A 221,329-nucleotide genomic window follows, 5' to 3' on the forward strand; every position below is an offset into this window, starting at 1 on the left:
ACTAGCCCAGACCCCCTCCCCCGATCTGCTTGGTCTCCCAAAAAACAAACTGGCGGCGCACACCAGGCCCAGTTCGGGGCGGAGGGGGACCCCAGAGGTTTGGAACCCGGTGTGGCCCCAATGTCCAGTCCAATCCTACTAATTCATATACAGTTTTAATAAATATTACTATAATTGGTCAACCTCTAGACATTTTTGGGGCCAGAAAAATAATTTGCTGTGGGGCCCAATAATATTTAGTAACGCCTAGTGATGTACGGGTCTGGAAACCCGCCCGTGTCCAACTTCCAGGTTCCTTTTATAGACCCGCGCCACCCTGTGATGATGTCACAAAAGGGGTGGGGTGAGCAGGCACAGCTATAAAACTGAAAGCCAGAAGCCAGCAGTGTAAGGTGGCAGGTGGGGAGAGCAGGAAGAAGAGCTCAACCCGGACCCTCCCGCCACCTGAAATGGGGGTACGAGGTTGGCCCGAACCGGAGCCACCCGCAAGTATTGGGCCTCCTACAAGTTTTTTGTCTGATACAGAAGTTACACAGTTTATGTAACTGTGCTACCCAGCAGACCCCCCTGTGGATCTAACTTGGACCAAGTCTGGGACAATATCCCCATCCCACCCATGACAGCTCTGTGTTAACCAGCGGCCTGAACCAACTAGTACCTTATGAGGAGGGGGGGGTTCATGTGCATGTATGGCACCCCTGTGTACAGTTTGTTCAGCTCAACAGAATGATCAGATTTGCACTGCTCATAGGGCTTAATTCCACAGGAGAGATGGTGTCGGATCAACAGATCACATCCTTAGCGGAGTTTCAGGCCCCTGTGCCGCCGTGAGACATAGTCATTGCAGCCCCACTACCACCACTTAAACTTTTCATGTCTGAGCAGGTGGGGGGATGCATCACTAGTGCAGAGAGTGGTACTGCAATTGAAATTCCGACTCTTAAGTTACCCGGATCAGCTTTTTGACGCCCCTTGTAACTTGCGGGCTGCTGCCACCTGGGACGAGTTTTAGTGATGTGTGAATTACATGGAAGCTGTACCATCTGATGCAACACAACTGGTATGGGAACCCCACATGCTGCAGCTTCATCCAATAACATAACATCTGATGGCGTCTGACGGACTTTCTTTTTCTCATTGAAATACATTGACTGTCGGATGTAAATGTATAAACCAACTACACCATCTGATCCGACTTTACTTTATGGCTATAGGGGGGGAGGGTCAAATTTTGTAGCATCCAACATTTGCATTGTGTTGTGTGACAAGATCAGGGAAAATTTGACTCACAAATTCATCTCAAAATCTTCCCTGTAGTTTTATCCTCGGCAAAGGAAATTAGGTCAATAAAGGAGCTCAATGCTGGTGTTAGAAACGCCCGGAGTTGTCGGCGTTCTCTTACCTCCCGGCGCGTCTCATCTAGGAAGTTTGTGCACAGGCTCACACTTCCGGGCCTTGTGTATATCATGGCGCCAATCGTCGTGACGTCACAAATAGGTGCTGGATTCGAATTTGGTGCCAAATCAGCTTTAAAGATCCAGTCCTCCATTTTGTGAGTGCCCAAACTAGGCTTCAGTTTACTGTTCCTGCTCAAGCGTATTATCTACTCTGATTATCTGGTTTTTGACTCCTGCCTGACTCTCGTTTAAGATTCCTGCTGCCAACCCTTGATTCTTCGACCTTTTTTTCACGAGGTCTTTTCTAAATCCTTGCCGGTACCTCGTTTACTGACTTATTTCTCAACCCCGCACTTCCTTGTTGGTTTTCCGCAGCAGAAAGCCCGGGGGCCCCAAAAGGGCGTCGGTGAACACCAGAGACCACAGGGTTAACCTGTGCAACCGAGTGTACCCATCACTGCGCAAGGTTCTGATAACCAGATCGTTACAGCTGGACTGATAATAATCCTTAATCAAAAAGAATCAATGAGAATTATCAGGCAAAATGGTGCACGATAGCTCAACCACACTCCAAGATGATTGTGCTGTATGGTTGAACTGAGCAAATCGGAGCACGTACAGTATTAGCTATGCAGAAGAATTCCACGAGAAATGGAACACGTTGCACCCCAGGAAGGTTTTGGACTAGATACAAAGGATTATAAGGAAGCAATGGCTCTGTAAAAGAGAAACACTGTTAGGAGAACAAGGGAATCCCCTGGGAACGCAATGAAACTGGGGTATAACTATTACTGGTGCAGCAGGTATAGGGGCCAAATCACTTCTAGGGGTCCACTAAGCCCATTAAAATAAATATTAGATGGATGCGTCACCTTTAAATTAACTTTGAATATGTTATAGAATGGCCAATTCTAAGCAACTTTTCGTTAGCCTTCATTTTTTCTTATTTTTTTTTTTTTTTATAGTTTTTTGCATCATTTGCCTTTTTTCTGACTCTTTCCAGCTTTTAAATGGGGATTACTGGCCCCATCTAAAACCAAATGCTTTGTAAGGCAACACATCTCATATTTGTCTGTTAAACAAAGTTTATGGTGTCTTTAATAATTATAAATATCATTTGGTGTCATTAGTGCCACCATATTTTATAGGGACTCTACTGTTTCATTCTTGCACAATCTGAGAATGACTTGGCCCAGTACCCATCCCAGTGGAGCTCACACCCTCGCTCCAGTCCAAATTGGTTTCATTTATAACAATTTTCTGCTTATGTTAGCTCTCTTTCCCCCCAGTCCCTAGTGCCCAAATGTGCATTCAGAATAAAGGTTATTGGCCATAATTTGCCCTACGATAACATTACAATGGATTAATTTAGTTTTATGTCTTGATTTGTACCAGATTAACCTTTAAGTTAACTTTTGGTATGTTATAGAATGGCCAGAACTTTTCATTTGGTCTTAATTATTTTTTAGTTTTTTTAAATCTTCGTGTTAGGTCTTTGTGTCCTGCTTACATAACTTAATGGCATCATTCTTAGTAGGGATGCACCGAATCCACTATTTTGGAACCCCGAATCCATCGCGAAAGATTTTACAGAATACCGAACAAAGTTTTTACGTGATTTCCCTTTCCGGCCCTATTTTGCATATGCAAATTCGGTTCGGCCTGGCAGAAGGATTCGGGCAAATCCGAATCCTGCTGAAAAAAGCAGAATCCTGGCCTACTCCCAAACTGAATCCTGGATTCGGTGCATCCCTAATTCTTAGCAAAGTAAACTAGGTCAATAATGGCTAATGTTACTAACAATGATGTGTTGATGTCAGTACTTAAAGGATAACTTAACCCTAAAACAAATATGCGTGGAAATGCAGTGTTTTTATATACTGGCTTACTCCCCCCAGTCTAAAGTTACAGAGTCCATATAGCAGTAATGATCCAGGCCTTAAAACTGTGCACAGGGAGTCACCATCTTGGATTTTGTTAGGCATGTCACATGCTCAGTGTAGTCTGGCAGCAGTTGAAAAGCTAAACGGAATGAGGATCTCCTGTGATAGAAGCCATAACTCCCAACTGTCCAATTTTCTGTGGGACGGTCCCAATTTTGACAACTCAGCCCGCAGTCCTGGGTTTCTTACTGAAATGTCCTGAGTTTCTTATGCATTCTCTGATCTCCTGCACTGATGCCAGAACAAGTTTCTGAAACGTAATCAAAATAAGAGGCTTTTTTGCAGAGAGCCCAGAACACAGATCAGCTGCACTACAATACATTTGTAACAATTTAAGATAAACAAAGGTACAATTGTAACTATTTAAGATAAGCAGGTCTCTTGGGAGAACTGAGACTCACAGTTTAAAGGGCAATTTTACCTTCATTTTGGCAAAACTGTTGTAACACATAAAACATTGCACTAAAACTCCCAGAAATGCGTTCAATCTTACATATTTCCAAATGTTGTAAAATGTTCTTTGTTGTTAGGGGGTGTGTCCACAAAACAGGTGTGGTGAAAAAATTGTGGCGCATTACGCACGGCTGATATTTTTGTCCCTCTTTACAATATTTAAATTTTGGGAAGACTGATAGAAGCTGATGCTATACGGCTGATTATTGAAATTGCACTGGTTACTGAGTTGCCATGTAACCAGGATCTGACTTACTGATCAGCCTTGTAACGAGGCTTTTATATTCTATATATCCAGTAAATTGTTATTGGCTTTGTTTATTCATGAGAATCTTTTGGAAGGAAATGCTGCCACCTTGCCAAGCAAATTCTGTGTTTTCCCTGTACAAGGCTCTCCTCAAGGCTCTGTCCTGGGCCCCTTACTATTCTCCCTCTATACTTCCTCCCTCGGCAAATCAACTCGTATGGTTTCCACTACCACCTCTATGCTGACGATACTCAAATCTATCTCTCATCTCCTGATCTCAACCCAGAAATCCTAACTCGCGTCTCCTCCTCCCGGTCCGCTATCTCTACCTGGATGTCGCAACGCTACCTTAAATTAAACCTCTCTAAAACTGAAATGGTTCTCTTTCCTCCAACTAACACCAATAACATACCGGAAGTATCCATCATAGTTAACAATTCCACTATCACCCCCTCTCCCCAGGCCCGGTGCCTTGGGGTTATGCTAGATTCTGCCTTGTCATTCACTCCTCATATCCAGTCACTTATTAAATCATGTAACTTCCACCTAAGGAACATATCCAAAATACGATCATTTATCACCGAAGATGCTGCCAAAATTCTTATTCACTCTCTCGTCATATCACGTGTAGACTGCTGTAACTCTCTTTTAATTGGCCTTCCCCTCCAGAGACTGTCACATCTACAGTCCATAATGAACACTGCTGCGAGGCTCATACACCTCAGCAACCGCTCCTCCTCTGCCTCGCCATTCTGTCAATCCCTGCACTGGCTTCCGTTACCTTTCAGAATAAAATTCAAATTAATGACACTGACATTCAAAGCACTTCATAACTCTGCCCCACCCTACATCTCTGAACTCATCTCTATATACTCGCCCAACCACTTACTACGCTCCTCTACTGACCTGCTACTCAACTCTTCTCTCATTACCTCCTCACGTGCTCACATTCAAGACTTTGCAAGGGCTGCACCCCTCCTCTTGAACTCTCTCCCATGGTCTGCCCGACTTTCTCCCAACCTTTCTACTTTCAAGAAATCTCTTAAAACGCACTTCTTTCGAGAAGCCTACCCTCACTCTGCTTAACTACCAAATGCAACACCACATACAGTACCACATTTCTCACCCACTTAATTCGATCTTGCCCACTCCCACACCTTGTGTATTACTCCCTTCCCTTCAGAATGTAAGCTCTTTCTGCCTTCCTCACATTTTGTACCTGTATTGATTGTGATGTATGTAACTCCATATGTTTTATGTATAGAATCCATGTGATTTAGCTGTATAATAACATTTACATTACAGTGCTACGAAATATGTTGGTGCTATATAAATACATGTTAATAATAATACAAGTAGTTGGCACATTATGGCAGAAAATACCAAATGAATCAGTAGGAAAATGTGTAGCTGGATTCTTGGTTTTATTCGTTAGCAGACAGTGAGATAGTCACGCTGTGGTAAATAGGAGCATTTCCATTGCTAAATCAAAGGACAAAGGCTAAATCATTTGAATACTGTGAACAAACCGTCTCTTCAAATGTTTTGCTGCCCAATAATAGGCCATTCTTTTTCTGCATTACCTAATGTTACAATAACAATAAACAGTCATCTGTCTCTGCTATTAGATCTGCTTCCTCACAACAAAGCTATTATAAAAGAACAAAAATGACTACTATGACTACATTTCTATCAATAATAACTGGAAAAACATTACACATTTCAGAAAATAAATTTTCTGCCGAGGGAGTGGTAATTTTGATGTTTGGGGAGGCTAATTAAAGACATGTATACACTAATTCCTTCAAGGTTCCCCAGGACCAAATCCTAATACAGAACCCACAGCAGGATAAATGCAGCGGTAGGTTCTTTTATAACATCTAAATCCTGTTTATGGTTAGGAAGTTCATTGGTGTTGGATCGGGGAAGCCCCGCAAACCTTCATTAAAATCCCATGTGAGTGGTCCCACAAGAGGTTGAATACCCCAATAACAGCCACATGGAAAACAGCAGGGGGACATGTATATTGGCTTGCTGATGCAGTACAGTTGATGCAATAACCAGAAAGGATCAAATCAAAAGCAAGAGACAAAAAACTAAAAAAGGTGGCCCACAATTGCTACTGCTGACTGGAGACTCATTTGGTGTTTGGAGGATTCAAAAAATATATTTTTAAGGTAGTAGTTGACCTTAAAAGAACCCATTAGAATAATGTAGGCAGGGCTGGACCAAGTAGTATTGCTGCTCAATGCATTACAGGTATGGGATCCATTATACCGAAATCCATTATCCAGAAAACTCGAAATAACGGAAGGGCCATTTTCCATACATTCTATTTTATCCAAATAATGCTAAATTAAAAAAAAAAATCCTTTTTCTCTGTAATAATAAGAATCATAATAACTTGTACTTGATCCCAACTAAGATATAATTAATCCTTATTGGAAGCAAAACCAGCCTATTGGGTTTATTTGGATTATTATTGTTTATTTATCAATGGTAGAATTTAGTGTTTTTTTTCATATTTTAAAGCTCCCTTAAATTCGATTGAATTCGAAATTTCACTTAGGAAAATTTATTACTAAAATCAAATTGTAAAAACTCAGATGAATTTAATTTTATTATATAGTTTTTCTTTCTAAATTACACTGCAAATAATTCACTCTACAATATAAAATTCCTGAACCAGCAAGTGTATTTTTTTTTAGTTGTAATATTGGTGTATAGGTGCATCTCAGGTCATTTTGCCTGGTCATGTGCTATCAGAAAGAACCAGCACTTTAGGATGGACCTGCTTTCTGACAGGCTGTTGTTTCTCCTACTCAATGTAGCTGAGTGTCTCAGTGGGACCTGGATTTAACTATAGAGTGTTGTTCTTATATCTACCAGGCAGCTGTTATCTTGTGTTAGGGAGCTGCTATCTGGTTACCTTCCCATTGTTCTGTTGTTAGGCTGCTGGGGGGGAAGGGAGGAGGGTGATATCACTCCAACTTGCAGTTCAGCAGTAAAGAGTGACTGAAATGTATCAGAGCACAAGCCACATGACTGGGGGCAGCTGGGAAACTGACAGTATGTCCTATTTCAAAATTAAATATAAAAAAATTGATATATCTTTTGAGAAACAAATTTCAGTACAGAATTCTGCCGGAACAGCACTATTAACTGATGCACTTTGAAAAAAACATGACAGTATCCCTTTAAGGAATGGAGATCCAAATTACAGAAAGGTCCATTAACTGGAAAACCCCAGGTCCTGAGCATTCTGGATAACAGGTTCCATACCTGTACTAATTGGCCAGTGCCCTGCTTGCTGCCTGAACCCCCACACCTTCTCCCTGCAGTTGATTCCTTGTTGACATGCAAGCCCTACACTGCCTTGAACCTGCCACACACTCCCCCACCCACCACTTGTTCTTTGCCATTCATTGTGTTATAAATATGCCCTCCCCCCATCTGTTGCACCCAAAGAATGTGCCTCTGTTGCCTTCCTCTAGTACTGGCCTTGGATACAGCCAATCTGCAACTGGTTTTCTCCTGCAGCTCTACAGATTGAAATGGCCAAATAAAAACCAATTTGCCGCGCAACGCCGTTCGCGCATGCGCATGCGGCATCGCAGTCGGGCCCGGGCCCCTCAGTCCAACCCTGATTTTATTCCAAGAGGACACACAAAGTAAGCTTCTTCAAGCAGCAAAAAAACCCCGGTCAATTAGGGATTATTGTTGGGATGTAATAAAAGTTGTTAACGGAAAAAATATTCGCAATGCGAAAAGTTATGCCTCTGTGCGAACAAATTTGCCTTTCTGGGAATTTAATATAGCTTTTGCGAACCCAGAAACTGGACAGATGGACAAATAATGCCCCAGGGGATATGCTATGGCGATGTTTCGGTGATTCCCTGTGACCTGTCTTTGGTTTCGGGGCATTTCGGTAATCAGTCACAAAATGTACAGACTGTGCAGAATCTGCATACTCTGCCTACAAAAAATTAAATTTCAATTGCCGTACCCTGGGTTTTCCTCATTTAAAACAATAAACTATATTTTTCTTATTCTCCCTCATGAAATGTTCCCATTGTAACAAAGCTACTATGCAGTGAAAAGCAACAGATGCATGGGAATCCCATGTCCTTCTTAGCCAACAATAACACCCTGTGAGATACAGAAATATCATAACGCAATTAAGACGCCCATAAATAAATGCGAAATATACATGTCAACAAGTTGACATGTGAAATTTTAAAGGCTAAATTCAAACTGTTTTATACATTTATTTAAAATGAAGTCTTTAATTTCCCTGTCTTAAATAAAAACATGGCTCGAGCAGCGAGAATGTGGGATGTTTATTTATGCCCTGAGAGTCGCAAGGGGGAATAAAATGCTTTGGAAGAGAATCAAAAGAACAGATGTCAACTGCGAGGCTTATATAGAAGCATCATGAGAAGGATTAAATGGAGATTAACGGTGCAAATTGAATATGCCGTAAAAGTTCTAATATAAGAGGTTTAGCAAAAGTGACTTGGTTATTGCATGTTCCCTGTTAAGTCTCCCTCTATTAAACCACCCTCTAACCATGCCACGTCTACCCATCTCTAGCAGGTGGCAGCATAGCCCCCTATCAAAATCTGGCAGGATTAACCTCTAGTGTAATGCTATCATCACCCCCTCCATGCAGGGAAATAACAGCCAGGATACAGCACTGAGGCCTGGGACCTAAGCAAAAGTGTTTTTTACCATGAAGAATGATAACAACCTCAGAGGGGGAGGAAACTTTTAGAGCCAAACCTACATTTTTTTTTAAACTAGAAAAACAATACCCAGAAACGTTCTTCTTTCTACTAGAACGTCGAAAACCCAAATATATGTTGTTATTATTATTATCCTTGTTTATAGTAACCAGTCTATTGTCATAAAAGTAGGCCCTCTGGGTCCTAGGAGGCCCAGAACAAAAGTGAAGGTACTTGGGTGTTAAATTATCCCAAAGAGGGAACTTTACTATAGTGAATAAAGTACCCCCTCTTGTAAATTATAAGGATATTATAAGTTACCGAGGTGTTCCATGAACATATAAAAGTACGAGGCCGATAGCCGAGTGTTTTTATACAGGTCATGGAACTCCGAGGAGACTTGTAATATCCTCATATTTTGCAACAGGGGTACTTTATTTATTATAATATATGTGACAGAAATGACATCACTACTCACCGTTTATAACTGATGACATCAGTACTCACCGTTTATAAGGATATCATTTACAAGATATTCCTGGCTTTTGGGTATTATATAATAATAAATAATATAATTAAAATAAGCATCTTATTCAATAAGCATCTTATTCAATATAATATTATAGAAATTAGAAATTGTGTACTGTTTCTGAAATAAGCTAGTTAAACTTTACTATCCTCATTTCAACATTTCAGTCTGTCTCTCTACATTCAGTTAGGGGCAGATTTAGCAAAGTGTGAGGTGAATTTTCTAATGAAAAAAAAATGAATTTCGAGCTATTTTTTGCGTACTTTGACTAGGGAATAGTACAAATTCGACTTGAATTTGAAAAAAATGCAAAAATTTGAATATCGAAATGTATCATGTACTGTCTCTTTAAAAATTTGACTTCAACCATCAAACCTGCTGAATTGCTGTTTTAGCGTATGGGGGACCACCTAGAACCTATTTGGAATCAATTGGTGGACTTTGAAAAATCGAAGTTTTCTTTGGCCAAAACTTTGAATCAAATGTGCTATTCCTTCGATTCGTATGATTCGAATACAGCCAAATGTGGACCTATATGATTGAAAATGACCCTATTCGACCAAAAAACAAAACTTCAACTTAATTTCTGTTGGTCTATTTGAATTCGAATTTCGAAGTTTTTTCAATTCGAAATTCAACCCTTGTTAAATATGCCCCTTAGTGTCAGAATCTGTTTTTATTAGACTAGAAATACAATACTCAGCAACTATCTTATGTCTACTAGAACCGTGAAAAGCTGAATATATTTCATTCAAAAAGTGATGGTATTTAACTTGGGATTTAAATTATCGCAAAGATTGAACTTCAATAGAATAATAAATAATATAATAGAAATAAACATATTATTCAATATAATCAGTTAAAAATTCTGTACTGTTTCTGAAATAAGCTAATCTTTACGATCCTCATTTCAACAATCTGTCTCTCTACATTCAGCTAGAGTTAGAGTCAGTTTTTTTAAACTAGAAATACAATACCCAGCAACTTTCTTTCTTCTACTAGAAGCGTGAAAACCCGGATACATATTATTGTTATTATTATTATTATTATCCTTTGTTTATAGTAACCTGTCTATTTTTATGAGAATAGGCCCTCTTTAATGGGTCCTTGGAGGCCCAGAACAAAAGTGAAGGTATTTAACTTGGGCGTTAAACTATTACAAAGATTGAACTTCAATATAATAATAAATAATATAATAGAAATAAGCATATTATTCAATATAATCAGTTAAAAATTCTGTACTGTTTCTGAAATAAGCTAAGCTTAACTATCCTCATTTCAACAATCTGTCTCTCTACATTCAGCTAGAGTCGGAGTCAATTATTTTAAAGACAGTTAGCTTTAATATATTGTCTACCTGTGTATCTGACTTGTCAATAAAAATCTGAAAAAAAGATTTTTTAGTTGATTATATTTAGAAAGGTCCTTATTTCCATCAGATGAAGCTCATTTTAAATTAGCGTTTTTGGGATAGACCCTCTTTCATAATACCAGGGTCATACTACACATGAAAATATGGTTAACGCACAATAAGCTCAGAGACCATCCTCACACGCATACCTGGTTATTTGCTGATGTTGCAGAGGGATTGGATTCTAAAGTCTTGCAGCGAAAATGAAATCATTAAAGTCAGCAGTATTTAGTTGCAGAATGAACCTCCAGTCTCTTAATGATTTCCATTTGCCTCAATTGACTCTTTATGCATTACATTTAGGAAACAAATAACATGCTGAGTAATAAAGATTATCTTTTAGAAGCACCACAACGAAGGAACATCTTGCTGCAATTATAGAAATATAGGATAAAGGACAGAAAAGGTAACTAAGAAATCTAGCAGGAGCAAGCGAAAAGAAACGTAGAACCAGACAGCAGTAGGGTTTGTTTACAGGAGGGAGATATTATGTCATATTAAAGTAAGATAAAACTGATGAGTTACTGAGTATACACGGGATGGCCTAGAGATGGCCTAGAAGGTTTATTAAACATGAACAGAGAGGCATGACTGCTTTAATGTGTTTTTTCTGTTGGACGTTAGCATGGATATAGGCTGGATAAGAATATATGGAATACAGTCAGTAAACCTAAAAAGGTGCCAGCTTGAGAGAGATTTATCATACTCTGGCGCTTTAAGAACTCGAATTCGACTATTCGCCATCTAAAACCAGCGAATTGCTGTTTAAGTCAACGGTAGAGGCCCTGGGATCAATTTGGAGTTGTTTGCAGCCTTCCCGACATTCGAGTTTTTTTCGGAGGAAAAACTTGAATCGAATTCGATTTGAGTTTTCGCGTCAATTCGTCCGAGATTTAAAAATTTGATTTTATAACTACATTTTGATAATCTGACTTGAGAAAATAAGATTACAGGACATGTAATTTACCAGACATATGATTTACTGTCGTGGAATATTGGTTTTGGTGAAAGATCGAGGGGCACCACCCATTCTGATCTATTTGACTTTTACTATGAATTGTCGATTCTTGTGGACCTTTCAGTAAGTTTCTTTGTAAACTTGTGTAACTGTCAGATCATTAGCACATTGCAAAGGAAAATACCCCTTTGGCTTTCTTTACTTGCAGTGAGCAGCACACAGCCTTTCCTCAGATTACTTCCATATGGTCTTCCATCAATTTTGTTTTATTTGGCCAAAATGTTTTCAAATATTATTTGCACTACAAATGAATCAAACCACGGGTCACTGGGTCTTGGTTTGTGATTTATTATTTAATAATACTTCTGCTGTACAGTAACGCAGAGAAACATATTTAATAGAAACAGCTCAGAATCTGGCCTGGGGTTTTGTTTGTTGGCCAACATAGTTTGCTTCAGTGATAAGGCATTTGGTGCTACTGAACATTTTTTGTGTGTAGGGACCCTGAGGCGTAAGGTCCCCTTTTCATTTGGAGCCTCATGGTGTATACAGGGTTTCCTGATTGGTGCAGCATGGCTGATCCCAAAAGCAGCCACAAGGCATCGCTGCTCTGCTATATAAAAGGAGATTGCCATGTGCTCGCAGCCATTACTGCTGGAGGATTCCTACTTTCACTTTCATGTAGGAAGGTGGACAGAACTCATGCAAAGATGTAAGGGGCTAAAAGGGAGTTTGATAGCCCTGTGGGCTGATGCAGGGTACTCCAAAACCCTGGAAAGCTCAACCATGCCGTTTTGGAGTTTGCTGGACATCTTTTGTGCTTGCGCTATGGATAGTGCTGGGAGCTGTGCTACGAGAAATAAATAGGGTTATCGTGCTCATGCTATAGACAGTGCTGGGAGCTATACCCTGAAGATAAAGCAAGATGCCTGTCCTTGGATAAAAGGATTCATCGCTGTGGATGCCTGTTCCAGTTTTAGGTGAGCCTGCCAGCTCTGTGTATGAGCCCTCGGGTGAGTTGTGCCTTAGGGAGGGTAGAAGAGACTTGTATATAAATACTGGTTCCGATAATGCCTTGGTGTGTCTTAAAGCTCTGCCTTAGTCATGATAAGGCGCGTCAATCAATGTGAAGGAAGTAGAGCGGGTAGAAGAGAATAAGGATCCAGCGTATCTCCTGTTTGTGAAACAGGCTGTTTGTGTGCCTGCCACATGGGAGACAATATCTTGTCCAGTGGGAAAGGTATTTGGGGCAGGTAGCGCTAGCTGGGGACAAATGTGCTCTTTGGGGAAAAGGGACTGAGACTCTTTGTCTGCCAGGCATGGAGGCATGGAGGGCCAGGAAATGGACTGCTGCAGGTTACAATTACATTGATCCTTCAGACCAATCGAAATTTATTAGGTCCCCCATAGCCTAAAACACCAATTCGACAGGTTTTAGATGGCGAATAGTCGAATTTGAATTCTTAAAGGGACAGTACATAATTAATTTCAAAATTCAGATTTTTTTTTAAATTCAAATTTTCATTTTGACCCTAGATAAATCTGCCCCATAAAGTTAATTTAAAGGTGAACCACCCCATAAATGAAAGACAAATATATTTGATCATTTAGGGGCATCCCTCTCCTAGCTTTCTATGATGGGACCAGCATGGGCAATTTCTCATAGTATATAAGATAAGGAACATTATGTACAGCCATAGCGATAATTTGTGTTTTTTTCTATATTTCGTAAAACCTCTAAAAAGTCAAAATGTATTACATGTAAAAAACCACAAAAACTTTTAATACAAACATCTGCCAAGTAAAGGTTGTTGAGGTCCTATAGAAGTAAATAGGAGATGCAATGATATTATTGGACCAATTTTAATCTAGTCAGACTTTTAAAGGTTTTCAGATGTTTTGTATCAAAAAACTTTTATCTTTAAAAGTACTCATATTTTTTAGCACATCGTTCAATGTTTTTTCATTCTCATTTAAATTTATATCTTTTAATACATGTACATTTCATGACATTCTTGGTTTTAGAGAAAGTGAGTTAAGTTGTGGTTTCAAAAACCTCTAAAACCACTAAAATGAGAATGTTGATAAATAAGCCTTCACAAGGCCTATTATTTAACAAAATAAGAATGTGTGTAATTTTAGAGTTTTTTGTATGTTGAATAAACTCACTTTAAAAAAAAAACCTAAATGTTTGCATATCTATCAAAAAATCCTAATAGAAAAAAATTTGATTGAATAAAATTGTGTAAAAACATAGAATACCTCGAATTTGTAAGTTTTAAGTACAAAATATAGTTGACAAACTAGAAGAACTTAAATTGAATAAATAGTTTTACATTTGCCTAGGATAGTTCTCATTGATAACCTCGCAAGCTTTGTCAAAGTTTTGCATTCAAGTTTTTCTAGTTTTTGTGCCTTAATAAATACATTTTTGAGATTATAATTGGGAGTCTGGTAAAAACCCAAATTCCAACGCTCAAAAATCAGGCCCTTAAAAGCCAATTAAAATAGTTTGTGCCTTAAATCTGCATCCTGGTGAATGCTTGGGTCAATATTACAACATAATTTGATTTATTTTTCTCAACTGTATAAAGACACACAGCAACATAGTTAGTAGCTACCTTATATATAAAATTGTGAGGAGCAGGGCCGGAACTAGGGGTAGGTAGAAGAGGCACCTGCCTAGGTCGTAATGATGTGGGGGTGCTGGGCAGGTGCCTGTTCAAGATTCTTCTACCTACCCCTAGTCCGGATTTGCTCCTCTCTGTAGGTCTCGCCTACCCGTGTCGCTCACTTCTCTGTCTCTCCCTCCCTCCTCTGTCAGTCCCTCCTCTGTCCATCCATCCCTCCCTCCCCTGTCCGTCCCTCCTCTGCCCCTGCCCCAAACTGCTCCTCCGCTTCCCCTCCATTGCACCTCTGCACACGTAAGGACACATGCGAGCAGGGTCGGACTGGGGGGCATGTGGCCCCATGGGACTTCTGTCTAGGGCCGCTGTCCAGGTCCCCCTCCGGACTTCATACTGCAACGCTGTGCATGCGCAAAAGGAGACACACCACGCACTTGCGTAAAAGGAGCTGCGCCACACTGCAAATTGTTCGGGAGAGGGGGTCTGTCCTGGTGCAGGGCCCATGTGGGCCAGGACCCACCAGGTTTTTTCCCGGTGTCCTGCCGGGCCAGTCTGACCCTGCATGCGGGGGGGGCAGGGTTACCCAACCAGGTTGCCTAGGGTGCCCAGTTGGCTTGGCCTGGCCCTGGTGAGAAGACATTATATGGAAGATATTAGAAACTTATCTGAAGGTCTGATACGCAGGATATTCTTGCTCTTAGCATACTGTATTGTCAACAAATGGTATGTTCAAAGCTACAATGCATGTCTTGCACGTGAAGGGCTTTTTCGGCTCCTTTTAGCCCATCTCACCATAACCAGGTTCAGGTCTCTCCTTCAAATAGCTGCAATATGCATTAACATTCTTCTAAAAATGTGTCATATATAGCGCTTTTTTTAACAAATATGTTGTTAGAATATTGATGCCATAAGTAATCATGAAAGGTATGATAATACTTGGACAGTTAATTGAAGTCAGCCATGATCTTCATAATGGAAACAGATGTGGGGAATATTATTTCAGTTGGCAATCTTTTTATTTTGTTTTTTTGTCTTAAATGACAGAAGAATCCACACAGGAGATATCCATAAATTCATAGATAACATAATAACATAGTAAGTTAGGTTGAAAAACACCTCCATGAAGTTCAACTTTTTAAGTCTATATATAACCTGCCTAACTGCCAGTTGATCCAGAGGAAGGTAAAAAAACCCATTTGAAGCCTCTCCAATTTGCCTCAGAGGGGGGAAAATTCCTTCCTGACTCCAAGATGAGCTATCTTCCATAACCCTGTATTCCCTCACTTTCTAAAAAGCTATCCAACCCCCTTTTAAAGCTATCTTATGTATCAGCCAGTACCACTGATTCAGGAAAAGAATTCCACATCTTCACAGATCTCACTGTAAGAAAGACCCTACCAATATTTAGGCGGAACCTCTTTTCTTCTAATCGGAATGGGTGACCTTGTGTCAGCTAGTGTCAAGACCGCCGGGAGCGCGAGGAGTCGCGTCCGCTCCCGGCGGCGAAGATTCCAAGATGGCGGCGCCCAGGCAACCCATGTGGGTTCCGACGCCGGCGCCGTGACGTCAGCGCGGCGCGACGGTCGCAGGCGCGCTGACGCTGGCGCAAGGGCGCCAAATTCAAACATAAAAGGACACCTGAGGCGCCAAGATGGCGCCCGAAAATAGGATTCTGTTCCCTGAGAGTTTCCTGGGTTCCCTTGCTGTTTTCCCTGCTTATATCTGCCTGATTCCTTGTTGTAACCCCTTGCCTGGACCTGGACTTCGCTGATACTCTGCCTGCCATTGACCCCCTGCCTGACTCTGGACTTTGTTTGTATTCCGCCTGTCTTTTGACCTGTGCTTGAACTTTGATTATTCTCTTGTCTTACCCCTGGATACCACGACCCTGATCCCTCCTGAGGGGCTTCCTCCTAGATCCGGACTACTCCCCAGAGGGGGCTCCCGGCTCCCTGACATTATTTTCGGGCCATGGATCCTTCTGAGGAAGCCACACCTCATGTCGGACGAGCGCTCCGCGGACTGGCATCCCGCATGGAGGACTACGAAAACCAGCAGGTTCGCATTGGGCAAGCACTCGATGTCCTGCTAGCTCAAGTGCCTTCTACGCCCTCCGCTGCTCCACTTACTGGAGATCCCCCCATGGCGGCAGCCTCTACGAACGCAAGCTACCCGACAGGTGAGCCTCGCATTCCACCTCCCCCTCGCTTCAGTGGGGACCCACAAGCCTGCAGGGGATTTGCCACACAATGCCAAATTCAATTTGAGTTCCAACCCACACAGTTTCCAAGTGAGCGTTCCAAGGTGGGTTATGTGATGTCTCGATTGGAAGGCAAGCCACTGGAGTGGGCAACGTCTCTTTGGGAGAAGAATTCCCCGGTGACTTATGATGTTAAAGACTTTCTCCAAGCTTTTCGCACAGTCTTTGATGCTCCAGGTCGGGTTACGAATGCCCCTGCCCGTCTCTTGCAGCTCCGGCAGGGAAGCCGCAGTGTCAATGAGTACGCTATAGACTTCCGAACACTGATGGCGGAGACTTCCTGGTGTGATGACGCTTACAAGGCCGTATACTACCAAGGCCTATCCATCCGCATCAAAGATGATCTCGTCTCCAGAGAGACTCCTGACACCCTGGAAGGACTGATTGCTCTATCTATTAAGGTGGACATTCGTCTCAGAGAACACCAGGTGGAGAGAGAGCGCAGCAGACGATTTTCTCCCATGTTGGCCCCTCGCTTTCAAAGGCCGATTCTACAAGCACCCACTGTCCCTGTGACTCATGTGTCCACGTCTCCCCTGGAGGAACCTATGCAAGTAGGAAAGGCTCGCCTCTCCGAGCAGGAAAGACTCCGAAGACGTATGGCAGGTCTCTGTTTGTACTGTGGTGGGCATTCCCATTTTGCCAACGCCTGTCCTGCCAAAGCCAAGAGTTTTGTACCCCGAGGTATGTCTCAGGTTTCTCATGTAGGGGGCATCACTCGAAGGCCTCAGGAGAAGTATCAAGAAAATTCACGTAGACTTCTCCTTCCTTTGCAGATTCACCTGGCAAGTAAGTCTGTCTTCGAAAGGGCCTTCCTTGACTCCGGAGCAGATGGCAATTTCATGGACGCCTTCTTTGCCGAACGCATGAAGATTCCCCTGCTTCCATTGTCTTCGCAGGTTCACCCCTGCGAATTACCGCCATAGATGACAAACCCCTGGAGTTTGAATTCGTCACAATGTTCACGGCGGAACTATCTGTACAAGTTGGGCCGCTGCATCAAGAAAAACTTTCTTTCTTCATCATTCCCTGCCCTTCTACTCCAGTAATATTGGGTCTTCCGTGGTTACGTCTGCACAACCCCACCATAGACTGGTCCACTGGGCAGATCTCTCGTTGGAGTTTATTTTGCCTGCAACATTGCCTTCCGCCAAGACCCCTTGAGAAGGTGAATGTCTCCACTGCGGAACTAAAGACTTTGCCCTCCACTTACAAGGGATTTTCCGATGTGTTTTGTAAAAAGTCTGCAGAGTTCCTTCCCCCACATCGCTCCTACGACTGTCCGGTTGAACTCCTGCCAGGAGCTATGCCCCCCAGAGGGCGCACCAACCCTCTCTCTCCTGCAGAGACTACCGCTATGAAGGAGTACATCCAAGAAAATCTCCAGCGGGGGTTTATCCGCCCTTCTACCTCTCCTGCAGGGGCTGGGTTCTTCTTCGTGGAGAAGAAGGACGGAGGCCTTCGGCCTTGTATAGACTATCGGGGTCTGAATAAGATCACCGTGAAAAACAGATACCCTCTGCCCCTGATTGCCGAGCTCTTTGACCAGCTGAAAGGGGCAAAGATTTTCTCCAAGTTGGATCTCCGGGGGGCCTACAACCTCATTCGCATCCGGGAGGGTGACGAATGGAAGACGGCATTCAACACTCGGGATGGGCACTATGAATATCTCGTTATGCCCTTCGGCCTATGCAATGCCCCTGCCGTCTTCCAGGAGTTTGTTAATGATGTGTTCCGAGATCTCCTAGGAAGGTTCGTAGTCGTATACTTGGACGACATCCTGATCTTTTCCAAGGACCTTGAAAGTCATCGCTCCCAGGTGAAGGAGGTACTCTCTCGTTTGAGGAAGAACTCTCTCTTCGCGGTATCCAAGATCCCCTTCCTAGGATACACTATCTCTCCAGAGGGATTTGAGATGGACCCTGTGAAAGTGTCGGCCATCCAGGAGTGGCCTCTCCCACTGAGTACCAAGGCAATCCAGAGATTCATCGGATTTGCCAATTATTATCGACAGTTCATCCGGGGGTTCTCTTCCCGTATTGCACCTATCCTGGCCCTCATCCGGAAAGGGGGTAAACCCAGCCTGTGGCCTCCATCTGCCATAGAAGCCTTTCAGTCCTTGAAAGAGGCCTTCACGTCCGCTCCTGTTCTCCGACATCCCAATCCTGCATTACCCTTCTGCATCGAAGTTGATGCTTCTGAAGTCGGAGCCGGAGCTATCCTGTCTCAGAGACACTCCACTGATGGAAAATTGCACCCCTGTGCATTTTTCTCCAAGAAGTTCTCATCCGCAGAGCAGAACTATGATGTCGGAAATCGAGAACTCTTAGCGGTCAAGCTTGCCCTTGAAGAATGGCGTCACCTCCTGGAGGGCTCTGAAATTCCTGTCCAGATTTTCACAGATCACAAGAATCTGGAGTTTATACAGTCCCTCAAGAGGCTAAATCCCAGACAAGCCAGGTGGGCCCTTTTCTTTTCCCGATTTAACTTTATTTTAACTCAGGTTCCAAGAATCTGAAGGCCGATGCCTTGTCTCGTAGCTTCACTCCGGTGGACCGTGACCCTGAGAGGCAGGAACCAATCATTCCACCAGTCAAGATCATTGCCTCTCTGTATCCCCAATTTGCCGACCAGATTCTGGCTGGGCAGTCTTCGGCTCCTCAAGATACTCCGATTGGCATGGCCTTCGTCCCTCCAGAACTTCGCCTGGCCATCCTGCAACAAACCCACTGCTCCAGGCAAGCTGGACATCCTGGTCCGGCCAAGACCCTTGAACTCTTGAGGCGCCTAGTCTGGTGGCCTGATATCCGCAAGGATGTAAAGGACTTTGTGGCTGCTTGTAATGTCTGTGCCACTTCTAAGCCTAGCCATTCCCGCCCCAGCGGGTTGTTACAGCCTTTGCCGGTTCCCTCTCGTCCGTGGACGCACCTCTCTATGGACTTTATTGTCGAACTTCCTCCCTCCGGTGGGAATACTGTGATCTGGGTTGTCATTGACCGCTTCAGCAAAATGGCCCATTTCATCCCTTTGAAGAAGTTACCCTCTGCGGTGGAATTATCCCAACTCTTTATTAAGTACATCTTCCGCCTGCATGGTTTCCCGGTGGAGATCGTCTCCGACAGAGGCACCCAGTTTACCGCCAAGTTCTGGCGTTCTCTATGTAAAGACTTGGGAATAACACTTAAATTTTCGTCTGCCTACCACCCGCAGACGAATGGGGCAGCTGAACGTGTGAACCAAGCCTTAGAACAGTTCCTGAGGAACCACGTGTCTCTTTGCCAGGACGATTGGTCTGACCTCCTCCCGTGGGCGGAGTTTGCTCATAATAATGCATGTCATTCCTCCACAGGAAGGTCTCCATTTATGGTGGTGTATGGACAGCACCCTCAAGCCTTTCCTCAGGACTTCGTGTTGTCGGACGTCCCGGCTGCAGATGATCTGGCAGCCCATATGCTTGCTATTTGGGCTGCAACCAAGTCTAATCTGGAGAAGTGTGCTCTAGTCCACAAGACTTTCGCGGATCGCCGTAGAAGGCCCTCTCCTCCCTACAAGGTGGGTGATAGTGTCTGGCTCTCTTCCAGGAATATTCGCTTGAAGGTGCCATCTCCCAAGTTGGGTCCGAAGTTCCTGGGTCCGTTCCCCATCTTGGAGATAATTAACCCTGTAGCCATCAGACTTCAACTCCCACCAGAGATGAGAATCCCCAACGTGTTCCACGTCTCCCTGGTGAAGCCCACCATCTCTAACCGTTTCTCTGATGTCCAATCTCCTCCTCCTGCCGTCTCTGTGGAGGGTCAACAAGAATTCGAGGTGGAGAGAATCCTTGATTCCAGAATCTCCAGAGGGTCCCTTCAGTACCTCATCCATTGGAAGGGCTTTGGCCCCGAAGAATGCTCTTGGGAGGGACACCGTGATGTGCATGCTCCTCGTTTGGTAAGAGACTTCCACTCCAAGTTTCCCCAGAAACCAAGTCCCGGTGGTCCTGAGGCCCCCCGTGAGGGGGGGGGTACTGTCAAGACCGCCGGGAGCGCGAGGAGTCGCGTCCGCTCCCGGCGGCAAAGATTCCAAGATGGCGGCGCCCAGGCAACCCACGTGGGTTCCGACGCCGGCGCCGTGACGTCAGCGCGGCGCGACGGTCGCAGGCGCGCTGGCGCAAGGGCGCCAAATTCAAACATAAAAGGACGCCTGAGGCGCCAAGATGGCGCCCGAAAATAGGATTCTGTTCCCTGAGAGTTTCCTGGGTTCCCTTGCTGTTTTCCCTGCTTATATCTGCCTGATTCCTTGTTGTGACCCCTTGCCTGGACCTGGACTTCGCTGATACTCTGCCTGCCATTGACCCCCTGCCTGACTCTGGACTTTGTTTGTATTCCGCCTGTCTTTTGACCTGTGCTTGGACTTTGATTATTCTCTTGTCTTACCCCTGGATACCACGACCCTGATCCCTCCTGAGGGGCTTCCTCCTAGATCCGGACTACTCCCCAGAGGGGGCTCCCGGCTCCCTGACAGCTAGAAAGACCTACTGGTAAATAAAGCATTAGAGAGATTATTATATGATCCCCTTATATATTTATACATAGTTATCATTTCACCCCTTAAGCGCCTCTTCTCCAGCGTGAACATCTCCAATTTGGCCAGTCTTTCCTCATAGTTAAGATTTTCAATACCTTTTACCAGCTAAGTTGCCCTTCTCTGTACCCTCTCTAATGCAATAATGTTCTGTTTGAGTGATGGAGACCAAAACTGAACGGCATATTCTAGATGGGGCCTTACCAGTGCTCTATAACATGGAAGAATGACCCCCTCCTCCCGTGACTCTATGCCCCTTTTAATACAGCTCCAGACCTTATTTGCCCTTGATGCTGCTGACTGGCATTGCTTGCTACAGCCAAGTTTATCATCTACAAGGACTCCAAGGTCCTTTTCTATAATGGATTTGCCTATGCAGTCCCATTAAGGGTATAAGTGGATATTTTTACATCCCAGGTGCAGGACTTTACATTTATCAGCATTAAATGTCAGCTGCCAAGATTGCCAGTTTGTCAAGATCGTGTTGCAAGTGCCACATCCTGGATGGAATTAATTGGGCTGGATAGTTTTGTGTCATCTGCAAACACTGATACATTACTTACAATACCCTCCCCTAAGTCATTAATGAACAAGTTAAATAAAAGTGAACCCAATACCGAGCCCTGAGGGACCCCACTAAGAACCTTACTCCAAGTAGAGAATGTCCCATTAACAACCACTCTCTTTACCCGATCCTGTAGCCAGTTTCCTATCCATGTGCAAACGACTTCATTAACAACAGACCTTAGTTGAGAAAGCAGCGATGAACATGATAATCAGCTTGTCGATCGTTTTCTTCCTCTGGGACCAATCATTACAGCATGGAGAATAAATAGTTAAATCTTAAATCTAACAGGCTCAGTAAATTGTACCAGGGAACAATAAATGACCCCATTGATTATGACAGCTGACATGTGTATCTGTGTGTAGGTCTTTGTAAATGGATTTCTACTTTGAGTGTCAGCACAAAGTGTGCGTCATCGGGGCTTTTTACATTAAATACATTATAGTAAGTGGTGACAGGTGGACAAGTGTGTTCTATCTTCCACTCTCTGCCAATGTTTTCTGCTAGACAGCAGCAGCAAACCGTTTGCCAAATTAAATAATAACATACAGTAGGTATAGGACCTGTTATCCAGAATGTTCTGGATCTGAGTTTTTCTGTATAAGGGATCTTTCTGTAATTTGGCTCTCCATACCTTAAGTCTACTAAAAAGTAACATTAAGGGGGTTATTAATCAAAATCTGAATAATTCTGATTTTTTAAATATAAAAAGTCAGACCAATTTAATTGGTTCAGGGAAAAAAACGATAAAATCGAGTGAAAAATTTGAATCAATTTTTTTTTATTTTTTTATTTTTTTCCCAAATCATTCGATGTTTAAAATTTTTGGTCACTTTTGGGGATAAACTGTGACTGGCAACTAAGAGGTAGGTAGAGATTCTCCAAACTGGCAGTTTAGGGCCACATTCCAACGATTTTGTACATGCCCACCTGCCTGCTCATGTGTAGTTAAATGTATGGGCACACGGGGGGGCAGTCAGGATGGATTAATGACATGTGGGGCCCCTACGTTACATCCACATAGGCCCTTTTCTAGGGGGCCCCCTTTTTGCCAAAAAAGGGCCCTTTTTTTAGGCTTATTCCAGCACACACCACATAAACTTCAAAACAGTATAGGGACCTTTGCCATTGACTTGTACACAACCTCGGCAGGTCTGAATTGGAGGATTATCTAAATCTAGCTTTTTACTGCATCAGGCTTTAATAGATCTGAAAAAATATATTTTGCCTCCAATAAGGATTTAGTGTAGTTGGAATCAAGGACAAGGTACTTTTTTTATTATTACAGAGAAAAAGGAAATCATTCTTAAAATTTTGAATAATTGGATTAAAATGTAGTCTAAGGGACATGGCCTACCCGTATTTTAGAGCTTCCTGGATAATGGGTTTCTGTATAACAGCTGCCATACCTGCATCACCCCTTTTATACTGTAAGGCACAAAGCAAGTCCTACACACAGGATATACAGGAATAGAGTACAAGCCTGTGACTTTGACAGCTTCATGATCACGATCCCTTCTTCCCCACGTGTAACCGACTGACTGTCCCTGCAGCGACACGCACTATGTACTGTACATTCATGCTGCAGCTTGTCAGGAATCAATAGTCTGATTAAACAACCATTGTGGCTTCCCATAAGCAGTACTAAAAGAAATCCATACTCTGAACTAAGGGCACTGACACCAGAGGGGAAAGAAGAGTAAATTAATATTTAGGTTTTCCAAATACAGTGTCTTAAATTATTATGTTTTCTTGTGGAATCAAGGACAAGGTACTGTTTTATTATTACAGAGAAAAAGGAAATCATTCTTAAAATTTTGAATAAACAGATTAAAATGTAGTCCAAGGGACATGGCCTTCCCGTATTTTAGAGCTTCCTGGATAATGGGTTTCTGTATAACAGATGCCATACCTGCATTACCCCTTGTATAAATGTGTAAGCTCTAGCTAAAAGAAAGGCAAACCTACCTGTTATATAGACCTGAGGCTTTCCGAATAACAGATCTTTCTGTAATTTGGATCTTCGTACCTTAAGTCTTGTAGAAAATCATGTAAACATGAAATAAACTCAATAGACTGGTTCTGTTTCCAATAAGGATTAATTATATTGTATATTGTTTTAGATCAAGCACAAGGCACTGTTTCGTTATTACAGAGGAAAAAGGGAACATTTTTTAAAAATTGGATTATTTGGATAAAATGGAGTCTATGGGAGATGGCCTGTAATTCGGAGCTTTCTAGATTAAGGGTTTTCGGATAACCAATCTCATACCTGTATTGGTAGTAAGACAAAACAGAGGCGCCAAAAAGGATAAAAATAGCTAAAAGCACTTAAAAACCCAATGGGTAATTCAGAGGAGGTAGAGATGAACTTACCTCCTCCAAGCAGACACCAACGAAAGTGGTAATTTTCAATAATAGTTTATTCACAAAACAGTATTGCAACGCGTTTCGCAGGCATTTCCTGCTTCATCAGGCAATATGGAACGGGAACAAAAACAACTAAAAAAACACAGAGACAGGCAAATTTGTAAAAAACAATTTTACAAATTTGCCTGTCTCTGTGTTTTTTTAGTTGTTTTGGGACATATTCAAACAATTTGCTGTTTGAATATGTCCCAATCCATCCCAAACCTAGCCCTGCCTCATCTGTGACTGGGACTGTCTAGGACAAATCAGACAATTACATGCTTTATATAGTGATAACATATAACACAGTGTAGGGATGTGAAAATCTTAGACACCCTTACACATTACAGACAGGCACATCCCTAGTAATATGGACACCTCAGTGGGTCCTTATGGGGACCTTGGGGCTCATTTATCAACACTGGGCAAATTTGCCCATGGGCAGTTACCTATAGCAACCAATCAGTGATTAGCTTTTTGAAGCCATTTGCAAGTAGGACAATGTATGCAGCAATCTGATTGGTTCTCATGGGTTACTGCCCATGGGCAAATTTGCCCAGTGTTGATAAATGACCCCCCTTGTGCTTATGTAACCCCTGCAGTTCACACAGTGTACACCAGATGGCACTGTGCCAGAGTATAAAAGGTTTAGGAACCATGTGCTCTGGCTCCATTGCTTTAGCCCAACCAAGCAGGCTGGAAGGGAATGGGTAGTGCTGACCCTAGGCGCCTTGGCCCTAGTAATTAGATAGCTATACTCGTTTTATAGATCGCTCTAGGAGTGATAGAGAGGTTAATTAGTTGAGCAGCTCAAGGCTCCGCCGAGGAGATTAGAGGGATTAAGATCCCAGGGTATTACTGACCCAGAGTAAGGAACCAAGTGTTGAGATAGGGATGTCAGGAGTTCCCCATGTCTGCCACTGGAAGATATCCTGAAAACCGGGCAATACCCATCACATGCTGTCGACTTACTCTCTGCTGTATATTCCCTAGCCTGTGGGGATTCAGCCTATACGTGCTGTGAGTATATGCTTCCTTTATGCTGCTGTGTATGTCTATACTCCATTGTGGATCAATGTGCTAAATGATCTCTGTGCTATTGTTCAATAAATACTGTTCTTGGTTCAACTGTTAAAGAACTACTGGCGCCCATCATTGTGCTATCGCATCAGGTTACAGTGACACTACACCCTTGCCTCCACCCTGCTGCGAGGGCTTACCCCTGAGAAAGAGAGCTCATCGGTGGTCTCAGCCCACCAAGGAAAGTAGCTAAAACTGCCCAAGCACAAGTCAGTTTACTATAGCGCTACAACAGTAAACTTTTAAAACTTGGGATAACACTAGTGGGAACCCATATTGATGCTAGGAGTCCATACAAACTGTTGTTGGAATCAAACCCACGATACCAATGATTCAGACCAACAATGTACGTGAGCTCACCTCCATGCTGGCAAAATAATAGGTAAAAAAAATCTGTCTGGTTGGTTACGGTTATTGTATCTCCAGTGGTAAACTGAAGGTACAATAACCCTGGCCCTGGTGTGTTTCAAAGGTAAAACTGAAGGGCGAATTTATGACCACTAGTGCAGTTGCAGGCAAAAACTTCCCAGCAATCAATTGCGCAAATCAAGCATAGTTGCACCTACTAACGCAGGGGAACCCCAGCACTACCGCCACTTCAAACAAGAAGGTAGCTCCAGGGTTCACACAGTGGCCTGTGTGGCAAAACAGCGGGTAATTGGGGGTGCGGGTAAGAGTTTTGGATGCAAGTATAGATGTGGGCTTATCTTATGTACGTTTTATTCCTTTAAACATTTTTTTTAAATTTTCCTGCCCCACCCACTTTTGATGATGTCACCTCCGGCCCATAGCAATAGCACTTCCTGTTTATTGGAGGTCTGTAGGTCACGGATTGGTTGCAGTTGCGGGTAGCAGGTAAAATTTTGGTTGCAGATTCCTAGGCATGGGTTGACACCAACCGGACTCTTTTCAGTTTCGAGGTATTATTTAATAGTTTTTATTTATAAAAGAAAAGCACCTGGTTTGTTACATATTATCCTACATAGCTGTTATACCAAATAGTTTTTTCTTTCTTGCTGTAAAAGCATGTTTCTATGTCTCTAGCTATACCCTAAAGATTTGATCAGCTTCCATAACAAAAAGTATTATTCAGAGAAAACCATAAAAGCACATTTTGTTTCATTTGTAATGTCTCCAGTCATACCGTCCTGCTGTTTCTAAGTTATTTCACATTAGTTCTGCGTTTATGCTGTCTAGAGATATGTCATCATTAACTTGTGGATTTCACAAGCACGTTGCCTCATAAGTCAATATTTCTCTAGTGTAATGCCTATGAAAGTCTTTTGTTTAATCAAATATCTGCTGACTTGCACATTCACCCAGTGAATCATCAAGAATAGAGCCAGAAACTCTTCTTAAAGGAAAAGGAAAGGTTAAAAGTAAGTAAGCCTTATCAGAAAGGTCTATATAAATACACCAGTAAACCCTCAAAGTAATGCTGCTCTGAGTCCTCTGTCAAAAGAAACATCACATTTCTTTCCTTCTATTGTGTACTCATGGGCTTCTGTATCAGACTTCCTGTTTCATCTTAAACCTCCAGGGCTAGGGCTTGAGCATGCTCAGTTTGCTCCTCTCCCCCCCTCTCCCTTCTCTGCTGTAATCTGAGCCCAGAGCTATAAGTGAGCAGAGAGAGACTCAGGCAGGAAATAATGTCACACCAAGCTAATACTGCAGCTGCTATCCTAAACAAACAGAGAGTTTCTAGAACTTTTTATTCAGGTATGGTAAAACATTCTACAGACAAAATGTAGCATCCTAGCTTGCACTATTGCAGCTAATCTATTGGCAATAAAATGCCTCAGTAGCTTTCCTTCTCCTTTAAGTTGAATATTAGTTGCAGTAAAAGGACTGAATGATAAAGCATGTAATGATACTAGTACCCATGTGTCTTGTTTCGTTTTAGAAATTTTGGGCCACGCTCATGGGGCTTGATGGTTTGGACCTATGGCCGTAAAAGAACATTTCATGCTAATGACATCTGGTTCTGTGGGTCACGCTGTTTGCAGGGAATGGATGATCATGCTATGATGAAGTTGCTCCTCCATGGGTAATTAAAGTAGAACTAAACCCTTAAAATTACTTTTGTTAGAAATGCCATATTTTATATACTGAACTTACACTAACCTGAAGGATAGCGTATTACAGAAAAACTGTCCTATTGGGTATATTTAATATTTAGATTTTTTTTAGTTGACTTAGGGGGTTATTTAACAAGCTCTGAATATCCGAACGTTTCCGGGGAAAAAAAAATGATGAATTTTTTGAGAGCTCTCCAGGTCCTGTATAAGTCAATGGGTAAGGTCACAGTGTCTGCGCTGATGTCCGTACTGATATCCGATAATTTTGGGTTTTGGTGCAAAAAACTTCAAAAACTCCAAAAAAATCTTAGTTTTTGCAGAAAACTCTGAACAATTCTGAGTTTTCGGGGAAAGCTCTGAAGTTTTCTGAATTTTGCCTGACCCTATTCTTTTGGGCTTTTTTCTTCATAAATAAGGTCCATTCAGGAATTCGAAGTTGCTTAGAGTTGGATATTAGAAATACTGAGATAAATTCGGACCTTGATAAATAACCCCCTAAATGTATGGGGATCCAAACTACAGATAGATCACTTATCTGGAAAAACCCAGTTCCTAAGCATTCTGTATAACAAGTCCCATACCTGTATATTGTGAGTCGGTCCCTAAGCTCAGGTAAGTGACAGCAGAGAGGAGCATGTGCAGTGACTCAAAAGAAAAGAAGGACTGGTACCCAAAACATAGGGGGTTATTTATCAAAATCTGTACTTACTACTCTCTGAAAACCACTCCGACCAAATGCGCACTGCATTTTCCCCCCTATTTATCAATACATTATTCCGAAAATTTCTTGTGTGGGTAAAAAAATCAACGATCGAAAAATGATTGTATGAATTTGTCGGATTTGTCGCTGAAAACTGCGGCTTTTTCAAATTCGAGGGTGGAAATCTGAAAATCTGCCATCTCAGACCTGCTGAGGTTGTATATAAGTCAATGGCAGAGGTCCCTATTAGTGATGTTCAGTTCGGGTAAAACCCACATCAAGCCGCCAATGATGTCATTAAAGGGGTGGAAGCCGGAAGTCAGAAGCCGGCAGAGTAAGGCCCACAACCCGAAAATGGGGGTAAAAGGTCGTCACCTGAACCTGCCTGACCCACGGGTCCTGCGGGTATCGGGCCGGCCCACACATCACTTGTCCCTATCCTATTTGTAAGTTTCTGTGGACTAATTATTACAGGTTTTTTTTACTATAAAATCCGAATTTTTAGTGAAAAAAAAAAACATCCACATTTTTAGTGGAAAAAAAAAATTGAATTTTTCCTGATTTTTTTCTACCTCGAGGCTGCTAAAATTCAGAAAATACTCCATCTCCAAGCTTTTGGGGTCCTGTACAGGTCAATGGAAAAGGTCCCATTTCAAATTTGAAGATATCATGGTCTGCGCTGAGTATTGGGCAAAAATCCAAAAAATTCAGGGGCATCGAGCAATTTCATGAATAATTTAGTTTTTCGAAAACTATCATTTTTTGAGTCTTTTACTCCCCAATTTTATCGAATTTTTTCAATGATAAATAAGGTCAAATCGTGGATTCTAGTTTGGTCAGACTTTTTTTTTACTTAAAAAATCTGAAAAAGTCGGATTCTTCCATAAAGTTAGGAAAACATTGAATAAACACAATAGGATGTAGCTTTTGAAATAAGGATTAAATTATATCTTAGTTTGGATCAAGTACAAGGTAGAAAAAATTGCAGGGAAAAAGGAAAACATTTTTACAAATTTGAATTATTTGGATAAGATTGACTCTATAGGAGACTAATTCTGCTTTTTCTGGATAACAGGTTTCCGGATAACGGATCCAATATCTGTAGTTTCAAGGTAATTTTTTGTCCCATTCCTATAGTGATCTTACTCCTAATAAGTAGTAGAATACATTAATGATTACAAATGTGTTTAGAAACAATAGCCGGAGAAATAAATGTGCTATTGAGCCAAAAAAGTGCATTCTCTGAGTAGCAAATCTAAACGATAAGCTCTAGAAACAATAAATATACATAATTAAGTCCCAAAAACAAGACCTATCCTGACACGTGCAGAATATTGAAACATTTTTGTTTGTTTTACACTGATCTGATTTTTTTGCCAGATTCTGTGAGTTTTGTTTATTTTCCTTTATATTAATCCGAAGCCCATGATTTGAAACAGAGGCCGGGTTTATTTACCTAATTTCAATAAAACTTGACTTCAGAGGGAGACTAAAGCACAATATGGACGGGATACTCTTCGCTGGAGCCACAATAAACGCATTGCCAAGTCAGCAAGTATGTCTTGATGAATAAAACTTACTGTAAAAATTTTTAAATTCAGATAAGAGACACAATTTGATCTTAGAAGGAAAATAGAGCTCATCACAGTTTCACAGGGCCTTGTTCGCTGGTATACGGTTTTAGGGGCACATTTATTAAAGGGTAAACCTTACCTCTTTTCCACAGTTACTTTTTTCTTTGTTCCTATGTTTGAAGTTCATGAAATAAAACATTTGAATTAACATTTGCAAATATGCAGTTTTTGTAACTCCTGCAGTAGTTGCTTAATTAATACTTTTTACTTAAAAAAATTAATTAAAAATGTCACACATTGCCTGCATGAAAAATCATGGAAATTGCAGTGGACTGAAATGTTCAGCGGAATTGTGTCAGATTTGCTAGTCTCCATGCATTCTCTGCTGCTAGATTTCTGTGTAAAACCTGAATTTTGGAAATAAAAAAACATATCTATTATGCTCGAAATTGCAGTTTGCTCACTGCCCGTGGGGTTGTCAATTACCCTACAGTGTCTTAAGAGAATTCAACCCAAAAGTTAAATAACCCTACCCCCCTACCCTACATAGACACCCTCCCCCCAGTCTAAGGGGCACATTTACTAATGGTCCGAATATCGAAGTCAAAGGATTTACCGCAAATACTTCGATTGATCGATCGAAGTAAAAATCGTTAGATCGATTCGAAGTATTTTAATCCATCGATCTAACCATTTTCCTTCGATCAGAAATTTGTTAGAAAGCCTATGGGGACCTTCCTTGATGCTTGGTAGGTTTTAGGTGGCGAAGTAGGTGGTCGAAGTTTTTTTTAAAGAGACAGTACTTTGACTATCGAATGGTCGAACGATTTTTAGTTTGAATCGTTCGATCCGAAGTCGTAGTCGAAGGTCGAAGTAGCCAATTCGATGGCCGAAGTAGCCAAAAAAAAATTTGAAGTATTTTTTCTTCTATTCCTTCACTCGAGCTAAGTAAATGTGCCCCTAAGTGTTACCCCTGGCAAATGCCCCTAAACTGCGAATGTGCCGATTCGCCGGTCTCATTCCGAAGATTAGTAAGAGAAGAAGATGGTGCCCAACAACTAGACTGGACAGAATCTGCACGAAGGGGTAAGTAAAGAGTTAGGGGCATTTGCCCGGGTAGAAGCTAGGATGGGGGGAGGAGGGAGGGGGGTCTATTTAGGGTAGGGGGTAGGGTTATTTTTTATTAAGAGTTTGTTTCTCCTTTAACAGTAAAATGTAACCAACAACTCTACTGGAAAAATTGTCAAACAACTGTATCCTGTGATTTTCATAGTTTGTCTTGCCTGTGGGTGGCGCTCAGTAGTGATGTGCAGGCTGGCCTAGTACCCATTGGTTAGGTGGGTTCGGCCCAACCTCTCTCCCCCATTTACGGGTCGCAGGCAAGATGAGCTCTTCTATCTGCTCCCCGTCCGCGACCTTACAATGTCGGCTCCCGACTTCCGGGCTACTGGTTTCATAAGCATGCGCTTGTCTGCCCAACACCTTTTATGACTGGGGCGGGTTGGTGCTGGTCTATAAAAGGAAAGCAGAAGTAGGGTGCGGGCGGGCGGGATTAGGGGCTCCCGGGTTAAGTCAGGTGAGAGTTGAGTTTTTTTTGAGTCACTAGTCGTGAGCACTGCTAGACTGGAAAACCAAAGGGACAGGGAGGTCCCAGACCACGGGGTTGGCTTTCTCTATAGCATTAAAATCCACCTCCCAAGCTATTTTTCTTCTGTAAATATTTACTCACCAGCGTCGGAGCAGGGACATGCACGCGCCATCGGACAGGAGGTGGAGGCTGAGGTATTCACGTGGGAGCTGCTGAGTACCAGGCCCCTCTGAATTTTTTTTTGCAGCAGGGCCCAGATTCCTCTTGTTATGCCACTGCGCAAAACATCTCTTTAAATAGTAATGATTCATGACTGTTTAAGATGAACGATTACCATGAGGCAGCTAAAGGCAGCCATACACCTTAAAGGGGTTGTTCGCCTTTAAATTAACTTTTAGTATGATGTATAAAATTATATTCTGAGACAATTTGTAAAAAGATTTAATTTTTGAGTTATTTAGCTTTTTCCTGCTCCTGGGAAAACTTAGTGCCTTTTGTTACAAAACCGCCTTTGACAGGAGACCTATTAGTATCGAGTTCTCCTTTAAATGTTATGACTATGCCATTACAAAAGACAAAAAAAAAAAATAGCATTTCATTCTTTTCAGGTTCATTTCTGAAATATATTTCAGCCCTTTGTTTCTGTACCTTTTATTGAAAGAGTGATTCTGAATGCATTGTGTAAGGGCCTTCAGGGCTTGGCAAATAAGCAAATGTTTATCTTCAATTAATTGAGGGGGTGCTTAGGAATCCAGGGTATTAATCACCTTTTTGTGTGTGTGTGGTAGGAATCTAGCATCGGCTGTATGCATTTTTCACTATGCGTACTGTGGTTAAATTTGTGTGTGTGTGTGGGGGGGTTACATGTCCTTTAAGCTGAGTTTAGGAGAGAAGTATTAGGAGAAACAGGAAGGTAGAGAAGAGTTTCTTTGGGAATCAGTAATGCCTTCTCTTAATTGGCTGCTAGACTGGAGGGTGTGTTGAGTAACTTGAGTTGAGAAGAACTGAACATGATCAGTAACAGAAGAGTAGGGGGCTGAGTGGGTTAGAGGAGGAGGAGAGGAATCCTAAGTGATTAAAGGAAAACCAAAGCTTTACTAAAGAAATAGGGCAAAAATATTGTACATTATGTTTTGGGTTTCCGTACCAGCTCATAGCAACCACAGCCCTTTAGCAGTAAATATCTGTGCTTTGAAAGAGGCCCCCAGTAGCTCCCCATCTTATTTCTGCTGATTCATTGCACATGCTCTGTGCTGCTGTCACTTACTGAGCTTAGGCACTGACTCACAATGTACTGACTGTATATATAATATAAATGTTACAATATAAAGCTGAGCATGTGTGTGTCCGACACTCCTAACAAAATCCAAAATAGGAGACTCCTGTGACAAGTTTGAAGTCCTGGATCATTGTTGCTATTGACAAGATGAAACTTTAGCCTGGTGCAATAAGTTCACTATATAAAATATGCCATTTCTAGCCATATTCATTTTAGGGTTTAGTTCTCCTTTAAGTGGATACTGCAGCCTTACTATTAATTTTATATTAATTTTTGAACAACCAAAGGGACAGGTATTTAAACATTTCAAAGAGGCTGTTCACTGATTTCATTTTTGTGGGCGATTTACACATCCTTTTAGTGGATCCAGAGTATCTCTTACTCTCCTCACCTGTTTAGGAGGTCTAAAATAACAAAATGTTTGTTCTGATTGCTGTATCACCCTATTCATGTGTGACCCAAACACACTAATGCGGTAATAGAATAAAGGCACAACATTTGCTACTGTTCTAGTAACCCATAGCAACCAAACAGGTAACATTTACTGGTCTGTCCTTTGATAGCAAACATTTGGGTTACTAGACCCAGACTAACTTACCCTTTAATTCTAGCAGTCAAGTCCACTTTACATTGCGCTTGGGAGAGAAGCTGAATAGAAAGACGTATGTTTCCAAAACCACAAACATGAAGTCCGCTGGCAACGTTTTCTTGGTCTGCAGCATATTAAGGGGGTAATGTAATAATAGCTGAATAGTTTGCTCCTGTTCTTGGGACTGGCAGCCTACACTGGACTGCTGTATGAAAGCAAACACCTGATTGGTTGCTATGTATGTATGTATATATATATATGATATGTGGTTGCTTTTAAATTACTTATGTTATTATACTACCAATTCCAGATCATTTTGATGGTGCTGTTGTGTTGAGTAGAACCTTGGCTCGGTCTACACTTTACCAGGGGAGGAGCAAATCTGCAGAAATAGTTTTTTCAATAGGAAAATTTATCTTTTAGGGGGTTATTTATTAAATTCTGAAAAGCCAAAACCTCGAAAAAATTCTAGTTTTTGTTTTTACTATAACAGTTTTAGTTTTAAAAAACCTCGAAATTTATTATACCCCGAGGATGGAAGAAGTCAGATTCCGAAAATCCGGAATCTCAGACCTGCCGAGGTTGTATATAAGTCAATGAGAGAAGACCCGAAGATATCCTGATCTGCGCTGGGTTTCATGCAATAATCCAAAGATTTTGTGGTTTTCGGGCGAAAATCTGAAAAAAATCTGAGCTTTTGGTCGGAAAATCAGAAAAAATTGTACAATTTGAATTTTCATACGAATCTCACATTTTTTTTCCAACTTTTTTTCCAGCGCTGGATTTTTTCAGGAAAATGTATTGACAAATAAGGGGAAATAACCTGTGCAGATGTGGTCGGAGTATATTTCAGAAAATAATGAGATAATTTCGCACAACTGTTCTACACTAGTGAATTTGCCCTGTGCCCTAGTCTCAACACAGGAGAAGGCATCAGGCAGTCAAATGCTTATAAGTCCAGGGAGCAGACCCCTGGGAGGAGATGGACTAGGGTCTGCATTCCTCTATAGTCATAAGAAGAACTATCTTGAAAATAAAAATTCTTAGCTTCAGCATACTGAAATAAGAAACTTTTAAATACAATCAATGAAATATTCTGTATGATTTCTGAAATAATTAAGTTTATCTTCACTATCCCTCTCTCAGCATCTGTTTCTCTTCATTCTCTCTTCATGCAGCAGTTGGGTGTCAGATATTCATTGACAGTTAGATCCAATATCTCTTATAGGGGGGCTTCTTTCCTAGCAGATGTATTAGCGCTCACTCAAATAACTGATTCCAGTACAAACAAAATCTAACAAAATAACTGCCTTTTGCACAAATTCTGCATGTAGAGAGACATGATGTCTGGTGATTAATAGAGTGAGCTCTAATACATCTTCTAGGCAAAAGGAGCCCCCTATAAGATATATTGGATCTAACTGTCAATGATTATCTGACACCCAACTGCTGCATGAAGACAGAACGAAGAGAAACAGATGCTGAGAGAGGAATAGTGAACAAGCTTATATTACATTTTCATTTTCGCAATAGCTCCCCTTTAATTATGTGACCCGATCAACCAGGGAGCGGGGGACACAAGGGGGTGTGCAGATGGAGGAAGAGCCATGTAGGTGTTAGCTGGGCCCCTCTAAAGGGCACGCTGAGCCTTCATTACACCACTGATTCCACGTTTTTTTTTACAGACGTTACTCCATATCATGATGCTGTTGTCTCTGATGGAATTTTAGCAATTTTTGTCCTGCCGACTGTGATTCATGTGTATAAGTGAGGCAGATAAGGTTTCTGATGCTTCCTCAGAGGGCCAAGTCCTAGTGTGGGATTTTCACCAACTTTACATCAGATTTGGACAAGTAATTTCCATCAGACAGTTACCGAAAACACTGTAAATAAACAGCTGGGATCATATGACAGACGTGTCCAGCGATGTAAATTAGGGCACATTTGTTCCAGTTAGTTTGTGCCCAAGCAATGTGCTCTGTCTGCGGATATTAAATGGCTTAAATGTATTACTTGTGTGGCTCATTTAAATCCCCTGACACATGACAATCCATCACGTCTGTACAGTAAGCAATAAATGGAAAACCACTATAGAATTTTTTTTTTCCTGTTTCCTTAAGTGACCTTATGCAAATTAAGGGGGGAGGGAAATCGTGTAACTTTTTGTCACAAAACAAGGAAGTAAAAAATGTTTTCCCCTTCCCATCCCTAATTTGCATATGCAAATTCGGATTCAGTATTCGGCCGAATCTTCGAGAAGAATTCAGGGGATATACCTATATAAACTGAATTTATTTGCCAGTTTTTCTCCCATGTTTGTATATAAGATCCTAATGGATGGAGTGGGCGAACAACGGGAGCAGACTGGACATGACGGAGTGGGCATAGAGCAGGAACAGGACTGGAGGGCAAGACAGAGCAAGATACAGACTAGACAGGGAAGGCAAGCCAGAACAAGACAAGGATCAAGGGAAACGGCTAGAGCAGGAACCCAGCTAGGGGCAATGCCACAGCACTTAGTAAGACCAATGCTCTGGCATTGGTGGTGAGGAGGGTTGGCCTTATATAAGGCAGTGTCAGCCCTGATTGGCTGACCCCAACCCACCAATTAGGATGCTGGGATGAGATGGCTAATCCTGAGACCGAGCCAAAGTATAAATAAGAGCTTGCTGGCTGCTCTCCTAGCCTGGTTGTTAGGGCAAGCAGCCAGTAACCAGGAGGTCTCAGGATCAAACCCCAGCAGAACCTGACACTCTGCCTGTCCACTGCTTATACTGATCTTTGCCTGTTGTAGACCATTCTTCCGGATCCTGGCTTTGTACTGCGTTACTTATTGGTGTGACCCCGACCTGTGTCCTGACTACGCTACAGGTTCCTGATTCTGTACTGCACTGTCCAACTGGTATTGTCCCACAACTACTTTTACTCTTCCCCGTCCTTCCTGTCACACGTTACGGTTCCCTTGTCTGTCGCCTTGGTTCTCTCACCTGATGACATCCGAGTAGCGAAGGGTTCCTCCCAAAGTGAGCCTTGGCGTTAGTTCTGGGTTTTGGGATATCATAGGTGACAGCTGAGAGGTCATGGAACTTTGAGGTGAATTCTAATGTTTTGATATTTAAAATAGGGGCTGCGTTATTCTTTAACATGACTGAAGAAAATGGACACAAGTGCCATCACTAGCTACCACTGATATTTTGTAGGTTATATGTAACTTTTATGTATCATAGGTTTTAAATGGCTATAACAGTCATTTTTAGACTTTTTAACTCGAAACACTCTTTTTTCAACATTTGGTGGGATATGATTATAGACAGGGTCAGACTGGGCCAATGGAACACCGGGAAAAAAACGGTAGGCCCCCGCCGGCCCAGATCCACACCCTGCGCTTGTTTTTTCTGCTGCAGCCTCCCTTTTTTGGGCTGGTCGCAGCATGCAGGCCACACATCGGGGGGGCATTGGAGGGGGGCCCTGCAACCCCAGTCCGACCCTGATTATAGATATGTAAAAGCAATTCTGTAGGAGACATTCAGCCCTAGGCAAAAGGCAAAAAAATACATTTTAACCCAAATCTTGCCCTGCCAAGCTGGGATTCCCTGAGCTTTTAAGACTTTTCTAGCCACAGAATAGACATATTCCCTGAATTTTACCCCTAAATAGCCTTTATTGCTATAACCGCTCCATAAATAACAGAAGACAAAATCACACTTAGTCGTTTGAGAAAATTGTAGTGTTCCACTATGTCTATTTTTTTTTTTTTTTTGGATCAGTAAATCTTTTTTTATCTCCCAGTTGTTTACGGGGAATGTTTTCATTTCACACAGTAAGCTTTGGCCAGAATATAAATGGGAATCAGAATGATTTGATTTCCAGTGTTGGAGTATCTAAATCTTTGTAGATAATATGTGAGAGGGGCTCCCACAACAGGCAGGGCTGCCAAAGGTCATTCATACCAATGGCAAGAAATGCTGATGTAAACGAGCAGAATAAAACTATTCCTGTTTTTTTTTTGTGCTATGCTATTTCGGAAATTATAACTCTCAGTTTTCATTTAATGGCTGGATGTCTTTTGTTGCAGAACACATTTGTATTGTGCTGCCCAAACAGGAATGGGACAATATTTGGGATGGAGCGTTATAGCACCATTCATTAAAAAAAAGTTTAAAAAGAAACCCTAGAATATTATTTTCTTGTTTTGGTTTCACTCAAAATAACAAAGGCAGCATTAAAGGAGAACTAAAGCCCAACAGTTCTCTGCTTTATAATTAGTGACGAGCCCTAAGCTCAGCTTCTCAACAGCTGCTCAGAGCCCACTGAGCATGTGAGTGTCACAGACACTTTGCAAGATGGTGACCCCCTGTGACAAGTTTGAAGTCCTGGATCATTGCTGCTTTTAAGATGCTAAAACATTAGGCTGGTGCAATAAGTTCACTATATTAAATATGCCATTTTTAACTATATTCATTTATAGGGTTTAGTTCTCCTTTAAAAATCATAAAGCTAAAGTCACACTTGGTTAATAAGATGTTTCTTATAGATGAAGGGGGGGGGGATCTTAACAGTGTTGTTCACCTTTAAATTAGATCCTCCTGTAGGCTACTAGTCCAATCACAGCCTTTGTTTGGCATCCCCAGGAACTTTTTTCATGTTTATGTCGCTTCCTAATTCTTTTTACATTTAAATATAGCTTACGGCTGTAGAGAATTATATTCGGAGACAATTTGCATTTGGGATTAATTTTTTTTATAATTTATGGTTTTTGAGTTATATAGCTTTTTATATGAATTCTAGCAGCTTAAACGTGGCCAGCCCAATCCTTGGGATCCAAATTGACATGTTTACTACTGTGAATTACTTTCTTTATTTTAGGCTGTTATTGCATGCCATTTTCCATCATCTCTAGTGGCCCTACAGCTGAAGCAGGAAGAATATTTAGCTTGTGCAGCTGATGATGATGTACCGGGGCCCGCCAGGACACTGTTGGGACTTTGGAAGCAATATCTAAAAGTAAAACCTATTAGACCAGGGACATAACTACAGAGGAAGCAGACCCTGCGGCTGCAGGGGTCCCAGGAAGTATAGGCGCCCCATGAGGCCATAATTCATACAATTTCAATACATATTGGTAAACAGGTCAATCTCTAGACATTTTGGGTGCCTGAAAAATAATTTGCTGTGGAGCTCAGTCATTTCTAGTTATGCCACTGCTGTAGACTGTAAGCTCTATTGAGCAAGACTTCATTTATTTCCTGTAACACCACCGGTTGTCATTGTATGTTTGATGTATAATTAGGAATTAGGTTTCTGCTACTAACTTGGCCTTTCTTAGCTGAGTAGACAGCCAATTGGCCCAAGCAGAAGCCCAAAGCAACTGAACAGGAAATATATATATTTTTTGAAAATAAAAGAATTTTTGCGGTGTACATGAACAAAACCAGGAGAAATCCAACAAAAAACCTGAACATTAGCAAATAGTTCTGTTACACCAAATACTTTCAAAAAACCTAAATATTTTACTTTATTTGGGCTGCTCTCCTGCTATTCTTAAAAGCATGAAACATCTCAACCATATAAAGGCTTGTATCATAGCTTACTTACTGGTAAATATAATGGATTTATTAAGTATTAATTACTTGTATTTTACATAAACACTGAAAGGAATTTGGTTTCTGCTTCCATTGAGGGATATGTATAATAATGACTGTTCAGTGGAAATGACCTTAAGGTTGAGGGTGTCAGTGGATCTGCAGCATAGGGACACCCATCTTTATGCTAGGTATGAGAGAGGGGAGAGTAGTCCATATTTAATGGAAGAACACAGTTAATTTCCCAGTAGATATAGTCATGTTTGCGTTGTCTATTCCTGTAATTATGTCCAGTACATTAGATACCTGACTTCAGCCTGCCCCTCAGCCTTGATCAACACATGCACAAAAATGGTTCATTGTCCCGATCATGAAGGCTCCAGGTACCCCCCTATCCCTCCGCCCCATGACTTCTATTAATAGGCACCTAAGGGCTGCACCCTAAAACTGTCACACAAAGCATTGGCTCTTGAGTGTCTATATGGTAAATATGGCCCTGGGGCAGAGGTGCAGAGGAGTAGGCAGAACTCTTGAGAGGGGAGTACAGTTTTTCTGGGAGAGGGTCAGGCTGTTTGCTATTTGTTGTGGCTTTCTCTCATAGGCATGCTGAGGGTTACTGATGAGTTTGTAGGCACTTCACAATGGTATCTGTCTGAAACATGTCCATGCTGTAGACCAGGGATGCCCGAAATATAGATTGGGATCTACCAGTAGACCTTTAGCTGGTGATCAGTAGATCTCAAGACACTGTAAACAAACAGCTTGTCTAAATTTACTACTGTTTCATGCTTTTCATTCAGATAATTATTATGTTAAGGTTACATAAGGAACAGTTGTTTAGGGAAATATAACAATATATACGTGTAGGGACCCTGAGATTTGGGTTAATTTACTCAGGCAGTTCCCCTTTAGTATTCGGACACCTAGGTGGTCCTTTTGTATGCCCATGCAGCTAGGTCTCTCTACCTGGGTCCACTGGTGCTATTCTATACAGAGTTTGTCCACTAGGTGGCACTGTTTGATAATATAAAGGGGCTCTGGTTCCTTGAAAGTTAAGTTAAGACAGTTGTAGTAGTCACTGTGATAGTCGCTCTAAGAGTGAAAGAAAGCTCAGGGTAGCTAGAGAGCAGCTGTGGCTCCAACGAGGAGAAATAATGGCGTTAGGACCCCGTGGTGTGTGAACCACTAGATCAGGTACACCAGTGGGTGAGTTGAGGACCAGATAGGGTACCAAGACCCAAGACCCCAGGCTGAATACAGTGGGTGAGGTGAGGACCAAATCGTGTGCCAAAAAACAAGACCCCAGGCTGGGAAATCCAGGACCTAGTGCCATCCCCACGAGAGGGGATATTACCTAGTGAGAGGGTAACTATATTTTGAAGTGTGAATAATTGCTGCTGGCTATTTTTATCGCATATTGTCTATCCTAGAACATATGTTATCCCACAGGAGGGAATATCGCAGTATTCTACTACTCTGTTCAGTTCAATAAATCAGTTGAAGTTTGCTGCAAAGAACTGTGTCTGACTGATTATCCTGCTGCATTGATCAACACCAGGTACCGGGAGTTGCAGGGAGTTGCACGGGTACACTGGGGTCCGAGGCACATTACAAGCAGTTTTAGCCTGGTCACACACAGCCTTAATACACAGCTAAAGTACACTCAAGGGTGTGCTACATACATTTTCCCATAAATCAATGCTTAAGTAATATTTTCCAAGGAACAGAATGATAGCAATGCTTTAGCTTATAATGATCTAATGGGACAACATCACTAAGGGGAAGATTTATCAAGGGTAACATTTCGAATAAAAAAACCTTTGAAATTCAAATAAAAAAAGACCAACCGAAATTTATTTTAAAAAGTCGAAGGTTTTTTTTTCCAGATGAATAGGCCATTTTCGTTAGAATTCAAATCATACAAATCGAAGTAACATCGTATTTGATCGAATTCAATTCAAAGTTTTTTATAAGTCCACCAATTGACTCCAAGTAGGTTTTAGGAGGTCCCCCATAGGCTAAAACAGCAATTCGGCAGGTTTTCGATGCCAAATGGTCGACGTCAAATTTTTAAAGAGACAGTACATGATAAATTTCGATATTCACATTTTTTTAAAATTCAAATCTAATTTGGACTATTCCCTAGTGAAAGTACACAAAAAATAGTAGCATTTTTTTTTTTAGAATAATAGAATTTTTTTAATTCGCATTTTCACGTTGACCCTTGATAAATCTGCCCCTAAAAGTAGATTCTGCATTATTAAAGTATGGGCACTTGTGCTGTAGATTATATAGAATAAATAAAACAAAATACAAAGACAAAAGAAATACAAAATAAACAGGGAAAGGTCAGGATTTTGCTAAGAAGAATGAAGAACCTTCCAAGAGCACAAAGTCTTCATTTTCTATTTCCAGTGTCGGACTGGCCCACAGGGATACCAGGAAAAGTCCCGGTGGGCCAAGTGTCAGTGGCCCCTCATGCTGCTAAACATTTGGCCTATTTCATGGCCATTCCCTATTTCTATGAGAACAAAGTGGCTAAATAGATGCAATAATAGATTATAGCATGTAAAGAAAAGGAGAATAGATGAGTGAGGAAAGGAAGAATAATAGTAGGGCCCCTGGTCTAAGATTAATTGGTGGGCCCCTAGTGTCCCAGTCCGACACTATCTATTTCCAAATATAACGTGGGATCTATTAATTTTTACAACACTTGTTTAAGCAACAGTAAAAATCTTGCATTCGTTTCAATTGTGCTTGAAGGCAGGAATGTGAATTTCTGAAGTTATCATTGAGGGGATATAGTGTGGCCCGGCTCTGCCAACACTCTATGGGAGTGTGGCAGGAAGTGGTCATTACACCTTTGGCCAATAACTAGTGGTTTACTAAAATAAATGTTACAGGGTCTATACCCAATAACAAAGGAGTACAGAAAGAAGGTAGGGATTTAACTCTATAGGGACATAGCAATCCTATAGGTCCCTACAAAGCCATGATAAGGACTTGAGCAGGGGAGGGGCCAGTACCCTTTTGGATGAGATGAGGATAATTCTGCCAGCAGTGTTTAATTTAGACTGTAGATGGGAGAGATGGGAGTTAGGGACTTGACCAAATTTACTGGCAGTGTACTAAGACTCATCCCCAATTTACCCAATTCCAGTTCAATCTGATCTTCTTTGTCCAGATTCCCAAGAATATGACCAGTGATCCACCCACTGATGTCGCTGTACCTGATGTAACTGCTCTGCCCCATACATCAATGTTCCACCCCTCCTAAGTCATTTGCCTGCCCCGGCCAGTATTCTACAACTTAAATGCTACATTAGCTTCGGGTATTTCCACTTGCTAAAAAGACATTGGGGCAAATTTACTAAAGGGCGAAGTGACTAACGCTGGAGAAAATTCTATTTACTAACGGGCGCAGGTGTAACTTTGTTCGCTCGTTTCGCAAATTCACTAAGATGTGCATTTTACTGAACGTTACCTGTTCCACCAGACTTGCCTTCGCCAGCTCAGACCAGACGAAGTGCAATGGAATGTTAGGGCTTCTTCAATTTTTAGTTGAAAATTTTCCCAAAAAACGCTGACGGGTTTTACTTTTTTTTAGAGTTATAGGCTGCAAAAGTCCTTGAAAAATTTTTTGGGTACCCGGCTTCCCCCCTACATTTCCTAACATATGGCACATAAACTATACACTGGGCTCATGTGTAGGGCAATATAACAACTTTATTTTATTTTATTAAAGGGATACTGTCATGGGAAAATGAATCAGTTAATAGTGCTGTTCCAGCAGAATTCTGCACTGAAATCCATTTCTCAAAAGAGCAAACAGATTTTTTTATATTTAATTTTGAAATCTGACATGGGGCTAGACATATTGTCAATTTCCCAGCTGCCCCCAGTCATGTGACTTGTGCTCTGATAAACTTCAGTCACTCTTTACTGCTGTACTGCAAGTTGGAGTGATATCACCCCCTCCCTTTCCCCCCCCAGCAGCCAAACAAAAGAACAATGGGAAGGTAACCAGATAACAGCTCCCTAACACAAGATAACAGCTGCCTGGTAGATCTAAGAACAACACTCAATAGTAAAAACCCATGTCCCACTGAGACTTCTTCAGTTACATTGAGAAGGAAAAACAGCAGCCTGCCAGAAAGCATTTCTCTCCTAAAGTACAGGCACAAGTCACATGACCAGGGGCAGCTGGGAAATTGACAAAATGTCTAGCCCCATGTCAGATTTCAAAATTGAATATAAAAAAATCTGTTTGCTCTTTTGAGAAATGGATTTCAGTGCAGAATTCTGCTGGAGTAGCATTATTAACTGATGCGTTTTGAAAAAAAAACATGTTTCCGATTTCCCTGGGCTTGTGTAATGTAATGTATTTGCTGCAACATATACATCCATTCAACTTTATAATTTCCCGCCGTATGCAACGCTAGCGCAACTTCGCCAGAGTTCGGCACCCTGGACGCAACTTCGGATTTTAGTGAATTAGCGTTGTCCTGGCGAATCTACGCCTGCCGAAGTGTTGTGATGTGAGCAAAGCTGTCGCTGGCGAATTTACGGAGGTTAGAGAATTTGCCCCATTGAACCCTTTTCTGGAATCTTATACATCTGCCAGTAACCCACATAAGGGAGAGAATTTTACACCTTCCTTTTACATTCTTTCCGTCTTATCTCAAGGGGGTGCCCTCATGTCCCCCGGAAAGGGCTACAGGTGAATAAGGCATTGGAAAGTTAATTGTATGTTTCCTTTATATACAGTAGGTACAAATAGTGATGGTTTATAGTCACGGCTTATGCTCATCACTGGATTCTATATTATTCATAGATTAATGTCAGGTACACAATTATTTTGGGTCTCTAGCTTCTCTCTAGCTGCCCTTTTTATAAACTTGATCCTCATTGTGTCTTCCAGTAGCTCTTAACTGTTAGGGCGATGACGCATGGGGAGATTTGTCACCTGCATTAAAAATGCGATACAGCAGACGTATGACGCAGAAGTATGCCGAAAATGGTACCCCCCCGTCGCTAAAATTAAATTTGCCGCAAGTAATATAATTCGCTTAATAACGGGTAATAAATCTCTCTATGAGTCATTGCCTGTAGCCTTCTGTTTAAATTCCCATGGGAATCAGTTATGACAAGAGAAGAAAAGACAATAAAAATGGGTCGGTTGTTTATCTACTAGAAGCACATTTATTAAAGGTCACATTTTGAATTCATGTGTTTTTTTTTTAAACTCTATTAAATTCAATATACTCAAAATTTGACTGGGCTGGGGGGTTAATTATAAAAAATAATTGAATATCTAAAACTCGTACGATTTTTACTCGAATTGAATCCGACTAAATTCGATTCAAGTTTTTTCTCCAAAAAAAAAAAACTTGAATGTGAGGAAGGCTACTAACATGTTGAAATTGGTCCCTATCGACTTCCATGTGAACTTGACAGGTTTTAATTGGCGAATAGTCAAATTCGAGTTCTTAAAGGACCAGAGTATGATAATTCTCGAAATTAGGGGCTGATTCACTAAATTCGAGTGAAGGATTCGAAGTAAAAAAACTTCAAATTTCAAAGGTTTTTTTGGGCTACTTCGACCATCGAATGGGCTACTCCGACCTTCGACTACGACTACGACTTAGAATCGAAGGATTCAAACTAAAAATCGTTCGACTATTTGACCATTTGATAGTCGAAGTACTGTCTCTTTAAAAAAAACTTCGACCCCCTAGTTCGGCAGATAAAAGCTACCAAAGTCAATGTTAGCCTATGGGGAAGGTCCCCATAGGCTTGCCTAAGTTTTTTTGATCGAAGGATATTCCTTCGATCGTTGGATTAAAATCCTTCGATTCGAAGGATTTAATCGTTCGATCGAAGGAATAATCCTTCGATCGTTCGATCGAATTTTCTGCGCTAAATCCTTCGACTTCGATATTCAAAGTCAAAGGATTTCAATTCCTAGTCGAATATCGAGGGTTAATTAACCCTCGATATTCGACCCATAGTGAATCAGCCCCTTAGTGTTATAGCAGTATGTGCTGGGGAGGTGGGCAAGTACTGGCACATATTTGGCAGAAGGCTATGTTTACGGTGACCTTTGCCCATGGACTATTAATGCCTTGCGGTTTTCTCTTTACCTTTCTAACTTGAGCTGAAAGGGACAACATAACAATTAAAATAAAAAGCAGAATGTTGTTGTGTCAGTACAATATGTAGAAGCGAGTGTTGCAACTGCAAAACTAAATGACTGCAGCTCTCCCAACTCATTTAATATGCAATTACTCTCAGAATTGGTCCTGCTTTGTACCTCTGATTATGGCACAAGTTATTTATATATGCGGTTACCTATTACGGAACGGCTTTTTATCTGGACGTCTAACGGTTCAATATGTTTTGCTTATTAATTGGACAGATGTCAGACCGGAATAGAATCCTCATTAGTTTTACCCGGCTTAGCATCTTGCCTTCTTGTTAGTGGCTGCATCCAAAAAAGGATGTAAAAAGTTTTTTTAGTTAATACAAAAGAGTTGCTCCTAAAAATGAACAAAAGTCATGAAATAAAATGTGACACATGTCCTATAAACAGGGGCACATGAAAAGCCTTTATATCTGTCACCACTCCACTACAATTATTGAATAAAAAAAAACAAAATGCGGTGAAAAGTGTGGTGTGTCACGGGGGAGGGCACTTTACATTCAGTAGGGGGCACATTTACTTAGTTCGAGTGAAGGAATAGAATAAAAAAAACTTCGAATTTCGAATGATTTTTTTTTGGCTACTTCGACCATCGAATTGGCTACTTCGACCTTCCACTTCGACTTCGAATTGAACGATTCAAACTAAAAATCGTTCGACTATTCGACCATTCGATAGTCGAAGTACCGTCTCTTTAAAAAAAACTTCGACCCCCTACTTCGGAAAGTAAAACCTACCGAGGTGCAATGTTACCCTATGGGGAAGGTCCCCATAGGCTTTCTAAGCTTTTTTTGGTCGTAGAAAGATTGTTCGATTCGAAGGATTTAATTGTTCAATCGAACGTTTTTTCGTTCGGTCGAACTAATTGCGGTAAATCCTTCGACTTCGATATTCGAAGTCGAAGGATTTACCTTCGGCAGTCGAATATGGAGGGTTAATTAAACCTCGATATTCGACCATATGTAAATCTGCCCCTAAGTGTCCAATAAATGGCTTCAGAGAGTTGTATGTCCTTGAAGACATATAGTAATAGAAGGGCTGCAACAGTAGTAAGGACTTGAACAAATTCTCAACGGCTGTAGGTGGAATGTGGTCAGCCAGCAACTGCAACAGTCAACAACCACAAAAAAACAACATTCTGCAAGTAATTGAACCTCACCAGTTATCACCAGCATCTTCTTTTTGCCGTTCTCGGTCTTCTCCGGCATCTCAGAACCATCACTATGTATATCTTTGCTGAGCAAATGCCAGATCAACAGAGGGACCTTGAATAAACAGAAAAGCCTTTAGGAAGGAATATAATTAAAGTCACAATTTGCACAAATTAGAATATAAATGTGCATTTCACAATGTAATATTCTTCCTTAGACTGTTATTGCTTTGCAAAGTTTAATTGCACAGTGCTTGAAGGTGTCGTAATTAGGGATGCACCAAATCCACTATTTTGGATTCGGCCAAATCCCTGAATCCTTTGTGAAAGATTAGACCGAAACAACGAACCAAATCCTAATTTGCAGTGGAAATGTGGAAAACCAAAATGTAACATGATTTCCCTTCCTGTCCCTAATTTGCATATGCAAATTAGGATTCAGATTCGGTTCGGCCAGGCACAAGGAATCCAGCTGAAAAAGGCTGAATCCGGAACCGAATCCTGGATTCTGTGCATCCCTAGTCGTAATATTGTGGAGCAAACAAAACTTTTTCAGTAAGAAGTAGGGAAGGGCGATTTTTTTTGCCTTGTTTCGCTGTGGAAATGATGCCCATAGATTTGTATGGCGGCGTGCTTCAAAAAAAAAAGATGCGTCATTTTTGGTGAAACAAAACGCCTCAAATTCACCCATCCCTAGTAAGAAGTTTTATTTCGTACTAGGGATTCACCAAGTCCAGGATTTGGTTCGGGGTTCGGCCAGGATTCGGCCTTTTCCAGCTGGATTCCTTGTGCCTGGCTGAACTGAACCTGAATCCTATTTTGCATATGCAAATTAGGGTCAGGAAGGGAAATCATGTGACTTAGTTTTTCCACTTTTCACTTTCCTGCTCCTAATTTGCATATGCAAATTAGGATTTGGTTCGTTGTTTTGGTCTAATCTTTCACAAAGGATTCAGGGATTTGGTTGAATTCAAAATAGCGGATTTGGTGCATCACTAATTACGGTTTCCCTTCCTGCCCCTAATTTGCATATGCAAATTAGGATTCAGATTCGGTTCGGCCAGGCACAAGGAATCCTGCTGGAAAAGGACGAATCCTGGCTGAACCCCGAACTGAATCCTGGATTCAGTACATCCATAGTTGTAATATTGTGGAGCAAACATAACTTTTTCAGTAAGAAGTTTTATTTCATACTAGGGATTCACCAAATCCAGGATTTGGTTCGGGGTTCGGCCTTTTCCAGTAGGATTCCTTGTGCCTGGCCGAACCGAATCTGAATCCTAATTTGCATATGCAAATTAATGGCAAGAAAGGAAATCACATAACTTTTTGTCACAAAACAAAGAAGTGAAACATTTTTTTCTACTTTCTACCTTCCTGTCACTAATTTGCATACGCAAATTAGGATTTGGTTCGGTATTTTGCTAAATCTTTCATGAAGGATTCGGCCGAATCCCAAATAGTGGATTCGGTGCATCCCAATTTCATACACTGCGCACCGGCACAAACAATAAAATTCACAATCTCCCATTGTCAGAAGTGGTCGCATTCCCCATTAGAATTATCTCCCATAATAGTATTAACTCAAAAAATCGGGAAATCAATTGGCTAACAAAGGAATGTTATTAAACTCTAAAAATCTAGGAGTTGTCCTATTGTAAAAAACGTAACCACTAGTTCACACTTGGTTTGGTAAGAACTCCAATACTTTGTTCTAAAAGCGCTACAGATGAGTATTGGGTTTAAAGAACAGGATTTGAAATGTTGTACAAAATTGCCAGCGCTCCTTCCCACTTGCAGCTGAACTTATTTCAGGAGTTGGCAGAACATTTACAAAGTAACACTTCTACTAGTCAACGATTAGTAATTCTTTAGGACAGTTGAGAGTTTATTAAGAGATATTTATCTAAAAAGACACAAAGGATGATTTACTACTAGAAGGGGTGCAATAGGGTTAAGGGGCACAAAATTAAATCGTGTTTATAGGAAGCAATTTCACTCCTGATCACAGTGATCAGGAGTGAAATTGCTTCCCATAAACACAATTTAATTTTGGGGCAGGTGCAAAATGAGAAACCCGGCACTGAAAGGTTCACGTGGTGTAACCATAACCTGATTCAGTCTATATATGTGTCATGAATGATATGTTCATAGATGCCACCCATGTGATGCCATACAATATGCAGTATCAGCAGCAGAAAAACAAGCAAGCTCAAGTGATTGTGCTCCATTCTGCTCAGTGCTCAGCTTTGCTCCTTTACCGATCCCTTATGGATGTTGTGCCTCTTTGTAGTACACTTAAACCTCAGTAAATGGACCACTTAAAAGAACAGTAACACCAAAAAATTGTTTTAAAGTAATGACAATCTAATGTACTGTTGTCCTCCACAGGTACAACTGGTGTGTTTGCTTCAGAAACACAATTATAGTTTATATAAACAAGCTGCTGTGTAGCCATGGGGGCAGCCATTCAAGCACAGGATACACAGTAGATAACAGATAAGTTCTGAAGAATTCCATTGTATACTACAGAGTTTATCTGTTATCTGCTGTGTAACCTGTGCATGTTCTCCTTTTTTCCAGCTTGAATGGCTGCCTCCATGGCTACAGAGCAGCTTGTTTATATAAACTATAGTATTACTTATCTGTTATCTACTGTGTATCCTGTGCTTGAATGGCTGCCCCTACGGCTACACAGCAGCTTGTTTATATAAACTATAGTAGTACTTATCTGTTATCTACTGTGTATCCTGTGCTTGAATGGCTGCCCCCATGGCTACACAGCAGCTTGTTTATATAAACTATAGTAGTACTTATCTGTTATCTACTGTGTATCCTGTGCTTGAATGGCTGCCCCCATGGCTACACAGCAGCTTGTTTATATAAACTATAGTAGTACTTATCTGTTATCTACTGTGCATCCTTTGCTTGAATGGCTGCCCCCATGGCTACACAGCAGCTTGTTTATATAAACTATAGTAGTACTTATCTGTTATCTACTGTGTATCCTGTGCTTGAATGGCTGCCCCCATGGCTACACAGCAGCTTGTTTATATGAACTATAGTAGTACTTATCTGTTATCTACTGTGTATCCTGTGCTTGAATGGCTGCCCCCCATGGCCAAACAGCAGCTTGTTTATATAAACTATAGTAGTACTTATCTGTTATCTACTGTGTATCCTGTGCTTGAATGGCTGCCCCCATGGCTACACAGCAGCTTATTTATATAAACTATAGTAGTACTTATCTGTTATCTACTGTGTATCCTGTGCTTGAATGGCTGCCCCCATGGCTACAGCAGCTTGTTTATATAAACTATAGTAGTACTTATCTGTTATCTACTGTGTATCCTGTGCTTGAATGGCTGCCCCATGGCTACACAGCAGCTTGTTTATATAAACTATAGTAGTACTTATCTGTTATCTACTGTGTATCCTGTGCTTGAATGGCTGCCCCCATGGCTACACAGCAGCTTGTTTATATGAACTATAGTAGTACTTATCTGTTATCTACTGTGTATCCTGTGCTTGAATGGCTGCCCCCCATGGCCAAACAGCAGCTTGTTTATATAAACTATAGTAGTACTTATCTGTTATCTACTGTGTATCCTGTGCTTGAATGGCTGCCCCCATGGCTACACAGCAGCTTATTTATATAAACTATAGTAGTACTTATCTGTTATCTACTGTGTATCCTGTGCTTGAATGGCTGCCCCCATGGCTACAGCAGCTTGTTTATATAAACTATAGTAGTACTTATCTGTTATCTACTGTGTATCCTGTGCTTGAATGGCTGCCCCATGGCTACACAGCAGCTTGTTTATATAAACTATAGTAATCTTTCTGAAACAAACACACCAGTTTTACCAGTGCAGGGCAACAATACATTATATTGTCATTCCTTTAAAACACTTTAATTTTTGGTGTTACTCTTCCTTTAACATGCACTGGAATAAATGGAACAAAAAGAAAGCAAGTGTCAATCAGGGCTATTGTTGCTGGAGAACAGTCAGACACTCAGCAATCTGTGGCTAATGTTTAAAATGGGAATCACTTTATTTCTTAATCTTCAATGAACAAAAGATTTGACTAATATTAATTTGCAAAACAAAAAATTTGAATTTCAGGCTATATTTTGTGTAGTTCGACAAGGGAATAGTCCAAATTCGATTCGAGTTTGAAAAAAATATTTTCAAAAATTAGACTTCGACCATTTTCCATCTATAACCTGCCGAATTGCTGTTTTAGCCTATGGGGGAACCTATTTGAAGTCATTTAGTGGACTTTGAAAAATCTAAGTTTTTTTGGGAAAAACTTTGAATCGAATTAGATCGAATGCGCTATTCCTTCGATTCGTACAATTCGAATTCAGCCGAAAACAGACCTATTCGATCAGAAACTGACCTATTCGACCAAAAAAAAAACTTTGACTTAATTTCCGTTGGTCCTTTTGAATTCGAATTTTGAAGTCTTTTCGAAATTCGACCCTTGATAAATATGCCCCTTAGTCTACTAGAAAATAATGTAAACAATAAATACGTAAACCCCATAGGCTGGATTTGCTTTCAATAAGAATTAATTAAATCTTAGTTGACATCAAGTACAAGATACAATATCTACTACACTCAAGATCTGGTACGGCAATAGAAGTAGGCTGAAGTTGACTAGAAGACCCTATATATTACAATCTTTGACAAATAACATCTCTTTCTTACCTAGCCTGGAGAGGGGTGCATTTGGGAATTGGCAGACCTTCGAGGGGAGAACAACGAGAATTAGCGATTTAGTGGAAAAAAACAAACTGGTTCCTTTAACTGAAATTCAGAAGAAATGGGGGAAACAGGCTAGGGACGTATGGAATTATTGCCAACTGCAAAATTACTTTTATAAATATAGAGAGGAAGAATGGGACAGGGAATTGACTAAATGGGAATTATCATTGGAAAGTAAAGAGATCCCTAGTAAATTAGTATCAAATACATACAAGCTTTTAATATCAAATATCTCTTTGGGCAAAGACTTAGCTCTTAGCGAATGGGAAAAGGACTTGGGTATGGAGATTCCCTCTGAGATCTGGAAAAAGATTGTGATACAAGCCCATAAATCATCTAAATCTGTAAGAGTGAGGGAAATGAATTTCAAAATAGTCTCTAGATGGCATCTTACTCCAACTAGGTTGAATAAGATGTTTCCTGCACAAATAGATCTTTGCTGGAGATGCGGTAAGGAGAAGGGGACACATAAGCATATATGGTGCAAGTGTAATGAACTGCAAGATTATTGGGGTAAAATCCTCAGCGTAATAAAAGAAATAACTAACTACGATTTATCAGTGGATAATGCCCCCTTGATCTTGCTAAGTTTCGATATGGGCAATAAGGGTCTATTAAGGGACCCACTTACCTTGCACCTGCTGGAGGCGGCTAGGTCATTAATTCCAAGACATTGGAAGCAGAGCGGCCCTTTAAGCAGCACGGAATGGCAGCAAGAGGTAGAGCATATCAGAAAAATGGAAGAAATAACACACATTATCCACAATAAGAGTAATAGATACTGGGAAGTCTGGGGACCATGGGTTAGGTATCTAAACAAATCGAGTTAAAAGGGTTGCCAATTAAAACTTAAAACAGAAAGATAGGGAGATTCCTCAGTAGCAAGGAAAGGAACGCAGCGGGGAGGGGGCAAGGGAGGTAATTGAAATAATAAAGGTTATAACCGGTTCAAGTAACCTTAAAAGGTTTGACTTATGGCCTGTGGGTGCGACAGCGAAAGCAAGAGGTACCCAGGGGAGAGTTAGTAAAGGTCCCATATATCCTTATATATTTCTAAATACTTTTACTTTACCTTTTTATTTATCTTTTTTCTTTTCTTTTTACTTGTTTATGTTTGTGGTATTGTAATGTACTGTAATGTATTTGAAAAAATCTTGTTAAAATAAAAACTAAAAAAAAAAAAAAAAAAAAAAAAAGATACTGTTTTATTAATACAGAGAAAAATGGAGTCTATGGGAGACGGCCTTTACGTAATTTGGAGCTTTATGAATAAAGGGTTTCTGGACATATATGGTAGCTATATATATATATATATATATATATATATATATATATATATATATATATATATAGTCAACTACAAGAAGTCCTCTGCACTCAACCCATTATCAATATATTTAAGACAGAGACATTTTGTGCATACTGCTACTGAAAAATGCCTTACCCTTTAAACAACACAGGGATTGTTTGTCCATATATTGCAATATATTTAAGCTGGCCAACTACGTCAAAGTCATCCCATATCTGGCCAGTCCTACGCTTAATTTTCATCTGATTCATTAAGAATTCAATTGCTTAATTATACATTTCACAAAGGGACTAAGTTTTACCTGCAACTTACTAGCTGCTTTCAAAGTAAAATTCCCAAACTTGGCTGCCCTTTTATTAGACACCAGTGGGATCACCTGACTATAGCTGGGAGGTCACACCCTCATTGCACCCCCGCCTAATGGTTTTAAAAAATAGTGGTGAGCACAACTTTCCCTTGTTTGTTATAGTTATACAGGAGCAGTGACCAGCTCCATGTTGTAGCTCCCACCCCTCCCAGCTATAGTCAGGTGATCCCACTGGTGTCTAATAAAAGGGCAGCCAAGTTTGGGAATTTTACTTTGAAAGCAGCTAGTAAGTTGCAGGTAAAACTTAGTCCCTTTGTGAAATGTATAATTAAGCAATTGAATTCTTAATGAATCAGATGAAAATTGAGCATAGGACTGGCCAGATATGGGATGACTTTGACGTAGTTGGCCAGCTTAAATATATTGCAATATATGGACAAACAATCCCTGTGTTGTTTAAAGGGTAAGGCATTTTTCAGTAGCAGTATGCACAAAATGTCTCTGTCTTAAATATATTGATAATGGGTTGAGTGCAGAGGACTTCTTGTAGTTGACTATATATATATATATATATATATATATAGTCAACTACAAGAGGTCCTCTGCACTCAACCCATTATCAATATATTTAAGACAGCGACATTTTGTGCATACTGCTACTAAAAAATGCCTTATATATATATATATATATATATATATATACATATACACATATATATATATATAAATAGATAGATACACATATATAATTATACAATATATATATACATATATATATATATATATATATATATATATATATATATTTTTTTTTTTTTTTAATTAACTTAATAAAATTATGGTTCCCAGTGTGGCCCCTGGAGGTCTAAATGAACACTGTTCCCTCTTGTGCTTTTTAAATCACTGGTGAATATTTATTCTCAGCAAACTTAATAGGTTACTTCTTTTGCCATAATGTCTCTATTCGATGTTACAATGTTTCAGCTTTTTCGGTCTCAGTGGATGTGGTTTTAATCAATGTTTCTTTTCCATGTGATGTGTATATCTGCTTATTCTAAAGATTTCTCTATGCATTTTTTGGTGCAGGTTTTCTTTTCAGTCACATGATTGGTGCAATTACACACGATTGGGTGAGTGTCACATGTTTTAACTATTTAAAGCCTTGTCTTTTTATTTTGAATTTGGTCTTGATAAAGGTCTTAAGTGGAGACCGAAACGTTGGCCGATTTTTAAAGATGACAATTAAAAATTAAATTTTATATTTATTAAATCCCAGTGTGCACCTACTTCTTGGATGAATGTATATGTGTGAGGGGGTCTGCGTTCTTGCCGGCGCAGGCGCGTTAGTGCGCGTCGGTGCGTGACGCTGGGCGCTGGCGACGGTCGCGGAGGCGACGGTCGCCGACGCAAAGACGCGAGCGCCTGAGACGGACATGACGTCAGCACGGCGACGCCGACGGAATGACGCCAGTTGGCGCCAAATTGACGTTATTTAAACCTGGTTCTGATTGAGATGCATTGCCTGGTTATTAGGTTATCTAACTGAAACCCTAGCATCTCTTCTCTTGTGATTTCCTGTTGTTGACCTTCGCCTGTTCCCGGATTACGATTTCTGCTGCCTGTCTCGACCCTTTGGCCTGTCTCTCCGTTTACGAACCTTGCTGCCTGCCTTTTGACCTCGGACCTCCTGACCACGACTCTGCCTAATCCTCTTGTACCTTCGCTGATCGTCTCATTGGCTACTCTCCACAACTCTGCTCCCTGTTCCACTCCAGGTGGGTAGCGGTTGTGTGAGGCGCTTGTGGGTTCACTATCTACGGCTCAAGCTCCTTCTACGACTGGATTATACTGGTAAGCTTGACATATATGTGTGTATATATATATATATATATATATATATATATATATATATATATATATATATATGTTGGTAGCTATTCATTAATGATAAGAATTTTACGTGGATGAATTTTGTTCCTTTGATGGACAGAGCTGATGGTTATAGGCTTGTAGGGTTACAGATTTTTCCCATCTCACACAGTCTTTGCCATATGAACACTCTTCTAGTTTTGCAGACATCATACTCCTCTTGCCTGTTCATGCCACAATGAATCAGCGCTGCCATCATTCACAAAGATGAAGCTGTGCCTGAAGAAAAGCTACGTCAGTATGGAACAAGTTTGGCAAAGAAAGAATAGAATGCGACAAGAGAGAGCTGCATTTAGACCCTGGAACATAAGAAGCATTGCAAATTAAACCCTTGGTAGTCACTGCTAAAAGACAAACATCTACGGGGAAGATTTATTAACGGTTGAATTGAAAACCGAAAAATTTACTTTTCACATTTTTTTATGGTCAAAACTCTTAAATTCGAATTGTGAATTATACAAACTGAATTAGAGTTTCAAATCGAATTAGAATTTTGAGATTTATCACACTCTGGTCCTTTAGGGCTCTTACACATGAGCGTTTTTACCTGCGCTCCCCTGCGTTCCGTTTTTCGGCGTTCAGCCGCAGGGGAGCGCAGGAATAGACGCATTTCATTATTTCAAATGGGGCTGTACTCACACAGGCGCATGTAGGCGCCGAACGCAGGTTGAGACGCAACATGCTGCATTTTTCCTGCGTTTGGCGCCTACACGCGCCGGTGTGAGTACAGCCCCATTTGAAATAATGAAATGCGTCTATTCCTGCGCTCCCCTGCGGCTGAACGCCGAAAAACGGAACGCAGGGGAGCGCAGGTAAAAACGCTCATGAGTAAGAGCCCTTTAGAACACAAAGGCGACAATTTGCCACCTAAAACCAGCCGAGTTCATGTGTAAGTCAATGGGAGAGGTCCAGGGACCAATTTGGACGTTAGTAGCCTTCCTGACATTCAGGTTTTTTTCTAATCGAGTTTAGTCTAATTCGATTTGAAATCGATTAGAGTTTTCAGGTTGGGAAAATTTAGATATTGAATTTTATTTATTAATAACCACCCAGTCGAATTGCAAATATATTCGAATTTAATAGAGTTTTGAAAAACTCACATGAATTTGAAATTCGATCTTTAATAAATGTGCCTCTAGATGTAGAAATGATCTATATATTCATTCAGCAGGTGTGTGTGGGTATTAATGTTAATTTAAATATATGGGATGCACTTAATCCAGGATTCGGTTTTGATTCTTCCTTTTGTAGTTAAATTAATCCTGATTGGAAGAAAAGCAGACTATTGGGTGCATTTAGGGGCCGATTCATCAAGGGTCGAATATCGAGGGTTAATTAACCCTCGATATTCGACTAGGAACTAAAATCCTTCGACTTCGAATATCGAAGTCGAAGGATTTAGCGCAAATGCTACGATCGAACGATCGAAGGATTATTCCTTCGATCGAATGATTAAATCCTTCGAATCGAAAGAAGGATTTAAATCCAACGATCGAAGGAATATCCTTCGATCAAAAAAACTTAGGCAAGCCTATGGGGACCTTCCCTATAGGCTAACATTGACTTCGGTAGCTTTTAGCTGCCGAACTAGGGGGTCGAAGTTTTTTTTAAAGAGACAGTGCTTCGACTATCGAATGGTCGAATAGTCGAACGATTTTTAGTTCGAATCCTTCGATTCGAAGTCGTAGTCGAAGGTCGAAGTAGCCCATTCGATGGTCGAAGTAGCCCAAAAAACACTTCGAAATTCGAAGTTTTTTTACTTCGAATCCTTCACTCGAGCTTGATGAATCGGCCCCTTATTGTTTACACGATTTTGTCATAGACGTAGGGGATTGTTTACTAAAATAACGGTCACAAATAGAAAATAGAAAGTAATTGAAAACAGTCTTTAATTCTGGTGAACTATCTGAAACCAACTGAACTGAAAAAAAGGTTTGAAGATAAACAACCCCTTTAACATTACATTAGGGGCAGATTTATTAAAAGGCGAAATTGTCGCCCGCGCACCACTTCACCAGGTGCAAATTCGCTACTACTACGCTAATTCACTAATATGCGCTGATTAGTAATTAATACAGATAATTACTTCGTGGCAACACAGAAACCAGCAATTAGCATCAGAATTTAATAATCAGCAAACCTGTAGCATCAGCTTATATTACAGGGGAAGCTCATTTTCTGCTGGATAATTAGTGACGAGCCCTAAGCTTAGCTTCTCAACAGCCAATCAGAGCCCACTGAGCATGTGAGTGTCACAGACACTTTCCAAGATGGTGACCCCCTGTGACAAGTTTGAAGTCCTGGATCATTGCTGCTATTGACAAGCTGAAACTTTAGCCTCGTGCAATAAGTTTAGTATATAAAATATGCCATTTTTAGCCACATTAATTTTTAGGGTTTAGTTCTCCTTTAATAAAGACAAGAGAGTTAATATAATGCCCTACACATGAGCCCACTGTAAAATGAATGTTCCATATGTTATGAAATGTCTGGAGAAAACCGGTTACCCAAAGGTCAGGACTTTTTTTCAGACTTTTTTTTGGAACTTTTATGCATTTTTGGCTCACAGGATATGATGTAAGTGACAGAAGATTGAGGAAGATCGAGCTGCTTTTTAGCACTTCGTCTGGTGTGAATTGGCGATGTCCCTGCAGATGTGATTTCTGGCGAAAAGTCACTAGCATTAGCCACCTGGCCCTTTAGTAAATCTGCCCCTAAAACACAGTGCAATTAGTCCTTATTTTGTAATCTTTGTGCTTTATGATGTTTATTCTTATATACACACACAAAAATATTAAAGGGGTGGTTTACCTTTAACTTAACATTTAGTACGTTATAGAATGGCCAACTCTAAGAACCTTTCCAACTGGTCTTCATCATTTATTTTGTATAGTTTTATTAATAATTTGCCTTCTTCTTCTTATGACTGTTTCTAACTTTCAAATGGAGGTCACTGACCCCATCTAAAAAACAAATGCTTTGTAAGGCTACAAATTTATTGTTTTCACTACTTTTTATTACTCCTCTTTCTATCCAGGTCTCTTCTTTTCATGTTCCAGTCTCTTATTCAAATCAATGCAGATTGCTGATATTGCAAACTGAAGGGCTGCAGAAAAAGATAAAAATGCTCGAAAAACCACAAATAATAAAAAATGAAAACCAATTACAAATTGTCACAGAATATTATACTAAAAGTCAGCTCAAAGGTGAGCAACCCCTTCATGCAGTAAAATATTTATGTATATTGATTCCTTAGTCAACTTCACAACAAACCCTCAGTATTTAAGAATCGACTCCAGCAGCATCTGATCACGTGGAATTTTATGAGGGAAATAAGGGAAATTCCATACATTCCGGAGTTATCCTAGTATAAAATATGATTACAATTCCATGCTGTTTGCAAGTGAGCCTGTGGAGCAGTACAGAAGCATACTGGAACTGATTACTAATATAATTCAAGAATTCATTCTCCGTGTGCATGCCATTATACTGGGGGATTGATAGCAATGACCCTGCTGAGCTTGTTAATGTTTGCCGATAGCTAAATAAGACTCGCATTGACTCTTCCTGCCGTTGTATAGTAAGTCTGAGTACACTGGGGCAACAGCGTTTCCTCTTTTGCTGTAAAGACTTGTGCAATTTGGAAGTGTGGCAGCCGCACACACTTAGGGGCAGATTTACTAAGGGTCGAATATCGAGGGTTAATTAACCCTCGATATTCGACCAGGAACTAAAATCGTTCGACTTCGAATATCGAAGTCGAATGATTTAGCGCAAATCCTGCGATCGAACGATCGAAGGATTATTCGTTCGATCGAACGATTAAATCCTTCGAATCGAACGATTCGAAGGATTTTAATCCAACGATCGAAGGAATATCCTTCGATCAAAAAAACACAGGCAAGCCTATGGGGACCTTCCCCATAGGCTAACATTGAGTTCGGTAGCTTTTAGCTGCCGAACTAGGGGGTCGAAGTTTTTCTTAAAGAGACAGTACTTCGATTATCGAATGGTCGAATAGTCAAACGATTTTTAGTTCGAATCGTTCGATTCGTAGTCGAAGTCGTAGTTGAAGGTCGAAGTAGCCCATTCGATGGTCGAAGTAGCCAAAAAAACACTTCGAAATTCGACGTTTTTTTAATTAGAATCCTTCACTCGAGCTTTGTAAATGTGCCCCTTAGTGACTTTGGAAATGCACCAGATCCAAAAACAGTTTCCCCAAGCTACAAATGTATTTGCATGTTTGATTGCTATCATGGTTAGTCTATAGCAGTTAACCTCAACCAGTGGCTCACGAGCAAGATGTTCCTCACCAACCCCTTGGATGTTGCTCCCGGTGGCCTCAAAGCAGGAGCTTATTTTTGAATTCCAGGCTTGGAGGTAAGTTTTAATTGCTTAAAAACAGGTGTACAGCCAAGTAGAGCCTCATGTAGGCTGATAATCCACATAGAGGCTACCACAGCTAGCCAGTCATATCCTTCATTTGACTTCCCCAGGTACTTTTTTTCATGCTTGTGTTGCTCTCCATCTCTTTTTACATTTAAATGTGGCTTATGGGTAACAAAGTTTGGGGACCCCTGGTCTATAGGGATCAACCGTTTTAGCATCCCACATACCCTAATGAAAGGTTAGTCCCAAAGCACCCTCATATACAGTATGCCCCTCTCTTGTTTTAGTTTGCCATTTAACTCGATATCAAACTTGATCTCATAATCAAACTTGCTGCCGCTCTTCAGACTACCAGCCAGTAGTAAAGCAAACCTAAACTTTCAACCAGTATAGTAAAGTGGTATCAAGTAAAGTATCAAAAAACATGCCAACTGCATCACCTTTGAGGTTCTCAGGTCTAGTAAGCATGTAAATAAATGGCATATGTAGATACATGAGCAAAGCCATTCTGTGTCTCAGGAAGATGGCTTGGCCATCCCTTGTGGCTTCACAAGCTTTCTGTGTCAGCTTCTACATCATACAGCGCACATTACTGTTTAAATAAGAAAATGTTGACTCTTAAACTTACATGTACTCCATAGGGCAGGGATCCCCAATCTTATTTTGCCTGTGAGCAACTTTAAATTGTAAAAAGAGTTGGGGAGCCTAACAAGCATGAAAAAAAGTTCCTGGGGCGCCAAATAAGGGCTGTGATTGGCTATTTGGTAGCCTCGATGAGGACTGGCAGCCTATAGGAGACTCTGTTTGCCAGTACACATGATTGTATGCATAAAATGCAGGTGTACTGCCAAACAGAACCTCCTGTAAGCTGCCAGTCCATATAGGTCTACCAAATAGCCAATCACAGCCCTTATTTGGCATCTCCAGGGACTTTTGTTCATCCTTGAGTTGCTCCTCAACTCTTTTTACATTAGAATGTGTCTTATGGGTAAAAAATAAGGTTGAGGACCTGTGATGTAGACCACACTGCTATGTAGGCATACGAACTGTTCAGAATTCTTGTCAATAGTGAAGCCAGATTGGAAGTTTGACGAAATTTCAGGTTTACTTTACTATTGGCTGGTTGTCTGAGCAGCAGCAAGCTGATTATGGCTTAGGGAACTGTCAGAAACCATTTCAATCGATGTATTTTGCAAAGTTGCTTGAAATTATGTTTACCTTTCAAAAAGCTTAAGTTATGTTTGTGTGAAGTTAGCCTGTGGGCTAGGCATGTTGTTATGACATGTTTTAGGCATGTTTCCCAGGTGCCCTCAGTCATGTGACTTGTGCTTTGATAAACTTCAGTCACTTTTTACTGCTGTGCCGCAAGTTGAAGTGATTTCACCCACCTCCCTTCCCCCCCCCAGCAGCCCATCAACAGAACAATGGGAACGTAACTAAATAGCAATTCCCTGACACAAGATAACAGCTTCCTGGTTGATATGAGAGTAGCACTCAGTAGTAAAAATACCGTGACTCCTTCAGTTACATTGAGTAGGAGAAACAATAGCTTATTTGAAAGCAGTTTGATCATGAAATGCTGGTTCTTTCTGATAGCACAGTATCGGGCAAACCAATACCAATATTACAGTTAGAAATTACAATACAATTGTTGGTTCAGGAATAAAATTTTATATGGTAGAGTGAATAATTTGCAGTGTAAAAAAAAAGAGAGTGGGCCCTGACTGTCAGCTTTTCTGGTGGGTCATAAAAGGCCCTGTCCAACACATTTAACTCCTCAAACATTAAGACTAAATATAGATATCTGATAACAAATGGGGGTTGAGTGTTATAATATAAGTGATTGGAGTTGTATCAATACAAAAGACACCTTGTATTCAGGTGACTGGTTCCCAAACATTATTTATTTTTATATGCTTTGCATATAAAAAACAAACATTCTAAAATATAGATGTATAACATTTTGATTAATTTGTGTTAACATGCTTCATTTCTTCTAAGCAACTCAGCACTTGGTAACACAACCTGATATTAGGGTTGCTACCTGTCCGGCTATGACCCAGACAGCCTGGTATTTTGAAAGGCTGTCCAGGTCAAAACTGCCGGCCTGGTTTTCCAATTAGGATTCCCAGAGACTGACGCGGTGATTGGCCAATCCCTGTGCCATGTCATAGCCCTCCCTCTGATGGTATCGGCCCGCCCTGACACATCATTGACCAGCCCACCACATCACTGACCCGCCCCATTATATCATGGCCCTGCCCCCCATCCAGAGTTACCGACGGGGACAGGTGGCGACCCTACCTGAAATATTTGGACTTAATAACATAGCACAACACTATTGTGATATGAGCATCACAATCATCAAGGCAGGAGGTTGAAACTTGGGGTTATAATTAAGAGCAATAACAGTAGTAATTCTCCAAATCAGCTTTAGAAACGATGAAATACATTGGATATCTTTTGTTCCATGTTTTGTGAAAACTGTCAAGCCTCTTAAGAATATCAGTAGGTGACAATTAGGGGCCGATTCACTAAGGGTCGAATATTGAGGTTTAATTAACCCTCGATATTCGACTAGGAACTAAAATCCTTCGACTTCGAATATCGAAGTCGAAGGATTTAGCGAAGATAGTTCGATCGAACGATCGAAGGATAATTCCTTCGATCGAACGATTAAATCCTTTGAATCGAACGATTAAATCCTTTGAATCGAACGATTCGAAGGATTTAAATCCAACGATCAAAGGAATATCCTTCGATCAAAAAAAGTTAGGCAAGCCTATGGGGACCTTCCCCATAGGCTAACATTGACTTCGGTAGATTTTAGGTGGCGAACTAGGGGGTCGAAGTTTTTTTTAAAGAGACAGTACTTCGACTATCGAATGGTCGAATAGTCGAACGATTTTTACTTCGAATCCTTCGATAGTCGTATTTGAAGGTCGAAGTAGCCCATTCAATGGTCGAAGTAGCCCAAAAAAAACTTCGAAATTCAAAGTTTTTTAACTTCGAATCCTTCACTCGAAGTTAGTGAATCAGCCCCCTATTCTAAATAACCAAAAAGTTGGTGTGAGGCAGGACAAGTATTGCTTGTTAGGATCGGAGGTGTACTTGACAAATATTCTAGTGTTCAAAAGATCTTGGTTGCTGGAAAAAAAACAAGGTTAATGGGATAATGTTTGTTACATATAACTTATTTAACATCTGGTAAATATGTCCAACAGAGCAGCGAGGGAATGTGTGTTTTGCTTGTTTGTTTGTTTATTTGCTTTGTTCTTTCCCCCTTTTTCCCAGCTGTTGACATTTTCTTCTAAATCAACATGAAAATGTAAAACTGTGCGTATTTATGTAGACCCAAAGGTCATAAAGGAGTCTTTATTTATGATGACTAAAAGTTCCTTGTATGGATCCTTGCTTAACATACAGTTCCTACATTGTATGTTTACTTATTATCAATGGAAGTTGGTTGCATTCCAGGCAGATTAACTGGGATTTCTGGTGGTCCATTGCTTTCATGGAAAGAAATATGGAAATATGAAGTAGGATGAGTAGAGTAACAAAATGTTATATGAATATGACAACAGGTCTCCAAAAGAAATTGTAAATGTAATTATACTTTCAAAATCCATAAACAATGAAAATAAACAGAAATTCATTGTTGATTGATTCCTAGATGTTCAGGGTTAGGGTTCCGGTAAGGGGTTTCTCTTCCAGTAGTTTTGGGAGATGATTATTCCTATATATTTGGTTATAGAGAGACTAAAGGATGTGTCATGTGAGGCATACTGATACTTTTCTATTTATTGTGCTTTTTAAATTTACAATGGAGAACTTTTTGCACATCTTGTAGCCTGCCTGACCCTACTGTAAGTACTCTTACAAGTCAACAGAATCATAGATACATTGTTAAATTGAGTTGAAAAAAGACCAATGTCCATCAAGTTCAACTCCTCCAAATGAAACCCATCATCCATACCCACACACTCACAAGGACCCCTCTATACTCTCACATAAACTATATATACACTGTATCAGTATCATACTAATTTTAGTATCACTATATACTATGATATTATGCTTGTCCAAAAAAATCATCCAAGCATTAAAAAGCATTAACAGAATCAGCATCACAACATCACCCGGCAGTGCATTCCACAACCTCACTGTCCTGACTGTGAAGAACCCCCTACGTTGCTTCAAATGAAAGTTCTTTTCTTCTAGTCTAAAGGGGAGGCCTCTGGTACGGTGATCCACTTTATGGGTAAAAAGGTCCCCTGCTATTTGTCTATAATGTCCTCTAATGTACTTGTAAAGTGTAATCATGTCCCCTCGCAAGCACCTTTTTTCCAGAGAAAACAACCCCAACCTTGACAGTCTACCCTCATAATTTAAAACTTCCATCTCAAGAACTAGTTTAGTTGCACTTAGTCTCTGCACTCTCTCCAGCTCATTTATATCCCTCTTAAGGACTGGAGTCCAAAACTGCACTGAATACTCCAGATGAGGCCTCACCAGGGACCTATAAAGAGGCAGAATTATGTTTTCATCCCTTGAGTTAATGCCCTTTTTTATGCAAGACAGAACTTTATTTGCTTTAGTAGCGACAGTATGATACTGCCCAGATTTAGACAACTTGTTATCTACAAAAAACCCTAGATCCTTTAAAGGAAAAGGAAAGGTTAAAAGTAAGTAAGCTTTATCAGAAAGGTCTATATAAATACACCAATAAACCCCCAAAGTAATGCTGCTCTGAGTCCTCTGTCAAAAGAAACACCGCATTTCTTTCCTTCCATTGTGTACTCATGGGCTTCTGTATCAGACTTCCTGTTTTCAGCATGTCTTGGAGCTTTCCTTCCCCTTTAAGTGTATAACTTGCATTTATATTGCATTTATTTTATTTTTGCCAAACTGCAAAACCTTGTAACGTTGAACCTCATTTTCCAGTTTGCTGCCCAGTTTCCCAACTTAGACAAATCACTCTGCAAAGTGGCAGCATCCTGCATGGAACCTATAGTTCTGCACAATTTAGTATCATCTGCAAAAATAGAAACAGTACTTTCAATGCCCACCTCCAGGTCGTTAATTAATTAAGTTAAAAAGCAAAGGACAGACCCCTTTGGTACTTCACTAAAACTGTCCAATTAGAAAACAGCTGCCCAGGAAACTTTGCATGTACGTGTCCCATTCAAGATGGGAAACTCCTGTGAAAACTTTGAAGTCCTGAATCATTACTACTGTATGGATGCTAAATCTTTAGCCTGATGCAATACATTTGCCGTATAAGATATGGCATTTCTAGCCATATTCATTTTTAGGGTTTAAAAATTAATATGGGTAAAATGCCATATTTTATATATTGACCCTATTGCACGAGGCTAAAGTTTCAGCTTGTCAATAGCAGCAATGATCCAGGACTTCAAACTTGTCACAGGGGGTCACCATCTTGGAAAGTGTCTGTGACACTCACATGCTCAGTGGGCTCTGATTGGCTGTTGAGAAGCTAAGCTTAGGGGTCGTCACTAATTATCCAGCAGAAAATGAGCTTCCCCTGTAATATAAGCTGATGCTACAGGGCTGATTATTAAATTCTGATGCTAATTGCACTGGTTTTTGTGCTGCCTATGGAACGCATTTTAGGACATCCTCCGGCGAAATACCTGTCCTTCATGCAATATCCTATGGCTTAGGAATGGCACATCGGTTGCTTTTACCGTCACTCATCCTCAAAATCTGCAGTCATCTCTGTCCTCAGCCCTCCACCCTCATTCCTCTTCCGTCCTAAAATGCGTTCCATAGCTGCCATGTAGTAATTATCTGTATTAATTACTAATCAGCCTTATATTGTGACATTTCTATTCTATGTGTACTGTATATTGTGAGTGGGTCCCTAAGCTCAGTAAGTGACAGCAGCACAGAGCATGTGCAGTGAATCAGCAGAAAAGAAGATGGGGAGCTACTGGGGCATCTTTGGAGACACAGATCTTTACTGCTAAAGGGCTGTGGTTGCCTTGGGCTGGTACAGAAGCACAAAACATAATGTACAACATTTCTAGCTACTTCTTTAGTTAAGCTTTAATTCTTCTTTAAGCTTTCTGCTCCATCACTGATGTGAACCCCCACCATCCTGGGGATTCATAAATATTTTACTTATAGTTATAACATGTAAACAACAGCAGGGTAAACTGTACAGTAAATAGGTTCAGACAGGCCAGGCAACAGATGGTTATGGTAAATGGGCTATAGTCAGGATTACAGAAGTCAGGGCAATAATAAAACTGGCCAAATTTCAAATACAGTAAAGCAATAAAGGCCAGTCTTCCTGTAAGCACAGCCAACTGACACCACACCAGACCCGGACTGGCAATCTGTGGGTTCTGGCAAATGCCAGAGGGGCTGCTATAAGGTCCCATATAAAGTCAGTATTTAGTGGGCTGATGGGGGCTGATTGGGCCTCTGTGTACCTGAAATGCCAGGGCCTATTTTAATTCTCAGTCCAGAACTGCACTGCACTCTTTCTTTAAGATTCTGAAGTTACTTTTCACCTATTTCATACCTCCCAACATTTTGTATATAAAAAGAGGGACAAAAAAGTTGCCGCACGTAGTGGGGCAAAAATGTTTTGACCACACCCATTTGTGTGGCCACACCCCATAATTACCATGTTCATTTTACAAAATTTAAAAGGTTATGAAAAGTTTGAACACATTCCTGTGTTTTTTTTCCAGTTATTACAGTTTTGCTAATGAAGGTGCATTGCCTTTTAAGCTGTGAGTCTAACTTTTCCCAAGGGACCTCCTTATCTTATATTGTTACAATTACTTATCTGAAATTGTTACAAACATTTCCAAGTGCACCTGGTGGCTGTTCTGGGCTCTCTGCCAAAATTCAATTAAGTTAGAAACATTGTTTCTTTTTCTGGCTGTTCAGTGCAGAGAAAAAACGGGACTTTCCAGCTGTCAAAAGAGGGTCTGTCCCTCTTAAAACAGGACAGTTGGGAGGTATGCTATTTGGATTCAAATATACATTTTGCATGGAAACCATGTAATAAATTTTAAGAAGGCAAGGAGCCCAGATGCAGAGGTACCACACTTGTGCTGTAGGGGCATTTTAGTGCAGGCAGGATGTAAAGTTAAAAAATAATTGTGCAATTGTGATGTTTTATAGTACTTTGTGCCTTGTGCTTCCCTGAATATCCACAGGTCTGAGTCCTTCAAAATATAGTGCAGAGACCTATATCAGAGTTGTCAACTCCCCCCCGATTTTATTTGGAGTTATCAGATTTTCAGCTTTGTCCCCTAGTCTTCCATCACTCTGATTCACTCCCCTGATTTCTGAAATCCCTGGTGATTTCTGATGATTTGGGGCATATGCTGTGTGCGTAGCAGAACATTTCAGTGACATCAGTGGAGCAACGTGCACATGAGCAGAGCAGTTTCAGCAGCTTTAGGAGAGGTTTTGCTCATGCAAATGATGTAACTTCTGCTGACATCGCATCCGGTGACATCACAAACCCTGAAATATTTCGACATACTCCCGCGTGTACAGTGTCGGACTCCGATGCCAGGGGCCTACCAGAAAACCTTAGATGTGGGCCCACTTTCCAAACTGTTATTTCTCCTCTCCTCACTCCTCACTCCACCTCTTTACTCTCTTATAATATCTACTTACAGGGGCGCTCCACCAATGAGGCGAGTTGAGACACTCGCCTCAGGCGGCAGCGCCTCCCTGGTTGCCGGGGCGGCAAAAATTCCGTTCCAGGTTACTAAGAGCCGAATTTCCGGTTTTCAATCCGGAAATTTGGCTCTTCTAGTGCAGAGAGCGCTATTGCGCTCTCTGCACTAAGCGTTGCGGACCACCCCTGCCCTCTCCAGCGCTGTAAAGGTTAGCGCTGTGGGGAGGGGTGGGGGCGGCGAAATAAGGCCGCCTCAGGCGGCATAATAGCAAGGTCAAATGGTTAGAAGCAAAAGGGCCCACTAACACCTGGGCCCCCCGGGAGTTTTCCTGGTATCCGGGTGGGCCAGTCCGACACTGCCCGTGTACTGAGTTGAAAAAGCTCTGCGACTGTATATTCCCCCATGGATCCGGTATTTGTGAGGGCAGGCACGTAGGTATTATGTTTTATCTTACATATTGAACTTTAGGGAACAAATGATTCATAACATCAATTAATAGGGGATCTTCACAAATAAAACACTAACTGCATTCTTCTCTGACATGTTGAGGGACTGGTATTTGAGCTTCTCCAGTATCTTTTGTTATGTGCCAAAAATGTGTGAGAAGGAAGAACTGCACGGAACATTTCCCTGTAAGGTGCTAACATCAATACTTTTTTTTTATTAGCAACATGAACTGTGGATTGCTTGGCCCACCTCAGTAATGCTGGCACCGTCCAATGCTCCTACTTTTTTAAATTGATATCTTATTTTAATTGTATTACACAACTGTGTATTTATTTTTTCACGTCTAGCATTAGTAATCCATTTAAAAACGGGGACAAATATTATTGTTTGATTTACTATGAAATAATCGCTTTATTTTATTTCACTGCCATCCGTTTGAAATGTAGGAATGGAAAATAGCAGAGCAAAGCAGTCCTCTTCATATATATATTAAATATATGCTCTCACCTGGTTTGTATCACTTGTACTTGCAATAATAAACAGAGGGTGGTATGAGAATTCAAAGGGCTATGGGGCAAATTTACTAAAGGGTGAAGTGACTAACGTTAGCGAAAATTCGCCAGTGTGACGTCATTTCAGAACTTCGCTAATTTACTAACGGTCGCTGGAGTAACTTTGCTAGCAAAGGAGATAAATAGTGATGGGCGAATTTGCGCCGGCACCCGTTTTTTATGCTGGCGCTGTTTTTTTGACGCCGGCGCCTGTTTTTGACGCTGGCGCCTGTTTTTGACGCCGGCGTCCGTTTTTTCGGAAATTTTTTTTGGACGCCGGCGAATTTTTGCCGCAAATTTTCGCGGGCGTTTCGCGAATTTATTCGCAGGCGGCGAATCGCGCAAATTCGCCGTGAATTTGCGCCTGGCGAATAAATTCGCCCATCACTAGAGATAAACTCTAGCGCTACTTCGCTCCCTAATGCCAGGCAAATTTGCGCTCTGGCAAATGGATATAACTACACAAATTCACTAAGATGTGGATTTTACTGAACGTTACCTCTTGCGCCAGACTTGCCTTCACCAGCTCAGACCAGGCGAAGTGCAATAGAGTAGATAGGACTTCCTCAAAAAATAGTTGAGAATTTTTTTAAGTCTGGCGTCTTTACCTTTTTTCAGGGTGATAGGCTGCAAAAGAGCATACATTTTTTTGGGGGTAACCATCTTCCCCCCTACATTTCCTAACATATGGAACATAAACTATACACTGGGATCATGTGTAGGGCAATATAACAACTTTATTTTATTTTATTAAGGTTTCCCAGGCTTGTGTAGTGTAATGTATTTGCTGCAACATATACGTCCATTCAACTTTAACTTCCCGCCGTATGCAAATTAGGCAACTCTAGCGCAACTTCGCTTAGTTTGGCGCAGTAACAGTAGAGTGTTCGGCGCCCTGGACACAACTTCGGATTTTAGTGAATTAGCGTTGTCCTGTGAAGTGTTGCGCTGTGGGCGAAGCCGTCGCTGGTGAGTCTTCGGAGGTTAGTAAATTTGCCCCCCTGTCTTGTTGAGGCTTTGGGGAAAAACTTTATCAGTAAATCAGGTTCATCTTCTGTTCATAAACTGGATATTTTGAATAGTAGAAAGGCAAAGAAGCCCATTGCTAAAGTAGAGACTTAGGCCAAGGACAATCAGGCAGACAACAAAACTACTAAAAATCCATGCCATTGCCTGCAATTTGGAAATAAATTCAAATTGCAGAATTTCATTAGAGAGGAACTTTCATGTATTTACATTGACCTGAAAGCCATGGTGACCCATGGGTTCTATGCCAGTTGGGTGAGTTTGGGTTAAAGGAATACTGTCATGGGGAAAAAAAATTTTTTCAAACTGAATCAGTTAATAGTGCTGCTCCAGCAGAATTCTGCACTGAAATCCATTTCTCAAAAGAGCAAACAGATTTTTTTATATTCGATTTTGAAATCTGACATGGGACTAGACATTTTGTCAATTTCCCAGCTGCCCCTGGTCATGTGACTTGTGCCTGCACTTTAGGAGAGAAATGCTTTCTGGCAGGCTGCTGTTTTTCCTTCTCAATTTAACTGAATGTGTCTCAGTGAGACATGGGTTTTTACTATTGAGTGTTGTTCTTAGATCTACCAGGCAGCTGTTATCTTGTGTTAGGGAGCTGTTATCTGGTTACCTTCCCATTGTTCTTTTGTTTAGCTGCTGGGGGGGAAAAGGGAGGGGGGTGATATCACTCCAACTTGCAGTACAGCAGTAAAGAGTGATTCAAGTTTATCAGAGCACAAGTCACATGACTTGGGGCAGCTGGGAAATTGACAATATGTCTAGCCCCATGTCAGATTTCAAAATTGAATATAAAAAAATCTGTTTACTCTTTTGAGAAATGGATTTCAGTGCAGAATTCTGCTGGAGCAGCACTATTAACTGATTCATTTTGAAAAAAAAATGTTTTCCCACATTTTCCCTTTAAAATTCAGCAGTTGTCCGCTTCGTGATAACTGTGCATGCGCCGAAAGTGATGGAAAGGGAAGGAAGAAGATCCAAAGATTACCGAATTGCCAGAAGATGGCGCCCGTGAGCTCCGCTGCACTGACTCTGCAACGAGGGGTAATTACAGGATTAGGGGCATTTACAGGTGGGAGGGAGCAGGGAGGCAGGACTATGTGGGGTAGGGGGTAGGGATTTTATCAGTTGGGGGGGGTGAATTTTCCTTTAAGCATTAACTGAAGATTAGTTTATAGAAGGATGAATATTGTTCAATATGACTACAATTCAATAATTAGAAATGCATAATTTTAATGGCCAGTGGGCTTCTACCATGCATTTAAAATAGCCCTGCAAGATCTGCTATTATTATGCAATTTCTGAAAAAAAACACTTTCCTTTAAAACCACAGCATCTCTACATTCTCATGAGCCGAGCCTTCTATTTGTACTAACGCATGACACATATTTCCTTTAAGGAAAATACCAGCCTCTTGGGTTAATACCGGGAACTAGGTCAACCTAGAGAATGTGGTTATGGAATTGTTGACAAAAATAAAATAAAAGGACAGAACGTGCTTAAATGCCTCTGTGTCTGTTTTAACCAGTGAATCCCAGGACATCTTTAATGGGCAAATCTAAGATCTTAAATATTAATCCGCTCTATTTTCTGTTTGCTCTCTCTCTAAGTGAACAAGCGAGTTACATGTAAAATATATGAATGATCCAATCTTAATCTTACTCAAACTAGGCCTAGTGTTCTCTCCAGAATATGTTAGAATATTAATTTTGGGGCTAATTTATAAAAAATAATAAAAAAAAAAAAGCAAAATATGTGTATGATCATTTTTCATTGTCAAAGGAAATAAATATCCTGCTGATAGCCGAATCATGTTTGGAACGGAGATCAGATAGAGGACCTAAGAAATGTTTCTTTTGGCAAAGAGATGAGTGAGCATCTTGAATAACAGAGATGGGCCGAGAGCAAGAGCTCAATAGGACACAGAGCAGTATGATCCTAATGAACTTCCATGTACAATATACAGTTTCATGCTATTTGGCAACACAAACCGTTTAACATTATGTATTATGTGAACAAAGTTCTGTATAATAATAACTAGAAAGTCAGATTGTGACTTATATAGGAAGGTCTTCTTTCAAAAGGACTAGGTGCCCTTGCAGAAGTGCTAAGTGCCATAAACCACAGCATTTAGAGGTCCATGCACTAAACAGTTTCCCTTATCCCTTCCAGTACTGCTACTGCATGCGCTGATTTACTAACGGTCGCCGGTGTAACTTTGCTAGCGAAGGAGACAGAGTCTAGCGGGTATTTGCTTCCTAAAGCCAGGTGAATTTACGCTCTGGCGAATGGACGTAACTACGCAAATTCACTAAGATGCGGATTTTACTGAACGTTACCTATAAAAATAGTTAAAAAATTATTTAAAGGAGAAGGAAACCCAGTCGGCGCAAAAACCCTCCCTCCCTCCCCTGTGTTGCTCCCCCTCCCTCCTCCCCCCTGGCCTACCCGTCCCGCTGGGCAAATGCCCCTAACTTGTTACTTACCCTTCTGCGCAGGTCCAGTCTACGGAGTTCACCGACGCCATCTTCTTCCACGCGATCTTCTTCCTGCTTTGACCGGCGCATGCGCAGTAGGATTATTTCGCCGGTACGGATCTACTGCGCATGCGCCAAAAGTCACGAAGTGAAATCGGAAAATCTCTCTGTTTCAAGCTGCCACTGAGAAGCTGGATATTAAGGGTGTTTAGCACAAGTATAATCCTTTCTGCACCAAGAAACACAACAATCCCAACCACAGCACTAGCAGAGTATTCCTGACAGCTTTTGTAAACTCTGTTGTCATCCAGTGGTTTAATGATTTCAAGGAAGTGGGCCGGATTTAGGGCAGATCTGGTGCATGTCTGGGTGTGGCTAGGGTGTGGTCAGGGTGTGGCCTAACATGTCCTGATTTCAAATGTTGCAAAGTATGCCCTTCTCGTGCTGTGGTTGGGATTGTGTTCTTGATGAAGAAGTAATTATACTTGTGTTATACACACTTAGGGGCCTATTTGCTAATATATTTTTTCTCTAAAAATGTGTTTTTTAAATTTCTCTTCAAAAAAGTTCAGAAAACAAAGCAGTCAATGGGAGCTGTACTGATCCTACTGGACCTTTTTTTCAGCCATTCAGAACTTTAGAGATTTTTGGAGGGGTTTTTTTTTTTGCTAGTAATAGTCCAAAAAACGTAATTTTTAGAGGTTTTCGTATTAATCAGTGTAAGGGGCCCGAAGGCTCAGACAGGAGTAGGGGAGGAAGGACCAGTCCAACAGATCGCTGTACAGGCAAGGATTAAGAAAGAGAGTGGTCAAGTCCAGGCAATATGGTCGGTTCAGGCAGCAAGGGTTCGGCAAACAGGAACAGGCAAGGATCAATACACAAAGGTCAAGACAATAACAGTAGAAGCGCACCCAGGAACTCAGAATGAAGAACCTATTGTAGGGCAATGTGAGCAGTGTCTCAGCGTCTTTTATAGGCCTTCTTTGGCGCCAAAATTAGACGCAGTGACGGCATGACGCTGGCGTCCTCACGCATGCGTTTTCGACGCTGGCGTCCATTCTGACGCTGACGCTTCGGCGCTGGTGACCAATCCGACGCCGGCGCTTCGTTTGACGCCGGCGTGATGTCACAGAGCTGCGACCAGGATGAACCACATGGAAGCCACCGCCATCTTGGGAGACACCATCTTGGGACGCCAGGTAAGATTTCCTTACAATCAGTAAGCATTTTATTTTATACCTACAGTACTTTTTATATTCTATACTTTTATATGTTATAAAATATTTTTATTATATTAATATTATTATTATATATTTATTTTTATAAATATATATATAAATTATTATAATTGTAAGTGTTATATTATTATATTTATAATTTTAGATTCTATTATATTAGGCATTTGCAATTTTAGGGTAAGGCCACTTTGGGCATTTTGGGGAGATTTAGTCACCTGGCGACTCGTGAGGCAACTTCGGAAAACGAATCGCCGGCGATTTTTCATTTTAGCCAGCGCAGAGTGAGGGAAGGCGTTCGGGGAGATTGGTGGCCGCAAAGACCAGGCGATTAGTCTCCAGGTGACTAAATCTCCCGAAATGCCCAGTGTGGCCTTACCCTAAGAGAAATAAAATGCTAGAGTTTAATCACAGTTTTAAAAACCTCTAAAAACCACTAAAATTAAAATGTCGATAAACGGGTCTCCGCATATCCAGTATTAGCAGCATGGATAAGATATCTGATTGATTTGTGTCAGTGGCTGAATGAAGAAACAGAAACCAAGAGAAATCAGAAGAGGAAATCAGAATAAAACAGGGATTACAAAAGAGAATAAAAAGAACTTATTTCAAATAGTTTTTTAATTGTAACAGAACAAAACAATGATATTTAGTTGTGTGCGCCTAGCAAGTGGCCAACCGAAGCACAGATGTCAACTAAACCAAAATAATCCCATTACCAATAAATAGTAATAAAATATAAGGTCTCAAAAAGTGGATAATGATCTCCATAATGACATGGAGTTAATTGAGGCTACAGATCAAGGAGAAGGTACTATGCCTGCTCCTCAAACGTTTAATGAGCTGTGCTTTACATAACCAAATGTACTGACCCACTTAATAGCTTCTTTTTATGTAACTAAACAGCTTTAAGGAAAAGTGAATAATCTATTCCATTTAACTTGACCTTGTTAGCTTTTTCAAGGGCTGATTAATTGTGAAGAGACTTAGAGGATTTATTTATAGAAGCAGAAATGTAACAGTCTCCAGGTAAGTCTAAACTTGGATACTGCTTCATCTTGTACAGATGTGTCAAGAAATAACATTTTTCATGAGACTAATAATAAATACACTATAAGAACCCTGCTGGGCTCATTGTCTCTGAGATGGATGGGTAATGATGAGCAGGCTCATTTGAATATATTCGTTATATGCAAAGCAGTGGCAGGTCAAATGATGCCAGTACCCAAGGCTCAGCACTAGGCACATGCCTACCACTAGGTCCGGCACTGATGCAAAGGAAAATATTTAGATATAGTAGGGTAACTAAAATTTGCTGATCCACACATTTTCAGCTGTAGTTATAGGGCTCTTCTCTTTCTGCATCATTTGAAATCCTGGCAGGGAAGGAGGGACTAAACACTGATGTTACAAATTGTAACAACTTCTCCACAGCTTACAGACAGCATGCAGGAACTACATAACCCACAATGCATTGCACTGTGATGTTCCGTTACTTATTGAAATCACATGTGCAGGGAATTGTGGGGTTTAGAGGATGCAGTCTAAGGACGGCTGGCTGTTAATACAAAGTAACAGTAGTCAGCCAGCTCAGCAAAGTAGACAGACAGATAAGCAGATCAGGGGGCTTGTCTTAGGGAACTGTACCAAACCATTATAAATCATGAAAAGTCTGCATATTTTTTAATTGATGTATATTGCAAAGTTGCTTGAAATTGTTACTTTTCAAGAAGCTTAAGTTATGTTTTTGTGAACTGAACTTGTGGCTTCAGGACTTCAAGTTCGGCTCTTTTCGTGACTTTGGGTCTTTTCGTGGCTTCAGAACTTCAAGTTCGGCTGTTTTTGTGACTTCGGTTCTTTTGCGGCTTTGGGACTTTGGCAGTTCAGCTCTTTTCATGACTTTGGGACTTCGGCAGTTCGGGACTTCATCTTTTCGGTGGTTCAGTACTTCTGACGAGACGGCACGGCTTCGGCATTGCCAAGGGGGGCCCGGCTGAGCTGCAGTTTTTGAAATAGCTGGGCCCCCCTTGGCAGCGCCCCTTTAGGCCCCCGGCCTGGTAAAGTTGTACCCCCTGTGCCCCCTGATGGCGGCCCTGGATATGTACAATACTGTCAACTCATATAAGTCTGGGGTATGTGATATAATGGGGCCCACTGCACAGAAAAAACTGGGTAGCACTGATCTAAAGAATCCCTGATCTGACAATGTCACAGAAAAACAAACAATAATTTTGCCTTATGAATAATACATGCAACATTCTATAACTGTGAGCAACATGCCCCTGTGGCTTCATTACAATTACAGGGTTAGAGGCCATTCTTTCTACACTTTTTTATTAACAGAAATGTAATCATTCCAAAATATACACCCTTGCTTGCTAGTTACAGAGTGAAAAATCATTTAATTAACCATTTAAAATAAGAATTGTAATTTCCATTTTTTTGTTAAATGTGAAATAATTTTTTTCATAACTCAAATCCCCTTGGTAGTATTTTCCAGAAACGCAATAAGAACTCAGTAATAACATGTGAATTTGGCACTTTATGACATATATTGCCATTTTATTTTCTGGTGTAACCGCACACTATATGCATGTGCTGTAAAGTTAAATACTCCCAAAGCCCTTGGGCCAAGATAAATAAATGTGTTTGTCTAAGAGTGTAGGGTGGGTTGAAAGAAAATGATAGAACATGCCAGTCAAGTTATGTGCTATTTCTATAGAATTTATTTATACAAATTTTAGGTGAAATTCCCTTACGACAAATGAGAAAAAAAATAACCTGACCACACACACAGTTAATATATCAGCAATATTTAACATATTCACAGAAAAACACAGGAGATCACAATAAAGTATAGAGTAAGGTCTGGAAATGTGTTGTCTTTTTTTCTGCTACTATTGTTTTAATTAATTTCCCAGTTGTTGAATTAGACCCTCTGCCATCAGCTAAACATCCCTGAAATGCTGAAATAATCTAATAACTGATACACAATATCATACCTCCTAGTAAACCAGGTCATGTTCCATCATCCAATCAATGCAAACTTGAAGAACAATTGAATGCTGATTTTAAATATACACTCACCATTTAGCTAGTGGGAGAATTCACCCAACCATGTAGAAAAAAGGCTTGGCACAGACCGGACCTCAGTCATGGAGTTTCTTGTGGTACTAACTCATTTCATGCCTCTCCTGGGCACTTAGCCTGAGTGTAATGAACTTACCCTGGTGGTCTAGCGGCAGCGGGGTCCACGCCGCGTCCTTGGCGTGGACGCCCGCTGTGCTGCCTTCTTCCTCCTTGCCGGTTCCTCTAGGGTGCGCGCGCCGCGCGCGTGCATTATTTAAAGGCGCAGTGATGACGCCAGCGCGCAATTGGCGCGAAATTCAAAGGCTTAAAAGGGGAGTTTGGCTTTCAGGTAATTGCCCGTTGTTAGGTTCAATTTGCCTTGTTCCTGGGTGTTGTAATTACCTCTTCTGACTGATCTATTTTGTTTGACCTTTGCCTGCCTGAATTCTACTCTGAACTCTCCAATCCTGATCCTGCCTGTCTGTGATTATTCTGACCTCTCCAACCTGACCTTTGCCTGGCCATCGACTATACTTCGCTCTCGATCCTAAGTCTAATCTGTCTATTCTACTGCTTGGGCTGGCCCGGCCTGCCTGTTCCTGTGGCTTCCTATCTTCCAGCATCCTTGTAGAACAGTCGTGCCCCATTGCCTGCCAGAACTTATGCCTTGCACCTCTCGTTAAGTCCAGGTGGCATCTGAGTACGCCGAGGGCTCCTCCCGAGGCCAAAGGCGGTCACTTAACTGGTGAAGTCGAGCCGAGACCAAGGTGCTTGGCATCTGTTCTGGTGTAGGGTGCCGACCGTGACACTGAGCCTATGATTAAGTGCCCAGGAGAGGCAAGAAACTCATTAGGCTTGTTGTACCACAAGAAAGATGTAAAACCCTAATGTTAAAGAGGCATCTCTTTGACTGAGGTCCAGTCTGTGTCAAGCCTTTTTTCTACATGGTGTCATTTTCCAATTAAACCCATCACACCCAGGTAACACAGATACACCCTCATCAGCCCCACCCATATCCAGGTAAGCCTTGCCCATTTTGTGATCTTGCCCAGGGCCAGAACTAGGGAAGGCAGAAGAGGCACCTTCCTAAGCGCAACAATAGGGAGGCTCTGGGTAAATACCTGTTAAAGTGTCTTCTGCCTACCCTTAGTTCATGTTCGCTGCCCTCTGTCGCTCTCCCCTCCCTCTCCTCTGCTTAGACGCATGAGAAGTCGCGGTTGGGAGTGTGCATGGGGGGGAGCACAGCGGCCAGCCGGGTTACCTAGGGCGCCCAGTCAGCTTGGCTTGGTTCTTGTCTTGCCTAAACTGAAACCATGGGGATGTTTGATACATAAAATATGTATTTTCTTTGTTCTCTTTTAATCGTGGTTGAGGGATGAGGACAACTTCAGTCAAATTGGAAAACAATACCTTATTGAACTTTCTTCAAAGCTAGTAGCTTTTGATATAAAAGTAATCCAACTGATGGTGACTCTGAGACACCTACAGCTCTTCTGGAAAATGATTCTCCCATAGCATTTATTATAAAGATATCACTCTTTGGGGACAACCCAGAAATTTTGAAATTTACTGATCAAACATTTTTGAGCTCAGGAATAATATGAGATTTGAATCATTGTGACAGTACTTTTGATCTTATTTAATAAATGTCATGTCGTACTGGCTATTTTAAGCAAGATATCTCTAACTAAAGACTTAACATTCATTTGTTGAGTGCTCTGCAAACCATTAAGGCAGAACTTTTTTTTTTCATGTGGTTGAAATTCTTAAACAAAAAGATTTGTCAAGTATACCATGCACATTGCTTCAGTATTCTAGCTGGTACACATTACTAGCAAACTAAAGAATCAATCACCCAGTAATCTACTAACATAATGGAACTCATATCAGACTTCTACCGACCAACTGAAAAAGAAGATTTCAGATTATGTAAGCAATTTTAAAAAACCTGCAAAATACTGGCTGCGTTATCCAGTAATACCTTGGAAACTCCGTATTTTATGTTGCACAAGAAAGTGTCACGGCTGGCACCCAATACCAGAACAAGTGCCAAGCACCCTGGTTTCGGCTCGACTTCACCAGTAGTGTGACCACCGTTGGGCTTCGGGAGGAGCCCTCAGCTTACTTGGGTGCCACCTGGACTTAACGAAGGGTGCAAGGCGAGATGTTCTGGCTGGCAAAGGGGCACGGCTGTTAGCAAAGTCTTTAGGCCGAAGGTCACGGTACAAAAGGAAAAGGCAAGCGGATGGTCGAGAATAGTCAGGCAGGCAAGGGTCAAAACCGGGTATCAAACAGACAGATGGGATCAGGCAAGAGATTGGTCAAAGTTCAGGCTGGGTCAGGATTCAGAGTTCAGAATAGTCAGTATACAGGCAGGGTCAAACACGGACAATCAAAACAGGATACAGATTCAGGGTTAGAAAGCACAAGGCTCAGGAAGCACCAGGATAACAATCCTATCACGGGCAAGGTCCTGTGGTTTAAACTGGGCATTTGTACTTTCAAATTTGGTGCCATTGATGACACCAGCTTGCCTGCACCTTTATAGAATACGGAGGTGTGCGCCTTAAAGGGGACCCGTCACCCAAAAAAATTATTCAAAATCCTATTTTATCACATTAGTCAAGCAAAATGAACTTTAATTACACTATATAAATTATTTGAATCTTGTTTCCTTCAGTCTGGGAATTCAAAATGATAGCAAGCAGGCAGGAGCCATTTTGTGGACACTGTTTTTAAGGAAAGCCTTGTATCATCTCAGAATCTTGTTTGTCCACCAGAATAGGGGACCTGATGTCCATTTCCATGCACTGGCTAAACAATTAAATGTTAAAGAGAACGGGGATATGTGGGGAGAGCAGTGACATCTAGGAAGTGCTGAATTGAAAGTGAAAGTAATTGTCTGCCCTGCCTCTATGCCACGGGCATAGAGGAGGGGCAGACAATATTTGATTGACAGCTGAGATGTTTAAATGAGCTTACAGCAGCTATGAATGCTTTAATAAAAAATAGAAATTGGATTTCATGTTTAATTTGAAAAGGACTTTTATTATACAGATTTTTGTGTCTGGGTGACGGGTCCACTTTAAGGAAACAAGATGGCGCCGGACACGGAGCGGCGCGCGTCCCCGCCACACCACTGGACCACCAGGGTGAGTTCTATTTATTACAGAAAGTAAACAACAAGTTTAAATTAGTTAGAAGGGTCCTTCCCCACCAGAGGCTCCAATTATTAACCCATTGGTCACCTGGACCTTAAGGCAGAGGGCTTTGCCAACAAGTAAAACAAAACCCTCAATGAAAAAAATGGCCTCTTCTGGACTCCTTCCAAGGGTTCCTTTATTGCCTCGTCCTCCTGCTCCTCTTCAAGCCTCTGATCCAGGGGAACCTATGCAGATCGGTCTAATGAGGTCTGCCATCTCTCCAGAAGAAGGGCTTTGCAGACATCAATTGAACCTCTGTTTAAATTGTCTATATCTGGGCATTTTCTGATGGATTATCCAACCCTTCCTTCAGGTAAATTGAACTCTTCTTTCCTTCCAACCAGTGCCTCCTCTAGGGACCATTTTTCCCTGTTTCTCTACAGTGGTTGCAAAGGATGACTTGTCCATCATTGACTCTGGGGCTTGTGATGCTAAATTTGCCCAAAAGCATGAAATTCCTATCCATCTAAAGCAACTTCCTTTAATAGTAAGGACAACCGATGGTTCTTCATCCCTTGCCTCTGGACCGGTTACCCATGAGACCGCTCCATTAGTTATTTCTGTAAATTCTCATCACACAGGGACTATTTTGAATGTAATCCTGTAATCTGTAATTCTATAATTTCCTCTTATCCTCTGTCTCCCTTGGTTAAAGCATCACAACCCTTCAATAAATTGGTGCACTGGTGCATTTCAGTTCTGAGGCTTGTATTTCTCATTTAATTTTCTTTCTGTATATCAGTTCCATTGGTTCTTTATTCATCCACTGATCCTCTTTTACCATTTAAACCTTCATATCTCCATGATTTCATTGATGTATTTGATGAAAAAGGGGCTGACAAACTTTCCCCTCCCCGCATTTATGATTGCCCCATCGATCTTCTTCCAACAGAAGCTACTTCTCTTGTTTGAATTTACCCCTTATTGGAACCTGTAAAGGATTTATTTGTCCTTCGACTTCTCCTGCTGGGGTGGGCATATTGTTTGTGAAAAAGAAGGATCACTCTATGTGTCCTTCACTTGATTACAGGCAATTTAACCTAATTACTGTCAAAAACCGTTACCCCTTCCTCTCATCTGTGAAAACTTCATTCAGATCTTGCTATGGGCATTTTGAATACCTGATAATGCTATTCAGTCTATGTAATGCCCCAGTTACATTCCAGCATTTTGTCAATTATATTTTCAGAGACTTCTTAGATCAATTGTCATTGCATATCTGGATGACAAACTCATCTTTTTCACTTCTTATGAGGAATATGTTCTGCAGTTGATGAAGGTTTTCAACAGGCTTTGTACCCATTGTCTCTTTGCTAAATTAGAGAAGTGTTAATTTAACAAATCTATTTTTGGGGTTTGTCATTTCTACCCAAGGGGCATGCATGGATCTAAAGAAAGTTTCAGCTATCCTGGACAGCCTGGCTTGATAAAGGGCCCTGTGTGGCCCGAAACGTTGCCATGTTTGGATGTCTGCACTGAGCCAATAAAGAACACGTTTTATATCACTAAACAAAGACTCGTGTGCTACAGCTAATGTGGAATTGAGACTAATGGTCAGACTGAAAGATCCAATCAGACTTTAGAACAATATTTGCATTGTTTTACCTCAATTCTTCAAGATGACTGGTGTAATCTTCTTCCGCTTGCTGAATTCTCTTTTTTTGCCAATGTTAATCCTCAAGTTTTGCCTAATCTTTCTAAAGAAATAACTGCCTGTGGTGCAAGATCGTCTTGTCTTTATTTCTGACAATCTTCAAAAGATTCACCAGCAAAATTATAAATCCTTTGCTGATAGGAGTGTGGTTGTCCACTCGGCACTGCAGGTTGTCATATCTTTTCAAAAAGTTGGGCCAGAAGTGTCTTGGTAATTTCCCATTGTCAAGCAAATCAATGATCTTGCTTTTAAGTTGAAATTACCTGCCTCCTTAAAATCATTCTTGTATGTTACAATGCTTTATTTAAACCTGTTTTCAAGAATTAATTTGTTGATTGAACCTCCTCTCCTCCAGCTCAGGTGACAGTTCAGGGAATCGAGAAATTTGAAGTTGGTACAATATTGGATTCCTGGTACAGACAGGATCACCTCCATGTAATGTGCATGCTCCTCGGCTAACAAGGGACTTTCACAAGAATTTTCCTTTGGATTCTCCCTTGACTGCTGCTGACTCGGATTCTGACCCTAGCATGGCTTAGTTTATTATTTTGTCTCATCCCTTTCTGATTCTCCTCTTCGGGTACCAGTTAAGAGCCTATTAACTTGCTGTTTATTTTTGGCACCTCTGTTACTCCTTACTTGGGTTCATTCCTGTTCGAACCCGGGCATTGAGATCCCAGTGAAAGGCATAGGAGAGGCTATAACTAGACAGACTCGCTATGGAAGCCTGATATAATAATATACAGACTCGCTATGGAAGCCTGATATAATAATATACAGGTATGGGACCTGTTATCCAGACTGCTGGGGAGTTGGGGTTCTCTGGATAAGGGGTATTTCTGTAATTTGGGTCTCCAAACCTTAAGTCTACTAAAATATAATTTGAATACAAATTAAACCCAATAACCCAATAATGGAGTCTATGGGAGATGGCCTTTCTGTAATTCAAAGCTACATTTCAATACAAAAGTGGGGTTGTTGGAGCACTCCTAAGGCTTGATAACAGGTTTCCAGATAACTGATCTCATACCTGTGTGTATATATGTGTGTGTGTATATATTTATATATATATACTTGTACTGACTTTATATAAAGTAAGCTAGGTTTATGTTGAAAAGTGAGGTGCACATTAAAATGAACACAGCAAGACATACAGAGATATAGATTAGATAAATCTATTGGTTAGTTGCATGAAAGGCACTACTAAATGCACTGTATCAGGCTACCCTTGTCTTTCTACATGATGATATCAGTTGTTACAGATACCCAGTAAGGGTATTGTTTTCAAAGGACTTGGATCTGTGGGATGTTTAATAGAACATTATCCACAGGACGCAGTGATGATTCATAATACGGAATATAAAACAAAAATTCATTACACACTGTTATAAGATTACACAAAATATTTTGAAAACCTCATAGTGACCCATTGCTCATTAGCATACTGTAAATGGTCCTATCTAAATGGAATCTATTCCGTATCTCCTCAGATACAGAGGAAATGCACAGTTCAGCAAATAAATTATAAATTAATTTAGTCCGATAGTAAGATGAAGATCTTGTTGGCATTAATACAATAGAGTTTAAACATTTAAAGAAACACAATATATACAAATCATATAATCAAAGAATGATGTACCCTAAAAAGGGATGTATTCTAAAGTAGTATATGGAACGGTATAATTATTACACCATTCCATACTTTAGAATCCATCCCTCTTTAGGATACTATAATACATAGGCAAGACAGTTGTCTTCTATTTAACTGGCCAAATGCAAGATGTAAACATAAGGAATCTCATTTAAAAATGTTGGAAATTTTTACAGAGCTTTTCATATTTAACAATTTATGTTTTGCTCTGCAACTAGGGTCTAACACACTAAGGGGCAGATTTATCGAAGGATCGAATTGAAAATTTGAATTTTCAAACTTGAATTTCGAGTTTATTCTAGGGAATGGTCCAGATTCTAAAAATCGAAATTCAAATTTCGAAAATTTATGATGTACTGTCCCTTTAGGAATTTGAATTCGACTATTCTCCATAAACCTGCCGAATTGGTGTTTTAACCTATGGTGGGACCTCCTACAATCAATTTGGAGTCGTTTGGTGGACTTTTGAAATTCAAAATCTTTATTTTTTTTGTGGGTCGATCCTATTCACCCGAATTTAGAATTTTTACATTTTGAGCTTATGGGAGTTTATGGGAATTTTTAGAAACTCCCATAAACTCGAAATATGACCCTTGATAAATCTGCCCCTAAATAACAGAATGGTTTTGAAAGCCTAAACCAGTGAAACACATTCTGATCTGATCTGTCACATTCATCAACTTTGTCAATGTTTTAAAGTGGGTTGCTCATCTTTAAATTAACTCGTAAGAGTCCTTTCCAAATTAAAGATGAAACACAAATTCTTTTTTTTTTTTTAAATAAAACACTCATTTAAGAATATCAGCTGTCAATCATTTATTACCTGCCCTGTCTCTTTGTCTAGGCAGTAGAATTCACTGCATTCCTGTATGACCCAGTATGTCATAAGATAAGCAATAATCCTTTTAATTTTTCCTTTTAATATATTGAAACTGTCTACTATACATAGTAACATAAGTAGGCATATCTTGATTCCTGCTTTTGGGCAACATGGCTCTTTATCTATACAATATGGGGCACATTTACTATTGGTCGAATATCGAAATTCGACCATCGAAGTAAAATCGTTTGACTTCGAATATCGATTCAAATCGAACGATTAAATCCTTCGATCTAACGATTTTCCTTCAATCAAAAAATACTTAGAAAGCTTATGGGGACGTTCCCCATAGGCTAACAATGCACTTCGGTAGGTTTTAGGTGGCCAAGGTGGGGGTTTGAAGTTTTTTTTAAAGAGACAGTACTTCGACTATCGAATGGTCGAATAATCGTGCAATTTTTAGTTCGAATCGTTCGATTCAAAGTCGTAGTCGAAGGTCGAAGTAGCTCGATGGTCGAAGTAGCCAAAAAAATACTTCGAAATTCTAGGTATTTTTTATTCTAATCCTTCACTCGAGCAAAGTAAATGTGCCTCTAACAGTTCTTTTGGTATGCATGAAATATTTCACGGCCCCTTATTATTTTAGTTAAAAAAGTTCTTCATCATTCTTATAAATGTCACTACCATTTATCAAGAGGTATCTCTCAGCTAAAGCTTGCACTGAATTAACAGATGCCGAAAAGACAGAAAAGGAATATTCCACTTGATATATTAGTTTATTTTATTGAATGTGGAAGAAGCTCGTTGGTGAGAAGGTTCAGCATTAAGATATTGCTGTTTTCTGGGCTCAATAACGGAGACACTTGGCTTAGTCTTTTTGGAAACAATAATATCCTTTCCTATGCAATGTAATAACGGAAGTGTAATTTTAGTAGAAAAATATTTTCAGAACTGAACTTTCCTTTGTGGTGTCATGGCTAGGCAACATTATTTAAACATCTTTCTAAATATAAATGACAAATAAGCTGTTTTGCATTTGCCTTTTCCTGACATGGTAACATTTTCCATTTTGTGCATCTGCTTTGTGAAAGTTATGCCAATTCCTAGCATTCGGCATTGTTTGGACTTGATTAGGAAGGAACAATCGGTGTTTGTTTTACTTAAACATCATTATCCAACTATGAAACAATACCTACAATTAACTACTGCAATTAAAATACATAAATACCTTTAATGAAATTAATACTTTTTCTACCCTGGGACAAAACACTACTATGACTAAAAAAGAAAAATGAGTGCAGTTTGTCAGTGAAAATTAAGGATGTTTTGGAATATTCATTGTGCTAATACTTTGGCGCACATTCTAAGAAATTCTGTAGCAAACAAAGGTATTAAGTGTACCATCTCTCAGACATGGAAGACCTGATTTTTAGCCAGAAGGGCTCTACAACATAATGTTTAATTCGGTCTATAATCTCGTGCTATAGCTAACAGTTAATACTATCCAGCAAAAACATTTAGAAATATAACAATTTATAACATTTATTCTACAGAATAGCCAAAGTTTGTCTCTCAGTTTACAGTATGTGCTTCAATCAGGGAAATTCTCCAGCTGTACAATCTCTTTTTGTGTAGGTTTTCTCAGCCTCCCTCATCCTGAGCCCACATTCTGTCCACAGCATGGCCCTTTAGCGGTTCTCAGGGCCACCATCAGAAATTGCTGGACCCCGTACAACAACATTTTCTGTGCCCCCTGGGACATGCCCTCCCCAGAGCCCACCCAACCAGGGCCCCCTGTACAAGTTAACAAATATTGGTGGCCAGGGCCCCCCAAGGTTAAAAAACATTGGTGGCCAGGGCCCCTACAAGTTAAAAAAATGTAATTGGTGCCAGGGCCCCTACACATAAAACAAATACATTGGTGGACAGCCCCCCCCCCCCACAAGTTAAAAAAATATTGGTGGCCAGGGCCTCTACAGGTAAAAAAAAAACGGTGGCCAGGGCTCCCTATACATTCAAAAAATATTGGTGGCCAGCCCCCCCCCACCCAAGGTTAAAAAACATTCATGGCCAGGGCCCCTACAAGTTAAAAAAATGAATTGGGGCCAGGGCCCCTACAAATTGGTGGCCAGCCCCTCCCCCCATAAGTTAAAAAAAATCATTGGTGGCCAGGGCCCCTACAAGTTAAAAAAATGAATTGGAGCCAGGGCCTCTACAAGTTATAAAAATGTAACTGGTGCCAGGGCCCCTACACATTAAACAAATACATTGGTGGACAGCCCCCCCCCCACAAAATAAAAAATATTGGTGGCTAGAGCCGCTACAGGTAAAAAAAAGGTGGCCAGGGCTCCCTACACATTAAAAAAACATTGGTGGCCAGCCCCCCCCCACCGAAGGTTAAAAAACATTCATGGCCAGGGCCCCTACAAGTTAAAAAAATGAATTGGGGCCAGGGCCCCTACAAATTGGTGGCCAGCCCCTCCCCCCATAAATGTTCAGTGGAACTTTAAATTTCAGCAGATGGGATTCATCCTCTTCGGTGAGCGGTCTTCTTTCTTTTCCGACGCGGTTTCTTGGTTCTTTTCTGTTGTGGCTTCCTCATTCTTTTCAGACGCGACTTATTCGTTCTGCTCCATAGCTCCTTCTTTGTTCTTTTCTGTTGCAGCTTCTTCATTCTCTTCCGTTGCAGCTTCTTCGTTCTTTTTGCCACAGTTTCTTCATCTTTTCTGTTGCGGCTTCTTCGTTCTTCTTTGGAGCAGTCTTCTTCGTTCTTCTTTGGAGCAGTCTTCTTTGTTCTTTTCCATCCCTTCTTCTGCAAGCATGGCTGGCCCCCGTTAGAACCCGAAATCAACAGTCACCCCTGTGCCCCCGGTGATGGCAGCCATGGCTGTGCTCTTCTTGGCACATGGTCACCAGCCTACATTACTATAATTATGTAATGCATGCCTTTTAAATGTTACATGACCCACAGCCTAATTCATGACATGATCTGTCTCTCCAAAAACCAATGCTTACTTATTCTATTGTGTATTGTTAGATACAGACCTGGATTTGTAATTGGTGTTAACTTAAACATCTGGAGCCTTGGTACTGCACTGTCAATGCTCTTTACCATATATTTTTTTTTTTTTTTTTTAAAAGTTTTTTATTTAGAATTTTAAACATAACAGAGTTAAGAACAATAAAGAGACAGAGCAGGGAGAAAGTTAAGAGAATGAGAGAGGGGAGGGGGGTAAGGTATAGAATGTTACATCCAGTAAATTAGCGTAGAGGCATGCAATCATCTTGGACAGTCAACCAAGTACCCCACATTGCTTCAAATTTCGCGGGGCATCCTCTCGAGAGATAGGTCAGTTTTTGACTCAAGAGAGAGTCATTTACCAGAGTTCTCCAATATTGTACCGTGGGAGGGTTGAGCGATTTCCAGTGCATTAATATAGCTTTCTTAGCATAATACAGGAGCTGTAAATAACATACTCTAGTATACGGGTGCAGCTGTAAGTCCCCTACTATCCCCAACAGACAGGTTTCTGGCGAACGTATGCTGGGGAGTGCTAGCTTTTCATTCAAGTACTGGAGGACTGCACTCCAAAACCTCTGAATTAATGGACAGGACCAAAACACATGAAACATAGTACCAGGTTCCACTCTGCACTTAGGGCACAGGTCTGATACCGTATCATATATCTTAGCCAGGCGGTATGGGGTTAAGTAAGCTCTATTTAAAAATTTAATTTGTATAAGCCTGTCTCTCATCGATATTGAAAGTACTGGTACAAGCTGTAGTGCGTCCTTCCACTTTTCATCATCCAGGTCAGAAATATCTGCTTGCCATTTGCTCTTAACTCTTTCAAGGGGAGAGGGACCTGCGGTAGATAGTATCGTATACAACCAGGATAGGGGTTTTGGCAAGTCCAACCTGCGCAGGTAGGTTTCAAGGGACGATACCTTCAAGGCCACAGGCTTTATTGGGAATTGCACATTGAAAGCATGACGTAATTGGAGATACCGAAACAACATATCTGGGTGAGGGTGACATTCCTGTTGGAGTGTGTCAAAGCTCTTACAGTCCCCCTCCGTGAAGAGATCACCAAGAGTTTTAATCCCAAGTTGTGCCCACCGGGCGATACCTGGGAGTGAGTATAAGTGAGGGAGGTGAATATTCCCCCATAGCGGGGTATGGGGGGACCAGGTGGTGGAGGATCCTCGGACCAGTTCTACGGATTTCTGAAATGCTTTCACCACTGTTTGCATAGGGGTGGTGGTCACGTGATATGGGGAGACACCACGGTAAGGGAGTTTGGCAAGGGCCTCAAAGGAGCCTAGTATTGCTGCCTCTAACACCACCGCTGAGTTGCTTCTATCAGGGACAATCCACCAGTGGGCATAGACCAACTGGGCCGCAAGGAAGTATAGTTTAAGGTTAGGTAAAGCTAGGCCTCCCCCAGAAGCCGGCGCCTGTAACACCTTAAAGTTTAAACGGGGATGTGCCCCTGCCCACAAGAAATTCCTAATTATTTTGTCTAGCCTGGTGAACCAATGGGCCTGCGGGGTTATGGGAGAGTTGTGGAGAGTATATAGAAATTTGGGTAAAAAGATCATTTTAAACATATTAATTTTCCCTGGTAAAGAAAGAGGTAGGTCTTGCCAAACAGCAACTTTGTTGGTCAGGGACTGCACTACCGGATCCAAATTAAGTTGTACATACTTATCAAGATCGTTATGGATCACTATACCCAGGTATCTAAAGGAGTTCACAACCTTGAGTTGTAGGAAGGTGTCCGGCGAATCCGGAGGAAGGGGATCTATGGGGAACACCACCGACTTAGTACGATTTATTTTCAACCCAGAGTAATGTCCAAATTCAGTAATAGTCGCCAAGAGATTCGCAAGGGCCGCACCCGAGTTGGCCAGATAGACAAGCATATCGTCAGCATATAGGGAGATTTTTTCAATCAAGTTACCTACACAAAGGCCCTGTATATCCTCATCCGCCCGTATGTTAATGTCTTTACCATATATTTAAAGGGGTGGTTCACATTTAAATTAAGTTTTAGTATGTTGTAGAATGGCACATATAGGGGCACATTTACCTAGGGTCGAATATCGAGGGTTAATTAACCCTCGATATTCGACCGTCTAAGTAAAATCCTTCGACTTCGAATATCGAAGGATTTTGTGCTATTCCTACGATCGAACGATCAAAGGAATAATCGTTCGATCGAACGATTAAATCCTTTGAATCGAACGATTCGCAGGATTTTAATCCATCGATCGAAGGATATTCCTTCGATCAGAAATTGTTAGGAATTGTTAGGTTAGCCCCTTAGGCTAACATTGGCCTCGGTAGGTTTTAGGTGGCGAACTAGGGGGTCCAAGAATTTTTTAAAGAGACAGTACTTTGACTATCGAATGGTCGAATAGTCGAACGATTTTAGTTTGAATCGTTCGATTCAAAGTCGAAGGTCGTAGTCGAAGGTCGAAGTAGCCCATTCGATGGTCGAAGTAGCCATATTCGACCATTTGAAATTCAAACTATTTTTCCTCTATTCCTTCACTCGAACTAAGTAAATGGGCCCCTATAAGTAACTTTTCATTATTTCTTTTTTATAGTTTTATAATTATTTGCTTTTTCCTTCTTTCCAGCTTTCAAACGTCAATGCATGGTTGCTAGGGTAATTTAAACCCTAGCAACTAGATTTCTGAAATTGCAAACTGGGGAGTGTTGTGTTTTGGTAGCCGAGGATGAGTAGAGTATCGTGGGATCGTGGGAATCAGTAAAACAGCAACTTGTTTAGGTATTCTTGTTTCATGCTTTAGGATGATAAAATGTGATGATTGTTTTGGACACAATTTCTCAGCTTTGTATTTGATATCTTAAGTTTACATAGCTCTGTAGATAATTAATAGCACACATTCCCACAGTAATATACCTCCATCATGTTTAATGCTGAGAGTACATTTCTCCCGAAAGACTGTTAGCAATTCTGAGTTCCAAGTTTAGCAAGAATTGTGTCCAAGTTATGTAAAAAAAAACACCTGGATCCAGATCTAGTTTCTGCAGACATTTAAGTCCAGCTGCCACATAAAATTCTACAGATTGCATATTTTACATAGTCCACTGTAATGAAGGGTGGCTCCCATTATTCTTTATCTAATGTTTTCAACATGAGTCACTTTTACAGACATTTCTTATCCAACTTGCAATGAAAGAGCTAATGCTATTTTCTCAAACAATTCTGTCCATTTGATATGATGGTTTCTTATGTTCGTCTGGTAGATATGAAACAATCAGGGCCGCTCCTGCCATGAGGCAAGGTGAGACCCTTGCTTCAGGTGGCAGCGAGTGGCCAGTTACAAGGGGCGGCAAAAAGCAGCCTCTTGTAACCTTAAGAGCGAATTTCCGGGTTTTAAACCGGAAATTCGGCTCCACTAGTGCAAAGAGTGCAATTGTGCTCAATACACTAGAGATGCTGCCACCTTTTGACCCGCTCCGACGCTGATTTTTAAGTGTGGAGCGGGAGAGGGAGGGCGGCATCTGGGCTGCTGCCCCAGGATCGGCGCTGGAAACAATAGGGTAAAAGTGCTGCAATATGGTCTCGTATGTCATGTGAATGCCCGATTGACCATATATTGAATAAAAATTGAATTGGATAAAAAAAAAATCTTCTTAGTAGCTCTTATATGTGGAGAAATAACTGGATATGGTTAAGTCTCATCAGATACATGCTGCACAATGTCCTCCCTTTGCAAGTTAGTATAGGTATGGGATTCATTATCCGGAAACCTGTTATCCAGAAAGGCTGTCTCCCATAGACTCAATTTTATCTAAATATTCCAAATTTTAAAAAATGATTTCCTTTTTCTCTGTAATAATAAAACAGTATCTTGTACTTGATCCCAACTAAGACTTATTGAAAGCAAAACCAGCCTATTGGTTTAATTTAATGTTTACATGATTTTCTAGAAGACTTAGGTATAAGGAATTTAAATTCCAGAAAAACCCAGGTCCCGAGCATTCTGGATAATAGGTCCCATACCTGTAGTAAAAGAACTCACTGTGCATATTCCCTGTGTACAGAACTGCCACTGGGAAAAGCAGGCCAGAGTCCTGTCAGAGAACCTAATAGTGGGCCTGGACAGGTTTGGGTGTTATGAGCAGTGCCTAAGGCATTCAAAGCCCCAAATCTGGTTCAAATCTGGGTTAAATTGGCCTTACCCTGCTGAAGGACCAGGTTAGCATGTCTGATGTGCTTACCCTACAAACTTGACTCTGAGGAAGTGCCGAGTGTTTAGGCAGGAAATGCGTAAGTCCAAGCGCACCCACTGCACAAAATCTGTACCACACAGTGTATTTCAAATAAAGCCGTTCTTATGAAATCACATTGGTCCTCCTTGGAAGTCTGGGACAGCGCCGGTGAATGCGGGAACTTTTGTTGCTGAATGTACCATTTTCGACACCGAGTGGCGGACTTCTCACAACAGCAGCGTCTGGACAGGAGGATATACACATCGGGTGAGCTCCGATGCGGACCGTATCCAGTATCGGACCCCACCAACAATCCTTAGACCAGGGGCCCACTCTCAGTACTATTATTCTTCCTCTCCTCACTCAACCTCTGTTCTCCTAGTCTCTTTTATTTACATACTATGATCTATTATTCCATCTATTTAGCCTCTTTCATCTCATAGAAGTAGGGAATGGCCATGAAATAGGCCAAATTTTTAGCAGCATAAGGGCCCACTGACACCTGGGCCCACCGGGAGTTTTCCTGGCATCCAGGTGGGCCAGTCCGACACTGACAGCATCTGATTTAATATACTGTATGTAGCTACCCAACCAATAGCTAGCTGAAATCCCTTTAGGTTGAGGACTGCATTGACTCATCGATTGGTTCCTTACACTGATGGTCTGTAATTCCATGATTGTGATCAGATTGTTTGGCCAAAATATTGTCAGAATATCAGGAAGGCTAATAACATCAAATTGGTCAATGGACCTCTCCTACTGACTTCTTCGTGAACTCGGCAGGTTTAAGGTGGCAAGTAGTTGAATTCAAATGATTCCCAGTGTATAGGTTTAATAGATCTCCAAAGTCGAATACAATATTGCCCACCTGAAGGTGGGCATGTCAGGGTAAGATCGAAACCAGCAGATATTACAGCGTATGGCCACTTTTAGAAGCTCATATATCAAAGGTAGAATTTTAAATGCATGTGAGTTTTTTTAAAAAAAATTGAATATCTAAAACTCGAACAAATATTACCGATGCGAAAACTCTAATCGAATTGAATTAGACTAAACTCTAATTAAATTGTTTCTCCGGAAAAAACTCGAATGTCAGGAAGGCTAATAACATCTTCAAATTGGTCACTGAACCTCTCCCATTGACTTATACTATGAACTCGACAGGTTTAAGGTGGCGAATAGTCGAAATTCAAATTATTCCCAGTGTATAGGTCTAATAAATCTCGAAATTCAAATTCAAATTTTAATTTGAGAGTTTTGACCATAAACAAAAATTCAAAAATGCGAATTTGAATTTCCAATTCGACCCTTAATAAATCTGCCCCCTAGTGAAGAGCACTCCTCTTATATCAAATGTAGTGTGTCAGTGCCTCAAATATATCAGAATGTATGCTTCACTGTATATGGTTATTTAGGATTTTTATACAAGCACTGTATATATTATTACTACTACATGGGTGAATATAGTGTGTTTTTTCTACCTCAGTTGAACAACACAAATAATAATCTGTGTGAGTGAGCCACGTCTGAAGTTAGAAAAACAAAACATTATATGAACTTTACTAAACTGATTACAATTGCTTTGATTACAGCAGCTCTAGACCGTGTGTAATGTGGCCTTCATCCAAACCATTAGTCAGCAATGTGAAATGGATATAATACAATATCCTACAATTCTACACTATACACAATTATTTATTTTCACTCTATTCTGAACGTGTAGGCAGATTGGCTGATACATGAATATCTTTTTCTGAGACATGAGATATAAAAAAACATTTTAAAGGATTAAAAACTAGGATGTTTATATAACCCTCAACATGATCTAAGATCTGGTATTATGTAGGATCAAAAAAACAATCCATTTTGGGGGAGGGGGGTTGTAAAGTAAAATATATTTTAGTCATTTGTGTTTTCAATAAATGCGTAATTGTAACTGTATCAAAAATATTGTCTGTGATTTAAACTGTAAAGCTCATTGGCACTAGTTGAAACAAAATGGAAAAAAAAAACAACAATAATGTGAATTTCAGTTATAATGATCATGGTTGAAACATTTCACTGAAATTGGGTATGGCTTTATTTAAAAAGACATTTTTTTACAGTGGTTGCCATGTCATACAAAATGTTGGCTGGGCTGATTGCACCCAGGGAGGACCAGCAGTCAGGGCCAGACCAAAGGGGAACTTTACCTATGTGGCCCAAGGCCACCATCAGTTATCAAGGGACCCCATACTACTAAGTACCAGGGTCTCCTGCTAGGGTGCCCCAATTATTAGCCTACTGGTCACTGGCGCCCCTCAAAAAAACCCTCCCATGCATGGTCATGCCCCTCATTCACTCTGGCCACTCCCCCAAAAACCCCATCCTGCCCCATCCTCACTGTCCACTCTCCCTTGAACCGCATCCCTTTCTCAACCTGAAAATTGATATTTTTCAATATCAAGCCCCCCCACTATGGGGGCCCTGACTGCAGTACCCTCTGTACCCCCCCCCCTTATGGTGACCCTGCCTTGATCATACTGCATACCTGAAAAGGGTTTGTGGGACTACTCAGTTTTGAGACTGATGGAGGGATACGGGGGTGTAACTGGGCATCAGCAAATCAGCATATTGGCCTAATTATGTGACAATATTACCGGGCAAAAAGAACAATGTAGAACAATAATGTAGAATAAAATAGATAACCTGATATTAAGGGGTAAATTTACTAACCGCCGAAAATTCGCCAGTGATGGCTTTGCAGCCATCGCAACACTTCGCCAGGCAAAAATTCGCTCAGACAATGATAATTTACTAAAATGCGAAGTTGCGTCCAGGGCACGGAAGGCTGGAAGGCTAGTGTTACTTTGGCAATCAAAATGAAAATGCGCTAGCATTCAATTCTGCCTAGCGTAACTTCGTTAGGCGGGAAATTATAAAGTTGAATGGACGCATATGTTGCAGCAAATACATTATATCATACATGTCCAGGGAACCTTAATAAAGAAAATAGAGTTGTTATTATGCCCTACACATGAGCCCACTGTATAGTTAATGTTCCATATGTTAGAAAATGTATGAAGGAACCCAGTTACCCCAAAAAAATGTAAGGACTTTTGCAGGCTATCACTCTGAAAAAAGGAAAAGACGTCAGCGTTTTTTGGGACTTTTTACACTAAAGAGTATCATGTAAGTAACAGAAGACTGAGGAAGATCTATGCACTCCATTGCACTTCGCCTGGTCTGAAGTCACAAAGGCGAGTCTGGCGAAAGAGGTAACGTTCAGTAAAATCCGCAATCCGCATCTTAGTGAATTTGTGGAGTAATATCCATTTGCCAGAACGAAAATTCGCCTGACGATAGAGTGCGAATGAGCTCTAGCGTCTGTCTCTTTTGCTAGCGAAGTTACACCTGACCCCGTTAGTAAATTGGCAAAGTGCCTAAAAGCGGTAACGCTGCCAAATCGTCGCCAGCTTTAGTCACTTTGCACTTTAGTAAATCTGCCCCTAAGGGCCTACAAGCTGGAGCTCTAAATCAATTTCTTCTTATTCACTGTTTCATTTTCCTGATCCCATCACTAGGGTTGCTAACTTTTTGTTGGGCCCATTGTGGCCGTTTGTTAGGATTAGGGAAATGATGGAACAGGACCAGGGCTGTAACTACAAAGGAAGCAGCAGGGGGCCAAGGTAGTATAGGGGCCCCATGCGGCCCTAATTAATTTACCATTTCAATAAATATTGGTAAAACTGGTCAACCTCTAGACATTTTGGGGAAATGAAAAATAATTTGCTGTAAGCCCAGTTATATCTACTTACGCCACTGAACAGGACTAAATGCTGGGGGTAAAAAAAGGGATGGATGAATAACACAGAAGGTGGTGTGGCTGTGAATTGGTGAGGAGGCAGGTTTAAAAGGTAATGGAGGGCAAGTGGAGAGATGAAATTGGGACAGAGTGAAGGCAAGCTGGAGGCAGAATAACGATGGATTACAAATGTACCAGCAAGCACTTTGCCAAATCTGTAAATTTATAATACCAGCCCCAACTTTTGGGGGCTAGACCAGTGAAATATTACCCTACCAATCTACCAATCACAGACTCCTAAACTAACTCTTTCCTATCTTTCTAACTGCTGGAACGAAATGAAACGCAAGCAGACCCTGGAAAAGGTATACAATATTCAATGGTCTGTGCTGCGGAATGGGCAAAGGGTTCAACGGGAAAAGTCCTGGTACCCTGAGAAGCCCAGTCTAACACTGATTTCACCATGTCTAGGTATAAAGGTTGGCACTCTGACACTACATCTTAGAAAAGCTTGTTAAACAGCTTATATAACATCAGGGGTGTAACCTGAAGCAGACCCTGCGGCTGAAGGGGGCCCCAGGATGTATAGGGGGCCCCATGAGTTTTGATATATATTGGTAAAACAGGACAACCTCTGAATATATTGGGAGCCCTAGAATTTATTTGCTGTGGGGCCCAGAAACATCTACTTACGCCAATGCATTACTTGGAATACTTGTACGTGTGCGTGAGCTGCCCTGTGTCTCCAGCATCACATGTTACCGTGACGTCCAGAGAAAGGGACAGGGGATTTTAGGGGGCAGGAGACATCAGGGACAGAGAAATTATTTTTAGGTATACCTTTGATGTCAGGGCTGGGGATATGATTATATGACTATGACTCGCATGTCGTTCAGTGCAGCGCTAAAAATGGACAGGTGGCAACCCTACAGGTGCCCTTTGAGGACAAAAATATGTATATATGATATGAGCATACCTCCCAACTGTCCCGTTTTTGACAGCTCAACCCGCAGTCCCACATCTGTACTGAAGTGTCCCCACTTTCTATTTGATCTCCTGCACTGAACAGCCAGAAAAAGATACAAAGTTTCTAACTTATTTAGATTTTGGCAGAGAGCCCAGAATAGATACTTAGATATTTTTGTAACATTTTTTAGATAAGGAGGTCTCTTGGGAGAACTAAGACTCCCTAAGATCTTAAAGGGCAATTCACCTTCATTAGCAAAACTGTAATAACACATAAAAACCACAGAAATGTGTTCAGAAATGAACATGGTCTAAAATTCTCTGCGCAGCAAATCTTTTTGTGTTTCTTTTTGTTTCCAAAATGTTGGGAGGTATGTATGAGTTTAAAAAAACATATGCACAATGCTCACCTATAGCTCTCTAGCGGTTCGAGGTTGCCACCTAACCTGCACAAAGGATGCTTGATCTCAATGTTATTATTACATTATAAAAGAAAATATATATTTTTTATACTATTTTAAAAAAAAGTGGCAACCCTAGTGATGTTGGAAGATGTAGTTAATCAACAGCACAAAGGTTTTCATGTTAGACACTCTAATTTAAAGGGGAACTTTCGGCTTCCAAATCAAAATTTGATAAAGAGGCCCACATAACACAGAAACCCCTAATATACCCATCACAGTTACCTGTTTCTTCAAAAAGTATGAATAAATGCCATTTTTGATGCCGAAATCCGGCTGTGTAACAGTTCTTCTCTTTCTGCATCATTTGAAATCCTGGCAGGGAAGGAGGGACTAAACACTGATGTTACAAATTGTAACAACTTCTCCACAGCTTACAGACAGCATGCAGGAACTACATAACCCACAATGCATTGCACTGTGATGTTCCTTTCCTTATTGAAATCACGTGTGCAGGGAATTGTGGGGTTTGGAGGATGCAGGCTGAGGACAGATGCACTGAAAACATTTTAGGCAGGGGCGTTTCTGCCATGAGGCAAGGTGAGTACCTTGCCTCAGGCGGCATCTCCCCAGCAGTTACAAGGGGCGGCAAAAAGCCGCTCCTTGTAACTTTAAGATCCGAATTACCGGTTTCTAAACCGGAAATTCGGCTTTTCTAGCGCAGAGAGCGCAATATCGCTCTCTGCGCTGGCAATGCGGCCCCCCTGGACACGCGTTGGCGATTTTAAGGTAAGTACGACGGGCAGGGGGGGCGGCATTTTAAATGCTGCCTCAGGCGGCAAAACAACCTGGAGCGCGCCTGATTTTAGGACATCATCAGGAGAACACAAGCTCCTGCACGCGTTCTCCTAACGAAGAAGTATGTAGACTCGTCTCTTATTATACTCACTTATCCGTAGAGACACCTCCATGCTGCCCACATTTGTTATTGCAATCTCCCCCCTCGTGGCTCATTCCTCAGCCCTCCCTCCCCTCCTTAGTCCTCCCGCCTCAGACCACAGCTCCTAAGCAAGGCTGATGGCTGAGGAGGGAGGGCGGTTGGCTGAGGAGGGAGGGCTGAGGAGAAAGAGCTGACGGCTGAATAGGGAGGACCAAGGACCCAGGACGGAGGTGCGACTGCAGCCTCTCAGGACACTGAGAGAAAAAGCCTCATTGCTGCATTCCTCTCCCGTACGTTGATACAAAGTAACAATAGTCAGCCAGCTCAGCAAAGTAGTCAGAGAGATCAGAAGGAGAGCATGGAGCTAGGGTTGCCACCCAGCCAGTATTTTACCGGCCTAGTGGGTAAAACACCTGCCAGGGCCGGGATTACAAATTTACTGGCAATGTAGCTGGAAATTTGTAATACCCTTAACAAAAGCCCTTTGCCAACTATTCCTAAAATTTTACTGGCTGGTGGGGGGGGGGAGGGTGGGAACAAAAAGGGCGAATTGTGACATCAAAAGGGGTGGTTCATGACGTAAAAGGGGGCAGGGCACACCGCGAAGATTTCAAGAAGGAGAACAAAAGTTTCCAGAGGATTGGGGACGGGCCGAGGGGTCTTTTTAATCGTATTACAAATTTACCGGCAGCTACATTGTCGTCAAATTTGTAATACCGGCTGTAGCAAACCTAGGCACGGCTCCGACCCTTTAGCGGCATGGTCTGCCCCTTTAGTTCCCGCCCCCACCACTGACCGGTAAAATTTTTTTAAAAAGTCGGCAACCCTTCATGGGGCTAGGCTTAGGGAACTGTAAAAATCATGAAAAGTCTGCATCTTTTTTAAATGATGTATATTGCAAAGTTGCTTGAAATTATCTTTACTTTTCAAAAAAGCTCAAGTTATGTTTTGGTGGAGTTCCCCTTTAAGTCAACCATTACACAAGCAAGGGGAGTCCCATCTTCTTCAACTGTGGCGCAAGCTCTGGTTTCAGACATAGGTCCCAGTCAGACCCAGTGTATTTGCTTCCCATAACCTTTTCACTTCAGCTGACAGGCGGACAGTCATCATTATTCATAGGTAAGACGTGGCATTTACACCTATTCCTGTTGTTACCATATTACATTTCTTTTTTTCTCATTTCCCTAGTTATTTGGTCGCAAATTCGCAACAGAAAGGAGGGCCCTGAAGAATAAAAGCGCACAGCGCCTTTAGCAAGTCGCTTTCCTCAACGCGTTACGCGCCAAAGGCAGCGAGCACGTGACCGCGTAGGTGGCGCCGGGGCCTGGGGAGAGGTTGAAAGAGCCTTTGCGCACGTTCTAAAATGGCGGCCTGGACCCGGCGGTGCATTAAGTGTCTTAATCCTGCGGGTAGGTGCCTTGTGACTCTGGTGTTTTTGTCATACTGGTGAGGTGTGGCGTGTTGTTTTTTATTGATGTCAGAGTATATTTTAATTTTCGCTTACATTTTCTGACCCTCTAGCTCACAGGCTGGTTAGGATAATGTTCACCCTGCTGTCATTCATTGTGTTCATTACATTCATGGACTGTCATTTATACAGATATTATTTCACCTTACACAGGAGTTATGTGACCATATAAAAGCACAGGGCAGCAGGGGATACTTTCTTCATTCTAATGTGCTAAATGAAATGTATTTATGGATATAATAAATAAGGATACACTATATATCAAGTAAGATTATATTTAATACAAAAAAGCCATGGATATCCTGCCATTTATATCCTTAGTGATGTCATTGTTGTCGCGTAACTCTCTAACTTATGTATTATAATTAGGGATGCACATAATCCACTATTTTGGATTCGGCCGAACCCATGAATCCTTCATGAAGGATTCAGCCGAATACCGAATCCAAATCCTAATTAGGGGTGGGAAGGGGAAAACATTTTTTACTTCCTTGTTTTGTGACAAAAAGTCACGCGATTTCCCTCCCCGCTCCTAATTTGCATATGCAAACTAGGATTCGGATTTTGACTCTTATCAAGCTTTCAAATGGGGGTCACTGACCCCATCTAAAGAACAAATGCTCTGCAAGGCTGCAAATGTATTGCTATTACTACTTTTTATTACTCATCTTACTATAAAGACCCTCTCCTATTCATATTCCAGTCTATTATTCAAATCAATGCATGGTTGCTAGGGTAAGTGGGAGCTTAGCAACCAGATGGCTGAATTTGCAAACTGGAGAACTGCTAAATAAAAAGCTAAATAACCACAAAAAATAAAAAATGAAAACCAATTGCAAATTGTCTCACAATATCACTCTCTAAAGCATACTAAAAGTCAACTCAAAGGGGAACAACCCCTTTAAAGGAGAAACAAACCCTTATTAAAAAAACTTCCCCCCCCCCAGCCTAGCTGCTACCCGGGCAAATGCCCTAACTTTTTACTTACGCCTCAGTGCATATTCAGGGATTGACGTTCACGGCAGCCATCTTCTGGGTCTTTCTGTCTTTTTCCGGCGCTTCAGCGATTTCCGCCGATTTCGGCACATGCGCTGTCGCACACTGAAAAATTGCTCCAACTGTGAATGCATTGCTCCTCCGGACTTATTTTCAGATTACCAAAGACCCGGAAGATGGCTGCCTTGAACGCCAATCCCTGAATCCGCACAGAGGCGTAAGTGAAAAGATAGGGGCATTTGCCCGGGGTAGCAGCTAGGCTGGGGGAGGAGGGGGGGGATCTATGAGGGGTAGGGTTTTTTTTTTATTAAAGGGATACTGTCATGGGAAAAATGTCTAGCCCCATGTCAGATTTCAAAATTTAATTTAAAAAAATCTGTTTGCTCTTTTGAGAAATGGATTTCAGTGCAGAATTCTGCTGGAGCAGCACTATTAGCTGATGCGTTTTGAAAAAAACATGTTTTCCGATGACAGGATCCCTTTAAAGATATTAATTTTTAGCCTAAAGTTAAACCAGCACCATATAGTATTTATTATTACCTACAAAATTAGTGTTTTTTCACTCGTCTCCTTGAAACAAAAGGAATTTCTACAATAAAATGTGAATCTGTTTCAGTAATTCGTAGTTTTAATTAGTAGGGTTTCTTTTTATTAAGGAATTCATGCAGAAAGACTTAATTGCAGACATGTGTTTTGTTTAGGCTGTCACCTGGATTTACCTCTGTGTCCTACATGTGAGGTAAGTCTTGTTATCTTGTATCTATTGAAATTATTGCAATTAATTGCTTTAAAGAGGAAGGAAACCTAGTCGGCGCAAACCCCCCACCCCCCTCCCGTTTGTTACCTCCCTCCTCCCCCTGGCCTACCCGTCCCTCTGGGCAAATGCCCCTAACTTGTTACTTACCCTTCTGCGCAGGTCCAGTCTACGGAGTTCACAGGCGACATCTTCTTCCACGCGATCTTCTTCCTGCTGTGAACGGCGTTTTGGCGCATGCGCAGTAGGATCATTTCGCCGGTACAATCTACTGCGCATGCGCGTGACTTTTGGCGCATGCGCAGTAGATCCGTACCGGCGAAATGATCCTACTGCGCATGCGCCAAAACGCCGTTCACAGCAGGAAGAAGATCGCGTGGAAGAAGATGTCGTCTGTGAACTCCCTGGACTGGACCTGCGCAGAAGGGTAAGTAACAAGTTAGGGGCATTTGCCCAGCGGGACGGGTAGGCCAGGGGGGAGGGTGGGCAACAAACGGGAGGGGGGGTGGGTTGGTTTGCGCCGACTAGGTTTCCTTCCCCTTTAACTTGTAGCATGTAATTCATCTTAAAATCTGGAGGATTCTAGTGAGATCTCCATATAGATCTGTTCAAGGAGAAGGAAAGGCTAAAATTAAGTAAGCTTTATCAGAAAGGTTTTTATGAATACACCAGTAAACTCTCAAAGTAATGCTGCTCTGAGTCCTCTGTCAAAAAAAACACCACATTTCTTTCCTTCTATTATGTACACATGGGCTTCTTTATCAGACTTCCTTCTTTCATCTTAAACCTCCAGGGCTTGGGCTTGAGCATGCTCAGTTTACGCCTCTCCCCCTCCCTGCTGTAATCTGAGCCCAGATTATGAGTGAGCAGGGAGAGACTCGTGCAGGAAGTGATGTCACATCAAGCTAAAATGGCAGCTGTTATCATAAACAGACAGAGAGATTGCATTGAGTTATGATCTGAGCTGTCTTATTTTAAGGAAGTCAGCAAGCAAATCAAGAGGCCATCCTCTCTCCTTCCTGCAGCCCCGCTTCCTGTAGTCTCAAAAGAGTGTGTCTTTGATGTATAGAATTACACAGTGGGGTGGTTATGCAAGATCTCATGGCACTTTTGTTAGTTTGGTTCAGCTGCTCATGCTCCTGCAGTTTTGTCTGCTAGAAGAGGACCCAATGATCTGCCTTCTTTCACACAGGAATTGGAGGAAGAGGTGATTGACATAGAAGCCATTGACTCTGATAGTGACGAAGACCTTTTGATGGATGGAATGTCAACTTTTGAAAAGACAGATGAGTATGATGTTGTTTTAAAAAAATAAATAAATCTATATGTTGTATGGATTGACTTTTAGTAAATACAGATAGCACATACCTAATAATAGTGCCTCCGCACAGCATGTAGTGCACCAGTTCTATAATATTTATGTGGAAAACGTATGTGCAGATTTATTTTGTGCTGCCGAAGACGATTACTAGATACCTACAATTATTTTAGTACAGTGGGGAAAATAAGTATTTAACACGTCAACGTTTTTCTCATTACATTTCTAATGGGGCTATTGACATTATACCACATGTTGCGAACAACCCAGTAGTCATGTGCGGGTCAGGTTTTCCCCAACCTGCCCGCCACCCGCGCCTGACCGAGCTTGACTTCTGGGTTCCTTTTATAGACCCGCGACGCCGATGATGTCATAAAATGGACGGGGCAGGAGGTACATGTCTATAAAAGTTCAACCCGTAAGTCGGAAGCCGGCATTTGTGGGCGTGGAGAGCAGTCAGAAGAGTTGAACCCGCGACCTGGAAAGGGGGGTGCGAGGTGGGCCGCACATCACTACAACCCAAGTAACCCACACATACAAAGAACTCAAAACAAATAAGTCCATAAATTATGTGCAGTGGAATGAGACAAGGAATACGTATTGAACACATGACAAAAATGTGGTGCAAAAGGCCAAGAAACTTGACTGAAGTCAGTATTTAAAAAGCAATTTTGCTCGCTAACAGTGCAAATTAATATCAGCTGGTTTAGTCCAAGCTGATGGTTTAAAACAAGTTCTCATTACCAAGGGATCACCCAGGAAGCATCTCACGATGGAAAAAAAGCTAATTGCTCTCTGAAGACCTTACCGACCTTATTGTTGCATACTGATGGCATTGGTTACAGACATATTTCTAAGCTCCTGAATGTTCCAGTGAGCAGCACTGTTGGGGCCATGATCCATAATCATGTAAGATTTCTTACAGAGGAGTCAAAAGAATTATCAGGAGAGTTGTACAAGAGCCATGGATAACTCGCAGAGCGCTTCAGAAAGGCATTGAATTTAAAGTGTGTTTATTCAGACCCTTGAAGATGGCCCATGAACAAGGAGTGCTTTTTGGGGCAAATTCACTAAGCGCCGAACGCTAGCGTTACTTCGCTAGCGTTTGGCATTTTCGAACGGTGGCGTAGTTTCGCTAGTGTTACTTCGCACCCTTACGCCTGGCGAAGTTTCGCTAGCGACGTAACTACGCAAATTCACTAACGCGCGCAGTGTACTAAACGCTACCTTTTACGCTAGACTTCCTTCGCCACCTCAGACCAGGCGAAGCGCAATAGAGTAGATAGGGATTGCTTCAAAAAAAGTCCCAAAAAACACTGGCGTGTTTTCTACATTATGGGTGATAGGCTGAAAAAGATGGAAATTTTTTTTGGGGCTCCCCTCCTTCCCCCTACATTTCCTGACTCATGGCAACTTACCTATACAGTGGGCACATGTGTAGGGCAAAATACAATTTTTATTTGATGTTTTGAAGGTTTTCTAGGCATTTGTAGTGCTGATACGTATTCCTCCATTGAAATTTGAATTTGGCGCCGTATGCAAATTAGCCTTCGCTAGCGTAACTTCACTTAGCGAATCAACGCTAGTGTAACTTCGCAACCTTACGCTACCCCTGAGCGCAACTTCGGATTTTAGTGAATTTGCAAAGCACTGGCGAAACTACGCCTGGCGAAGTGCGGCGAAGTTAAGCCTGGTGCAACTACGAATCTTAGTGAATTTGCCCCTTTGTTTCTTGGCAAATTTGCATTTCAGATTCAAAAGCAACCATGACTCTTATGGCCCCCATAAAGTCACTGATTGGTAACCAGTTAGAGAGCTGCATGTAGTGTTGTGCCTATTATGTTAAATATCCGGTCACTCCAGCCTTTATAGATCAAATTTTTGGCTAGTGCTAAGGTGGGTCATACAAGGCTCAACATTGGCTGCTAATAAGTTTATTCCAGAGCTTCTGAAAGCTTAGTGACTTGTGGGCCACATTAATGTGGTCCTCTTCTTCTTTGGCTAGGGTTACCAGATCACTAGAGTCTTCACTTATTGTAATTAATTGTATTTTATTGCACACAGTGCAGCCCTGCCACATGTATTTATTGTGTCCCTGAATGTCCCAAGTGACCTGGTAACCTTATATTAGGCTACTTATTTGGTTTGATCATTGTCCTGGGGCCAGGCAATCTGATCTGCCCTGATTGGGTAGCAGACCTTTCTTTGAATGTTCGACTTTGGACAGGATGTTACGCTGATGCGATAATAAACTAGAGGGTTGTTTAAAATCCACTATATGGTGGGATATTTAATCCTTTTGGTGCTGTATCTGACTATAGTGCCAGTTGGAAATCCGTTTGAATAAAGCCACTGTTCAGTCATGTTTTTGCTTACATCCACACTTAGGGGAGTATTTAGTAACATTGGAGACAACTATCACCGGTGATGTTTCCTATAGCAACCAATCAGCAAATAGATTTGAACAATCACCTGTAAATTAGAAAACAAAAGCAAAGATCTGGTTGGTTGCTATGGGGCAGTCTTCAGTGTTTAATACATATGCCACTTAGGGGCAGTCTTCAGTGTTTAATACATATGCCACTTAAACATGTTCACTTGTCTATGCAATCCTCCTGCAAGGAGACTTTGATCCCATAAAGCACATCGGCTGCAAGTGGGCACAGGATGTGCCTGCGAGGGCTCCTGGAAAGATATACTCGAACAAATACCGGAAATAAACATTTCAATAAAAGATACATTCACACCAAATTTTTAAATTGGGTTTATTTAACTTCACACAGACTGGCACAGATATATCAAGGTTATCCAGATGTATGTGTAAAGTGTAATGTAGAACCAGGCAATTATTTACATGTGTTCTGGGAGTGCCCCAAAATACAATGCTTCTGGCCTTCAAAACTTACGTTTATTGACTCCTCCCTGGGCCTGCCTAACATCTGGACCCTGGAGTTTTGCCTCCATCAGCTTCTCCGTTATGCCAAAAAAAGCAATACTCCTGACATGGAAATCCATGGAACCTTTTACTCTGGGCTTCTGGATAAAGCTAATAGTCGACATGCTTCCAAGACATTAACTAACATACCTAGCCCGAGGATGTCTGGAAAAATTTGGCAAAGTTTGGGATCGTTGGTTGGATGATGCACAGACTGGTACAGCAAACCAGGAATAAGAGACATTGATTTATTGCAAAATGACTTGTGGTATATGGGAAATTGCGCTGGGAACACCCATCTTTCTTCTCCTCTGGTCTATACTTCTTATTTCTTCATTTTCAATCTAAATATCAATGAAAAAGTTAATAAAGAAAATCTTACCAAAAAAAACATGTTCACTTGTCTTGTACTGTGTACCATTTTGTGTGTGTGTGTGTTTTTTTTTTTTTTAAAAAAAACCCTCTAAACTATGACCATTGCTTCTCTGTTTGTACTTTTATTATCAGATCTACAGGTCAGGTGACACTCTTCAAGGACTGTTACAAAATGTTTTTTTTGGCTATTTCGACCATCGAATGGGCTACTTCGACTACGACTTTGAATCGAACGATTCAAACTAAAAATCCTTCAACTATTCGAACATTCGATAGTCGAAGTACTGTCTCTTTAAAAAAAAAAAAAAACATTCGACCCCCTAGTTCTCCACCTAAAACCTACGGAAGTCAATGTTAGCCTATGGGGAAAGTCCCCATAGGCGTTGCTATCTTTTTTGGGTAGAAGAAAAATCATTTGATCAATGGATTAAAATCCTTCGAATCGAATGATGCCAAGGATTTAATCGTTAAATCCTTCGACTTCCTTAACTTCGACAGTCGAATATCGAGGGTTAATTAACCCTCGATATGCGACCATAAGTAAATTTGCCCCCTAGAACATCATCTGCCCCCAGTATGTGTATGTTGTTCGGAGTGTCATGCTCCAACAGATTTATGCATTATGACTTACACTACTTTAAGTGCAAATATTCTTAAATGCATATTTTAAAATATTTGTAATGTAATATATAGAAAATGAATGCTAAATGCTTAGGCTTTTAGGTTATTGTATAACTATTGAGGAGATGTGTGTTGTGAAATGTGTAGTGAAATGTATGGATTCGTAGGTTGCTTCGGACTATTCCTTAAATCTACACTTGTTTTGTAGGGAACAAATGGATATGTCGCAAAATGGTACTGACATGGATCTACCTCCAAGCGGTATGTTTTTTGCTTAAAATCCGTTTTACATGTGTTGTTGCACTGTTCCCTGCAACATTAGAGTTTGTTTCCCTGTAACTTAAAGAGTTTGTTTCCCTAGATTTGTGTTTTTTATTCATTTTATTTTTTTAATATCTTTAAAATAATCGTATATGTGATCAGACATGATGGCTGTTGCTTAGTTTGTCTCTGCGAAATATATTACATAACACTTTTTTTTTTTGTTTTTTTTTTTAAGCTAAAACTTAAGTTGAGTTGTTTTTGGATTTTTTTAGAAAACAAACATTTAATGGAGCAATCGGATCAGAGCAGTTCAGTTTCTGTTGATAACCAGGTAAAATGACAAAAATTACAGGATGTTGAAAAAAGTTTGTTTTATCCTGCGTTTGTTATTCATAAACACACAAATTATTAAAGGGTGGTTCATCTTTAAACTAACTTTTAATATGTTATTGAATGGCCATTCCCAAGCAACCTTTCAATTGGTCTTCACTGTTTGTTTTGTATAGTTTTTGAATTATTTGCTGTCTTCTGATTCTTTCGAGCTTTCAAATGGGGGTCCCATCTAAAAACAACTGCTCTGTAAGGCTACACATTTATTGTTATTGATACTTTTTATTACTCATCTTTCTTTGCAGACCCTTTCGTATTCATATTCCAGTCTTTCATTCAGATTAATGCATGGTTGCTAGAGTAGTTTGCATCGTAGCCACCAGACTGCCAAAACTGCAAACTGGAGAGCTGTTGAATAAAAAGCTAATTAGCTCAGAAACCACAAATAATAAAAAATGAAAACCAATTGGAAATTGTCTCAGAATATCACTCTCTACATCATACTAAAAGTTAACTCAAAGGTGAACAACCCCTTTAATGGGTTAGCTCACCTTGAAATTAAATTTTAGTATGATAAACATTGATATTCCGAAAATTTACAGTTGGTCTTCATTTTCAGCTATCTTGTTGCTATGGCCCAAATTACCCTAGCAACTAGGTTGTGGTTTGAGCAAAGGGAATATGGATAGGAGAGGGCCTACATCTGCCAGGATCAGTGACCCCTATTTGAAAACTGGAAAGAGAGGAAGAATTCAAATAATACTTTGAAGTGTTGATGTGCTTTGATCTATATAGTAATGTATGTTTCATTGTATTTTCATTTCTTCATTGTCAGAAGAAGAAACATTCCTGCAACACAAGCCTTTCTCAGACTTATAGTTTGGGGGTAAGATATCAGCAAGAAGAGCAACATGTAGATGTTTAGGTCTCTTGGGGAAGCAGCTATTTGCCAGCTAACTGCAAGTCATTTCTACAGTTGCTGAGAAGAGGAGCACAAAATACTTCAAAATAACTTCTTAGTACATCATGCACGATTTTCTTCCACAAAATAATACTTTGTGTGTATATATATATATATATATATATATATATATATATATATATATATATATATATATATATATATATATATATATATATATATATATGTGTGTGTGTTTGCTTGTTTTTAAATATCTTTCTTTTCCAACACTTGTAGGATAACATCTGTGAAAGAATCGATGAAGCATTGGTCATAGCAAAGGATTCTTTTCAGTGCATAGATGAGGCTTTAAAGGTACTTTTATCAGAAAATACCAGTCATTTTGTTTAAAAAGTATCCAAAATTCTAATCGTAATTCAGTGGACAGTGTGGTATCTCTTCCTGTATTATGTTTGCCCAGCATGTACACGTATGGGATACGTTATCCAGAAGTCCATTATCCTAGGGGCGAAGACACACATGGTGATTTTTGATAAATATATTATGATTATTTTGCAACAAGCATTTAACCTTTTGTAATGGTTCCATAAGTCCTTATAGTATAGGAGGAGTACTGACTTTTTCTAAATGTTTTTGCTCATAAAAATGTTATTTTTTTTAGTGTACCAGCTTTTACCCAGTAATATGGGTTCCTAGGAAAATGAATATTATAATTATAGCTAATTGTGTATTTGATTTCACTTGTAGTCAGAGTCAAACCCACACATACAAAAAAATTTCCAAAATTTTACAAACCGTTGGTTATGTATAAAGCAGGAATTTAAGAGCCCCTTTCTTCTGGTTGTTTTTATTAGCGTGTGTTGGCCCTCTAGAATGTATAGGGAAACTTGTAATTTTTGTTGTAATTTCTATATGTTTTAGACTTTAAAACATTTGGAAGAGAACAATAGACAAGTTAAAAGAAATATTTGTGATGCTGTTGTTAAGGAATTTGAAAAGATATCGCATGCTCTCCAGAAAAGGTCAGTATTTTAGATTTTTTTCTGTAACTATGCATATGTATTCATCCAATGTTTTTACTTTGCACTCACACTGGGTCAACACAGTTGAAAAACTCAAGTTCATTAAATAAAAACAGTTCATGCCGTTCTTATGGATTTAAAAGGTTTGTTTACCTTTAAATTAACTTTAAATATGATGTAGAGCAGGGATCCCCAACCTTTTCAACCCATGAGCAACATTCAGAAGAAAAAGCAGTTGGGGAGCAACAGTAGCATGAAAAATGTTCTTGGGGTGCCAAATAAGGGCTGTGATTGGCCATTTAGTAGCCCCTATGTGGATTGTCAACCTACATTGAGACTCTGTTTGGCAGTACAACTGTTTTTTATACAACCAAAACTTGCCTCCAAGCCTGGAATTCAAAAATAAGCACCTGCTTTGAAGCCACTGGGAGCAACATCCAAGGGGTTGGGGAGCAACATGTTGCTCAAGAGCTACTGGTTGGGGATCACTGATGTAGAGATTTAAATATTCTGAGACAATTTGTGATTTGTTTTCATTTTTTTAATATTTGTGGTTATTAAAGGAGAATTCAACCCTAAACTTAAAAAACCCCTACATAGACTCCCTTCCCTCCTCCCCCCCCAGCCTAGTGGCAATTGCCCCTAATGATTTACTTACCCCTCGGTGCAGATTCAGGCATCGGAGTTCACGGCCGCCATCTTCAGTCGCTTCGGTAATCTTTAGAAAGAGACCGGCGCTTCGGCCATTTTCGTGAGTTACGTCGCATGCACAGTTTTTCCGAAGAGAAGAAGATGGCGCCCGTGAACTCGGATGCCTGAATCTGCACCGAGGGGTAAGTAAAACCCACATTTTTTTAAGTTTAGGGTTGAATTCTCCTTTAAGCTTTTTATGTTTTTATTCAGAAGCTCTCAGCCATCTGGTTGCTAGGGTCCAAATCACCCTAGCCACCATGCGTTGATTTGAAGAAGAGACTGGAATATTAAAGGAAAACTATACCCCCAAAATGAATACTTAATCAACAGATAGTTTATATCAAATTGAATGGCATATTAAAGAATCTTACCAAAATGGAATATATATTTAAGTAAATATTGCCCTTTTACATCTCTTGCCTTGAACCACCATTTCGTGACTCTATCTGTGCTGCCTCAGAGATCACCTGATCAGATATACTACAACACTAACTGTAACGGGAAGAAGTGAGGAAGCAAAAGGCAGAACTCTGTCTGTTCATTGGCTCATGTGACCTTACATGTGGTTTGTATATGTGCACAGTGAATCTTACGATCTCTGGGGGCAGCCCTTATTTTTTAAAATGGCAATTTTCTATTTATGATTACCCAATGGCACATACTACTAAAAAAGTATATTATTATGATAATGGTTCATTTACATGAAGCAGGGTTTTACACATGAGCTGTTTTACTCAGTATCTTTTAATAGAGACCTACATTGTTTGGGGGGTATAGTTTTCCTTTAATTGGAGAGGGCCTGAATAGAAAGATGAACAATATAATGTAGCACTAACTATACATACTAGCCTTACAGAACATTTGGTTGTTAGATGTGGTCAGTGACCGTCATTTGAAAGCTGAAAAGAGTCCGGTAGAAGAAGGCTAATCATTTAAACACAATGAAAAGTTTAAAAAATGCAGGCCAACTGAAACGTTACTTAAAGTTAAACTATTTAATAATTTTTAATTCTAAGTTACGTTAAAGGTGAGCCACCCCTTTAAAGAAATTGTTCAGTATAAAACCAAAAACTGGGTAAATAGGCTGTGCAAAATAAAAAATGTTTCTAATATAGTTAGGCAAAAATGTAATGTATAAAGGCTGGAGTGACTGGATGTGTAACACAACAGAACAGAAAACCACTTCCTGCTTTTCAGCTCTCTTGGTTTCCACTGATTGGTTACTAGGCATTAACCAATCAGTGACTTGAGGGGGGGGGGTCACATGGGCCATAACTGTTCTCAATTTGAGCTGCATGCTAAGGATCAATTACAAACTCACTGAACAGTTATGTCCCATGTGGCCCCCCTTCAAGTCACTGACTAACTCAGAGCTGAAAAGCAGGAAGTAGTGTTCTGGCTATTATGTTACACATCCAGTCACTCCAGCCTTTATACATCATATTTTTGGCTAACTAACTATATTAGAAACATTTTATATTTTGCACAGCATATCTATTACCCAGTTTTTATTTTTACACTGAACAATTCCTTTAATAACTGATGTTCATGAATTGGCTGTGATACATATAGTCAATAGGTTTGGGATGTGGTATATACTGTAATTCCCAAGAACATTTGTTACTAGTTAATGGAGATAACAGCTTAGACTATTTTTTGCATATTCTTTCAAGACATTCCATTGCTGCATAACTTTCTGCACTAGATTAATACAACAAACAGCACTGTCAAGATTTTTCTGTTAAGTAAGTCCTAACCTCTTGCTACTTGTAACATGGATTTCTGAAACTCTCTACTTCTAGGGTATTTAGGCTGAGTCTAAATTGCACACAAGAGATTAGCATGAAGAAAAGAATGTGACATAAGAATCTGTTAGAACTTGGCAAAGCAGTGTACATAGATTGTGCTGCTCCTAAATACTCTTAATTATACCTAAGGCCATAAAAATGACATTATTTTCTAATGTCTTGGGGAATATGCTCTCATTCTCTTATATGTTTTATAAATGTGGTCAAATTGGCAGGATTTAAATTTACAGTATATGGCAAGATTGCTTGGGTGTGCTGATTTATTGGAATGCCTAGTTCTTAGAAATACCTATTGGAGCTTAAGGTGGCCATAGACGCACAGATAATATCGTACAAAACGAATTTTCGTCCGATATTCGTTGCGTGTATGGTGGAAAAAGAGCCGACCGATATCGGCAGAAGACTTGGATATCGGTCGGCTCGTTGATCAGGCTGGACGGAAAATTTTGATCGGGTGCCTTTGAAGGGACCCAAACATTGCCCATTGTTAATGCTGAATCATCAGATACAGGTAGAATTCTATTGTTTCTTCCCGTATATCTACCTGTATATCTGACGATTCAGCTCTACACGTGTGTATTGAAACAAACGATCTTTCTTGGAAAGATCTTTTCCAAGAAAGATCGTAATTGTTACGTCTATGGCCACCTTTAGTCTACCAGTGTGTCCCAGTTGAACACGATAGAGTGTTGACACCTATTGTTAATAACTTTATTGGAAAAATCCAACCTACACCCCAGCCATCAGATGCCCTTCTAAGGTCTGGAGTTCGATACTGTTGCATAGTTAGTCTGCTTTCCTCTGGACAAGCAGAACAAGATCAAGGAGCCGGTGCAATCACTGCTCTCCAACCAGAGACTAACGATCCACAAAGCAATGCAGGTGCTGGGACTGATGGTTTCTGCCATCGAGGCAGTACCGTTTGCACAGATACATCTACAGCCTCTTCAAGCCAACATACTAGCCACATGGAAAGGGGGGTCATTACCTCAACCACTCTTCCTGGCCCACTTGACAAAGGAAGCACTCAAGTGGTGGTTACAACCAGACAACATAGGCAAAGGCCAATCCGTATTTAATTGTGATAGCAACGGATTCCAGTCTTTGGGGGGCAACATGGCACAATCTTTCAGCTCAGGGACAGTGGTCTCCAGGGTCCAAACTGCCGATAAATATCCTTGAGACGTGCTGGCAGAATGGGTGGATGCCATGACAGTGATAGCAGTTCAACCTGGCTTACATCTTCCCTCTTCTACCCATGCTTCCCTTCTCTCAGTGGATGCCCCAGTATCTCGCCTTTCTAAGAGCACAGCATTGCCAGTCCCCGACGCGGCATCATTTAAGGACTCCATGGACAAAAAGCTGGAGGGCATTCTGCATTCTCTTTTTTTTCAGACTCCCTTTGCCGTGCTATCATTGCTGGTGCTCCCTGTCAGGAACTTTCCCTGCTGGCATCGCAGATCAAGGAGGCCAACGACTACCTATGTGAGGCATCACTTGACGCAGCCCAGGTGATAGGCCGTACCTCCGTCCTCGCGGTGGCCGCTCGCCGTTCTCTTCGGATGAAACTTTGGACAGCGGACCTCTCTTCCAAGAAGTCCCTTACTTCTATTCCATTCAAGGGAAAGCTTCTCTTTGGACCGGTTCTAGACAAGATCATAAGTCAAGCTACTGGGGGAAAGAGCACCCTTCTGCCCAGCCGAAGGCACGATCTTCCTTTCGTCGGGGAATATTATTTTCGTGGCCCCCAGAGCAAGAACTTGAGGTAATCTCCTCCCCGACACTCATCTGCAAGTAGAAGACGTTTTGCAGGGAAGACCAGGTCTACCTGGCAGCCCCACAAGTCCTCATCAAAGTCGGCCGGCAAGCCCGCATCGGCATGACGCTTTTTCATCAAGCGAAGTGTCTGTAGGGGGAAGGCTACATCACTTCGCCGACGCATGGATCCTTCTAACTCAGGATTCCTGGGTACACGAGGTTGTGACTCGAGGCTACCACTTAGAGTTCACATCCCTCCTTCCTCACTGCTTTTTCCATGTCCAGGCTTCCTCAGGAACTTCCCAATTTCGGTTCCTTCCGGAGAAAGATTCAAGGGCTACTACTCCAACCTGTTTGTAGTTCCCAAAAAGGACGCCCAATCTTGGACCTCCAGGAGCTGAACCATTTCATTCGGCCGAGGAAGTTCAAGATGGAGTCTCTCCGATCTGTCATCGCCTTAATGTCCTCAGGCCAATTCCTTGCCTCTCTGGACATCAAGGACGTGTACCTTCATGTACCCAATTTCCCTCCCCATCAGAGGTTTTTGCGATTTGCAGTTCAAAACAACCACTTCAGTTTACGGGCCTTACCTCTCCCCCCCCCCCCCCAAGTTTTCAAGAAGATCCTATGTGGCCCATGTTAAGCCCCCTGTCTGCTCTCCGGTGCCGTCCTGAGATCTCTCTCTTGTTCTACGATCCCTACAACAACCACCCTTTGAGCCCTTGTCTTCTGTCTCTCTTCAATGGCTTACCTCGAAGATGGTTTTCCTGCTGGTCATTGCAACCGCTCGTAGGATATCGGAGATATCTGCTCTTTCGTGCAGATCTCCCTTCCTCACCTTCCATCACGACAGGGCGGTTCTCCGCACTATTCCTTCCTTTCTTCCTATTGTGGTTTCCACCTTCCACCTTAACCAGAAGATCACTGTTCCGTCCTTCTCCTTCCAATTCTAAGGAGGCGGCTCTTCAATCCTTGGACCCCATTCTGGCTCTCGAGTATTATTTGCACAGGGTCAAAGACATTCACAAATCGGATTCCTTGTTCAGTCTCCCTTCCTGCTACTAAGACAACCATCTCCCGATGGATTAAGCAGGCTAATCCGAGGGCTTACACTGCACAGGGACAAAGCCCTCCAGTTAGACTCAAGGCTCATTCCACCAGGGGAATGAGTACGTCCTGGGCCTTTTGGAACCAGGAACAATTGTGCAAGGGTGCCACATGGACTTCCATCCATACTTTTGGGAAATTGTTCTATTTTGACACCTGGAGAGGACATCCCTCCCTGGTCGAGGCTTTTCACTCGTTTTCAGACATGGTAGCTATTGCAATCAGATCCTCTTTCATGTACATAGTTATTTAAGGGTTTATCTTTTTTCTTGGTAAATTCCTGTTCTAAGCTTTGGTATGAACTGGTTGGCTCCGCCTGTGAGCTGGGGTATAGCAGGAGGAGGAGGGACTAGTTTGTTTGTTTTTTATTGTGTCCTGCCTCCTAGTGGTGCAAGCTATACCCACTGTTCCTCTGTCCCCCAAGCTACTGGAGAGAGACTGAGTACACAAAAACTCCTTTTCTCCTTAGTCTGCTTGGGGGACACAGGAACAATGGGGAATAGCTTGCACCACTAGGAGGCAGGACACAACAAAAAACAAACTAATCCCTCCTCCTGCTATACCCCAGCTCACAGGCAGAGCCAGACCAGTTTTCGTTGTGTCCTCAGGAGGTTAGGACATGGAACTCCTAGTCAGGAGTTGGTTTTTTTTTTTTTCTATCGCTAACATCCTGGCCTTCTTTTGGGACAGCTTTGGTATGTCCCCATTGTTCCTGTGTCCCCCAAGCAGACTAGGGAGAAAAGGAGAATTTCTGTACTCGCCGTTAAATCTCTTTCTCTCCAGTCACTTGGGGGACACAGGACTTCCCTCCCTGGTGAGGCCTTCTTTTGTTCTTTCAGACATGGTTGCTAAATGCAACCTACCCTTTTTTGTATATAGTTACTTAAGGCTTAATGTTATTGGTAACCTCCTGTTCTGTGCTTTGGTACGAACTAGTCTGGCTCCGCCTGGGAGCTGGGTATAGCAGGAGGAGGAGGGATTAGTTTGTTTTTTGTTGTGTCCTGCCTCCTAGTGGTGCAAGCTATACCCCATTGATTTTTTGTCCCCCTGTTTCTCTGTAGTCAGAGGGGGACACATGGTTTCCAGCCCATCGGATGAGCCATTGACCCAGTCTAGTTCAGAATAGTTCTGTTTTACCGGTTCTGTCTGTTAAATGTTATATAATTATAGATGTTACTCTGTTAAGGATCTTTGGGACAAACTGATGGTAAGATACATTGTGCGGCGTTAAGCCACATCTTACACACCCCCTTTTTAATTAATACCAAGTGTCCTGCCTCCTGGAGGATGGAGCTTGGCCCCATCATTCCCTGTGTCCTTCTTTAGACTTCAGAGAAACATTTAATGGTGAATATAAAAAGATCCTATTTTCTGACATTGCTGAATAGAAATCTGCTTAATAAAACTCAAAAACCACAAATAATAAAAAAATGAAAACCAATTGGAAATATCCTGTCCTATATCATATAACGTTAAAGAGATGAACAACCACTTTGGAGCAGATTTATCAAAATGTGACAGAACTCACCACAGAGAAACTCTATTCATTGCTATGGGATTTATAGAATCGAATTTATCAAATGGTAAACTCTATTGATGAAAACGATTCTGAAAATTCCATACGAATGAATAAAAAGTGAGTTTTTCTGTGGTGTCTCACATTTTGATAAATCTGCCTCTTTAAGTAGAATTTCAGTTATACTGCAATGTTTTGAATGAACATTGATGAATTTATTAATTTATATCTTTAATATAATTTCTGAATCTGAAATGTAAATCAGGAAGGCGTTCCTAATTGCTGAGATAAAGGCATGTTCTGCAGTGTACAGTACAGAAATACATAAAACAATTCAAGAAATCGAGGAGAAGAGGAGTTGTTTGGAACCAGGATTCAAATTTGCTGGCGGATTAAAACAATTTCCATTGATGGGCACATACTGTGATTTTAAGCAGGTACATGTTTTACATAGATACCTTGTAGATGAAGTTGTGGTTAAATAAAAAAAAAAAAAAAATCAGTTGAGCTCAACCTATTGTCTAAGTTAAACTTGATCCTGGAACCCAATGCCGGGTCACCATGATCCCTTTTAATAGACATTATTAAATAGCGCTACCTTATTAAGAACCAATGTTTGACCTTGTAAGATAACGTGCAGACTTAATCTGGGCCATCTGTGAAAAAAATAAAAAGAAATGCTGGTTTCCAATCTTTATCCCCAGCTTTTTATTCCAATAGTGTTTGTAAGCAGTACACTTGTACTGTGTAATACAGGAGAATTTGTGAATCTAAATATGCCGTAATATATCAATTGCAATGCAGTTTTCTTTTGTATGCAGCTTTCATACAAATACTGTACTCAAATATGCTGGCAAATTAGTTCCTTGGCTTGAGATTTTATTATTTTTCCAGCTACTGGGAGACTTGAAAGTCAACTTGGAATATGAAAACTTTGTGCACCAATATAAGTCTGATATAAGGTATGTTTATATGGTTATATTTGTAGTATTGGTGGTGTGAATGCTGCTGAAGCTGTACAAATTTGAAAACATACGTATGGTTAGAGAGAACAATTATATTGGATATTGCAGTCTTTTTAAATGAGTGGTGATCCCTGAATCCATTGTGAATGGATTCAGAATCCTGAATCCAATCACTAATTTGCATATGCAAATTAGGTACAAGATGGGTTAAAGGGAACTGTGTTTCAGTTTTTTTTTCACTTTCTTGTTTGTGTGACGAAAGTCATGATTTTAAGGATTTGGTTCGGCCAGGCACTTGGGATCAGGCTGAATCCTGAACCGAATCTTAGATTCTATGCATCCCTAGCTTAATGAAAGTACGAACCACCATGAATTATTGGGACTTAAAGGAATTTGTTTAGGCTAAAAATACAAACTGGGTAAAGACAGTATGTGCAAAATAAAACATGTTTTCAATATAGTTAGCCAAAAATGTAATCTATAAAGGCTGAAGTGACTGGATGTCTAACATAATAGCCAGAACACTACTTCCTAGTTCCCTTGGTGTCCACTGATAGGTTACGAGGCAGTGACCAAATACCTAATTAAGAGTTAGAGAGCTAAAAAGCAGGAATTAGTGTTCTGTTCTGTATTGTTAGACATCCAGTCACTGCAGCCTTCATACATTACATTTTTGGCTAAGTAACTATATTAGAAACATTATTTATTTTGCACAGCCTATCTATTTACCGAGTTTTTATTTTTATACTAAAGGACAGCCATACAAACCACCTTATCCACTTGTACCTGTACCCATTTGTTTTGTGGTAAGGTATTCAGAGTTCTAAAGAAGTCTTATGTTAACTATTATTTCTGTATCTGTAAATATAAACAGTAGACGCAAATATAATTAACTAATGTTCATACTGTTCTCTCGTTCACACAGATTTACTTTTGAGGTTGAAAATATATTTCAGATAATTGACCAAACTGGAAAAATCTGTAGTTCTAAATCACCAAAGTATGTATTATTATTTTTTTTTTTTTAGTTAAACTTGTAAAGAATAAATTGTTTTTTAAAGATTACCAAAGCTCTGAAAACATGGCAGTCATCCTGTGAAGTCAATAATCATTAGATCTGTGGGTCCAGTTGTAATCAGTAGGGCACTGTTTTATGCTTTTCGTTACTTGCCCACTTTGCTATTAAGTCTACAGGTGGCAAAACACTTGGCACTGTACAGTGTGCAGTTGCTCTAAATTCATTTTAAGAACAACTCAATCAATTCTGCTTTGTCTGGCTCATGATTATGGGAGTGTGTCTAGAATAACTGTCCTAAAACAAGGTAGGATAGCAGAAATAGAAATCGTCCCATGAGTACAAGGACACTGATTTATCCATGTAAGCATAACAATGAAAATAACTTTACTTTTTATATAAGCCGACCCGAGTATAAGCCGAGGTACCTAATTTTACCTACGAAAACTGGGAAAACTTATTGACTCTAGTATAAGCTAAACTACAGCCCTGTCTCCCAGCAGCGCACATTCCGCCAAAGCGACCCCCCCCCCAGCGATCAACCGGACTTCTTTGCAAAGTTGATGGTGACAGAGAATTGCCAAACGGATTACTGTGTGCATTGTCCCACTACCATGTGCAGAGGGTGCTGTGTGATATTGCCATCACTGTTAATCCTTCATATAACCAACAGAGGGCGCTGTGTGATATTGCAGTCACTGTTAATCCTTCATATAACCAACAGAGGGCGCTGTGTGATATTGCAGTCACTGTTAATCCTTCATATAACCAACAGAGGGCGCTGTGTGATATTGCAGTCACTGTTAATCCTTCATATAACCAACAGATGGCGCTGTGTGATATTGCAGTCACTGTCATTCTTTCATATAACCAACAGAGGGCGCACTGTTCTTTCATATAACCAACAGAGGGTGCTGTGTTATATTGCAGTCACTGTTATTCTTTCATATAACCAACAGAGGGTGCTGTGTGATATTGCAGTCTCTCCCCAAGCGAACTGTTGGTATAGGAATGATTAAAAGTGACTGCAATCTCAGCTACTGCCCGCTGACCCGAGTATAAACCGAGGTAGACTTTTTCAGCACATTTTGGATGCTGAAAAACACTGCTTATACTCGAGTATATACGGTACTTCCCAAGTCAACTATAATTTATCAAAACTACTTTAACTAGTTAAAGGGAACCTAACCTCTCATCAGAGGCATCAGCTAAATAATTTGAAGTCAGTGGTTGGTTTAGCAATATTTAGGATGAAGCTACTGTAATATCCAAAAATATTTTGACCCGTTTCTTTAATATAGGTTGGCCCAGGCTTGGATTGACTTTACCTTATTTACCTGGGTTTTTATGACCCCTCTTACAATGAAGTACCCAAGATAATGGGCTGCTTCCAGGCCTACAGAAGATTTTTTGATATGTATGCATAACTTTATTTATAAAGGGCTGCAGGGATATGCAGAGCTCTATGATCTTACAATGTTTAAAAGTACACGCAGAGAGAACCAGTAACATAAATCTATATGAATACACAGAGATTAAGTGCCATGTGGTAAGAGATACAGTAGTAAGGAGGTTCCTGCCCCACAGAGCTTATAATTTAAAGGAGAAGGAAATGCTAAAAGTAAGTAAGTTTTATCAGAAAGGTCTATATAAATACACCAGTAAACCCTCAAAGTAATGCTGCGCTGAGTCCTCTGTCAAAAGAAACACAGCATTTCTTTCCTTCTATTTTGTACACATGGACTTCTGTATCAGACTTCTTTCTTTCAGCATAAACCTCCAGGGCTAGGGCTTGAGCATGCTCAGTTTGCTCCTTTCACCCCCTCCCTTCTCCCCCCCTTTCATCCCTGCTGTAATCTGAGCCCAGAGTTATAAGTGAGCAGGGAGAGACTCAGGTACTAAGTGATGTCAAAAAAAGCTAATATGGCAGCTGCTATAATAAACAGAGACCGTGTCTTGGGCTGTTTACTCAGGTATGGAAAAGCATTCTAAAGAATAAAAATGGCATTCTAGTTTTCACTGTTGTGGCTCAGCTATTGGCAATTAAACAGCCTTGGTAGCTTTCCTTTTCCTTTAAGTGACTTTGGGTTGGTAGATAAGCCTTCCTCTGTGATGAAATATACCACTTCTGTATGTTTCTATGTTGTGCCTCGCAAGGGGTTATGTGCACTTGCAGCAGGGACGCAATACCCCTGATGTTTTTAAGTAATGGCTGTTGATTATTAAACGGATGCCTCTCAAACCGGTGTCTGTTGTTTGTAAAATTGCACATTGTTTTCTTAGATTTCAAATTGGAGAGAAAAGCGATTCAGATTCATTAAGTTATGAGTCCTTAGACATTCAAAAAGTGCAAAAAAAACACGATGTGAAAACACGCGGACAACGACGACACTGCATAAAACAAGAACTACATCCTGAATATAAAAGCCACCAAGAGGATTACAATTGGTTGCAAAAACCTTCCTCCCCAATGCCCTCGGATAACGAAGAGAAATCACTGTCTAGCCCTGATGTTATCATAGAAGAGATTATCAACGAAGATTACACCTGTAAGTGATTTTCTATGGTATTTGCATGGTTTTATTACTTTTTCTCTAAATTAATATGGGTAGAAAATAAATCTAGGGGATCCTTTTTCTTTTTTTTAAAGTTTAACTAAAGAAATAGTGTAGAAATGTTGATTGTTTTGTACCAGCCCATGGCAACCACACTTGCCTCCTCATCCCTTTAATTGCTAATAAGCCATGCAGGCTGTCTCTTCCATATGTGTTCCGTTTTAAAGGGGTGAGATGGCAAATCTAATCACAGCCCTTTCGCAGTAAAGATCTGTGCATCCAAAAATGCCTCAGTTGCTCATTCTCTGTGCTGCTGTTTATTGACCCAGGTGCTACCCACAATTAATATTGATAGAAATTCCAAAATAAGTAGGTGAACACCAAGGACTTTTAAAGAAATTTTAAAAATTCATCATATTTATTAGAACAATTAAAGGGGTGGTTCACCTTTAAGGTAACTTTTAATATGTTAAAGAACGGGCAATCCTAAGCAGCTTTTCAATTGGTTTTCTTTTTTGCAGCTTTCAAATGGGCGTCGCTGACTCCCTTCTAAAAAACAAATGCTCTGTAATGCTACAAATGTATTGTTGTTACTTTTTATTACGGATCCTTCTATTCAGGCCTCTCTTATTCATATTCCAGTCTCTTAATCAAAGCAATGCATGGTTGCTAGGAGAATTTGGACCCTAGTTACCGGTTAATATGCAAATTTTAAGAGCTGCTAAATAACTCAAAAACCTTCAATAATAAAAAATGAAAACAAATTGCAAATTGTCTCTGAATATCCCTCTCTACATCATACTAAAAGTTATCTTAAAGTTGAACAACCCCTTTAAAAAAAGGCCAACGTTTCGGTCTCCGTCTTAGACCTTTATCAAGACACAAATTGTCATAGGGTTACAACCTTAAATAGATAAAATGCAAGAACACTCATCCAATCACGTGCATTAGGAAAGATCATGTGAAGAACACCAATCTCCTGTGATTGACACAATCATGTGAAAAAGAAACAAGAATTCCTAATATATACACACAGCAGGAAAAAGATAAAAACATGAAGCACAACAGAATAGCTGAAACATTGTATAAACATTATTGGCAGTTACAATTATACAAAGTATCAAAAAGTATCTTGCACTAAAGAACATAATCTTTGATTTAAAAAGCACATACCGTATATAAGCCGAGTTTTTCAGCCCCCAAAATATGCTGAAAAACTCTACCTCGGCTTATACTCGGGTCAAGCGCAAAAACGGTCGCGGCCTCTAAGAATAGTCGCCGGCGTCCAAGAATGGTCGCCGGCATCCAAAAACGAGACGCCGGCACCTCCAATGAGAGCAGAAACCCTCAATTTTTTGATTGCAGAAGCTGCTGCATTTCTCACCCTAGGCTTATACTCGAGTCAATAAGCTTTCCCAGTTTTTGGAGGTAAAATTAGGTACCTCGGCTTATACTCGGGACGGCTTATACTCAAGTATATACGGTAAGCGAGCACTGTTCATTTATCCCAAAGGGGACCAGGGTTTTTAATCAAGAAAACTTTCTCTCCTCAAGGGTGAAACATGATCAACGGCAATAAACCTGAAAGTTGGTAATCTGTGTCCCTGTTCCAAATAGTGTTTGTCTACTGGTTTAATAGACACACCATCTCTAAATGCTGTGCTTATTGCTGAGCGATGGACATCCATCCTTAGTCTAAGCCTCTGATCAGTCTTTCTCACATATGACAATCCACACGGACATGTGATCAAGTATATAACATGACTACTGGTACAAGTAATGTGATGTCTTATAAACCGTGTACCAATTTAGAGGATGTAAAAAAAGTATATCTGCATGAGGTGCAATTTGTGCACTGAAAACAGCCTGGTTTAGCTCCTGGTAACCATCTACGCATAATCTTACCATAACATTGTACGGGATCATTTTTAACCAAGAGGTCATGCAAATTGGTCCCTCTCTTGTAGTAGCATATCTGAAATGACCCCAGCTTAATCCTTGTCTGCTCGTATAATCTTCCATTGTTTCTTGACAAATTGCCCTATGTTTCTCGTACACTTATTAAATTTGAAAACTTTACACGAATGGCTCTTGTCACGTATATTGTACCCCTGAGAGCGGTTATGTGATATATCCAAAGCCTCAGTTAATAATTTGTCTGGATATCCCCTTTCTTTAAAACGTGTCCACATATATCTGATAATTTTTGTTCACATAACAGATGGTTAGAATTATTTCACAATACTCTGCAGAACTGAGAAATATGTTATGACCTTTTCATAGGAGTGGGGTGGCAACTGCCATAATGTAGTGAAACATTCTTGTCATTAGGCTTCCGGTATAAGATATAATCAAGATGATTATATTTTATGTGGATTAATATCATAAGTGAAACTCAAGAAAGAGCCCCTGTTTGGTTTGATCCTTCTGGTCACAGTCGCGAGTGTGTTACTTGTTAGCCGCGCAGTCCTGCTCGTGGTTCCTTTGTAGTCACTCGTATCTCTTGCCCACACTTGTCGTCTAGTTCCTGGTTCTTTCCCTTCGTCTACGGTTACCCGATCGGATCCAAATATCGAAGTCCACACGATGCAGGTTGGGAAACCGTTCCTGGCGACAGAGATGGCTCAATTTTTCTTTAGTTTTGAGGAACTGAATGCATCAAGAAACACGTTAGTCCGGAATTCACAGTTTTCAATCTAAGCGTATAGTTTTGATGTGCAATAAAGCTAAACAAAAAATTTTGAGCCGTCTTTGTTGTCCGGAACAGTTTCACAACCTGCAGCATCTGGACTCCGCTATTTTGATCTGATCAGGTAACCGTAGACGAAGGGAGAGAACCAGGAAGTAAACCGCAAATGCGGGTGAGAGGAATGAGCGGCAACAACAGAACCACAAGCAGGACTGTGCGGCTAACAAGTAACATACTCGCGACTGTGACCGGAAGGATCCTGTAAGAACCATACAGGGGCTCTTTCTTGGTGTCATGGCAATACACAACTGTTTTTGTATCTTATTTTGTCTTGGAGAAGATTGGAGAGGTGTGGATGGTGAAGCCTGAGATTATTACCCGGGAAACACTAGAAAAATTTAAATTACATTTGAACCCCATAGGAGACACACATTTCGGTGGAGTGGGAGAGACTCAAATACGTTTTTGGTAAAACTTTATTGTAGGAAACGCACAGGAATTTATTATAGCAGTTTTATTTTTGTTGCGCATCCAACTTTTATGAAAGCACAGGGTGCAAGTCTATTCATATAGGGGGTCATGTAATAAAAGGCACTAAGTTTGCCCAGGTGCAGTAAGCCATAGCAACCAATCAGCAGGTAGCATTTTTTTGTCACCTGTTTGAAAGCAAACATCTCATTGGTTGCTATGGATTACTGCTCCTGGGCAAACTTAGTGGGGCTCATTTATCAACACTGGGCAAATTTGCCCATGGGCAGTTACCATGCAACCAATCAAATTGTCTCATTTGTCAGTCTCCTTGCAGCTGGCTTTAAAAAGCTAATCACTGATTGGTTGCTATTGGTAACTGCCCATGGGCAAATTTGCCCAGTGTTGATATATGAGCCCCAGTGACTCTTATTACATATGGGGGATAATCTGTTAGGTTTAGCTTCAAGTCTTGTTTAAAATGAACCTACATTCCCCTCCACTTGCTTCTTAAACAAGTCAGTTGCATGCAAATGTTGACCTCTGCATTTAAAGAAACAATCTTCAGTGTTCTCCCCTTCTCTCCACTGCCTACAAAACACAGGCAAAGAGAAGCTCTTTTCTGCAATTTTGACCTTATACATTTTGGTGCTTACAAAGCCCCCCTAGCACCCATGTCACCTGTGTATTGTTTAACTCTATGATATTATTTCTACTAAACATGGCAGTTGGGTTAATCAAAAAACATTTTTGATTGGATAGTGAGTAAGTAACTAGGTTCATATATATATAACCAACAAGTCAGGTTAATTTAAGCATGTTTAATTTTTTTTTTTGTACAATGCAGCATCAGGGCATTTTACATTTCCAATAATAAAAAAAAGTTACAAGTAATGTAGGTCAAAAATGTCAATACTCTTGCCCAGTAAAAATGGTTTTTAAATTCAGAATATTCAATCATATTTATAGATGCTTAAGGGGTTGTTCACTTTTGAGAGAACGTTTAGTATGATATAGAGAGTGATATTCTGAAATAATTTGCAATTTGTTTTTATTATTTGTGGTTTTTGAGTTATAGCTTTTTATTCAGCAGCTCTTCAATTTGCATCTTAACCAATCTGGTAACTAGGGTCCAAATTACCCTAGCAACCATGCATTGATTTGAATAAGACACTGGAATATCAATAGGAGAGGCCTGAATAGAAAGATGGGTAATAAAATGCAGTAATAAGTTTGCTTAGAATTGGCCGTTCTATAACATAATAAAAGTTACCATAAAGGTGAACCAACCCTTGTAATGCTTTCATCTTAATTCCACAGGAGACACTGTCTACTTGTTTCAATAGAGTGATAAGTATTGGCTCCCCCGCCCACCCCAAAAAAAAATCTCATCTGCATATAACTCATTACAACTGTTAGAGCTATGCATCATTCGTAAAAGTTTTTTTGTTCATATAATGTTGAATGTATTTCATTGCATTTGGTATAAACTGTTTCCTCCCTTCATGTTATAGGTACTCCAGAAGTCCATAAACCTACTGCCATTACTCCTCTTCAAAGCATTGAGAAAATTTGGCAATTCAAACCAGGTACAGTTTTTAAATATGAGTGGTTGACAGGTTATGTTTTTATGCTTAAAGGAATGGGCTATAGTGGGGACATCCATATAAATCCGCCTGTAACCCGTTGAATGGGTTATTCATTGTCAATTAATAGGTTAGTGATATACATCGGAGGTAGGGCTTATGTAGAAAGCTAATATCACACTGTTTTCTCACCTGTTAACTGCTTACCCACTTACCTTAGATGTTGGTAGCAGAGGAAGGGGGGCCTGAACAGCTCCTTTAGTGACAATAGCTAAAAACATCTAGTCTTGGTTGCTGGGTGTCACTGACCATATATATATATATATCATTTTAAATGGGTTGCAATGTGGCAGGAATACAGATAAAAAAAAACATAAGAAGATATACAAATGACGTTTTTTTTTTTTTTTACACTTTCAGCCCCTACAGGCAGTACCCAGGTTTCGTACGAGCTAGGGCCTGTAGGTTTGTTCTTAAAGGGATACTGTCATGGAAAAACTTCAGTTAATAGTGCTGCTCCAGCAGAATTCTGCACTGAAATTCATTTTTCAAAAGAGCAAACAGATTTTTTTTATATTCAATTTTGAAATTTGACATGGGGCTAGACATATTGTCAGTTTCACAGCTGCCTCTAGTCGTGCTCTTATAAACTTCAGTTACTTTTTATTTCTGTACTGCAAGTTGGAGTGATATCACCCCCCCAGCAGCCTAACAAAAGAACAATGTGAAGGTAACCAGATAGCAGCTCCCTGGTAGATCTAAGAACACCACTCAATAATAAAGCAACATCCCACTGAGACTGATTCAGTAGTAGGAGAAATAGCCTGCCAGAAAGCAGTTCCATCCTATATTGCAGGCACAAGTCACATGACTGGGGCAGCTGGGAAATTGACAATATGTCTAGCCCCATGTCAGATTTCCTAATTGAAGATAAAAACTGTTTGCTCTTTTAAAAAAATGGATTTCAGTGCAGAATTCTGCTGGAGTAGCAGAATGTTTTCCCTTTCCCACCCCTAAAAAAATGTTTTCCCTTTCCCACCCCTAATTTGCTTATGCAAATTAGGATTTGGTTTTGTATTCGGTCGAATATTTCGTGAAGGATTCAAACCCAAAATAGTGGATTTGATGCATCGCTAGTAGTAAGAAAGGTAATATAAAGCATCAGGCAAATATTTTTATGGCAAAATTATAAATAGCATTCAAAGAAAATGTTATGATCGATAATAAAAAAAGGTTATTTTCTGATGTCAGTATCTGGAAAACCCCAGGTCCGAGCATTCTGGATAAAAGGTCTTATACCTAAATATTAAGTTTCCATAACTTTTGCATATACCTTCCATGCCCTAGAGTGTAAGCAAGCAGGGACAGGGCTGTATTACTTCAGCTGTTGCTTTATGCTTGTAGCATTATAATATTTGTTTTAGTCTGGTCTGTGTTTTTTTTTTTTTTTGGGCCCATATGTTGGTGCTATATTAATATAGTAATAAGTATGATTATCCCATGAGCATGCTATGGTTTACAAAAATGTAGGCCCAAAACAGACCAGCTTAAATGAGGGGTGGAGGGATGGGAGGTTTTGTTCATAGCCAAATAATACAGATGTGTTTAAAATCCAAAAACCTCTACATCCATACACTTCCTTATAAGCAGTGCTAATTTATGATCAATACCGTAAGCTCAGTCCTGAAAAGTCTAATGCCAGAAACATTGTGAGCAGGTTGCTAATAACGCTGTAAAGTATTTGTCTTAGCGCTTGCCTTCATGACACTTTTATATTTCAAACACCCACCTTTTTTAAGAAAGGCATGTACATTTTCAAGCAAGCCCTGTTTATTATACACCTGTGTTCAGCGAGAGCATTTTACCCCTTTACGATCTCTGGGAGATGTTTAATGCTAATTTGTTGCAGGCTTTAAGCTGTGTCAAATTTCACAAATTCATATATATGTGACTACACTGCCACCTTGTGTGTGTTTTTTTAAAATCATATTGTATTTATTTCTCCGCATACAAAGCTTTTACATCACATCTATGCGAGGAGCAAGTTAAAGAGATACTGACACCAGAAAATAACCTTTTTTTTATATCCATCATAACATTGTCTTTGAATGCAATTTATAATTTTGCCATAAAAGTATTTGCCTAATGATTTTACATTACCTTTCTTACCCCCGTGTTCCTCTATAAGGGGGCTGTCATATTTGTGCAGCAGGAGTCCGTTAGCATTAGAAACTCTTAACAGGCAGGTTGTGCAGGGATAGTCAGGTTGGCAAAACAGTCAGGTTTAGGAATCTCAAGTAACAATTACTTAAAAAAGCAGAACGGTCAGCAAAAATCTGTCCATGGCCTATAGGTAATTTTTAAAGGGTATGTAAAGGCAAAAAAATAAATCCAATTTTTACTTTCTTAAAAGAAACCTATCTCTAATATACTTTAATTAAAAAATATGTACCGTTTTTATAAGAAACCTGACTATGCAGTGAAATTCTCCCTTCATTTACTGCTGTGTAAAGGAATTGTCAGACGGTCCCTAACTGCTCTGCAGGGAAACAATCATACTTATGAACAGCAGGGGGAGCCCCCATCTTACTTCACAACCATGCAGAACTCAAACAGCTTTCTGTTTCCCTGTAGAGATTTGTATTGGATTTTATTTTTGCCTTTACATCCCCTTTAATGTTTCTAACTCCAGCTGCAGGGACAAAGATCATGGAGCCAGATTTAAACAGATAAACTGGGATTCTATTTGGAGGATTATTTTGCTGCAGCCACTGGTTCTACAGAGTTGGTGAAAGTTTGTATTAAACAATACAAAAACTAAAAAAAACACAGATTACATGACAACACAGGAGCCAGTGCAGTCTGCATATTCTGATTATATTAATCAGTCTTGCTGTATCGGCTTCTGGCAGATATTATTTGACTTGACTTGTGCTGTTTTGATAATTTATGTCGATCCCTAAGCAGCGCAGACCACACTGAGCATGTGCACAGTCTTAGTCTTGCAAAGATGTTTAACAAAGTTACAAGATGGTGACCCCTTGTGGCCAACTTTGAAAGCATAAATCATTTGTTTTATTAGGTTTGTGCTGAAATAAGTTCATATTTGTTTAGTATACAAAATACAGCATTTCTAACATTATTCTGTTTTAGACTTTCCCTTTAATGTAGATTCATATTGTGAAAATAAATTTTTTAGTGTCAGTATCACTTTAAGGTAAGGCATGAATCAAGGTTATCATATCCATAAGTATCGATTCAACTGTGGGCTCTTGTAGATGAGGAAAACAAATAAATGGAGAACGAAGAAAACGTAATAACATTTTAATACACAAAAGCCACGAATATCTTTAAATTATATCCTTATAAACGGTGACTAGTGATGTCATCAGTTATAAACGGTGAGTAGTGATGTCATTTTTGTTGCATGACTCACTAAAACGTGTGTATTACAATAAATAAAGTACCCCTTGTTGGAAAATATTCCAACAACCTCGGAGTTCCAAGACTCCTATAAAAGCCTTGTGATTTTATATGGTCATAGGACTCCTCTATGACTTATAATATCCTTATATTTTACAATAGAGTGTACTTTATAAGACATCTATAAGGTCTAGCTGATGGCTGTCTGGTGGGAGGGAGAGGAGGCAATTTGCAACTAGTTATGATCCGTCTGAGTTTCTGTGTAGGGAGCAGGAGGCGGTCACAAATAAGAATGTATTTAAGAGGTCTTGGGTTTGAGGTGGAGCCCGTCTTTAAGTCTGCCAGGGATGTATAGAGTGTATAGTCTGTTTCCTTGAATCTAACCCAGTGAGACCATTTCTGAATAAATTGTCTTCTGGGCTGATAGTTATTTAAGGCTTTCTATTTCCAACACTTAAGCCAATCTCGAGTTGTTTGTTTCCATCTCAGTGGTATCGAGTTTGGTGATGAGATCGTAATTTAGAAATTTTCAGGTGCCCTATTCCATTTGCTTAGGAGTTCGTAATTCAGTTCGCTGAGCTTACTGCATGGAGAGGTAGCATGAGTCTGCAAAAACAATTTCTGCCATTTCTCTTCCTCTATGGTAGTGTTTTGTTCCTCCTCCCATTTAAGCTGTAATGATTGGTAAGGTTCTCCTTTTATAGCTATTAAAGGAACAGTTCAGTGTAAAAATAAAAACTGGATAAATAGACTGTGCAAAATAAAAAATGTTTCTAATATAGTTAGCTAAAAATGTAATGTATAAAAGCTGGAGTAACTAGATGTGTAACATAATAGCCAGAACACTACTTCCTGCTTTTCAGCTCTCTAACTCTGAGTTAGTCAGTGACTTGAAGGGGGGCCACATAGGTCATTACTGTTCAGTGAGTTTTCAATTGATCCTCAGCATTCAGCTCAGATTCAAAAGCAACAGTTACGACCCATGTGCCCCCCCCCAAGTCTGATTGGCTACTGCCTGGTAACCAATCAGTGGAAACCAAGAGAGCTGAAAAGCAGGAAGTAGTGTTCTGGCTATTATGTTACACATCTAGTTACTCCAGCCTTTATACATTACATTTCTCTAGTCGGCCCTCCTGTCAGTGCAGACGTATGGTTATGTCCAGGTTCACCTCTGGAGGCAGGACAGAAGAATTGGTCTCTTGGCCCCTCCCTCAGGATATATAGGCTGGCTCCACCTCTGTTCCTCAGTTCTTTTGTCCTGCCTTGGAGGTGAAGGATAGAAATCTCACTACTACTTTTTTTATTTCTTTTACAGATGGAGGCATGCAGTGCTGTCTCCCAACATTTGTCTATTCCCTCCTTGCTGGCATATTGCAGCAAGTGGAATATTGACCACACATCCTAAGGATATATTCAGGCTATATATCAACACTATACCTGTTCCCTCCTTGTTAGCATATTGCAGCAAGTGGAATCAGAGGGCCACAAGCCATCGGGTTTGTTTGGCTATTTCCTCACTGGTATGCCTATCTATCTTTGCTGGCAGTTTGCAGCAAGTAAAATCAGGAGACCACATTCTCTGATTGTCTCCTCCTTAGTTTGCCTATCCCTCCTTGCTGTCATTTCCAGCAAGTGGAGTGGTGCTGATTCAATCAGCGCCCTGGCCAGGTATGAGTTGTAGCTATCAGCCCTGCTCATGTCTTACTTGGCAGATCGCATGGTGCCTTTTTCCCTAAGGGCGCGCCCTCCACAGCGACCCAGGCCATTCTGGTATTCCCTGGCGTGGTGAGCGCGCCATTCGCTGATGACGCGATCATAGTGCGCCTTTGGTTGGCGCGCCTAGGTCGCGCACATGCGCCTATCCATATATGGCGCCGCGCGATGACGTCATCGCCGCCATTTTGTTTTACCACGAGCGCATAGCTGCAGGGCGCGCAGTATCCTCTACCTATTTTGGCGTGTTTCCAGCTACACAGTTAAGCTGCGCACGCTAGGAGCAGCATCTGGCAGTGTCACAGCAGCAGCCACCAGCTTCAACAGCACACAGAGTCTGGTAAAGGCATCATATTTCTATAATATGGAGAGGTCAGATTCTTTGAAAGAACTCAGGGAGGATATACAGACTGCTAAATCTGTTAAGAGACCAGCTAAAAAGCCTGTTAAAGGGGCCAAGTGCAAGAAATGTAAGCATACACTTCGTAAGTCAGAATCCATATACTGTACTGACTGCAGCCCCATGGAGCCGCCCATCCTGTCTCCTCAACAGCTCACAAATAACAATTCACCCTTGTTGGAGCACAGTAATGATAATTCTTTGCCTCATACACCAACCACAGGCAGCGCAGCACCACAAGTTCCTCCACAGCTAGGGGACTTCTTAGAATGGGTAAAGACTGCTCTTCAGCCACCCACTTTTCAACACACTAAGCGCAAGGCGCTGGACTCACCACCTGATGCTTCAGATTCTGAGGCAGGCCCTTCCTCCCGCATAGATACCATGTCCTGTTTGGACTCAGTTGCTCCAGAATCAGGGGAGTTGAGCTCAGACTCACAGAGTGATTCAGACACTGAACAGCCTACTTTTGCTAAACCTGATATTTCAAAGAAACTCCTGAGGGAGATGATGGCTACTTTAGAAATAAAAGATGAAACTGTGACAGTCTCAAAAGCAGATAAGGTGCTGGGGGTCCATCAAAAGAAAGCCCGTGCATTTCCTATTTTTACATCCATCACTAAAACTATTGATACAGAATGGTCACAACCTGACCGCCGTTTTACCTTATCAAAACGTTTTTATGACACCTACCCTGTTCCTGAGGAACAGCGCAAAGTATGGGATAAGCCTCCTAGGGTAGATTCGGCCATTTCTAGACTCTCCAAACAAACTACATTACCAACTGAAGAGTCCGCATTTAAAGACCCCATGGATAGAAAATTAGAGTCTTCCCTCAAAAGAGCATACTCTCAATCGGCAGCAATCCTCAGACCAGCCACAGCGGCAGCAGGCCTTGCTCGCACAGCTAGACATTGGGCACAAGAAATTGCCCAGAACCCTCCTACTTCAGCCCAGGAGTTAACAGGGGACATGAGTAGACTGAACACGGCCCTTTCCTTTTTAGCCGATGCAGCGTTAGAAATTATTCGGCTAGCAGCAAGATCTTCCGCAAATTCGGTGATGGCCAGACGAGCTCTCTGGCTTCGTCACTGGTCAGGGATACCGCCTCTAAGAATAAGCTATTGAAACTGTGCTATACTGGTGAGTCCTTGTTCGGCCCTGACCTCAAGCAAATCATTACGGAAGTCACCGGTGGGAAGAGTACTTTCCTTCCACCAGGAAAAAGAGGGCGCATGGATCAACCCAACAGATCCACCAATAGGCGGACATGGTCCACTCCTACCCGCAATTTTCGTTCCTTTCGCTCGCCTAACTTTCGTAACACCGGCTCAGACCAAGGTGCAAGACGTAATAAGACGCAGTGGCAACAACCGGGTAGGCACCGGAAGCCTACCACCACTAAACCCACCTCTACTTGACTGCCCCCACCTCGACCCAGCATCCAAAGTAGGAGGTCGATTGTCAAACTTCCTGTCATGCTGGGAAACTCACGTCCTAGACAATTGGGTTCTGCAAATTATCCAGAATGGCTACAGAATTCATTTTACCAAATTGCCCCCAAGAAAATTTGTTCCATCCGTAGTACCTCCACACAAACGACAAGCCTTACAACAAGCCGTCCTGGACCTACAACAATCTCAAGTTATTGTTCCTGTGCCACACCTTCAAAAATTCAAGGGATTCTATTCCAATCTCTTCCTGGTTTCCAAAAAAGAGGGATCCTTCCGACCAGTACTGAACCTCAAGAGGTTAAATCAATTCATTCACAACCACAAATTCAAAATGGAGTCGATCAGGTCGGCCATAGCTTTCATGGAACCCGGCTGTTTCCTGACGTCGATCGACCTCCAGGATGCGTACCTCCATGTTCCCATCCACCCCAGTTCTCAACCCTTTCTCCGTTTTGCAGTCAACGACCAACACTTCCAGTTTGTGGCTCTCCCATTCGGACTTTGTACAGCTCCAAGAGTGTTTACCAAGGTGCTTGCACCGTTGATCGCTCACTTGAGAACAATGGGGATTCATGTGTTACCATATCTGGACGATCTCCTGCTCAAAGCTACGACTCAGGAGCAATCTGTCAGGGACACAGAGATCACTCTGCAAACCCTGTCACAACACGGTTGGCTAATAAATCACCGAAAAAGCTCCCTCCTTCCTTCCCAGAGCATAATTTTTTTGGGCCTACAATTCAACTCCCAACACCAGACAGTACGGCTTCCCGAGGACAAGATCAACAATCTTGTCAACAATACCACCAAACTTCTGCAACAAACCACTGTGACGGCCGGCGATTGCCTTCAGCTCTTAGGGTTCATGGTATCCGCTCTCGAAGCAGTTCCGTTTGCAAGATTTCATCTGCGTCCTCTACAACGCAATTTTTTACAATGCTGGAACAAAAATCATCAGGACCTTCAGCAACCCATTCCCATCTCTCCTCACACCAGGAGCAGCCTTTCTTGGTGGACCAACAGATTGCACCTACAATCGGGCAAGAGTTGGGCTCCCGTCAAGTGGGAAGTGGTGACAACCGATGCCAGCCTGTTCGGCTGGGGAGCTGTTTATTGCGAACACACTCTACAAGGTCGCTGGGACCCCCAAGAATCCCAACTACAAATCAATGTACTGGAACTTCGAGCAATTGTGTTGGCTCTTCAGGGCTGGACCAGCCTCCTCCGGGCGCACCCGGTCAGGATTCAGTCAGACAATGCCACGGCAGTAGCCTACATCAACAAGCAAGGGGGAACTCGCAGCAAACAAGCGATGCTGGAGGCTGCCAAGATCCTGACCTGGGCCGAACTCCATGTTCCGGCCATCTCAGCGGTGTTTATTCCAGGAGTCCTCAATTGGGAAGCCGACTTCCTCAGCAGACAAACACTGGACCAGGGGGAATGGAGTTTACATCCCGAGGTGTTCTCCCAAATCACCAACAAGTGGGGGGTACCAGACATCGACATTCTGGCATCCCGACACAATTTCAAAGTTCCATGTTATTGCTCCAGAACCAAAGATCCCGGAGCAGCGTTCACAGACGCGTTAGTGATTCCCTGGAACTTTCACAAGGTATATGCTTTCCCACCGCTTCCGATTCTACCCAGAATCATTGCCAAAATCAAACAGGAAGGGTCGACCACTATCCTCATTGCTCCGGACTGGGCCAACAGACTGTGGTACTCAGATCTGATCAGCATGTCCATTTCCAGACCCTGGAGACTGCCCATGCGGTCCGACCTTCTCCTGCAGGGACCAGCACGTCACCCCAATCTGCCTCTGTTGCGTTTGACGGCCTGGCACTTGAAACCAAGTTGTGGTCCAAACGGGGGTTTTCCCCGGCGGCTATAGATATTCTGCTGCAAGCACGTAAAAAGAATACAGCCAAAGCTTACTACAAAGTTTGGAAGACGTTCATTGCCTGGTGCTCCGACCATCAGCAGTCATGGGAAGGTAGCACGTCACGGATTATTACTGACTTCCTAGCTGCAGGTTTTGCGAAGGGTTTGGCACCTAGCACTCTTAAGGCTCACATCTCTGCCCTTTCTGTTCTATTCCAAGTGAAGTGGGCGGATCATCCGGATATTCAGCAGTTTTTCCAAGGGGCATTGAGGGCCCGGCCTCCATTTAGGAACCCCACACCTCCTTGGGATCTGACGTTAGTTTTGTCTGTCTTACAAAAGGAGCCGTTTGAACCTCTTCACAGCTGTGACCTCAGATGGTTGACTCTTAAGGTTGCCTTTCTCATTGCGATCACTTCCGCCAAGAGAGTGTCTGAGATAGCGGCATTGTCGCATAAAGAGCCTTGGCTGGTTATTCACAACGACAAGGTTGTACTTCGCACTGTTCCTGGTTTTCTCCCTAAAGTTGTCTCGGCTTTTCATATTAATCAGGACATTGTTCTTCCCTCATTCTGCCCGAATCCGCATAATGACAAGGAAAGCCAACTTCACAAGTTGGACGTTGTGAGGGCAATTCGGATTTACAAACAGCGAACGGCTAGTTTTCGACGATCGGACTCTCTTTTGGTTTCCTACTCGCCTACACACAAAGGCTTAGCTGTGTCCAAACGCACTATTGCCAGGTGGCTCGTAGAGACTATCAACCAAGCCTACCTGCTCAGCCACAAACAGAAGCCGTTCAGAGTGGTGGCCCACTCTACCAGAGCACAGAGCACCTCGTGGGCTCTCCAGAATTCGGCTACGCCAGAACAAATCTGCAAGGCTGCTACATGGGCTTCGCCCAACACTTTTATCAAGTTTTACCAGTTACACGTTTTTGCTTCTACGTCGGCCGTGTTTGGCCGTAAAGTTTTGCACACTGCAGTTGCTGAGCGACATGTCTGAAATTCAGTTGGCTTAAATCAGGCTATACCCACCCAAATTATTGAGGGACAGCTTTGGAACGTCCCATACGTCTGCACTGACAGGAGGGCCGACTAGAGAAAAAGGGATTTATACTTACGATAAATGTTTTTCTAGTAGGCCCGAACTGTCAGTGCAGTAAGTCCCACCCAGGCTGATTTTAGTATGGGTCTGTGGACTCTATTCTCTTGTCTCTCTCTCTCTATACTCCTACTTTTGTCTCTTGCCCTTCCTTCATGTCTTGCTGTCTCTTCAACCACCTCACTGAGCTTTATAACAGAACTGAGGAACAGAGGTGGAGCCAGCCTATATATCCTGAGGGAGGGGCCAAGAGACCAATTCTTCTGTCCTGCCTCCAGAGGTGAACCTGGACATAACCATACGTCTGCACTGACAGTTCGGGCCTACTAGAAAAACATTTATCGTAAGTATAAATCCCTTTTTTTGGCTAACTAAAATTTATTTTGCACAGCCTATCTATTTACACAGTTTTAATTTTTACACCAAACAATTCCTTTAAGCATTTATAAATCTGTGAAAATGTTCTGCTTGGTGGGGGGCTTTCTGTTTCCGGGATTAATTCTTTGGTTGTGGGAGGTATGTCAGATACCTTTTGGACATTCAGAGTATAGGAAATGTTTAATTTGATTGTACCTGAATTTATTTAATTGTGAGTGTTGTGTATATAAGGGATCACGGTTTTTAGTGTGTGTATAGTTGTTTCTGACATGAAGGAATATGTTGCCACCTTGAGTTTTAAAGGACAACCATATCCCCCAAATGAACACTTAAGCTAAGATAGTTTAAACCATATTAAGTTGCACATTAAAAAAAAAACATACCAAACTGGAATATATATACGTATATGGGAAGTGTGATGTAATAAGGATGGGATAGAGGGTGGAGTTATGATTTTAGCATTGTGAATGCTCTGACACTTTGCCTATATAAAACTCTAGCATAGAAAATAAGTATTCACACTCAAACTTCACTTTGGGTTACCACAAGCAATTAAGGGTTCAAATTCTTTCCAGATCTGACTTGTCCTTCAGTCTGTGCGCTTCACAAGTCTGTCAAGTTTTTTTTCTGTAGATCAGTGGTCTGACTTCCTCAGTGAAATTTAGATTTCCTGAGAAAAGTAGACCTTGAGAAGTACTTAATATACATAGAGGAGAACAGTGAAAGAACAATTAAAATAACAAAGCAAACCTTAATTATTTTTTTTTTTTTTTTTTTTAATACCATGAAACTTTGTCATGCTGCTAAAAACTTTTTTCCCCTCTTTGACGTGACACTTCAGGAACGGACATTGATGGTCAGCGGAAGAACAAAAACCGGAAACCCCCGAAAAAAAAGATAAATAGCTGTTCACCTTTTGTACAAAAAGGTGGGTATTTTTTTTTCATATCCGCTCTTTATTTTTATATGTATTTTTGAAGGGATTCTTTTTATTTAATCTTCAAGATGTTGACTAAATAGAGTAATGTATAAACAGTGGAGCAAGACTACAAAAGGCTTTCACCAGAATTTTCAATCTCTAGGGGGTTCTTATGTCAGCAACCCTAACAGTAGAAGATTAAATTGCAAAAGTGCTCAGAGTAAGTTATAGAAATATAAGGTTAGAACTTGCGCATTAGAGAACACAATGTGAGGTGCTAATCCAGAGGAGGCTCCTCATACAAGTCTCCAAGGTTATATAGGTATAGGATCCCTTATCCCGAAACCCGATATCCAGAAAGCTCCGAATTACGGAATGGCTGTTTCTGATAGACTCCATAATCCAAATTTTAAAAATTATCTTTTTCTCTGTAATAATAAAACAGTTGCTTGTACTTGATCCCAACTAAGATAAAATTAATCCTTATTGGTAGCAAAACCAGCCTACTGTTTAAATTAATTTCTAGTAGACTTAAGGCATGAAGACCCAAATTAGATCCGTTATCCGGAAAACCCCAGGTCCCGAGCATTCTGGATAACAGGTCCCATACCTGTACTAGTCAAAATCAAAGTAAGGATTGCACAATATTTTCATTGTATTGCATCAAAAAAAAAGGTTACACAATCATAACAAAACAAATATCATTAGCCCAAAGCATTTCGACCAAAGAATGATGTTCCTCAGGGAAAATCAAAAGTGACTGAAAAAACCTTTTGATTCTTCATTTTGATTCCCCTGAGGAAGACAATTCTTTGGTCAAAACGCGTTGGGCTAATGATGGTTGTTTTGTTGTGATTTTTGTAACCTTTTTTTTTTTTTTTAGAGTGTGCAATCCTTCCTTTGATTTGTGCTCCGTGTAAGTGACATCAATGCATCTTTTGGGATTATATCCCTTTTAAGGGTTTGAAATTCCCTACCACTCCTGAACTGAAGAAGCCACTCGGATATGTGGAAAAACATTTCAACACACGGCAAGTTCAAATGCTTTAGTTCAGACCAAAGAATACTAAACATTCTCTCTCTCTCTCTATTTAAACATTAATTAAGACCCAACAGGATTGTTCTTCCTCCAATAAGCTTTAATTTTCTCTTAGTCGGGTTCAAGTAGACGTCTCGTATTACACAGAAAAAGAAACTCATTTTAAAATAATGTAGTAATTTGATTACAATGAAGCTTGGGAGGTTGCCTTTCCGTAATTTGGAGCTTTCCGGATAAAAAGTTTCTAGATAACGCAATGTCCGTAGTGGTGTAGAATAATGATGGAGTCTGAAGATCGGGAAGTGTACAATAAAAACACTTTGATAAATTCAACTTTTATTTTACACCTCTTTTCTGGCATTAATCATTTTACTCAGTATGATAGATAGGCCCCTTAGAGTGTATCTTCATAAACCTGCTATTAAATAGTAACTGCTTGTGCCAACCTGTATTGTTTTGTCTGTTGACAGGTTCGTCTGAACTTGTAAACCTTGTTTATGTAGTAAATCCTTGCCACTTTTATGTCCGACGATACTCTCAGACAAAGCAAGCAGTTATTCTTGATAAAATACTAAAAACTTTAAGTAACAAAGACCGGGCAAACCCAACGGATCTCTTAGTGCTGGGTAAGACTTTTATTTTCTTCATTTAACAATTGATTTATAATTTGTACACATTTATGTTCCATTTAGGTTGTTTGTAACTTAAAGGGGAACTATCGAAAAATTAAAATTTAATATAAGCTTCAGAATACTGAAATAAGAAACTTTCTAAATACAGTCAATTTCTACTTTTTCTGGAATAATCAAATTCATCATCACTATTCCTCTGTTTCTCTTCATGCAGGAGTTGGGTGTCAGATATTCATCGACGGTTAGATCCAATATATCTTATAAGGGGGCTCCTTTTACCTAGAAGATATATTGGAGTTCACTCTATTAAAATCATCAGACCTCATGTCTCTCTACATGCAGAATTTGTGCAAAAAGCAGTTATGTTGCTGGATTTTGTTTGTACTGGATTTAAAGCAGTGGGTCGGGTACCTGCGGGTTACCCACAAAAAAAGTGGGTACCCTGCGGAATGAGGGGTAGGCTTTTCATGTGTGGGTATAGATGTGGGTTGGTTTTGCGGGTCTCTTCCTGCTGCAGCTCTCTCCCTGCAGCTTTCCCTCCACTCATCTCCCTGACTTCCGGCACATCACACGGCGTGCTTCTGTCCCTCTCGATTATCATGTTTGATGATGTCCCTTCCGGTTTGCAGCAACATCACTTCCGGTTTGATGGTGGTCAGTGGGTTGCGGGTCGGGTTTCGGATAAGGCAGTTGGGGGTCCGGGTCGGTAGCGGTTCAAAGTGGGTAAATATAGGGGTCGTGGTTCGGGCTGTGGGTTTGGGTCGGGTCCGGGTCTAAGAAATTGGTACCACGCAGGACTCTTAAGTGTAATCAGTTAATTGAATGAGCTCTAATTCATCTTCTAGGGTCTAGGCAAAAGGAGTCCCCTATAAGATATATTGGATCTAACTGTCAATGAATATCTGACATCCAACTGCTGCATGAAGACAGAATGAAGAGAAACTGATGCTGAGAAAGGGATATGAAGCTTATATTACATTTACATTTTTGTGATAGCTCCCCTTTAAAAATAGGTACCAGTTCAGCATGGAGTTTTGAGTGTTTGCTCAGCATGCGGTACCTTGCTGCATGTTGACGTCACAATATCTTTACTGTGCTATGCTTACAATGGCAAAGATGAGTAAAGTGCCTTCCAATTGTAGATGACCATCTGGTGTCCTCTAAGACCTGCTGATTGGATCTTAAATGACTAGTGTTGCTGAACAGCATTGGTAATATGTAGAGTACCATTTCCTCTGTCCTGTTTCTACATTGGGTGGCAGCGAAAGGGTTAAGGGGAATATAACAAATCACCTCCCACTCAGGGTTTTCTTAGGTTTCCTTTCTTAAAGGAAATAAATATTTGATAAAAACTGCTACTACACTAGAAAGAGCCATAAAATACTATAAATTGAACACGGTAACATTGAGACTAATTATAAAATGTAAAACAACCATATTTTATATTTTTCTAGGAGAAATTATTGCTATAAATAGCACTAAACACGAATTATGGTGCCGTGGCGAGATCATCGCATTAATTCCGTTGGAAAATAAATACAAAGGAAAACCTTGTGGACCAACACAGTACAAAATTGAGGATGTTCTTCTGTTGAAAGTTTTTTTGCTAGACTATGGAAGCACTGAAGTTTTTTCTTCAGTAAGGTAAGTTTAGTTTGTCCTTTTGGTGATATCATGTAGCACGTCATTCCCTCCTTTTAAAATAGCTTTCCATACATTACATGAACATTGTAGTTCTCTATAAAACAGTATCACATAAAACAGCTTATATTGAAATTCTCGTTTCATATAAATAGTCTTAGGTAATTTTGTAATAAGACACTGCAATTTTAAGTTATAAAATATGTTCCATTTTGTCTGAGGTACTCTTACACATAAAAAGGTCATGTATACAACATAGTTGATAGGACACATCATCCAATAAATGGACATGTCTCATCATTTTCACTTCCTGTTAAAGGAGAAGGAAAGGCTAAAACTAAGTAAGCTTTATCAGAAAGATCTATATAAATACACTGGTAAACCCTCAAAGTAATGCTGCTCTCAGTACTCAGTACCACTATTTTGGATTCAGCTGACAAAAAGTCACACGATTTTGTGACAAAAAGTCACACGATTTTCCTCCCGGCCCTAATTTGCATTATTAGGATTCGGTTCGGCCAGGCAGGAGGATTCAGCCGAATCCTGCTGAAAAAGGCCGAATTCCGAACCGAATCCTGGATTCTATGCATACCTAGTACTCTGTCAAAAGAAACACAGTATTTCATTCCTTCTATTGTGTACACATGGACTTCCTTCTTTCAGCTTTAACTTCCAGGGCTTGGGCTTGAGTATGCTCAGTTTTCTCCTCCCCTCCCTGCTGTAATCTGAGCTCAGAGCTATGAGCAAGCAGGGAGAGACTCAGGCAGGAAGTGATGTCACACTAAGCTAATATGGCAGCTGCCATCCTAAACAATCAGAGACAGTGTCTAGAGCTGTTTACTCGGGTATGGAAAATCATTCTAAAGAATACAAATGGTGTTCTAGCTTGCACTAAACTGCCTTGGTAGCTTTCCTTCTCCTTTAAAGAGGTGATTCACCTTTAAGTTAACTTTTAGTTTGTTATAGAATGGCTAATTCTAAGCAACTTTTCAATTGGCCTTCATTTTTTTTTTTTTTTTTTTACAGTTTTTGAATTACTTTTTTCTTCAGATTTTTTCCAGCTTTCAAATGGGGGTCTCTGACCCTATCTAAAAAAACAAATGCTCTGTAAGGCTACACTTTCATTGTTATTGCTACTTTCTATTACTCATCTTTCTATGCAGGCCTCTCCTATTCATATTACTCTCTCTCACTCTCTCTCTCCAGATTATTGAAATTGCAAATTGGAGAGCTGCTGAATAAAAAGCTAAATAACTCAAAAACCACAAATAATAAAAAAATAATTGCAAATTGGCTCTGAATATCACTCTCTACGTCATACTAAAAGTTCATTTAAAGATGAACAACCCCTTTAATATTTAATACTTGAATAGATGCAATCTTTGATTTGGCCACCGACATGCACGACCAAATTGGACTGATCTTTTTTTTTTTTTTTTTCAAGATGAACAGCAGAAGCCCTGAATACAATAAAATAGCATTGTCAGTGACAACCAATGCAGCATTTCAGGGAACGGAGTTCACAGCAACCATCTTCCAGGTCTTCATGTCTTCTTCCGGTGCTTCGCCAATTTCCGTCCATTTCGGCGCATGCGCAGTTGTCGCAAATTGGGAAGTTGCTTTAACTGCGCATGCGCCGCTCTGCTGCTCTCATTGTCAGATTACTGAAGACCTGGAAGATGGCTGCCGTGATCTCAAATCCCTGAATCTGCATCGAGGGTTAAGTAAAAAGTTAGGGGCATTTGCCCAGGGTAGCAGCTAGGCTGGGGGGGAGGAGGGAGGGGGGGGTATATGTAGGGTGGGGGGTAGGTTTTTTTTTTTTTTTTAATAAGGGGTTTGTTTCTCATGTAACTCTCCTTTATCTACTACCTTAGTGGTCAATTTAAATTCCCAGAGCTATCAACTCCCCTGGTTTAGGCCTGTTTTAGACACCCTCCCCAACCACCCCCCCATCATTATATAATGTCCCCTTGCACAAAAAGCATTCTGCTCTGAGCAAGGTCCCGTTCATGCACAATGACATAAGCAGAACTCTGTGCATGTGTAGTGATGTCACCAGGTCCCTGCAATAAGCCATGCCCATAGATTTTGTGGGCGGTAACTTGAAGGTTGCCGTCTCAGAATCCCAGTGTGTAAGCACTATGGAAGCATTGTATGCAAAGGGATCTTCTTATTGTACTTTACAATCGCTGATGTTTTACATGTAATTCCGCTGGACTCATTTCCAGATACGTTGGAAACAAGTTCTCAAGAACAGAAGATTGTCCATCTCAGTACACCATATTTAAAAATTTGTGTGACGTTGTAAGAAAGTTGAATTTGGCATCAGAGGTCCAGTTGAGATCAGTGCCTCCCCTTGCTATCCAGTGCGCTATAGTGGATATTGTTCCTGCTAATCCGGTATGTTATATGTATAGTTTGGTTTGATTTAATTTTTCTTACTTGTTTTTATTGTTCCTTCACAATACTAGTGCAAAAGTTAATTCTTCTTATCCCTAAAATGTTGGTTTTATATGTTGTTTTGCTGCTTTTTGTATTCTGTGCAATTTAGTTGTCTACCAAATTACACAGTCAGACTGATTGACTGGACAATTGAATTGCCTAGAATTCAGAAGTCGGTAACTTTTGGCAGTTCTTAAAACTAGCTGTCAGAGGGTGTGTCTGAAATGTATTTTAACCTTCAGAGACAGGCATTTTGGGTACAATAGTTGACCCAAATGACTGACTACCCAACAGATTGAGTGGTGGGCTATATAACTGCATGTCCAAACATAGAGGAAAAAAAACAAATAGCAGTGGCTTCCCTTATCTCAGTACACTGTTTGCTTTGGTTCCTGCTGAAACTTTTTCTCTTTCGACTAGAGATGCACCGAAACCACTATTTTGGATTCGGCTGAATACCGATCCAAATTCTAATTTGCATACGCAAATAGGGGTCAGGAAAGGAAACTGTGGGAAAACATTTTTTTTACTTCCTTGTTTTGTGATGAAAAGTCACCTGATTTCCCTTCCTGTCCCAAATCTGCATATACAAATTAGGATTCAGTTCGGCCAGGCATAAGGATTTGTCCGAATCTGAATCCTGCTGAAAACGGCCGAATCCTGGATTCGGTGCATCCCTACTTTCAACAGGCTGGACACAGGTAGACACAGAAACAATGGGAATAGCTTTGACCACTAGGAGGCAGGACACCAGAAAAGAGAAGACTCCTCCCTCACTATAATTATTAGGGATGCACCGAATCCACTATTTTGGATTCGGCCGAACCCCCAAATCCTTTGTGAAAGATTCAGCCGAATACTGAACTGAATCCAAACCCCTTGGATGTTGCTCCCAGTGGCCTCAAAGTAGGTGCTTATTTTTGAATTCCAGACTTGGAGGCAACTTTTATTTGCATAAAAACAGGTTCACTGCCAAACAGCCTTCTGTGGACTGCAAGTACAGGTAGGGGCTACCACATATCCAATCACAGCACTTATTTGGCACCCCCCGGGAATATTTTCCATGCTTGTGTTGCTCCCCAACTCTGTTTACATTTAAATGTTGCTCTCGGGTAAAAAAAAAAAGGTTGGGGACTCCTGCACTAGAGGAATTCAGGAACTATATGACTTCTCTCTGCACAATGCATGCTTCTGCGGCCAGCATAATTTCAGGCAAAACTCTAGGTCTCCACTCATGAGTTCATATTCTTCCCCCACGTTTGATGTGGTACTGGGGCAAGTAAGTCAAGAGCAGGCAATAAAGCACTGACTGGGCCATAAGGTCTGAACTGTCCAGCACCACAGCACTTCTGATAGGAGCTGAGTGTGACCACAAGCAAGTCATTAGTGAGTATACCTGATTCACTACCTGGCTAAATCATCCCATAAAAACCTCCCAGGTGCATCCTGCTTCTCAATTCATGTTCCCTGCAACATAACCAATTTAATTCAAATCCTGCTCCCTGTTGCCAACAGGCTGTGCGTGCTTTCATTTTCTTCCACACTTCCGCAGCACAATGGGTGGGACTTCAGCTCCATACCACTCACGATCTGGAAGGACCGATGCACTCTCAGACTCGTATGCTTTGACCACGCAGAAATTGATATCTCCACTCGTCATTCTGAACAACGTGGAGCACCTGACAATCCCGATCTGATCTGTACAGACTTGTCAGTTATGCCGCTCGCCATCCTTACTGGCACATCAGCGTACCAGGGGGCACACTTGTTCCACATAGGAAGGAGGCACACAGAGCTAATGGTATTGGTGGAATAATGGTTCTGAATCTCCTTCCACAACACAGGAGATAATCATAACCCTGATACCAGAACATCACAGAGAGGAACACCCTGCAGGCCTCCCCACGTACTTTCTTACCAACAGGAGCTTCCTTCTTGGAGACACAGATCTTTACTGCTAAAACAAACATAATGTACAAGATTTCCTACATCTTTCAACAGGCATTGCCAAATTAGCAGACTCCATAGACAAACTTAGTTGATTTAGGGTGCATATTATGTGCTCCTTGGTCAAGTGTCTGGCACTCTTCTGCCCAGGACAGTGGCAGCGAATCATGTCTTCCTAAACCACCTGGAGAATACCAAACCCTTACTGAAGGAGAACAATACAATGACCATACTGAGGCAGTGGAAGATCTTCCCAAACCAGAATCTGAGGCCCTGTACACTTAATTGTGTTATCAAATGTCAAGAAACTGATCATGACTCATCCCAGAAAATCCACTCACTCTCAACTTAATAACATTATTCAGGAGTGCGGCCATTGCAACAAAGAGATTTCAGGGCTAAGGCTGCACGCCGCTTTCATTGACTCTATCCCTTCTCATGAGGTCTTTTTACAAATATGAGGTCTTTGCAGCATCTGACACTATGGCAGGAATGTGCTGCAGGCAGCTGTTGTCTAATTTCATCTGTCTGTGCTTCTTCCCTCCCCAACTCTAGAGGACAACTTTGGTATGTCTACATGGTTCCTGTGTCCCACAGCCTGTTGAATGGTAAAAGAAGAAATCTTTCTCTTCAATCAGCTTACAGGACCTCCCTCCCTGGAAGCAAGCAATCTTTACACATAATTGGCCCCTGGTTAAGGGCATTACTGTTAATAGTTCAATGTTCAAAATTCAATTCACATCTTTGTTAGATAAAACTGAGTTGCTCTAGTAAGTTACAGGGGTATAGCAATAGAAAAGGAGGAATCATCACTTTTTGTAGCCTGTTCCTGTTTTCTTCCTCAGACTGCATAATGCACTGACCTGATGCTTGTTATATTCCATATTAGTAGTAATATTTTAGTATTCCTCCATTTTGTAGTTTTTCTAGTCTGTCATGTGAAAGTATGTTCTACGTAGAACACAGGAGGGGAAATTATTAATTAATATGAAGGCATAGTCAGAAAACTTAGGACAGAGTGTTTAGTTAGAAGGAGAAATAAAAGAACTTCTCCTGTGTTACATGTTACTGCATGGATATTTCACTTCAGTGTTTATAAACCTCTAAAGGAAACTTTTCTGAAAATATTATGTTATGTTATGATGTATCCTCCTATTAAAGGACAAGGAAAGTTAAACTAAAGAAGTAGCTAGAAGTCTTGTACATTATGTTTGTTTTAGCAGTAAAGATCTGTGTCTCCAAAGATGCCCCAGTAGCTCCCCATCTTCTTTTCTGCTGATTCACTGCACATGCTCTGTGCTGCTGTCACTTACTGAGCTTAGGGAGCCACTCACAATATACAGTACACATAGAATAGAAATGTCACAATATAAGGCTGATTAGTAATTAATACAGATAATTACTACATGGCAGCACAGAAACCAGTGCAATTAGCATCCGAATTTAATAATCAGCCCTGTAGTATCAGCTTATATTACAGGCCAACCTCATTTTCTGCTTGATAATTAGTGACGACCCCTAAGGCTTCTAAACAGCTGCTCAGAGCCCACTGAGCATGTGAGTGTCACAGACACTTTCCAAGATGGTGACCCTCTGTGACAAGTTTGAAGTCCTGGATCATTGCTGCTATTGAAAAGCTGAAACTTTAGGCTGATGCAATAAGTTCAGTATATAAAATATGGCATTTTTAGCCCCATTAATTTTTAGGGTTTAGTTCTCCTTTAAAACAGGGCTGCTCAGTAAAAAAATGTTTGTTTTCTTTACAGGATGGCCGTTGGACAGCAAAATGCAAAGAAGAATTTTTAACATTGGTGAACAATAAGTGTCTTGAAATGAAAGTCTTTAAGGAAGAAGATAATAAGTTGTTTGTTGATCTGAGGAAACCGTCCTCATTTAAAAGCAGTAGTAATATGCCTGCCTCCATTCGAGATGCCCTAGTTTTTCTGGATTTAGCAAGGTGAAATTTAAAAGCCGCTATGGGTTTTGAGGCAGTTGCAACAATAATAATTGAATAACAGAATTGAAAGTGCACTTTTAGACATTCAATATAACAACCTGTTGCACTGTGATATATATTTGTGCCAGATGTTGCTAGATTTAAGCAATTGGTTTTTGTAGATATGTAGACTGCCTTGTAGTTCCGGAATACAGGACTGACCTTATAGTTACTGTTTTTAATATAAATGCCCCATGTGTAACAGAGTGAGAACCTACACACTTAGAACTTAAATGTGAGACGCCCACGTGTTAGACTTTCTCTAAACATAAATTAGGAAGTAGATGTTTACCAGTAAATATAGCAGAATCCCCTTTTTTGTGTTTAAAAAGGGGTGTTTTGTAGATTGTATTGTAAGAATATTTGCAGTTGGTTTTCATTGGGTTTTTATGGGTTTTGAATTATTTAGATTTTTTTTTGGACTTTATTGTTTAGTAACTGTCCAGTTTTGATTTCAGCAGCAATCTGTTCACTAGAGCCCGATTTACCCAGTTTAACAGGCAGTGGTTTGAATAACTGGTCAATGAGTAGGAGAGGCCTGAATAGAAAGAAAAGTAATATTGTAGAATCACAATTTTACGCTTCCCAGGGGATGGTGTCAAAACGTAAATTCCGGCAAAAACTTTAAATCCAATGGGGAAGCTTTATTTTTTTCACATTTTGTATGGTTAAAACTCTCAAATTCAAATAGCGAATAATCCAAACTCAATTTGAATCTCGAGATTTGTCAAACCCTTTTAAAAAATTCTAATTCGACTTCGCCACCTAAAACCTGCCGAGTTCATGTATAAGTCAGGGGGAGAGGTCCAGTGACCAATTTGAAGATGTTTCTAGCCTTCCGGGCATTCGCGTTTTTTTGGGGGGAAAAAGTCAATTCAAGTTTAGTCAAATTCGACGAATTTTCGAATCGGTAATTCATTCGCGTTATAGAAAATCTTTTTTTTTTTTATATCAATCAACCCCCCCAATCGAAATTTGACCATTGATAAATTTGCTTCCAAGTGTTAAAAAAAGCAACGTGCTGACAGGGAGCTGTGAAAAAAACAACGTAAATTCTGGGAAAACCTAGGTATTCAAAATAAGGGTTCTACTGTACAAATGAAAAACAATAAAATTGTAGCCTCATGGAGCAATACAATAGAAACCTCATTTTACTTTTTTCGGGGGACCAGAAAAAAATGGTGTAAAATCAGTGATATGTATTATGCATAATATATAGTTTAGGTTTCACTGTAGGTTTTTGCTGCCCCATTTGACAGCTAGAAAGAGGCAGAATAAAAAGATCAATAATTCCAAATCTATAAAAAAATAAATAAAGACCAATTGAAAAGTTGGTAGGAATAAGGCATTCTAGGTGAACAACTCCTTTAATGAACAAAGAAAGTCAAATGCACTTGGGGATGACAATTTATGCACCTAGTGTAAAAATAGTTTGGCACCTAACAAATTGCCACCCCTTCCCAGTGATTTTGACTTTTTCTTTTTCACTAACACTGGTGCAACTCTGTGCTTTAATAAGTTTTTGTAAGCATTTATCAGTTAAGTGATCTGTTGCCCTAGGTTTCGCCTTTCAGGGGCTGCTCCAGAGAAGAGTATTTTACCAAGGAGCTTTATCCCACCAGTAGTGCTTGAGCACAGGACCAACTTTACAGTTGCCGTTTCTCATATAAACGACCCGTCTGACTTCTACATCCAAGTGGTATGTTTGCATTGTACTTATCGTACAGAGTAATTGTTATTGATATATATATTGTGCTTCGAATCATGTACAGCAGATATGTAGAGGTTGGGTATAACAAAAAGTTAGTTTATTTTAAATAAATGGTGCTGCTGAGTAAGAGCAAGAACATACCCACTTAATGTACTGGTACGAGATGTCGTCTATAGAATGCTTTCTGGGGTTTTCCACATAAGGGATCTTTCTGTAATTTGGAGAAAGTGCTTTAAAGGAACAGCTCTGTGTAAAAATTAAACTCCTCCTTTTCATCTCTCTATTGAGGAAACCACTGACCTGTTCCTTTTAAAGGGGACCTGTCATCCGAAACAATTATTACAAATCTTATTTTATCACGTTAGTCAAGCAAAATAAACTTTAATTACGTACACTATATAAATTATTTGAATCTTGTTTCCTTCACTCTGGGAACTCATAATTATAGCAAACAGGCAGACGCCATATTGTGGACACTGTTATTAAGACAAGCCTTGTATCATCTCAGAATCTTGTTTGTGCACCAGAATGAGGGACCTGATGTCCATCCCCATGCCCTGGCTATACAATTAAACGGTGAAGTGAGAGGGGGAATGTGGGGAGAGCAGTGACATCTAGGAAGTGCTGAATGGAAAGTGAATGTAATTGTCTGCCTAAGGCATAGAGGAGGGGCAGACAATATTTGAGTGACAGCTGAGATTTTTAAATGAGCTTACAACAGCTATGAATGCTTAAATAAAAAAAGAATTTGGATTTTATGTTTAATTTGAAAAGGACTTTTATTATACAGCTTTTTATTTCTGGGTGACAGGTCCACTTTAAGGTTGCTATAAAGCAATTTTAATAGGGAAACCAAACAATATTGACTTGCCACAAATTGATACCGTGACCATTAAGTACACAGCATTTCTACCTTGTATCTGTGTGATGTATTAATATAGTTTGAGAGAGAAAGAAAGAAACCCCACCAAATAGAAGTTTCTATACCTATACCAAGTCAAATTGAACCACAAATTGCAAAATCAGGCTGATTAATGATAATAATAATTCATTAATAAAAGTGCTGGTTATTAAGTTAAGTAAAGTGCTGGTGCAAATAAATAAGTGAAATTAATCAGTACCAAAAGCTGATAACAAAATTAATTATTTCTGAAACCAATGGGTGTATTACCCCACCAATAGATTCCAGTAGTACCCCTTAATGAATAAATTCATTAATTAATTCGTATAGAATGTGATTAAACCAGATAAGTATAATAAATTAGTATTGCAATAAGTTACAACAATAAAGTGCGGTGCAATAAATAGGTTAAAAAATGAGACTTGGTAATTAATTAGAGGTTAAAAAGGAGTTGGTAAAAGGATGGCCAAAATTCAAAATGGGTTAAAAGGTTATTCGGTCATGTTCCAAGATTAGAGTTGTGAGAAATTGGAAAATATAGCAGGTGGAGTTGTCCCAAAAACTAACTACCTATTTTGTTTCTAGAGCCTGGGACACCACAAAGTCAAGGCAGGACAGGGTAACCGGAGCTGTGGCCTTGTAATTTAAATTGCCCTAACAATTAAAAGAGGCTAAATAGCCCTAAAAAACCACAAACTCACGGCCCCTTAGAATGGAAGGAAGATAGAAGAGGTGGTATAGTAAAGTATTTAGACCAAAATTCCTGCCCCCATAAAGATATCCAGTATATTCCCCTAATGGAATTGTTGTTCAGAATCAATTTCGTTAGAATAAGGAGATCAATTTTCAAAAGAACGCCGACGCGCGTTTCGCTTAGAGGCGACAAAGCTTCTAAGCGAAACGCGCGTCGGCGTTCTTTTGAAAATTGATCTCCTTATTCTAACGAAATTGATTCTGAACAACAATTCCATTAGGGGAATATACTGGATATCTTTATGGGGGCAGGAATTTTGGTCTAAATACTTTACTATACCACCTCTTCTATCTTCCTTCCATTCTAAGGGGCCGTGAGTTTGTGGTTTTTTAGGGCTATTTAGCCTCTTTTAATTGTTAGGGCAATTTAAATTACAAGGCCACAGCTCCGGTTACCCTGTCCTGCCTTGACTTTGTGGTGTCCCAGGCTCTAGAAACAAAATAGGTAGTTAGTTTTTGGGACAACTCCACCTACTATATTTTCCAATTTCTCACAACTCTAATCTTGGAACATGACCGAATAACCTTTTAACCCATTTTGAATTTTGGCCATCCTTTTACCAACTCCTTTTTAACCTCTAATTAATTACCAAGTCTCATTTTTTAACCTATTTATTGCACCGCACTTTATTGTTGTAACTTATTGCAATACTAATTTATTATACTTATCTGGTTTAATCACATTCTATACAAATTAATTAATGAATTTATTCATTAAGGGGTACTACTGGAATCTTTTGGTGGGGTAATACACCCATTGGTTTCAGAAATAATTAATTTTGTTATCAGCTTTTGGTACTGATTAATTTCACTTATTTATTTGCACCAGCACTTTACTTAACTTAATAACCAGCACTTTTATTAATGAATTATTATTATCATTAATCAGCCTGATTTTGCAATTTGTGGTTCAATTTGACTTGGTATAGGTATAGAAACTTCTATTTGGTGGGGTTTCTTTCTTTCTCTCTCAAACTATATTAATACTTTTTCATCTGACTCGCTCAGACCTCCACCTATAGTTTGGGTTAAACAAGGATTTAATATATCTACATAGACACACAGGGATACCAATCCGTGTTGTTTCTTGAATCTGTGTGATGTAGTTTGTTCTTTACGAGTCCTTACTTTTATCTGAGGCTTGTTCTTTGCTCTTCTTTCTTCTTCTGGATGATTTTTCAAAATATTAAGAAAAAGATTACTTTGTTTTTTTTTTACTATGGCACACTGTTTGTTTCCCTCTATGAAAGGAAAGAATAAGTAATGCTTTTTTTCTTTTGGCGTTTCAGGTGGACAACGCAGAGTATATACCATTCTCGAGAAAAATACAAACCATTTATAACTCTGAAGAATCGGATGATCTAAAAATCAAACGACCAGTTTTTGGGCAAGTCTGCATGAAGAAGTACACAGATGGTAGTTGGTACAGAGCTCTAGTTGTTGGTAAGAGTATATAATTCAAAGATTAGTTTCATATTTTCCTCAGCGAAATTATTGAAAGTACAATTTTTATGTTTAGCCCAGGATACTAGCTATTAATAAAGTCATGGTTTCAGGTTACTTACTGCAGTCCACCACAATCGTGTTACTGAGTTGTAAACGTATATAATCCCTTATTTAAGTGCAGCTGTATACAGTCTGACTGTTTCTGGGCGAAGAAGTGTCCTGCTGAATTCTGGGAGAAGAGATGACATACTGAATAATATTTAGGGATGCACCTAATACAGGATTCAGTTCGGGATTCGGCCTTTTTCAGCAGGATTCAGATTCGGCCGAATCCTTCTGCCCGGACAAACCAAATCCGTATTTGCATATGCAAATTAGGGGTGGGGAGGGGAAATTGTGTGACTTTTTGTCACAAAACAAGGAAGTAAATAATGTTTTCCCCTTCCCACCCGTTCGTTCGTTATTCGGCCGAATCTTTCTCGAATGAATCGGGGGGAATCAAGTGGATTTGGTGCATCACTAATAATATTATAATTTGGATAAACAGTTCTTCTCTCTGCAGTTAAAATTATTGATATGAATCTTCAACTCTTGGCTGTTTTTGCTTTGTTTTGCTGCACTAAAGATTACAATTTTTTTTCTCTCCAAGTTAACAAATTTTTAATAACCTTCTACAATATTCACGAGATGATTGATTCACTGAACAGAAGATTGTGTTTCTTTTGTTTTGATTAAGGTTTTTCAGGTCAAGAAGAAGTTATAATAAAATATGTAGACTTTGGCAATACTGACACAGTTCATGTGAACACATTAAGAGACCTGAAAGATGAATTCTTAGACATGCCATGTAAGGTAATTATATATTTTTTAAAATAATTTAGGGTAATGTATTCCCATAGCAGTATTCAAAATATGTTATGCTTAAAGGAATGGTTTAGTATAAAAATAAAAACTGGGTAAATAGGCTGTGAAAAATAAAAAATGTTTCTAAAAAAGTTAAGGTGGCCATAGATGCAAAGATCCGCTCGTTTGGCGATGTTGCCAAACGAGCGGATCTTTCCCCGATATGCCATTAACAGGCATGGCTATATCGGGGGTAATCTGATTGTTCGGCCGTATCCCCGATATGCCATTAACAGGCTATATGGCTATATCGGGGGTAATCTGATTGTTCGGCCGTATGGCCGAACGATCAGATTACGATGTGCCATGAGCTCCGGCGGGATCGGTCAGGTCAAAATCAAACCTGACCGATCGACCAAATGACCGATCTCCGCCAGACACGATGCGAAAATCGTACGAATCCTCGATTCGTACGATCAGATCTGTGTGTCTGTGGCCACCTTTAGTTAGCCAAAAATGTAATGTATAAAGGCTGGAGTGACTGGATGTCTAACATAATAGCCAGAACACTACTTCCTGCTGTGCAGCTCTCTTGGTTTCTACTTATTGATTACACGGCAGTAACCAATTAGTGACTTGAGAGGGGGCCACATGGTTCATAACTATTTGCCTTTGAATCTCAGCTGCATGTTAATTGCAAACTCACTGAACAGTTATGTCCCATGTGGCCCCCCTTAAAGTCGCTGACTAACTCACTGAGTCGCTGAAAAACAGTGTATTATGTTACACATCCATTTACTCCAGCCTTTATACATTACATTTTTGCCTAACTAAACATTTTTTATTTTACACAGCCTATCTATTTACCCAGTTTTTATTTCTACACTGAACTGTTCCTTTAAGGAGTGTTGCACCAGATTTTGTTGATGGGAATTTTTAAACAAGTAAAGTTTGGCCACCAATTTAACAGCAGGAAAATATAATTGTATATAATTATAACTTGATTGAAATGCAATCACTTTAGCCCCTATAGATGACCATCTTTGGGGGTTTTAAAAAGATACTTGCCTGAGATGCATGGCCTAGAACCTTGGATATGGTTTGACACTTGTTATGGGCATTTTCTGAGAAATACAAAAAAGTTTAAGTTTTTATTCCCCTGCAGCTAACAGAATTATAGCAAAACCCAATGGCAAGCAATTCAACCTACCAGTGTTCCAGTGAACAGTCTGATGGCCACTTAAAATGAGACTAAGGGGCCGATTCACTAAATTCAAGTGAAGGATTCGAAGTAAAAAAACTTTGAATTTCGAAGCATTTTTTGGGCTACTTCGACCATCGAATGGGCTACTTCGACCTACGACTACGAATCAAAGGATTCGAAGTAAAAATCGTTCGACTATTCGACCATTCGATAGTCGAAGTACTGTCTCTTTAAAAAAAACTTCGACCCCCTACTTCGGCAGATAAAAGCTACCGAAGTCAATGTTAGCCTATGGGGAAGGTCCTTATTTAAGTGCAGCTGTATACAGTCTGACTGTTTCTGGGCGAAGAAGTGTCCTGCTGAATTCTGGGAGAAGAGATGACATACTGAATAATATTTAGGGATGCACCTAATACAGGATTCAGTTCGGGATTCGGCCTTTTTCAGCAGGATTCAGATTCGGCCGAATCCTTCTGCCCGGACAAACCAAATCCGTATTTGCATATGCAAATTAGGGGTGGGGAGGGGAAATTGTGTGACTTTTTGTCACAAAACAAGGAAGTAAATAATGTTTTCCCCTTCCCACCCGTTCGTTCGTTATTCGGCCGAATCTTTCTCGAATGAATCGGGGGGAATCAAGTGGATTTGGTGCATCACTAATAATATTATAATTTGGATAAACAGTTCTTCTCTCTGCAGTTAAAATTATTGATATGAATCTTCAACTCTTGGCTGTTTTTGCTTTGTTTTGCTGCACTAAAGATTACAATTTTTTTTCTCTCCAAGTTAACAAAGAATTATAGCAAAACCCAATGGCAAGCAATTCAACCTACCAGTGTTCCAGTGAACAGTCTGATGGCCACTTAAAATGAGACTAAGGGGCCGATTCACTAAATTCAAGTGAAGGATTCGAAGTAAAAAAACTTTGAATTTCGAAGCATTTTTTGGGCTACTTCGACCATCGAATGGGCTACTTCGACCTACGACTACGAATCAAAGGATTCGAAGTAAAAATCGTTCGACTATTCGACCATTCGATAGTCGAAGTACTGTCTCTTTAAAAAAAACTTCGACCCCCTACTTCGGCAGATAAAAGCTACCGAAGTCAATGTTAGCCTATGGGGAAGGTCCCCATAGGCTTGCCTAAGTTTTTTTGATCGAAGGATATTCCTTCGATCGTTGGATTTAAATCCTTCGAAACGTTCGATTCGAAAGATTTAATCGTTCGATCGAAGGAATAATCCTTTGATCGTACGATCGCAGCATTTGCGCTAAATCCTTCGATTTCGATATTCAAAGTCGAAGGATTTTAGTTCCTAGTCGAATATCGAGGGTTAATTAACCCTCGATATTCGACTCTTGATGAATCGGCCCCTAAGAAACCATAAGCCACTAGAAAAAGTGATTCAGTGGGTAGGGGTCCTTTAAGGGGTTCTGTCACAGGAAAACATGACTATTACAAATATACATCCATTAATAAAGCTCCTCCATCAGAATACTGCATTGAAATCCAATTTTTAAAAGAGCAAACACATTTTCTTTATATTCAACTTTAAAAGTTTTTGCTGGTTAAACATGATAACAACTCCCTTACACCTGCAGTGCTAAAAATGCTTCCAATCCTCACCTAGTGTTAGATATGACAATGGAACTTAAAAGTAAAACACCAAAGTCCAGCCACAACTCTTCCAGTTGAGTAGGATAAACAATTGCTGAAAACACTTGTATTGTGCAGCATTGGCTCCTTCTGAAAGCACGGGTTCAGGCACAATGACCTGAGATGGCTGACTACACACCAATAATATTTGAAATGGTGCAATTAAATATTTGCAGTTTACACAGTATAATTTAACATTAAAAACTGCACCATAAAAAGTCATGGCAATCCCTTTATCAAGGAAATAATATATGAAATAAAGATTGTTCAAACAGTCCTCATTGGGTCCAACTGGAAGCACTTTTTTCTTTACCATACTCCCCCTCAGCTTTAATCTAGTCTCCTGCTAAAACTAAACCAAAGATAGGGAGTTTATGCTTGCAGCATACATTGAAAATTTGGAAAGGTGTAAGCAACCGATTTCAATTAACATCACCAGCAGCCCCATTACTAGGCAACCTACTGTTTTTGCCGGGCCTCCAATATAAACCCTTTGGTGGCAAGAGCAGAATATTTTATTAATAGGGCAGTTATTCTCTATATCAGGCCCCTATACTTCTCAGGTACTCATTGAGAAATATGATGTTCCTCAGAATGAACACTTTAGGTTGCATTATGTTCAATCCCTATGGAACTCTTCTGGTGCAGTAAATAGTTTCCAGACTTTTTTCGAGCATTGGTCTTGCAAGGCTCCCAAAGCACAAAAGGGGATATCAACTCTTTATAATAATTTCTATAACTAAAAGGATACTCAATAAATCTTATATACTCAAAAATGAGATGGGCTGTCAAATGAGTTTAGATGATTGGGAATTAACGTAAGGAGATCCTCCAGGAACTTCTCACTACTAGAAACAAATTATAAGGTTTTACTTAAATGGTATCTAGTTCCAGCTTGAATAGCACAATTTATACCCCCAGTCGACAACAGATGTTTCAGTGGATGAAATCACAAAGGAACTATGTATCATGTATGGTGGCAATGCCCAATATCCCAAAGATTCTGGATCAGAATATATAACGTGATATTTTCAATATTTGGGGGCCGATTCACAAAGGGTCGAATATCGAGGGTTAATTAACCCTCGATATTCGACTGGGAATTTAAACTGGGAATTTAGACTCCGAATATCGAAGTCGAAGGATTTTAGCGCAAATAGTGCGATCGAACGATCGAACGATTATTCCTTCGATCGAACGATAAAATCCTTCGAATCGAACGGTTCGAAGGATTTTAATCCAACGATCGAAGGAATATCCTTCGATCAAAAAAACTTAGGAAAGCCTATGGGGACCTTCCCCATAGGCTAACATTGAGTTCGGTAGCTTTTAGATGGCAAACTAGGGGGTCGAAGTTTTTTCTTAAAGAGACAGTACTTCGACTATCGAATGGTCGAACGATTTTTAGTTCAAATAGTTCGATTCGAAGTCGTAGTCGAAGGTCGTAGTAGCCCATTCGATGGTCGAAGTAGCCCAAAAAACACTTCGAAATTCAATGTTTTTTTACTTCGAATCCTTCACTCGAAGTTAGTGAATCGGCCCCTTAATATTTCAATTCCAAAGCATCCCATTACTGCCCTTTTATGTAAAACAAACAGACGTACTAACATCAAATCAATTTCAATTATGTCTTTTAATAATGACAGCAGCCAAACAAACTATTGCAAAAGCTTGGAAAACAAAACAAATTCCCATAGATGCTATCAAAGATAAAATTGACTGGATTATGGTTCAGAAGAAGATGCCCAGTATTTTATTTGACTCCCATCAAAAATACCTCCTGGTTTGGACCCCCTGGATTGAATACAGATTTGGTATAAACTGCCCACTTTTAAGCATTTAACCCACAAACACCCTACCATGTAATATGAGACGTATTGAATGCAAGAACTCAGGTTTTGTCTGCCAGTTAATTGGTTAAAATTTGTTTTGTTATTAATAAACATTCATGAGTAAATTGTAATCGAATGGCAGTGACTTGTTTGCAGGCTAATGCATTAAACTGAGTTAAACTTTGGTGCAATTGTTCTGAGATAGATGCTGTGTTGTACCACCAGAAACTATTTTATGATGGATCATACTGTATGGAACCTGTTTATATTCACTAAAATGTAAATATTGGAATATAAAGATTGTTCAAACCAGATCACTTCATTGGTAGCTTTCTGAAAAATTTCCAAGATTTCGAATCACTTATTTCGATATTTTTAGACTGCTGCACCTGATCAGATCTGCAAACTTATTACAGGGACCTCATTACTTCAGAATTCACATGTATTTTTAAAATGTAGTTTTTTGTTTATTTAAACGACTGCTCTAGTATATTTAGTTGTAACATAATGGGAAGCATGAATTCAATTACTTTACGTTTTCTTTTTAATTTTTATATTTTTACTAGTTTTTTTTTTTAAATTATGTATTATATGAATTATATGTGTATTATATGAAATTATAGTATAATATTATTTTAACAGGGATGTCTACAAATAGGAGAAGTTGTAGGTGTAAAATCCCACAAATGGCTGGGTTGTATGAAGGATGAGCACTCAAGCAAATTGCTTATGATTTATTTTAATTCAATCTACCAATGTGTTGTATCTTCATTCATATTAGCTCCTAAAATATTATATTTTTTAAAGATGCCTTTCATGAAACTTTTAATCTTTGCATTTACAGTATCTCTATGCATTTTCTATTTTATTACTAATACAGGCTATATGCTGCAGACTTGCTTTTATTGAGCCATGTAATAATGCACATCGGTGGAGTCCAGAAGCATGTGGATTTTTTATAAAGGTGGCTGAACATAAATTTCTCAATTGCAATTCCTTAGGTAAATCACTTAAAAATAACACGCCAATTAATTATTTTGTATTAAATCTGTGAAAGTATACATTTTAAAATAATTTTAACACATTGTTTTTTCCCCCGTTAAAGGTGTTTTACTGGATAACAAGCTATCTGTTGAATTGTTTGAATCTGGTTTGGAAAGTATCAGCATCAACACAAAGATGATTGAATTAAAATACGCTTCCTTAATGCCTGGGTAAATGTTTTGAATTTTTAATGAGCATTTCTGATTTTGTCTTCATTGGAACATAAGTAAAGAAAATACAAAAGTAAAAGTCAAAAACTAAATTGTAATCTTACTGTTAGGCTACATTTCTAACATTAGGGGGCAGATTTATTAAGGTTCAAATTGGAAATTTGAATTTGAATTTTCGAGTTGGATTTTTGGTCAAAACTCACAAATTCGAATTGGAAATAATCCAAGTTCGAATTTGAGATTTATCATACCTAGACCCTGGAAACAATTGGAATTTGACTATTTGCCACCTAAAAAGCTCCTCTTTGGCCCGATCTTGACAAGATCATCAGTCAAGCTACAGGGGGCAAGAGTACATTCCTCCCACAGCTTAAAGGAAAACTATACCCCCAAAATGAACACTTAAGCAACAGATAGTTCATATCATATTAAGTGGCATATTAAAGAATCTTACCAAACTGGAATATATATTTAAGTAAATATTGCCCTTTTACATCTCTTGCCTTGAGCCACTATTTCGTGAAGGTCTGTGTGCTGTCTCAGAGATCACCTGACCAGAAATACTTCAACTCTAACTGTAACAGGAAGAAGTGTGGAAGCAAAAGACACAACTCTGTCTGTTAATTGGCTCATGTGACCTAACATGTATGGTTTGTTTGGTTTGTTTGTGAGTGCAGTGAATCCTACGAGCCCAGGGGGCGGCCCTTATTTTTTAAAATGGCAATTTTCTATTTATGATTACCCAATGGCACATACTACTAGAAAAGTATATTATTATGAAAATGGTTTATTTACATGAAGCAGGGTTTTACATATGAGCTGTTTTATGCAATATCTTTTTATAGAGACCTACATTGTTTGGGGGGTATAGTTTTCCTTTAAGGCCCGTTTCTCCTTTCGTAGGGGACTTTTAGACCAGCGGACAAGCAGACCACGGCATGGCGGGTATCCCCTCTGTCAGACCACACGCTTTTAGGACGAAGATTGAGACACTTCGTGGATATTTGGCTTACAATCACACAAGATTTGTGGGTTCACAAGGCCATGACGCGATGCTCTTGACTCTTTACATCCAGGCTCCCTCAGGAACAACCAAGTGAAAAGCCTTTAGAGAGGTCATTTACCAACCTCTTGCACATGGAGGTGATCACCCCAGTTCCTGCCGGAGAATTTGTCATGGGCTACTGTTCAAATCTTTTTGTGGTTCCTAAAAAGGACAGCACGCCCGGTACTGGATTTCAAACGGCTCAACAAGTTCATCCGTCCTCAAAGGTTCAAAATGGAGTCCCTCAGATCTGTTATAACAGCAATGGACCCGGGTCAGTTCTTGGTGTCCCTCGACATAAAGGACGCATACCTGCACATGCCAATTTTCCCTCCCCATCTGAAATTCTTATGCTTTCCAATCCAAAACCAGCATTTTCAATTCACTGCCCTCCTGTTCGGTCTGACTTGGCTCCGCAAGTGTTCACGAAGATCATGGCAGTGGGCACAGCAGTAATTCAAAGCGAGGGGACCTCCATCACACCCTCTCAACGACCTGCTGATAAAGCCGCCTTCCCTGGCGGAAGCCCAACATTCCCTCCGCTTTACCATGGTCAAGCTGCAACAACTCGGTTGGCATATCCGCATAGAAATGTCTTCACTGATCTCCTGCCACTCAATTATATTTCTCGGCATGCAGTTCAACACACTGACCCAGCAGATATCCCTTCCCCAGGAGAAGGTACTGCACCTACAATCACTAGTGAGTTCACTATTGGAGAAGACGAGCCACTCAGTCAAAAGCTGTATGAAAGTTCTGGGGGTTATAGTGTCGACAATAGAAGCAGTTCCATTTGTTGCATATCACCTCAGGGAACTCCAGTGTAACATATTTGCATCTTGGAAACGAACATCCCTTCTGCAGAAGATTTGTCTTTCGCGCAGGACACAAGACTCCCTCCTCTGGTGGCTGCAGACTCCCAATATCTCCCGGGCAGACACCTGGGTGAACCCCAGTGGCGCCTAATGACAACAGATGCAAGTCTTTTTGAATGGGGAGCAGTACTGGAGGGACGCACGGCACAAGGTCAGTGGTCTCAGGAGGAAAGTTATCTCCCAACTTGTTAGAGATCAGGGCGATCCGCCTGAGCATGAAACCCTGGCAAAAAGACTTGGCGATAAAGATCCAATCGGACTATTCGACAGCCGTGGCTTACATAAATCGCCAAGAGGCACAAGAAGCCAAAGAGCCCTAAAGGAAGTGAACCTCATCTTGTGCTGGGCAGAAAACCACCAAGCCATCTACATTCCTGGCCTCCAAAACTCCCACTTCCACTCTACCAGGAGGATGCTCTCCTGGGCATATAGGAATCAAGCTCTGCAAGGCCGCTACGTGGACTTCTTTCAACTCCTTTGCCAAATTCTATTATTTTAATACTTTTGCGGCAGGCGACACGCTTCGGCAGGAAGGTCCTACAATCGGCAGTGGCTTTTTCCACATTGGGCCTCAATTCCTGCACTTGTTTCTGGGACAGCTTTGGAACGTCCCCACTGTCCCCGTGTCCCCCAAGCAGACAATGGAGAAAAGAAAATCATTCCCGCGTTTATCTTGGGGGGGGAAAAAACTGTGGAGAATTGTTCCATGCACGATAGGCCTTAGGTGTAGTTGATAAGCAGCTAATAGTATTATGCAATACCTAATCCCTAATATTTTGGAGATCGTGACCGCAGCAGTTTCCTCTAGCTATGTGGTGGTAGTTTTGCTGATCTCAATAATATCCCCTAGCAACTCACCCATAGTCGGTTCAGGTGGTGAGGGATCTGATTTGGAGGCAGGAGGTCTGGTGATGTTTGTAGGGTCTTCATCAGGCCCTTGCTGCGTGTGGGCAAATTCCTCTAGGCGGGCCACTGCATTGGAGCGTGCCTTTTACAGTGTTTGCCCATTTTCTGTGCAGAGGGAACTTGTATCACCAACTGAGCGGTGCACAGAGCTCACAACAGTTGCTCCCCCCATCTTGAACACGCCCCCAACATAAGCATTTTCTAACTAAAAGTTAAAGGAGAACTAAACCCCCTATAATAAAAACCCCTATCCACTACTCTACATAGTCCCCCCCCCCCGCATAGGTGATTACCCCTGAAAGTGCCGGAAATTGCAGAAGGGAAAAGTACCCGAAGAATACAGAAGAGCCAGAAGATGGAGCCCATTAGCTCTGCTTCGCTTACTCTGCACCTATATGTGAGTAATGAATTATGGGCACTTTTAGGGTTAAATGCCTATGTGGGGAAAGCAGGGATGGGGGACTATGTAGGGTAGTGGGTAGGGTTTTTATTATTGGGGGGGGGGGGTAGTTTTCCTTAAAGCACAAGCTCCTAGCACCAATATGCAGTTATTTGGATGTGAGCAGTAGATCTTATTTTCTTACCCTTTATTTAAGAGCTGTTGTTAGAGCAGCAGAGCCCCAAGAAACGAATAATCACGTGAGATAATATAGATATGGGAGATCATATTCGTAATTGAAGAATGAATTTTATTTATTCATATTTATAGAAATATTAGGCTACAATATGTACAATATTGGTCTCCCTGCAGCATAGACCAGCTGCTATATTATTCTACTTAGTATGATGACTAGTTTCATTAGAATTTAAATTGCTTTGTATAGGTTAAGTTAACATTGAATTTATGTCTTAAAAAGTTCCCCAGGCCTAAACAATCAATGGTCGACAAAGACAGAAGTGTGGGACACACCAGCTATTTTATCTGTAAATCATATGGAATGTCAAGAAAAGCCATTGCTCCAGGGGAAAGCACTGGATGTGCGTGTCTGCCATGTAGAATCTCCTGACAGAATATGTATACAGTGGTTATCTACAGAGAACTACATCAATGGGTAACTTTCTATCTCTTGTTAAAGCATACCTCCCAACTGTCCCGTTTTTCACAGCTATTTTGACAACTCAACCCACAAGTCCCGGATTGTTACTGAAATGTCCCAACTTTCTCTTTGATCTCCTCCTGCACTTAACAGCCAGAAAAAAGTACAAAGTTTCTAACTTAATTGGCTTTTGGCAGAGAGCCCAGAATAGATACTTTTGTAACAATCTAAGATAAGCGGTATCTTGGCAGACTCACAGTTTAAAGGGCAATTCACCTTCATTAGCAAAACTGTAATAACACAGAAATGTGTTCAAACGTTCATAACCTGCCACATTATGTAAAATGGACATTGTAATTAGAGGGTGTGGCCACAAAATGGGAGTGGTCAAATATTTTTGTCCCTCTTTCTTTTTTCAAAATGTTGGGAGGCATGGTTAAAGGAAGATTATTCTGAAATTAGAAATAAATGGCTGTTTTGTGCCACAAGAAATAAAATACCTGCATATGTTATATCTACATTTAAGTTTGCTTGCTTTCTTAGAATTCCTAGCAAGTGTTTTGTGTAGACATTTTCTATGACACTATTGACATATATATATAAATGTGTTTGTAAAATGTTGATTTTAGAATATACCACACACATCACAAATCCCTTTTAAAGGGGTGGTTCGCCTTTAGGATAACTTTTTAAAAAAAAAAATTTATATTAATTCTAGCCAACTTTTCAATTGGTCCTCGTATTTATGTCATAGTTTATGAATTATTTGCCTTCTTTTCCTGACTCTTTTCAGCTTTCAAAAGGGGGTCACTGACCCTTTCTAAAAACAAATGCTCTGTAAAGCTACAATTTTATTGTAATTGTTACTTTTTATGACTCATCGTTCTGTTCTGACCCTCCCCTGTTATTATGCCATATTCTCATTCAAATCAATACATGGTTGCTAGGATATTTTGGACCCTAGCAGCCAGATTGTTGACACTGCAAACTGGAGAACTTCTAAATTAAAACCAAAATAACTTAAATAAAAAATGAAAACCAATTGCAAATTGTCTCAGAATAAAACTCTCTACATCATAAAAGTTAACTCGAAGGTGAACAACCTCTTTTACACTGTGCAACACAGTTTAAAAGTATTGGTAGTTTTAATCAATGCCTTGGGTGTGAAATTCCCATGAAAAACAAGGTATTAGCCAAAATTTGGGGTTTTAATGGGTTACATGGGTTACACCAGGTCTTAGGAGGTAAATGTAACATTTAGTAATAAGTAAAATACAAATCATAATACACATAATAAATACTAAAACTTTTTTGCACACCATTAACTTTGTGATGAATTTGAGAAGACCCTTGTTTACCTTTATCCACTTTACATGAATACGTATGATGATCACTGCTTTTAATAATAAAATCCAGACCATCCAATCAAGCAGTAAAGTTAGCTTGCACACATGTATAGGAACAACAAAAGCCATTCTGTCTGTGTGGTTTTTCTCCGCATTAATAGATAAAAAATACTTAGATCATCATTATAGGGGTAGATCACCTTTAGATTTCTTTTATAGTATAGTGTAGACCGCGATATTCTGAAACTATTTGTAAATGGTCTTAATTTTTTTTATTTTTTGGAATTGCAACAGCTATCTGGTTGCTAGGGTCCAATTTATCTTAGTAGTTTGAATGAGTGACTGGAAGATGAATAAGAGAGGAGCTTGATGGAAAGATAAGTAATAAAACGTAACAATGAAGAAAATTAGCCTCGTAGCAGTGGGGTTTTGGCTGCCGGGGTCAGTGACCCCCATTAGAAAGTTGGATTAAGGCAGAAGAGGGAGGCAAATAATTGAAACCCTATTAAAAAAAAAATACAAGTTTAAAGGAGAACTAAAGTTTAAATAAAGAAGTAGGCTAGACATGCTGTACTTTGTTTTGAGCAACCACAGCCCTTTAGCAGTAAAGATCTGTGTCTCCAAAGATGCCCCAGTAGCTCCCCATCTTCTTTTCTGCTGATTCCTCTGCGCATGCTCTGTGCTGCTGTCACTTACTGAGCTTGGGGACCCACTCACAATATACAGTACACATAGAATAGAAATGTCATAAGGCTGATCATTGCTGCTATAAATGTAGGTGCAATAAGTTCAGTACATAAAACATGGCATTTCTAGCCACATTCATTTTTAGGGTTTAGTTATCCTTTAAAATTGATAATAGTAGGGCATGCTATAACATACTAGAAGTTAACTTAAAAGAGGAACAACCCCATAATTTGTTTTCCCCTTTAGGGAATCACTACAGTTGGCTAAGAAAAGCATGACAATGATCACAGATGGCTTTTCTGTATTGTTCTCTTTTTTTTTTGTGTCTTTCCTGACAACCGTATTGATCCATTGAACACAGGCCAGCTATAAACAAGGGGTTAATTAATGTTATCTTCAAGAATTTCCCTTTTTTCGTGAAAATTTTAGATTGCATTCCAAAATGTCTGAAAAATACGAAACCTCTAATCCTGAAACTGTCCAGTGGACGGCTGGAATGTATGTTGCTGTTCAGCTTCCAGTCGTTAAGCAGTGGCGGAGAGGACTAATCCAAAATATTGTGTCTGATCGACTAGTAGAGGTAATAACATTTATTTTCTGGTAGTGAAATGTTTTATGTTGTACTTTGTAGGTAACTAAATATTTTGATGTAGTGTATGCAAAAAAACACCACATTTATACATTTATCCCTTATTGGGATCCTATAAAAGTAGTTTTCTGTTTTTAAAATTGTTATCCAGAATGCTGGGGTTTTCTGGATAATGCATCTTTCTGTAAATTGGATCTTCATACCTTGTGTACTAGAAAATCTTGTAAACATTAAATAAACCCAATAGGCTGGTTTTGCTTCCAATAAGGATTAATTATATCTTAGTTGGGATCAAGTACAAGCTACTGTTTTATTATTACAGAGAAAAAGGAAATCAGTTTTAAAATTTTTGGCTAATTTGATTATAATAGAGTCTGTGGGAGACGGCCTTTCTGTAATTCAGAGCTTTCTGGATAATGGGTTTCCGGATAACTGATCCCATATCTGTACCTTCATTTTTGTATTTGTTATTCTGGAATCCAGTGGGCACATTTTCTTAAAGGATAAGTAAGCCTTTTAAAATCTCTAAACCGCCCCAGAATAACATGTCTATTGTAGATCACAAGCTGAAATCTGCAGTTAATTTCAGTGACTTCTTGGTCTAGTGTGAAGCTCCGCCTCCTTTTATATTCAAACTTTTTTTCTCAGACTTGTTAAGACTACAATATCCTGCTTTAATGTCTCCTGCTTCAACTGAAATCAATGAGTGCAATCAAGGAGTGCAGCAGGTACAACTTTACAGTCAGAGCTTGTAAAATAAAGGAAAATGAGCTGCAGATTTCATCTTGAATTAGGATTTGCCACCTTTTGATCTGGTTGAATCTGTGGCTGCAGGGGGTCGTGATGTCAGGGGCAGGGCTATGACGATTGGCTGATCGCCTCGTCAATCATAGGAAATCCTGCCCAGTTTTCTTAATTTGGAAAACCTAGCAGGCAGTTTTGACCCGTGCAGCCCTTCAAAAAACCGGGCCGCCCGGGTCAAAACCGGACAGGTGGCAACCGTAGCTTGAATTCCTCATCTGACCTGGGATCAGTATCTCACATAATAGCAATTGAGTTACTACCCACTGCATTTTTGGGCCTGCTTCCCACTAAGGCAAGATCTTTGCTTCCACCAAGGACGACAGGAATTGTCAGCACATTGTTTAAGTTGTACTCTTAATAGCGGTGTCATTAACGGTGGTTCTTAAATCCAAGAATATTATTCTTTATATACAGTAGAACCCCTATTTTATGTTTTTCAGGAGACCAGGAAAAAATTATGTAAAATCCAGGAAAATGTAAAATCAGGGAAATGTTTTTAAAGTAACTTTTTCTTCAATTAATAACAAGGGTAAGGGCGGTGGCACAGGTTGCTACTCGGGGAGATTAGTTGCCCATCAGCAAATCTCCTGTTCTTCGTGCGACTAATATCCCTGAAATGACTTCCCGCCAGCTAGAATGTAAACTGCCGGCGTGATGGCACTCGGATCGGTCACCCGAAGTTTCCTCGTAAGGCAATTTCAGGCAACTTCGGAAAAACAAAGCGATCCAAATAATTGGTGCAGGACTGTATAAGGTGCAGACTAGTTGCAATTGACCATTTACAGGCAGAACCATGGCAAAATATACATCTGGTTAATATTTTATACCTCTTTATTTCACAAATCACATTCATAGAGGGGGGAAAAAAAGCAGTTTTTGGTAACATCAGGACAACATTTTGATGTAAAATCCAGGAAAACATTACTTAAAATCAGGGAAATGCACCCATTGAAATGCTCTATAAATTGGTGGGACCACAAATAAAAAATTTAAAATGCGGGAAAACTTAAAATCAGCGGACTTAAAATTGAGGTTTCTCTGTCTCAGGGGGACACAGGGACTCTAGGGTTTAAGCTCCACTCTCCAGGAGGCAGGACACTTAGAATAAAAAAACTTAAGGGGCATGCCAAGGAACAGGCTTAACCCCGCACACTGTAAGCATACCTCAGTTTTTAAGTGTCCTGCTTTCAAGGAGGATGGACTTCGCATGCTCTTCAGCAGCACTCATCATTGTGGGGTATCTCCAAGTACAGGAATGCCTGTTTACTCTGGGAATTCCCCCATCGCGGGATACTTCACCGGGGTCTCTAGGGTCTCTACCCTAGCCATTCCAGACTATATCCGACCCACACAGTCACTACCTGCCACCCACTAGGGACAGCAGCACTGTACGGTGAAGCACCGGGTGAGTACCATGGCACTGTTCATGTATTCCTCCCCAGGTTGCTCTCCCCCCCCCAAGGGGATCAGATTCAATCCTTCCTGGACCCCCCCCCCCTTCCTCAGTCAGGGAGAGTAGGCCCACTTATCCTTTTTTCCTAAGCGTGATTTGGCACTCCAATGCGCTTCCGTTCTCCCTCTACCGCTCAGAGACGGCTTTCGCGCGCAGCTCCTTCCTGCGCTTCAGTCCTGGAACGCATCGCGTCTATGCGTTCCAGGCGCCATTTTGTTTTAGCGCGAACAGGAGGAGCTGCAACGTGCGGTTACACAGCGCGCCTTCTCAGCTTATCCAGAGGGGGACGGAGAGGGACTCACAGCAGCGCTCCAAAACGGTGCTGCCTACTACTCCTAGGTGCTGCCTACTACTCCTAGGGCACGCTCTCCCTTTCAGGAAGCAGTCATCTAACTTTTCACTGCAGCTTAACCCTGCGCTCTTCCAGCCATTCCTCAGCAGGTACCATTGACACTGCATTATGGCAGAAGGTAAGTCAGGGGGACTTTTCCCAAGGGCGGGGGGGAGAGCACCAACAGCACAGGTTACCTATTTTGCCTGCAAAAATTGCCACACAAAAATACCCGGGGGTCAGGCTGAATCCCTCTGCAGATCTTGCTCCAAAGGTCAGGGCTCTGCACCTGCCCAGGAACCTACCACACCCGAGATTCCTCACTGTGGCGAATCTTCACAAGATAATTCTGCACAAGATGGGATCGCAGGTACATCATCTGACCCCCCAGCCCCCTCATGGGCTATCCAGCTCTCGCAGTCTCTAGCATCATTGCAGAGTCTACCTTCAATTGCTGATAATCTAGGCAGGGCCATAGCCAAACTAGCCCACAAGCCTAGTGGGAAGCGTAAAAGACCTTCCAGTCCCAAAGCGGACGACGACTCCCATATATTTTCTGAGGGCTCGTCATCTGGGGGAGCTGCCTCCCATTCAGAGGGCGAACTTCCACTTTCTGATATTTCCTCTGACGAGGAGGGGGAGCATGAAGAGGAGACCAAGGGCAGAGAGGTTCCTCACGATGTGGATCACATTATTAAGGGAGTGATGGAAGTACTAAAAATTTCACAGTCCGCAGAACAGCACACTTCTTCTGCAAATCTGTTTAAGAGGAAACATAAATCCTCAGCTTGTTTCCCATCTCATGAACAACTTACCAGCATTATCCACGATGAATGGAATTCCCCTGAACGCAAATTCCAAGCTACTCGGAAATTTTCCAAGTCCTATCCATTTAATAAAGAATCGGTGGAAAAATGGTCTATGCCGCCAGTCCACTGCCTTACCCGTTACAGACGCGGCAGCCTTCAAGGACCCATCTGACAAACGGCTAGAGGGATTCCTGAGGGCAGTGTACTCATCTGCAGGTTCTACCTTTCGCCCTGCTCTGGCGTCCGCCTGGGTAGCCCGAGCCATACAAGCCTGGTCCGAATCTCTAATTTCAGACATTCAAGAGGGTGTCCCCAGAACGGACCTTATGTCATCTGCACAATCCATCGCGGAGGCAGCAGCATACTTGTGTGATGCAACTCTTGATACAATTCAGATTACTGCACGCACCTCAGCACTTTCTGTGGCTGCCCGCAGGACGCTCTGGCTTAAGAATTGGACAGCTGATATCAGTTCCAAGAAATCCCTAACCTCGCTCCCCTTCAAGGGCCAAAGACTTTTTGGGGAAGAACTTGAAAAGATAATCTCCCAGGCCACAGGGGGGAAAAGCACCTTCCTCCCCCAAAACAAGTACAGAAACAGAAATCTTCTAGACGGGGAAAGTTTTTTCGTGGCCCCAGTGGAAGATTCTCCAGACGAAACAGCCCCCCTCAACGTTCCCAGTTTCGCTCCAAACACAGCGACAAGGGCCGTACACCATGGAAAACTAACAAGTTCCACAACAAACCTTCGGCCGACAAGTCCACTTCCGGCTGACGGGGCAATCAATAGGGGGCAGATTGCTTCGATTCCGGGAGGTATGGAACCACTATTCGTCAGACGCCTGGGTCACCGAAATAGTTACCGAGGGTTATCATCTGGACTTTTCTTCTCCCCCCCCCCCCAGAAAATTCCTCATGTCTAGAGTTCCATCCAAGCCCGACAAAGCTCAAGCCTTCCTGGACTGCATTTCCAACATGGAACAGGATGGAGTGATCATTCCTGTTCCCCCGTCAGAGACATTCTCAGGTTTTTACTCCAACCTGTTCCTAGTACCCAAGAAAGACGGATCATTTCGACCAGTGCTGGACCTGAAATTTCTCAACAAACACATACGTTCAGTACGGTTCAAGATGGAGACCCTACGATCAGTTATCAGAGGTATGGAACCAGGTCAACTGTTGATGTCCCTGGACATAAAAGATGCCTATCTCCACGTACCGATATGGCCTCCACACCACCGCTTCCTCCGGTTTGCCTTCAAGAACCGTCACTACCAGTTTGTGGCGCTTCCATTCGGATTGACCTCTGCTCCCAGAGTTTTCACCAAACTCATGGCGGTGACAGCAGCAACCCTCCGACTTCAGGGAGTTTCGGTGACTCCATACCTCGACGACTTGCTCCTGAAGGCCAGAACGGCAGATCAAAGCAGAGCACATCTTCAGACGGCAATATCCCTGATCCAGAGCTTCGGCTGGACCATCAACTGGAACAAATCCAGTTTGACACCCAGTCACCAGATGATGTTCCTGGGCCTTCAATTCAACACCCTAACCCAGCGGGTATCTCTACCCCAAGACAAGCAGAGGAAGATAAGGGATCAGTCTTCTTCGTTCCAGTCAGCCACCCACAGTCCACCTGGCAATGCGGGTACTGGGACTGATGGTCTCGTCCATCGAAGCTGTACCATTTGCTCAGTTACACCTACGGCCTCTACAAGCCAACATCCTATCGGGATGGAAGGGGGGTCCTCTAACCCAGAGAATTCACCTACAGCAAAAGACACGAGACTCTCTCCTTTGGTGGCTAACCCAACACAATCTATCCACGGGTCAGTCCTGGGCAGTCCCAGATTGGACCGTCATAACAACGAACGCAAGCCTTCTGGGCTGGGGAGCAACGTGGTGCAAACTCTCCGTTCAAGGTCTATGGGCTCCCAGCGAAGCCAAGCTTCCAATAAACATCCTAGAACTTCGGGCGGTAAGACTAGCCATCAGTCACTGGTCCTCACGACTTCAGAACAAATCGATCCGAGTGCAAAGCGACAACTCCACCACAGTCGCATACATAAACAGACAAGGAGGAACCCGAAGCAAAGCGTGTCTAGCGGAGGTGGAACTAATCCTGACGTGGGCGGAACTCAGCTCCGTCAGACTTTCCGCCATACACATTCCAGGAGTGGACAACACTCAAGCGGATTACCTCAGTCGAAACCAACTGGATCCGGGAGAATAGGAACTAAATCCCGACGTCTTTGCTGACGTCGCGAAACTATGGGGTCGTCCCCAAATCGACCTCATGGCATCCAGAAACAATCGCAAAGTTCCCAACTTCTTCGCTCGTTCTCGGGATCCGATGGCGATGGGAGTGGACGCCATGACACAAGAATGGCGGTTTGACCTGGCTTATGTTTTCCCTCCAATTCCCATGCTCCCTCGGGTACTGAAGAAGATCCGACAGTCACCCTCGACTGTAATCGTGATAGCCCCATATTGGCCCAGGAGAACTTGGTTTTCGGACCTTCAGGAAATGTCCATAGCACAGCCACTTCGACTTCCGGCCCGGGAGGACCTCCTCCAACAAGGTCCCATTGTCCACCACAACCCAGGGCTGTTCGCTTTGACGGGCTGGCTGTTGAGGCAACCGTTTGGAGAAGAAAAGGCCTAACAGAGGAGGTCATTGCCACAATGCTGAAGTCACGCAAAGCCACATCCTCCAAAGCTTATCATCGGGTGTGGCGCAATTACTGGACGTGGTGCAATGAGGCACACTACCCTTTCCTTGAATTAGACATTCCCAGAGTTCTCTCCTTCCTGCAAAGGGGCCTCCAGCTAGGCCTCAAGTTAAGCTCACTGAAGGTTCAAGTCTCCGCTCTTTCGGTTTTACTCCAGACTCGACTTGCTATGGATGACTCAGTCCGCACATTCCTGCAGGGAGTGGCCCATATTGCTCCGCCATTCCGTCCACCAGTTCCAGGATGGGACCTCAACCTGGTGTTGGAGGCTCTGCTCGATCCTCCTTTCGAGCCCTTAGCAGTCATCCCAGAGTCAATTCTTACCTGGAAGGTAGCGTTCCTAGTGGCCATTTCCTCTACCAGAAGAGTCTCCGAACTCGGTGCCCTTTCGTGTGATCCTTCCTTACTAGTCTTCCACAAAGACAAAGCAGAGCTACGCACAGTGCCTTCCTTCCTACCCAAAGTCGTCTCCTCGTTCCACATCAACCAAGAGATTGTCGTCCCGTCCTTCTGTCCGGATCCAAAGAATGATAAAGAACGGCGTCTTCACAGTCTGGATGTGGTCAGAGCACTTCGCTGGTATCTTGAACGCTCTAAGCCCTTTCGACGTTCTCAAGCCTTGTTCTTGCTTCCATCCGGCCCCCGTCGGGGCATGGCAGCTTCAAAGACGACGATTGCGAGATGGCTTCGGCAACTCATCCGTCAAGCTTATCTAGCCAAGGGAAGATCTCCGCCAACATCAGTTCGAGCTCACTCCACAAGATCCATGGGAGCTTCCTGGGCTTGGCGTAACTCGGCTTCTTTGGACCAGATCTGCAGAGCAGCCACTTGGTCCTCGGTTCACACATTCACCAAATTCTATAGCCTTGACACGTTTTCTTCTGCGGAAGCCGCCTTTGGCCGTAAGATACTGCACTCTGTGGTGCAGTAACGTGTCTTTATCCGCTATTATTCCTGATTTCGCTCCCTCCCTGCTGTTCTGGGGCTGCTTTGTTAAGTCCCCTAGAGTCCCTGTGTCCCCCTGAGACGACAGAGAAAACAGGATTTTTTGTTACTCACCGTTAAATCTGTTTCTCTGTAGTCGATAGGGGGACACAGGGCTTCCCGACCCTAGCGAAATGTTGACCGTTTGGTCTTATGGAAAAGTTTCCTTGGTATACCTGTTGCCAGTTGAGTTATTTTAGATTTTTTTCTGCAGTCTCTTTGGTACCAACTGAGGTATGCTTACAGTGTGTGGGGTTAAGCCTGTTCCTTGGCACGCCCCTTAAGTTTTTTTATTCTAAGTGTCCTGCCTCCTGGAGGGTGGAGCTTAAACCCCTAGAGTCCCTGTGTCCCCCTATCGACTACAGAGAAACAGATTTAACGGTGATTAACAAAAAATCCTGTTTTCACTGTATGCGCTAAATTCTAAATAAATGAATGTGGTGAACTCTGCCTTGGTAACTGACCGTAAAAACAGCAAATCATCAATTATTTAGAACTGACTGACTAGTTGGAACCTCCTCAAACTGGCCCATGAAATATTTGGCTGAACATGAATTTTCTACAGTAAGTATGCCCTGTGCAGTATAGTCTTTTTGGTGAGTCTACTCTAGTGCTCATGTGCCCACGCTAGAGATACTGGGAAGGAGATAAAATATGGTGGTGAGTGCGCTTTAAATGCACTCTTATTTATTATGCAACTGATTTACTATTGTTGCATTTATATCCATTATACCCAGTTCTGCTATAGAATGTATAAATGAATTCATAAATGACTAACCGGGTCAGTTCATCCCCTAAGAAATGTAAAACTATTGCTTATATAATTGTGCACACATTTCTAATATATGTTTCTCTCACATGTATGTAGATTGTATTAGATATTAAACAATTTGGTTGTGTTGGTCGGACGTAACTGCATTTGTGAAAGTATTAATGTTATTTCTTCCAATTTAATGTCGTTCTCTGTTTTAGGTATTTTACTTTGATTTTGGAATGAAGGCTGTGGTAGATGTAATCAACATAAGAACACTTGAGGACAGTATGTTAAAACTGAATAAAATGTGTCTGGAATGTTCTTTGATGGATATAAAGTAAGTTATTTTGTTTTCTACTTTTGGGGCTTTTGCTGGTATTCTTTTCCATGGCACATAAATCATGCTGTTTACCAACAGGCGAGTGTGCTTTCCTAAAAGAAACTGGCAAAGAATAGTATATGTCCTTGAAACTTTTTTTTTTTTAAGTGATGTTTTTTAAGTGATGTTTTTTTTTTTTTTTAGTATAGGGTGGTTTAATGACATAAGTGATTAGGGGTGGAGTAACGGCACAGTTATATTTAGGGATGCACTGAAACCAGGATTCGGTTTGGGATTTGGCCAGGATTTGGGCTTTTTCAGCAGGATTCTGATTCGGCCGAATCCTTCTGCCTGTCCAAACCGAATCTGAAATGCATGTGCAAATTAGGGGTGGGAAGGGAAATCCCATGACTTTTTGTCACAAAACAAGGAAGTAAAAAACAGTTTTCCCCTTCCCACCCCTAATTTGCATATGCAGATTTGGATTTGGTTCAGTATTTGGCCTGATCTTTTGCGAAGGGTTCGGCTGAATCCGAAATAGTGGATTCGGTGCATCCCTAGTTATTTTTACCTTTTATGGTGGGATCTCTGTGATCAGGAAAGCAATTGAATGTAGTGTGCCTACACTGCTAATACACACATTGCAGTTTAAAAACACTGCCTGGAGCTGTTTGATTCAATTTCTTTCCTGAATATTGTACCTTAGGGTGTAACACAGACACCTGCATCTGCAGCCACAAGGAATTGAAAATTGGGGCCTGAACCAAAAACTTCTTAACTAGGGATCTCTACGCTGTTCTTTGTTGAATTCTGATTTAATAAAAAAACAAAAACACGATCGGAGTTGCCTAGGGAAACTCCTAACGTCTGTCTGCTTGTCTATATCTATCTATTTATCTAATCGTCTATCATCTATTTATCATCTATCTATCGTCTATCTATCATCTATCTATCCAATAGTCTATCTATATATCGTCTGTCAATCATTATCTATCGCTCTATTGTCTATCAATCATCTGTCTATCGTCTATCTAAAATCATCTCTCTATCGTCCATCTATCTATCTATAAATCTATCATCTATCATCTATCTATCTATCTATGGTTAGAAAAGCTTTTTGGCCGTCTATGTAATCGGAAACAATATGAAATACAGTCTGTACAGATCAGTAAGAAGCCTTTCTTCATAACCACTTTAATAATATAGTATCAGCAATAACTTAATTGAAGTTCCCATTCCCTATAACGCTTACAAAGTGATCTTTCTATAATTTTTATTAAGTTATAAAAATTATAACATCCCAGAACCACAGCCACCTTATGGGAAGCCCTTTTCCATCCAATTTCCCTGTGCCCCTCAAGTGACAAAAGGAAATGGGCAAATATTCAGTTACTACATTTATTGTATGAATAATTCTTCAGAGAATGTATGTTTAAGATACAAGAATGTGTTATGACCTGTCTCATCAGTATAGGCATACATAGGGAGATTGTGTATTTAAATTTCATAATATATTCAGTGTTACATTGAAGCAAAGCCATGTTAATCCATTATCCCCCTTTGTGTGTGTTGGTAGGCCAGCTGGAGGAAGCGAAAACTGGACTGCAACAGCTTGTGATGTTCTCTCATATTACCTTACTGGCGCTGTGGCAAAAATAGCAATTGAGGTTAGTCTATAATTTTATAAAAATGCCTATACAGGTACAGGATGGATTATCCAGAAAGCTTGGGGCCTGGTGATTTCTGGTTAAGGGATCTTTTCATAATTTGGATCACCATACCATGAGTATGCTAAAACAATAATCTAAACATTAAATAAAGGCAATACCTTTTTGAAGAGTTTTGCCACCAAAATGGCTTCATGCAGCCTAGTTAGGTTCACGTACAAGGTATTGTTTTATTATTACAGAAAAAAGGTAAATGGGTTTTAAAGGACAAGGAAACTCTTCTTTCCTGTAAACCATTAAAACCTGGATCGCTAGGTTTATATCAAGGAAAAGCACATGTGAAACTGCCTGCTTCACTCAAGAATCCTCCTTCGATTATTTTATTTGAAGCTGCCATCTTCCCTGAACTGACGTTCATGTAAGAACTGCGCATGCAGAGCATTTCTTTGCCCACTCAGTCTTGTATATAACACTTTCTCCTGCACTGTTATAGATGAAAAAACAGCACAGAAGCAGCATGAGAGCTGCATCTATGTTTAAAAATATCTGTGTAAAAGCTGGCTGCATGGGTAACCATAGCAACTGCTATAAGCAGTTCCGATTGGTTCCCTTTTTAAAGAGGGCGCGAGATCATGTTCTCATAGGAGAAAGCACAATGAAGATCTGAGCATGTGCCTTTTCAAAGTCTGTTGCGCATGTGTTAGGTCTTGGTCTTGTTAAAACAGCGTTGCATTTTTCTGAAAACCAAGGGTATGGATCTACTGAAGGGCTTAGACGCAGGAGCAGTATTAGACACTATTGAGGTATGCCTATCCATAGAAATATTGTGTTTCACCTTTCCTTGTCCTTTAAAAAAAATTAATTCATTACTTAAAATGACCTCTTTGGGAAATGGCAGTGTGGAGAGTTCTGGATAACAGGCTTCTGGATAATGGATCCCATACCTTCTATTTATTGTGTAAGGATTTTTTTTCCAGTGTATTTGAAATAGGCTTCCGGGTAGTTTGTTTTCTTAAAAAACCAACAGCTACTTACTTTGTTATACTGAAAAACAAAAATAGATTTTACCACGAGTATGTGAATCAGATCATTACAATTTTAAAGAGATGGTATTTTAACTAATCTTAAATCTAATCTTATAATGTTTTTTTTTTAAATACTTTTTTGTCTGAATTAAAAACTGTGCTTGAGTCCTTAGAAAGTGCTATTACTGTAAAGGCTATATACAACAGTAACAACAGTTTCTGCCTTATTAGAACTGCTTTGATGAACTGCAATGGGCAGATTTATATAAAGGCCGAATTTCGAATTCAAGTGAATATTTTTTTTTTACTCTAATAAATAGGAATGCACCAAATTCAGGGTTCGGCTTTTTCAGCAGGATTCGGCCAAATCCTTTTGCCCGGCCGAACCAGATCCTAATTTGCATATGCAAAATAGGGGAGTGAGGGAATTTGTGTGATTTTGTCACAAAACAAGGAAATAAAAAATGTTTTCTCCTTCCCACCCCTAATTTGCATATTCAGATTAGGATTCTGTTCGGTATTCGGCCAAAAAATAGTGGATTTGGTGCATCCCTACTAATAAATTCGAATATATGCTCACAACTTGAATGGGAGGTTATTTAAGAAAAATTGAACATCTAAAGGTGGCCATACACTGAGAGATCCAATGTTGCCAAACAAGCAAATCTTTTCCCGATATGCCCTGAGGTAGGCAATATCGGGTTGATCCGATCGTGGGCCGTAGGGCCCAACGATCGGATCAAAGCGAAGGGTAAACATACGGTCGGATCACTGGATGGCATCTACGAACAAATGCAGCCGCGATCCGATCAGCCCCTGTATGGCCACCTTAAAACTCGAACGAATATTACAGACTCGAAAACTCGAATCGAATTTGGATCAAATTAGACTAAACTCTAATCAAGTCTTTTCTCAAAAAAACCCAAAATCTTCAAATTGGTCTGCTATTGACTTGAACTCGGCAGGTTTTAGGTGGCGAATAGTCAAATTAGAGTTGTTCCCAGGGTCAAGGTATGATAAATCTCGAATTCAAATTAGTGAGTTTTGACCCAGAATCCAACTCGAAAATTCTAATTTACAATTCGAACCTTAATCTATTTATGAGCAAGAACAGTTAAACAAACTCACAAACTATGAGCTGAAGCATGTAGTTCATGCAAGAACTATTAATTGGGAGCTCAGGGGTGTCCATGGCCTAGCAACAGCACGCAAGCCTACAATATCAATTCACAATTCCAACTGTCGCCTGGAATATTAGACTCTGGCTTGATAAATCCAATTCACCACCTGGCAATCTGCCATATAGATAGAGAGCAGATTTTAGTTTCTTCAATGGTTAATAAAATGCCATTTGCATGAATGCAAAATGTTGATGAAGGAGTAATGGGCTAGGGCTGGTTTTCATGGTTTAGGCTAAAGCCCCTGATTCTAGTGAAAGCAAACCTTAACACAGCAGTGTACACTGACATTTGCATAATTGTGTGGGGAAAGCACTTTCTTGTTTTAGCACAATAATAACGCATCCACAAAGTGATGTCCAAATTGGTTTGCAAAGATGGAAATGGAAGAATTTGACTGACTAGCAAAGAAGAGCCCTTGCTGGTGGAATCAAATAGAACTGACCGTGATCCAGGCCTGATTCTATAAAAGTATTTTATTACCCTCAATTCTACCAATAAGGGAAAATATACAGCACGAATCATTAAATTTCTGTTGTATTTTAAAAGCCGAATTCGCAAATACTGCTTGTCCATATTTGTACTATTAGTAGGTCACATGATGCAGTGGATTCAATTGCCTATAGTTGTGTGGCTTTGTCAGACCATCCTTCTCAAAAGTAAATGGTGCACACCAGGTCATAGACTTCATGAAAACAACATTACCAAGCTTAGCGCGTTTTGTGATATGCTTTTACACTGACCTCTTAATTGATCTCTTAATTGATTAAAGAGCTTCATACCTTACATAGTGACATAGTAAGAAAACAGACACATGTCCTTCAACTTTAAAGTCTATATATAACCTGCCTAACTGTCCGTTGATCCAGATGAAGCCTATTTGAAGCCTCTCCAATTTGCCTCAGAGGGGGAAGAATCCTGACTCCAAAATGGCAATGGGACCAGTCCCTGGATCAACTTGGACTATGAGCTATCTTCATAACCCTGTATTCCCTCACTTGCTAAACACCATCCAACCCCTTCTTATACCTATCTAATGTATCAGCCTGTACCACTGATTTAGGGAGAGAATTCCACATCTTCACAGCTCTCGGTTCACAGCATGACCGCTTCCTGCCATGAATCAATACCCCTTTTTAATACGGTTCAATACCTTATTTGCCCTTGATGCTGCTGACTGGCATTGCTTGCTACAGCCAAGTTTATCATCTACATGGACTCCAAGGTCCTTTTCCGTTATGAATTTGCTTTTTTCACACTTTTTTGTGAGGTTTTTTTAATTGCTTTTTTTCATACCAATACACGAAACAAAGGTAGAGAAAGAGAGCCGGTGTTTTGGTCCCAAAGGGAAAGATATAATAGAGGGGCTCGGGTGGGGTCCGTTTGGATGTCACATTGTGTGGCCTCGAGTGACTTAATCAACAAGTTCAGTCATTGATGAGCCGACGAAAAAGGCAAGTTCTCTGGCACTGGAGATAAAGAAGCCAGTGAGTTCAACTTGTCCTGGTCCTCCCAAAGCCATCCACTACATACTTGAAATTTTCTGGCAACCCCAAGCCATGCACATTAACTCTTGGCTGGGCAGGATGTCATTGATTTGTTTTCAAGAAACTCTTCAGTTGGGTATGTTTTTGCCTTCCAGGTTGATGGATAGCTCTTTTGGCAAGAATCATACTTTTTTATGTAGCAGGTGGATTGCATGTTGCTTTCTATTATTAGCACAATCAAGCTGACCTGGAACACACATTTTATTTTCTCTGGTGTCACAATAAGGTACTATGTAATGTACTATGTACATTACAGTAAAATCGAAGACTGATATGCATTATAGGCTAACACCGTATTGAAATATAAGCTTTTTGTGCCTTTTTAAAAGTATATCCAGTTAAAAGTATATAGTTAAAAGTATATCCAGTTCCTAAATAAAGGGTATCTTTAATATCTGTTACAACTTTGTGTAAGTACAGGTATGGGACCTGGGGTTTTCCAGATAACTGATTTTCCGTAATTTGGATCTCTTAACCCTAAATCTATAAAAAATACATTAACACATGTATTAAACCCAATAGGATGGTTTTGCCTCTAATAAAACTTAGCTATATTCTTGTTGGGATTAAGTGCAAGGCACTGTTCTATTATTACAGAGAAAAAGGAAATAATTTTTTAAAATGCAAATTACTTAATTAAAATAGATGTCCTACCTGTAATTTGGATCTTTCTGGATAATGGGTTTCCGGATAACAGATCCACATACCTGAATCTACTTTATAGGAAAAAATAATTCGAATCTTTATAATATGGTTGTTTACAGAAGGTGGTTGCTTTAAAATTCAATGAAATATTACAGAGCATATTTATTTGCTTAGAGAATGTTGTCTAAAATATAAGCACAGTACAATTATTTATTTATTTTTGTATTTATGCCAATAGGAGAAAACAAAACAGTGGCCACTGCCTGTAAAGATCTGGATAAAAGATGAAGCAAGCCAGGAAGCTGATGTTTCTGACTTCCTTATAAAACAGGGTTTAGCACTGAAAATACGAAGGTATGTCTCAGATTGGAGGTTAGTAACCAATCTTTATTCCTGATGATTTCTTATTATTGGAATATTGTAGCTAGTACCCCTATGTACATTTAACTTTAAATATTGTACATAGGGACCAAATATGTTGTCTTTCTGTCTGGTATTTGGAACAGGTATCCGTTAGGAAGGTTTGAAATTCTTGTTGGCTAAATTAGGAACTATCTTGGTTACTTTTCCAAACTAATTGTCCTTTTTTGTGTATGTCCAGTTTAATGGAGAGCTAAGCTTTACAAAAAAAGTCTGTTAAAAAAAAAAAAAAAAGACACTGGGGCTCATTTATAAACACTGAGCAGATTTGCACATGGGCAGTAACCCATAGTAACCAACAGTGCTTTTTATTTTTTAAGGCAGCTGTGGGTTGAACAGTTTATTCACACCTTTGATTGGTTGCAGTGGGTTACTGACCCAGGTGCAGATTTGCTCAGTGTTTATAAATGAACCCCATTTATTTATATCCTGCATTTTTATTAAACTTTTTTACTAGATTCAAGCGATGACAGCCCTTTAGCAGTGAAGATCTCTGCCTCAGATAGGGTTGTCATATTTAAAAAATACCTTTTTCAGTGTCATTATATAAATTGTCATGCTTCATAATGATTAACAGGATTGTTTACCTTCCAACAATTTTTTTTTTCAAAGGAAGAAGTGTGGAAGCAAAAGACAGAACTCTGTTAATTGGTTCATGTGACCTGTATGTTTTGTTTGTGTGCACTAGTGATGTGTGGGTCAGGCTTTTCCCCCAACCGCCCGAGCCCGACTTCCAGGTGCCTTTTATAGACCTGCCCCACTGATGATGTCACAAATGGGGCAGGGCGAGAGGTGGCCATCTATAAAAGTTCAAGTCGGAAGCTGGCATTTGGAAGATCGCTCAACCCACATCCGCCTGCGACCCGGAAAGGGGGATGCGAGGTCGGCCCGAACCTGCAGGTATCGGGCAGGCCTGCACACCACTAGTGTGCACTGTGAATCCTAGGATCCCAAGGGGCGGTCCTTATTTTTTAAAATGGTAGTTTTCTATTTATGATTACTCAATAGCACATACTTCTAAAAAGGTATATTTTTATGAAAATGGTTTATTTACACAAAGCAGGGTTTTCCATATGAGCTGTATTTTTATAGAAACCTACATTGTTCAGGGGTATCGTTTTTCTTTATATTAAATAAACCCAGTTATTTTGCCTCCAATAAGGTTAATTATATCTCAGTTGGGATCAAGTAAAAGGTACTGTTTTATTTTTAAAATTGTGAATTATTTGATTAACAATGAGTCTATGGCCTGACTGTAATTTGGAGCTTTCTGGATAATTGATTTCATACCTGTACTGAAGTTTAATTTCTCAACTTCTCGTTCTAAAGCAGCATCAACACATTGGTTAGCATGTTCAATTGTATTATATAAATGTTTAAAACTTTCACCTTTTTGACTTTGTTTAATATTCATAGATCAGACGAACCTGAGACTGTGGGCAAAGTCAGTGAAAAGTCAACTTCCATTACAGATGTTCATGAATTGATAAAAGTAACATTACAATGTGACAATATAGCTTCTGAGACAAGAAATGCAAGTGAGCACCTGGAATCTGATGAAGCAGTGTCTGAACAAAACCTAATTGAGCCCTACTTGCCTCCTCGTATTCCTGATTCAGTATTCAGTGCAAAAGTCAGCTGTATAGACAATGGCATTATATATGTGATTCCAGAATCATTAGGTAACCTGTGGCACTCATATTTGTTGTATGTATATGTCTGTGTTTGTTTTATATATATAAAATTCTGCCTTCCAGTTCAAAATTATGGAATGGGGAGCATAGTCAACTATATACCAAAAATCGATATGGAGACCAACAGTCCCTATATTATGTGGTACTTTTCAACACATGGTACTTATGTCGGTCCCTGTTGAGATCATGGAGAAAGACCCCAGTAGTGACTCTAACGTAGAACGTGTACAATGTGTTGAAAATAAAGGGAGTTATATAGGGAGTGCTGGTCTAAGGGCCGCCATCAGGGGGGTACTGCTGTACCGGGCCTGAAGGGGGGCTGGGCTGTGCTGCACTTTTCGAAATAGGCAGGTGTACCATGACAGGAGCCGAAGTTGAAGTCACGAAAGGAGCCCAAGTTGAAGTCACAAAGCCACAAATGAAACCGAAGTTGAAGACGTGAAAAGACCCAAAACAAAGAACAGAGCCGAGTTTGAAGTCCCGAATATGCAAAAAGACCCAAAGCCACAAACAGAGCCGAAGTTGAAGTCCCGAAGCCGCGAAAAGATCCCAAGCCACGAACTGAGCTGTAGTTGATGTCCCGAAGCTGTGTAAAGACCCGAAGCCACGAACGGAGCCGAATTTGAAGCCGCGAAAAGACCCGAAGCCACGAACGGAGCAGAAGCTGAAGCCATGAAAAGACTGAGGCCACGAACGGAGCAGAAGTTTAATCCGCGAAAAGACCCGAAGCCACGAACGGAGCAGAAGTTGAAGTCCTGAAGCCACAAGTTCAGTTCTACTGAACAGCAATGTGTGTTTTTATTTTATTAAACCCCTGGCCACCAATGTATTATTTTAATACCCTATATTCCTGCCACCAATGTTTTCTTAAAAATTATTCTCTGGAGACCGAAGCCACGAAAAGACCCGAAGCCATGAACGGAGCCGAAGTTGAAGCCGCGAAAAGTCTCAAAGCCACGAATGGAGCAGAAGTTGAAGCTGCGAAAAGACCTGAAGCCATAAACAGAGCAGAAGTTGAAGCCTCGAAAAGACCTGAAGCCACGAAAAGACCCGAAGACACAAACAGAGCCGAAGTTGAAGTCACAAAGCCACAAAAAGACCTGAAGCTACGAACGCAGCCGAAGTTGAAGTCCTGAAGCCACAAGTTTAATTCTACTGAACATCAATGTGTGTTTTTTATTTTATTAAACCCCTGGCCACCAATGTATTATTTCAATACCCTTTAGGGCCCCTGCCACCAATGTATTTTTAAAAAATATTCTCTGGGGCCGATTTTTTTTCTTTTTAACTTGTTGGCTGACGCCAATGTTTTTTTAAAAAAAAAACTTATGGGGTGTCCTGGCGTCCACTTGCTTTTGCTTAAGGGGGGCCGTGCCCAGCAATGATTTTTAAAGAACTTTTATGGGGGGGCCCCTGGCACCACAGTTTTTTTTTAACTTTTATAAGGGGGCCATGATCATCTGGCTTTTTATAACTTTTGTATTGGGGGGGGTTAACTGTTTTTTTTAGCGCTGATGTCTGTGTGGTCTTTTATCTGTGGGGTGGGCGTGGCTAGCCCAGGGGCCTCAAAATTTTGTTGTACGGAGTCCCTTGATTTCTAATGGCGGCCCTGGTGCTGGTCTACATAACAATTTTTGGTATATATACATAGTGGGTATTCACTCAAATGGCAGAAGTGGTAATACATTTTTCAGAGTAAAAGGCAGCCACAACCTAGGGAATTGTATTTTACTCCCAGCAAGGTTTTTCCCCCACAGAGAGAGACACTTTCAAGTTTGCACACAATATGCAAAAAACAAATTTGTTCATTCCTTGGTCATGAATAGACTTAATTTAAATTCTAAATGACTGTTTATTGTTTTTCCTAGGAAAATAAAAGAAGGTACAGGGTATATCAGTTCTGTTTCTTTATGTATAGGGCATTTATTGTGGAAACAAATTCAGTCATTTGTGATATGAGAGAACAAAGGAATTTCAGACCACTGACAGTTTATGTGAAGGAACTAATGCAAAAGTATTTTCTTTTCCCCTGTAAACAGGATTGTTGATTCAGGTGGACATAATCTGCAGCTTTTGTTATATTTTGAGATAAGGAGCAGCTCATTATACAGAGGTTTTATCTAGAATTATTATACTACCTGCTTCTCCAAAAACAGTGACTTAATAGTACTAGAAAATTAGAAAGGAAGTTAAACATTCGAGAGGTTTACACTTTTTATTGCAAGAAATATCAAAATCCATTAAAACTCCTTACTAGACCTATTGTCTAAATTGTGTGCAACTCAACCCCTATTTTCTTCATTCATGTTAAAAATACTGTTCATTTTAAGTAAACTAGATTTTTCAGTCAGAACGCTTAACTGGTTTAGATGTCATTATCTTCCTTGTTTCTGTGGCTTGCGTTTTTTTCTTAAAAAAAACATTAAATGAGATTCAATTATCCGTTTTTGTTTTAGTACCAACTGCTTTTTGTAATGATTTGGTACTTTAGAAGATGGGGAGGCACATTTATCAAGGGTCAAATTTCGAATTCACGTGAGTTTTTTTTTTTTTTAAAACTCCCTTAAATTCGAATGAATTCTAAATTAGGGAGATTTATTATTAAAATTGAATTTGTTAAACTCGAACAAATTTAAAGGACCCGAAAAATTATGGGGCAGATTTGTTAAGGTTAGAATTTTTTTTTATGGTCAAAACCATCAAATTCGACTAGGGAATTATTCAAACTCAATTCGAGTTTTTTTTTTCTCGAATGTCAGAAAGGCTGCAAACATCTCCAAAATGATCCCTGGACCTCTCCCATTATATATACTATATACTTTTACAGCAATCCGGGAGGTTTTAGGTTGCAAATAGTTGCATTTGAATTCTTAAAGGACCAGAGTATGATAAATATCGTAAATCAAATTAGAATTTTTTAAAAAAAACTCGAATCGAGTTTGAATAATTCGATGGTTTTGACCATAAAAAAAATCTAATTCTAATTTTCAATTCTACCCTTCATTAATCTGCCCCATAATGTTAGCACAGTTTGTATGTTCTCACCTTGCCTATGCGGGTTTCGTCTGGGTACTTTGGCTTCCTCCCACACTTCAAAAATTTGCTCCTGCTGAAATTGACACTAGATAGTGAACATGAAAAGGACCTTAGAATATAAGTCAAAAGGGCTCAGGGACTGATATGAATTATGAAAAGTGTTGGTAAAGTGCTGCGTTTGCATTATACTTTGACTTTCCATTATGCATCCTGAGTGCTATATGTAGCTGCTCTATTAATACTCCTGTGTGTCCGTGTGCTTAGCCAGTCCCTCTTAACTGCTGCACTTAAAGTTTGTGATATCAACCTTCCCCCCCAAGAAACCCATCCATTGAACAATGGGAAGGTAATAAGATAACAGCTCCCTGGTAGATATAAGAACAGCACTCAATAGTAAAAATTCATGTCCCACTGCAACTCCTTCAGTTACATTGAGTAGGAGAAACAATAGCCTGTCAGAAAGCAGATGCATAGTGCAGCACTGTCTTTTTCTGAAAGCACATGACCATGCAAAATAACCTGAGGTGGCTGCCTATACACCAATATTACAACTAAGAAACTACATTTGTTGGGTTAGGAGTAAAATTTTACATGGTAGAGTGAATTATTTGTAGTGCAATTTAGAAATAAAAACTATAATAATTTGTGTTTTTTGACCGGACCACAATGACTTCCTTTGCAAAGTTTGTAAACAAATGGCTTTTGCAAACATGGGCAGTATATGTAGTGTCGCAATTCCAAAGTGTTATTTTTTTGTGCCACGATATTTAATATAACACCACAGCAGATGTTAGGGAATGCTTATCTATGCTTAGCGATAATGAGCGATGTAATATTTGCCAGCGAATGATTTTACATTACAAACAGACCAAAACATTTGCAAAAATACAATCGATTGTCACTTTAATTACATTCCCCCATAGAGATTTAAATTATGCAATTTGTGCTTGTTTACGTAGCTTTAAATACAATGTTTTTTTGCCTAACTTTAGAAACAGATCTTGAAAATATTATGAATGACCTTCACAAGTCCTTCAAATGTTTTGGTATTATGGGACAATATAGCTGGAAGGAAGGAGAAGGGTGTCTCATTAAAGGATCAGATGCTAGGCCATACAGAGGAAAAGTTCTTAAAATTCTTGGTGGCGAAATGATATTGGTAAGTTAATATATATATACCACTTTGGTTTTATATTTGTCACTTAAAAGAGCAGCACTTTAATTAAAATTCTTTTTCCTTTTTTTTTTTTATGTGATATGGGTCATTGTTTCGGTTTTTACCTGTACTATTATCGTACCTAGAAAAATGCTCTGCCCTAGTCTATTTTAATAACTTAAAAAAACTGTTCCTGGAAAATGTGTTTTCTAGAAGGGATATCAAATTCCTTTATTGCATAATTTAAAGTTCATTTTCCTGAAACAAGACACAGACTGGTCCACTGGCACCTCTTACCACTAGTGTGGTGCAGTCCATTTACCCTATTTCAAAATCAACATCTCCAGCTAACATTATACCAAAAGTAGACTCCTTAAAGGCAGGCCCGGACTGGCTGTGGGCAGGGCCGCTTCTGCCATGAGGCAAGGTGAAACCCTTGCCTCAGGCGGCAGCGAGCGGCCAGTTACAAGGGGCGGCAAAAAGCCGCCTCTTGTAACTTTAAGAGCCGAACTTCCGGGTTTTAACCCGGAAATTCGGCTCCGCTAGTGCAAAGAGCGCTATTGCGCTCAATGCACTAGCGATACTGCCCCCTGAAACCCGCTCCGACGCTAATTTTTAAGCGCGGAGCGGGAGAGGAGGGGGGCGGCATCTGGGCTGCTGCCTCAGGCGGCAGCAGCCCCAGAATCGGCGCTGGCTGTGGGTTCTGGCAAATGCCAGAGGGGCTGCCATAAGATACAATAGAAAGTCACTATTTAGTGGGCTGGTGGGGAGCTGATTGGGCCTCTCTGTACTTGGAATGGTAGGGCTTATTTTGACTCCCAGTCCAGACCTGCTTAAAGGGATACTATCGTGGGAAAACATTTTTTTTTTCCAAAATGCATCAGTTAATAGTGCTGCTCCAGCAGACGTATGCTCTGAAATCCATTTTTCTAAAGAGCAAACAGATTTTTGTATATTTAATTTTGAAATCTGACATGGATCTATACATATTTTCAGTTTCCCAGTTGCCCCCAGCCATGTGACTTGTGCTCTGATAAACTTTAGTTACTGTAACTTTACGCGCCCCCCCCCCCCAGCAGCCCATCAACAGAACAATGAGAGGGTAACCAGATAATCACTCCCTTTTAGATCTAAGAACAGCACTCAATAGTAAAATCCCTGTCCCAATGTGAGTTCTTCAGTTACATTGAGTAGGAGAAACAATAATAGAAAGCAGTTCCATAGTGCAGCACTGGCTCTTTCTGAAAGGATATGACCAGACAAAATGACCTGAGATGGCGCCTACACACCAATTTTAAAAATAAAAATAATACACTTGTTGGGTTAGGAATGCAATTTTACACGGTAGAGTGAATTGTTCACAGTGTAAACAGTGTAATTTAGAAATAAAAAGTATGCAATAACATCATGACAGAATCCCTTTAACTTTCAAAATTCATCTATAGCAAAAAATTGGTGGACAAAACGCGCATTTGAAACCAGGCCACCCCTGTTCTGCCAGACAGCTTAATGTCTTAAGAGCCCCACGAAAGTAACCCTTTGAGCCGCTTCATTCTGTCAGTGTCAAATTACAATCCTGGAAGTGGTGCTTATTAGTTGCTAACCTAATTTTTTCCTAAAGTAGCCACACATTTGCTCATAAATTGGCAATTTGCATTTTTATCCCTCTTTCCAAAACTAAAGAACCCTAGAGAAACAACCTAGAGGGAAGCTGACAATAGTTGGCCAGGCACAGCAGTCTTAGGGGCATAGCTTCTAAACCTTTCTATTTTGCACAGTACGTGCACATAAATTAGAAGCGCAAGACACAGTTTAGTTCACTAAGCAAGGGAAAGCCAATAAACCCCAGCATTATTAAAGAAGAAGGAAAGCTACCAAAGCAGTTTATTGCCAATAGATTAGCCACTATAGTGCAAGCTATAACACTATATTTATTCTGCAGAATGTTATGACACTCTGTTTTTTTCCTTCTCCTTTAAAAATTCTTAATTATAATAGCTTCAACATATACAACATCTTTCTTGTATTTTTCTAAGCCTGCGGAGCGTCTGAGGAGTTTACTATAATATTAGCAAAACACACACTAAGGAGACTTTATTCCTCATTGGAGTGAGAGAGGAGACCAGAGTACTTTGAGTAAACCCCTTTAAGATGTCTCCTCGGTCAGACTTGGAACTAATGCTAGGACCCAAGCACTGCAAGCCAGCAATATTAAATCACTGAGCCACTGTGCTGCCCCCAAAACTTTAACAGTACCTGCATATCACATGTTTTTAAATCAGCTAGACTGATATAATCGTGGTAAGCCTATCCTGGCATGGGTTCTGGTTTCTTTTTTTCCCAAACACTTAAAGGAACAGTAATGCCAAAAAATGGACATCTTCTTAAGTAATAAAACCATTATGAACTGTTGTGCTGCACTAGTAAAACTGGTGTATTTGCTTTAGATGCAGCAAGGATACCAGACACACGATGGCTAGTGAAGCGGGGATAACCCCTGCGTATTTATTGCGTCAAATGTAACGTTTCGGGGGCGTGCCCCTTCGTCAGACATGACTTCAATAGAGAGGTGGGGAAAGAGGATCATTGTGTATCGTATTTGCTTTAGAAACACAACTATAGTTTAACTAAACAAGCTGCTATGTAGCCATGTGGGCAGCCATTCAATGCTGAAAAAGGAGCAAAGGCACAGGATACGCAGCAGATAAAAGATAAGGTCTGTAGTATACAATGGGTTTCTTTAGAACTTCTGTGTATCCTGGGTGTGAATGGCTGTCCCCATGGCTACACAGCAGCTTGTTTATATAAACTATAGTAGTACTTATCTGTTATCTACTGTGTATCCTGTGCATTAATGGCTGCCCCATGGCTACACAGCAGCTTGTTTATATAAACTATAGTAGTACTTATCTGTTATTTATTGTGTATCCTGTGCTTGAATGGCTGCCCCATGGCTACACAGCAGCTTGTTTATATAAACTATAGTAGTACTTATCTGTTATTTATTGTGTATCCTGTGTTTGAATGGCTGTCGCCATGGCTACACAGCAGCTTGTTTATATAAACTATAGTAGTGTTTCTGAAGCAAACACACCAGTTTTACCAGTGCAGGGAAACGGTACATTATATTGTCATTCCTTATAAACACTCGAATTGTTGGTGTTCCTTTAATGCAGTTTATATTTCTCTCCATATATGAAAGCATGCAAATAAGCATTAATAATTGTCTTTATCAGGTTCAATATGTGGATTACGGATGTATTGAAAAAATCCTTTTGTGCCATACTTCTGCCATTGTCTTCAATCCCGATGTTCCACTTTTTTGCATACCTTGTCAGCTACATAAAACACTTCCCGTGAGTAACTTGTTTCTAAAGTAAAAACTTTAGTGGTAATTTTATTGCAGATACTGATGCATCTGCAGCCCCTGGAGCCCAGAATCTGTCTCTATCCAGAGAATTTGCTACAGGGTGTTGGCTTTTTTTCCTCCACAGGTTGGTAACAAGTGGCAGCCAGACGCAATAGAACTTCTTAAAGAGCTACTTCTGGATAGAAATGTCAAAGTTCATGTTGCGGTAAGTGATATTTGTTCTTTTGGGGTGCACGTTGCAGAATATACAGCTACAATAAATGATGGGCAGTTCTGTCTTAATATAGTCTAAATAGTTAAAGGGGTGGTTCACCTTCAAACAACTAGTTGTTTCAAATAGATCACCACGACTTTTTCCAATGACTTTCTATTTTCCATGTGTGACGGTTTTTCTAATATTGAAGTGTAAAGTGTCATTTTTTACCTTCTAAAGCAGCTCTGGGAGGGGGGGTCGCCGACCCTGTAAACTGTTCTAAATTGATACATTTCTTGTCTTTGTCCTGAGCAGAATCTCTGGGTTTCATTACAGGCAGCTGTTAGAATTGATACAATAGTTGCTAATATTCCAGAGATGCTGCTGAGAAATGTATCAACTCAATGTTGCAAAATTGTAATAGTTTTGAGTCTGCACCTGAATTACTGAACTGCCAGACTGAAACTCCAGAGACACAAACGTTCAACTTTAAACTTAGATTTTGGAAAAACAGTAACAAATAAATATTGGAAAGTAATTGAAAAAAAACAACTGAATTGAAAAAAGTGTTTGGAAGGTGAACAACCCCGTTAAATCTGGATACCCAGCAGTATTCTTAGGTCTGTGTCATCTTTTTTTGCCAGTTACCAAAACCTCTTGCTTTTCTTTCTTTCACTGGAGACAGCCATGCTTCCGTAGTGTATTGTAAATCGTTAACTGTTCCTAGAATTTGCCAGTTATATTAGACATTCTCCTTTACAAATGCATGGCACATGGATTATGTGATTGTGTTAAAACCCATAACTGAGTATTGCAGAAATTGTGGGCATTATTCCTTGAGAAAAGCCAATTGATCAAAATGCCTACATTTCGTTGTGGATATGCACAAGGATGCTTTTGGTGCCAAAATCCGCTCCGTGTGCCTGCACCCAGGCAGACGCAGTTGCTCAGGATGTAATCAGAGGGAAAGGCTTATGCCAGTGTAAGGCCTGATTCTCTGAGTCTGTGTTTATCCACAGGCCCAGAATCGACGACGTCTGGTATTCGCTTATAAGTAGCGTTTTATTTATCTCATGTGACCAGGCAAATGTGGGGCTTTTAACCGTTGCATTGGTTGCCATACTCTAATGAAGTGCTGTTACCATCTGTGGCTCACTGCAGGGATATCACTCATATGTGAAAAAAGTTTGTCATATCATGGCATCTACTTAAATCCATATGCCTCCTCCTCCCCTGTGGATAGCACAGAAACCCCAGCACATGATTAAACACATAAGGGACCTAGTTCTTTTTCAAATGATAACAACCCCCCTCCAGGTTCAGCTCGCACAGGCAGGAGTATAGCACACACAGGCAGCATAGGACAGGCAGAGTATGGCACAAACATGGAGCATAGGGCAGGTAGACTAGTTGCATAGTTAGTTACATAGTTAGACAAGGGCACACACAGGGAGCATAGGCAAGCAGAGTATGGTGCACACACAGGGAGCATAGGGCAAGCAGAGTATGGCACACACAGAGAGCATAGGGCAGGCAGAGTTTGGCACACACAGGGCGCATAAGTCAGGCAGAGTATGGCACACACGGAGCATAGGGCAGGCAGAATATGGCACACACAAGGAGCATAGGGCAGGCAGAGTATGGCACACACAGGGTACATAGGGCAGGCAGAGTATGGCACACACAGGGCGCATAGGGCAGGCAGAGTATGGCACACACAGGGAGCATAGGACAGGCAGAGTATGGCACACACAGGGAGCATAGGACAGGCAGAGTATGGCACACACAGGGTACATAGGGCAGGCAGAGTATGGCACACACAGGGCGCATAGGGCAGGCAGAGTATGGCACACACAGGCAGAGTAGGTTAGGCAGGGTATGGCGCACGGGTAGGGTTTTATGATGAAAAGTCATGTAATTTCCCTCCTCATCTAAGTTACATTTCTCTAGTCAGCCCTCTTCTCAGTGCAAACTTATGGGTTATGTTCAGGTTCATCTCTGGAGGCAGGACAGAAGAATTGGTCTCTTGGCCCCTCCCTCAGGATTTATAGGCTGACTCCACTTGTTTCCCAGTTCTTTTGTCCTTCTTTCGGAGGTGAAGGTCAGAAATCTATTCTTTTCTTCCCAATTTTTTTTCATTATTACTTTTATTATTCCATTTAATTTGCTCTGATCACATGGGAGGAGGCATGCTATGCTGTCTCCCAACGCTTTGGCCATTCCCTCCTTGCGGGCAGATGCAGCAAGTAGAATGAGCATCCACACTTCTCACAAGATCACAGGCACAGTATGCCGAGCTACTTTTATGTTATATTATATTATTTCCGCAAAATGTAAATATCGCTTAGACTGGACTAAAAAAGGATGGGTTTGTGGTACTACCTACAGTCCAAAAGAAATACTATACAACGGCTGGCATGAAGCACTGCCATATCAAACATACCCTGAAGATGCTTCTGTTCTATGCAAGGGGAACAGTTCAATAGCTCCCCAGGCACTGCCGTAACATTCTGACAGTCTTATCTCCTAAGAATAACGCACTTGAGACAAACTTTTAGGGAACCATGAGGTTGAGGAGACACAATCCCAAGGCGACATTCACACTTCTATGCGCATAACCAGATCTGCCAATCACACCACAACTCCCTCCTCAGATAGGGGGTTTCCTAGAGTGGATAAAATCCACTTTTAAATCAACTCACCCACAGTCTCAGGTGGTCAATGCAGGAGTCAGAACTACAACTCTCAGATCAGGCTGATTCAGAGACACAAAGTGACTCAGACACTGAGCAGAACTCATTTGCAAAGCCAGAGGTGTTAGGTGTCCATAAAAAAAAAAGACACAAGCACTCCCTATGTTTAAATCAATTGCTCAGACAGTAAACATGGAATGGGAACAATCTGACCACCTGGGCGACCCTAACAAAACGTTTCTATGATACCTTTCCGATTCCGGAGGAACAACATAAATTATGGGATAAACCCCCCAGGGTAGACTCAGCAATTGCTTGACTTTCCAAACAAACAACCATTTCAACTGAAGACTCAGCCTTTAAGGACCCCATGGATTAAAAAGCTAGTCATCACTTAAAGGGGAAGTAAAGTCTAAAATAGAATAAGGCTAGAAATGCTGTATTTTGTACACTAAACATGAACTTACTGCAGCACAAGCCTAATCATACAAATGATTTATGCTTTCAAAGTTGGCCACAGGGGGTCACCATCTTGTAACTTTGTTAAACATTTTTGCAAGACCAAGACTGTGCACATGCTCAGTGTGGTCTGGGCTGCTTAGGGATTGTCATAAATTATCAAAACAGGAAAACAAACAAAGCTGCTTGAGTTCTGCAGGGCTGTGAAGTAAGGCGCCCCCCCCCCCTGCTGTTAATAAGTATGATTGATTCCCTGCAGAGCAGTTAGGGACAATTCCGATCTACAGCAGTAAATGAAGGGAGAATTTCTTTGCATACAGTCAGGTTTCTTATAAAAACGGTACACATTTTTTAATTAAAGCATATTGGAGATAGGTTTCTTTTTCATTATAGAATGTAAAAATTGGAGTTTATTTGTTTGCCTTTACATGCCCTTTAAAAAGGTTTACACACAAACTGCTGCAATCCTGAGGCCAGCTTAGCCCGCACAGCGAAACATTAGGCACAAGAAATCACACATCACCCCCCTACTTCAGTCGAAGAACTAGCAGGCGACATCAATAAACTGAATACAACACTGTCTTTCCTGGCAGACTCAGCCTTAGAAATAGTCTGATTAGCAGCAAAGTCTACTGCCAATGCGGTGGTCGTTAGAAGTGCCCTTTGGCTACGTCACTGGTCGGCAGATAAAGCATCAAAGAATAAGCTACTAAATTTATTTTATACAGGGGAATCCCTGTTTGGGCCGGACCTTGAACAAATTATCACAGAGGTAACCGGATGGAAGAGTACATTCATAAATTTGGGCACCCCAAAAGAGATATTACATCAATACTTAGTTGAGTCTCCTTTTGCAAATGTAACAGCCTCTAGACGCCTCCTATAGTCTTTGATGAGTGTCTGGATGGCGGTATTTTTGACCATTCTTCTATACAAAATCTCTCCAGTTCAGGTAAATTTGATGGCTGCCGAGCATGGACAGCCTGCTTCAAATCATCCCATACATTTTCAATGATATTGAAGTCGGGGGACTGTGAGGGCAATTCCAGAATATGATACTGAACAATCTTTGTTTTCAGATATTTTGAGAGTTGCTGTCACTCTTCAGAGGAGAGTCAAACAGAAGCACAACTTGCAATTTTTCACTTTAAATACTTTTCTCATGATTGGACACACCTACCTATTAAGTTCAAGGCTTAACGAGCTAATCCTACCAATTTGGTGTTGCCAGTAATCAGTATTGAACAGTTACATGCATTCAAATTAGCAAAATTACAAGGGTACCCACATTTTTCACATTTGATTTTATCTCATACAACTGAATACTACTTCACTAAAAATATTTGTTCAGAAAACACCCCAGTGTTCCTGGGAAATGAAAGACATACCACTGTTATTTTTTTTGTTGGAAGTGGAGTAAATTTATTATGCAGGCTGAGAGGGGTTCTCCGCTCGACACCCCAATCTGACCATGCTCCGTTTGACGGCTTGGCACCTGAGACCAAACGCTGGGCCCAGAGGGGAGTTTCACCACCAACAGTAAATATCCTCATTTGGGCCCGTAAAGTATCCACAGCCAGAACAAGGTCTGGCAAACCTTCCGTTTTTCTAGACAGCTAATCTATGAACATAGCACGCCAAAAATAATAACAGAACTACTCACTTCAGGATTCGAGAAAGGACTGGCACCAAACACCCTTAGGGCACATATCTTGGCTCTGTTCGTGCTATCGCAAGTCAATCGGGCTGAGAACCCAGATATTAAACAACTCATACAAGGGGCTCTATAACTTAGACCCCCCTTCAGGGATCCCACACCACCATGGGACCTAACACTAGTGCTATCACCCTTGCAGCGGGCACCCTTTGAACCCATGCAATCATGCGACTTGAAGTGGCTCGAACGGTCACATTCCTCGTTGCAATTACTTCGGCCAAAAGAGTCTCCGAATTAGGGGCTCTTTCACATGAGGAACCTTGGCTAATCATCCACAACAATAAGGTAGTCCTTTGAACAGTTCCTGGCTTCTTACCAAAGGTTATATCTAAGTTCCATATCAACAAAGAGCTTCCTACCTTCATTCTGCCAATTCTGAGCAACGACAGAGAAACAGCTCCACAAACTAATTCATAGAATCATAGAATTCATAGAATCCAAATCAGGCGTTCAGACTCACTACTAATCTCCTACTATTCAACACACAATGGCACACAATGGCTAGGACTGTTGCAAGGTAGGACTGTTGCAAGGTAGCTGGTGGAAACAATTGACCATGCCTACACTTGAGAAGAAAAGCACATTTCACATTAAAGCGCACTCAACGAGGTCACAAAGCACTTCGTGGGCCCTTCAAAATTTGGCTACACCTGAACAGATCTGAAGTGTAGCCACATGGGCTGCGCCCAACACCTTCCTCAAGTTTTATATGTTAAATGTTTTCACTTCCATACTGGCCGCATTTGGTCGCAAAGTTTTACAAGCTGCAGTGGCATAATCTGCCAAAGATGGACCTATTTGTTAGTTATTGTTATCCACCCTTTTTATGGGACAGCTTTTGGACGTCCCCATACCTTTGCACTGAAAGGAGGGCCGACTATAGGAAAAGGGATTTTGTACCTATCGTAAAATCCTTTTCTAGTAGGCCCGAACTGTCAGTGCAGTTAGTCCCACCTTGACTGATTTTAATATGAGAAAAAAGGACTCTTATCACCATTTCATACTGTTGTCTCTTGACCTTCCTTCATACTTGCAATCTCACCTCACTAAGCTTTACAACAGAACTGGGAAACAGAGGTGGTGCCAGCCTATATATCCTGAGGGAGGGGCCAAGAGACCAGTTCTTCTGTCCTGCCTCCAGAGATGAACCTGGACAATAACTCATACGTTTGCACTGACAGTTCAGGCCTACTGGAAAAGGATTTTCCGGTAAGTACAAAATCTAATTTATGCAAATTAGGGTTTGGTCAGGCATAAGGATTCATTTGAATCCTGCTGAAGAAGTTTGCATCCTGGCCAAACCCGAAGCTGTGATCCCAGCTTAAGGTACATTTAGTTTAATGGTCAAGGTTTTCCTATTACAACTGCAGTAAGAAAAACTACAGTACTCTATCTGGAACACAGGGCAAAGCTGTGTTGGCATTAGAAGGCGGGTGATATGTAATTGAATGAATATTGTACTTTTAATGCACATTAGCCAAAGAATTAACCTAGTGGTGTTACAGTTTCAAAAGGAGGGTAGCACATAAAACTAAATATACCAGAAAGTGGAGTAGCAAGTAATATGCAAAATAATGCTTTCTTGATGTGGCTAAAGGAGAAATTTAAAGGGGACCTGTCACCCAGACACCAGAATCTGTATAATAAAAGTCCTTTTCAAATTAAGCATGAAATCCAATTTTTATTAAAGCATTCATATCTATTGTAAGCTCATTTAAAAATCTCAGCTGTCAATCAAATATTGTCTGTCCCTCCTTTATGCCTTAGGCATAGAGGTGGGGCAGACAATTACTTTCACTTTCCATTCAGCACTTTCTAGATGGCACTGCGCCCCCCACATTCCCCCAGTTCTCTTAACCATTTAATTGTGTAGCCAGGGCATGGGGATGGACATCAGGTCCCCCATTCTGGTGCACAAACAAGATTCTGAGATGATACAAGGCTTGTCTTAATAACAGTGTCCATAAAATGGCTCCTGCCTACTTGCTATAATTATGAATTCCCAGACTGAAGAAAACAAGATTCAAATAATTTATATAGTGTAATTAAAGTTCATTTTGCTGGAATAATGTGATGAAGTAGAATATTGAAAATATTTTTTGGGTGATGGGTCCCCTTTAAGTGGTAACTATAAGGATTATAAACTGAAGTCAGAAAAAATGGATATCCTTCCTGACACTCCCTAGCACTGCAACGTCACTACAGGTATTTTCATCTTGAAAATGTACATTCAAGTACACAAGTGCAACCTTTTATTATTATTTTTGAGAACACACATGGGATACATTATAAGTGATGTAAAGTTACGTCTCTAGAAGCCACATAATATATACATAATTAATATACAGTCAATATTTGTATGTACCATAATTTAGTGCTATTTATTTTGTTTTTCTTTTTTAGGAGCCCCCCACAGTACCTGGAGGTGTTGCATCTGTTGATATCTATTGCAACAGTGCATCTGTGTCTCGTATTCTGGAGCAGTATTCCCACTGTGTTCCAGAAGATTCTGACAAAAGATCAAAATTTGTTAGCATTATTTTTATATAATTTGTAAGCATTATATTTTGCTCCTAGCATTTGGACTTCTTATTGTCTTCTCTTTTTTTTTCTTTTAGGAAAGAAGCTATGAGTCCAAACATTGTCTAATGAAAAACCAAGGAAATCAGTACTGTGTAAGTTCTCTTTTTATAAATTGTATGCTTAAAGAGGTTATTCATCCTTGAGTTAATTTTATGTATGATTTAGAGTGATATTCTGAGATAATTTTTATTTGTGATTTTTGAGTTACTTAGCTTTTTATTCAGCAGCTCTCCAGTTTGCAATCTGGCAAATTACCCTAGCAACCATGCATTAAGTGGAATAAAAGACTGGAATATGAATAGGAGAGGCCTGAATAGAAAGATGAGTAATTAAAAGCAGCAATAACTACATTTGTAGCTTTTCAGATTTTTTTTATATTTAATTTTTAAATTTGCCAGGGGACTGGACATGTCAGTTTTTCAGGTGCCCTCAGTCATGTAACTTGTGCTCTGATAAACTTTAGTCACTCTTTACTACTATACTGAAAGTTGGAGTGATATCACCCACTTCCCCCTCCCAGCAGCCCATCAACAGACCAATGGCAAGTACCAGAAAACCTTTGCTGCATGAGTTGTTTGCATTTCTAAAATTGCTCCCTAGTCCCACTTAGTAGTAGATATGAGAATAGCACCCTAGCAGCAAAAACTCTGCTTTGTGTGTTATTCTCACATATACCACTGAGGAGCATGACTTGGGTTGTATTGAAGTACAATGTGAAGGGGAGAAACAATATCCGTCTCAAAGCAGTTCCATTCTAAAGTGCTGGCTCCTTCTCAAAGCTCAGAATCAGGCACAATACACTAAAAAAAATACATTTATTCATTCAAGAATATTTTAAATGGTAGAGGGAATAATTTGCAATGGAAACCGTGTAATTCAGATATAAAAAGTAAATCATCAAAATCATGGCAGAATCCCTTTAAATTAAATAAAATTTTTATTGAAGACTGAACAAGGAATTAAGTTGGTTTTAGCTTATAATTATCTTTTCTCCCCCCCCCCCCCATAATTTGTAAACTAACTATTTCAACCCAAATTGTTTCAGGAGGCAAATATGTTCCGAAAGTCAGATCTGGATAAGGTTTTTGATCTAAGTTTTGAGGTAAGTTTTTGTATTTTTCAGAATATATATTGGCTATAGGTAATTTTTTTAGCATCCTCATTAGACTCACCAAGAGCTTGGCTCTTTCATAAATCATTCCATTTTCTCTCAGTGCAAATTGCAAAAATAAAGTGTGTGCCATGGCTCTGATCTAGAGAGAGACTGACGTCCAGCTCTGAGCATACAATCAAAGTCAATTTATAATGTATTTTCTGCAACGCTTGCTGCGGATTTGTTCATCTCCAAATTTTGTGGTAAACCTATGAAATAAGCTCATGACTCATGTTGATGATCATACTTGCCATCGACTTGGTCAGTTTTACTGTTATCACTCACAATGAGCAAGGTCAGGTTTGACTTCATTCTTGCATGCGCCTGTGGGAGGATCGCAGTGAAGAGGACCAGAAGCTGCCGCACCACTCTGCAATTTCTTTGTCTTTTGAGAAGACCCATGGAAATGAAACAAAAGACATTAAAAAAAAACACCCAAAAAAATTATTTAAATATGAGCCAATTTTGCCCCCTCCCCTTTTCCATTTTTACTTCTGGAGGAAATTAGCTTAAAACCTAAGGGGCACCACAGTGATCTAGCACAGCCTGTGTCTGGCAGTTGTGGACTGGCAATATTACACACAGAACCATGGTCGGCCCAGACCTGCTCCCCTGGCTGATGTGCAGCTTTTTTCGCACACACGTGCGGTACAGCATTTTCCGTGCATGTGCACCGGCAATTTAGAGGTCGCGAGGCAGCTGCCAGGAGAGCCCTTTGTTTTGCAGCCCCAGTGGGCCCCCAAGGCTCCAGTCCGACACTGCAGAACTGGCTTTCATTGCTGGTCCCAGGGGCACTGCGCCAGTGAGGCAAGTTAAGAAACTCTCCTCAGGCAAAAATGCCTCTCCTAGTAATTTTAAAGGAACAGTAACATCAAAAAATTAGTGTTTTAAAGTAATATAAATATGATGCAGTGTTGCCCTGTACCGGTAAACACTACTATTGTTTATATAAACAAGCTGCTGTGTAGCAATGGGGGCAGCCATTCAAAGGAGAAAAGGCTCGGGTTACACAGCAGATAGCAGATAAGCTCTGTAGAAAACAATGGTGTTATCTGTTATCCACTATTTAACCTGTGCCATATAGCCTTTTTTCAATTTCCGCCATTGCTACACAGCAGCTTGTTTATATGAACTATAGTGGTGTTTCTGATGCAAACACATCAGTTTTACCAGTGCAGAGCAACACTGCATTATAGTTTCATTCCTTTATAATACTTTTATTATTTGGTGTTACTATTCCTTTAAGAGCCAAATTCCGGTTATGACTGCACTTTCAGGAGCAGCTTTTTAAACTAGGCAAGAAATGTTTTGCCTGAAAAGCCATTCATCCTGATGAAGGGTGGGTGTTTCCCCCCCGAAACGTTGAATGTTCGGTGGCTGAATAAGGGGATACTCCCCAACTGCATTAACCAGTGTGTGTGCGGATCCGTTTTCTATACACATTTGTTGCCTGAAAAGCCGCCAGTGACTTGCATGGAAATCATCTACAACAGTTTTTCAGGAAATAGTTTGGGTGGAGGTGCCCAAAAATATCCCATGTACAGTTCTACTTGTATACAGGTATGGGATCTGTTATCTTTAAACCCGTTATCCAGAAAACTCAGAATTTGGAAAGGCTGTTTCCCATAGACATTTTATTCAAATAATCCAAATTTTTAAAAAACAGATTTCCTTTTTCTCTGTAATAATGAAACTGTGATTTGTACTTCAGACTAAGATATAATTAATCCTTGTTAGAGCAAGACCAGCCTGTTTGGTTTATTTAGGGGCAGATTTATTTTAGGGATGCACCTGAATCCAGGATTCGGTTCAGGATTCTGCCTTTTTCAGCAGGATTCGGCCGAATCCTTCTGCCCGGCCAATCTGAATCCTAAAGGTGGCCATACACTATAAGATCCGCTCGTTTGGCATGGTCGCCAAACGATCGGATCTTAACCCAATATGCCCACTAACGGTTGGGCAATATCGGATGAATCCGAACGATCGGATTACAATATTACGAGTGGGCTCTGACGGGTCGCAGGACCACATCAACTAGCCGATTTAGTCCTGGATCGTACGAAAAATCAAACTTGACCCATCGATGTCTGCCCAATTTTTGGCCTGACATCGATCGGGAGGACCCGTCGGGAGTCTACAAATGCAAATTAGGATTCGGTTCAGTATTCGTCCAAATCTTTCGCAAATGATTCGGGTGTTCGGCCAAATCCAAAATAGTGGATTCGTTGCATCCCTAATTTATTTATTATTTAATGGTACATTAGAATTTTTGAGTTTTTTTTGGTCAAAATTTACAGATTAGAATTTTAAATCCCCAACTCAAATTTGAATTTGTATGAGATTTATCACATCTTGACCCCGGACACAGTTCTATTTCGAATATTCGCCACCTAAAACCTGTCGAGTTCATGTACAAAACCGCTTGAAGATCTTAATTGCCTTCCTGAGATTCAAGGTTTTTTTTTGAGAGGAAACCTCGATTTGAATTTTCAGGTTGTTTGTATTCAATGGAATATTAGACGTTCGCGTTTTTTCATAGATAACCTCCCATTCGAGTTGTGAGTGCATTCAAATTTATTAGAGGTAAAAAATAATCACATAACTTCGAAATTCCGCGTTTGATAGATCTGCCCCTTACATGATTTTCTAGTATACAAAGTATGAAGATCCAAATTGCCTATTTAAAGTTATTCTTTTTACCTTTTATAGAACTTACTTTCACCTGATCTGGAAACACCAGTTTTGCCCAGATATACTGTACCATCACTGCCTGCTCCAGGAGAGCATTTCCTTGTTAAAGTTCGGCACATACAGACACCGAATAAAGTAAGTTGACATAATATTTAATTGTATGATACAAAAAAAAAATATATATATATATATATATATATATATATATATATATATATATATATATATATATATATATATTTTTATATTTATATATATATATATTTATATATATATATATATAATTTTTTTTTTTTAATTATATAAAAGCAGTGTAGCAGCACTAAAATATGTAAGTTTAAAATGCATTTTATAATTATGCTTGCTAATGTTATTTAGTGTTCTCATATACAGTGGTGCTTAAAAGTTTGTGAACCCCTTAAAATGTTCTATATTTTTATATGAATGTGACCTAAAACATCATCTGATTTTCAAGCAAATCTTATAAGTAGATGGATAAAACCTAGTTAAACAAATGAAATATATTTGGTCACATATTTATTGAAAAAAAAAATCCAATAACATATCTGCGTGTGGCAGTGTTGGACTGGGAAGCACATTACAGTTCAGCAATACTTTTGAATTTGCCGCACACCACTTACTTCATGTTCCTGGGTGCATCCATATCCCTGGCCGCTTCCAAGCCCAACACTGCAACGGTCCAAAGTAGGGAAGAAGCACACCAGTTCAGCTAGCAGTGATCCCCAACCAGTAGCTCGTGAGCAACTCTTGGATGTGAGCAATCCCTTGGATGTTGCTCCCAGTGGCCTCAAAGTAGGTGCTTATTTTTAAATTCCTGGCTTGAAGGCAAGTTTTGGCTGCATAAAAACCAGGTGCATTGCCAAACAGAGCCTCAATGTAGGTTGACAATCCACATAGGCGATACCAAATGTACCAAATGGCCAATCACAATACTTATTTGCCACCCCAAGGACATTTTTCATGCTTGTGTTGCTCCCCAACTTCGTTTTCTTCTAAATGTTGCTCATGGGTTCAAAAGGTTGGGGACCCCTAAGCTAGGCAATGCCTTTAGCACATTTATTTGCAGAAGTATTAACACACAAGCTTTCGGGGTGCACCTAAGGAAGGGGTTGGACCCCGAAAGCTTGTGTACTAATACTTCTGCAAATAAATGTGCTAAGGGCACACTGAACTGGTGTGCTTCTTCCCTACTTTGGACTGTTGCAGTGTTGGACTGGGGTTTCTGGGCTCACTGGGGGCCATCACTATAGTGAGATGTCATGTCAAGGTGTCCCACCAGCCCAGTCCTTCAAAAGTAGATCCATGTTCACTTACTTTCCCTTAATATTTGGTGTGACCCCCTTGCGCAGCAATAACTACAACTATATATCTTCGATAATGGTTGATCAATTAACTCGATGACATTTTAGCCCATTCCTCCATACAGAACAGTTTCAGCTCATGGGTTTTTGTGGGTTTCCTTACATGAACCACTTTAGATATTTCCACATTTCAATTTGATTAAAGAGATTCTGTTATGATTTTTATGTAGTTTTTTATTTCTAAATTACATAGTTTACACTGCAAATAATTCAATCTACAAAATAAAATTTAATTACTGAACCAGCAAGTGTAGTTTTTTGGTGTGTAGGTGCATCTCATGTCATTTTGCCTGGTCATGTGCTTTCAGAAAGAGCCAGCACTTTGGAATGGAACTGCTTTCTGGCAGGCTGTTGTTTCTCCTATCAATGTAACTGAATGTGTCTCAGTGGGACCTGGATTTGACTATTGAGTGTTGTTCTTAGATCTACCAGGCAGCTGTTATCTTGTGTTAGAGAACAGCTATCTGGTTACCTTCCCATTGTTCTGTTGTTTGGCTGCTGGGGGGGGGGGGTGATATCACTCCAACTTGCAGTACAGCAGTAAAGAGTGACTGAAGTTTATCAGAGCACAAGTCACATGACTGGGGGCAGCTGGGAAACTGGCAATATGTCTAGCCCCATGTCAGATTTCAAGATTAAATATAAAAAAATATGTTCTTTTGAGAAAAGGATTTCAGTGCAGAATTCTGCTAGAGCAGCACTATTAACTGATGCGTTTTGACCGTATCCCTTTAAGGTCAGGACATTGCCTCGGCCATTCCAGAACATTCACTTTATTCTTCTTTATGCATTCTTTGGTAGAACGGCTTGTGTGTTTAGGATCCTTGTCTTGCTAAATGATCCACTGTTTCATTTCACGGAAAGATGTCTTGACATTTTCATTTAGAATTCTCTGGTATAGTTAAGAATTATATGTTCAATCAATGACTGCAAGCTGTCCAGGCCCAGATGCAGCAAAACAGGCCCAAAACAGAACATTCCCACCACCGTTTTTCACGGAGGGATAAGATTCTTATGTTGGAATGCAGTGTTTTTATTTTTCCAAATGTAACACTGCAAAGCCATAAAGTTCTATTTTTGCTTTATCCGTCCATAAAACATTCTTCCAGTCTCCTCCTTGTCTGTCCACATGATCTTTAGCAAATTGTAGACAGTTAGCAATATTTTTGGGGGAGAGCAGTGGCTTCTGCCTTGCCACCCTGCCATACACACCATTGCTGTTCTCTGTTTTCCTGATGGTGGACTCATAAACATCAATATTCTCAATGTAAGACAGGCCTTCAGTCACTTATCAGTTACCTTGGGCTCCTTTGTAATCTCCTTATTCCTAGGACTATTGGACTCCTTGCAGTTGGAGTTATCTTTGGTTGTCCACTTCTGGGTAGGGTAACGACTGTCTTGGAATTTCCTACATTTGTACTCAATCTGTACATAGACTGTTGATTGGTGGAGCCTTTAGATATAGTCCTGTAACCGTTTCCGGCTTTATGGGCATAGACAACTCTTTATTTCTGAGGTCCTCAGATACCTCCTTTCTTGGAGTCATGACACACATCCAAAAATGTGTTGCATGTGTGTTCAGGCTTTGCTGAACACACATCCCCGTTCTTTAAAGGAGAACTAAAGCTTAACTAAAAAAAGTATGGTAGAACTATTGTACATTATGTTTTGGGCTTCTGTACCAGCCCAAGGCAACCACAGCCGTTTAGCAGTAAATATCTGTTTCTCCAAAGATGCCCCAGTAGCTCCCCGTCTTATTTTCTGCTGATTCACTGCACATGCTCTGTGCTGCTGTCACTTACTGAGCTTAGGGACCCACTCACAATATACAGTACACATAGAATAGAAATGTCCCAATATAAGGCTGATTAGTAATTAATACAGATAATTACTACATGGCAGCACAGAAACCAGTGCAATTAGCATCAGAATTTAATAATCAGCCCTGTAGCATCAGTTTATATTACAGGTGAAGCTCATTTTCTGCTGGATAATTAGTGACGAGCCCTAAGCTCAGCTTCTCAACAGCCAATCAGAGCCCACTGAGCATGTGAGTGTCACAGACACTTTCCAAGATGGTGACCCCCTGTGACAAGTTTGAAGTCCTGGATCATTGCTGCTATTGACAAGCTGAACCTTGCAATAAGCTGGTGCAATAAATTCAGTATAAAAAAATGTCATTTTTAGCCATATTCATTTTTTGGATTTAGTTCTCCTTTAAGTAAAACAGGGTCTGGCACTCACATCTGATTGCCATCCCATTGACTGAAAACACCAGCCTGTGATTTCACCTTGAAATTATATGATAATCCTAAGTATTTCCTTATTTTTGCCACACGCATATATGTTATTGGATGATTTTTTTCAATAAAGACATGACCAAATATAGTAGGTTTTCTTTATCTACTTTTAAGACTTGTTTGAAAATCAGATGATGATTAAGGTCACTTTCATATAAAAATAGAGAAAATTTAAACCTTATAAAGGGTTCACAAACTTTTAATCACCACTGTATATGTCACTCTCTTGTAGGTAGGGGCTGTCCCTTGATCTCAGGATGGTCACAGTTAGGGATGGGCACATTTTCTTTGCCGCGGAAATGTCGCCCATAGACTTGTATGGCATCGTGCGTCAAAAAAAAAAAGACAATAGACTTTAATGGGCGTCGGCGACGGGAAATTTTTAACGAAACGGGTCAAATTCACCCTTCCCTAGTCACAGTCAAACTGCTTGCAACCCCAGCCAATAGTAAGGAAACAGGGAAATATCAACACACCTAATGCTTTATTATTGCTGACAGTCTGAGCAGTGCTGATGTCTGTATGCTTATTTTAGCAAATAAAGTTCCAAAATGCATTCTAAATGTTCAACTTTTCATCCATAAAGTAAAAATATTTTCTTTATAAGTGAGCAAAACTAATGTACTTTGCTCTAGTGTAACAGATTGAGTTTTAGCATAGCAATACATATACATTTTATTACACTAGAAATGAACATGAAACCTAGTCAAATTTACTGTAAAAAGGAACTCGTTGCTTTCTATGGGAATGTGATGTATCTTTTTGCATTACATAATTCATTCAGGTGTTTGTTTTTTTTTTTTTTTTTGAAAACCCACTTAGGGGGTAAAGAAACAACCTTGGCAAGAAGCTACGATGTGATAAAACAAACTTTTAATCTGGAGGGAAAAAATGTCAACTATTATGTTATTGCTTAGTTGCTCCTAACTGCTTCAACAAATGGTATGTGTATGATAACTAGGGATGCACCGAATCCACTATTTTGGATTCGGCTGAACCCCCAAATCCTAAAATTCGACCGAATCCTAATATGCATATACAATTAATGCAAATTAGGGGTGGGAAGGGGGAAAATAATTATTACCTCCTTGTTTTGTCACACGATTTCCTGCCCCGAATTTGCATACGCAAATTCGGGTTTCAGTCGGGCCGAACCGTTCTGACAGGGGCCGAATCCTGCCCGAATTCCGAACGGAATGCTGGATTCGGTGCATCCCTAATGATAACCTTTGCTCCCTTCTCTATGTGGTTTTTGATGTTGGATAGCAGCCAGACATGAACTCTTTGGTAAGTGACCCCTACCGTGAGGGCAAACATACCAGAACCCTCTATAACACATACACATAATTGGCCCCGAGACTCTATGCAAGGGCTATGTACTGTCTGGATCCTACATTCAGACTAAACTGGGAATGCTCCCCAAATGGCACCCCATTGGCCCAGCAGTATTATCTGTGATTGGCACCATTAGAACTCATGGCCAGATTGGTCCTTATAATGGCACGCCTGGCTGATCATGTGATTGGTCCATCTGGAAGCTGCCTATGTTGGTTGCCAGAAGGAATCAAACCCTGTTCTGCATTTACGAAAAGGGGCTGTTCCCTTTCTGGTTTACAAAGGTGGCTGTTAAAGGGGACCTGTAACCCAAAAAAAATTATTCAAAATCCTATTTTTTCACATTAGTCAAGCAAAATGAACTTTAATTACAATGTTTAAATTATTTGAATCGTGTTTCCTTCTGTCTGGGAACTCATAATTAAAGCAAGCAAGCAGTGTGGACACTGTTATTAAGACCAGCATTGCGTTATCTCAGAATCTTGTTTGTGCACCAGAATGGGGGACCTGCTGTCCATCCCCATGCCCTGGCTACACAATTAAACAGTGAAGAGAACGGCAGAATGTGGGGGAGCAGTGACATCTAGGAAGTGCTGAATGTAAAGTGAAAGTAATTGCTTGCCCCGCCTCTATGCCTAAATCATAGAGGAGGGGCAGACAATATTTGATTGACAGCTGAGATTTTTACAACAGCTATTAATGCTTTAAAAAATATATAAATTGGATTTCATGTTTAATTTGAAAAGGACTTTTATTATAGAGATTTTTGTGTCTGGGTGACAGGTCCACTTTAAGAATTATAATTCGTTAGTCTTTTTACATACATGGAGGATAACAGAGACTGTCCAGCTGTAAACCATCAAAGCTGTACCCACATGCTCCAGTAACCAACAATAGCAGTGCTCAACCCTCGCATCATCCACAAGCAGAACTACTGAATGCCGACTGGCTACCATCTAAACCTGTGATATTGACATTGCCGTGCTACAATAAAGAGCTGCATTCCCTAAAGGAGTTGTGTTGTGTGAGTCCTGCCCTATGCCCACGTCTTCTCGTGGCAAGGTGCCGTGACACAAGGTATTCCAAGAGAATTTAGCAACACTTGCATGGTTTATGGACCCCAATGCTCGAACCCGAAAGTCTTCAGCATTAAAGCCATTAGTGTTCATTACATCTTTGAAAGAACAGCAGAAACATACACAATAATATATGTGCACATACAAACTGTAGTTGCACAAACCTTAAAATCAGTTGCTTGTGTTTTTTTAATTAATTTGGGTGAATTAAAAAAAAAGGGTACAATGTCTGCCATTAATATGTACCAGGGAGGTGTTTTAGTTGTTTTTTGTTTTTTTAAGAAGGATCTTAATTTTTCTTTCCTTTAGGTATATATCAGCAGGAACTTAACAAATAACCTCCTGTGTGATCTAGATGAGAATACACTGTGCTGTGACCCTGATGAGGATTCTCTAACGTCAAAGATTATATGGATCAACAAACATGCCGATAAACTGTTACGCTTGACTAATTTTAGATCAGGTACTGTATAAGAAAAGCTGACTCTTCTGAAAGTTCCAAAGGTACCGTATATACTCGAGTATAAGCCGTCCCGAGTATAAGCCGAGGTACATAATTTTACCTCCAAAAACTGGGAAAGCTTATTGACTCGAGTATAAGCCTAGGGTGAGAAATGCAGCAGCTTCTGGTAAGTTTCAATCAAAAAATTGAGGGTTTCTGCTCCTGTTTTGGATGCCGGCGACCATTCTTGGACGCCGGCGAATATTCTTGGAGACTATTCTTGGACGCCAGCGACTATTCTTGGACGCCGGCGACCGTTTTTGCGCTTGACCCGAGTATAACCCGAGGTAGAGTTTTTCAGCATATTTTGGGGGCTGAAAAACTCGGCTTTTACTCGAGTATATACGGTAAACTGAAAGACGAGGTAAAGGTACAACTAGAACAATGTTTGCTCCAGTGTACAGTATTTTAATCTCTGAATTTATGGATTCCCCTGAATACGGAGTCCTCAGACAAAGTGATGACCAAATACTGATCCAGATCCTAATTTGCACATTTAACATTTGAACACAAAAATGGCATCTTTTTGGTGACATTTGGGACCATTGTTTTGGTGCTTTAAATTGACAGATTGGATGTCGTCTGGTTTAGGCACTGATGATAAAGTCAAATCATGCAAAAATGATTGGATTTCTCTGATTCTGGATTTGATGAATTCATGCTTCTTGATTCAGGGAGATTTGGAAACCGTTGATATGGATGAAAGTAATATTTCTTAGAATAAATCTTGCCAGATTATAAATTGTCCAACAAGTGTTTTACCATGTATGGGTTATAAAATGAACCATCTTTATCACAATCTCAGGGTTGCGTTTATGTTAATGTTTTGTCCTTCTCTTTATTCCTAAAAGATTGGCCTTAAGTGTAACTTCAATGTTCCCCCCCCCCTCTTCCTTTTACCATTACTATTGATGATATGGTCATTCGTCCTGTTAATTCAGCATTCTGCTTGGGGGTCATTTTTGACCTGTCTCTTTTTCATCTAATTTCATTAATACTACTGCCAAAACCTGACACTTTTCCTCTGCAATATAGCCAATATACACACCCCCTTTCTTTCACAAATAACAGACAAAACACTGCCCTTATCCTATCCCTTTTAGACTATTGCAATCTCTTACTAACCAGTCTTCCTGACTCCCATCTCTCTCCACAGCAATCAGTCTTACATTTTAAGGATACTCTCTCCTAAGAGGGAAACTGTTTAACCCCAAAATCTTCAGCATGGCTGCCTGTTAAGCAAAGGATAGCATATAAAATGCTTTTACTAACATTCAAAATCTGAGTAAAATGGCTCATTCCAGACATTGTTCAGAAGAACAGCGTACTTTGATTAAAAAGTCGATTGGAGAGGGGAAAACATAAAGAAGTGCAGGAAATGATAGGTTACTGCTAAAATGATCTGAAATGCTTTAAAATGACATCCACAACCTGAAAGATGTGGAAGAAAATGGAAAACTACCATTGGAATGGATAGAAGAATAGCCAAAATGGCAAAGACTCGACCAATGATCAGCTCCAGGACGATGAAAGAAGGTGTAAAGTTACCTGATACTGGTACAATTAGAAGACTCCTATGTGAAGCCAAGCTATCGGCAAGAAGCCCCCGCAAGTATCATTGTTGGAAAAAAAAGACAGGCTGAAGAGCTTACAGTTTGCCAAAGAACACATTGACCTAACATTTTGTGGACTGATGAAAGCAAAATTGTTCTGTTTAGGTCTAGGGGCTAGAGACAGTTTGTCAGATGACCCCCAACCACTGAATTCAAGTAACAGTATAGAGTGAAGCCAGTGGCACAAGCATCATGATATGGGGATGTTTCTCATACTATGGTGTTGGGCATATTTATCACATATCAGGGATTATGGATCAGTTTCAATACATCAGAATACATGAAGAGGTCATGTTGCCTTATGCCAAAGAGGAAATGCCCTTGAAATTGGAGTTTCAACAAGACAAATACATTGTTAAATTGGGTTGAAAAAAGTCCGTCAAGTTCATCCCCTCCAAATGAAAACCCAACATCCATACACACACCCCTCCCTACTTTTAATTAAATTCTATATACCCATATCTATACTAACTATAGAGTTTAGTATCACAATAGCCTTTGATATTATGTCTGTCCAAAAAATCATCCAAGCCATTCTTAAAGGCATTTGAAATCTCCAACAGACCGCAGCACACTGACACGCTGTTTTAGTAAATTTTCTTTGTGATTTATTGGCTCATTTGCAGTAGACAAAATAATGCGACGTTTCGAGTCACACAGGACTCTTTATCAAGCATATTTGTGTGGAATTCTTAAAGGCATTAACTGAATCAGCATCACAACATCACCCGGCAGTGCATTCCACAACCTCACTGTCCTGACTGTGAAGAACCCCCTACGTTGCTTCAAATGAAAGTTCTTTTCTAGTCTAAAGGGGAGGCCTCTGGTACGGTGATCCACTTTATGGGTAAAAAGGTCCCCTGCTATTTGTCTATAATGTCCTCTAATGTACTTGTAAAGTGTAATCATGTCCCCTCACAAGAGCCTTTTTTCCAGAGAAAACAACCCCAACCTTGACAGTCTCCCCTCATAATTAATGTCTTCCATCCCTCTAACCAATTTAGTTGCACTTAGTCTCTGCACTCTCTCCAGCTCATTTATATAGTGAATAAAGTACCCCCTATTGTAAAATATAAGGATATTATAAGTTACTGAGGAGTTTCATGACCATATAAAAACACGAGGCCAAAGGCCGAGTGTTTTTATACAGGTCATGGAACTCCAAGGTAACTTCTAATATTCTCATATTTTGCAACTGGGGGTACTTTATTTATTATAATACACAAGTTTCGGTGAGTCATGTGACAGAAATGACATCAGAACTCACCGTTTATAACTGATGACATCAGAACTCACCGTTTATAAGGATATAATTTACAAGATATTCATGGCTTTTGTGTATTATATCCCTCCTAAGGACTGGAGTCCAAAACTGTTTGCTTTAGTAGCCACAGAATGACACTGCCCAGAATTAGACAACTTGTTATCTACAAAGACCCCTAGATCCTTCTCATTTAAGGAAACTCCTAACACATTGCCATTTAGTGTATAACTTGCATTTATATTATTTTTGCCAAAGTGCATAACCTGCATTTATCAACATTGAACCTCATTTTCCAGTTTGCTGCCCAGTTTCCCAATTTAGACAAATCACTCTGCAAAGTGGCAGCATCCTGCATGGAACCTATAGTTCTGCACAATATAGTATCATCTGCAAAAATAGAAACAGTACTTTCAATGCCCACCTCCAGGTCATTAATAAACAAGTTGAAAAGCAAGGGACCTAGTACAGAGCCCTGATGTACTCCACTAACAACACTGGTCCAATTAGAAAATGTTACATTTACCACCACTCTTTGTAGTCTATCTTTTAGCCAGTTCTCTATCCAGGTCATATTTCTTAAAGGAAAACTATACCCCCCAAACAATGTAGGTCTCTATAAAATGATATTGCATAAAACAGCTCATATGTAAAATCCTGCTTCATGTAAATAAACCATTTTCATAATAATATACTTTTCTAGTAGTATGTGCCATTGGGTAATCATAAATAGAAAATTGCCATTTTAAAAAATAAGGGCCGCCCCCTGGGATCGTAGGATTCACTGTACTCACAAACATACCAACAAACTATACTTGTTAGGTCACATGAGCCAATTAACAGACAGAGTTGTGTCTTTTGCTTCCACACTTCTTCCTGTTACAGTTAGTGTTGTAGTATTTCTGGTCAGGTGATCTCTGAGGCAGCACACAGACCATCATGAAATGGTGGTTCAAGGCAAGAGATGTAAAAGGGCAATATTTACTTAAATATATATTCCAGTTTGGTAAGATTCTTTAATATGCCACTTAATATGATATGAACTATCTGTTGCTTAAGTGTTCATTTTGGGGGTATAGTTTTCCTTTAATTTAACGAGTTACCTTTTGTGTGGCACTGTATCAAATGCTTTAGCAAAGTCTAAGTAAATCACATCCACTGCCCATATGTAACTATGTAACAATGACCCCAAACACACCAGTAAATGAGCAACATCTTGGTTCCAGACCAACAAGATTGACGTTATGGAGTGGCCCAATCCCCGGACCTCAATCCAATAGAAAACTTGCAGGATGGTGTTTGTGAGGCAAAAGCAAGAAATGCAGAAGAATTGTGGAATGTAACAGGTGCCAGAAGTTGGTGGAGTCCATGTAACACAGACGTGCAACAGTTCTCAGAAACACTGTTCAGTCTTTCAAAGGAAAACAAAATCTTGAAACATTTTTCAGTTTATACAGTGAATGTCTGAGTTTGTAAGAAGAATTCAGGGACTGCTATTTTTGGAACAGCCTAATATTCCCCTTTCTTCACTTTCTGTAAAGGAATAACACAAATTTGATACATTTTTCTTCATGTTTTGATTTGGAACAGAATGTGCAGAGTTCCCAATGCATTTGTGTGTATGGAAATAAAAGCTATTATAAGGATATTCACCTATTTAATAAACACATTGCTATAATTCGGAACACAACTGTACATATAAAATGTTAAAATAGTTGTTGGCACTGCACCAGCCCCAATTTCCATAAGGTTTGCCCTTTCTGTAATATTTTATTGATATAAGTGTAAAAAAGTAAATAGCACCAGTCTTAAGAACAAAAGCAACCACCACAATCTTAAAACTGCTGTCTGCTATGGCATCTTGCAAGTCAGATGATATATAGTGAAGAAGAACACCTTGGACAACCATTCAGAAATGTTTGTGCATTATCTCTTGCAGAAATGCCGTGTCTTGCTGAATACAGTGATGGAAAAATATACAGAGCCAAGTTGCTGTCTGTTTCAAGCTATGACCCTCCAAAGTTTTTTGTGGACTTTGTAGACTATGGATCAGCAAAATCAGTAGCAACAGAAAGGTAAAGACATTGATGTATATTTCACTATACAGGTATGGGATCCGTTACCTGGGAAAACAGTTATCCAGAAAGCTCCAAATTACGGAAAGGCTGTCTCCCATACACTCCATTTTATCCAAATAATCCAAATCTTGAAAATGATTTCCTTTTTCTCTGTAATAATAAAACAGTAGCTTGTACTTGATCCCAACAAAGATATAATTAATCCTTATTGGAAGCAAAACCAGCCTATTGAGTTTATTTAACATTTATATGATTTTCTAGTAGACTTAAGGTATGAAGATCCAAATTACGAAAAGATCCGTTGTCCTGAAGCCCCGGGTCCTGTGAGCTTTCTGTAGAACAGGTCCCATACCTGTACCAAGATAACAAAAACGCTACTTTTGTTTTGTTTTTTTTTTTTTTGCTAAAGCGAAAAACAAGTATAGTCATTTACAGTAGCAAAAACAGTTAAGTTAAAGACACAGGCCTCAACAGCTAGCATCAAAACAGCTCAAGTAATCTTAAGGGGGTTGTTCATCTTTAAGTTACGTTTTAGTATGTTATAGAATGACCAATTCTAAGCAAAGTTTTAATTGGTCTTTATATAATTTTTATTGTTTTTTTACTATTTGCCTTTTTCTTCTGACTCTTTCCAGCTTTCAAATAGGGGTCACTGACCCCATCTAATAACAAATGCTCTGTAAAGCTACAAATTTTTTGTTATTTATTTCTCATCTTTAAATTCAGGCCCTCTCCTGTTAATATTTCAGTCTCTTGTTCAAATCAATGCATGATTGCTAAGGTAATTTGGACCCTAGCAACTAGATGGCTGAAACTGCAAAACTGGAGAGCTGCTGAAGAAAAACATAAATATCTCAAAAACCACAAATAATAAAAAAAAATTAGAACGGAATGCAGATTGTCAAAGAATATCACTCTCTACATCATACTAAAAGTTAACTCAAAGGCGAACAACCTCCTTCCCTTTACAGGGGGAGAAGGGGCTGGCTGGCAGACAAGAGGAGAGTGTTTTAGGGCCTGAGGTAAGTGTTCCATTCTTCCCTGCAGGTCCCCCTCAACCCCCCTCTCCCTCCCTCTCCACAGCAAGGGGACAGCCTTCTACAAGGTCGGGGGCACGCAGGTCCAGATTCTTGGCCAGTTCCCCTGATATGGGGCCCAGTGCACTGCTCTGCCACAGGGAAACCCTCACTGAGCACAATACTGAACATGGGCCAGGCGCGGAAGGCAGCAGGTCATACTGTGCTTGTCGTGGTCTTTCCAGCAATAAGAGCACCTTGCCTATCAGTAGGGGGAGAGTGCGGGTGGGGTGGCACGCTAAATTATGGTGTCACGGTTAACGCCGCAGTGTCGTACGACCGATAGCAGAGGAGCGTGCAGCTTTTCCCTCAGTGTGGCCGCCATTTTGGTTGCGCCTGGCGTTTTTTTTTTTTTGCGCTCTCACCTTTCTGGTTCTGAGCTTCAGCACACGGCATGGGGAATTAGCTGGTACCAACAGCCAACCCAAGACTAAGCTGCTCCTCCTTCCTGCTCATTCACATGACAGGTTAGTGGCTAGTTCATTAATCTATAAAGGGTTTTTCCCTACTGCGCACAGACCTTCCTCTGTCGCATACTACTAGGCACCATGTCTGAAGGGCAAAGTGACAGCCTCTTCTCAAGGGGAGCACCTGCAGCTCCAGTAAAATTCCTGGCCTGTGCAAAATGTCACAAACGTCTCCCTTCAGGGCACAAAGACCCTCTATGCAATAAATCTAAACCATTGGAGCAGGGTCCGGAACTCCCAGAACATATTCCACCCCAGGCGAACCGGGAGAGTCTTCAGTTTCCAGTAAGGATGCTACACCACTCCAAGAGCACTCCACTCCTGAGTGGCAGCACAACTAGCCACAGGAATAAAGAATTTAGCACAGTCTTTAGGCAAACTTCTTTCCTGCCTGACAATCCTAAGGTGTGGGCCTCCAAACTCCTCCCCATCTGAGGAGGAGATTGAGCCTATGAGTAAGTGCCCCAATCGGCACGAAACACTTTGGGTCTTATCATGTCCTAATAAAAAAGATTTTTCATTTTTTTAACTGATCGTTTCTTACTATTGGAGGGCCTCGCATCTCTCTTGAAATATTGCTGAGGAGGTTGACACCCCTTCCAGACACCAATCCCCCCCCCCTCCACCAGATTGTGATCTCAGTGAGTACGAGCTTTCTTCACTTCAGACCATGAAGAAGAGGATTCACCCAGACTCTCTTCGGAAACAGTGGATTCATTGATTTCTTCAGTCCTAGTGACTTCATCTTCAGGAACCGATTCTGCTGATTCTTCCAAAGTACTCTTTTATACATCTCCGCAAGACGTCACCAGTGTTCCCCTCTCACTCACAGCTTAACCAGATCGTCCAACATGAGTGGGACAAACCTGAGATGGTTTCAAGCAAACTGCCGCCTCATAACGTTATGTCCATTCCCTGCGGAGCTCACTGAAAAATGGTTGTCTCCGCTCTCTGTGCTACTGTATCCCGTCTCTCCAAAAATATGGCTTTACCAGTGCCCGACGCTTCTTCCTTCAGGGACTCTATGGACAAAAAGATAGAGAGCCTCCTGTGCTCTGTGTTCTCACCATCCAGCACATCCCTTCGTCCCGTTTTAGCTATTGTATGGGTCAGGCGAGCTATCCAGTACTGGTCTGATTCTTTCCTCAACGCCATTGTTGTGGAAGCACCTCGCACAAACTTTCACAATGGGCTTCCCAGATCAAGAAAGCAAACGATTACCTGTGGGAGGCCTCACTAGATGCAGCCCAAGTAATCAGCAGGTCATCGTTACTCGCAGTGGCAGCCCGTAGGTTCTCTGGATGAAATTGTGCTGAGTAGATTCCAAAAAATCGCTGGTAACCATTTCCTTCAAGGGGGACAAGATCATCAGCCAATCCATGGGGGGAAAGAGTACTTTACTTTAATAGAGCACAAGGTCACCCCCCCCCCCCCCCCGAGACAGTCATTCACAACTAGAAGTCGCTTCAAGTGTAAGCAAAAACCATCTTGGCAAAACCGAAAACACCCTTTAAAGACTGCAGAAAAGACTACATCTGCATGACTTTGGTCCCTCACCGCCAGGCGCGACGCCAATAGGGGGAAGACTAGGCCATTTCACCCATGCGTGGCTCACACACATTCAAGATGCCTCCCTATTGTTTTTTTCATGCCCAGGTTTTCTCAATAGCCAAGCAGACGCACAACATTCCAAAGTATCATTTCCAGTCTTCTCCTCGCTCAAGGTACGCGCAATCCGCCTAGGTCTGCTTCATTGACAGCAAGATCTGACAGGTCAGGCAGTGAAGATACAGTCCGACAATTCCACGGCTGTGGTGTATATCAGTCACCAAGGGGGCACAAGAAGCACTAAACAAAATAAAGCTCATCTTCCAATGGGCTGAAACCCACCAAGCTCTTCGGTTAGTCATCTACATCCCAGGGCTACAAAATTAGGAAGCAGACTTCCTTAGAAGGCAATCCCTAGACCCGGACGGTCACTGAAAGAAGAAATCTTTCAAGAAATAACACAGAAGTGGTGTACTCTGGAGGTGGACCTCATGGCAACTCGGCACAATCGAAAGGTGCCTGCCTTTCTGGCTTGATACAGGGACCCCTTGGCCTTAAACGCAGACTCTTTATCAGCCACCTGGGATTTTCATCTGGCATACGCCTTCCCATCTATGCCACTTCTACCCAGGACTGTCAAAAAGCTGCAACAAGAACAGACCACCCTCATACTTATAGGGATGATCAGCCTTATGAACCACTGGGGTCAGTGCCTCTTCTATGGCTCACTTGGAAATCAGTTTTTCTCCTGGCGATTGCTTCAGCGATATGCGTTTCAGGAGCCAGTTTCTTTTTATCGTTGTATCATGCCTCCTGGTGGTACTAGCTATACCCTGTGTCCCCCAAGTGACTGAAGAGAAAGAGATTTAACAGTGAGTACACAAAATCTCCTGTTTTTTTCTGTGGGGGGACTATAGTTAAGTATAAAAATAAAAGCTGGGTAAATAGGCTGTGCAAAATAAAAAATGTTTTCAATATAGTTAGCCAAAACATGTCATGTATAAAGGCTGGAGTGACTGGATGTGTAACATAATAGCCAGAACACTACTTTTTTTATTTTTTCAGCTCTCTTGCTTTCCACTGATTGGTTGCCAGGCAGTAACCAATCATTGACTTGAGGGGGGGGTATATGGGTCATAACTATTTGCTTTTGAATCTGAGCTGAATGCTGAGGATCAATTACAAACTCACTGAACATATATATCCCATGTGGCCCCCCTTATAGTCACTGACTAACTCAGAGTTAGAGAGCTGCTAAGCAAGAAGTAGTGTTCTGTTCGACATCCAGTCACTCCAGCCTTTATACTGTACATAACATTTTTGTCTAACTAACTATATCAGAAACATTTTCTATTTTGCACAGCCTATCTATTTACCCAGTTTTTATTTTTAAACTGAACCGTTCCTTTAAACTAAAAGTTCCACAAGGAAAAAAAATCCTAATGCTGAAGAGCACAAAACTGGTGGCAATTAAGTATGAAAATAATCTATAAAAACCTAAATGGTTAACCTTGGCATTATTTTGAGTTTGCTGTTTTAACAGCTTTAGGGCTCATACGGACGCTGTTCTTCTTGTGTTTGCCTGTGGTCAGTTTCAAAAAGCGCTCAGCCGCAGGGGAGTGCAGGAAGGAACAGCCTATTGATTTAAAGGGGCCCTTACGGACACAGGCACATGTCAGCAGCGGACACACGTTTCTTCCTGCGATCCCCTGCAGCTGAACGCTTTTTAAAACTGACCGCAATACAAGAACCGCCCTTGCCCTTGCCCTTGCCCTTACACATGTAAGTGGGCTTTAAGTAGACTGATAAAAGTACTGTTGTGTTTCAGCTTGTTCCAGCTGCCTGCTGAGCTAATCCACTATCCTGTAGAAGCAGTAAAAGTCCACCTGGCTGGAATTAAGCCCCCCATCGAAGACTTCGAAGCAGAGAGGCTTCCTTACTGCCCAGAATGGAGTTTCAGAGCCGTCAGAGCTTGCATGGATATACTTGAAAAAGATACTTTTATGGCTTTACGTACGGTAAGAAATCCATAGGAAAATGTATTTTATTTTCAGTGCAAGGGACATTACAACATTCTTTAGGTAGACCACATTCCACAGATTTTGATGAGCAGTTCTGTGATGAGAAATTGCCTTTCCTTCAAATACACTGATAGACTGATCCCATTCTTGTCAATGTGGAGTGGTAGAGAGTCATGTGACATGTTCCTTAGGTTTAATGGAGTATTATGACCCCAAAACCATTTGATTAGTTGACATCTCTGCATTAATATTGCAAACGTGTAATAAAAACAACTAATCTGTTCGAAATTCCTTTGTTTCCTGATGCTGTGCTTCTATATCAATACCTTGAAGCGGCTAATACACAGCTAATCTACAACTGGTTATGCAAGTATTTTCTCTGCAGACAAAGAGAAGTACATAGCCTCCCTTTGTCTCTGCAGTAGCCAGCACAGCGTCAGTCTGTATGTAGGCACATGGAGAGGATATTGGCCAAAAAATGCATTGTTTCACTCACATCTGCTCTATGTGTCTATATACAAGTTGATTTTATGCCTGCAAGTGCAGAAAGACAGCAGATGGGAATGTACAGTGGTGTGAAAAACTATTTGCCCCCTTTTTGATTTCTTATTCTTTTGCATGTTTGTCACACTTAAATGTTTCTGCTCATCAAAAACCGTTAACTATTAGTCAAAGATAACATAATTGAACACAAAATGCAGTTTTTAAATGAAGGTTTACGTTATTAAGGGAGAAAAAAAACTCCAAATCTACATGGGCCTGTGTGAAAAAGTGATTGCCCCCCTTGTTAAAAAATAACTTAACTGTGGTTTATCACACCTGAGTTCAATTTCAAAGGTTATAAAGCCATTTCTAAAGCTTTGGGACTCCAGCGAACCACAGTGAGAGCCATTATCCACAAATGGCAAAAACATGGAACAGTGGTGAACCTTCCCAGGAGTGGCCGGCCGACCAAAATTACCCCTCTCATCCGAGAGGCCACAAAAGACCCCAAGACAACATCTAAAGAACTGCAGGCCTCACTTGCCTCAATTAAGGTCAGTGTTCACGACTCTACCATAAGAAAGAGACTGGGCAAAAACGGCCTTCATTGCAGATTTCCAAGGCGCAAACAACTTTTAAGCAAAAAGAACATTAAGGCTCGTCTCAATTTTGCTAAACATCTCAATGATTGCCAAGACTTTTGGGAAAATACCTTGTGGACCGACGAGACAAAAGTTGAACTTTTTGGAAGGTGCGCGTCCCATTACATCTGGCGTAAAAGTAACACAGCATTTCAGAAAAAGAACATCATACCAACAGTAAAATATGGTGGTGGTAGTGTGATGGTCTGGGGTTGTTTTGCTGCTTCAGGACCTGGAAGACTTGCTGTGATAGATGGAACCATGAATTCTACTGTCTACCAAAAAATCCTGAAGGAGAATGTCTGGCCATCTGTTCGTCAACTCAAGCTGAAGCGATCTTGGGCGCTGCAGCAGGACAATGACCCAAAACACACCAGCAAATCCACCTCTGAATGGCTGAAGAAAAACAAAATGAAGACTTTGGAGTGGCCTAGTCAAAGTCCTGACCTGAATCCTATTGAGATGTTGTGGCATGACCTTAAAAAGGCGGTTCATGCTAGAAAACCCTCAAATAAAGCTGAATAACAACAATTCTGCAAAGATGAGTGGGCCAAAATTCCTCCAGAGCGCTGTAAAAGACTTTTTTTTCGCTTGATTGCAGTTATTGCTGCTAAGGGTGGCCCAACCAGTTATTAGGTTCAGGGGGCAATTACTTTTTCACACAGGTTTGGATTTCTTTTCTCCCTAAATAATAAAAACCCATTTAAAACACTCATTTAAAAACTGCATTTTGTGTTTACTTGTGTTATCTTTGACTAATAGTTAAATGTGTTTGATGATCAGAAACATTTTGTGTGACAAACATGCAAAAGAATAAGAAATCAGGAAGGGGGCAAATAGTTTTTCACACCACTGTATTAGTGATAATGTGGCTCAGGAAAACCTCAACCTGCAAAACCTTAAAGGGATCCTGTCATCGGAAAACATGTTTTTTTCAAAACGCATCAGTTAATAGTGTTACTCCAGCAGAATTCTGTACTGAAATCCATTTCTCAAAAGAGCAAACAGATTTTTTTATATTCAATTTTGAAATCTGACATGGGGCTAGACATTTTGTCAATTTCCCAGCTGCCCCTGGTCATGTGACTTGTGCCTGCACTTCAGGAGAGAAATACTTTCTGGCAGGCTGCTGTTTTTCCTTCTCAATGTAACTGAATGTGTCTCAGTGGGACATGGGTTTTTACTATTGAGTGTTGTTCTTAGATCTACCAGGCAGCTGTTATCTTGTGTTAGGGAGCTGCTATCTGGTTACCTTCCCATTGTTCTGTTGTTTGGCTGCTGGGGGGGGGGGTGAGATCACTCCAACTTGCAGTACAGCAGTAAAGAGTGATTGAAGTTTATCAGAGCACAAGTCACATGACTTGGGGCAGCTGGTAAATTGACAATAAGTCTAGTCCCATGTCAGATTTTAAAATTGAATATAAAAAAATCTGTTTGCTCTTTTGATAAATGGATTTCAGTGCAGAATTCTGCTGGAACTGATTCATTTTGAAAAAAAAATTTTTCCCATGACAGTATCCCTTTAACCTGACCCATACCTGCGTCTTCCCACTCTCCACTATTCTTCTGTACGTGCCTCTGGTTCATAGAAAGGGAAATATTTGGGAGGCGTAGTGTTCTTCCTCAGTCTGACCCACACCCAAGCCTAACCCCCAATGGTCACCTAAATGTTTCAGGTCAACCCAAACATCACTAGTGTATGTACTAAAGACTAAACTAAAGAAGTAGCTAGAAATTTTGTACATTATGTTTTGTGCTTCTGTGCCAGCCCCAGACAACCAAAGCCCTTTAGTAGTAAAGATCTGTATCTCCAAAGATGCCCCAGTAGCTCCCCATCTTCTTTTCTGCTGATTCACTGCACATGCTCTGTGCAACTGTCACTTACTGAACTTAGGGACCCACTCACAATATACAGTACACATAGAATAGAAATGTCACAATATAAGGCTGATTAGTAATTAATACAGATAATTACTACATGGCAGCACAGAAACCAGTGCAACAGTATTAGAATTTAAAAATCAGCCCTGTAGCATCAGCTTAAATGATAGGCCAACCTAATTTTCTGCTGGATAATTAGTGACGAGCCCTAAGCTTAGCTTCTCAACAACTGCTCAGAGCCCACTGAGCATGTGAGTGTCAGACACTTTCCAAGATGGTGACCCCCTGTGACAAGTTTGAAGTCCTGGATCATTGCTGCTATTGACAAGCTGAAACTTTAGGCTGGTGCAATAAGTTCAGTATATATAACATTGCATTTTTAGCCATATTCATTTTTAGGGTTTAGTTCTCCTTTAATGATCCACCCCATTCCAATACTTGTGTAGATCTGACCAGTAACACATTTAAATTTATGACCCTATGGTCCTTTTAGAGCTGGGCTCTAGATTCTATAATCCACAACTTCAGAAGGATTTTTATTGGAGCTTACCAAGTAAAGAAAGCAGGCATATACATTGGATCCGTTATCTAGAAAGCTCCAAATTACGGAAAGGCCATCTCCCATAGACTCTATTTTATCCAAATAATCCAAATGTTTAAAAATGATTTTCATTTTCTCTGTAATAAAAAAAAACTGTAACTTGTACTTGATTCCAACTAAGATATAATTAATCCTTATTGGAAGCAAAACCAAACCCATAGCAAAACAAGCCTATTGGGGTTATTTAATGTTTACATTATTTCCTAGTAGACTTAATTTATGAAGACCCAAATTACGGAAAGATCCGTTATCCAGAAACCCCCAGGCCCCGAGCATTCTGCATAACAGGTCCCATAACTGTATAGCAAATCAGTTAACTTAAACATTTCTCTTTTCAGGGGTCCTCCTCAGAGCTTTCTGTATATTTGTATGAGGAAAGTGGAAACGAGCATGTTTACAAGGCACTAGTGGAAGAGGGCTTAGTTGAATTTGATGAATGATGTAAGTATAAAGGACATGTAAAGCCTACATTTTTATACCATGTATATAAGTTGGGCACATCTCCCCCACCCAAATAGCATTATTTGTATTGTATGCATCCCCTCTACACTTTTTTAAAACAAATAACAGCTTTCACCCAGGGGCCATTTTCCCTCTGACAAATCATCAGTGCATTTATATCGGCAAACAGCACATATGTGATTTAAAGTTCTTGCAATTAAAGAATTCAGGCTAACACAAGCAGAATTTATTATGATAACAAGTCCTGCTTGGATTGAGCACTGTAATTGTTACTCTGAGCTCAGGACAGGTGGTTAGGATTTAAAAATAGGATCAGACAGCTAGAGCAGAGTTTCTATGGGAACCAGCAGTGCCATCTCTTCATTGGCTGCTAGACTTGAGGGTGTGTTTATTAATTTGGGTTGAAAAGAACTGAGCATGCTCATGAGCCAACAGTGAAAGGAAATTCCAGAGGGAGGGGGCTGATTGGTTTAGAGGAGTAGAAGGAATTCTAAGTGATTAAGTGGATGCTGCAGCCTTACTGTTAACCTTTGAACAACCAGAGTGGCAGGTAGAGATTTCAAAGAGGCTCTTCAGTGATTACATTTTTGTGTGTGGGGGGGGGTTTACATGTCCTTTAAATAGGCGCTAAGTACACCCTTACACATAACCTTTATTCAGGGGTAGAAAATTGTATTCATAAGATTGGAATTTATAAGTAATAGCAGGTTCTGCACCCACTGTATTTCAGCCATTGTGCCTGAAGTTATTAATTAACTCATAATTGGTATAAGCTCATTAGTGCATAAACACTAGATGAAAAACCAAAAATAAATAAATAAATTCTACCAGTTTGCATAGTTGAAGCCCTTTAGCTGCAGTCTTTGATAATTTTTCTTGGCAAATGTTGATCATCAATATTAAGTCTTGACACAGATTTACAGTTGGACTGAGTTAAGACAGGTTCTTAGTTTCCCATCTAAAAAAAGGCTTAGTTTACCCCAAGCAAAACAAAAAAAAATTTTTTTTTTTTTTTTTGCAGATGCTGCCAGCTCATTATGTACTGTGGAGAGAACGTACATTTTAGTTCATTAAGAAAACACGTTTTGGCTTTGGTTGTAAATATACAGTACAATTGGCATTTAGCGGATATGCACCAGTAAGGTTTGTTTTGTTGAATGTTATTCTGTTATCTCAGTATCACAATAAAGCATTGATAGCATAAATTTATTTACTTATTTAAAAACTGAACTGTTGGTAAAGTTCATTCAGAATGCGTACGGAAATGAAAATGAATATCTTTTTTCATGGAAGCATTGGTTCAGAAACTTAACAACTGCTAAGATTTTACACCAGCACTTACACTAAGTAACAGACATGGAATGATATGGCCGCAGTAACCAAACCATAAAGCCAGTGTCCACATATTTTAATGATTTGTGGGTGTGTGGAGTGTCTTTATAGTGTGCCTGCATAATGGACACCATTATCAGTGGTGCTGCTTATGTTCTAATACCTGCCTTGGAATATGTAAAATTGAATTCCTGAACCAGCAAGTGTTTTTGTTTTTGTTTTTTTTTACTTGTAATATTGATATGTAGGCACATCAAAGAGTGACTGAAGTTTATCAGAGCACAAGTCAAGTGACTGGGGCAGCTGGGAAACTGGCAATATGTCTAAGCCCATGTCAGATTTCAAAATTAAATATAAAAAAATCTGTTCGGGCTTTTGAGAAAATGGATTTCAGTGCAGAAGTCTGCTGGAGCAGCATTATTGACTAATGCGTTTTGAAAAAACTTTTTTTCCCCATGACAGTATCCCTTTAAGCAAGTATGAGCAGTGGCGTAATTAGATGTTACTTTGCCCTACAGCAAATTCATTTTAGGGCCCCAAACATATCCAGAGGTTGTCCTGTTCTACCAATAGATATTGAAATTGCTCATTATTTGGGCCTCATGGTCCCCCCTTGTTTCCTCTGTAGTTACTAATTGTACCTTATCTAGACTGTAAATGGCATCACTTTAGGTATACTCTATTTTAGCAGGGGTTACTTAACCTTGAAGTAGAGCATGCAAAGACTATACAGTATGGCTTGTGTCCTCACGAGGAGCTTTGTCATTGTCACACAAGTAGAAACAGACACACCTGTTGTAGAGAATTGTGCTCAATAAGCAAACCGTTATGACCCATGTGGTCCCCCCTTCAAGTCACTGATTGGTTACTGTCTGGTAACCAATCCGTGGAAACCAAGAGAGCTGCAAAGCAGGAAGTAGTGTTCTGGCTATTATGTTAGACATCCAGTCACTCCAGCCTTTATACATTACATTTTTGGCTAACTAACTATATTGAAAACATTTTTTATTTTGCACAGCCTATCTATTTACCCAGTTTTTATTTTTACACTGAACTGTTCCTTTAAAAGGCCATCAAAGTTCCAATTGCACCTGTACAAATCCAGGTACGGGATCTCTAAAGCTGGCAAAGATATAATCAAAGTTTCATACGACTTTTGGGCCATGTGTGGATGTGTGTGTATCAAAGTACTTAAAACATAATATACTGTTACTCTGCACTGTTTAACTCTTTCCCTGCCAGCCATTTTGTCCTAGATGCAAACATCTACTGCCAAGCAGTTTTTAGAAATTTTTTTGCACTCTTTCACTTTAAGGGCCTTTCCTGGGGCTGTCTTTTAGTTTACCCAGGAAAACAATATATTGTTTTTTTTTTTCAGGACAACCTGAACTTTCAAAATAATTCTACTTCAAAGTAATTCTACTTCTGTAAAATAAATATTGGCTTCTAAGTGTCTAATAAAATGAAAAAAAAATCATGTTTCACAAAGAACAATCACATATATCAGAAACATCATTTATTTTATGTACGAGAACACAGTCGATTTGGAAAGTTCTATGTCTTCTGGCAATACCAAATATATATAGTTTTGTAGAGATTTCTCACTTGTATAGATCCAAAATCTACAAGCAGTACACTACCAAATTTCCAAAGAATCGCGCCCCAAACGGCATTCTTCTGATTTCAAGGCCAAACATTCCACTAACAGTAGGTTTACCCTAGAAAACTATCCATTATTAGAAAGAACAGAATCTGGTGAATCAAAAATGGGTAAATATATATTTGTACTCCAAACTACCAAGTTGCAATTGTTTCCTAAAGTTATAAGATTTTATAGAAATTGATGAATTTTTTAAAAACATTACCTCAAAGCTTCCACTCTACAGCATCATATCTCCCACACATCAT

The 221,329-nt window shown here is 40.6% G+C and overlaps 1 protein-coding gene across 2 annotated transcripts; it reads left to right on the plus strand.

Moving 5' to 3' along the window:
• Positions 1 to 97,023: 97,023 nt before the first annotated feature.
• On the plus strand, positions 97,024 to 219,294 carry rnf17.S (ring finger protein 17 S homeolog). Of its 2 annotated transcripts, none has more exons than XM_041584571.1 (40): positions 97,024 to 97,178; positions 98,935 to 98,972; positions 100,180 to 100,277; positions 104,445 to 104,497; positions 104,773 to 104,831; positions 106,029 to 106,106; positions 106,674 to 106,774; positions 113,922 to 114,093; positions 114,551 to 114,618; positions 115,547 to 115,621; positions 117,920 to 118,185; positions 122,863 to 122,937; positions 134,129 to 134,215; positions 135,716 to 135,871; positions 137,332 to 137,521; positions 139,747 to 139,918; positions 143,674 to 143,864; positions 145,464 to 145,602; positions 148,558 to 148,711; positions 149,451 to 149,566; positions 155,131 to 155,251; positions 155,356 to 155,464; positions 159,148 to 159,342; positions 161,790 to 161,940; positions 170,035 to 170,153; positions 171,712 to 171,802; positions 176,436 to 176,551; positions 178,034 to 178,299; positions 182,340 to 182,506; positions 185,740 to 185,859; positions 185,998 to 186,078; positions 193,339 to 193,464; positions 193,554 to 193,610; positions 194,564 to 194,620; positions 197,381 to 197,497; positions 203,765 to 203,918; positions 208,771 to 208,906; positions 213,829 to 214,018; positions 217,966 to 218,068; positions 219,111 to 219,294. In XM_041584571.1, the coding sequence occupies exons 1-39, from the start codon at positions 97,133 to 97,135 to the stop codon at positions 218,065 to 218,067; spliced, it is 4,809 nt and encodes a 1,602-aa protein (XP_041440505.1). In that variant the 5' UTR covers positions 97,024 to 97,132; the 3' UTR covers position 218,068; positions 219,111 to 219,294. The 2 variants fall into 2 exon arrangements, with proteins under 2 accessions (XP_041440505.1, XP_041440506.1); XM_041584572.1 differs by having other exon boundaries at positions 194,567 to 194,620.
• Positions 219,295 to 221,329: the final 2,035 nt, after the last annotated feature.

This window comes from Xenopus laevis, chromosome 2S (assembly GCF_017654675.1).
Source record: "Xenopus laevis strain J_2021 chromosome 2S, Xenopus_laevis_v10.1, whole genome shotgun sequence".
NCBI classification, from domain to species: Eukaryota; Metazoa; Chordata; class Amphibia; order Anura; family Pipidae; genus Xenopus; species Xenopus laevis.

Coding starts and splice junctions, on each gene's coding strand:
- rnf17.S (XM_041584571.1), top strand. CDS start 97,133: ATGGCGGCCTGGACCCGGCGGTGCATTAAGTGTCTTAATCCTGCGG. Junction 118,186..122,862: donor TATCAACGAAGATTACACCT/GTAAGTGATTTT, acceptor TTCATGTTATAG/GTACTCCAGAAGTCCATAAA. Junction 149,567..155,130: donor TCTTAGACATGCCATGTAAG/GTAATTATATAT, acceptor TTACTAATACAG/GCTATATGCTGCAGACTTGC.